General features: G+C 43.1%; 12 protein-coding genes and 1 long non-coding RNA gene across 31 annotated transcripts; 7 read left to right on the forward strand and 6 right to left on the reverse strand.

Annotated features, from left to right (window-relative positions):
• Positions 1-29,853: 29,853 nt before the first annotated feature.
• Positions 29,854-52,144, reverse strand: LOC110377659 (uncharacterized). The gene is given in 15 exon segments (XM_049842307.2): positions 29,854-30,018; positions 31,992-32,161; positions 32,236-32,413; positions 38,023-38,287; positions 38,421-38,613; positions 39,068-39,208; positions 39,277-39,448; positions 39,532-39,681; positions 39,768-40,061; positions 42,058-42,178; positions 42,244-43,442; positions 43,518-43,709; positions 43,712-43,873; positions 43,956-44,261; positions 51,987-52,144. Coding segments are annotated over 14 exon segments (3,600 nt in total). The 5' UTR covers positions 44,170-44,261; positions 51,987-52,144; the 3' UTR covers positions 29,854-29,869.
• A 1,827-nt stretch (positions 52,145-53,971) lies between these two features.
• LOC110377662 (thialysine N-epsilon-acetyltransferase) lies at positions 53,972-68,982 on the reverse strand. Of its 2 annotated transcripts, XM_021336624.3 has the most exons (3): positions 68,745-68,904; positions 64,981-65,032; positions 53,972-54,775 (listed from the first exon to the last, which is right to left on the reverse strand). In XM_021336624.3, the coding sequence occupies exons 1-3, from the start codon at positions 68,853-68,855 to the stop codon at positions 54,387-54,389; spliced, it is 552 nt and encodes a 183-aa protein (XP_021192299.3). In that variant the 5' UTR covers positions 68,856-68,904; the 3' UTR covers positions 53,972-54,386. The 2 variants fall into 2 exon arrangements, with proteins under 2 accessions (XP_021192299.3, XP_063890681.1); XM_064034611.1 differs by lacking the exon at positions 64,981-65,032 and having other exon boundaries at positions 68,745-68,982.
• Positions 68,983-75,084: 6,102 nt separating this feature from the next.
• LOC110377660 (transcription factor BCFI) lies at positions 75,085-127,811 on the forward strand. 6 transcript variants are annotated; one of them, XM_049842309.2, is made up of 9 exons: positions 75,085-75,257; positions 100,308-100,641; positions 116,640-116,761; positions 117,354-117,559; positions 117,636-117,699; positions 124,422-124,573; positions 124,780-124,944; positions 126,232-126,334; positions 126,411-127,811. In XM_049842309.2, exons 1-9 carry the CDS (start codon positions 75,227-75,229, stop codon positions 126,665-126,667), a joined length of 1,434 nt encoding a protein of 477 aa, XP_049698266.2. In that variant the 5' UTR covers positions 75,085-75,226; the 3' UTR covers positions 126,668-127,811. The 6 variants fall into 6 exon arrangements, with proteins under 6 accessions (XP_049698266.2, XP_049698265.2, XP_049698268.2 ...); XM_049842308.2 differs by lacking the exon at positions 124,422-124,573 and adding an exon at positions 124,086-124,294 and having other exon boundaries at positions 75,104-75,257; XM_021336621.3 differs by lacking the exon at positions 124,422-124,573 and adding an exon at positions 124,086-124,252 and having other exon boundaries at positions 75,105-75,257.
• A 5,328-nt stretch (positions 127,812-133,139) lies between these two features.
• LOC135116898 (uncharacterized) lies at positions 133,140-134,458 on the reverse strand. Its single transcript, XR_010276467.1, has 2 exons — positions 134,307-134,458; positions 133,140-134,157 (listed from the first exon to the last, which is right to left on the reverse strand). It is a non-coding gene; the product is annotated as an uncharacterized LOC135116898 (long non-coding RNA).
• An 85-nt stretch (positions 134,459-134,543) lies between these two features.
• On the forward strand, positions 134,544-144,234 carry LOC110377650 (transcription factor GATA-4). 2 transcript variants are annotated; one of them, XM_021336602.3, is made up of 8 exons: positions 134,544-134,848; positions 139,963-141,120; positions 141,213-141,405; positions 141,507-141,685; positions 141,768-141,899; positions 142,257-142,371; positions 142,439-142,550; positions 143,142-144,234. In XM_021336602.3, exons 2-8 carry the CDS (start codon positions 139,969-139,971, stop codon positions 143,185-143,187), a joined length of 1,929 nt encoding a protein of 642 aa, XP_021192277.3. In that variant the 5' UTR covers positions 134,544-134,848; positions 139,963-139,968; the 3' UTR covers positions 143,188-144,234. The 2 variants fall into 2 exon arrangements, with proteins under 2 accessions (XP_021192277.3, XP_021192278.3); XM_021336603.3 differs by lacking the exon at positions 142,439-142,550 and having other exon boundaries at positions 134,549-134,848.
• A 7,100-nt stretch (positions 144,235-151,334) lies between these two features.
• LOC126055353 (uncharacterized) lies at positions 151,335-153,855 on the forward strand. The gene is made up of 3 exons (XM_049844213.2): positions 151,335-151,667; positions 151,860-152,172; positions 153,028-153,855. The coding sequence occupies exons 1-3, from the start codon at positions 151,522-151,524 to the stop codon at positions 153,571-153,573; spliced, it is 1,005 nt and encodes a 334-aa protein (XP_049700170.2). The 5' UTR covers positions 151,335-151,521; the 3' UTR covers positions 153,574-153,855.
• Positions 153,856-170,516: 16,661 nt separating this feature from the next.
• On the forward strand, positions 170,517-214,639 carry LOC110377653 (GATA-binding factor A). 8 transcript variants are annotated; one of them, XM_021336610.3, is made up of 8 exons: positions 170,517-170,699; positions 202,834-203,049; positions 205,863-205,979; positions 210,148-210,239; positions 211,704-211,837; positions 211,934-212,058; positions 212,195-212,463; positions 213,104-214,639. In XM_021336610.3, the coding sequence occupies exons 2-8, from the start codon at positions 202,872-202,874 to the stop codon at positions 213,194-213,196; spliced, it is 1,008 nt and encodes a 335-aa protein (XP_021192285.2). In that variant the 5' UTR covers positions 170,517-170,699; positions 202,834-202,871; the 3' UTR covers positions 213,197-214,639. The 8 variants fall into 8 exon arrangements, with proteins under 8 accessions (XP_021192285.2, XP_049698260.1, XP_021192283.2 ...); XM_049842303.2 differs by having other exon boundaries at positions 205,866-205,979; XM_021336608.3 differs by lacking the exon at positions 210,148-210,239 and adding an exon at positions 209,934-210,103 and having other exon boundaries at positions 170,518-170,699.
• Positions 214,412-215,576, reverse strand: LOC110377655 (thialysine N-epsilon-acetyltransferase). The gene is made up of 4 exons (XM_021336613.3): positions 215,373-215,576; positions 215,238-215,289; positions 214,912-215,129; positions 214,412-214,837 (listed from the first exon to the last, which is right to left on the reverse strand). Exons 1-4 carry the CDS (start codon positions 215,454-215,456, stop codon positions 214,664-214,666), a joined length of 528 nt encoding a protein of 175 aa, XP_021192288.1. The 5' UTR covers positions 215,457-215,576; the 3' UTR covers positions 214,412-214,663.
• Positions 215,577-215,936: 360 nt separating this feature from the next.
• On the reverse strand, positions 215,937-219,890 carry LOC110377661 (zinc finger protein 62). Of its 2 annotated transcripts, none has more exons than XM_021336622.3 (9): positions 219,084-219,890; positions 218,639-218,776; positions 218,148-218,383; positions 217,929-218,048; positions 217,752-217,852; positions 217,468-217,667; positions 217,078-217,328; positions 216,800-216,883; positions 215,937-216,728 (listed from the first exon to the last, which is right to left on the reverse strand). In XM_021336622.3, exons 1-9 carry the CDS (start codon positions 219,665-219,667, stop codon positions 216,646-216,648), a joined length of 1,797 nt encoding a protein of 598 aa, XP_021192297.3. In that variant the 5' UTR covers positions 219,668-219,890; the 3' UTR covers positions 215,937-216,645. The 2 variants fall into 2 exon arrangements, with proteins under 2 accessions (XP_021192297.3, XP_021192298.3); XM_021336623.3 differs by having other exon boundaries at positions 215,937-216,725; positions 219,084-219,889.
• An 855-nt stretch (positions 219,891-220,745) lies between these two features.
• On the forward strand, positions 220,746-242,274 carry Cad96cb (Cadherin 96Cb). 2 transcript variants are annotated; one of them, XM_049842106.2, is made up of 17 exons: positions 220,746-221,061; positions 224,194-224,299; positions 232,128-232,214; positions 234,738-234,758; positions 234,839-234,928; positions 235,272-235,471; positions 235,747-235,947; positions 236,079-236,306; positions 236,517-236,708; positions 237,054-237,236; positions 237,661-237,807; positions 237,971-238,164; positions 238,544-238,664; positions 239,230-239,387; positions 239,617-239,888; positions 240,056-240,294; positions 240,549-242,274. In XM_049842106.2, the coding sequence occupies exons 2-17, from the start codon at positions 224,239-224,241 to the stop codon at positions 241,584-241,586; spliced, it is 3,432 nt and encodes a 1,143-aa protein (XP_049698063.2). In that variant the 5' UTR covers positions 220,746-221,061; positions 224,194-224,238; the 3' UTR covers positions 241,587-242,274. The 2 variants fall into 2 exon arrangements, with proteins under 2 accessions (XP_049698063.2, XP_021192294.3); XM_021336619.3 differs by lacking the exons at positions 232,128-232,214; positions 234,738-234,758 and having other exon boundaries at positions 220,748-221,061.
• Positions 242,275-245,992: 3,718 nt separating this feature from the next.
• LOC110377652 (uncharacterized) lies at positions 245,993-250,243 on the forward strand. 2 transcript variants are annotated; one of them, XM_021336606.3, is made up of 6 exons: positions 245,993-246,153; positions 247,203-247,404; positions 247,475-247,713; positions 248,007-248,226; positions 248,403-248,588; positions 249,722-250,243. In XM_021336606.3, the coding sequence occupies exons 2-6, from the start codon at positions 247,203-247,205 to the stop codon at positions 250,030-250,032; spliced, it is 1,158 nt and encodes a 385-aa protein (XP_021192281.3). In that variant the 5' UTR covers positions 245,993-246,153; the 3' UTR covers positions 250,033-250,243. The 2 variants fall into 2 exon arrangements, with proteins under 2 accessions (XP_021192281.3, XP_049697721.2); XM_049841764.2 differs by lacking the exon at positions 249,722-250,243 and adding an exon at positions 248,900-249,211.
• On the reverse strand, positions 250,233-258,208 carry LOC110377651 (dnaJ homolog subfamily C member 3). The gene is made up of 11 exons (XM_064034645.1): positions 257,977-258,208; positions 257,774-257,884; positions 257,343-257,437; positions 256,991-257,095; positions 254,871-255,071; positions 254,453-254,578; positions 254,058-254,282; positions 253,466-253,583; positions 252,762-252,894; positions 252,000-252,129; positions 250,233-251,799 (listed from the first exon to the last, which is right to left on the reverse strand). Exons 1-11 carry the CDS (start codon positions 258,053-258,055, stop codon positions 251,644-251,646), a joined length of 1,479 nt encoding a protein of 492 aa, XP_063890715.1. The 5' UTR covers positions 258,056-258,208; the 3' UTR covers positions 250,233-251,643.
• Positions 258,209-258,632: 424 nt separating this feature from the next.
• On the forward strand, positions 258,633-260,781 carry LOC110377665 (large ribosomal subunit protein eL33). Of its 2 annotated transcripts, none has more exons than XM_021336626.3 (4): positions 258,633-258,721; positions 258,944-259,170; positions 259,979-260,209; positions 260,707-260,781. In XM_021336626.3, exons 2-4 carry the CDS (start codon positions 258,946-258,948, stop codon positions 260,728-260,730), a joined length of 480 nt encoding a protein of 159 aa, XP_021192301.1. In that variant the 5' UTR covers positions 258,633-258,721; positions 258,944-258,945; the 3' UTR covers positions 260,731-260,781. The 2 variants fall into 2 exon arrangements, with proteins under 2 accessions (XP_021192301.1, XP_021192302.1); XM_021336627.3 differs by lacking the exon at positions 258,633-258,721 and adding an exon at positions 258,723-258,763.
• The last annotated feature ends 27,577 nt before the right edge of the window (positions 260,782-288,358 follow it).

Genomic DNA, 288,358 nt, shown 5'->3' on the forward strand with positions numbered 1-288,358 from the left:
GCCTCGGTCCAGGGCGGGGATCCGGCCAGGACGCAAGCCGCCTCGTAGGAAATCGTGCGATACCCGCGGACGACTCGACGGCCATCGCCCTCTGCGGTCTGCGCAGAATGGCTAGAGTGCTGGCCGCCAGGTCCATCCCCACACAGGGGCCCCATATGAGGCCATGGACCGCACGATTCCCACGTACACCGCCACAGGCGGCGCTCGGAGCCCCCATGTTAGGAAGCAACGTTGACAGCGCGCCCGCTGCATCAGCTTGGGCACCAGCCGCCGGAAGTGGTGGCCGAATTCCCATCGGCTGTCGAGCACCAATCCCAGATACTTCTGGTGGACTCGACAGCTATCCGGCTCCACCGCCACGATGTGTGATCCCGACGGCGGCGCGCGTCGGGGGCCATGAAACACGGCCCCGACTGTTGAGGGCCACCTCAGGCCCAGGCGCCGGATGCGGTTCACCACCTGTGACACCGCAGCCGTGGCTATCAACGCTGCTTCCCTGTGCGAGCTCCCCGGGCAGTGACAAGCGTGTCGTCCGCATAACGTCAGTCGGCGCCCCGACGGGAGTTCGCCTCTCAGCACCCAATCGTAACCGATGTTCCACAGGGCGGCCCAGCACCGATCCTGTGGAACACCGCACGTCATGAGGTGCCGACCGGCACCGTCATGTCCGATATGTGACGCATCTACCTTCTGGGTAGGCCCCTACTGTGCGACGGAGGTAGGGAGGCACGCGGTGATATCTCAGTGCCTCCCGAATACAGCTCCAGGGCAGGGTGTTGAACGTTGGAGATGTCTAAAGACACCGCCAACACCACCCCACCCCGGACGTCTCCTCCGCCAGGGCTCTCACGCGCATTATGGCGTCTACGGTGGAGCGCCCGCGACGAAAACCAAACTGGTTGTCGTCCGGGTCCGGCCCCTCTCTGCACAAGTGGGCCCAACTCAGCCTTTTTTTTTTTTCCGGAAATCCTCATGGACTTCCTCCGCCTGGGAGAGGCGGAGGGTGTGCCGGACTCTTACCGGCTAAAACCCCCTGTGTCCTCCTTACACGTGGGCGCGGGGCCGCGGTCAAATTCTTCCGCAGCACTGGTGCTGGCCGCCTTGCGGGCCTCGCCTCAGGCACGGGGGTGAGGTGTTAAACTCCCGTGCAACGCCTCAGAGGCGCGTCGACACGCGCGCGCCTCCGGTCCGGTCGTTGAATAGGGGCGGGGACTTCCCCAAGTCCTTCGCCCTGGACCCGTTCATGGGGGGCGGAAGGGCGTTGTCTGCCCTCCTCCGGCGCCCGGAGCGCCTGCTGCGGGCGGGATCGGCAGTTGAAATCTCCCTCTCCCGTTCCGCAGCTTCCTTCTGCGACATCACGTCCTCGCAGAAGGACACCACTGCGTCCCACGACTCTGCGCTGCCGACCATCTTCCGTACCACGGCCGGCAGCGACAGATCGCCTCCTACTTCATTTGTGAGGACACGGCGCTGCTCCTCCCAAGCAACACACTGAACGACGTGTGTTGCGCGTGTCCTCCCGCCATGGACGCAGTGGTGGCACCGAGCGTCCGGCTCCTGCCTATGCGACACAGGTACTTGAAGCAGCCGTGCCCCGACACCTGCGTCACCCTGGACGGGAGCGGCCGGATCGTGGACGGGCCGATCGGGACGGATGGCGCTTCATGGACGGTGGGACAAACTGGGCTGCGCTTCGCTGGCGCACTGGACCCGTGCCCGCTCTTCCTCGCGCCACCGATACAGCGACGCGAGTACTTTAGCCTCTAGGTCCCAGGGCGGGGATCCGGCCAGGACGCAAGCCGCCTCGTAGGAAATCGTGCGATACCCGCGGACGACTCTGACGGCCATCGCCCTCTGCGGTCTGCGCAGAATGGCTAGAGTGCTGGCCGCCAGGTCCATCGCCACAGGGGCCCCATATAGGGCCATGGACCGCACGATTCCCACGTACAACCGCCTACAGGCGGCGCTCGAACCCCCATGTTAGGAAGCAACGTTGACAGCGCGCCCGCTGCACCCATCAGCTTGGGCACCAGCCGCCGGAAGTGGGGGCGAATTCCCATCGGCTGTCGAGCACCAATCCCAGATACTTCATGGTGGACTCGACAGCTATCCGGCTCCACCGACCACGATGTGTGATCCCGACGGCGGCGCGTCGGGGCCATGAAACACCATGGCCTCCGACTTGTGAGGCCACCTCCAGGCCCAGGCGCCGGATGCGGTTCACCACCTGACGCAGCCGTGGCTATCAACGCTGCTTCCCTGTGCGAGCTCCCCGGGCAGTGACAAGCGTGTCGTCCGCATAACACGTCAAGTCGGCGCCCGACGGGAGTTCGCCTCTCAGCACAATCGTAACCGATGTTCCACAGGAGCGGCCCCAGCACCGATCCCTGTGGAACACCGCACGTCATGAGGTGCCGACCGGCACCGTCATGTCCCCGATATGTGACGCATCTACCTTCTGGGTAGGCCCCTACTGTGCGACGGAGGTAGGAGGCGCGCGGGATATCTCAGTGCCTCCCGAATACAGCTCCAGGGCAGGGTGTTGAACGCGTTGGAGATGTCTAAAGACACCGCCAACACCACCCCACCCGGGACACCGTCTCCTCCGCCAGGGCTCTCGCGCATTATGGCGTCTACGGTGGAGCGCCCGCGACGAAAACCAAACTGGTTGTCGTCCAGGTCCGGCCCCTCTGCACAAGTGGCTGACGAGGCGATCTGCGATGACACGCTCAAAGAGTTTGCCCGCCTCGTCGAGCAGCACTATGGGCCGGTACGCGGACGGCGAGTCCGCGGGGCGCCCCTCCTTCCTGAGCAGGACCAGCCTCCCCTCCTTCCACACACTGGGAAACTGACCCTGCTCGAGACATGCCGTGAAGAGCCCTCTCAGCTGGGGCTCTAGCTCCTTCAGAGCCAGGACGAGAGCTCGGCCAGGAACTCCGTCGGGTCCGGGCGCCGTGTTCTTAGCCCGGAGCCGCGACGGCCGCTCTCGTCTCTGCTTGCGTCACCTCGGGGACATCGGTGCTCTCCTCTTCGGGAGAGTCTGTGGCCGAGGGTGAAGCCATCGTCGGGGGAACGTGTCCCGCTCGCTCAGGGAAGAGCGCCAATACGACCGCCCCTAGCAGCTGGGGCTGCATGCTCTGCACCAGTGGAGGCGCCCATGCACGCAGCGCCGTACCCAACGGTAGGGGCGGCCCACGGATCCCGATCCAGGGACCCCAGCAGCTCCTCCCTGGCGCGACTTAGAATCGCCGATGGCCAGCCACAGAGTCTCCTTGGACGCTGTACACCTCATACAGCGCGTCCTCCTCGCTGACCGTCGACGTCGTCTCCGGTATCGTGTGTACTGGCGGCGAGCCGCAACGCACGCGATGCGCAACTGCGCAATCTCGGCGGTCCACCAGTACACCTGGCGCCTTGCGGACTGTTGGCGGACGCGGGGCATGGACGCGTCGCAGATCTGCGTCATCGCCCGCGAAACCGCAGCGCCACCGCTTCGACGTCGACGGGGCCGTCCGTCGCCGACTCCCAAATCCAGGACTGGACTAAGGCAGCTTCCTCGAGCAGTTCCTTGTCGATGCACTTAAGCGCCCAGCGCGGGCCGTCGTTGATCGGGGCTGTTGGATGGCGGCCGCTCGCGGTCTGGGCAGAGACGTTGAACCGGATATACCTGTGGTCCGACAGCGTCTCCACCTCCACGGCGACACGCCAGTCGCGGACTCGGCTGGCGACAGAGGCTAGCGAACGAGACGTCCACTATCGACCCGCCCCGCTGCCGCACGCGTGTATTCCGAGCCCCGATTCAGGACGACCAGACCGGTCGTCACCGCCCACTCTTCCAGCACCTCGCCCCGAGGGTCAGTGACCGGAGATCCCCACGCCGATGACTTGGCGTTGAGATCTGAGCACCAGAACAGGGCGAGGGTGATGGCGGCCTGACGGCGCCCAACTCGACAAGGAAACCCTCGAAGTCGGCGAGACTCTTGTTGGGGAGAAATACGCCCCCACAATGACGATGCCGCCCGAGACCGCAGCAACCCAGCCACGGCCCCGAGACGGGTCGGTCAGAGTCCCGCCAATGGCCACCAAACCGTCAGCGCACCCCAGCCAGTTGTCACGGGCGGGGATGAAGTACGGCTCGGCGACCACAGCCACGTCAATCGACCACTCTGCCATGCTCTGGAGGAGAAGATCCTGAGCTCTGGCACAGTGGTTGATGTTGCCCTGGAGGAAATGGAGGTGCCCTATTGACACTCCATTCCTCGGCAACGGTCCTGGGCCGGGAGTCGGCCGCGGAGCTACTGGCCTGCGGGGGTGGCGAGGTTTCCCGGCAGGCTTAGAGCTCCTCTTCTTTTCTTGGCCTTGCTGGCAGGCGCGCCACAGCCCCTCCGCCCACTTTGTGTCCCGCTGGCACAGCCGAACACAAGCAGCAGTTTGGCGCCGCGGAACACTGGGCCGCCTTGTGGCCGGGCTGACCAACGATAACAGAGGTCGCTGCGGTCAATCTCGGCGGTGCATTTTGCCCGGACGTGCCCCTTCTCCAGGCACCGGAAGCACCGCAAAGCCCGGGGCTGCAGGGTTTCACCCTCGCTGCAACCCAGCCAACCAGCAATCTGCCACTATCGGCGATCTTTTTCGCCGACGCTACAGGCACCGAACCCAGACTACGCCGAGTCCGGTAGCGTCAACGCGTATATCGCCGGCCCGCACCTTGTCCGGCGGACACTCTCCGCCACGAGCAACGGCCGCCGCCACCTCCTCAGAGGTCACGGAGTCGTCAGGCCAGCAATCCGCACTTCTGCGGTTTTCATGGCCTGGAGACGGACGTCCTCTGGGTTGAGGACCTCCTTCATTTTGGCGGCCAGAGCGTCCGCCTTCTCGACGCTGTCGCTCGCAGCACCAGCCACCTCAAACAGCCGCGCACCCGTGGCAGCCTGCCTGAGGGTGACGGACTGGAGCCAAGATCTGCCAATTTTATCTTGGCCTTGGCCTCGGCAATCACCGACTGGTACGTAACGCCGCGCTCCGCAGCTCCGGGCTGGAGCGTTAGCGTAACCTCAAACGAGGCGCACGTATCGCCGGCGCATTGCGACCGCCGGTCTTTGGCAGTCCGTCGCGCAGGCTGCGCAACTGCGGCGCGCGCTGCTGCTGGTGCCGCGGCCTTTTGGCGGCTTTGCGGGCCTTCTTGCGTGACTTTCGCCCAGGTCTCACCTTGGACCCGGCAGTCGTGGGCTGAACACTCGACAGGGTTCCCTCCACGGGCTTTTCAACACCCTCCGCGGGCTTCCCTTTTGGGCGCAGGTCTCGGCGGCTCCTCCGTCCTCTGTTCCGCCGCTAATGTCGGCCGGAGGATTGGCTCCTGCGGAAGGCGCCGAGAGATGGCCTCGATGCGAGCGTTCATCATGCTCCCACTGGAGCATGCAGAGCCGAACAATGCGCTCGACCTCATCGTCGGTGTGCGCGCTTGTCGGTCCCGGTGCGGGAGTGGGAGTCGCCATGGGCGGAGTGGCGACGGCGGCAGATTGTGGCTGCTGCTGCTCGCTCAGCGCAGCCACTTGCCGCCGGAGATCCTCCAGATCTCTTCGGAGGCGGCTGTTCTCCTCCTGCAACTTAGTGACCTCGTCTGAGGCCGTTCGGTTGAGGTCTCCAACCGCCTCCTTGATGTCGGCGGCTGCCTCGCTGAGGGCGCGGGTGAATGTGCCCTTCAGGTTGCCGGACTGCGTGGCAACCTTCAGGACGACATCCACGCCGCCCAACACTTGTTGGCTTAACGCCACCGCCGACATCTCCCCTGAAGCCGCCAAAGCGGCACGTCGCTCGCGAGCGCGTCGGGCCATCTCTGTCACCTCATCGACCGCGACCGCCCTCCGCTGCTCTCTTTTGGCGGCGTTGAGCTCTGCTTTCGTGCTTCCTAGGAAACACAGCTCCGCCGCCAGGGTCCTCGCTCCTGACCCCAACATCACTCTCTTCGCTGGCCGCCGGGTAGCGGGCGCAGAAACCGCCCCGCGGATCCCTCGGCGGCCGCAAAACCCCCTCCTGTTGGTGCCGGTTTCGGCCCCGCCGAGCTGTCGGCACTTTTGGGGCCGATAGGTCCTCCTCGCTTGAGGATAGGCCTATCGACCATCTCGGTCGAGACTTCATCGCGCGGACGCTTCCTCCAAATCTGGAGCAGTTCCGCGCGACTCCCCATCGGACAGGACCACACTGCACGGTCTGCAGCCCCCTGGCTCAAGACCGTGCCAAGATAATTCTTCCAGTAGCACTATCAGCAGCAGGGGCCTGGTCGCCTACCCCTGCGCGTCCGTCGGTCGCCAATTTCACACTCACAGGCCCGGATACCTGTGAGCGCCGGTTGTCAGCCGGGTCACATGACATAGAATCGGTGCTTCCAGTAGCCACATCCGCTACAGGGGCCTGGTCGCCTACCCTGCGCGTCCTTCGGTAACCAATTTAACACTCGCAGGCCCGGATACCTGCGAGCGCCGGGCGTCAGCCGGATCGCAAGACAAGACACCTCTATATCTGACATTTCCATTTACGATATGGGTGGTACACACATCCCTTCCCAAAGGCGATGCGGCCACTCTTTTGGGAGGGTATTTAGTCCCCCAGAGGCCAGCGGATGCCTCCGGTGCAGGATACACCGCCCGCTGCTCGGTATCTACAACTAGGACATAACCTAAGACTAAACCTAATATATTTTGTATTTTTGTTATTTTGTAATTTTCTCTTTGGTTTTTTTAACTTACGGCTAACTTAAAACTAACTTAACCTGCACTTGGCACCGTGTCAGCACCTCGCCACGGATGCTAATACCGCAGGTTGAGGACAACCTGCGGCCTTCCTCGGTCACCACGACAGGCACGCCGCGGAGACCGTAGACCGCGGACTGTACAACGGCCCGCGATCTGCACCCACCTCGCTCCCTAGTCGTGCACTCTGCTGCTGCAGGTGCAGATGAAACCCTCGAGCGACTCCTCCGCTCTGTCGAAATTAGCCACGGACAACAATCTCCTCTATCCCACCCCGCGAAGTTATTGTCCGTGCCCAGAATACCGGCCGGTGACTGCTCTTCCCTTAGGACGTGTCCACAGGGACCAGCAGTTGCCGACACGCAGGGAGGTTTTCTGACAGGCACCCCAACTAACTAACCTAACCTACCTTTTTTTTTTTTTTTCTCGGGGAAATCCTCGGACTTCCTCCGCCTGGGGAGGCGGAGGGTGTGCCGGACTCTTACCGGCTAAAACCCCCTGTCCTCCTTACACGTGGGCGCGGGGCCGCGGAATCAAATTCTTCCGCAGCCCCGCACTGGTGCTGGCCCGCCTTGCGGGCCTCGCCTCAGGCACGGGGGTGAGGTGTTAAACTCCCCGTGCAACGCCTCAGAGGCGCGCGTCGACACCCGCGCGCGCCTCCGCCTCGGGTCCGTTGAATAGGGGGCGGGGACTTCCCAAGTCCTTCGCCCTGGACCTTCATGGGGGCGGAAGGGGCGTTGTCTGCCCTCCTCCGGCGCCCAGGCGCCTGCTGCGGGCGGGATCGGCAGTTGAAATCTCCCTCTCCCGTTCCGCAGCTTCCTTCTGCGACATCACGTCCTCGCAGAAGGACACCACTGCGTCCACGACTCTGCGCTGCCGACCATCTTCCGTACCACGGCCGGCAGCGACAGATCGCCTCCTACTTCATTTGTGAGGACACGGCGCTGCTCCTCCCAAGCAACACACTGAACGAACGTGTGTTGCGCCGTGTCCTCCCGCCATGGACGCAGTGGTGGCACCAGGCGTCCGGCTCCTGCCTATGCGACACAGGTACTTGCCGAAGCAGCCGTGCCCCGACAGCACCTGCGTCACCCTGAACGACAGGGCGTGCCTGCTCTCCGAGCCAGTCGTCGAGCACTGGCCGGATCGCCTCGACGGTGGCGAGGCCGGCGGTAGGGCGCAGAAGCCTCTGCCGCCATTCCGCCACAAGACCTGACGGGCTCTGCTCGGCGCTGCGCTATCTGCCGCTGCACCTCCCGAGTCCCGTGCCCGCTCTTCCTCGCGCCACCGATACAGCGACGCGAGTACTTTAGCCTCTGGGTCCCAGGGGCGGGGATCCGGCCAGGACGCAAGCCGCCTCGTAGGAAATCGTGCGATACCCGCGGACGTCTGACGGCCATCGCCCTCTGCGGTCTGCGCAGAATGGCTAGAGTGCTGGCCGCCAGGTCCATCGCCACACAGGGGCCCCATATAGGGCCATGGACCGCACGATTCCACGTACAACCGCCTACAGGCGGCGCTCGAACCCCATGTTGGAAGCAACGTTGACAGCGCGCCCGCTGCGCCCATCAGCAGGCACCAACCTAACCTAACCTTTTTTTTTTTTTTTTTCGGGGAAATCCTCATGGACTTCCTCCGCCTGGGGAGGCGGAGGGTGTGCCGGACTCTTACCGGCTAAAACCCCTGTGTCCTCCTTACACGTGGGCGCGGGGCCGCGGAATCCAAATTCTTCCGCAGCCCCGCACTGGTGCTGGCCCGCCTTGCGGGCCTCGCCTCAGGCACGGGGGTGAGGTGTTAAACTCCCCGTGCAACGCCTCAGAGGCGCGCGTCGACACCCGCGCGCGCCTCCGCCTCGGGTCCGTTGAATAGGGGCGGGGACTTCCCCAAGTCCTTCGCCCTGGACCCGTTCATGGGGGCGGAAGAGGCGTTGTCTGCCCTCCTCCGGCGCCCGGAGCGCCTGCTGCGGGCGGGATCGGCAGTTGAAATCTCCTCTCCCGTTCCGCAGCTTCCTTCTGCGACATCACGTCCTCGCAGAAGGACACCACTGCGTCGACTCTGCGCTGCCGACCATCTTCCGTACCACGGCCGGCAGCGACAGATCGCCTCCTACTTCATTTGTGAGGACACGGCGCTGCTCCTCCCAAGCAACACACTGAACGAACGTGTGTTGCGCCGTGTCCTCCGCCATGGACGCAGTGGTGGCACCGAGCGTCCGGCTCCTGCCTATGCGACACAGGTACTTGCCGAAGCAGCCGTGCCCCGACAGCACCTGCGTCACCCTGAACGACAGGGAGCCGTGCCTTCTCCCGAGCCAGTCGTCGAGCACTGGCCGGATCGCCTCGACGGTGGCGAGGCCGGCGGTAGGGCGCAGAAGCCTCTGCCGCCATTCCGCCAAGACCTGACGGAGCTCTGCTCGGCGCTGCGCTATCTGCCGCTGCACCGGCCTCGAGTCCCGTGCCCGCTCTTCCTCGCGCCACCGATACAGCGACGCGAGTACTTTAGCCTCTAGGTCCCAGGGCGGGGATCCGGCCAGGACGCAAGCCGCCTCGTAGGAAATCGTGCGATACCCGCGGACGACTCTGACGGCCATCGCCCTCTGCGGTCTGCGCAGAATGGCTAGAGTGCTGGCCGCCAGGTCCATCGCCCACACAGGGGCCCCATAGGGCCATGGACCGCACGATTCCCACGTACCGCCTACAGGCGGCGCTCGGGCCCCATGTTGGAAGCAACGTTGACAGCGCGCCCGCTGCCCATCAGCTTGGGCACCAGCCGCCGGAAGTGGGGGCCGAATTCCCATCGGCTGTCGAGCACCAATCCCAGATACTTCATGGTGGACTCGACAGCTATCCGGGCTCCACCGACCACGATGTGTGATCCCGACGGCGGCGCGCGTCGGGGGCCATGAAACACCATGGCCTCCGACTTGTTGAGGGCCACCTCCAGGCCCAGGCGCCGGATGCGGTTCACCACCTGTGACACCGCAGCCGTGGCTATCAACGCTGCTTCCCTGTGCGAGCTCCCCCGGGCAGTGACAAGCGTGTCGTCCGCATAACACGTCAAGTCGGCGCCCGACGGGAGTTCGCCTCTCAGCACCCAATCGTAACCGATGTTCCACAGGAGCGGCCCCAGCACCGATCCCTGTGGAACACCGCACGTCATGAGGTGCCGACCGGCACCGTCATGTCCCCGATATGTGACGCATCTACCTTCTGGTAGGCCCCTACTGTGCGACGGGTAGGGAGGCACGCGGTGATATCTCAGTGCCTCCCGAATACAGCTCCAGGGCAGGGTGTTGAACGCGTTGGAGATGTCTAAAGACACCGCCAACACCACCCCACCCGGGACACCGTCTCCTCCGCCAGGGCTCTCACGCGCATTATGGCGTCTACGGTGGAGCGCCCGCGACGAAAACCAAACTGGTTGTCGTCCAGGTCCGCCCTCTGCACAAGTGGCTGACGAGGCGATCTGCGATGACACGCTCAAAGAGTTTGCCCGCCTCGTCGAGCAGCACTATGGGCCGGTACGCGGACGGCGAGTCCGCGGGGCGCCCTCCTTCCTGAGCAGGACCAGCCTCCCCTCCTTCCACACACTGGGAACTGACCCTGCTCGAGACATGCCGTGAAGAGCCCTCTCAGCTGGGGCTCTAGCTCCTTCAGAGCCAGGACGAGAGCTCGGCCAGGAACTCCGTCGGGTCCGGGCGCCGTGTTCTTAGCGGGCCGCGACACGGCCGCTCTCGTCTCTGCCGTCACCTCGGGGACATCGGTGCTCTCCTCTTCGGGAGAGTCTGTGGCCGGGGTGAAGCCATCGTCGGGGAACGTGTCCCGCTCGCTCAGGGAAGAGCGCCAATACGACCGCCCCTAGCAGCTGGGGCTGCATGCTCTGCACCAGTGGAGGCGCCCATGCGCAGCTTGCCCCGTACCCAACGGTAGGGGCGGCCCACGGATCCCGATCCAGGGCCCCAGCAGCTCCTGGCGCGACCTCGCCTGGCGCGTCGCATCAGCGCGAAACCCGTCGACGTCGTCTCCGGTATCGTGTGTACTGGCGGCGAGCCGCAACGCACGCGATGCGCAACTGCGTCTCGGCGGTCCACCAGTACACCTGGCGCCTTGCGGACTGTTGGCGGACGCGGGGCATGGACGCGTCGCAGATCTGCGTCATCGCCCGCGAAACCGCAGCGCCACCGCTTCGACGTCGACGGGGCCGTCCGTCGCCGACTCCCCCAGGACTGGACTAAGGCAGCTTCCTCGAGCAGTTCCTTGTCGATGCACTTAAGCGCCCAGCGCGGGCCGTCGTTGATCGGGGCTGTTGGATGGCGGCCGCTCGCGGTCTGGGCAGAGACGTCGAACCGGATATACCTGTGGTCCGACAGCGTCTCCACCTCCACGGCGACACGCCAGTCGCGGACTCGGCTGGCGACAGAGGGGCTAGCGAACGAGACGTCCACTATCGACCCGCCCCGCTGCCGCACGCACGTGTATTCCGAGCCCGATTCAGGACGACCAGACCGGTCGTCACCGCCCTCTTCCAGCACCTCGCCCCGAGGGTCAGTGACCGGAGATCCCCACGCCGATGACTTGGCGTTGAGATCCCCGAGCACCAGAACGGGCGAGGGTGATGGCGGCCTACGACGGCGCCCAACTCGACAAGGAAACCCTCGAAGTCGGCGAGACTCTTGTTGGGGAGAAATACGCCCCCACAATGACGATGCCGCCCGAGACCACAACAACCCAGCCACGGCCCCGAGACGGGTCGGTCAGAGTCCCGCCAATAATGGCCACCAAACCGTCAGCGCACCCCAGCCAGTTGTCACGGGCGGGGATGAAGTACAGCTCGGCGACCACAGCCACGTCAATCGACCACTCTGCCATGCTCTGGAGGAGAAGATCCTGAGCTCTGGCACAGTGGTTGATGTTGCCCTGGAGAAATGGAGGTGCCCTATTGACCTCCATTCCCTCGGCAACGGTCCTGGGCCGGGGTCGGCCGCGGAGCTACTGGCCTGCGGGGGTGGCGAGGTTTCCCCGGCAGGCTTAGAGCTCCTCTTCTTTTTCTTGGCCTTGCTGGCAGGCGCGCCACAGGCCCCTCCGCCCACTTTGTGTCCCGCTGGCTTCCCCACAGCCGAACACAAGCAGCAGTTTGGCGCCGCGGAACACTGGGCCGCCTTGTGGCCGGGCTGACCGCAACGATAACAGAGGTCGCTGCGGTCAATCTCGGCGGTGCATTTTGCCCGGACGTGCCCCTTCTCCAGGCACCGGAAGCACCGCAAAGCCCGGGGCTGCAGGAGTTTCACCCTCGCTGCAACCCAGCCAACAGCAATCTGCCACTATCGGCGATCTTTTCGCCGACGCTAGGGCACCGAACCCAGACTACGCCGAGTCCGGTAGCGTCAACGCGTATGTCGCCGGCCCGCACCTTGTCCGGCGGACACTCTCCGCCACGAGCAACGGCCGCCGCCACCTCCTCAGAGGTCACGGAGTCGTCCAGGCCAGCAATCCGCACTTCTGCGGTTTCATTGGCCTGGAGACCCGGACGTCCTCTGGGTTGAGGACCTCCTTCATTTTGGCGGCCAGGCGTCCGCCTTCTCGACGCTGTCGCTCGCAGCACCAGCCACCTCAAACAGCCGCGCACCCGTGGCAGCCTGCCTGAGGGTGACGGACTGGAGGCCAAGATCTGCCAATTTTATCTTGGCCTTGGCCTCGGCAATCACCGACTGGTACGTAACGCCGCGCTCCGCAGCTCCGGGCTGGAGCGTTAGCGTAACAGCCTCAGAACGAGGCGCACGTATCGCCGGCGCATTGCGACCGCCGGTCTTTGGCAGTCCGTCGCGCAGGCTGCGCAACTGCGGCGCGCGCTGCTGCTGGTGCCGCGGCCTTTTGGCGGCTTTGCGGGCCTTCTTGCGGCCCACGACTTTCGCCAGGTCTCACCCTTGGACCCGGCGGTCGTGGGCTGAACATCGACAGGGTTCCCTCCACGGGCTTTTCAACACCCTCCGCGGGCTTCCCCTTTTGAGGCGCAGGTCTCGGCGGCTCCTCCGTCCTCCGTTTGTCCGCCGCTAATGTCGGCCGGAGGATTGGCTCCTGCGGAAGGCGCCGAGAGATGGCCTCGATGCGAGCGTTCATCATGCTCCCGCACTGGAGCATGCAGAGCCAGACAATGCGCTCGACCTCATCGTCGGTGTGCGCGCTTGTCGGTCCCGGTGCGGGAGTGGGAGTCGCCATGGGCGGAGTGGCGACGGCGGCAGATTGTGGCTGCTGCTGCTCGCTCAGCGCAGCCACTTGCCGCCGGAGATCCTCCAGATCTCTTCGGAGGCGGCTGTTCTCCTCCTGCAACTTAGTGACCTCGTCTGAGGCCGTTCGGTTGAGGTCTCCAACCGCCTCCTTGATGTCGGCGGCTGCCTCCTTGAGGGCGCGGGTGAATGTGCCCTTCAGGTTGCCGGACTGCGTGGCAACCTTCAGGACGACATCCACGCCGCCCAACACTTGTTGGCTTAACGCCACCGCCGACATCTCCCCTGAAGCCGCCAAAGCGGCACGTCGCTCGCGAAGCGTCGGGCCATCTCTGTCACCTCATCGACCGCGACCGCCCTCCGCTGCTCTCTTTTGGCGGCGTTGAGCTCTGCTTTCGTGCTTCCTGGGGAAACACAGCTCACGCCGCCAGGGTCCTCGCTCCTGACCCCAACATCACTCTCTTCGCTGGCCGCCGGAGTAGCGGAGCGCAGAAACCGCCCCCGCGAATCCCTCGGCGGCCGCAAAGAGGCCCCCCCTCCTGTTGGTGCCGGTTTCGGCCCGCCGAGCTGTCGGCACTTTTGGGCCGATAGGTCCTCCTCGCTTGAGGATAGGCCTATCGACCCATCTCGGTCAGACTTCATCGCGCGGACGCTTCCTCCAAAATCTGGAGCAGTTCCGCGCGACTCCCTCGGACAGGACCACACTGCACGGTCTGCAGCCCCTGGCTCAAGACCGTGCCAAGATGGTGCTTCCAGTAGCACTATCAGCAGCAGGGGCCTGGTCGCCTACCCCTGCGCGTCCGTCGGTCGCCAATTTCACCTCACAGGCCCGGATACCTGTGAGCGCCGGTTGTCAGCCGGGTCACATGACATAGAATCGGTGCTTCCAGTAGCCACATCCGCTACAGGGGCGGTCGCCTACCCCTGCGCGTCCTTCGGTAACCAATTTAACACTCGCAGGCCCGGATACCTGCGAGCGCCGGGCGTCAGCCGGATCGCAAGACAAGACACACTCTATATCTGCATTTCCATTTACGATATGGGTGGTACATCCCTTCCCCAAGGCGATGCGGCCACTCTTTGGGAGGTATTTAGTCCCCGAGGCCAGCGGATGCCTCCGGTGCAGGATACACCGCCCGCTGCTCGGTATCTACAACTAGGACACTAACCTAAGACTAAACCTAATATATTTTTGTATTTTTGTTATTTTGTAATTTTCTCTTTGGTTTTTAACTTACACGATAACAAAACCGCTTAACCTACTTGGCACCGTGGCTCAGCACCTCGCCACGGATGCCCCAATACCACAGGTTGAGGGCAACCTGCGGCCTTCTACCTCGGTCACCACGACAGCACGCCGCGGAGACCCGTAGACCGCGGACTGTACAACGGCCCGCGATCTACCCACCTCGCTCTAGTCGTGCACTCTGCTGCTGCAGAGTGCAGATAGGAAACCCTCGGGCGCGACTCCTCCGCTCCTGTCGAATTAGCCACGGACAACAATCTCCTATCCCACCCCGCGAAAGTTATTGTCCGTGCCCAAATCACCGGCCCGGTGACTGCTCTTCCAGCAGGACGTGTCCACAGGGACCAGCAGTTGCCGAGCACACGGGGAGGTTTTCTGACAGGCACTAACCCTTTTTTTTTCTCGAAATCCTCATGGACTTCCTCCGCCTGGGGAGAGGCGGAGGGGTGTGCCGGACTCTTACCGGCTAAAACCCCCCTGTGTCCTCCTTACACGTGGGCGCGGGGCCGCGGGAATCCAAATCTTCCGCAGCCCGCACTGGTGCTGGCCCGCCTTGCGGGCCTCGCCTCAGGCACGGGGGTGAGGTGTTAAACTCCCCGTGCAACGCCTCAGAGGCGCGCGTCGACACCCGCGCGCGCCTCCGCCTCGGGTCCGTTGAATAGGGGCGGGGACTTCCCCAGTCCTTCGCCCTGGACCCGTTCATGGGGGCGGAAGGGCGTTGTCTGCCCTCCTCCGGCGCCCGGAGCGCCTGCTGCGGGCGGGATCGGCAGTTGAAATCTCCTCTCCCGTTCCGCAGCTTCCTTCTGCGACATCACGTCCTCGCAGAAGGACACCACTGCGTCCCACGACTCTGCGCTGCCGACCATCTTCCGTACCACGGCCGGCAGCGACAGATCGCCTCCTACTTCATTTGTGAGGACACGGCGCTGCTCCTCCCAAGCAACACTGAACGAACGTGTGTTGCGCCGTGTCCTCCGCCATGGACGCAGTGGTGGCACCGAGCGTCCGGCTCCCTGCCTATGCGACACAGGTACTTGCCGAAGCAGCCGTGCCCCGCAGCACCTGCGTCACCCTGAACGACAGGGAGCCGTGCCTTCTCCCGAGCCAGTCGTCGAGCACTGGCCGGATCGCCTCGACGGTGGCGAGGCCGGCGGTAGGCGCAGAAGCCTCTGCCGCCATTCCGCCACCAACCTGACGGGCTCTGCTCGGCGCTGCGCTATCTGCCGCTGCACCGGCCTCGAGTCCCGTGCCCGCTCTTCCTCGCGCCACCGATACAGCGACGCGAGTACTTTAGCCTCTGGGTCCCGGGCGGGGATCCGGCCAGGACGCAAGCCGCCTCGTAGGAAATCGTGCGATACCCGCGGACGACTCTGACGGCCATCGCCCTCTGCGGTCTGCGCAGAATGGCTGAGTGCTGGCCGCCAGGTCCATCGCCACACAGGGGCCCCATATGGGGCCATGGACCGCACGATTCCCACGTACAACCGCCTACAGGCGGCGCTCAGGCCCCATGTTGGGAAGCAACGTTGACAGCGCGCCCGCTGCCATCAGCTTGGGCACCAGCCGCCGGAAGTGGGGCCGAATTCCCATCGGCTGTCGAGCACCAATCCCAGATACTTCATGGTGGACTCGACAGCTATCCGGCTCCACCGACCACGATGTGTGATCCCGACGGCGGCGCGCGTCGGGGGCCATGAAACACCATGGCCTCCGACTTGTTGAGGGCCACCTCAGGCCCAGGCGCCGGATGCGGTTCACCACCTGTGACACCGCAGCCGTGGCTATCAACGCTGCTTCCCTGTGCGAGCTCCCCGGGCAGTGACAAGCGTGTCGTCCGCATAACACGTCAAGTCGGCGCCCGACGGAGTTCGCCTCTCAGCACCAATCGTAACCGATGTTCCACAGGAGCGGCCCCAGCACCGATCCCTGTGGAACACCGCACGTCATGAGGTGCCGACCGGCACCGTCATGTCCCCGATATGTGACGCATCTACCTTCTGGTAGGCCCCTACTGTGCGACGGAGGTAGGGAGGCACGCGGTGATATCTCAGTGCCTCCCGAATACAGCTCCAGGGCAGGGTGTTGAACGCGTTGGAGATGTCTAAAGACACCGCCAACACCACCCCCCCGGGACACCGTCTCCTCCGCCAGGGCTCTCACGCGCATTATGGCGTCTGGTGGAGCGCCCGCGACGAAAACCAAACTGGTTGTCGTCCAGGTCCGGCCCCTCTCTGCAGGTGGCTGACGGGCGATCTGCGATGACACGCTCAAAGAGTTTGCCCGCCTCGTCGAGCAGCACTATGGGCCGGTACGCGGACGGCGAGTCCGCGGGGCGCCCTCCTTCCTGAGCAGGACCAGCCTCCCCTCCTTCCACACACTGGGAAACTGACCCTGCTCGAGACATGCCGTGAAGAGCCCTCTCAGCTGGGGCTCTAGCTCCTTCAGAGCCAGGACGAGAGCTCGGCCAGGAACTCCGTCGGGTCCGGGCGCCGTTCTTAGCCCGGAGCCGCGACGGCGCTGTGCTTGCGTCACCTCGGGGACATCGGTGCTCTCCTCTTCGGGAGAGTCTGTGGCCGAGGGTGAAGCCATCGTCGGGGAACGTGTCCCGCTCGCTCGGGGAAGAGCGCCAATACGACCGCCCTAGCAGCTGGGGCTGCATGCTCTGCACCAGTGGAGGCGCCCATGCGCAGCTTGCCCCGTACCCAACGGTAGGGGCGGCCCCGGATCCCGATCCAGGGACCCCAGCAGCCTCCCTGGCACGCGACTTAAATCGCCGATGGCCAGCCACAGAGTCTCCTTGGACGCGCTGTACACCTCATACAGCGTCCTCCTCGGCAAACCGTCGACGTCGTCTCCGGTATCGTGTGTACTGGCGGCGAGCCGCAGCACGCGATGCGCAACTGCGCAATCTCGGCGGTCCACCAGTACACCTGGCGCCTTGCGGACTGTTGGCGGACGCGGGGCATGGACGCGTCGCAGATCTGCGTCATCGCCCCGCGAAACCGCAGCGCCACCGCTTCGACGTCGACGGGGCCGTCCGTCGCCGACTCCCAAATCCAGGACTGGACTAAGGCAGCTTCCTCGAGCAGTTCCTTGTCGATGCACTTAAGCGCCCAGCGCGGGCCGTCGTTGATCGGGGCTGTTGGATGGCGGCCGCTCGCGGTCTGGGCAGAGACGTCGAACCGGATATACCTGTGGTCCGACAAACCTAACCTAACCTAACCTAACCCAGTCACGCGGACACCCCCCGCCGCGAGAACACGTGTACAGGCGAAGCTCCGCGCAAAAATTCCCTTCAAAAATCGCTACCAGTGGTATTTTTCTCGCGTAACATATCGTGTTGCATACCAAACTGTGCGGAAAAATCAGGCCTACGCGCGGGTGAAAGTGTGGTGAAAATCGGTGCAGCCGTTCGAGTGCAAAGTGCAAAAAAGTGGAAATTTGCTTAAATTTTTACCTTTAAAAATTAACGCTGCCCGATCTACCGCGGCGACATATCCCTTTTTTAGTGCCAATTTAAAGCCGGGACTGAGCTCTACATTTCGGACATCATTGCCGATTTTTTCCGCCCACGTGGGCGATAAAAAAAACAGTTACCACGTGGTCATCAAGCCACGCATCCAATGGTGTTGGGAGAATTCTATCCAGCCAGCATGAAGGCCCTGCCGGGAGCTGTCACCAGCCGTTTGGAAGCTTGAAGATAGGTGCTTTGGTTTTAAAGATATAGAACTTTACATTTTTGCAAAATTTCAAAAATCGTATTTCCAAATCTGTCGCGACGACCCCCAGTTTTAAATATTTTTTCTATAGGTTTAAGTTAGATCTACAATATACAAAATTTCAAAATTTTATTCCATTAGGTTTTAAATATACATTTTTAAATTTAAGGGTACACGAGGGGTACTTTTACAACCCTAGTAAAAACTGTGATTGCCAAAAGCTGGGTAAATAAATTTAACACGCAGTGAATTTTGGAAATTTTTATTCTCATAGTTGAAACTTTACACTCTTTTGTAAAATTATCGATTTTTCTTAGAATTAAATTAAGGGTTGATCCAAATTCCTTTAGTAATTCCATCAGAAAGCCCTTTGAAAGACCTGTTCGGCGAGCTAAAGGCGTGTCTCTGCGACGTCTAGGACTCGAGAAATCGGCTGTTGAAGTTTTGGGCGGAAATTGTTGCGAGGGCGCTGAGGTACCGCCCAATTCCGCCCAAACTTTCTTATTGCGATAACTGGTTCGGGACGTCGTACGAACTGCGGTTTCTTTCGTTGACCTTCTGCCATCCTTCTGCAGCCCCCACCCCTTCCCCATTGGCCACAACACATGTGATCTTGATCCTAATTCCTGTCCCAGATTCACATAGAGAAGTCGGAGGGAAGAACGGCGAGCCCTCACACGCTCCTGAGAACGTTTTGATCCGGAGATATTGAGGTCCAAAACACGGCAGCCATTTTGACGGCCATCTTGTTTTATAAAACACGTCATATCTCCGGAACCAGAAGTCGCAGAGCGTTGCGGTTTTCTTTGCTGACCTTCCCTCGGTAGTCTCCATCCCCCCCACTACCTTTCGAAAATAATTAAACATTAAAATTTTGGTACCATTAAAAAAAAAAAAAATATTTATAGAGACAATACCACCACATAGTTAGACAGTTTTCTGGATTTCTGCGACACCGGAAGCATAAAATTGACTTTTGTGCTGATGGTCCACCATCTTAGATAAACTAATTCTAGGATAACTTGGCAACCGTTGGTCGTAGAAAGACGCAGTTTCCGGCACTTGACTATGCCTGTGGTGTTCTTTACTTTAATTAAGTGTCTACAGTGTATTATAAATAGAGCCATATTCTATATTGTAGCGTCGTCTCTTGATGCTTATATTTATTTTTCTTTTTCCTGTTTTTGACCGGGCAGTGTTTTGCTTATTCAGGACGCCGTACACCGTGTTTTGACCGGTGCACTAGTTTACATTAAAATAACTTACTGATCCCCCTACAGGGACCAGCATTGACTGTGCAGTTGTCCTCTGAAATTTATTTTACTTTCCCAAATCATGTTCCGCACTCAGCGAAAGGACGAGGCTCGGCGGCCAGATCTCGCCGCGATCCCGGAGAAACCACAACCCCAACCTTAAATGTAAGGAAAAGCGTTGCTGAATTGGAGGCTGGCATAGCAGAGCCGCAGGCTAAACTGCCAGCCAACAAAGCAAAATCACCACCACTGGCAAAACAACTGCCAATAAGGTTCCCGGGCCCCTGGAGACGCGGCGGGTCTCAGCGGATGCCAAAAACCGAGAAAAATACGGATCTCCGTCGGAAGCAAGAGCCTGCCTAAACAAGGCGAAGCTACACTTGGGCAACTCGGAATCTCAAAGGAGAAATAAAATAGAGGTCCTTGCGGCAATCGACCGACTGTTTGAGATCGTGGAGTCGGAAGGGAAGGCTTCACAATTTCTGCTCCACTGCAGCCGATAAAACAACCGGACAGCCTAACTCACCGAGCCTTGCGCCACTGACGAAAGCCAGAAAAACTACTCGAACGCCTCGAGGAAAATAGCACCCTCATGAAGGAAAACATTATAAAATGGAAAACCAAGGGAATGTAATGAGCCGTGTATTGGGGAAAGAACCTACGCATCCGTGGCGGCAACACACAGAGGACAAACCAGCGTTCAAACGCAGGAACGAGCGACGCTACACTCCGTGGTTGTTTCCTCTACAGAGCTTGGATACAGGTGACGAGATCCTTGAGAGAGTGAGGCGGGCTGTGGACGCAAAGGAAGGCTGGGTGCAAGTAGAAAGGGTCAGAAAGGCAAAAGATCGGAAGGTTATCATGGGCTGCCGAACAAAGGAAGAGGCAGAAAATCCGGGAGAGACAAACTGTCGGAGAGAACCTCCGTCGAGGAAGTACGCAACAGGGACCCGCTTCTGATTCTTAGGGACGTTTTGCAAATTCATGCGACGAAGACGTTAAAAGCCCTTAGGAATCAGAACCGGAACTCTTTCACGGTCTCGGGGGCGAGGAGCTCAGGATGGGCGTCAGTACCGAAGGAAAGCGCGAAACCCCACTGTAACAGCATTGTGCTCAGCGTTTCTCCTTCTATATGGAGGAGGGCTACTGAAGTAGGAAAGCTTCGAATAGACCTCCAGATAGTGCGGGTAGAAGACCAAACTCCTGGTGCAGTGCACACGCTGCTTGGGTTTGGACACAGCAAACGCTTTGCAAGGACCCGTCCGACCTGTGCAGCCACTGTGGTGGTCCACACCTTAGGATGGACTGCAGACAACCAGCTAGGCGAAGCGCCTAAGTGTGAACTGTACCAGAGCAAAGTGAGTGGCGCTGAGCACAATGCGTTCAGCACCGATTGCCCCGTACGACGCAAGTGGGACTCACTCGCCCGGCGGCTTGTGCTAAGGTGGTCCCAGCAGCTCCCCACAAGTACTCCATAATCCAGGCAAACCTGCAACGTAGTCAGCTCGCAACCAACGAACTCTTGGAGGCCGAATCGCAGCGAGTCGCCGTTGCATTGCTTCAGGAGCCTACGTTGGTCGGGCAAATAGAGTGAGAAGCTACCGGGGCGTGAGTCTTCCAGAACGCTGGTGGAGGAGAAGGGACTGTTAAGGCAGCAATTCGCCCTTGACCACGACCTAGATGTCATGCAGTACCCACAACTCACCACAGACAACATCGTTGTGGTGGGAGTCCGAACCAACGCCTGGACGATCACGCTGGTATCATTTTATTTCGAGCCAGACAAACCCGTGGAGCCTTACCTGGAGCATATGCAGCGAATCGTGCAACACACAGGACATAGCAGGTTGCTCATTGGAGGAGACGCGAACGCCAAAAGTACTTGGTGGGGCAGCAACAGCAAGACGCGAGGGAGAACTATTATGCGGGACCTTGGAGCAGTGGGGGATGCACGTCCTCAATAATGGAGACTCCGACATTTGACACCGTGAGAGGCGGAGTCAGGTACAGCAGCCACGTGGATGTAACGGCGTGCACCGAGGATATGCTGCATCTGGTGGACGGCTGGCGGGTAATAGTCGGTCTAACGAGTTCCGATCACAATGGCATAGGCCTTAGTATCAGACTTCAAAAGTCTAAGGGTATTAGCATTGAACGTACCACCAGACGTTTCAACACCAAAAGGCTAATTGAGGCGGTTTCGTTTGAAACTGTCTCAAATTATGCAGGAGGAGAAATTGACGGTACAGGAAGTGGGAAACATCAGCAACACAAATGCATTAGACCACATGATAAGCGCCTACACCAAAGCTATCCAAGACACATGTACGCATGCAATACCATCAAAAAAGTCCAAAGAGGTACTTACCATGCCATGGTGGTCAGAGGAACTCGCGGAGATGAAGAGGCTCGTCGCTACCAGGAAGCGCCGAATCCGGAACGCTGCACCGATCCGAAGAGCGCGTCGTCAGTCTGTACCTGCAGAAAAAAGGGAATTATGAAACAGCAGTAAAAACGGCCATAGAGGAGAGTTGGAAGGGGTTCTGCTGTAAACAGACCAGGGAAGGGGTTTGGGAGGGAATTTATAGGGTCATGGGGAGAGTCGCAAACAGAGAGGAAGACCTACCGTTACAAAATGGAGGGATAACCCTGGACGCCAAGGGCTCAGTGAAGCTGCTGGCCAAGACATTCTACCCGGTGGACCGGGAAGAAGATGACAACATGGACCATAACCTCACAAGACAGAAGGCGGACAAGGTGAACGAGTGGAGTCATGATGAACAACATGACCCACCGTTCACAAAGGCAACTGGACAGGGCCATGAGGTCCTTCAACCCAAAAGGCCGGGAGCCGATGGCTTCACAGCAGATATTTGCACTCAGGCCATAAGCTGCGACCCTGAATTCTTCCTGTTACTGGTTAACAAATGCCTGACATGCCACTACTTTCCAAAAATCTGGAAGGAAGCAACGGTGGTGGCACTAAGGAAGCCAGGCAAAGACTCGTACAGCGTACCAAAGTCCTACAGGCCGATTGGGCTCTTGCCTGTATTAGGAAGGTGTACGAGAAGATGCTGGTCGCTCGCCTTAGGTTCTATTTGCTTCCCAGGATCAGTACTCGCCAATACGGCTTTATGCCGCAAAGGAGCACAGAGGACTCCCTCTACACCATGGTGCAACATCCGCAAGAAGTTGACACAAAGAAAATTGTTACTCTTGTGTCACTAGACATAGAGGGAGCCTTTGACAGTGCGTGGTGGCCTGCCATCAAAGTCCGATTGGCTGAGGAAAAGTGCCCTGTAAACTTGAGACGAGTGGTCAGTAGTTACCTCAGTGACAGGACTGTTAGCGTGAGGTACTTGGGTGAGGAGTGCAAAAAATCGACGAGCAAGGGTTGCGTCCAGGGATCCATTGCGGGTCCACTCTTCTGGAACCTCCTACTGGACCCCCTCTTGAAGGAGCTCGACACTGGGGGCAACTACTGCCAAGCATTCGCCGACGACGTTGTCCTGATTTTCGACGGTGAAACGGCGGCAGAGATAGAGGGACGAGCCAATGCCGCTCTCGAACATGTTCGGGCATGGGGTGTCAGAAACAAGCTAAAATTCGCACCGCACAAAACCTGCGCAATGGTCTTAACACGAAAGCTAAAGTATGACACTCCGCGCTTGAGCATGGGGGGGATCGACATTGGAACGTCCCGTGACGTCAAAATATTAGGCCTCACAATCGACGACAAACTCAGCTTCAACAAACACATAGCTATCGCTTGTAAAAAGGCGATAGCTATGTACAAACAACTGGCCAGGGCAGCTCGAGCTAGTTGGGGTCTACAGCCGGAAATCATCAGGACCATCTACACGGCAGCAGTAGAGCCCACGATACTGTACGCAGCGAGTGCATGGGCGCCAGCCGCAAACAAATTAGGGGTCCAAAAACAGCTAAACGTGGTCCAAAGAGGGTTTGCGCAAAAGTTGTGCAAAGCCTACCGCACGGTCTCCCTAAACTCGGCACTGTTGCTCGCTGGGATACTCCCTCTAGACATTCGGATAAGGGAAGCTGCTTCACTTTACGAAGCGAAGGGGGGAGTGCCCCAGCCAACACTGGGAGATGGGGAGATCGAGCGGATGGCCTCAGCCCTTGAAGCCCCTCACCCCGCAGAATTGGTGACACTGCAGTACGACAGCATAGCGGACGACGAAGAATACAGAAACCGGAGTGAGGAGTTTGCTGTGCGCATTTTTACCAACGGCAGTAAGATACAGGGCAAGGTCGGCGCGGCGCTATCTTTGTGGGATAGTACCACCGAAACAAAGGCTCTCAAACTTACTTTGCCGTCATACTGCACTGTCTACCAGGCTGAATTGTTGGCACTGCAGAAAGCGGCAACTGAAGCACTCAAACGCCGGGAAAACACGTTCGGCATCTTCAGCGACTCTATGGCGGCCCTGCAGACAGTCACCAACGTCAGTGCTCCCCATCCTCTAGCAGTGGAAACAAGGGACACCATACGCCGCTGCAAGCTCCAGAACAAGAGTGTCTCCTTGTTCTGGATAAAGGCCCACACAGGATTGGAGGGCAATGAGCGGGCTGATCAACTCGCAAAGGAAGCCGCCCTAAAGTCGAAGAAGAAGCCGGACTACGACCTGTGCCCCATCTCATTCGTCAAGCGGCAGATACGTATGAGGTCGCTTGACGAATGGAATGGGAAATATAAAGCCGGAGAAACAGCCTCCGGCACTAAACTGTTTTTCCCCGACGCAATATCCGCGTACGGTATCGTGAGGAAAATTGACCTCACGTACATAAGGACACAAATCTTCACTGGGCACGGTGGATTCTCCTCATATCTGACACGATTTAAATGTAAGGAGAATTCATCGTGCGCCTGTGAACCTGAGTCGAGGAACCGTTGCCCACATCCTCCTGGAGTGCCCAATTACAGAGAGAGCACGTTTTGAGACGGAGCAAGAGTTAACAATGAGCCTTACAGCAACAAACCTCCCATTTCTAATGAGAGATAAAAAAGACCGGCCGAAATTTTTAGATTATTGCGAAAAAATAGTTAGTTTAGTAATAAGTAGAAATAAGTTGTAAATATGGATACTTACCTGTATATTGAGTATATAGTTTAAGTACCAATATACGGAAAAAAAAAAAAAATAATAAATATTTATATAAAAGATACGGAAAGCTCAAAAAAAAAAAAAAAAAAAAATAATGCACTGCTTAGCTGTAAATTAGACAATAAATAAATCACCATAGATATTATTTAGTTCAAAGATGTTAGCTATGTAAATGTATGTAAGATAATAATTAAACAAATCGCAATAAAGAGCTCTGACAACGTTAGAGGACAACTTGCAAGGCAGGAGTGGGTTTTAGCCGGTAAGAGTCCGGCACTACCCCTCGGGGTGTCCATGAGGATTTCCCACTCCTGCCACAACAAAAAACCTAACCAGAACAGAAACCTAACCCTGAGCAAACCTAACCTAACCCTGAGCAAACCTAACCTAACCCTGAGCAAACCTAACCTAACCCTGAGCAAACCTAACCTAACCCTGAGCAAACCAAAATTATTATAAATAACTATTTATTTCCTTATACATTGGGTTTAGATTTTACTACGTTAGGTTGCTCAAAGTTAGGTTTCCTTATGTTGGGTTACTCAAAGCTAAGTTTAACTATGTTAGGTTGCTCAAAACTAGGTTTCACTAGGTTAGGTTACTCAAAGTTAGGTTTTGCTTCGTTAGGTTGCTTAAAGTTAGGTTTCAATATGTTGGGTTGCTCAAAGCTAGGTTTCACTAGGTTAGGTTGTTCAAAACTAGGTTTCACTAGGTTAGGTTACTCAAAGTTAGGTTTTGCTTCGTTAGGTTGCTTAAAGTTAGGTTTCATTATGTTGGGTTGCTCAAAGCTAGGTTTCACTAAGTTATGTTACTCAAAGTTTTGTTTCGCGTCGTTAGGTTGCTTAAAGTTAGGTTTCACTATGTTGGATTGCTCAAAGCTAGGTTTCACTAGGTTAGGTTGCTCAAAGTTAGGTTTCGCTACGTTGGGTTGCTCGAAGTTAGCTTTCGCTACGATGGTTTGTTCAAAGTTAGGTTTCGCTTCGTTGACTTGCTCAAAGGTAGTTTTCACTACTTTAGGTTGCTAAAGTTGTGTTCGAATACTGTACGTTGCTTAAAATTATGTTGCTGGAAGGCCATTATTTTGCATTATATTTGGTTTCAGGACGTTAGGTCTTACTTCTTGAGGATCTAGTAGGAGAAGTTCACGTTTTAGATGTCGTTAGTTTGTTTGTTAGAAGGTTAGACCACTGTGTTTAACATAGGTAGTTTTAGTTTAATTTCATCTTACTTTTGAAAGCTTATGTGTCATAAAATTGAGTTATTTTCCACTCTGATAGTTTATTTGTGATAGATATATGTGATATGTGCTTTCTTATCGAGCCTATGAAGTGCGAATTTTTCCTACCAATTTCGACAAACCAAACGTTGTTCTGTGTGTATTTTTGACATTTTGTTTTTTAGGTAAAATCAGTTTTTCGCCCAAAACTTTGAAATTTTGTTCTATATTTACTCTCAAACACATACCATTCGATAGCTCTCGCCGAGACGCTTCTTTTGACACCACTTGCGTTTCGATATATTTTACGAAACGTCAAAAAATGCCCCGCCCACCCACCCGGTGTGTACAGGGCAGGTAAACTTTGCCTCAAGGTCATTATTGTGATTACCGCGTTTTGAATGTAATTTGTCTTGAAATGTCTTGGAGTTGCCCGCACAAACATCTTTTGTTCTAACAAAACCCTCGTAGTCGTACCAGGGAGTGTCATGCGAGTGTTTTAATATTAACTTTTCCATATGTCGACCCGATAAAAAACAATTAGCTATTAGTTTTGTGTATGAAGTTGTTCAACAGTCGACATCTATAAAGAATAATGTTTATTTTATACTAGTGTAGAACTAAGTGGATACTTTTCCCTATACAAATATATAGCAAATACACCATTTGTTCGTTTTCCACAAAAAAAAACTCTTAGTAAGTAGGTACCTAATAGTTTTCATTTTTATTGTATATAGGTATATGCGTTATCTATCAATTAAATATCGCTCTCTGATTTCCTTTAGGTTCTTATTTCCTAATTTGCAAATAAATTAAACTTAATACTATAAAACTATAATTTAAACATTAGAATTTCATAGGTATACCTAGACTGCTTTTATCCAGATATGAGATATATTGTAGCTAATATTTCCATGAACTCGCTAGGTATATGCTTTTGGTTTGCTTGTATGAAACCAATATCTCGTTAGTATTGCTGCAAATACATGGAATAAATCCCCTGCTTGCTATGTTTCCAATAGCGTCGATAAGGCCTCTGCGGGCGCGCTGACTTGGCTCACGCTCTCGAAACTGATTCGTCAGGAACAGTTGATATAATTGGAGTAGTACCTATTGAGTTGCATTGTTCATGTATGTGAGAACATATTTTTTCTAATGATGTGAACGCATGTACTTCCTTATGTACTCCCCTTATATACTTTATTATTTTCATCCCACCATCTCGGAAAGAGTAGTTTTACGCTTTGATATCTGAGCGCAAAAGCCGTTTTTATCCTCTAGAGCGGCAAAGTGATTTGAATTTAGAACATCGTGTGCAATGCTCCATTTGTGACAATCTTGATAAGACTTTTCAAACAAATACATATTAAACAAATAAAGTACTGCTTAAAATAATTATTCAATTAATTAAGTAATTTTTATTATTGTTTTTATATCGATTTTTAACCTCGTTTCATTTTTAAACTGAGTTTTCAAATAAATGAACTTTAATAGGTACCTACTTCTTTTTTATTTGATACTCATATATGCGCGCCATTGAGATTGTAATACGATAGCGAGGGAATCAAAAGAGCACAAGGTGAAAAATCTTTGCACTCGAGTGCAACACGTAACTTTTCATCCCACCTCATCGAGGAAATACAAAAAAACAAAATGGCGCGCACATATGAGTATCAAATTAAATAGAAGTACGTATTAAAGTTCATTTATTTGAAAACGCAGTTTAAAAATGAAACGAGGTTAAAAATCTATGTAAAAACAATAATAAAAATTACTTAATTAATTGAATAATTATTTTAAGCAGTATTTTATTTATTTAATTTGTATTTGTTTGAAAAGTCTTATCAAGATTGTCACAAATGGAGCATTGCACACGATGTTCTAAATTCAAATCACTTTGCCGCTCTAGAGGATAAAAACGGCTTTTGCGCTCAGATATCAAAGGGTAAAACTACTCTTTCCGAGATGGTGGGATGAAAATAACTATTACTTCCTTTAGTACTCTATTTGTTTACTTCCGTTGTGTTCTCCCTTTATGTACTTCTTTACATTCTTATGAACTTCCTCATGTATTCCTATTATGTATTCCCTTATCTTCTCTTATCTATGAACTACCTTATAAAACCTTACCTAACCTAATAGGCAGTCGCTCTTTGTAAAATACTGCTAACATAATCAGCTGCATCTGGTAAGACTGGTAGCCGAAACCAACATAGTTGGGAAAAAGATTGGAAACAGCTAGTAATTAATATCGAAAATATTTAAATAAGTTTTTTAAGTTTTATAAGTTTTATTGTGCATAAAATGGTACAGTCTTGTTACAATAAAGTTGAGGTATACAAGTAGCATTAATCAGTATTACAGTTTGCAACAAACAGGTGAGTTCTGACATTCTAGCTAGGTTATGGCAATAACCTGTGTTAAGAATGTTCAGGCCTTCATTATCCCAACAGGTATCTTTATAGTAATAAAGATTACAGTTTTTTACAGAGACTGTCAGTGGTGAAGCTTACTTATTACTAACTTATATATTACAAAAGAAGGATAATTCTGATGTTTGTGTTATGTGTGTTTGTTTGTGAGGGTTTGTGTGTGAGAAAGGGTGTGTGTTATGTGAGTGTGTGTGTGATGGTAGGTATGTGAATATGAGAGCGTTTTAATGTGTGTTAGACTTACTTAGTGTGGTGACTTAAGAAATAGTTCAGTTTCTTCGTAATTTTTGGTAGTAATAAATTCATGAATTAATTTTCTACATTTATTATAAGTATTCATATGTATCGGAAAAAAATTATTAATTTTATTGTATAAGAAAGGACCTAGGTAATAAAAGAAGCGTTTAGTGAAAGTAAAATGAGGAGCGGGGCCGTTACAAATTTTATTCTGCCTTCTGTGTGTGGGTTGAATTGGTGGTGTTATTTTATGTTGGTGGAGAATAATATTTAAAATGAAAAGTTGTCTCACTGTAAGCACATTGCACTCTTTATATAATTCTGATGTGGGGAAAAGTATTGGCTTAAAAGTGGATACCTTAAGAACGGCTCTTTGGGCTATTTCTAATTGTTTGAGGTGAGTTTTTGCAGCACCACCCCAGGTGGTGATGCAGTAAGATATAATAGACTGACACAAGGCAAAATATACAGTGCGTATTACTTATAGTGGCATTAGCGACGTGTCTTAAGGTCTTGAACACATAAATAACCTTGCGAATTCTTCCAGTAAGATGTTGGATGTGTGGATTGAAGGTTAGATGCTTATCTACAGTAATGCCTAGGTATTTAATGGTGTCAGTAGAAGATATGTGGGGACATTGACAATATTGAGTACTGTTCGGACAGGTGTGAGCTTTTAATTCAATCTGGTCATTTTGATGGGATAGGGATCGCATCGAGAAGGTCATAAATTTTGTTTTGGAGGTGTTAAGAGTGAGTCCATTGCAAATGAGCCAATCGTAAATCCGGTTAAATCCAGCTTGAGCTGTGGTTTTAAATAGATCCCTCTTATCATTTTACCTGTAAATTAGGGCTAAAATGCCGTTCATATGTTACAGCCTATACATTATATCTATGCAACCATTGATTTATAGACGCATTACGCCGCGTTGTCTGCGGTTAACGTAAATGTGGCTATATTGCTGTTTGTCGATGGATTTAGTACAATATTGCCTAGAATAGACTAAAACATGACTGTCAGCCCACATTACAAACTACATCTACGAAGTAAACAAATGATGATGATTGTGATCAGTGATGCAACATGCATAATTTTTTTAAATAACCTCCTTATTCATGTCCAATTTGCATTGTATTTACCTGGTTGAAATAAACGGTAAACAAAGACAGAGTGAAATAGTAATAAAAGTCATAAATATTAGAGATAAATTTATTTATTTAGGTATCCGAAAAATTTCAAAAATACACCTACTATCTGCAATAAATCACAATTGAAATCCTAATCGCTATTGTAAAAATGTATATTGACAGAAACCAGTCCGGCCGCATCAGCGCGCCAGCCGACGCTCATCACAGAAGAGCGCGAGCGGCGGCCTGCGACACCACACTCTACGAAAATTATTGTCTCGCAGTGACGCGCTCGCTACAGCGGGCCCGCCGGCTCCGGGCGCGTGCGGTAGCGAGCGGCGCGCGGCGGCGCCCAGCCCGCCAGCGCCAGCGGCTCGGGCGGCGACGGCGGCGCCGACTGCGCGCCCGGCGCCGCCGCCGCCGCCGCCAGCGTGTCGCCGCGCTCCAGCGACCACTGCCGCCGCAGCGGCCGCCGCCCGGCGCCCAGGCACCTGCAGCACACAGCACTTCAGCAAGCGCCCGCCACACGCTACTCAACACTCAGACATAGAGGAAGCACCTGTATCGCGAGTACTGCGCGCTGTGGTCGCCGGTCGGCAGAGCAGAGCGCGAGTCGCCCGAGTCAGTGGAGCGTCGGCCCGGCCGCGGAGGGCTGCTGTCTGCTGACACGGCGCCGGACCGTTGCCATGCTGACGACGACATCATGTATGTAATACTGGATCGCGCTAGTTTATATGCTCGTGATGCTCGATGCTCATACTGTTACACTATTCGAGATCTTTCGATTACTTAAATAAAGTGCTTCTACTTGCCAAGTTAAAATATTACGGGGTCTCTGTCGATAGCTGCAAATGGTTTCAATCATATCTTACGCTTAGATTCCAACAATTAGTAATAGATGATGATAGGGGAATTGCAAGCAAATCAAGCCTGCTGCCTGTCCATAGAGGTGTTCCACAGGGGTCTATTTTGAGTCTGTCTCTTCGTTATTTTCACAACCGACTTACCAAAGACCCTGCAATACTGTAAAGTCCACCTATATGCAGACGATACTCAGATATATGTAAGTCATTTAACCTTTAAGTATGGACGTGGAGTCTCACAGGCTACTTAATGTTTACGTTTTTATAGTTTCGCCTATTTCCCCTTGCTCCCCGCGATTGAGCGGCTCAGTAGCTTTTGTTTTAGGTGCCAAACTACCAACGAGGGTGGAGGTTGTGTCGTCCGGTGAATGTCACGGGAGTAATAACCATATAAAAATTGACTGGAGCCTGTCAGGCTACACGTCCATTGTTGTCATATAACATATTTTATAAGGGCGATTATGTTTATTTCAGATTTTGTAGTACAAAATGTCAAAAATAAATAATGTCGGTAATTCTAAATCAAAAGGACCGTCTACGGGCCCTATTCAAAGCCCTGCGCGAAAAAAATTTCGTGTCGCAGATCCAACTTTCAAACATCTTTCAAACAAGAAGTGAGTGAGTTGTTAGCTACGGATCAGTCTGACAATGAAGAGAATATTGAAGGTTTGTTTATAGTGGAGTCAAAATCATGAGAGTGACAGTGATGAAGATCAGGACCAAGATCGATATACCTATGTTTGTGTTGGATGCAAGAAACCTGTGTGTCTCCAATGTTCCAGACATTTGTGCACTGACTGCCAATAAATTTGCGTTATTAGACTGTTGTCAATATTTTTTGTATTAGTTACCTGAAGTTGTTGTTTTGTGTTTTTGGTTCCTTATGTATTATATTTTAAGAAAAAAAGACTCATTTTGTTATAGTAATAAGTTTGGCTGTTTTTAATATCTAAAAATGTAGCCTAAGTAAATTTAGACTTAAAAGTGCCATAATTTTTGATTTTTCACATTTCTATATTTTTTTTAATAAAAATTGATTACATAAGCACGTTATTTTATTGTTAAATCCCGTAACTTCAATATCCAATCAGTTTTAAAGCTACCTGATATCAAATTCTCAAAAAAAGAGTGTGTGCATATAGGAGCCTGTGAGACTCCACGTCCGCAGTAGTGTTAAGAAAAAATCACGTCCATACTTAAAGGTTAAGCCTTCAGAAATAAGTTATGCAGAAAGAAGTATATTATATAAAAATATCATGAAAGATTTAGATCGAATTGTCGACTAGTCTTAAAATAACACTGGTACTCAACGCATCTATAGCCAAATGCATGATAATCGGTACGAAACACCAAATAAATACTGCTGAAAATCTATACGAACCAATTGTTGTGAACGGATTGGAGCTCGAAAGGGTAAGAACTACTAAACTCTTAGGTCTGCTTATGGACAATGAACTCCGCTTTTGAGACCATATTAATAGCTTAGTGCCGAGTGCGGAATGAATTTTATAGGCTAAAAGTATTCGGGAATTCCTCTCTGAAGACGTAAGGAAACTTCTATCTGATTCATTGGTGCTCTCGTCATTCAATTACTGTGATGTTGTTTATGGACCTAGGATGGTTCAAAAGACAAACAAATGTATTCAGAAGGTCCAAAATGCTTGCATTCGGTTTTGCTACAGAGTACTAAGAAGGTCTGTCATATCTGCTATGATAAATGCAAAGAGATTGCTTAATATGGAATCAAGACGTCATGTACATTTATCAGATTATTGTATATTAATCGACATGCTGCTCACCCTGCTTGTCGGCGGCGCTGGTGGGATCGGAGCGCTGGCGCTCGACGGTCGGCGCGGCGGAAGCGACCGTCGCGGAGGGCTCGGCCGGCATCGGCGGCGGCGAGCAGCTGGGCGCCGGGGAGGACTCACAATCGCTCTCACCATCTACCTCGAACAGGACTTCCTCAGACCTGAAGACGAGCGATTCTGGTTGATAAATCGAATTTGATAAAACTGACATTCAAAAAGTAGAGACAAAACTGACTGCAGCGGCGGCGGGGTGGGTAGCGGCTTGTCGAAGCCCTCCTTGCCGAGCAGCCAGTAGGTGTGCATGGCGCCCTTGCCCTTGATCATGGTGAGGCCGCGCGAGCGCAGCCGGTAGCCGCCCGCCGCCATCAGCCGCTCCGCCGTGGCTGCTGATACTTGGATGCGCCACGCTGCACCTGCGGACACCACGCCCGTCATGTCACTGTCCCCCTGATCCAATAATCGAGACTGAACCTCTACCTATTTTCCCAAATCGTATCGGGTTCATTTAGCAAATTATATGTATTTTTTTTCGAATTCCTTAGCAGCAAAAGATTTCCCGCAGCATCCACCACCTCCGCCAGTTCACGGCGCTATGGTGCACATGCTGGGCACTCCACCAGCGTGTGCAGCGCCGAGTCTACGCTACAGATGCCTCAGTGGTGGCATTCGGCGAGAGCTCCCGGCATATTACCCCAAAGACCCACTGAGCCTGCAACCACTAATGACGATGTCGCTCAGAACAATGTTTCTCCGACATATTTATTTATTTAGTTTGGCTCTTCAACAATGAGTACACGGTTACATCTATAACTATACCTACATTTAAACTTATATCTAAGTGCCTCATCTCTTAAAGAAGAGCACTGCATGCACATAAACCCACTTAACTAAGCCAAAAAAAAGAAAAGAAAATGAAACAGTGAAAAAAAAAAACAAAACATTTTTTTACAAACTGAATACATAACATGCTGTCAGACAAATATTTGTGACTAAATTAATCATCACGATTTAGAATCCTCTTAAGCGAGGTTAGAGGGGTGTGAAACAAATCAATGTCCCCACTGCATTGCTCGTCTCGTACACAGCATACATTCTGGATAATGAGGAGTGCTGCCTTTTTGTGTTACTTTTTGGAGGGCTGAACAGTTCTCTGTTAGACTTTCTAGGTAGTCTTCGTGGCACATGATAGGACACCTTACTAAGCAATTCCGGACAGTTCAAAGATCCGGTTACAAGTTTTTAAAGGAAAACTAAGTCAAACATTTCTCTACGCTTCTCCAGTGAGACCATTCTGAAGTATTTTAATCTTTCTTGGTACGATTTGAGTTTGTTCCCCATGTTGCAGTAATAAGAAAGATGACGTAGGAATCTTTTCTGTAGTCGTTCAATACATAATTATTTTATACTAATATAATAAAGAGGGTTTTTTATATATTTTTTTATCCGAAAGATTAGAATATATAGAATATTAATATATATATGTCGGAGACTGTCAATAGTACGGACACTAAACGTCACGCAAGCGCGCCCTCTGGTGGCGTTTCCGATGAAACAACATTTTGGCGCGCTTGGCAGAGTAGTGGTGGTCGGCGTGGCGTCCGCGGAGCTCAGCCTTGGTCGAGTCGTCGTGCTGCACACATATCGAAACTGCCCTACGTCACGTCTAGTGTACCTAGTGTTATTGTGTACCTAGTGTTGTAGTACCGTTGTAGATCCATATTGTAAAGTGTGTAAGGTGTCTTTTGAAATTAAAGTGTAAAGGTTTTTCTAACCTAACAGACAGAGATGTGTTGCTGGGGAGTTTGTTCCGCCACTTCTTCTCCCCAAGTCTAAACACATAGGAAGTGGCGAAGGGCGGGCGTTTTGGGGGTTGTCTTTTGTTCTGACCAATTTGAATAAACGTTTGAGTTTTGAGTTTGTTTAAGTTTCTTTGAGTTATCTCTTTGTACGATTACCCTAACTGATGTCGGACGATAGTGCCATCCTGATGTTTCGGCGCCCTCCGACATCAGAAGTGGGATGCAATCCGAATGCCCACATGCGTTTCGAATTCGCCATGCGAAGATAAATTTCTACCCACTAACAAAAAAAAATGTAACGTCGATAATTTGAAATGAAGTTTGTAGTAGAAGATTTATTAAGAATTTCAGCGAAGGTACAAGTATGGTAACCACGGTTATGGTAATGGTATCGTTTTCCATTGTTACATGTCAAGCTACTTATTGAGGGTATGCTAGAAAATTAACCGAATTTGTCTTTTTTCATGTTTCAACAATGACGGTCGTTATTGTGCAATATGGCGACAAAATTACTGCGGAGCATCCCAGCTGCCAGGAGCCTGACGTGTCATCGTGAGGTCGGAGTGTTGGTGCTCGTGCATCTACGTGGCTTCACGTCCGCGAAAGCCTTGCTGTACTGCGCGCCATAGCGATGTGCGCATTGTCATGCGCGTTGAGGTGTTGAGTGGAAACCCGGTGAGACCGATCCATTTTTGCTTTATGTTGAGGTTATTTGTCTTACGACATTTTTAAACTTGAGGCAGTTTCAGTCTCGTTGTTTAGTGGTAGTCCTTATTAATTAGTGGAATCGTAGATAATCAGAATCAGCTAAAGTGAACCTAGGTTTGATCCTAGAGTTGAAAATTATTAGTTACCTGATCTCATCAATATCCTAAAGTTAGAATATTTCAGTTTTTGCGTCATTTGATTGAATTGTGCATCAGACTATAGATTTTTGGTAAAGTGTTACGTTCACCTACTCTGTAATTTCGTTGCGCTAAGTTGTACCAATGATAGAGACCAGGGTGACTTGGAAAAGACCCGTTGGCCTGTGTGATGGCATCGGGGTGACCAAGAAGAGACCTGTGTAAAGTCTGCGGTACTGTTTTTATTGTGTTAAGCTGTAACTATGATGGGTATCGGGGTGACCTGGAAGAGACTCGTTGGCCTGTGTGACGGCATCGGGGTGACCAGGAAGAGACCCGTATACATCTGTGGTACAGTTGGTGTCATGTCACTGTGGTTGTGGTTGTGGTCCCTAGGAGGCCAGGATGGGCTGAGAGCTCGGCTAAGGGACAACGGTCATGTGAAGCCTAGCGATTTAGTAATTTACAAGTTGAGTCTGACTAGCAATTGGATCTTTCTTTGATTTCGTGCTTAGAATTTAATGTAACTAGTTTCTTCATTTAAATGGTGATTGCTATTCTTAAAACCCATAACATGTGTTTAGGTCTTACCATCGAGAAGGTTTGTTGCTGACCCATATGTTGTCAATATTTGATGCCTAAGCACTTTCCATTTCTGACTTAACAGATAACATCTAAGGTGAACCGAGCCTGAAGAACAGGACGAGGTCTACTAGTTTTATTGGGTTTTATTGGGCTTAACTGAACTGCTATTTGATTGATTTTTAGAAATAATATAGAGCCGGTACTCAATTCTATGTCTTTATGACGACGATGGTACATGGTTGTGGTATGTGTGTGTTGTGATTTAGCAGTTAAAACATTGATGACTTAGATTATTGTGAGGTTCATGAAATAAACGAAGTGTAGCCATGGTCACATGTGTGAACTTTTACCCTTTACTGATCTTTAGAGCCTGTGTGGCAGCTAGGAGCCTGTGTGGCAGCTAGGAGCCTGTGTGGCAGCTAGGAGCCTGTGTGGCAGCTAGGAGCCTGTGTGGCAGCTAGGAGCCTGTGTGGCAGCTAGGAGCCTGTGTGGCAGCTAGGAGCCTGTGTGGCAGTTGGTAGCCTGTCTGGCAGTTGATAGCCTGTGTGGCATTCAAGTGTGAGCGATATTAATAAGCCTATGTGGCGTAATTATGACCCTATGTGGTTCTGTGGTTCAGATGGATCTGTGTGACTTTTGTTCAGTGTGCTACATAGTGGTCAGGAGTGGCCGAGGTTGTACTGTGCATACTGTGCTGTGTTTGTGTTGTTGCAGATTAACCCACGAGGACGTGGGTCTACGCAGGATGGCCGTGTCGGAGACTGTCAATAGTACGGACACTAAACGTCACGCAAGCGCGCCCTCTGGTGGCGTTTCCGGTGAAACAACATTTTGGCGCGCTTGGCAGAGTAGTGGTGGTCGGCGTGGCGTCCGCGGAGCTCAGTCTTGGTCGAGTCGTCGTGCTGCACACATATCGAAACTGCCCTACGTCACGTCTAGTGTACCTAGTGTTATTGTGTACCTAGTGTTGTAGTACCGTTGTAGATCCATATTGTAAAGTGTGTAAGGTGTCTTTTGAAATTAAAGTGTAAAGGTTCTTCTAACCTAACAGACAGAGATGTGTTGCTGGGGAGTTTGTTCCGCCACTTCTTCTCCCCAAGCCAAAACACATAGGAAGTGGCGAAGGGCGGGCGTTTTGGGGGTTGTCTTTTGTTCTGACCAATTTGAATAAACGTTTGAGTTTTGAGTTTGTTTAAGTTTCTTTGAGTTATCTCTTTGTACGATTACCCTAACTGATGTCGGACGATAGTGCCATCCTGATGTTTCGGCGCCCTCCGACATATATGTATCTATACTAATATTATAAAGCTGAAGAGTTTGTTTGTTTGAAAGCGCTAATCTCAGGAACTACTGGTCCGATTTGAAAAATTCTTTCAGTGTTAGATACTTAGCCCATTTATCGAGGAAGGCTATGGGCTACTTTATATCCGGGTTCGTGCAGAGGTTTCCACGGGATGCGGGTGAATAATAATATAAGAAAGACTCCGAAACTACAAAGATTTGAAAAAATCTTCCATTCTTAGGAAGCTACATTATTCCCGAGTAGGGCTGCCATCCGTCCGGTTTTTCTCGGATTTGTCCTCGTTTGGAGGCCGTCCGGGGGCCGTCCGGGCGGGGTTTCAAGAAATGTCCGGACACTTTTCATGTACGGAAGCACCTCATTGAATTTGAGTATATGTTTATAGTAAATGGATTACAAATTAGATATTATTAACCGACTTAAAAAAAAGGAGGAGGTTCTCAATTCGGCTGTATTTTTTTTTTATGTTTGTTACTCGATTTCTCAAAGACGCCTGGACCGATTTCAAAAATTCTTTTTTTATTTGAAAGGGTATTCTTGTCATTTGGTCCCATCGTCATCAGATCAGGATCTGATGGTAGAAACCCTGAGAAATCGAGGGCATCTCTTGAAAATTGTAGGCGAGCATAGGTTAAAAACTTGACAATGAGGTGTACGTCTGATAACACTATGCAACAGTGAAGGTTTGGAGCTGACCTGATGATGGAGACGAGAGAAGGTCGAGGGAACTCGACAACTGAATATGTAAACCACCTCTTGTTTGGGCGTTCTTTGTATTGACGAGACCTTTGTAACAGTGAAGGTTTGGAGCTGACCTGATGATGGAGACCAGAGAAGGTTGACGCAACTCGTCAACTAAATATGTAAACTACCTTGTGTTTTTATATTATTCGTATTGATAAGAACTTTCCACTAATGCGGATGGCTTTTCAGTGACAACTAAACTTGTCACTGAAAAGACAAAAATAAAAAACTTTCTCCAAAAAATTCTTAGGTGCATCGGCCTAGAAGTCGGTGGCGAAATAAACATATAATCATCCAATAGACACCGAATTTTAGGCCGATGCACCTAAGAATAGTTTTTTTTTGCTTTTCAGTGTTTTTGGGAGTCGGTTTTATGTTTTTGTAAAAAGTTTTTTTGTTTAAAAAAAATCGTACTCGTTCGGGGAAAAAATGCGATTTACTCCAAATGTCCGGGTTTTCTTTAATGTTTGTCCGGGTTTGGCGAAATTCGAGATGGCAGCCCTATTCCCGAGTGACAAAGTTATTTTTTTTTACATCGACATGGTTGACATCGTGGGGAATTCATCAGAAAAATATGCAACACTAACTGTCTTGGTAAGTACTTTACTTTTTTTAAACACGCTTATTTAGCTTCACTTGACCCACTTTCCGGTCTTCGATCAGGTTGAAATTTTGCACACGCTCTGGATTTAAAACGGTGAAAATTTTTGATGGTGTTAAAACTGCTAGTAGCAAGAAGTGTAAGAAACCTGTGGACTCCATGCGCGAGGCGGTGTTGACGGTGTCGCCGAAGAGGCAGTAGCGCGGCATGGTGAGCCCCACGACGGCGGCGCAGCACGGGCCCGAGTGCAGCCCGATGCGCAGGTGCAGCGGCGTCTCGGGCAGGTGGCGCAGGCGGAAGCGCCCGGCCAGGTGCAGCAGGTGCAGCGCCATGGTGGCCACGCTCTCGGCGTGGTCGCGCGTGCGCACCGGCAGCCCGCCCACCACCATGTACGCGTCGCCGATGGTCTCCACCTGCACCGATAGCAGCCATTACCTGCTTCGTGCTCACACACCTACCAGTTAGCATGGGTACTTCGTCAATCAATGTAGATAAGATTGACAGCTTCTAAATATGGGTGAGGACAACACTTCGACATATGGGTACCTTGTAGACGCGATACTGCTCAATGGCAGCGTCGAAAGTGGTGTAGAGGTCGTTGAGCAAGTCCACCACCTGCACGGGCGTGCAGCGCGCCGCCAGCGCCGTGAAGCCTACAATGTCACTGAAGTAGATAGACACATCGGAGAACTCCTCGGGCTCTACGCGCGACCCCAACATCAGCCGCTCCGCCACCGACCTGCGAGACACGTTGAGACTTCACATGTTGATGCAGAGACAAGCAATAACTTAATATAATATAACCATATCCTTCTCAGTCAACTCGGTTAAGTTTACAGGATCTCTTTTAACTCGGTTCACCTGTAGCCTTGCTTCGAGGTCAAAGTGGGGGTTCATCAAAGGAGTTTTCTAAGCCTGCTGTTGTGCAATATCACTAGGACTATATGGGGTAAGATGCTACAGTGCTTCTCTCATGTTTCGTACGCGTGGGAGCGCCAACAACGTCTTCAACTTGCTCAGCCACAAGTGGGACAGCGTCCTTAGAGTGCCCCGGAACTAGATTCAAGCACAAGTGCATGTACTCGGGTCTCCAGTGAGCGGAAAAAAAACTTAATTTTGCTCATGATTCTATTAGATATTATTTTTTTTTACATCAATGATGCATCGACTGTAAAATATGTTTGTCTGAATACCTCGGAAGCATCCTGTTTAGAAGTTGTTCAGTTTTTTTCTTCTCCATATCCAACTGCTCAGTCCGCTCCTTAATTAGTTCTTCTAGATTATTACTATATTTTTCCAGCATTTCAAACATGGAGTCAACTATGTTGATTTTCCTGCAATTAGAAGTGTTGGTAAGAGCAGGTGCGTGAGACGCGCGATGCGTGAGATGCGAGGCGCTTACCTGCCACGGTGCAAGTGACGAAAAATGTCGTGCAGGCGGTGAAAGTCAGGGCGCAAGTCGGGCGCCTCACTCCAGCACTGGCGCATGACGCTGACGGCGTCGGGCGGCGCCGCGCCCATTGACACGGACGGCCGGATCAGCGGCGGCGGCCGTGACACCTTCTCCACGATCTCTGCAACAAGCCGCAGTGAGCCACACGCCCACGCCATCACGCAACCGCGCCTTCACGCGCCGAGCCCCCGCGCGCGACCTTACCTTCCGGCGTCAGCGCGAGCATGCAGTAGGGCTCACCGCGCACGATCACCTCCTGCATGATGATAGCGAAGGAGAACACGTCGCCGGGCTGCGTGCCGCGCCCGCCGCCTCCCTGCTCGCGAAGCAGCTCGGGTGCGGTCCACAGCAAGTCTGTACATCAAGGACCCTCTCCGTACACTTGTATGTTGTTGTTGTTAGTTGAAAAAGCTATATTGGGTATGGCGCCAGTTGCTCACCGCGCGCGGCGCGCAGTGGCTGCGGCAGCGCCTGCGCGCGGATGAGCGCGGGCAGGCCGAAGTCGGTGACGCGCAGCACCCAGCGCGAGTCGACGACGCAGTTGCGCGACGAGAGGCGGCCGTGCACGCGCAGCGGCGACGCGTGCAGGTAGCGCATGCCGCGCACCAGGTCCGTCAGCAGCGAGAGGCGGAACGTCCAGTCCAGCTTGATGTCGTCGGCCATCAGCACGTCCTCCAGCGAGCCGCGCCCGCACGCGTCGAACACCAGCGCCGGCCGCGGTGAGCACAGGCACCCTGCCGGCACGCCGCAAGCACTCTCAAAAGAGCCACTCTAATGTACTTATGAACTAGGTACTACGTCCACTGAATAATGAGGTTATAAGTTCAGCAAACTCTTTCATTTAATTTAAATAAAACTACTTTTACGGATTTAATGCATAGCGGTCTTGTTAATATTATTATTAACCGGTGTATCCAACAGGTTTTTGTTACTTTTTAGGGTTTTTAGAAGTTGTTTTTTTTTATGATAAATATTAAAAACAAAAAAAAAAAGAAAATTAAACTCTGATAAATTAAAGCAATTCATGCAAAATTTTTGGTTGTTTTTGACGTGACAACGTCTTATAAATTGGTTTGCCGGGTGACACTTCAAGAAACTGCGTTACGCTCCGCTCACGTTATGCGAACACAATGAGAGCGAGTGAGAGGCACGCGTCCCTTCCACTCGGGCATGGTTAGCCCGCCTAAGAGCGAGAGAGACAGACATAAAAAGTGAAAGGCACGCGTCCCTTCCACTCAAGCACAGTTAGCCCGCCTAAGAGCGAGAGAGTGAGAGAGATAGGCACACACACCGGTTCATGTCTTGCGCTAATAAATGTTTTAAATTGTTACTATTATTTCATCCTTCTTCCTACTATACGAATGAATATTCACATTAAAATTATTTTACCACTCAAAGTCGTTGTCACGTAAAACTTTCGCCCGTATACCGACTTTACAGGCAACCAATTTTTTTTTCAAAATCTTTAAATATGCACAACGTTAATACTAAAGTTTTCATTTCTGCCGCCACTCCCGGATATAATCGCTCCAAAATGGAATTCAGAATCCAGAATGCAATTCCGGAATGGTAGAAACCCTGAGAAATCGAGGGCATCTCTTGAAAATTGTAGGCGAGCATAGGTTAAAAACTTGACAATGAGGTGTACGTCTGATAACACTATGCAACAGTGAAGGTTTGGAGCTGACCTGATGATGGAGACGAGAGAAGGTCGAGGGAACTCGACAACTGAATATGTAAACCACCTCGTGTTTGGGCGTTCTTTGTATTGACGAGACCTTTGTAACAGTGAAGGTTTGGAGCTGACCTGATGATGGAGACCAGAGAAGGTCGACGCAACTCGTCAACTAAATATGTTAACTACCTTGTGTTTGGGCTTATATTATTCGTATTGATACGAACTTTCCACTAATGCGGATGGCTTTTCAGTGACAACTAAACTTGTCACTGAAAAGACAAAAATAAAAAACTTTTTACAAAAAAATTCTTAGGTGCATCGGCCTAGGAGTCGGTGGCGAAATAAACGTATAATCATCCAATAGACACCGAATTTTAGGCCGATGCACCTAAGAATAGTTTTTTTTGCTTTTCAGTGTTTTTGGGAGTCGGTTTTATTTTTTTGTAAAAAGTTTTTTTGTTTAAAAAAAAATCGTACTCGTTCGGGGAAAAAATGCGATTTACTCCAAATGTCCGGGTTTTCTTTAATGTTTGTCCGGGTTTGGCGAAATTCGAGATGGCAGCCCTATTCCCGAGTGACAAAGTTATTTTTTTTACATCGACATGGTTGACATCGTGGGGAATTCATCAGAAAAATATGCAACACTAACTGTCTTGGTAAGTACTTTTTTTAAACACGCTTATTTAGCTTCACTTGACCCACTTTCCGGTCTTCGATCAGGTTGAAATTTTGCACACGCTCTGGATTTAAAACGGTGAAAATTTTTGATGGTGTTAAAACTGCTAGTAGCAAGAAGTGTAAGAAACCTGTGGACTCCATGCGCGAGGCGGTGTTGACAGTGTCGCCGAAGAGGCAGTAGCAGGCAACCAATTTTTTTTTTTAATCTTTAAATATGCACAACGTTAATACTAAAGTTTTAATTTCTGCCGCCACTCCCGGATATAATCGCTCCAAAATGGAATTCAGAATCCAGAATGCAATCCCGGAATCCACATTATGATAATGGTGAGCGGTGGAGTACCTACAGTAGTGAGTAAGGCGACGCGTCTCACCAATGAAGGGGTTGAGGTTCTCGTGGCGCAGGTTCTGCATGAGCAGCAGCACGTCGGTCGCCTTGCGGCGCAGCTCCAGCCCCGCCGGGCCCGGCAGCTGCCGCACGTGCACCACGTCGCCCTGCGCACGCGCCGGTCAGTGCTGCGCTCGCACGCTGCGCGGGCGCCGCGTGCGAGCGCGCTCACCTTGTAGCGCACGCGCCGGTCCAGCGCCACGCGGTTCACGCTGCACGTGGACGAGGGCGCGGAGGGGGCGCGGGGCGCGGCGGGCGCGGGCAGCGTCGGCTGCTTCAGCAGGTCGGGCCGCTCCAGCTCGGGCCCGCCGAACTCGTGCAGCTGCTGCAGCCAGCACGACAGCATAGTCTCCATGCCCTCGCCCACGCGCCGCCGCTCGTCTACCGGGAAGGTGAAGTCGGCGGGCGAGAGCACGGCGTCGCGGCGGCGGCGGCGGCGGCGGCGGCGCGCGGCGGCCCAGCGCAGCAGCAGCGCGGCGCCGGCGGCCAGCAGCAGCGCGGCGCCGGCGGCGGCCCAGGGCGCGGCGGGCAGCGGACGTTGCGCGGCGGCCGCGCTCCAGCCGTGCAGGCGCGCCGACTCGTTGGCCAGGCGCACGGCTCCGCGCCGCGACGCGTCCAGCGCCGCCGAGCTGGCCGTGAGCACGGCCGCGAGCCTCCAAGAGATCGTCGCGTTGCTCGATCGCTCGTATAAGTAAAAATCTATGTCAACGTACTCTACTTGTGCGTGTTCTGCTTCTTCTTGATTTTTGATTCCTTCTATTATCTCATCATACACAAGTTTATTTTCGGTAACGGGCTCCTGTGCCGAATGCTCATCGATGAGAAGCAGAACACGCCGAAAATATGTGATTTCGATTGGAGTTAACAAATACTCAATGTCGATCGACAACGCGTCAGTGGCGCGAGCTGCTTTACTCTGATGTGGGGCGTCCACATCATTGTTGGCTTCGAAGCTCTCGGATTTGCCTACTTTACCCTTATACTTATTTTGCAAAAACGTATTCTTGCCATCATCAATATCTGATTTAAGGCGGACGGAGTCCATTTTTGTAGAATTTTTTAAACGGTGCATTTTATATCCGTCGGCCAACGTTGACGACTTGGCCCCAATATCCCCGACTGAGCCGGGCAGCTGGTCTATTATTGAGCGCTTTATGTTTCTCGTAGTTAGCGATTCGCCTATAGCTAAAGTGATATTGCTTAATTGGAAAGCATCATAAGTATCATTTTGCAGCGTGCGGACGCCGTTAGGAGAGCGGTCGCACTCATCCACCAGCAACAGCAGCGCCGGCGGTCCCTCCCCCGCCGCGCTCCGCCCCTCGGCCGCCGCGCCCGTCCCGCGACCGCCGCGGGAGGCACACAGGATCACAACTGCAACACAACATACAGGCTGAGCGGTGCATGCCGTGCGCCGGCTGTGGGGGCGCCAGCTGCTGCAACACTGACCATCAGGTTGGCGCGCCAGCTCTTGCGGCGAGAGAGGCGCGCTGCGCACCGCCACGCCCGCGGCCGCCAGCGCGCCGGCCGCGGCCCGCAGCGCGGCGCCGCACTCGGAGCGCGGCGCGGCCGGCGCCAGAAGCGCGCGCGCCCAGCGCAGCCGCGCCGCCAGCCGCGCCACGGCGCGCGCGCCTCGCCCGCCGCGCATGCCGCCGGCAGCGCCCGCCGCAACGCGCGCGCCGCCGCCACCAGCGCGGCGCACAAGTCGGCGCCGGCGCAGCCCGCTGTCGCTACCGCACCGCCCTCGCTCACAGCACTCAGAGCGCGTAGCGTCACTCTCGCTCTCCATTCGGGCCCACAAGTGTCTGCTCGAACCAAACAGCTCTCAACAAAACTCTATGAAGGCGTTACTGTGCTAAACAAAAGTTAGTCACACCTTGTCCTCACCTTCGTAGGTGAGAAGTCGCACTCGGTATCGATCGAATAATCCTCGCATCGGTTCATAGCTGAGCGCGGCTGGCTCGTGGAAGGCAGTGCGGAGCGCGGCGGGGCAGGCGGCGCGCAGCACGAGCGCGAGTGGGGCGAGGGGGGCGGCGAGGGGGGCGGCGGGGGGCGCGGCCGCGGCGGACAGGGCGGCCAGCAGCGGCAGGAGCGCGCGCATGCCTCACGGGACGCGCGCCATGCGGCCGCCGCGCGCTCGCTCCGCTGCCTCGCTCGCCTGGCTGCACCGGATCAAACGGCGAGGCGACCCACCTGTTACATTTATAAAGCAGATCAATGGCTCTTATGCGATGGTATCTGTACGGTCTTATCTTCTTTACATATTTAGAAGGCTAACATGCTCTTCCACTGCCTGAGGAATCGAACTTCCGAAGTAAATAAATTGGCCTCGGCAAAAATTTTACAAAACTGATTTTACTGCTTCAATAGGAACCGACATTAAAAACATTGAGAAGGAAAAAATATTATTGTCATGGCTTTGGTAGTCGGTGTCTTGAGGTTTCCGCTGTTTAGTTATCACCATCACCTCGTACTTATTTGTATAGCAAATTTTTTGCCTTTCAATGTTTAGTCATAATTCTGAATTTTTTTTCACACTCAATTATCCGAAGTGCCAACCATAACTCATATGAGGATACACGATCACATCAATTAGAATAAATAACCCCTGAGACGAAGAAGCTGCTTTCAAGGGTTAAGGGGTTCCCTCAAGTGTGGCTCACCTTCTCCAACGAGCTAGCTGTGGAGCCATGACCTATCTCTATGTAAAGCTCTCGTCCCATGACCCATCTCATTGTAGTGTCGTCAGCTACACACATGTATAGTTACCACGTGTTTGCGCTTATTTCATTCCTTCACACCTTTCTCGCCTTTGATGAAAATTGGCGCTGAGGCTTTTGTCCCGTATAGGGTCTCAGCATTATGCTGAGCGAGGGCTGTATCATGTGGGTGTAACAATTATTTCGTTATGTACTGTACCTTCTTCTTGTTTTGTGTCTCCTTTAAACTCTTATTGTATGTACTTCGTTTTTTTATGTCTAATGTTTGTATATTATTTTGTATGTATAATTTTTTGTTCGCGCTCGAATAAATGTATTTTTAATCTCTCTTTATTTTCATTCTTCTCGCAATCGCGATCTCACATTGCATTGTGAGATCTGACCATAAAGGCAAAGTGCAGTTTAGAGAACTCCTAAACGGTTGATAACAGATCAGCTACCTTGTGTTTGGGCTCATTTTAATTCATATTGATGAGAAATTGCATCATTTCGGGTACACAATTTGCAACTATTATAGTTTTAGACCCAAAACTGAAAACCATGAAATTAAAAAACTTTTTAACTATAAATAGAAACCGGCTTCGAAAAACATTGAACTGACCTGCGTGTCGTACCTGGCTATACTCACAGTATAGCCAGGTACGACACGCTCCGAGACAACATTGGACACCAGTTCAAATTAAATAAGAAAAGCCACGAAAAAATTACTAAAAAATAATAGTTAACCCTTAAATTGGCAGTGTACTCCACAAAAGACATTCACTTTTTTTAAATCGAATGTAGTACCAATCTTTAAAAAAATACAATTTTTTGTTCTTTTTGGCTTGTCATTATTGTATATTTTGGTAGAAAAAATATTTGAATGTGGTTCCATTGAAAAATAGCTGTCAAATTCAAAATGTCTTCGAAGCGGTCTGGTGTATCCGGGTCACGGGTAAGTTTTTTGTGTTTTTCTACATTTTTTTGGATGGGACTTGTGGTTATTTGGCTTTAAATTGCATAGGAACATTATAAATAATATCAATCATTCGTAATTTTGTGTGTAAATAATGTAATCGCAATTTTATAAGTTCATAACTGTGTATGTACTCCCTGAATACCGTTGCCAAGTACGTAGTGAAGTCCACAACATAAACTTTGGTATACACGGAGTACATTGCCTATTACTTAGAAATACAAACTAGCCTTTGTTTGTTGGTTTTTATGTAAAATGACTTCAGTTGTGTTGTGAATTGTATGTCATACAGCATGTTCTTTTTCTTTTTCAGCAGTGCTTGAACCTGAAACGACCTGATTTAGCAGATATGCTTATATCTTTGCACCCGACCCCTTTCAAGACGTCGGCACTTGAAAGGGGTCCGGTACATGGTGGAATTTGGATAGGTGAAGGAGAAAATAATTCAGAAACCTACAGCTGAACGGCCGGTGGACAGTGTCAGAAAATGCTGTCGGACATTTTCCAGAAATAGCAGATAAGCAATCACGCTGTAGGTTTTGCAAAGATAGAAGAACTAAAGTTTTTTGCGTGAAATGCAATGTGCTCTTGTGTTTTATGGTAGGAGAAAGTAACAAAAGAAATTGCTTCCGCTAATCTCACACGCAATAAATGCATATTATGTAGTTTGATAAGAATTATGATTAATGAAGTGAAGATTTTACTAAAATGTGTTTTATTCATATTTTGGCAACGTACTCCACGTAGTACGAACAGAAGAACCACTATAGTTGGCAACGTACCCCGAGATTTTCGCGAAAACTGTAATAGGTAGATTTTTTTTTCGATTTTTTTCAGTCATCTGTCATCGTAATAAACCAGGAAATAACAAAAAATAATTAAATTTTTGTAATAAATTGATTTGCCAATTTAAGGGTTAAAAAAAACTAAAAAACACGCTTTTTATAGAAAAACGAATTAAAAAATGGAAAATAAATTTTAATGAATTTAAATTAAGAAAACAGTGTTAAAAATTTCAATGAATATAAATTAATAATAGTGTGAATACAAAAAAAATACATTAAAAAAGGTAGTGCATGGTGTCAATAGTTATAAATATTTTATTGACAGATATGAGTACAGTGATTTTCATTTCGATGATATCTTAAAAAGCACCCCACGCTTTTTTTAATTATTTTTTTTTGTATTCACACTATTATTAATTTATATTCATTGAAATTTTTAACACTGTTTTCTTAATTTAAATTCATTAAAATTTATTTTCTATTATTTAGTTAGTTTTTCTATAAAAAGCGTGTTTTTTTTAATTTTTTTTAAACTATTATTTATTTTCTACTGTTTAGTTTGTTTTAAAACTATTATTTGTTTTGTAGAATTAAAATTCTCTTTAGTATACAAAAAATTGTCAATATTAGAGAAAACGGCTAAAGAAATAAAAATTAACATCGAGTCCTGGCTTACCGACTGTAGAGAAAAAGTCTAGAAAATTTTAATTAATTTTCTTACCTTATCGACTATAGATGAAAATTATATAAATTAACAAAAATCATATTTTGCAAATTGAAAAGCCTAGAAGTCGGTGTCTAATGGATGTTACTAAGTTAATTTTGCCACCGACTTCTAGGCCGATGCACCTAAAATTAGTTATTTTTTTTGCTTTTTAGTGTTTCGGGAAGTCGGTTTAATTTTTTTGTAAAAAGGTTATTTATTTAAGGGAACAAATATAATGACCACCATAAAATGCTTTGATACCCTAAGTTTTGTAACCAGAAATATCTACTGAACACCAGAAAAATAAAGTCTAAAAATGTAATAGTACCAGCTATTTTAGTCACGACTTCACTTTAAATTGTATTCGACCACCAAATTTAGTAAATGATCACCAACTCTTGACGACCAAATTAATGTATTATTTTTGCCTAAATAAGTCACTGTGATTGCCATAAAATGTAGGCTTATTACCAAATAAAGTATTATGATGCCATATTAAGTTATGTGTCCGGCTTGCAATGCATGCGTGAGTGTCAGTATGACGAGTGACAGGGGAAAATGGAAGAAAATGACATATTGCGCCGACCCCAAGTAAAATTGGGAACAGGGCAGGAGAAAGAAGAAGAATTCGTTTCTCAATACACTCCCTCGAAAACACGCTCTTATCGCACTGTTTAGAGGCATGCAATAGACAATTTTCCACCCTAGTGCAGGAAAAGGGTCCCCATAATGTTATTACATTTATTGTATCAGGCCGAACTCATTTTTTTTTGGAGTCAGTTTACTTAAACAGGGTAGCAAAATGTAAAAACTTTGATTTTCATTTTATATTAAAACGCTGGTATAATTTTGATGATCATTTACTACTTTTGGTGATCATTTACTACTTTTGGGATAACAATGATTTATTTGGACTAATTTTGCTTAAATATTTGGTTATAATCTTACTTTAAAATGGTGGTATAATTTTGGTGATCATTTACTATTTTTGGCTTACACATGATTTATTTTGGAGTAATTTCACTTAAATAGGATAGCAAAGTGTTAAAACGTTGGTGATAGTTTTACATTAAAATGTGAAAGTAGATATGGTAAGAAAGAATGTTACTTGTGAGATGACGGCAGATAGAAGCGTATGGAAGAAGAAAACATGCTGCGCCGACCCCAAATAAAATTGGGATAAGGGCAGGAGGATGATGATGAGTTTTACATTAAAATGCGAGTTTAATTTTGGTGATCATTTACTATTTTTGTCTGCTATTTGTTACTATATCTGGTGATCAGTTAAACATAAGCCTTTATTTAAAGCTTTTCAGTGATACGAATAGTTGTTGTGTAGTTGTGGGAAATAAAGAAAAAACAATAATAGCAAAATTAATTAATAAGAAGTAATTATAATAGTAACAGCGGTAAGAAGTCAGTCAAGCCGCAACATAAGTTGCGCGACCCACGGTAGGGCACGCCACTATCGCAGCGATAAGGCCCATCCTAAAGGAGTGGCTGGAGAGACGCCACGGCGCCCGCAGCTTCCGGCTGACGCAGGTTCTTACCGGACACGGGTGTTTCGGAAAGTTCCTGTGTCGCATAGGCCGGGAGCCCACGCCCGAATGCCGACTCTGTGGCATCTGCAGCGAGGACTCGGCGCTGCACACGTTGGTGGAGTGCCCAGCACGGGCGATGCTGCGAGAAGTCTTTCGCTGCCGGCTGTCGTGTCCTGCTTGGTCGGCAGCGAAGAAGGGTGAAAAGGGAGAGAGAAACTGCTGCCTCTCTCCCCGCCCGCAGCAGACGTGGTGAGCGTCGCAGGGTGGCTGATCTCCGGCCACCATAAGGCGCGGTCTGCGGGCGACAGACTAGGGGCGTCTGTCGCCCGATCAGAAATAGCCCTCGAGACGGTGGCGTTGTGTTGCGCGCGCCTCTCTTAGTGGAGTTTGCTGTGGCCGCTGGGTTACGGCCACAAAGGGTGACGGGGCCCGCCTTTGAACATCTGGCGGGCCAAATACCTGTCGGGGGTGCGGAAGAATGCTTTGGCAATACCCGTGCCCTCGACAATAGGTAATAGAAGGCAACACTGGGTGGGTTTTTAGCCGGTAAGAGTCCGTCACACCCCCTCCACCGACCTCAGGTGGAGGGTAGTCCATGAGGATTTTCCCCATGATAAAAAAGAACTGCTTAGGATCGCATGACAAGGCGCGCTTCCATGTTACGGCAAGAATTAAAAAAAAGAACCGGCCAAGTGCGAGTCGGACTCGTGCACGAAGGGTTCCGTACCATTATTTATAAAACGGACAAAAAAATCACGTCTGTTGTATGGGAGCCCCCCAAAATATTTATTTAATTCTAGTTTTCAGTAAGTATTTGTTGTTATAGCGGCAACAAAAATACATCATCTGTGAAAATTTCAGTTCTCTAACTATCACGGTTCATGAGATACAGCCTGGTGACAGATGGACGGACGGACGGACAGTAGAGCGGAAACAATAGGGTCCCGTTTTACCATTTGGGTACGGAACCCTAAAAATACCAGGTTTCTTCAAGAAATCTTTGTTCCTTTTTGCAAGTCGGTTGAAAATGTTTCTGGTCATTTTCCAGAGCCGTCAGACCATTGACTAACGGTGGGATGGAAGATAACTTGGAGAGGAATAAGCTCGGTGATCAGTAGTGATCACAATATGTTTTGATATTTACCTATCTTCCTTACATTGTCACGCAATGCGAGCAATGTGATGTTGGGCTTGCCAGTGTTCCGACTGGCAGCTCGTTAGGTGATGGTAGGTTAGTAGACGAGGCAAACAAAACAGAACTACATATATGTGTTACAGCCAAAGTGATTAAATAGATATTATTCATAATCACTGGTCATTATTTACAATACCCAAATTGACCTGACAATGTGATAAATTAATCACTTTATCTAAATACATAATAGCTGGTCAAAGTTAGCCAAAGTAACAAATATGGTATAACCAACTTACTACTGACTAATTCTTAAAAACGGTTTAAGTTGTTGTCGACTTTTTTATGATAAATCATCAAATGATTCCTCCCGCTGTGGGTGAGCAGCGTGAAGGAGTGTCAGACTGTTAGTTAAACCCAATGGAGTTTGCTGAATCTCTTCGTGGAGCGCATGAAACAACGCGCGCTGCCGAGACGGGCCCGTGTCTTCTAAGAGATGGAAGGACGATGAGCCACCCGAAACTCACCGCCCACAACAGACCCACGCCTACGATGGCCGGGAGACGTCACTCGACACCCGAGGCGCCCTGTTGCCTTCCACGTCCATGGCAGCAGCTGGGATGAGAGGTGTTAACTTCTCTAGCGTCTGCATGAGACGAAGGCATACCATTACCTCTCACCCCAGAGAGGACCGAGAGGTCGCCGCTACCTGCAGACACGTAGTTAACATGAAATAATAATGTTTACCTACTTATTTTATTACATTATCCAAGTCTATGGAGATATTATATAAAATTGCTAGTTAATGTGATTAATTCTGTGTCGATTGTCACTTTATCCAAATTGAGAAGATATTACAAATAATAGCTAGATAATATATATAATATTCAGACTTATTACTTTGGCTGTGACATATGTAAAAATAACTAATACCTAAGTCTTCCTTGTATTCAATACACTATTTAAACATATTAAAGCTTAGTACTCGTCTTAACTATTGAATATCTTACTGTACGATGAATTCTTATTGTCTGCTTATCTTTTACATTACCTGTACTTAGGCAATTATTTAAGTACTAGGTGTTGGTGTGGTGTGATCACAAATGAAGACCTAGTCAATCACCAAGAACTATGTAAATGTATCAAAGCTTGGCCTTGAATCAGCGACGTGATGTGCTCAGTGTGCGGCCGCCGCGCGCTGAGCGCTGCGCGTGCTGCCGTGCTAGTGCGGCTGCCTGTCTCACACAATGCGAAGTGGTTCAGCACATCAAGCCCGTCTACGATAACATGGTTCGTTTGATGTCCGACATTGTTTAAAGTGGTTTGTTAAGTTGATTACATTATTTGAGTGCTAATTGATTTAGGTAATCATAAAGATATAATGAAGAGGCAACGACAATAAACATAGTATGGATACTTGAACAGGTAAAGTTTGTGACGTTGGTAATCTGTCTATCCATTTTTGAAACTTCACTATTATTTTCCTAGTAGAAAGCCAAATATTTACGTGTTTCATAGACTATGCTTTACTCGGGTATGGAGAGTAGTTCTCCGTGTACGCGGGTGAAACCGCTACAAACATCTTGGCAGTACAGCTATTTGCAGAGTTTCACTTTACCAAAGCTAGTTTTGATAATTCTCTCCGTGAATGTGGGATTAATTTGATAAAATAACGAATAAATAATAATCGTAGCAACAGCCTGCTACCTACTCTTTGTTCGTAGCAAAACTATTTAGCTGTAATCGCGCACTCAGTAAATGAAGGCAAAATAATGACACGACTAATTCTTGTATAACACAGCAGTCACACTAACTGCTGTACGAGTATGCCGATATGACAGAAGGGATGAGACGAGTTAGGGGTGGATTGTTCCACACGAGCCTGTGACTGATCAACTGCCAGAGGAACATGATGATAACCCGGTATATAACTTGCGTATAAAGTTAGGTTTACTCGTGGTAATCACTTGATAACTTAGATGTTTTACTTTTTGGTAAAAACAGGCTTAAATCTCTCGATATGAAACACAAACTTTGCACCTACACTCTAGGGTATTTTAAAACCGGCATTGAACTTACTTTAGCAAAACCCGCTAAGCAGCACCGATTATTAGTAGAATCCACATTGTCCGTAAACACGCACGTATGTGTCGGAATATGAGGGCATGACACGTGCCGGATCGCGCGCGGCGGCGTCGGGCGCGCGATGTTCCCGCTCGGCGCGGGCAGCCGCACTCCCGGCCGGCCGCGCCGCGCGCCTGCGCGGGCCGCCGCCGCCGCGACGCCGCGCCGCGCCGCGTCTAACGATCCCGGCCCAGCCTCCGGCACAAACACATCGCTTCACGGAGCCAAGGGATCAAACGGAACAAAGTGATATCATCATGTCCTCTATTCCTCGTCAATAATACACTGCTGTAACAATAAGTAACGACTCACACAGAATACTATGGTTTACACTCGCTTTTAGCACTGTATTTGTCTTCATTAGAATTTCCAAGCGCAAAATAATTATATCGTTCAGTAGGTACATTGGCACATTCCTGGTCGCGCATAATGCTATTAGAACAAGTACCAAGACCGAATGTAGGTACCTACATCTACATATTCTGTGACGGTGAACTTTTAGCATAAAATCTTTGTCCAGTCATTCATAGGTTTAGGGTGCAAGGTGCAACTACAGATGAAAGCTACTTAGCAGGGACCCGATTCTGCTAAGTTGATGCCAAAACTGAATAAAAATTGAATCGCAATAGCAGTTTTAACCTTAGCGGGAATTCTGCTACCTACTAATATAAGACCAATCGTATTCCAATGACATTTCATTGGTTTGCCATTGGTCTATACGGTAGTTTGCTCTACAATCATATTGCAATCGTAAATCATTTGCAGAAATATGATTCATTATTGAATCACAGAAAAGGATAAAACCATTTACCTATTTAAAAGAAAAAATAGCGGAATGTGATTGTAGAGCAAACTACCGTATAGACCAATATATGTAATAGCTTCTAAATAATTTAAAGATCACCCCCTATATTTTTTCTTTACTTTTTATGTATTCCATTTTTTTATATTTTTCTTAAAACATTGTCCAGAAAACGCTCGATCACGTGACTGTGACGTCAGTATACTATGTGTTCCTCTACAGTTTAACGCACATCTAACGAGAAGAAACTAATTAGAAAAAACTCATTGATTTCTAAATGTTAATAATGTATTCGTATAATATAGGTAGATACAAAAACAAATATTTCAAACATTTAAATTTATTTTGAAACATTTAGCACAAATAATAATTCAAATGTTTCGAGTCGTGTACGCGGTAAAATAGAACTGTGCAGAGGAACGTAAAGTTTGTGTTTGTTATTGAGGTTATGTTTGTGTCATCTTGGTTATTAGCATAGAATTAAGCGACCATAAAACTATCAGCTTTCATAAATCCTTTCTCCATAATTCTTTTCTAACTTTCTTTCGCTCAAGTACAAATAAAAACTGAAATAAACAACACATCGATTCTCAGGTTATACCTGTCACAGACTGTCACTGTCAAATACTTGTCATCTATCTATACTAATATTATAAAGAGGAAAACTTTGTTTGTTTGGTTGTAATGGATAAACTCAAAAACTACTGGACCGATTTTAAATATTCTTTCACCATTAGAAAGCTATATTATCTGCGAGAAACATAGGGTATATTTTATCCTGGTGCGGGCAGTAGCTCCCACGGAACGCGGGAAAACGGCTAGTTGTCAATATAAAGTGACGACATCGGCCTCTATTCGCCGTTTTCAAGGGCGTGCCGTGACGTAATAGACGATAAATTTAAATTTCATAGATTATTTAAAAATTAAGCTTATCGTGTTTCTAGTTTTGTAAACTTTCGGTGCATATACCTATTTTTAATTGACTGAATACTAGGAACCAACCCTATTATCTGCGCTGGGCACGGGAGGAACTTTTCCAGGGACGAGGGTGAAACCGCATGGAACAGCTAGTATTAGATGCGCAATAGATTTGTTTTCACATGTTTTTTGAGTGCCTTAATGAAATTTAAACAAATGGTTTCAAAATACAACGTGTAATAAAATATATTTTTTATACAATATGTTACAATGATAATTCATAATAGGTAGTATGGTATTATACATTAATACAAATTGTTTCAGAAATACTAAAACAAAATGCAATAGCTTATGAATGCAGCACCAGCAATCTATCGTCACTGAAATGGTCTCTGTTATGTTCTTCCTTCCTTCTTACTTTTGATTCCGTTTACAAAATTTTACAATCTCTATACTAAGAACTCATTCTTACTGTAGGTACAGTACAGTACTAGCTTAAATCTTCTAGTAACTATCTTACTTATTTACAATATATTGATCAAGCGGATGAACTAGATTTAGTTATTTTGCCCTCTCCTGCCCATTCCCTTTAGATAAAAATGAATGAATTAATCTCCGAATACGATATTGAGGCGTCAGTGCGGAGCTATGTCGGAGGTGGCCAGGCGCTCGATGTGCGGGCGGTCGAGGCGCAGCGCGGCGCGGCCCTCGGAGACGCGCAGGTCGCGCGCGCCCAGCCCCGCGTAGAAGGCGAGCGCGGGCGCGTTGTCCTGCAGCACGTGCCAGTCCACGCGGTGCACGCCCTCGCGCAGCGCGCGGCGGCACAGCTCGCGCAGCAGGCATCGCCCCACGCCGCGGCGCCGCGCGCTCTCGCGCACGAACAGGTCCTCCACGTAGAAGGCGCGCCGCGTCCACGACGAGTAGGCGCGGTTGCACAGCGCGTGCCCCACCACCTGGCCGCCGCACTCCGCCACCAGCACGAAGAACCACGCCGGCTGCGACTCGAACCCGTCCTCGATCAGGTCTGCAACGTGAACATCTTGCTAAGTCATATCTCCTAGTGGTTCATCACGTTCATCATCTAACTAATATAGTACTTTAACGTTTTAATATTCAATTTATTTATTCAATTTATTTATCAAAAACACAGCTAATTTAATCTTTACAGGCACTTAGCCTAATACGACAAAATTAGTTACATTATATAAAATTTAAAAATTCAAAATTACATTATACATACGAAACTAAACATAATATATATACATTTATGTATATATAATATATATATATTAATGTATATGTATATACAGTAGAATTCATATATAACGACTTCGCTTATAACAACTAATCGGTTTTAGCGACGATAATCTCTACTCAAGTTAGGTTTCGTATATAGGTACTAAGACAATATAACCGTTTAGTGCGACTCCGGTTTAAGCGACCAACTGCTTATAGCGACCAATATTTATTATAATACGTCCGGTTAAAACGACACACGCGCAATGTTTTGTTTACCTACGCACTCGCACCCCCGCTCCGCGTTCGTATCGTTTAAACCTTCCCTGGACCTCTACAAACATTCTAAAACCAAAATAAGCCAAATCGGTCCAGCCATTCCGGAGTTTTAGTCAGACTAACGAACAGCAATTCATTTTTATATATAAGAAGACTAGCTAACCCAACAAACTTCGTATCGTTTAAACCTTCCCTGGACCTCTACGAACATTTTAAAACCAAAATAAGCCAAATCGGTCCAGCCATTCTCGAGTTTTAGTGAGACTAACGAACATCAATTCATTTTTATATATAACATACATACATAACATGTATGTATGTTATATATATGTTATAACATACATACATAACATGTATGTATGTTATATATACAAGTTAAGTTATGTACTTAAGAAATAATCCGTCCGTTTTGTGCGTCGTCCGGTTAGTACGACATAGTATCGTAGGTCCCTTGAAGGTCGTTATATCCGGATTCTACTGTATATGTAATTCATATACATTAATGACTTGCCATTATACACTCTTTTGCAAAAAAAGCGGGCACCTATGCGAAATCTTAGTTTTAAGGACTTTTTTAAGGCTTATGTTTAACTGATCACCAGATATAGTAACAAACAGCAGACAAAAATAGTAAATGATCACCAAAATGAAACTCGCATTTTAATGTAAAACTATCACCAAAGTTTTAACACTTTGCTATCCTATTTAAGTGAAATTACTCCAAAATAAATCATGCGTAAGCCAAAAATAGTAAATGATCACCAAAATTAAACCACCATTTTAAAGTAAGATTATAACCAAAGTTTTTAAATTCTGCTATCCTATTTAAGCAAAATGAGTCCAAAAAAATCATTGTTATCCCAAAAGTAGTAAATGATCACCAAAAGTAGTAAATGATCATCAAAAAAGTTTTTACATCTTGCTATCCTGTTTAAGTACACTGACTCCAAAAAAATAAGTTCGGCCTGATACAATAAATGTAATAACATTATGGGGACCCTTTTCCTGCACTGTGTCTATTGCATGCCTCTAAACAGTGCGATAAGAGTCCAAATAAAGGTAAGCAAAATGAGTCCAAATAAATCATTTTTATCCCAAAAGTAGTAAATGATCACCAAAAGTAGTAAATGATCATCAAAATTATACCAGCGTTTTAATATAAAATTATAATCAAAGTTTTTACATCTTGCTATCCTGTTTAAGTAAACTGACTCCAAAAAAATAAGTTCGGCCTGATACAATAAATGTAATAACATTATGGGGACCCTTTTCCTGCACTAGGGTGGAAAATTGTCTATTGCATGCCTCTAGACAGTGCGATAAGAGTGTTTTTTCGAGGGAGTGTATTGAGAAACACATTCTTCTTCTTCTTTCTCCTGCCCTGTTCCCAATTTTACTTGGCGTGGGCGCAATATGTCATTTTCTTCCATTTTCCCCTGTCACTCGTCATACTGACACTCACGCATGCATTGCAAGCCGGACACATAACTTAATATGGCATCATAATACTTTATTTGGTAATAAGCCTACATTTTATGGCAATCACAGTGACTTATTTAGGCAAAAATAATACATTAATTTGGTCGTCAAGAGTTGGTGATCATTTACTAAATTTGGTGGTCGAATACAATTTAAAGTGAAGTCGTGACTAAAATAGCTGGTACTATTACATTTTTAGACTTTATTTTTCTGGTGTTCAGTAGATATTTCTGGTTGCAAAACTTAGGGTATCAAAGCATTTTATGGTGGTCATTATATTTGTTCCCCTTTTTTAAGCGCTATTTTCTGTATTTTGTAGAATTTCAAGACTTTTAAAAATGTCAAAGTCTGATAGGAGACGAGTTGTGATCGGCACTGCTTACTTTAAATCGGTTTTGCCGCAGCCCAATGTACTGATACTCCTCTAAATAGTGTTTAATTATGAAAAAGCGATATTTTATAACATGTGGGTACAATATCTAAACAGTAGAACCCTTTACACTAAAATACCGAAACTCTTAACATTGCCATCAATCATCAGTATAGCCCATTTAGAGCAGGTGAAACTTTTATCAAATACGCATAGTTTTTCAGAAATGTTTTGATCTAACAAAAAGGTACATTAATCATTAATTAAAACTGCATTATCAGTTTTCTGAAAATCACTTCAAAAACTATTCAAAACACCGACGAACTTTCTGCCAGCAATTAGTCCAAAACAAGCTTAAGCAATTTCTTAGCAATTGTACAAAATTCAAATTTAGAATACACTCTCACGCATGCTCGGCTAACCCTTTTGATGCTAGAAACATACTACAATCATTAAAACCCTTTGAAATACACGTAAAGTCCTTAAAACTCGGATTTCGCATACCTAGGTGCCCGCTTTTTTTGCAAAAGAGTTTATTTAGAATTGTTGTGATGTAGTATTGTTTGCTGATGATACGTCTATATATGAATCTAGATTGATTTTATTTTAGAAAGGAGTATGGGCGAAATGTTTGGATGTTGGTCTCCTCTCCCTCTAGTAATGAGTCATAGGTATCATGCGAAAGAAATTCTCAAATGCAATATTTCTTTGTAATATACCTTTCACAGACTGGCAATCCTAACTAATATTACATACAGGAATGAATTTTATCCAGTGCGCATACTTTGTGAACTTATTAGTATTTAAAAAAGCTTTATAGATACGTATTTTTTTATTTTGTTATGTCTTAGTACAAAAAATAATAGTTATTGATAGAGAAAGATGTTTATTTTGTAACCGATTGTATGGTCACAGTCGTCCATAGTAGGCACGGCGGCAACGCGAAACCGGTTTACTGTCGCGAGCGCTGCTCCAAGCGCGAAAAAATAGTAGTAGGGGAGGCCTAGAAGGGATTTCGGGATTTACTCAAGCGCGGCAGATTAGTATATAGGGAGGTACCTATTACCCCATTTAACACCTCCACCAAATATAAGCCCTGTATCTTTGATTATATATAAGTCTAGATGGAGTGTCACCATACAATCCCAACAAAGAAGCAGAGACAAAATTGTTATGCATGTGTGCGTGTAGATGTCATTTTACACTGCGCGTTGACGTAAATAATGATACCAGCTTCTACGATTCTCCCATAAATAATGAAAAAAAATAGACTAATTAAAAAGTTTGTATACATAGTGTTATTCGGTTTAACTATAACTTTATAGAAAATTGAACCTTGCTTGGCACTGCTCCTTTTGTAAGTCTTCGGCGCCCTATCTTGTCGACAGTACTCATGTCCTTGCTGTGGAAGTGATCGGAACACACTACGGTATTTTTTGCTGGTGTCCACATCGCATCTCCGCGGCTTTTTTTTGTGCGGTTTGACTCCTAACAATAGGATTACTTGGAATTCTAAAAAAAATTATGTTACGTCGATGACCATAATTTACTAATCAAATAATAGTAGATAATATTTTGGAGAATCAGAAAATGTCTATCCGAGCAATAAAAATAGAAATTATATCTATTAATTTTTTCCGCACTGCTTAAAAAAATATCCTTTATACATAACATAAACACGTGAAGTTGGGAAAATGAAAAACAGAAACTGGCAACACTGATACAATATGGCGTGATTTAATAAACATAATTACAAAAAACAAATATTTATTTTCTGGGTCAGTTACCGATGATAGGTGATGTTATTGGCACTTTTTAGCCTTCCTTTATAATTTCGGCAGACTTTAATTGCACATGTCGTCATTTTACCTCTGTTATTTGTATTTTAGTTAGCGCGCGTAATACGTTTTGACAGTTAAGCGGCACGATCTGTTCTGATTGACAGGAAAGCTAATGTCGATGAACAGTACATTGACATTTTTTTCCACGCTTGCGCGCACTCGACGCTACATCTAGACATATATATAATCAAAGCCCTGTATATGCAGCCGCGCGTCTAGAATAAAGGATCAGATTAGTAAAAAAAAAATTATCATCTGACATTCTCCAGCGCGTCAGATTAAGATAGGGTAAGTTAGTTATATGCTAAAAAGTGTATATTCCACTAATCTGACAATTTGCGATTGACTATAAGAAGTAGGAAGGTTACAAACTTGTAAAAAAAAAACGTCATCTTGACTTTCTCGAGCGCGGCTATTTTTTTTTTATTTTGAAGGGAGTAATTCAACGTTCACGAAAAATATAAAATCTGACGATTCCCGTAAGCCGAAGTAAGGAAAATTAATCGATAAAGTTTAAAGCGTGCAGCTACGTGATGCCGGTATTCTCCTCCCAAGTTTCTATTCCTCTCTCTCTTTTTTCAATTATAGTAAATGTTAGTACATTTTGGGTCTTAAATAATCTACACTAATATTATAAAGCTGAAGAGTTTTTTTGTTTGAACTCGCTAATCTCAGGAAGTTACTGGTCATGGTATGCAGATATATTGTTTTTAACGAAGACGATTCATTTTATTGGATACTTTTGTTAAATACGTGTGCCTTCCAGTTGCATTGTTTGTCTATCGTGATACCGAGAAATGCCGTTTCGTATACTTCGCCTTTTTTATACAGGTCGTGGTGGCCTAGTCATCCGGTTAACATTGGCTCTACTCTGCATAAAGCCGCGTACGCACGTACGAACAAATTTGTTGCGTTACATGATATGCAACAACTTGGTTCGCACGTGTGTACCACTATCGAACATCGAACACTCTGTTCGTCAAACATGTTCGCGGCGATCCTTGTAGTGTGTTCTGTATGGACGGTGTTCGAAGCGCTTTAATAACTTCACAATCGACCACTTCCAACGGCGCCGTCATAGCTACTAAGATAGAGTTCACGACTGTTGCTCGCGAACTCGACTCGAACTATGTTTGCGTTCGTGTTCGAATCGGCATATTACGTCCATACGTACGAACCAAATGTTCGGGTCTGGTGTTTGTGTTCGCTATGTTCGTGTTCGTACGTGCGTACGCGCCTTAACGTGGTTCACAAAGTACGCGCGTAGTGTCGCTTCATCAATGAAAGCAACTGCTATCTCTTTCTATCTGTTCTGCAAGAGTGGCAACGCGCAACTCTACTGGATGGTTTTAAACTAATAAATTAAGTCAAAATACGTATTTATTTTTGTATGAAAATAGCTGGGAAAAATGCTGGGCAGATTATTTAGATTTTAGATTTATCTATGGGTATTAAATTGAATGAAATTAGTTTTTGTAAGATTTACGCGTAGATTATTTCCGTCAAGCCATGTTATTATAGATTCTATTGTATTGTTTATGACACATGTCATTATAATGAGGGTTTTGTAAAATGGCGTCCACGAGTTGGCAGCACCGAGTCGTCAGCTCCAGATAACTGTCAAAGTGCTTATCTTTACTATGAATAGTGAACGATTTTAGTGTTTTTTTTATTTTATAATTAAAGCACTGCATTATTGTTTTACTATTGCGGTTGAGTAAATGAAAAAAACTAAATCATATTGTGTTAAAAAATTTTTCAACAAGCTTTTCCTTAGTACCAGTGACTTTTGCACCCTCTCTCTTAGCTCAATTTTTAGTTCGGAAACCTTATTCTGACCGTAGTCCATAATAAAATCAATAACACTTCCAATATAACAGAATTTCAATAAACAATAAGTTCGGCACCTACAATTCCATACTATTTGACAGCTGTTTGGACCAGACGCATACGTAGCGCCACCCGGTGGCAGAAAAAAATTCAAAAACCCTCATTAAATGTAATTATTATAGAAATGTATGTAATGTATGAGCAGATTGATACACTCCGCTAATAGCAATGTCATATATATCATTGTATGTGCCTTCTTATCGAGAACAACCTTTATTATAACAGCTTTGTTGAAATGTTTGTCCGTTCTGAGATATAGATTAAAAAGTGTGTAAAAGTTGATAGTACTTAGAAGACATACTCGTAGTAGCACTTAGATATTCCTTTAAAAACTTGAGATATCAATGGATTATTTAGTTTTAACTTTTACACACTTTTTGATCTATATCTCAGGACGGGCAAACGTCAACAAAGCTGTCATATTAAAGGTTGTTTTAGATAAAAAGGCCTATACAATGATATGTATGACATTGCTATTGGTGGAGTGTACGAGGTTCCGTATATTTGTGTCCATTGTCCTTTATGTTTTTCATACTTATTTGCTTATAAATAAAAGTTTTGTACTTCAAAGAATAAGTACATACTGGTTTATTTACTTGCAATTTTTTCAGTTTTTCAATTTGTTAAAAGGTTTGCAAAAAAACTTTCCATTGTCAGATTAAGCGAATTCCTCCAGATAATCGTCAGATTATAAGATGATTACGTTAAGGGTACATAAATGAACCATATATATCTTAAGAGGGCTATCACAAATTTTCGAGTTTTATACGAGTTTTGATGCGTCATTATGCTTTGGATATAGTCACAAAAAAAAAAAAACAAAAATAAGATTAAGAAAGTTTGATCATTTATCTTGGGGCTGTTTTCAATAAATATTTTATTTGTCCACGTACATCAGTAAAATCTTTGTCTCTGCAAAGGATGTTTCATAAAATGTTGCTTTTGGGAATCTTTTGATGCTTCAGTACTGCGAGGATATAGCAATTTAACCATTTATAAAAATATTCAAGATACAACTATATCTTGTACTTGTGCTTGCTTACACCAATTTATTACAATTCATACAGTAATACACCAAAAATAATTCTATAAAACTGAGAGTTACTGACAATTTTCCGTACAAAACTATATTTTTTATCTATGAAAGTATAATCCAAATTCAAATAAAACATATTTAATAATTAAGGTGGTATTGTTATAAAGCTTGAAAAAAAAAATTGGTCTATTTAAAAGTAAAACAATATTTTAAAATAATTTTTGTTTGCAATGCAAAATCAATATAAATCTTGTGACGCGCGGTGTTCAACTTTAGTCAGCGCCAAGCGCTTATCGAGGAGGACGTATCGCTCGCTGTTGCGCCGCGCAAACTCGCCGGAGCTCGAAAATATAGCGCAACCTGCGCAACGAACTCGTTTTGATACTAGTGAGTTTTTATTTTATTTATTAGTTATAATGATCTGATTGAAATGTAATATACACAAGTATTAACCCATGATATTCTAATGCGAAAATGTTATAGATTGGGTTCTCTTTTTTTGATGTTGGTTATATGTACGTAAATGTCATCGTCGTTAGTTTCGCTGTTGCATAATAATATTATTGGATATCTTTGATTCTTGCAGGATAATGAAAGCATATTTAATTCAGATTATCAGACTCAATCGGATACCAGTACAAATAATATGGTAAGTATTTTTTGTCACTCGCAACAGACATATTTGTTTTAATAAACTATTTACATTCCTAGTTTTTATTGTTGCAGGAAAATGAAGATACAATACATGGAAGACGAATTATAGATTTTAGTTTTTTTATAAATCAATTACTTATACCTAATTGATAAACATGATGAAAAGTTTGGTTGTCGATTAAATAATTTAAAAATTGTAAACGATTATTTGTTTATTGTAACTCAATCGAGCTATTCTAGGTTATAAAATTCATCGGTACAAATAATATTTCATGAACTATAAAACCAATAAACTATTTCGAAAATAAAAGTGGCAAAGTCTCAAGTTTGTTTGTGCCGCGTGGCGGTCCGCAGGTGTGCGTTGCGTATTTCACTAGACGCACACGCGCGCAAGTGCTGCCGGCTATCGTCTAATTTACCTAAACCTGAGCGATTCGATTTTGTAATAGCGCTCTTAATCTGACGCGCTCGAGTATTTCAAAATGGCGATTTTTTTTTGCAATTTCAAGTAATGGCCACGAGTTTAGGTCACGTCTAAATCGTCAGATTATTGCATAAGAGCCTTCGTTTTGGTTCACTTAACACCCCTTTTGATAACCTGACGCGCTCGATAAACTTATTATTTTTCCCATTTTTAACCCTTACCTACTACCACCCCCACCATGGAAACAGTCAGATTAATATACGTATGTTTTCAAAATAACGTAGGACGTGCATGCTATTAATATCTGACGCGCTCGAGTATGTCCATGCAACTGTTTTTTTTTACATTTTTGAAAGTTTATAGCCGCTCCACCCACCGATGAAAGTGTGTGTATGTCAGGACATTTTTTTCTTCTTATCAACTAAGCTTCGCAATCTAATAGGTTTTAGCACTCTCGCCTCCCCTACTATAGTTAGTATCCATATTTTGCTGATTTTAGGGCGGATATTTTTTTTTTTTTACTGATGATGCAGATATGTTCTCATAAAATCATTAAAAAAACTGGTGGTCCAGACCACCTTAAAATTAAAATTCGCTTAAATTTCATTCCTGTATACCTATATGTGAAAGTAACTCTGTCTGTCTGTCTTTTCTTCACGCCTAAACTACTGAACCAATTTATGTGTAGTTTGGAACTTAACTTGGAAAGGACATAGGATAGTTTTTATTACAAAAAAATATAAAAATATTTTTTTTCCGGACATATAGCGCCATCTATTGGTCAAACCAAAAATCTGCCGGAAATCACTATTCCACGCGAACGAAGTCGAGGGCAAAAGCTAGTACTTTATAACTCAGAGCAGATTTTGTGCTGTTGTTCACAGACTGCAACGCACAGGGCTCTTCCAACGGTGCGTGTCGGTCTGTGCAGATCTTTCGATAACTTTATTTCAAAATGCAAAGTGAAGAGAACGTTCCGTCGTTGCAGTCGCGGCTGTGGTGTTAATTAACAATTACTAAATTATGCATTGTATTAAGTAGTAAAAATAAAAAGAAACCACGGCGATGGTGGATATCAGCATACAACAAAAGTCGTTTAACGACTTAATATGTCTATATACACTTACATTAACATTTGAATTAGATATATTATATCTAAAGTTATTTATTTTGTGTTTTATCACACATAGCAGTGGGATCACGGTAGAAAATTAACGAATGACATAAAATCCCTCTCCCCAGCTTTGAAGTTACCGCCTCGCGACGGATACCGGCGCACCGCCATCCATAGAGGTCCTCTGCTACCACGGACGAGATCCTTCCCACGGTGCGTCGTCCGAGCTGGTCCGCGTCCGTCCGCGATAACACGCACCGTGGGAAGCCGGTGTCACACGTCTGATGCCGAATTTTAAGGAAATGCATGTCAGACTTAAGATGCTGAGAACTTAAGCGCAATTCTGTATCACTGAACGTCACTGTACATTGGGCTGTTTTTTTTTCTGAGTTAATGGGATTGGAATCGGAAAGGGCTATACTTGGGAAACTGTGGAGCCCTACACTGATCCTGGCCCGACACGCTCTAGGCTGGTTTTTATAATAAACTTCCTCAGTCTTTGTTAGAATTGCTATCTGATTATAAAGTTCAGGTCAAGTCTATTCTATCGAAATTATTGTTAACATCATCAACATTTTTAATGTTTTTAATGTCCCTCTGCAAGGCGCAGGCCTCTTTTCATAAAAGGATTTAGTGTCGTAAACCACCATATTTGCTCAAGGCAGATTGATGATTTCAGAGTCCAGATTTCCTAACGATGTTTTCCTTCACCTTTAGTAAAGTTACAATGGTGTCCAAGATACAATTAGAAACATCATTTAATATACACACAATTACAGTTGCCAGATCTGGACACCGTGCGATCGGCGGCAACATATCCTCCCACGTCTGTTTAGAGTTTTGAGGTGGAACTGGCTAGCCATGGAATGCCGGTGCCAGTTGGAAATGATTAGAATGGACACTCACCGCGCACGCTGAGCTGCGGCCCGCGCGGCATGCCCTCGTACTCCGCCAGCTCCTGCAACACAACCCACGCATCGTTGTCAACTAGCTCATCTTTATTACAAAATGTGAGCTTAGCCATCCACCGGATGCAGCCGAGTTCTACTAAGGGACTACACACACTTATTCAGCTCTATTCGCGTTTCGCTGAACGGTTTTGGTCACACTTATTCAGTTCTACTTCTATCAGCGGCGTACAGCGGCGTAAGAGTGTTATCTTCGCTAAAATGCTTGTATCTGTTATGGACCAAGTGATAAATTGGGCAGTATACATAATGTCCAGTCATTATGAAAAATGCCCAATATGAGAGTGCAATTTGATAATAATTATTCAAATAATCAAATTGACCGGGCACTATACATATTGCCCGTGACCTTTTGGGCAAAGTAATACAAACATATTTAATTTTATTATTTTAACATAACACATCCCATATTAATTGACCATGAACATGGAAGTAAGCATGCAACATGCAGCAAGCATCGCTTCTGTCACGGCTCCGGCGCTGCGGGGCTCCGGCGGTCCCATGCGAGCCGCCTCGCCCCTCCGCGCCTACGCGGATTTGAATTGCACTCTAGGGGTAGGGCAGACAAGACTGCGTGGAGTCGGTTTTGCAGCGATTCGTTTTCGTCACTAAGTTCAATTTTTAATACAATATTTTGAATCCAAATTAAATTCTACCATAAAAAAAAACGAGCCAAGAAAAATGAGATCAAGAAAAACGAGGCCGAGTTAGTAAATCAGATGACAATAGTCCAATTAATAATTTTGTGGCAAGACTTGTAATTTTCCATTAAAACAATAATCATAAAATATGTAGCAAGTAACAGGATTTATTTATTACAACAACTGCCACCCTCGCACCGCATAAAATATAGCTTTATTATCAAATTGCCCAACTATCATGTAGCAATATAATAATGCCCGTGCAATGTGATAAATAATGAAGTTAAGATAGTTATTAATCACGTGGCCCGATAAAGCTAGACATTATTCATAATGCTCGGGCATTATTTATAATGCCCGAATTAATCACATGGTCCATAACATATCTACTACGTACTGCGCTGAATATGCTGCGAAGACGGGTCAGCTACTCAATTAGTATTGTGCCCTCAACATGGACAGTTCTATGTGCGGTATAAAAATAAGCGTAAAAAATTAAGAATATTTTTGCACTAGAAATATAAGTTTCTCTTCGTCCATTATTTTATTTCGAAAAAATATTGGAGGTAGGTAATTAGAATTACTTTAAAACACGTCCGAACTCTCTCGATCCTTGCGTGCATAATGATTACGTAATAATAAATCATTTCTATCCAGGAGCTATGCAGGTTGCAAGTTGTCGACAAGGAGTTGAGAACTATACGTGTTCAGCGCTGTTCCGCCCCATTCAGCGTCGAACGCGGCGGAACAGCGCTGAATGCGGCAGATCAACGCTGATCTCCATCTGAAGAACTCGCATGATAAAAACACATTTGTTCTCATTTTATACTTGTTTTCTTTCCCAAAATATTGTAACAGATTTGACCTTGTTCGGTAATAGTATGGTAATTACTTTTTATTATATATAAAATCATACTAATTTCTTCGTCAGATTTTCATAGAAACACATGATCTGAAACCACTGACCGTAGCTACTAATGGACACTGATGCCACTTCAAAAAACCGGCCAAGAGCGGGATACCTATCCCGACTCCATTAGCTCAGAAAACACCTCAACAGGTCCAAGTAGCGCAATGCACAGCGACATCTCTCGGTAAATTAGGTTACCTAAGTCGAAAAAACTAGATGGATGAATATTGGGTTTTTGGTGGTAATTTTGGATTACGTGAACCAATTTTCATAATTCGTACATGAAAAAATATATTATTATCTCAAGTACTCGACTGCCCACAGCACTAATCTTTAGTTACAGAATAGGTTCCGATAGAAATGCATATTTGTTACAGCTAGGGTTGCCAACTGTACTATTGTATTGTATTTTATTTCGAAGTTCCGTAATATATATCTACTGATGGAAAAATATTATTACGCAAAAATACTATATTTTCACTGTCACTCTACAGTAACTTGTAACTTCTACAAGGGGTACCTCATCAAAGTGAGTTCATATCACTGTGATAGGACCGCATGCGCATGTTGTACATCCAACTTGCGCGGACACAGAACGCAAAAAAATAAAAAAGTTTTGATTTAGCGGAAAGGTTCAGTCAGTTCAGAAAGTTCCATTAGTTACTACTTATTATCATCATCCTCCGAGCCTTTTTCCCAACATTTTGGGGTAGGCTTCCAGTCTAACCGGATGTAGCTAAGTTTTAAAGGAGCGACTACCCTATCTGACCCCCTCAAAACAGTTACTCGGGCAACCCAATACACCTTGGATAGACTGGTGTCCGACTTTCTGACAACCGGTAACGACTGCCAAGAATGTTCGATGGCAGCCGGGACCTACAGTTCCTTTAACGTGCCATCAGAAACACAGTCACTGGTGTCCAAGATACACTTAGAAAGTATAATATACATCTTAGAAAAAAAAACACTAAAACATGATCAGTTTTCTGAAAACCACTTTGAAAACTTTTCAAAACACCGACGAATATTCTGAAAGGTACTAGGCCAGTTGCTTGATTCTGCTAATTTTACTAAAGCGACATACGATTGACATCCAACTCAGATTCATTCACAAATGAATTACGATTAAAGCGTATGTGGCTAGGGTTGCCAACTTTTTTTACAAGAAATAAAGTATATTCAGGTCTATGAAGATTATTAAACAGTATTTTGGCAAAACAAACAGTATTTATTTATTATTTTTAAATACATATTTTTTCGAGCGTCTAAATGTAACTCATAATAATGTGTCTGCATTTTGATGCTGAAAACAGTATTTTGTATACTTTTTTTTTGTTAAACAGTAAAAAGTATAATTTAGTGAAAAACAGTATAATTTAGTGAAAAACAGTATAATACTGTTTAAAACAGTATAGTTGGCAACCCTATATGTGGCGTTCTTTTAAATGAACGTTTTTATCCTTTTCTGTGATTAATAATGAATCACAGATAGTTATCATATCATATCGTCAATCATATCATCTGCAAATGATATACGACTGCAATATGTTGTAGAGCAGACTACAATATAGATAGATCAAATGGCAAACCAATGATATTTCACTGGAATACGATCGGTCTTATATTAGCGGCAGAATGCCCGGTAAGGTTAAAATTGCAATTGAGATTCAACTGTTATCCAATTATCACATTATTACTTGATTGATTTTAACCACTTTCTTAGCAATTGTCTGAAATTAGGAATGCACTTAAGTATACACATGCTTGACAAACCCGAATGATGTTTGTAACCAGTCGTTAAACTTTTTGAAATACACATAAAGTAATTTAAACCAAGATTTCTTGTGTACTTCTCGGTGTTCGTTTTTTTTTTTTTGGTAGAAAATTGTAACTTTTTCCATAAAATACTGATGTTTTTTTTTAATGTAGGTACTATATTTTTTTGTATCTTTTTTTTGGGGAATTTTTGCTGATGACATGTTGGCAACCCTAGTTACAACTGTCCTAGGCATGCATAAAGTGTGATAACTGAAGACACTCCAGTGACAGTATATGAATACAAAGAAAAGTATGCATCTGTGTGTGAAGTTGTAAATGTGTATACCTACATAGAGCGGTGAGGCGCTGGTGGAGCATGGTGGAGTGGCTCACCTGTATCATGTCGAACACGTGCTGCATGTCGTGGCGCGTCGCCTCGCGCACCGTCACCGGGCCCCCGTCGCCCGCGTCGCCCTCGCCTCCCGCGCCGTCCGCCGCGCTCATGTCGTCCGCTCGCCGCCCGCTGCCTCACTGACTCAGCGCGGCGCCCACATGCCCACATTCCACAACATGCTCTCAGAGCGGGGCTGCCAGCTCTAATTCCCACAGACCCCATTTATTTTTAAAAATCTTTCAACTATAGAACATTGTATCTACGAGTGTTTTACATGGAGCGACTGCCTATCCGACCTCGGCAAGACTCTCTGGCATCTGATTGCCAAAGAGGATCAAATGACAGATGACCTGTTATCGTGCCTTCTGAAAGACGGAAGACCTCATCATGACAAGGCAGTCACTCATCCACGGACCGATTGCGCCAAATATTGCTCAACCTCATGGTCGATCGATACAGGCGGGTTTGACTTAGCCACAAGCTCGTTTCTCTTTTTTACTTTCTAAATTCCACGGAAAGAGTCTAATTTTGGAATTCTTTAATTATACTAATAAGGAATTTTTTTTTTCATTATTTTCTTAGCTGAAGACAATTAAATAAATAGAAAATAGGGAATAAAAATAGGAGAAAAGAAGTCATATGACCGAATGTCCCGAGAGATTTTAATACAATTTGTCCAGAATTGATCTTGGGTCTCGGCTCAAAGATCTTGATGCAATGTTTTTTTTTTAACTTGGTAAAGGCAAAATATCTTTTACACTCACGTAGTAGGCACAACGCCATCCATAACTTTTATTTCTTTTTTAAATTCCCAAAACGAAAACCTCCCATTCCACAAAGTTTCTGAAAAAAAAAATGGTTTAAATATAAACACGTTAAAACCAAAAATATAACTTACTAGCTTCCGCCAGCGGCTTCGCCCGCATAGAGTTCGGTTATATATCGCGTTTCCAAGAGTATTCTTCAAAAGTCCGGAATAAAAACTATCCTATGTTCTCTCTCAAGGTCAACTCTATCTCTGTACCAAATTTTATTAAAATCAGGTCAGTCGTTTAAACGCGAAAGAGTAGCAGACAGACAGAGTTACTGTCGTATTTATAATATCAGTAGGGATAGTAGGGAAGGGATAAACGAGCAGGAACACGATCCCAACTATGTTGGGGTCGGCTTCCAGTCTCATCGGATTCAGCTGAGTACCGGTGCTTTACAAGAAGCGACTGCCCTATCTGACCACCTCAACCCGGTTACCCGGACAACCCAATACCCCTTGGTTAGACTGGCGTCAGGCCAGTAAGGCTTCTGACTACCCCCTAACGACTGCCAAGAATGTTCAATGACAGCCGGGATCTACAGTTTAACGTGCCAACCGAAACACAGTCATTGATGTCCAAGATATACTTAGAAAGTAATACAAACTTAGAAAAGTTGTATTGGTACTTGCCTGACCTGGAATCGAACCCACACTCGTACAGTCAACTTCAGGTCAGTGGTAACAGTTTTATAGGAAAATCGTACTTATTACTATTGAGCTAAGGTGCATGACAGTTACCACTGAGGTGCAGTCTACCGTACATACTTGAGAGGTTGGCTCTTTACCCACAGGTAGGGCTGCCATCTCGAATTTCGCCAAACCCGGACAAATATGAAAAAAACCCGGACATTTTACGTAAATGGCATTATTTTTCCCGAACGAGTAGGTATGACTTTTTTTAAACAAAATAATACCTAATTTGTAATCCATTTACTATTAACATATACTTAAATTCAATGAGGTGCTTCCTTATATGAAAAGTGTCCGGGTTTTCCCCGGACACTTCTTGAAACCCCGCCCGGACGGCCCCCGGACGGCCTCCAAACGAGGACAAATCCGGGGAAACCCGGACGGATGGCAGCCCTACCCACAGGCCACCACGACTTTAAAATATACAGAATAACAAGCGTAATTTTAGTAACACAACCTTGAAATAGCTCGCATCGTCGTTTCAGACGAAAGACGTTCACCGTACTGTTGGCATTTACCATTGCATTCGACTCCAAACAGATGAAACACTGAATTTGGATATTCTCTACAAACTTGCAACACTGAATTAATACAAAATGTCATAGACAATTTATGCACAGCGTTGAAATATAGATGATGCTAAAGTCACTATATCAATTTAATTGTTTAAAATCAACTCAGTACAGTTTCTTACCCTATATGAATAATAAGCAACTAAATAAACAAAGATTAGCTGTCTTTTATTTGGCTTGAACGACTTGAAGTGAGCAGTCTGTCATGGAGAGCGGCTAGCTCGGTCTCTTAGAGATTCAGCTATGGTGCGCTAGATGGCGTCTTACGTTTGTATCACGCATATCACGAACAAATATCATACCAATAATACCTAGTCTGCAGTATTTTTGTTACCTAGGCGAAATATATATTTCTTATGTTCTGAGGACCAATTCTGCTAATTTATTACGTGTCAATTCGATAACAATTGAATCTCAATAACAGTTTTAACGTTAGCGGTTATTCTGCTCATAATATATAAGACCAATCGTATTCCAACGACATTCCGTTGGATTGCCATTGGGCTACAGAGGCTGTTCTACAATCGTATCGCAATCGTTAATCTCTGAGATTTAATAATGGATCATATTAAATCTCAGACAAATTATAGTCATTAAAACTCTTGCAAAAATTTGAATGGGAATACCTACCGTACAAGGCTACAATCATCCAAGTGATATTAAAAAAATAAAATTAGCAGAATTGATTAAAGTCCAGAACATAAAGTTGTACTAACACGTCGGGATTTAAAGATAGATACATTTTCTGGTAATTTTTAACTGAAGTATCATAAATATAGTACTACTGCTCCCGATTCAAACCCATTTTTATTGCTACAAGTTTTCATAAAATATGGTTTCAGCTACTAATAGCCCACTAGGGAAAGGCTTCCGGAGCTGCGGAATTTTTCGAAAGAGTTACCGCGGTCCTGGTACACGAGGATCTGAAAAAGTAACATGAAAGGTTTTAGTCAGTAAGAGCCTGACACTCCCTAAGGCTGGTAACCCACAGAGGTTTTTCATTTGATAAAAAAGAGCTTCTCCATATTTTATTTGGCCTGTTAGTTTGAATAAAACTCCACTGTATAAATGGTCACGTAACTTGGGAAAGAAAACTCGCAAAAATATAAATTAAATGATATTTAATGTGGGGAAAATAGGACTATATAAAGTTTTAGTTAGAAAATATCAGAAAACTTTGTAGTCCTCAAAAAAATACATCAAATATGATGAACTTTAAGAGAGGTATGTCTTTATATATCCCGACGAAGTAACTATTAAGGTAATCAGTGAAATTAGTGCAACTTGATGTTCTAGACTTCGAATAAGTACCTATCAAATATTCTTCAAGAAAGTATATATTCACATTGGTTATAAAATATATTGTGTAGACTAAGTGTTATGAGGCTTCAAATATCTGAATAAAACCGACAGGAAGTTTTTGTAAAAGAGTGACATGCAGCAGGTGTATGTAATGAGGGTTTTTGAAATTTTTTCTGCCACCGGGTGGCGCCACGTATGCGTCTGGTCCAAACAGCTGTCAAATAGTATGGAATTGTAGGTGCCGAACGTATTGTTTATTGAAATTCTGTTATATTGGAAGTGTTATTGATTTTATTATGGACTACGGTCAGAATAAGGTTTCCGAACTAAAAATTGAGCTAAGAGAGAGGGTGCAAAAGTCACTGGTACTAAGGAAAAGCTTGTTGAAAAATTTTTTAACACAATATGATTTAGTTTTTTTTATTTACTCAACCGCAATAGTAAAACAATAATGCAGTGCTTTAATTATAAAATAAAAAAAATACTAAAATCGTTCACTATTCATAGTAAAGATAAGCACTTTGACAGTTATCTGGACCTGACGACTCGGTGCTGCCACCTCGTGGACGCCATTTTTCGAAACCCTCATTTTCAGCCACCGCCACTGTTCTCATATAAGGAAATAGTGTACAAGCATATGCGCATGCAAAAGTGCACTCACTATTCCTTCACTCTCATAGTCCGATGGGACGGCAATTCGACGCGACAGGAGAGAGATTAGGCGCAGTTACGTGCTCGTCGATGCACGGGTGTATCAATCACCAACTTGCAGACTACAGGCATCTTTGTGAAAGTTTCTAAAACCCACAAAGCGCTTTCTACCCAACCCGGAAATCGAACCTGAGACCGTGCACAGCAGTCGAGCTTACGACCACTAGACCCACGAGGCAGTCAATGTATTTAAAAAAGTGGAACAAGACGGATCGCTTACATGTTTGTCTTTTTTGACACCCTGAGAAATCAAAGAGTAAATTGTAGAATAGGTTCAAACTTGACACTCAGGTGAACATCTGATAACACTATAAAACAGCAAACGTTTGGAGCTGACCTGACCTGATGATGGAGATGAGGGAAAGTCGAGGGAACTCCAAAACGGCATGTGTTATCTACCCTGTCTATTTGGGCTTGTTATTTACTTGTTATTCCTATTGATCTGGGGCCCGATTCTCCTAATTTTACTTAAGCAACATACGATTCACATTCGACTGAGATCCAATCCCGACTCGATTACGATTGAAGCGTATGTGGCATTCCACTATTTTTTCTTTGAAATAAACGTTTTTATCCTTTTCTGTCATTCAATAATGAATCATTTTGTCTGCAAATGATTTACGATTGCAATATGATTGTAGAGCAAACTACCGTATGATCAAACATACACTAACTCACTACGTGTATGTATATATTTACAAAGGTCCCTACGTAGCTGGCAGCAGTAGAAACTTGTTTCGTTCATCTATTATAAACGTAATTCCGTATGCAGCAAAATCTTAATTGCTTGTGGTAATGCTTAACCTTAGTAGCGCTTGCTGGTGCGGGAGTTCACCGCTCGCACACCATCATCAACAATTTGACAGCGGCATAGTCCTAAATTTGTTACTACATCATTATCTAGTTACAAGCCTGCCTCGTTGGTCTAGTGGTCTCAAACGCGACTGTTATATCTGAGGTTTCGGGTTCTATCCCCGGGTCGGGCCGAAATCGCTTCGTGGTTTTTTATTAAAAAAAAAAAAACACTTACACAAAGCAGCCTGTAGTCTGCAAGTGGGTGATTGATTCACCCGTGCATCAGAGAGCACGTTAATGTCAGTCATGCACCTCATCTCTTTCCGGTAGTGTCGGATTGCCGTCCCATCGGACTATGACAGTGAAGGAATAGTGAGTGCACCTGTGTCTGCGCAAATGCTTGTGCACTATAATATGTCCCGCGCAGTTAGCTGATTTCCCCACATGAGAACAGCCGCCGTGGCTGAAATTGGCCGTGGACGTATTATTAAGTAGGTATCTAGTTAATGTCTTTGTTTTTTTAACTGCCTCGTTGGTCTAGGTGTCGCAAGTGCGGCTGCTGAGCACGAGGTCTCCGGTTCGATTCCCGAGTCGGGCCGAAATCGCTTTGTGGGTTTTAGAAGACTTTCACAAAGCTGCCCGGAGCCTGAAGCTAGTGATTGATACACCCGTGAATCGGAGAGCACGTAAATGTCGGTCCTGCGCCTGATCTCTCTCCGGTCGTGTCGGATTACCGTCCCATCGGGCTATGAGAGTTAAGGAATAGTGAGTGCACCTGTGTCTGCGCAAATGCTTGTGCACTATAATTATGTCCTGCGCAGTTGGCTGATCTCCTAACATGAGAATAGCCGCCGTAGCCGATAATCGGCTAGGAGGACATCATCATCATCAATGTCTTTGTTTTGCATGGTGCATGCTCATCAATCACTAACGGGAAAAGAGGGGTGTTATAAGTTTGGATCCATGTCTTCAGTTTTCTGTTAAATTATTTCATTTTCGTATTTTAAATAAGCACAGGCCAAATATTGGTCATAGTTATAGTAGCCGCACACTACAGGTTAAACAATGGGCCGATAGTTGAGCCAAGGGTTTACTTTTTTTTTTTAAGAAAATTTTGATGCCAATCAAAGTTTTAAGTGGGTCTGATACAGCTTAAGGCTGCCTGTCCACCACAGACACAGACAGGCAGCCTAATACCTGAACTTTGTACGTGTGGGACCATTCAACTTCATATTAATTTATAAGCTCAAACAAATAATTCGGCCGACTAAAGTTTGCTGTGAATGGACAAGGTTAATAGGCGTACCTACGGACAACCATAAGAAGGATTTAAATGAACGTTTCAGGAGTGAGTTGTGGTTTGATTGAGGCGGGTGGGTTCGTGGAGAGCAGTGGAGGCGGCAGCGTGCGGCGCGGGGTCAGACGTGTCGCGGCGGGTTGCGTCAGCGCGGGCGCGCGGGGCGGGGCGCGCGCCGGCCGCGGACTCGCGCGCTATCGGCCGCCGCGCGCACGCGCACCTCGCTCGAGCGCCGCTGGTGATGCTCTGCCACGCGCGCCTGCCGCCCGCGCCCTGACGTGTCCGCGCTCGTTGCACTGCACTATGGCCACCACCAAGAACGAGTACCAATTCGGTGAGTGCCTCCCTGCTCCTCGTTTGTATTGTGTAGTGCTCGACTCCTGCGTTTGCCGCTTCTCACAAGGTTTCTTCAGAAATCCGAAAGTCGTTAAAATATATAGTGTGCTATTCGGTAAGTATCCTGGTACGTTTCCAAAATGTCCATCACCGAAGCTCTTCATGATGAAAAGATGAATTTTACGATGTAGGTATGTAGTATACTGCTTTTGACCACTTATCTGCATGTGTCTTGCATCTCCACAAACGCTTGATGTCGTTTTAATGTGTTGGACTGAGTAAGCTGTGAGAATCTTGATACACCGGCAATACTACTGACTGCGGGAATTTCGTGTGAGGAGAATTTTGAGAGATTAAAACTGTCACCGCAACAGAACTCCTGCGTAGCAGTAGCAAATGTATGTGGGGAGCGCACACAGCGCGGTGTACATGCGCCTGGCAGGACTGACTAGCTGCCACTCACTGTTCCACATTCGCATAGGTACGCATTGTTCAAATATATTGATTTGCGAGTAGAGATTTAATTAGCATATTAAAAGATTGACGTTAGTACATTCAATTATGTTCAACAATCTGTAATTGCAAAGCAACGGACAGAAAGGTTATAGACATCCGCAGTAAGACAACTTGGCAATGTTACTTAGTACCTACCAAACTTATTTTTTTTTCTTGACGATGACAGCCTGGCGTCTTGATTATTTCTTGTTTAAGCCAGAAGTCTAGACAAATTGATTCTAGATTGTAGGTATATGTCTTTATATTGTGAACAGACATACACACCATTAGAAGGCCTTTCGTAGTAATAATAAATAGTGTAATGTAAAGCAGGAGTGGTATGGCTTCGTATCCACACAGAACTTTAAAACATATAAGGTTTGCAGTCCGTGGAGAGCATGCGAGGCGTGCTACACTGCGCCAGCTCCGACAGGGCTCGACCACTCTGTCAGGTCGCTCGACGAATATTATCTGTTTTCTTATTCGTGAAAGGTTATTAGTAGATTTTTACAATTCAAGAACAATATAAATAGTGCACCTTTAAAGTGCTATATTTAAAAGTATATACATGTTACAGCCATAGTGATTAAATAGATGTTATACATAATGACTGATCATTATATTTAATACCCAAATTGACTAGGCAATGTGATAAATTACCTATTCACTTTATTTAGAGGTATATATTATTCATAATAGCTGGTCCAAGTTAGCCAAAGTAATAACTATGGTATAACAAACTTACTACTTTCTAATTCTTAAAAACGGCTCAAGTTATTATCAACTTTTTTAACCGACTTCCCAAAAAGCAGGAGGTTCTCAATTCGTCGGGATCTTTTTTTTTATGTATGTTCACCGATTACTCGAAGAGGCCTGGACCGATTTGAAAATATTTTTTTTGTTCGATGGTGTATGTGTTATGGACCATGTGATTAATTCGGGCATTATTTATAATGCCCGAGCATTATGCATAATGTCTAGCTTTATCGGGCCACATGATTAATAACTATCTTAACTTCATTATTTATCACATTGTACGGGCATTATTATATTGCTACATGATAGTTGGGCAATTTGGTAATAAAGCTATATTTTATGCGGTGCGAGGGTGGCAGTTGTTCTAATAAATGAATCCTGTTACTTGCTACATATTTTATGATTATTGTTTTAAATTATATGTTCTATTTTAATGTAAAATTTCAAGTATAGCCACAAAATTATTAATTGGACAATTGTCATCTGATTTACTTACTCGGCCTCGTTTTTCTTGATCTCATTTTTCTTGGCTCGTTTTTTTTATGGTCGAATTTAATTTGGATTCAAAACATTGTATTAAAAATTGAACTTAGTGACGAAAACGAATCGCTGCAAAACCGACTCCACGTAGTCTTGTCTGCCCTACCCCTAGAGTGCAATTCAAAACCGCGTAGGCGCGGAGGGGCGAGGCGGCCTGCGAGGTGAGGCGCAGGTTGTTGAAACGCTCGCCGCCGCGGCTGAGGCTGGCCGGCTCAGCCGGCCAGCAAGCCGAAGCTGCGGTGGTGAGCGTGAAAACCATCTGCGACGATAAGCTCGCATGGGACCGCCGGAGCCCCGCAGCGCCGGAGCCGTGACAGAAGCGATGCTTGCTGCATGTTGCATGCTTACTTCCATGCTGGGTCAATTAATATGGGATGTGATATGTTAAAAAAATGAAATTAAATATGTTTGTATTACTTTGCCCAAAAGGTCACGGGCAATATGTATAGTGCCCGGTCAATTTGATTATTTGAATAATTATTATCAAATTGCACTCTCATATTGGGCATTTTTCATAATGACCGGGCATTATGTATACTGCCCAATTTATCACTTGGTCCATAACATATGTATACCTCCAAGTAGTCCCATAATCATTAGGTCAGGATCTGATGATGGAAACCCTGAGAAATCGAGGGCAACTTTCGAAAATTGTAGGCATACGTGGGGTAAAAACTTGACACTAAAGCGTATATCTGATAACACTGTGACATGGTGAAGGTTTGGAGCTGACCTGATGATGGAGACCAGAGAGGGTCGAGGGAACTCGACAAGTGAATGTGTAAACTGACTCGTGTTTAGGCTTATATTATTCGTATTGATGAAACCTTTGCAACAGTGAAGGTTTGGAGCTGGCCTGATGATGGAGACCAGAGAAGGTCGAGGGAACTCGACAACTGAATACGTAAACTACCTTGTGTTTGGGCTTATATTATTCGTATTGATGAGAACTTTCCACTTATGCGGATAGTGCTACGCTTGTCACTGAAAAGAAAAAAAAAACTTTTTACCAAAAAAATAAAACCGACTCCCAGAAACACTGAAAAGAAAAAAAAGACTATTCTTAGGTGCATCGGCCTAGAAGTCGGTGGCGTATACACTCAGGTACATCCATTAGACACTGAGTAAGTAAGTCGGAGTAAGTCTCGGCCGATCTAGCGTCGCATACCGCTTGGCTCAAAAAAATATTTTATTAATAGACCGTATCTACTAAATAAGTAATTTTAATTTTATTTATTTCTTGAAATCAGACATCGGCGTCGTCCTAATTGGGAGCGATCGTACAACGGCGCGATGCGTTTTTCATCTAAGACGTCGTCCTAATTGACAGCGATTGTACGATGGCACGATGCGTTCTCGTCGTTCGATGAGTTCAAACATACAGATTTCATCAGAGTGTCCTATTTGAACCTCGCAAGTGAGATAGTGAGATCGTGAGATGAAAAACGCATCGCGCCATCGTACGATCGCTCCCAATTAGGACGACGCCATCTAAAGCCCATATAAAATACAATACATAAAAATATTATAACATTAAATGATACACTAATACAATACAGTGATAAGAACAGCGACATGTGTGGTGTGCGGAGGAGTGGCGCTGCAGCCCGAGCAGGCTCGTGTGAGCGCCAATACACTCACTGCTGACAGCTGTCATATGATGATCATGTCCTCCTAGCCGATTATCGGCTACGGCGGCTGTTCTCATGTAGTTCGCAGGACAAATTATAGAAGGCGGCCAAAATAGTCCCGCAAAACGTTGTATGCGTCCCGCATGTCCCGCATCCCTATTTTTCTACCACGCTTCTACACAACACCTATAATTATAATCTCGTTCTCTTTATTTCTACTGAACTCGTGAGGCCTAATGATTTTGAAAATAAGACATTAGTGCACGCTGTGACACGATATTGATAGGTTAAATTATAGCTTTTTGCTTACGGTTTTTATTTTATCAGTTCCGTCCGATCATTTTTCAATGCCCCCCTCTCCCCCCCTTTTCACGAAAGGTTAAGTCCCGCATTCAGTTTTCGGAAAGTTGGCCGCCTTAATTATAGTGCACAAGGATTTACGCAGACACAGGTGCACTCACTATTCCTTCACTCTCATAGCCCGATGGGACGGCAATCCGACACGACCGGAGAGATCAGGCGTAGGACCAACATTTACGTGCTCTCCGATGCACGAGATACTACCTACTTGCTGGATGAAGCTATTAACCTATGTGTATATTTATCTTACATGAATCGATGATAGATACGAACTTATCAAATTACAAATGTAAGTTATGCATTGCAGTGATTGTAGTATATTTTATGTGCAACGTTATCACGAAATCGTAATTCTTTGTTTAGATCTAGCCTAGGTTGATGACGTAGGCTCGCAGTGAGTGAACGCGCGACTGCCTCTGTAGCATACAGTGCCATGCGCCGAGAGCATGCGCGCTGTTTTGTGCCGTGGCGCGCAGGCGCAGGGTCGTACTCGCCGTGCGCTCGCCGCGCATTTGGTCCCGTTAGTTTCGCCACGTTCCTTATCGCTAAATGTTCGCACACCATTTTTATACGGCGTGCGCCAGTTGGAGCTGACGAGGCTGCAGGCGGCAGGGCTGCAGACACGCGGCACTCGCAGCAGCTTATCTGGAACGATCAGATGTTGGGTCGCGGCGGCGCTGGCGAGGCGCGCGCTTCCTTGTTATTGTTAGCGAGTGTTGACCGCGGCGCCGCTGACCCGCTTTCTGCTGAGCCGCCGCAGTGCGTTACTCCTGCGGCGCAGCACGCTGGCGGCGAGGTGCCCGCGCACCCGCCTCGCTGCTTCCGGTACTCACTGATAACGCGCCTTACACGCACATTTTTTCAACCGTGTCACATAACGTTTACAAATAGTAGCGTCACTTAAGAGACTCGAAAAATTATTACCTGAAACGAAAAACTAAAATAGAAAAATCGCTTCTGTACCATTATTTAGAATGAGCAAAAAAACACGTTTGTTATATGGGGGCCCCAAATTGTTTATTATTTTAGTTTTCAGTATTTGTTGTTATAGTGGCAACAGAAATACATTATATGTGACGGATGGAGGAGCGAAAACAATAGGGTCCCGTTTTACCCTTTGGATACGGAACCCTGAAATGGTAACTGTTTAATATAAGAAATGATATGAATGGTTGTTTACTTTTTATCCGGGTTCGCGAAGTAGGTAATAAGGCTGTGTATATCAAGATACCACCTTCTCTTGGAAGGGATTGGAATATTTTTGTCACCCCTACAAAGGTTAGTACGAACCAGTGGTCAGCAGGAAGTGGGTATACCGATTGGTTACAATATTTTCAGGTGAATATGGATTGAACATACTGCATTAACGGTCAATTCTTTGGATTGCGTACCTATACATGTTTTGTTTCTGACTTAGCATACAAAGTGTTCGTCGTGCTCGTGGTGGAGCACCGCTCGTGCTCGGTCGTGTGGGGAGACACCAGGCGGCGCTCGCAGCCGTGTGCTCGGTTGGAGCAGCTCGGGGCGCCTGCCGGGCTATTTGTCTTCGACTTTCAGTTGCACGTGTACGTAGGATACGTCTGGAGAACACGAGGATACGCGTTTGTACAGACGAACATTTAACGGCTGAATAGTCAAAGGGAGAAGCACAAAGATTTTAGCTGACTTACAAAAACACATACACGCTCAGCAGCATGCGGTCAGACTGGAAGTCGACCTAAATATAGTTGGGGAAAGGCTCGGGAGATAGATTAGTAAACAATAGTTTCACAAATATGAATACTTAAGCAATTAAATTTGTCTGCCCATTGGTTACAATACAATATGACTTTTTTTTTGCGACGTTAAAAATCATCAAATGATCCCGCTGTGGGTTAGCAGCGGTGAGGGAGTGTCAGACTCTTACTGACTAAAAACCGTCGTGTTCCGTCGTAGGCCTTTTATGTACCAGGGCCGCGGTATCTCTTTCGAACAACCCGCAGCCCCGGCAGGCCCTGACCCTACTGGGCCCCGCTGAATACAATATGACTTACAACAAAAGTTAAACATTTATTTATAGGCTAGACAAGGAAATCGATCGACGGATCGAAAACGCCTGGAAGAGCTACTGGTCCATGAAGTCGCTTATGAAGGGTGAGCACCCTTTGTCGCTGAAGCGGAAACTAGTCGACATGTATATTCTGCCCATCCTAACCTACGGCGCTCAGACTTGGTCTTTGACCGAATCTCAAAAGTCCAGGCTAAAATGCCAAAGGAGCGTAGTCTGCTCAACATACGGCTTAGTGACCGGATACGCAACACTATTATCCGGTCCAAGACGGGCATAGTCGATGTGGGCAGCAAGTCTGCAAAGTTGAAGTGGGATTGGGCGAGTCACATCTACAGAATACACCCGGATAAGTGGGCCAACATCACCACAAAATGGATTCCTGATGATGGTAGGCGCCCATTAGGGAGACCAAGAAAACGCTGCAGAGAGGACCTAGACAACTTCTACAAGGACTGGCCACAAATGGCGACCGATAGGGAAAGATGGAAGGCTATGGGGGAGGCCTTTGCCCAGCAGTGGGACAACACAGGGTAATTAAAAAAAAAATTAAAAAAAATGACCCATGTATGGCAAACACGTGATTGAGTTCAAGTTCGAGTTCGAGTCAAGAGCCTTCTAGAGCCTAATGGCAGAGATAGCGAATAAACTCGCTGTGGTACCGGTGTAGTACCGCTCGGTGCAGCGCTGCTGGGACGGCGTAGTCATTGTTCAGGGATTGCAGCATTCGCAGCACGTGACTGCGGCATCACAACTAACCAATATCATTTAAATTCACGATGATGTTAAGAGGATCACAAGAACCGTTGGCGATAGGGGATCTCTTTTAGCGGAGAGGCAGCCATTTATACAGAATCTGAAATAAATATGGTGCACGAAATAGGCCCTAAATACAACAAATGGAGATAATGACAGCTACTGAGTAGTTCATCCATTTTGTTAAAAAGCTCTAGTCCTATTGCAGGTCTCCTCTCGTGCGTGTTGGTTATTTCAGATTTTATAGTCCAGGTTTCCAGATAGCCAGAAGGTACATAGTTGCATTGGTACTTGCCTGACCTGAAATCCAACCCACACTCTCATACTTGAGAGGTTGGTTCTGTACCCACTAAGCCACCACAACTTTTTCAGTATCGATAAACGTCTTAAAATACTTTACTGACTTTAGTATCGGACGCAACATGCGTCGACACTCTTGCGCCATCGCACCTTCCCGGAAACGCATGTTGTGCTGGCTCCGCCGCTGCACAAGCAGAGAACCTCAAGTGGCCTTATCGACAACTACAAGTTTTAGCTGTTTGGGGTTGAAACTCTTGAGCCGTGGGGTCCCGAGCGCCCGCCTTCTTGCCAAGGATATTTTTGAGCCTGGTTGACTCTTCCGAAAGGCTGGCTTTTATTTTGCACAAAGGTTGAGCATTGTATTAGAACGTGGCAATGCTGCCAACCTTCTAGGTACATTACCCAGTGACAACGATGAGGAGCGATTTTTTATGCATATGTAAATATGTGTTCATTTATTTTCCATTGAATTAAACCATCTTAAATGTAGCCTTGGACAATAGAGCTTGAACTCAAGCGGACGCCAAGATTTCCCATTCGTATGGGAGGACTAGGCGCCCGTGAAATTTCCAGTGTAAGTTTACCAGCCTTTATTTCCTCCAGGGTTGTAATATTTTCCTCAGGAAAATATCAATTTTGAGGTGCCATGCCTGACTGACGCTTGAAATGCTTGGAAAGTTGCCCGAATACCGACTTACCCGCCAACCCGTCTTCCCGGGGACAGTGGAATAAGCCGCTTTGCAGAGTAATTAAGACTAGTTTAATTTCCACACCTACTGGCTGTGGGTGAATGGAAGTCGGATCTTTGGCTTCTCGCACTTCCGTCCTCAAACACAGGCACCACGTTCGATGACACTGCTTTCAGACTCGCTGTTTGCCTCCGTCTTGGCGACATGCGTCGACCGTCTCTTCTCACCCTCCTGGAACTGCATGTTGTGCTGGCTCTGCTGCTTCACAAGCAGAGAACCTCAAGTAGCGCAAATATAGCAGCCTTGTCGGCAACTACATGTTTCAGCCGTTTGGGGTTCAAACACCGGGATCTGAGTGCTCACCTTCTCGCTAAGGATATTTCCAAGCGCCTGGTTGACACTAATCTCGGGACCCAAAGGCTGGCTTTTATTTCAAATTCTGGCAATAAAAGGCCTTTACAATCCATCCTGAGAACTTTTGTTACATTATCTACTGAGTGACAGCGACGAGGACCAATTTTTTGATGCTCTTTATTAGTTTTATTCTGATTATTTTGAGGTTTATGTAAATATGTGTACTCCCCACTATACCAACACCACTACCACCGTGGCACCATGTGGAAGCCGACCCCAACATAGTTAAGAAAAAAGGTTCGGAAGATGAGGATGTAAATATGTCCATCCTCCGAGGCTTTTTCCCAAACTATGTTGGGGTCGGCTTCCAGTCTAACCGGATTCAGCTGAGTACCAGTGTTTTACAAGAAGCGACTGCCTATCTGACCTCCTCAACCCAGTTACCCGGGCAACCCGATACCCCTTGGTTAGACTGGTGTCAGACTTACTGGCTTCTAACTACGCGTAACGACTGCCAAGGATGTTCAATAACAGCCGGGACCTACAGTTTAACGTGCCATCCGAAACACAGTCATTGGTGTCTAAAGTACATACAAACTTAGAAAAGTTGCATTGGTACTTGCCTGACCTGGAATCGAACCCGCGCCCTCATACTCGAGAGGTTGGTTCTTTGCCCACTAGGCCACCACGACTAGGATGTAAATATGTGTTACATAATAAATATGTGTAAGTACTTGACCGGTGTATAACAGTTACGTTGTATTTTGTCTTAGAAGTCGATGGTAACTTAACATTAAAAAGCATTTACCTCGAGACACTTCTTGTCGCGATAAGAGGAACTTTTTTCCGCTTTTCGATGGTTTTGTTTGAAGTTGACGAGTCAGATTTTATTTTTGAGACTTAATATGTAGGAACGCCTCGCATACCCTATAAGTACTTACCTTCCTTATCAGTTCACTAGTTTCGGTAAAAAATGAAATGTTTGAGTAAATATGTAATTTCAAGAGAATCTGAGAGATGGGTTTGCCTACTTATAAGTATTTGGACTGGACTGAGATGACGTAAATCGCGCTAAGTTTATCAAGTTAAATTTTTAAAGTTATAATAATAATCAGTACAGAATTTATCGGTGTGATGATATCAGTTAGTGAGTTGTGTCTGTCAATGTAAATATGGCGGAGCGGTGCGGGGCGCGGGGGGCGCGGCGCGATAAGCGGCGCCCTCGCGACCCCGGAGCTCCCGGCGCTCGCCGCCACCACCTTCACTCGCCTTGCACACACACCAACTACATTATACCACATAGCCATACTACATGAAGCAAACTCAGTTGGCACAGGCTGCGAAAAACTCACTTCTAGACATAAGAAAGGTTAGACATAAGCAGGTACTGTGTGTAATGTCATTGCCTGGGGACACATACTATGTATAACAGAAGGTCCACGAGCACATGTCTATGAGCTGGTGCATTGTTTACAAAAGCTCTTAATTAATGCATGGAGATTATTATACCTACCACTTTGTCGGCGTAATTGATGTACATATTGGTAGCAAATTTCAGCTCTCTAGTGCTAATGACGAATGGACGGAGAGACACGGACATGGCAAAATTATAATGGTTAAAAAATGGGTGTGTTCCTTTTTATTTTATTATAATTGATTAGCCAGTGACGTTTCTCGTCCCCCGAACACACCCGCATTTTGGCGACGCTACCTTAGGAGATTTTCCGTTACGACATCTCAGCTCGTGATGTTGTTGTGTTGATACAGGGGAGGGAGGTGGTACCTAGCATGTAACTATTCCAAGGCAAGACGCATGTTATTTGCTTCGGTCGCTATAACGCAACAGAGAGCTCGCTGTCGCCATGACGTACAGCAGGGCACGGTGCACATGGCCTGCTCTGAACAATGGGCTAGAGAGCGTGACGTCACCGCGCTATTGCCGACTGCGCTGAATATCAGGAAAGTGTGGTGCGCACGCGCCTCTCACTATCCACTTGCCTACTGCTGCTATATTGTCGACACGCTTTAATACGCGTGTAACGAGTGACCGTACGCACTGTTCACAGTAACTAATCCGCTAGCGCTAGCTCGACTTATAACTAATTGTCAGGAAACTAATAACAATAGGTATTGAGCTCAAATTATACAAATAAATTACTACATGACAAACAAAGCCTAAACTAAACTTAAAAACTACTGCATGGTTTTCAAAACAAATAAAATTGGGAACATGGCAGGAGGAAGAAGAGGATTTCCAAGCGATTTTCATTAAAATACGTACATTATGAGTTATGAGTTGACACACGTTTATTTAACTTGGGCTGGACAGCTTGAACAGTAGTAACTGATGATTTTAAAAGTAGGTATTTATTTAATTTGATGTTTCAAAATTAATATTCTTATTTAAAATTCAAACTTAGAAGAGATTAAGTATTATAACAGAGGAGTAACACAAAGCTAACAGTTTTGTACCCACAACATTTTTGTATCTCATTTTAATAATACAATACTGGCTTCGTAGGTACCTAGTATATTTTAAACCATTTCTGTAAAGTTGTTTTTTTTTTTGGAAAGTAAACTTATTTGTGTCTCCTAAACTATATGTTAGATACAAATCTTATTTCTCATCTTAATTTGTAAAATGTGAACCAATTCCAGTCACTTGGTAATTCTTCTTTTCATTTTCATATACCTATGTACGCCTATTTTGCCTACTCTATAGGTAATCCTACTGAGCGCGGGCTTTCACGCCAATCAAAATGTTTTCTGTTTATTTCGCGGTAAATAAAAAATCCATACATTTATTTAAAAATTAATTTAATTGATTCTTTATACGTGGCCTTTTGATCCCCTTTAGGCTTCTCAGGGACCATTGTAAAGAGAACTTTTGTTTTGTTGGTCGGTTTGTAAAAGCGGATAATAGCTAGCATGCTATATTACTGCCAAGTTTCATCTAAATTCATTTGCCAGTTTTCATATAAAAGACTAACAAACATATAGACATGGTACATCCTTCTAAACTTTCGAATTTACATGCAGTGAGAAATCTGAGGAAAGGATACTTCAAATCATAACATATTATACTTAGTCTGTTTTTTTAATCTCGTAGACTAAATTGACAGTGCGAGTGTTGTCAGTTTATTGCAAATTCTTAAATAGTGCTGTGACACAACCGAAACTTAGCGTTAATAAAATCGAGTATCGTTTTTTTACAATAAGTCATCCTGAAATAATGGGCTTATCCTTGAAAATTAACCATGGCGTTGCGTGGTCAGATATCCCTGGCAGTTTGTAGCACGTCGTGCAGCCGTGTGTACGTACGTGAATTTTAAATATAAAATTGAATGAATATTAAATTAATCTATTATAGGATTCAACAAACCGGTATCGTAAGTACAACACTGCACAAAAGAGCTAGCAACATTATTTCTAAGTTTGACATTTTGCAAGTGTCAATTTAGTCTACGAGATTATAAAAGGCTTATGTTTAACTGATCACCAGATATAGTAACAAATAGCAGACAAAAATAATAAATGATCACCAAAATGAAACTCGCATTTTAAAGTAAGATTATAACCAAAGTTTTTAAATTCTGCTATCCTATTTAAGCAAAATGAGTCCAAATAAATCATTTTTATCCCAAAAGTAGTAAATGATCACCAAAAGTAGTAAATGATCATCAAAATTATACCAGCGTTTTAATATAAAATTATAATCAAAGTTTTTACATCTTGCTATCCTGTTTAAGTAAACTGACTCCAAAAAAATAAGTTCGGCCTGATACAATAAATGTAATAACATTATGGGGACCCTTTTCCTGCACTAGGGTGGAAAATTGTCTATTGCATGCCTCTAGACAGTGCGATAAGAGTGTTTTTTCGAGGGAGTGTATTGAGAAACACATTCTTCTTCTTCTTTCTCCTGCCCTGTTCCCAATTTTACTTGGGGTCGGCGCAATATGTCATTTTCTTCCATTTTCCCCTGTCACTAGTCATACTGACACTCACGCATGCATTGCAAGCCGGACACATAACTTAATATGGCATCATAATACTTTATTTGGTAATAAGCCTACATTTTATGGCAATCACAGTGACTTATTTAGGCAAAAAAAAAAAAAAAAACATTAATTTGGTCGTCAAGAGTTGGTGATCATTTACTAAATTTGGTGGCCGAATACAATTTAAAGTGAAGTCGTGACTAAAATAGCTGGTACTATTACATTTTTAGACTTTATTTTTCTGGTGTTTAGTAGATATTTCTGGTTACAAAACTAAGGGTATCAAAGCATTTTATGGTGGTCATTATATTTGTTCCCATTAAAAAACAGACTTTAAAGTATCCAGACGAAGCTCTGTCATTGCTAACAGCAAACATGTCATTGTCTTAGGCACTTGCTTCGTTACACACCAAACAATACCAGCTTAGGCGGAAAGGCAAAAGTTGCCATCATCATCATCTCCGCCTTTTCCCAAATATGTTGGAATCGGCTTCCAGTCTAACCGGATGTAGCTGAGTACCAGCGCTTTACAAGGAGCGACTGCTGTCTGACCTCATCAACCCAGTTTCCCGGGCAACCCAAACCCCTTGGTTAGACTGGTGTCAGACTTACTGGCTCTGACTACCCGTAACGACTGCCAAGGATGTTCAATGTCAGCCGGGACCTACAGTTTAACAGGAACTTTGTTGAGCCAATTGAGGTTATAGGCAGGTACAAAGCTAGAAGCCCATATCCGAGCGGGTGAGGGGGGCGCCGCCGGGGGGCGCTGGGCGCGCTGCCCGCGGCGGCTGCGGCGCTGCCCGTCATGACTCTACAACGTGGACACTGGAGTTTGTGACGACCGACTGCGTGTGGATCATTAAATTATTTTTACAGTCGCTAGAATGCTGCCAGGCGAGTAAGGGGCGGAGGCGGGGGCGCGGGGCGGGGGCGGCGCTGATAACGCTGAACCGGCGACCTCCGGCCTCTGCGCTTAAAAAGTATTAATATCACCATTTATTTAAACGAGCACCCCTCACTCCCGCCCGCGCCCCGCACCCGACACAAACAGACTAACGATGACATTCCAGTTCGAACTAGAATACCTAAGCTATAATAGTGCCTGGCTACATTGCTGACTGCAGCCCATGTTAACTCACACATCATCACACAAGTTAGCTTTAATCAAAAGCTGTTCAAATGGCTTTGACACTATTTAACGTTTTGCGCAAGGGGGAATAATGAGGTACGGGTAATGATATCAAGAGATTATTGTTTATCAAACCTAAACCATACGAAGGTAGTGTTCAAACAGGCCATAATTACCCAGAGCCTATTTATTTGTTAATTAAGATAAAACGAATCGTAATTTTCTGTATTGTGGTTCAACTGTTAAAAATATAACGCTGAGGAAGAAAAGACAACCTCTCTGCTGACAAAGGACCATGGGCAAAAATGTATGAAGCCTGGGCTCACCCACCAACAGAGATGAGACCACTTTGAATATACTTGTAAAGCACTAAATATAAAGATTTTAACTAATTTTTGCGAAGAATCCATGGGGTTATTTTGCTATAAATATTTTTCTCCAACCATAAATAAACTAATTTTCTGCAAAAAGTAGTGCTGTTACGGCATTGTAGGTTTTGTTATTGAACACCTTTAACTAGTTTTAATTCCAGGTTTAATGTATACATAAAAAATAAAAATAAATAACTGTTAGCAGCTGCAGTTAAAATTATTTTTGTAACCGTTTCAATCAATAATAATGTCGTCTAAATATCCTGCCGGTGGATTAAATTGTGTGTGCCTGCCTAACCCTGGATACCATATTATTGAAATGATATGAGCACAACTTCCTACTGTGCGTCTACCTGTTAGACACGAGCAGTAATACTGAGCGATGGCATCTCGACCCATTTCGTTTCTGTTAACCAGAATGTGTACGTAATATGTACGTGCACGAACATGTCTTGACTGTATCCTTCTTCTTAATAGCCACACATTTTGGTGATGGATATTGCAATTATCAATCAAAAAGTTCCAATTGTCGTTACCCATCAGAATATGTTCTTGGCAAACTCTGAAAAGCAAAAAAAAACTATTCTTAGGTGCATCGGCCTAGAAGTCAGTGTCTAATGGATGTTCCTGAGTTTATACGCCACCGACTTCTATGCCGATGCACCTAAGAATAGTTTTTTTTGCTTTTCAGTGTTTTTGGGAGTCGGTTTTATTTGTTTGTAAAAAGTTTTTTTTTTTTGGCTTTTCAGTGACAAGCATAGTTGTCACTATCTGCATTTGTGGAAAGTTCCCATCAATACGAATAATATAAGCCCAAACACGAGATAGTTTAATATGTAAGTTGTCGAGTTCCCTCGACCTTCTCCGGTCTCCATCATCAGGTCAGCTCCAAACCTTCACTGTTGCATAGTGTTATCAGACGTACACCTCACTGTCAAGCTTTTAACCTATGCACGCCTACAATTTTCGAAAGTTGCCCTCGATTTCTCAGGGGTTCCATCATCAGATCCTGACCTAGTGATTATGAGGTGGTCCCATAATCCTAGCATAATCAAATCCTGCGAATTAGGTTTTATGTCAGGAACAACCAAGCGCACTACGACTCCAAACAATTGTCCTTTTCTACAAAACCTATTTAAGTGTATATCTTTTTTTTGCCATGGAATTGAAGGTAGTGCCCATAGTAACAATTTTAGTACAAACAAAAACCTTCACAACGGCATATGCTACAACTCTGTTGGACAATGAGCCCAACTTGACTCATGGTCCTTTCTTTAACTTTTAAACTATGTAAAATGACATACATTTATTTCTGTTTCTCTTGCTTTTTTACACACTGTCTACATCTCTTTTATTCTCTTTTTCCTTTCGCAGGTATGCTGGAAGAGATTTCTTTAAAAATAAGCATTACCTTTGTAAATTCTTTCTTTCCTGTCATCTTTCTTTAATATGCGTGTGTACAAAAATTTGTAAATAAATAAATAAATACAAACATACCTAGTTTAAAAATTTGAGTAGTAACAAAAGTTTAAAATAAGAAGTAATATTGTAGAAAAAGTTGTCTGCAGGTATTGATATTATCTCTTTTATATGAAGGAGGATACGACTGTCAAAAAATTGAGTCGTGTATTTTTTTTTAATACTATCCAAAGCCACATTCAAACTTCCTAGTAGTCTATCGTTCATTCCCACTGTAAGGCAGATCTATGCATGCACACACACAGTTTCAGCCTTTATAAAATAACGTAGGTTTGTCATTCGCTTGCAGTTTTAATAGAAAACTAAATGCGTTTAGTAGGTTTATAACAAGGTGTGTGAAAACTTGCCAAGTAACATCATCAAAAAGTAACTATTTTTAACTGAGGTATGTGTATGGAACTTGGTATCAGATCTCACTTCTTTTAGAGGCGAAGCATTCCCATATTATCGAACTTGGCAGCCTTTCACATTTTTATTTTGGGTGGGATCTAATACTACTAGATAACACAACCTGACCAAAACACTGACGTCTCTCTTGAATCAAGTAGAATTAGTCGAAGCGCTAAGTACCTACCTAAGTTGAAGAAAATTATTAATTAAAATATCTATGGTCAATTATTTCTCAAATCGCTGAGCTAATTTGCCGGCTCATTGTAATAATATATGGTTTTTATTTATGTAGATGTACTACCCAGTACTAATATTGATTAATTAGTTAATTTGGTAGTCACAATAATGCTGCTTGGACTTACATAGTTTCCTAATGTAGCTATGTAACGGGATCTGTTTCGAAAACTTGTTTACAACGAAATTAACTAATGACGTACGTAAACATAATAAAGCTAATGAGCTGCAAGCGTGTCGCGCTCAGCGGCTGCGGTGACAAAATAATAAGTAAATAACAAACTCAAAAAAGGACTTGTGGCTATATCATTGTTTTTAATCGACTTTATGGTCGATGCATGTGCATCACACCAAAGATCTTCCCATCTTCCGAGGCATTGTAGGTAGACATCCCGTCTGGTCCCTTGCCATCGTCACGGCACGGTGACAATCATGTCTCCGAGGCAGTCCACAGAGTCGGCAGGCATGTAGCAAGCGAAACGAACGTTCACCCAGCATGGTTTCAACCATGGAGAACAAAATGACTAGCGGAGGTACCATTACTAATATCTCTAACTAAAGAAAGTAGCGCGCCAATATGCAGGTGTGCGGGGGAAGAGGAACTTTAGTGTCTCCGCTTTTTACGCCTTCTTTGGAATCCACCCATTTTTTGTTATACCAAAAATCGTCGCGGTTATATTAATATTATTTAATCCCGACGTTTCGGATGCTTTACAGCATCCATGGTCATGGGCAGACTTAGTGTTGGTCGTCTAGATATTTTACTTACACAGTTACTCTAGATTTTGTTGATTATTATTGACAATCCGATTCACGCAAAACGAGCTCATTGTTTCCTTAGGTCTAGCAGTTTTTTGCTTGGATTTGGATTTAATAGTTTCTATGATGGGATTCCAAACATATGGTACGCTCTAGCCAAAAAACATCCCAAAAGAGAAATTGTTGTTTTTTTTTTAATTTCATTAGCCTCGCGAATCATCCTAGGCAGGAATCGGTTTTCTTTTGCAAAGACTTGTGGTTTATCAAATTTGATGCAATGCAGGAGCTTGTCAAGTGTGTGTTCACAAACTGCTCACTTTCCGGAAGGGCGGTGTTTGACGTTGTCGATGTATTCTTTTACGCGGGTTCCTATGCTTCTTTTAGTTTGGCCAATGTATGGGAGACCACAATCACAATCAAGCTTGTAAACGCCTGCATCTTGTAGAGGTATGTGACACTCTAAACCTACACCTTCTTCAGCATTCTAAGGGAACGATGCAAAATTTAAGACAAACTCTTTATTCGATGTTTTTGTACATTATGTGATATGATATAACTAAAACAGTACTGTATACACCTATGTATATTTGATATAACAGTTACAACTCAAACTTTGCGCCAATATGGAAAACCGTTCTGTCAATCTAACAACAAAAAAAACTATTCGATTTTGGAACCATAAGCACATGATCCATTCCCGACAATTTCTTGACAGAGTAGTGTCTCAGGTACCTAGCTGTGTATGCTTTTAACACTATTATTTTGTCGATGTCTTGGCTTCAGACAGAATCCATATCACACGCGCTTGTAAGTCCGCTCCACGTCACGTGAACCGCGGCAGCCGCAGCGTGGCCAGCGCCCTATCTATGCAGTATCAACAACCGTAGCGATCAAGTACACTCACCTAAGAGACAATAACTATTTTTTTAAGCCCACGTTGGTAGATTTAAGCTAATCTCATTAAACTAAAAGATTAGGAGCTATGGCTCTTTGAGGCCTCGTTAAGAGGCTCACCGTGTAGGTGAAAGGTTTACCGACGAAAGCGTCGTTCGGAGGTGCATTCCCACGGCCTTCCGCGAATGCGTGATTAGCGATACCCGGAGGTGGCTCGTGGTTACCGATCGTCACTGTCCGGCTCTTACACTCACGGTTATACCCATGTACTGACAGCCCCTGATCATTACTCCCTACCACTATCTAACTGAGATTCAATCACGATTGAAGCATATGGGGCACTCTTTAAATACTTAAGTGGAGTTGTAATTGAATCGTAATCAAATTGCAATGGACTCTCATTTGAATCGCTGTAGGTGTTGTCATTCAAATTCTACCAATAGTAGTCTGAGCCACAAGACACAAGCAGAGCTTAGTTTGTGGCTCGACGTCTACCAGAATGTTATGTTACTTTCTTGTCAATAAATTATTTTTTATTTATTTTTATTATTTATTTTAGTTATATTATATTTTCTTGTGTAGTTCATTTATTGATTACTCGACATATTTAAAAAAAAAATAGTATTATTACGGACGGACGGACTTACAGACGAGCGTAAACCATAGGGTCCCGTTTTACCCTTTAGGTACGGAACCCTAAAAGTAATATTTAAAAATATAAAAAATAGATGGCCACCGATATCGGACACAGGGTCCAAGGTACCGGTGGTTAGCGTCCCAGACACAGAAACCTCCTCACAAAACGCGCCGTATCAAGGAGTACTGCCTTCTGAATCAGTCCCCTGATCCAGCCGCCTAATAAGTGTTGGTCGAGTTGAATATTTTTTTTTTTTTTTTTTTTTATTTATTATTATCAACTTACGACTATTATTACAGGAACTTATCCTAATGCAATAGCGTAGACAAATTATATCTAACCTAAAACTAATCAAAATATAATCATACCTTAAAACTAATCATAGTCGCATAGTACACATAACGTAGCCCTTGTGAATTCAGTCAGTGAGCAGGAAAAAAGATCAATATGTCTAGCCACCGTGTTGAGCGTGCGCAGCGCCCGCGTGAGCGGCGCGAGTTGCAGCAGGTTGGTGCGCGCGCGCGGCACCGAGAATTGAGGTGGCCTCCGCCTCCTGCCTACGTATTCCTCAGGAACACACAATTCTATCACTTCCAGAATTGCAGGGTTATGTATATGACCGCGAATAATTTTTAACAAGTAGGCAGATAGTGCTAATTCCCGTCTTACTTCCAGTTTGAAATAACCTACCATACCCAGAACAAATAAAGTAGGATATAAAAATGGGTATCCTGGATAAACTCCATACTGCTTCAAATATAAAAACAAATTTTTTTAATTTTTTTTTATTATTATAATTTTTTATATCCTTTTCTGTGATTCCTTTATGAATCATAGTGTCTGCAATTGATTTACGATTGTATAGCAGACTACCTATACCATAGACTATAGACCAATGGCAGAGCAATGGAAGTCCAATGGCATTACATTGTCATAATATGATTGGTCTTATTTGTATAGCAGAATGTCTGCTAAGAAGTCCCAGTTCAGCGCTGGCATGACCGCGCCACGACAAGGCAGGGCCGCCGTCACTGGCATGTAGCAACTAAGCTTTCTTTTCCCAGTCATCCGTTCATAATTAACCCCCGACGCAAAAACGACGGGGTGTTATAAGTTTGACGTGTCTGTGTGTGTGTGTGTGTGTGTGTGTGTGTGTGTGTATGTGGCATCGTAGCTCCCAAACGGATGATCCGATTGTAATGCGTTTTTTTTTGTTTAAAAGGTACGTCAGTCGGGAGTGTTCTTAGCTATGTTTGGTGGAAATCGGTTCAGGTCTTCAAGGTCATCAGCTCGTTTGCTAGATGTGATAGGAATGTTACACGCTCAGTTTACTTGCAAGTATATGTGGGATCTGAAATTTGAAACACTAATGTCTTTTGGAACCACTGAGCTGGTCCGCTGTTAGGGCACGAAGGTAGGAGACGTAACCCTGAACTGCCTTTTAGTAAACCCATCGAGTTTGGGCTCGTTGAATTTGTCTTGACGAGTTCTCTTCATGTTTCTGATTGACGAGAACCTGATGCTGGAAATGGGATGTGGCGGATGAAACCCTGGAGTACCGGAATGAAACGGATAAACCGATTTATATTTTTGCTGAAAATCTAGAATGTCCAAAGGTCTTTATTGTTTCTCAATCTGTGCAATTCTCCCAGAGCCAGTTTGTCATGAGGATTATTAAACAGCTTCCTTTGGCCGAGATCGCATATAGCGACCCCATCTTAAGATAAAATAAATTAAATGAAAGAAGGAAAAATTAAGGAGCTCCTTTAAAAAGCATGAAATAAAATTAAATTATAAATTTAAAAAAACCCCCGTCCCAAAAAAAGTACGCAATAATTATGACAAAAGGTTAAAAACGCTAAACCCTATAAAAAGCAAAAAATAACTTTTAACACTACGTAAACTAAATTTTGACGTGTCGGGGGACCGCTTTTTACCTTCATAAATACTAACATAAATCAAATGATACCTACCTAATTACAACATTCGTTTAAAAAAAAAACCACGTATCTAAAGTAATGAATTAGAGCGGTCCCCCGACACGACAAAATTTAGTTTACTTAGTGTTAAAAGTTATTTTTTGCTTTTTATAGGGTTTAGCGTTTTTAACCTTTTGTCATAATTATTGCGTACTTTTTTTGGGACGGGGGTTTTTTAAATTAATATTACTTACATAATAATAAGTGTAGTAGATACGTACCTAAATGGCAGCTCGTCATACGGCAGCCATACGATGTCGTGGAACAATAACACTTTGGAGCAGATTCCAGGAATGAGCAAAAATGCCCGACGGCTTAGTCACTGATAACGCAAGGGAAGTAGGACGGACACACAATAGGGCCTATTGGCGATGCCTTCACTTCCGATATCAAAATGAAAGGCTTAGCCGAATCACACGGTCCTACATTTATTTAGAATTAGGTATGCATAATTAGTAGGCTGGTTGGCTTCGAGTTGAAATACTTATGAATTTAGCTACTTACTTACTAATTATATAGAATACTTATAATAATATTCCATGAAACACATCTGAGCCGAAATGACGCGTGTGACTGCCGCACTGGCGTGCACCGCAGTAACCGCAGTGCACAGTGCCACGTAAGGAAGGTAAGCAGTTATTATAAAAAAATAAGGATATTTGTCCATGGCTGTTTTGGCTGATATTTTATACTTAGTGATTTTCAAAAAGCTGTGTCTCTAAATCCTATGTACCTATTGTTTCTTTTAGATAAATGTTATTATCTGTTCAAGATTTCCTAGATGATATAATTCAATAACGTACATATTTTCCTTATAACCAACTAGCTTCTGCCAGCGGTTTCACTCGCACCCCATGGGAACTACTTCCCGTACCGGGATAAAAAGTAGCCTATAGCCTTCCTCGATAAATGGGTTATCTAACACTGAAAGAAATGTTCAAATCGGACCAGTAGTTCCTGAGATTAGCGCGTTCAAACAAACAAACAAACTGTTCAGCTTTATAATATTTGTATATGTAGATTTGTACCTATTGTACCTTTAAGTAATAACTATTGTATAATAATATAATTATTGTATTTGCAGATCTTTTTATGTGATTTACCAGAATACGTCTTTGTCTAAGCAAATATATAGGGTTAAGTGACTAGTTTGTGGGTATGTCATTACCATTTTTTAGGGTTCCGTAGCCAAAATGGCAAAAACGGAACCCTTATAGTTTCGTCATGTCCGTCTGTCCGTCTGTCCGTCTGTCCGTCTGTCCGTCTGTCACAGCCGATTTACTCGGAAACTATAAGTACTACAGTGATGAAATTTGATGGGAATATGTGTTGTATGAACCGCTACAAAAATATGACACTAAATAGTAAAAAAAAGAATTGGGGGTGGGGCCCCCCATACATGTAACTGAGGGATGAAATTTTTTTTTTCGATTTACATACCCGTGTGGGGTATCAATGGAAAGGTCTTTTAAAATGATATAAAGTTTTCTAAAAAACATTTTTCTTAAAGTGAACGGTTTTTGAGATATCAGCTCTCAAAGTCGTAAAAAGTATGTCCCCCCCCCTCTATTTTTATAACTACGGGGTATAAAATTCTAAAAAAAATAGAGGTGATGCATGCTAATTAACTCTTTCAACGATTTTTGGTTTGATCAAAGTATCTCTTATAGTTTTTGAGATAGGTTGATTTAACTGTAATTTACGGAACCCTTCGTGCACGAGTCCGACTCGCACTTGGCCGGTTTTTTAATCTTTAGTTTTGAAATAACTCTAAGGCAATTATTATTGCTTTTGCTCATTTATAGAATGATACAAGTTCTTTTTTTTCTTTAACTTATTGAAAAGCTTTTTGAAAAATTACGCTTTCATTAGAACCAACTAGACTAGAGCAACAAAAGCGTCTTCTGCAACACATGACCGAGCGGAGCTGGTACCTGTAGGTAAAGCCGATATTAACTTTTGTTATTTTTTAAGTACGTTAGCGTTAAACAATCTCAAAATTTGACCAATGTAATCTTAATCAGAAGGGAGCCTCCCGAGTAACTCTAATGATGTACTGTGAGTCATTCGCGTTGGCTTCCACGTTTTATTATGCATTACTGCTCATGTAGGTAAGCCATGCTGCCTGGTATATGGTCAGCAGTAAATAGCCTAAATCGTCTAATGGATGTTACTAAGTTAATTTTGCCACCGACTTCTAGGCCGATGCACCTAAAATTAGTTTTTTATTGCTTTTTAGTGTTTTTGGAAGTCGGTTTAATTGTTTTGTAAAAAAGTTTTTCATTTACAGCTTTTCAGTGATACGAATAGTTGTCACTATCCATATAAGTGGAAAGTTCTCATCAATACAAAGAATATAAGCCCAAATACGAGGTATTTTACATTTCAGTTGTCGAGTTCCTTCGACCTTCTCTGGTCTCCATCATCAGGTCAGCTCCAAACCTTCACTGTTGCAAAGGTCTCGTCAATACAAATGATACCTATAAGCCCAAACACGAGGTAGTTTGCATATTCAGTTGTCGATTTCCTTCGACCCTCTCTGGTCTCCCTCATCAGGACAGCTTCAAACCTTCACTTTTGAATAGTGCTTTCAGGCATACACCTGAGTGTCAAATTTTTACCCTATGTATGACTACAACTTTCGAAGGTGGCCCTCGATTTCTCAGGATTTCCATCATCAGATCCTGACCTTGATGACAATGGGACCAACTGGCAGCTATTCCGCGTCGAACAAAAAAATAATCACGAAAATCGGTCTATAAATCTCGGAGTAATCGATGTACCTACATACATAGAAAAAAAATCATACCGGCCGAATTGAGAACCTCCTCCTTTTTGGGAAGTCGGTTAAAAACATAACAACCGGTATATTATTGGTTACATATTATTTTTACCGGTAATTTGACAATCGCGAAAAGTACAAATGAAAACCAGGATACTGGTATTGCATGCCCAACTCTCAAACAACTAATGTGATTACTTACTTACTTTGCCATTTTATTGAGTCTTTGTAACAACGACGTTAGCTGGTAAATTTTTATCCATGTACGGGAAGTAGAGGACGCAGGTGAAACCACGGGCGGAAGCTAGTAATACAAGATATGTATGTATTTTATTTATGTGAACATGAGTGTAATATAGAATTATGCAGGTTTTATAAAACACAAAGTACCTAAGCCCATGTTGGGCCCCTTAGGCGTACCAATATAAATGAAATTTTAGATAAGGAACTTAAGTACGTAATCTACTTATGCCGTAGTAACCTATAAGTTACACAGATGTAGGACACACTTACCTACTTAGGTAGTTGGCATGCGATTAGTTGGGTGTATGACAGATGACGTCGTGGTCGCAGAGTGGCGACTGTGGCGAGGCTGCGGGAGCGGCGCGCACGTGCTCGCCACAAGTGTTGTTGTTGTCGCGGATATGTTTGATAACAATGCTGGCGGCGACGAGCGGTGCGCCGCTGTAAATCAGTTAGCGATGATGCCTCGTTATGGCTTGTTTATTTATGTGGGCGCGCCGCGGGGTGCCGGCTCGCCCCCGACGACCTGTCACAACACACTTTTTCATAAGTTTCATGTGTTAAGCGGATACTTGGAAGGATGAAAAACTTACAACTCAGATAAGTATTAACAGCATTTTTACTGCTAATACTATAAAATTTATTGATTCCCGGGAGACGATAACGTCTCTGCGTCTGTCTTGATTTGTGGCGGCGCGCACATGTGTCAGATGGACATGTTTATGAATGTAACGCGGAACACGGTCACCAATTCTCAGTGTGCACATAAAAACGAGTGCAATGATGAAGTAGCGTGGAGCGATACGGCGCGCTCTGAGATTAGGAAGCGCGCAGTGGATGCGGCGGCGGCCGGTGGGCTAGGTCGGGAGATGTTGTGCAGATAAGACGCGGAGGCGGCGCGCACGTGCTGATACCTTATCTCGCGCGATACGAGCGCGCCCGCGAACAGCTGATCGCCGTACGCAGCGCCGGCTACCCAACTACTTAACAGTGTTTCCATCATAAATTATATCGCTCAAGCACAACCCTTGTCTATTTTTCCATGATAATAGGTAGCTACTTACTTAATAAACTACAGAAAGTAAGTAACAGGTAAGTAGGTTTGAACACCTTTTTGTTTTAGCAAACAATATTTGTATTGTTTGCTGTTAATGAACCTCCACTGAACAAGGGAATTCTTGAAGCCATTCAGGACTGCATCCACACCCCGACACACCGAGGGCTCGCTTTATCAGGGTGCGGAGATGAGGGCTTTAATTTCTAGGAGGTAGGTACCTATGTAGGTAGTGAATATCCCTTCGGGAATGGACACTCCCAGTTCCAAAAAGAATCGAATAATATAGGTAGTAAAGGGGCGGGCTCACAGTAGGGGCGCGTGGCGGGGATGATGCGCGCGCGCAGCCCGCCGGCCGCCGGCAGCGCCAGTCAGCGCAGTGCAAGCGACGCGGACACACGTCACGCGCGCTCCGAGTCTGCAGCAGTGAATGAGTGAAGTATCCCAGCATGCTGCACGAGACATGGCCCCATGCGTGGCATAAGACGGAATCCTTCGAGCTGGACGCGCTTTTTGCAGAGGTCAACAACAATTGCCTGAAAGGTGAGCATTCGCTTCAGTCTCTCTGATCTCGTTATGAGCCAACTAAACATCAATATTGTAGTGATACTTAACCTACACTTCCAGTTCACCTACAGATTACCTATTGTAATATATGTATACGGTTTGTTTTGGATAAGAACGCATTCTATCTGGCTTTACTACTTATGTTAAATATGTACTTAAGTATTACTTGATTTTTATGCAGGTACCCACTTTGTTTACTTGAATTCTTCTATTAAATGGCATACCTACTGCAATCTACACAAAGAGATCACTTTAAGTTGTTGCTAACGATGTTGATACAATTAACTAATTAATTATATTTTAAATTCACGTTAATTATGTTCGTTTTGTTTACTGACCAGTTATGGTAATAACAACTGTCATTATCATAACGGTACTTGTCGGTTATTTTCATGTCATAAGTGAAAAGTTGTTGTTGTAGTAATGTCTGAGTCTGTAGCACGCAGTCCAGCGTCGGGTGGTATGTAGCGGCGGCGGGGAGTCGCGCTCCGCTGCCTTCTATCTATTCGGATGATCACAAATAAAACCGTGGTGTCAGTGAGCGCCAATCGCGAGGCAGTGCGGTGCGCGTGTGTGAGTAACCCGGTGTGCGTGTGCGCAGAAGGCGAGGCGGAGTGCGGCGCGGAGGGCAGCGGCGGCGACGCGGAGAGCCCGCCCCCCCTGCCGGCGTTCGGCTACGCCCCCGGCGCGCTGTCGCCGTCCCACTCGCGCAGCTACCAGGAGCTGCGGCCGGCACACGCGCGCGACATGCAGGCCTACGCGCACCTCGAGGAGGTGTTCAAGCCGGGCGGCGGCTCCACGGACGGCGCCTACCTGCGCCGCAGCAGCCCCGACCTCAGCCCGTCGCCCGAGCGCCGCGACGACTTCCGCGCGCACTACGAGTACGCGCCCGCGCCGCCGCCCTACTCGCACGACCACCACCACCACGTCGACGGGTGAGTACTGACGCTCTCTAGACACTGCTCTCATTCCGACTTCTATCGTTTCCTGCTGCAGCCACGAGCAGGTATCTGCCAGTACCTGCCAGTGGCTGCAGCTACATGTTCCCTAAATAGTCCAAAACAAATTAATGACCAAAAGTCCATCCTCCCATTATGTCTCGTGAAGTGTATGCGTGAAGATGATACATCATATGTAGGAAATTTGAAATTAATTGTTGCAACGTGGATCCATGCAGTTTTTATCTATGAACAAGATTATCAGGTACGCTTTCCTGATATTCTGCAGGTACAGGTCATCTTGTTTCAACTAGGTACCTATTGATTACTAGAGAAGTCATACAAACCTTGTAATTTTAGGGGCTCCCATAAAATAACTCCTTAATTATCTTTTATTATTTTTATAGAAAAGTTTATATGTACCATTTTATGTATGACTGGCTGTTTACCCACGATTTCACCCGCGTCCCGTGGTAAATACGGCCCGTACCCGGATAAAATATACCTACCTAACCTACTAGAAACCTGCTCCGGCTTCGCACGGGATAGCAATATTTCCCCACTATTTAATGTACGTTCTTATGCATAAATTAAGCTTCCTTTTTAATTACTCTACCTAAAAAAAACCGCATGCAAAACCGGTTGCGTAGTTTTGAAGATTTAAGCGTACAAAGGGACACGGGGAATAGGGATACAGGGACAGAAAAAGCAACTTTGTTTAATACTATGTAGTGAAAGCATTATTTTAATCGGTTCAGTAGTTTCAGAGCCAACATTTTAGAATACAAATAAACAAAGAAACATTTTTTTTAAGTTTATCATATTACTTAGTATGCACAGATTATCATATTAATACAGATTAGCTATTAGTATGTCATGTAGGAATGGAAACGTCAATCGACAGAAAGAGCGTTCGACTCATGAGTACTTTATTACTGCAAGTGCGCTATGGACATTTCGTTAAAAACCTATACCTATGTGACATATAAGATAAAAGAAATATTGGTTTAGTTTACTTCTCCGTCGGACGTCGGCGTACGAAATAGACAAAAAAAGATAATTTATTTTTTTATTAAAATAAAAATAACATATAATGCAACATGTGTAATTTGTGTAACAAAATTGTCCGTAGATAGAAAGTTAATCGTCATAATATAGGTACAGTCATCCCAGATCATCAATTTGGTTTTCGTGAACAACGCAATACATAGAGTAGGTTCACCGAGTTTACCGCACCATAAGGCAATGCATGGAAAACAAGGAATACTGTTCAGCTGCCTTTCTTGACGTCCAGCAGGCTTTTGGTCGTGTATGGCACAAAGGACAACTGTGCAAGATAAAACAACTCTTGCCCCACTCATTTTACCCCCTAATGAAATCATACCTTAGTGACAGGTATTTGCAAGTTAAACTGCGTGGTGCAAGATCGTCCCTTGTAGCTTGTAGCGTGCCTTGCAGGGGTACCCCGAGGCTCCGTTTTAGGCCCAGTTTTATACAATATCTTTACCAGTGATCTCCCTCAATGTCTTGACGTCTCTGTTGCAACCTTCGCGGATGATGCAGGATTCCTGGCCTGTAACAATGATCCCAAAAAAGTGAGCTGCATATTCCAAAAACAACTTGACCAGACCTACGACTGGCTGAACAAGTGGCGAATAAGAGCTACACTATATTACATTTACACTCAGACGTGGATACTGCCCCCAGTCAACCTGGGTCATGATACTGCCTCGGCCAAGTTGTGTAAAATACCTAGGATTCTACCTGGAGACTGGAGACTAACATGGAAAGACCACCTAAGGACAAAAAGGACATAAATAAACTACCGTTTCAAAAGTCTCCTTTGGCTACTGGGTCGACAATCTGCATTATTACTGAGTAACAAGCTAAGAGTGTACTGCGCCATTATAAAACCAATCATTATAAAGCAAATCGAACATAATGTGCATTCAAAGAGCCCAAAACAATATCTTGAAGGTCATAGCGGCTGCCCCTTGGTATACTCGGAACTCAGAAATCAACCAGTATCTGGAAATGCCAACCATTCACGAAGAAACCAAACGGTACCTCAACAGACACAAGGAAAGGTTGAGCTCCCATCCAAATCCTCTGTCACAGTCACTACTAGTGCAGAACCATCTAAAGAGACTCAAGAAAGCTGACATTGTGCTGCCTGACTAAATAGAATTGGGCACTGGCCCCATTACTATAAATACCTTTCTCTTATCTCCACGCATCTGATCATAGTCTGAGTAGACAGATAGCAGATTTAAAAAATACAAAGGAAAAATAACCTAAAACCTATAGGTGGCAGGTCAATAAATTCCGTATTTATAAACAAACAAAAACCGAATTTAATGTAGGTAGATGTGGTGCCCAAAAAAGATCGAATTTTAATATATCGGTAAAAATTCGTAAATACTAAAATAGGCTTTAAAAATTAGCAGTTACATTACTTCTTAACTTTATTGTCAGATTCCCTAGGGCCTAGGTAATCTGTCTATACTTCTGTATTATCCATAGGTACCTACTAAGTAATATAATAAAGAGGAAACATTTTTGGTTCTTTGTAAAGGCTCCGAAACTACTGTACCGTAAAAATTTTTCACCCTTCGGAGGCTACGTTATCACATAGGCTATATTTTATCCAAGGACACGCAGTAGTTAGGACTTTATTTGCAACAAAAAAACTAAACGCTAAAAGTATAGGATTCTTGAGACGGGCACCTACTGGGCGCGGCGACGCCTCACCCGAGCGCCTGGGCTCGGTCACTGCCCGCACTCCTGCAAAAAGGAACGTGTTTTACCGTGTTTGCCTGTTATTTGAACATCTTTGGAAGTAGTCACGGGTAGTCAGAAGCCAGAGAGTCTGACAACCAGTTTTACCAAAGGGTTTATCGGGTGGCCCTCGGTTAACTGGGTTGAGAAAGTCAGACAGGCAGTCGCTCTTTATAAAACACTGGTAGTCAGCTACAGCCGGTTAGACTGAAAGCCGACCGCAACATATTTAGTTCGGGAAAGGCTAAGCAGGCAGGTGATATTCACACAGACAGAAACATAGTTTCTGTATTAGCGCGTCCGTGTTTCGTCCCCTACTATGACAAAGACGTGTGGACATGGTCGCGGCAATCCCCCGCCCGGGATTAATGAATATCTTGACTTCTAGACGCTTTCTTTTAGGCTTGAAGTGAAAGTTTAGTTGTTCTTTCGACCTCTTGCTAAGTTAAGCCCTGATGGACAATACGGGTCACTTGCAGCGGCGCTTCAGAACAAGATGATAGTGTTGTTAGAGGTCATGTTCAATGTCTGCTATGTAAGGTAATGTTGGATACCTTAAAAAGAAAATATCAGAGAGATGACGGGCTCTGAGGAAAGCTGCGAGCTGCAGAGTGCGAAGTGAGAGGAGGGCACGTGCGCGGCGTACGTGCCGGCTGGCGACGGCGCAGCATTCCGACGTGCTGGCAGGCTAGCGAGACGCACGTGCTCGGCCGCAGCCGTCCTCAGGCCGGTATCGCTGCTTTAAAAGCCGATATGCTCAGAGCCTAGACAGTTAATGTCATGTTCATAGTCAGTCCGACAGTGAACGGAATTTTTGACCGGACCTATCTAGGACCATAGGTACAAAGGGATACCATGTTTCCTTATAGCCGATTATCGGCTACTTCGACTGTTCTTATGTAAGGTGCCAACTGCGGGGGTCATATCATTTAAGCAGACATAGGCGCACCTTCTCTCTCATAGCCCGATGAGACCGGAGAGAGATCAGGCGCAAGACCGACATTTATGTGCTCCCCGGTACACGGGTGTATCAATGACCAATTTCAAGACCTCTCCGAATACCCGGAACAGACTTCGAGAGCTCGTGCTCCGCAGCCGCGCTTGCGACAACTAGACAAGTTAAAGGGATACCATACAATTCGCACAAAGTATTTTTTTTTTTGGATTACGAAGCACAGAGTTAGCATTAAATTAGGTTAGCAATCTTTTAGATCGCACGATCTGATAGACTTATAGAGATAGATCTGAAAATCGCATCGCGCCATCGCGCGATCGCTGCCCATTAGGACGACGCCTTAGTATTCTGTACAGAACAAAAGGAAACCCTGAGTTAAGAGTTACAAAAGCAGCGGTAGAATAAGTGATGAACAAAGACGTGTGAGTGTTGGTATAGCTGGTAGGAAGGCCGCGCGTGTTCTATCTGCTCACTGTGCGATAACGAGCAATAGTTTGAAAGTCAAATTCTGTAAGTTTGGTAGTTGTGGCTTCCGATGTGCCACAGTGACGTGCCACACCGGTTCTTGTAAATTATTTTTAATGAATAAAATAATGATAATTTAGTTGTATGTATGTGTGTGTGCGAGTGCCGCTGGTGGCACGTCGCAGGCGCGATAAGGCGCGGTGGAGCTGCGGTCGCTGCTAACTATTGTTAATTTATTTATAACTGTTTAATTTGTTACAATGACAACACGATGCTTCCACGACTCATTTATATTCATCAAACTAATAATATAATATAACCTACTTATTAAGAATGGCAGTCAATCACGTATCATAACTATGTATAATAATCTACCTTAAGAATTATCAAAACCTACCATTAGAATTCAGTATAATTGCATGCTAGCATACATATGTCAACTCTAGCCAGGGCGGTGGCACAGTGGTGAGGTGGAAAGTGGCAACTCATATAGACAGCAGATCACGTAGAATACCTAGTAGATAAGATAGTTCCCAGCAGGATGGCGGGCGGCGGGAGGAATCGCGGCGTAAGGCTATCGATAGGTAATGACAAGAGCCAGCGCGCCGTGTTTACATTAGCGTTCACTGTTTACAGTTACGAGCGGCGTTTTATTTTCGACGTTCGACTGTCATTGAGTCACGTTATCAACTCTCTCACTTCAAGCTCCATATTCTAGTCAACATTCATTAAAAACTAGTTAATAGTTGTTGCGATTACCTACTTGCTACTAACTTCTATCTCTAGAGATAGCTTGATAGTTGGGTAGCTGCCTCGCACTTGTGCAGGACTTTAGTTGCTACCCTAACACTGAAGTTAAAGTTCAATAACGAAATACCTACCCTAGACTTACATAGTTGCTAATTAATTCATTTACATAATAATACTGAGTAGGTATATCTAGATTACCTAGGTAGATAAATAAAATATCAACAATAGTTGATATTTTATTTATTGTGAGAGTTGCGCGAAAGCCCAGTAAAGAGTGGACGTGTGTTTGGCAATTTAATTTCTTTTTCATAAATTTAAACAAATCTGCTACGAAACTCTGACTCTTACATAAACAGTGACTAGATCCAAAGTGCAGTGCAAACAATTTCACAAAAAAATATCGCAAAACAATTCGCGTATTGTCGAGTATCCCGAGGTAGGCTCCACCTCACCTCGAGTAAACGAGAAGGGCTGCGCGATTCAAATAATTCATCTCTGTCGCACTTAGCGCGAAACACCCGCCACGCGCCGCGGTTCGCGGAACACCTGACACCTGCGACGACTCAACGCGCTTTTGATACCTACATTACCTAAAACAAAATAATAATGGCAAATAACTGTGCGTCATGTCAAAAACCATTACGCTCATCCAACATTAAATGCTCCAAATGCGATCAGCTGTTTCACGTTACATGTGCTAATGCTAGTAATCAAACTAAATTAACAAATGAAACGAAAGCGACCTGGACTTGCCCCACATGTCAGAACAGGGGACCAAAGAAAACAATTTCTCCTGCGAGGTCGGTACCAGATCCCGACGAACCTGGTAAAAACATCACCGCCTCCTCGAACAAGCTTGACCAAACCACCGTCTCACCTCGAGATCTACCTTGCAGCAACAACAGTTCCGACTCGGAGATACTGAGGTCACTAAGCTCCGAGATACATTTACTACGTGGCGATGTTGGAGATCTAAAGAGCCACATCAAATACCTCAGCGAACACCTGACTCAATGCTACTCCCGCCTCGAGGAATACGACACTCGCATAAAAACATTAGAAAAACGCGAAGAGGAGATAATTGCTCTTAACAACACCATAACCAACTTGCGAGACCAGCTGAATAGTCAAGGCCAAGCGTCCCTTAAAAATGAGCTGGAAATCAATGGAATTGATGAGCTTAAAAATGAAAGCCCGCTGCACATTATCCGTGTAATGGCACACAAAATAGGCGTAACCGTGGAGGAACATGACATCGACTTCGTGTCTCGTGTGGGACCCCGCCGCCAGAAGACCGACTCATCTGACACCCCGCCTCGCAATCTCGCAGTGCGTTTCGTTCGACGATACAAACGCGACGAATTTTTAAAAGCGGCAAAAATGAGAAGGTCATTGACCTCTACCGATATCGATATAGCTGGACCTACGAGAAACATCTTTGTGAACGAGAGACTTACGTCCAGTAATAGGCAGTTATTTCGTGCGGCTAGAAACGCTGCAAAGCTACACGGATACAAATACTGCTGGATCAGAAACGGCGCAATACTTATACGCAAGCAAGAGGGCAACCCCGCTATACACATACAGAACATGGAAGATCTGGAACGTCACATGGGACGCGCACCGACCGCTCCGGCCGAGCGCTCCCCCGCGCCAGCAAGCCTACAATAAGGCGCCGCACCATGGTATTAAGCAGTACAGATTTTATTTTATATTCTTTTTCTTTAGTTACTCGTACCTCTCAATTTATACTTCAGTACCTAGTTATGTTTCACTAAGAGACAAAATAATTCATTTAATTTTAATCTTGCTTTTTCCAAAAATAACATTTTGTGATTTAACTTTAGAATATCGCATTTATAATTATTCTTACCTTCTTTGTATAATAAAAATATTTTGTTACTCAAAATACACCCACAAACGCACACATACACATACACTGACAACAAAAACAAAACAGATAAACACATATCATTTCCATAATGTTACTCAAACAACTCATACAAATAATAGACCACCACAATTATCCAACAATTACATACAAAATAACAAAAATAAAAAAGTCACACCCTACATAAATTCAAACACTCTAACACACTCATACACACGAGCACAATACATTCTTCTATTCAAAATCTATCCAATCTATGCCAAAATTATTGTTTCCTTCCAATATTATTATACGTTCGCATTCAGTCTAGTCATGACAACAACTTTCACAGTTTTTTACGTCAAACAAATTAATATCACTTATTTCTACATAGATGGCGTTAATTGACGTTATCCAAAATATTGACGAAATAACAACATTGGAATGTCATGACTTTAACCAACTGGACGAATGTAAGGAATATTGTAAGAATATTAATCGTGTAGATGGCCTAATAATACTGTCTTTGAACATTAGAAGCTACCAGCGTAACTTTGACGATTTTACTGTAGCACTCACAAGGCTCGACGTAAACTTTGACGCTATTGTTTTGACCGAGTGTTGGCTACACGAAGGCACGATACTTGACAATATTCCTGGGTATAACGTTTTTCGAACAAACACACAACAAAATAAGAATGGAGGAATAGTCATATATATAAAAAACAAGCACAACGCATCTCCGGTTGAAACAAACTTACAAGACACTGACAGCCTGCTCTTAGTTTTAAACAACAAAGTTGCTATTCTAGGACTCTACCGCTCACCTTCCTTCTCTAACTTAACCAGTTTCCTTGCCTCACTGGACGAACTCCTCAAGACGATTAACATATACTCAACAGTTATTATCACAGGAGATACAAACATTGATATATGTAACACCACAAACAACAAACATCACGATTACACGTGCCTTATGGCATCACACTCACTGCTTCCGGCTATTACCAAACCGACGAGAGAAAAATCATGTATCGACCACATATACATCAAATGTAGCACAAAACCGAAAGGCATCATCTGTAAAAGCTCTATCACAGATCACGACATGGTTATGGCCCATGTGCCTTCCATCAGTACCGCCACGAAAAAAAATAACCCCTGGAAACTTAAAATAAGCGAAGAGAACATAGCCCTGGAACTAGCTGAACATGACTGGTCTGACATTATGAGTCAAAACTGCGCGAGCGCAGCAGCAACCTTACTCACGAAAACACTCACAGACTTAATAGAAAAACACACACACAAAATTAAAATACCGCGAAGCAAACTTAACTTACAACCTTGGATTACGCCTGGACTCATAAGATGTATTAAACACCGTGATAATCTGCATCTGTCCCTAAGGTCTGATCCAGAAAATACTTCCAAAAAGCTAATTTACACTCGCTATAGAAATTTTTGTAATAATATATTAAGAAAACTGAGAACTGATTACGACAGCCGACAAATACAAGAAAACAACAAAAATCCTCAAATGCTGTGGAAAGTGCTAAAATCCATCTACGACCCCAACGCTCAAAGAAATGCCACATCAAACGTAACGTCAAACTCCGCAGATCCAATCGACTGTCTCAACAAATTCAACTCTTACTTCACAGCAGTAGGAAAAAATTTAGCCGATACCATACTAACGAGATTATCTGAAACTCAAGAATCCCTAACTAGCAAATATACGCCACACAAACCTTCACCTATCACCTTCTTTCTTCACCCCACTGACGAAACAGAAATATCCCACTTTATCAGCCAACTAAAGAACGATAGCAGCCCTGGACCCGACAAAATTGGTGTGAGACTTTTGAAAAAAATACAAAGCTCTATTATAGTTCCCTTAACACATATAATCAACCTCAGCTTAGAAACAGGTGTATTTCCTGAACATTGGAAAGTCGCTGCAGTGAGTCCAATTCACAAAGGAGGGCCCACAGATAAACCTGAAAACTACAGGCCGATTGCACTCCTTAGTATATTGTCAAAAATCCTCGAAAAAGTTGTAAATAAACGTTTGATAAATTTCCTAGAAAAGAACCACCTCATCTCAAATAGACAATTTGGCTTCAGAAAAGGGAAGTCTACTGAAGATGCCACCTTGCTATTAACAAATAAAATATCAGATTGCGTCGAAAGGGGGGAACGATGCATGGCGGTTTTCTTAGATCTAGCCAAAGCATTCGACACAATTTCAACAAATCTTCTCCTCAGAAAATTAGAGTCATCCGGTATTAGAGGAAAGCCGCTTGAATGGTTTCACAGCTATCTAACAAACCGCAGTCAGTATGTCAAATCTGAGGGATACACCAGTAATAAACTCCACATCAACTTCGGAGTTCCCCAAGGTAGTCTTTTGGGCCCCACTCTTTTCATAATCTATATGAATGATATACTCAATCTGAACCTTCCGAACGCAGAACTAATATCCTACGCTGACGACACTGTCATAATCTTTCATTCCAAAACTTGGGAACACTTATTTAATTTAGCTGAAGAAGGCCTAGCAACAGTAGCACAAACTCTAAACTACAACCTGCTAACACTTAACATAAAAAAAACCAAAATAATCACATTTTTCAAAACTCTAACATCCAGTCCACCTCCTAATCTCTCACTTAAATTCCATACATGCACTCCAAACACATCAAGAGAAACCTGTTCATGTGATCACATTCAACGAACCCAATCTATCCGCTACCTAGGTCTCCTCATTGATGAAAATCTATCCTTTAAAATACACATCCAATCTCTGTCAGGTCGAGTAAGAAAACTAATATACATAATGAAAAAACTTAGAGACCGAACACCAAAAGACATACTCCTCACGGTATATTACGCCATATGCCAATCAATCATTCAATACGGTATATCTGTTTGGGGAGGAGCGGGCAAAACCACACTCATAGACCTTGAAAGAGCCCAAAGGGCAGTGATCAAAGTACTTCTTAAAAAGCCGTGGCTCTTCCCAACAGACACCCTATATAAAGAATTTGCAGTTCTACGTGTCCGCCAACTATTTATTCTTAATGCATACCTACACACACACAAAACCTTGAAAAAAAGAACAGACTACAATACACTCACCTCAAAACGTTTATTCAAAATCCCAATACCACGCACGACTTCCCTCTTAACCAGACGATGCCCTACCTATCTCCACACAACTGTCTTTAATAACGTTCACAGCAGGTTACCGCACGACACAAATGAGCTGACACTTTCCTCGTGTAAGAAGATAATCAAAAAATGGCTAACAGGACTCTCATACGAAGAGACAGAAAATCTTCTCACAACACAATCTACACTCGAAAGGATGCATTAGCATACTTCGCACGCATGTGCACACACACACACACACACACATACACACACACACACACACACACACACACACACACAAACACACACACAAACACACACATACACACGCGCACTCACTTTTTTGAGACTGATAAGCTAAGTTCGATTTAAATTAAGCATTTTGTTATAATTTTAATTTTTTTACTAACATATTTTATTTTACTTTTAATGTCTAGAACGAGACAATTTTATTTTTTTAGAAGATGCTCCAATTAGTTATAACTTTCTTAGTTTTCTTTTACGTCTTGTTTAAATTTTTATATTCTATTTTTGTCCACATAAACAACGACCTATAATTCGACAAAAGTACTCATTGTAACCGCAACTCGGGCTCCCAAGATACAGGCCTAGCCTAGTTTGGGGACCGCCGATCCAAAAAACCAATGTCTGCTACTACATATAGTTACACCAAATCAATGTACCTAAGTTAATTTTAAGGCAAACTATGTAACTGTGGATAAATAAAAACTTTATTATTATTATTATTATTATTATTATTATTATAGTGAAGAAAACCCCGTCTAAAATTGGCTTTTTTCTGAATGTGTGAATTAAATCAAGATATGGCTGTCTTGTTTGTCACTTTGTCCTCATCTTACGTCGTATGCGGTCTTGGTAAACATGAAAAAAATGGATGAGTTATGCATCGGCTTAAGAAGTTCCGTTTACTTATTTCGATTTTAAACTTTCCTGTACTGAAACAATTGAAGAGAGAGCGGACATTGTTCTAGTAGCCGCAGGTCGGCGACAATAACCACTAAACAATACCTAATGAAATTAGGTTAGTTGTGGTTTGTCGCGGCTCAAGAGCCGACTTCTGAACCAATGCTGCAAATACTGCTCTAGATACGAGCATAACAGGATGAAACCCATCAACCATCCATAACTCTTAAGTTTAAGGATCAAGTGTGTAAAAGAAGTGTGTTCAGATTAAATAATTTTACGCGCGTATTGGTTCGTTTCTGAAAATTGAGCTTAACTCGATAACGTTTTGCTCACGTCCGCCATCGTTTGCCCGTGCTGTTTGACCGGACCATTGCCGCATCAACGTGCTTCTTCGCTTAGCTTGACTTGAGTTCGTCTAAGGATCTCCTCAGTTTTGAATCTATCGCTCTCCGTAGCTCACTGCTTACTGAGCGATTTGAGCAAGTGATCAGACCACGTTCCACAGCTATGTTTTTGATTGCAGCCGAGTTGTATTTGACAAATTACCTCTTTTTCGAAGTTAGGCCTTGTGACCTCCCTAGCTGGACTGTCTAGAATACTTACAAGGTGCTACTTTGCAGTCTAGTGGAGCTTATACTGGACTAACGTAAGAAGTATGGGCGTCTCAACGCCCGGTGTGCACCACGAGTTTAGGTCTGAAATGTCTTTGTTTGAAAGAGACGTCGCGAGCATGGATCTCTTTGCTAGACAAGTGTTGAATAGAAAGTTTTTTCGTCTCCGAAATATTCCTATCTACCTAGGATATGGCAAAAATTCTAGATGTTTGGTGGTCTAGGATCGTAATGTGAACAGTTTTCTACGTAGCCAATTCTGATGGCAGTAAGTAAACGTTGGTGGGTTTTCGCGGCGACGCGGCTGCTGCATTATGAGGCTGCACTCTGAAGCGGTGAGTGCAGGCGCACGGCATGGCAAACATACCATATGTTACAATATTAGAGAGAGTTGGATCGTGCGCTTCATTGTGTGCTTTCTGCGAATGAGTAACGCTATCGTGCACTTCCTGCGCGCGCGCCGCATTGTGCGCCGCGACACTTAACCTAGTGAGCCGAGCCCGCCCCGCGCCCCGCACCCCCCGCGCCTTGCGTCCCCCGCACTCGCCGCGCCCCCCTCGCTCACCCGCACTCTAGCCGAGCGCTAACAATAAAGTGTTTGTCGATCTGCACACTCGCATTAATTTATGGCAACCACTCTAACACCATAACCAAACAAACCCTCCAAACGTAGTCAATAGCTTGTGCAAATACGTTCCGTGGCCTCTAACTGTAGGTTATTTGCGCTCCGAGACGTTTTTTGTGCAGTCGTTGGGACCGTTGCGCTTCGGGCGGAAGAGCGCCGCGGGCCCTGTGTACATAGCGTGGATACATGGCATACGCTAGTAGTGGTGCAGCCGCTGGAGCCGCGCGCAGTGTCGGGTGTCGCCGCGTGGGCGCCGCGTGGGAACATACCGCCACACACACACACACACACACACACGCACACACACGCACTGCCCATCACCTACACCACTACACTACCCGACGGTTTTATTATTGACTTGTTCTGTTTGAAAATAATTAATATCGTTAGGCATGTTTGCGTTTTCCTCTAATATTCGAGTTTGTTTATTGTTACCAATTAGTATAAGGAAAATCCCACTAGTTATAACCGACCAGCCACAACCGTGTTCTCTATTATTATTTGGTATATTATTTAATCAAGTAAGTCATCATCCTCCGAGCCTTTTCCCAAAGATGTTGGCGTCGGCTTCCAGTCTAGCCGGATGTAGCTGACTATCAGTGCTTTACAAGGAGCGACTGCCCTATGTTACCCGGGCAACCTAATACCCCTTGGTTAGACTGGTGTCAGACTTACTGGCTTCTGACTACCCGTAACGACTGCCAAGGATGTTCAATGACAGCCGGGACCTACAGTTTAACGTGTCATCCGAAACACAGTCATTGGTGTCTAAGATATACTTAGAAAGTACATACAAACTTAGAAAAGTTGCATTGGTACTTGCCTGACCTGGAATCGAACCTGCGCTCTCACAGTCGAGAGGTTGGTTCTAGGCCACCACGACTTTTTATATTACTTTCATTCACTAGACTTTTTATAGGTACCTATATAATTTAACTAGCTTCTGCCAGCGGTTTCACCCGCATCCCGTGGAAACCTCTGCACGAACCCGGATAAAAAGTAGCCTATAGCCTTCCTCGATAAATGGGCTATCTAACACTGAAAGAATTTTTCAAATCGGACCAGTAGTTCCTGAGATTAGCGCGTTCAAACCAACAAACAAACAAACTCTTCAGCTTTATAATATTAGTATAGATAAGTAAGTAGTTAGGTATTTTCTTATGTAATCTACCTACTGAACCAAATTACATACCTACTCAAAACCACTTCAAGGATGAAAAGAGGTTGTCAGTTGTGATGTGGCAATTCTCAATTAGTAGAAAAGGTTTTCTGGTTGTATTTAAGTTTTCTGGCAAGGGTCCCTGTAGCGTGGTGTACACACGTAGGTACTTACAGCTCAGGCCCGAGGCAGGTGACGCCACGGGCGCTCGCTAGTGTATTTGTCAAAGGGACACTTTTTGTGGTCGTTTCATTTTAATGCGCCATTTTACACCTTTTAAAAAGTCCTCGGATCGTTTCCAAATTTGTTCACATTATTTTTTGTGGGTGTCGAGTGACTGCCTAAGTGTCTCGAATGAGTTATTTGTATAGGCCCTGCGCGAGCCAGGCGGGATCAGTGAGTAGTGACGGGATATGAACGAGCGGCTTGGTCGGGGCCGGGGCTGGCGCGCACGTGCGGTCACGGCTCGCGGCCGCAGCACGTGCGCCGGCCGGGATGCGGGCGACACTTCTCCCTTACTGCCGACACCAGTGCGATCAACCATGGTATTGATGGCCAGCTGGTTCTACCGATTCATTTACCTGTCTAAGCTCTAATCGTGACGTTGGATAGTTTCACTTCATCATGTCTAGTCCATATTTTTTTGAGGCAGCGTTTCGTCTTCTTTGGTGATCTATCATTGGAAGCATGTTGAAAGAAACAAATTAATTTAAGTTTAATCTCTTTGGAAACAAAGAAATTGAGTGATTCCCGTTGGATGCTACATTTTGATTCCAGTTTTTTCTTTCCCAATGGAAAAATTAAATATTTTTGACCGACTTCAAAAAAAGGAGACGGTTATCAATCCTAGAGAATGATTATTCTTAAATACAAAATCGATCTTAATGAAGTGTAAAAAGTTTGAATAAAAGATCAATTACTATACCTACTATGTTACAAAATATGTATAACAGAAAATTATTGAAAAACTACAGGAACACAAAAATACAATATTACACCCGTAGTTAACAATTTTGTCGTTATAATATGTACCTACCTACCCATTCTCTGTTTTTTATAAACGCTTTTGGGATCCAACGAGAATACAGTTTTAGCCAGGGATCCAACGAGACTTTCTGCGGTAGCCCACGCACGAGTAAACATTTTACTTATCCGTGGGTTAAACATATAGGTAAAACAGATTTTTAGCTGCCTGCGCCACAAAAAAGGAAGAAAAACCAGACGGAGATCCTATGTTTTAAGTTGTACCACAGATTGTAGGTACCTACCTATATCCCAATTGTAGAAGGATGCAAAATTGAAGAGCAGACATCAAATACCTATTTGCAAATTTAAAATGCAAAATAGTAAGTTAGTCCTAGGACAAGAACCTATTCCTGCAGTGACATTTTGATCAGACTGGACGGATCGCTGTCTCAAGGTGAAGTAGTTTCAGATTACTTTGTTCTGTCGTCTGGCGTTGCACGGAGGTAAGCAAACGATTCTACTGGAAGTGGGCACGGAACTTGCCACATCGAACAAAGATGAGCAGTAGCCAGCAGGCAGAGTGGGCAGCAGCTAGGAATGTGGGCGAGTTGAGTGGCGCGTGCGAGGGCCGCCATAGTGCCGGCGCACGTGCGCACACTTCCGCGTTCTCGGGTGACCGCGCGCTGCGCAAGCGACGCGGCGACGGCCTGCAGGCTGCCGGACACAATTAGCGAGAGACGGCTTCGGCGGAGCCTCGGCGTGCGGTGCTGGCTAGAGCGCATAATGCATGCAAGCGGGTCGAGGGCGGCGGAGCGCGGGCGCTGCGATAACGCGCCTACTTCCGAGACGTTCCGAGCCATTAGCCTCACTGCGCTCTACTTAGCAAGTACTCGCGGCACGTCGCTTGCCAACACGCGCACGTCCCTTCAGCTCTCTTGAGCAATGTCTTGATGTACGTGATGCCACACATTGGTTGCAACAATTAACACAGTATTGCACAATAATTAATTGTTCACAGTAGTTTACGATAACCGAAAAGCTACACCACAGAACCGAAAGCAAAATATAGTATGTAACTCATATACCTACTTGTGTATAACTACATACTTACATATTTGCTTATGAGCGCGCGCACCCTACAAAGATTTAGTCGGCCGATAGTTGATTTTTGCTCTTAAATCAGTACAAAGATCACAATGATGAATGGAAGTAGGTAATCGTTATTACACACGTAATAACGATTACGTATTTGTTCGGTATCGGATCAACTAAAAACTTATATTGTATTCACGGTTTTATAAAAAAAACATACCTACCAAGGGGCGACTAAATAATGAAATAGTGTGCAGTGTACGCGCAGGCAGAATGAAGGCATATACTTACTTACGATGACTAAACAAGTGCACTAAAGCAAATAAATAGGTAAATTGTACGGTTCGAAGAAACATCTCCCTTACTGTAATAATAAATAGCTCTCGGTAGGTATACTAATAAAGTGTTAGGTGAACGAGTTTATATTGGTACCTAATGTATGTAGTCGACACAGTGCTGGGCACGTCATCACCGAGCTCGCTGTACCTACTTGAACGATAACACATTGTTTTCACATATTTGTACTAATTTCGATGGATACAGGTCTGAGCTTCCCGTTTTTGTGATCGATCTTGCCTGTAAGCTACTTCTATCTACTGAATCAGTATCGTTATGATCCAAAACGTCGACTTTTTAATTTATAGAGGAGGCGGCGGAGGAGGGGGTGGCGCAGTGTACTCGCGCTGCGCGTACGCAGGCGGCTCGCCCTACTTCGGCAACGGCACGGAGATCAGCACACAACCTCAGATTTGGCCGTCCAGTGCAGGTACGGAGCCACGTTATACCTTCTGCTCATAGTTTGTGTCACTTCCATGTATCACTTGTGAGAAGACATGTTTGGCTGGAGGAATGTCACTTGTTGTCCGGGGGCTCAATTCTGCTAATTTATCAATATCACATATCTACCTACCTATCAATATAGACATGTCAATTGCAGTCATCTCAATAACAGTTCACAACCGTAGCGGGTGTCCATTGTTTTGCCATTGGTCTGCATTGGTCTGTAGGGTAGTCTGCTCTACAATCGTATTTGCAGACAATAAAATTTATTATTAAATCACAGAAAAGGATAAAAATGTTTGTTAAAAGGAAAATAATTGTTCATTCACATATTAAAACTCTTAGAATAGAATAGTACAAGTTTTTTCGTGTACTTAATATGAAAGCCTTTCACGAATCAGGTTTGCCTATGCCTTTCATATTCTAGCATCCATCCAACTGAGAGTCCATTGCAATTTTTAGTCCAGTACAAATGACGATTCAACGTTAAGTAAAATTAGCAGAATTGAGCTCCGGGTCAGCCCAGGTGTCATGGCAGCGGTCCAGAAGTTGATGTAAGTCGTGTGACATGTTCGCAGGCGGGTCGCCCAGCTACGGCGGCGGCGTGGTGCTGGGCGAGGAGTACGCGGAGGCGGCTGGCGCGGAGGGCGCGGGCGGCGCGGGGGGCGGCGGGGGCGCGGGCGGCTCGCTGCCGGCCTTCAGCGCGCGCTTCGGCGGCGCCTTCGCGTGCGCCACCTCGCGCCCCAACACCGTGTACGGCGCCGCGCCGCCCTACTCGCACCAGGTGACTCACTCGCCGCCGCGCTGCTCTGCTCTCCTCCTCGAGATGTCCATTGACACGCTTCTCTTTCTGATTCCAGGAAGTGTGGAACCTTGAGAGCAATCGCCGACCGCAAATGTCAGCGGCTGCCAGTCTTTCTGCCAGTAAGTCATTCATTATATATTTAAGATAAAAGTAATCAAATAACTCTGACAGGGCCTCTTTTACACTTCACGTAACTAGGTATCTGTGCATCTCAATGTAGTTACTATTTTGAACTTGGTTCACCTTGGACACAATACAGAATACAATTATAGTGGTGACTACAAAAACATGATGATTATTTAAAACAAAACAATGTTCAAATGTAGTGTTGAAGTCCACCAGGCATGATTCACTGCAGCAGCTGGCGCGCGAGGCGACACACTCACGCGCGCTGTTCTGCTTGCGTTGTTCTCTCTGTGACCTAGAGCCGGTACAAGGTTTCTCATGCATCACTCTGGGATTTTGTGCAATCATAAATGAGTACTACTTGTGGTAGATCACGCGTAGATACGGAGCTGTTTACTTAGACGACTTGTATGCGGAAATATTTGGACATGTTGTTCAGTAAGCTGTAGACGATGATACCTACATTATTTTGATTAGTTTGATGGGCCCGATAGTAGATAGCAACAGGCGGGAGGGTTGCGGAGGGTCTCGTGTTTTTGTGGCAGGTCACGGCGCGATAGCCCGGAGCGACGCGGGCGCATCCACGCCACTCCCGCCACATTTTTTATACGGTAAACGACAGATAAGCGATTTCCAAAAGACGCACTCGATAAGCGCACAGTTCCGGCATTATTTATGATCGCTCATGTGAACCCGCGCGCTATATTTTAAGGAGCCCACTTAAACCTTCATCAGTCTTCGCGACGTTACAACCCTACTTTTATTTTGGTTTTGTGACACTTAAAATCTATTAATGTCTTTTCGCTGAATAGCCGTCGCCGAAGATCATCACTTTTTTTATTAATATTGTGGCAGTGCAGGGCTGTGGCCTCTTCTCACACAGAGAAGGAATGAGCGTTAATCACAACATTCACAACGCTTGCTCAAAACGCGATGTTCATTCGCTTCAGGCCAGGTTTCCTCATATTTCCTTGTCTGCAATCCGGAGGTCATTGATTTCAAAAGCTTTTTTGGATGTATTTATAAAGCAGGTAGGTATCCACTTACCAACGTTAAAGTAGGTACTTACCTACTTACCTGGAATCGAACCCACACACATTTCAAGTTATAAGATTATCTATCAGTCACCACCACGAATACATAAATATATTTTATGACAAATACATGACAATGATGATGTCCTCCTAGCCGCTGGTCGACCACGAAGGCTGTTCCCGTGTTAGGAGATCAGCCAACTGCGGGGGGTACATTATATTTACAAGGTTATACCTAGTAGCAATACAGCGCTCACGTATTCATGAAACTGCAACAACGAAGCCACCAAAGCAATTATTATTTCAAGTTACTATTTTTAGAAGAAATAGGTAAATGTCCTGTTTTCCGTTAGTTCGATGTCTAAAAGAACCTCAGAGTCACGTGTCAAAGACAAAAACAAAGCGTATGTTTGTGTGCGTCGAGTGCAGCGTGCGTGTGTAAGCGCAGAGCACACATGTGTACTCCGCTAATTAGCTTTGGTGGCGGTTTTCCTCGTGGCTGGTCTGAATCGCTCGCTACAATAAATTAAGTGTCCATTGATATTGTTTACTATTGTAAAGCCGTTCCCGCGGACGGCGCTCGGCGCGGCCTCGTAAAACGAACGAGTGTCGGCCGTGGAGCGCCGACTGTTTGCTTAGGTCACACTAAAAAAACCATGCCTTGTTTTAAAATGAAGTCGTTCCCTTTTAAGCGCATTAAAATCGCATTCCGTAAATGGTATCGGATAAGGCACGTGCCGCGCAAACAGCGGGCGTCCGGCCGGCCAGGCGACTCTTCTCTATCGCTACGAACAAAGCATCCAAAAAAACAGTCGACCAGGTTAAAGCCGTGTCTCCACATATTTGCTGACTGACACTCGCGTCACTAATGCGCAGCGTTATCACGCGCCGCCAGGTGGCGCCTTATCGCCGCAGGACGGGCTCTTTCTCATTTAACACCATTAGGACATAGCTGCCCAGTGACGTCACCCGCCTGCTTCACCATCATCCAGCTATTGGCGGCTCTGTACCAGTTCCCAACGAGATCGATCTGACGTGACGTTCAGTCGACTTGCGGCACACGATAGCTACATGTGTAGTGTGTGTTGGCGGGCCTGCACACATGGCCGGGCTCTCGTTACAAACGTCAATAACGGCCGGCTAATGACATCCATGTTTAATGCTTATTATGAGTAATCGGAAACGCCACCATTCATTTCAGTTGAATCTCTGTCAAATGTTCTGCGTTTTGTAACAGTATATGTGTACGGCGCACATGCAACTCCCGCTCGGTTTCACTTTCAATTGTTAGTTCATACTGATGAATCAGTTATCTCGATACTTTGATTTAAATGACAAACATGTGGCAGCCAGGGCGCCAGCAGTCGGCCAGGCTGGCACAGCGGCGGGCGCGCTGCTGCGCCGGCGCGGATGTCTAACGGTCTTGGATTCCAGTGCAACGGAACGCCGCGGGTACCGGGCCCGCCTGATCACGCGCTCATTCCTCAACACCTTACGTCTCAGATAGTGATAGACTTCGCTGTCCGACTGGCATTATGTTACTAGGTTGTAGTAGGTATATCTATGTCTAAAATAGAGGGGTGGTTAAAACAATAAAAAAAGCGTAAGCAGTAAGTAAAAATTAAATAATCATACATATTTGCTACACCCTCCAGGCCGGATCATTGGTCGTGTTTTCTAGTTTACTTGGTGAATAGCTACTTATTCATATAACAAATATAATGTAAAGAGGAGCCTGCCTCGCCAGCCCTTAGGCTGCGGTTCCACTGAGGCGGAGACGGAGACATTACATGAAAAAGACGAGATGTGGATTTCGTGTAGTGTGAATGGTCGATCCCCACACGTCTCCTCTCAGCTCCGCTCGTCTCCGCCTTAGTGGAACCGCAGCCTAAGTGCACCCTGCTAAATTATAACGAGCTCAAAGTACCGACTGCCTTCATCGGAAAAGGGTAGGAGCCTTGAGATAGATGCACTAGAGTCTAGAGTAGCAAACCTTGTCCAAATGTGACGCAAAAAAAAATACTTTTTAGTGCGTGACGATGCAGCTTCGAAAGCATTGATTTAAAAGCAAACATATATCTATCTTAGTAACACAAGCCGTAAATATACATGAGACGAACATGTAAGGATGCTTACTAGATTATTAAACTGATAATCTCCTTGACAATGTTTATTATGCTTCCTATTCCGAGTAACATTATTTTACTCATTCGTCACGGCGTGCTGCGCTCTCGCCATACAGCGTCATTATTGTTACAAACATTAGTCCATAAATAATTGTCATCATCTGTCTAGCCTTTTCCCAACTATGTTGGGATCGGCTGGGACTGTAAGAATTTCTTACATTTAGTTGCCAGGGAGTCTGATAAGCAGTCTTACCTAGGGGTATCGGGTTACTCGGGTAACTGAGCAGAGGAGGCAGTCGCTCCTTGTAAAACACTGGTGCTCCGTACTACTCGTACAGTTTGCATCCGATTAGGGTCAATTCACACTGAAAGAGCAGCGGCCGGCAGCGGCCGTAAGAGCGCGGCCCGCCGCGCTCACGCTCAATCCCTTGCAATTACGGCCGCTGCCGGCCGCTGCCGGCCGCTGCTCTTTCAGTGTGAATTGACCCTTAGACTGGTAGCCAACCCCAACATACTTAGTTGGGACAAGGTTGGTACAACCACCTCCTTTTTAAGAAGTCGACAAATTTTTTTATGAGTCAATCCCAAAATCTACATACATACTTAAATACGTGTTTGAGAGAAAGAAGAAGATGAAGTCGATGGCGCAATCAAGGAGCCGCACCAGCCAGACACTGACTTATAAGGCTGATGCATTTAAACATTTGTTTTTGCTAGTGGTTAGTGTTTTTAGAAGTGGGTTTTACTTTTTTGTAAAAAGTGTTTTATTTTTATTAAGGTAGGTAATGAATAAGATAAATATGGTCAAAATTAAGATAGGTACGCCCTCATATTGTGGGGTAATTCAGTAGATTCTAATCGTGCATTTATTGCACAAAAGAAATGTACAAGAGCCTTATTTGGTACACAACAGACTGACAGCTGTAAGTATTACCTATTTTTGCCATTACCCAGTCTGTACATGCTGGAAGTGTGCGCAAACATCCCCAGTTTTTCTGCTAACACTGATGAATTGACTAGGCCAGGTAGACGTATTCACAACCTCCTGGTGCCTCAGCAAAGAGTCAATGTGTTTAGTCACAATGTGTATTGCATGGCGATACATATTTACAACAAGTTGCCAGATAGTTTTATGGAAGTTAATAGTCTAACCTATTTAAACGGACATTATTAATTTTACTGTTAGAAATGAGATAAATGTTACTTATTATAGTGGGAAAGAGTATTTAAATGATAAAACTCTGTGATATATAATTGTATAAGTAGCGAACTAGTTATTGACTTGTTACGTTAGATAAAGGGTATGATTTAAGCTGTCACCAATTTAATTCATTTTGTGTTTCTTAAATAATAGGGTTTGCCCTCAAAATAGTAGATTTGTCACCAAATGTAGTCACCAAACAATATAAAATCAATTCCACAATAAATTACCGAAAATCATGGAGATATGGGGTCAAGTACCAAATAAATGATTTTGTATGTATTATAATAGGTTTGTCCTAATAGTATTTAAGCAAACTAATTTAAAGAGATCGCCAATAAATCATATATTATATCACTAGAAAATTTCATGAAGGTCTAAAAATGTAGGGTGGTCGTCATCATCCTTTCAACCAAAAGAGTCTACTACTTAACTGGCCATGTGCCTCCCCCCAAGGGCTTTAGTTTCCACAGGTAGTATAAATATATTTAAATTAAATTTCTAGCTGAATAGTAAATAAAACACTTAATCAAAGTCAAAATAATCAGTATTTATTGTTAAAAATCTCGCTGCCCGCGCCCCGCATCGTATGATCGTACCTACAACCAACCTACAACCCATTCGTTGAGGCCCGAAAGCGCGCCAATTTGTCTCCCTTCCCTTCCTCTTCCCTTTGAACATATTTTTATTAAAATTATAAACTGATGTATTAAATTGGTAACGAATACATTATTTTAATAACTGAACGAAATAAAATGTAACTACTGTATTGTTGACAAAATAACAAATAAAAAGGAGTCGCAGTCAGGGATCGATTAATCGATTTATTTGGTGACAGATCTACCATTTTGAGCACCAAGCTATTATTTAAGTAATAAAACTATTATTATAAGAACGAAGTTTATATTCATGTAATGCACTACAATTTTATTGGTAATCCATCTCATATTTTACACATTATATTAACAATAATTTGCTAATTCATACCTGGGAACACTCTTTGTTTATCTGAGAACGAAAATATTTCGTGGCGATAGATCTATTTATTAGGTGATACAACTTGATGACAAATATAAATTTTGGTGACAAAAAATATAGTTCCCTTAGATAAATACTGTTTACAATTAAACATTTGTACGCCTGATCATGGCAGAGTATGGTTAATACTGGATAACTACCTACAGAAAGAATAAAGTTGTTAATTGAACAACTAATTTGTACCCATATTCTTACAAATAAATGTTTCTTTCTTTCTTTCTAAAAAGATTTAGATGCAACTAGCTACTTTGTTGAGGTTGTACTGTAGGTTTACAAATATTTATACAGAGTGATCCAGAAGGTGCTTCTTCTAAATGACGGAAGTAAATCCTTGATCGTTGACGTGTTTGGATTGTATTTAAGGCTTCAGTAGTGCCTCGTATAGGTAAGTAGAAGGCATCGCGGATTGACGGAAGTGACGTATGAAGGAAGCTTGGTGAAACGGCTCGTTGTAAGGAATCGGTCGCAGCAGCGGGAACAATGGCGGCTCGGGTGACGGCGGGTCGTTGTTCGCGCGCTGGCCCGCGTGACGTCACGCGGCCTTGCGACGTGCGCGCGCGCGCTGTGTCAGCACGCGCGCTCACGTGCGCATCTGTCGTCGATGCGACCGACTGTCACTGTCAAGGTCGCCGCCGTTTACTTCCTTGCTTTCATTCCACCCGTACATACTTATGATTGATTGCACCAAATCCGCTACCATTACTCGATTACTAAATAATGGGTTACTTTGTTTTTATTTATAACCTATTTAATCCACTCATAAGTGTTATGATCATAAAGTTCCAAGAACCATTTTAGCTTCCTACTTCGTAAGCAGAACAGGCTCGACAATAATTGAGCTAGTAATGTAATGTAGGTTTATGTGCCCATTCTTGTGTTGACTTGAACGCCGGATGTGTTTGTTTGCGCGCCTGGCCGAGTGCGGGCCAGGCGCTAGCAGTAGAGTGGGCCGCTCGGAGTAACTAGCGTGTGTTGCGCAGTCGAAATGGCGGAGTTTTTCACGGAGGGGCGCGAGTGCGTGAACTGCGGCGCCATCCACACGCCGCTGTGGCGTCGCGACGGCACCGGCCACTACCTGTGCAACGCGTGCGGCCTCTACAACAAGATGAACGGCATGAACCGGCCGCTGAAGCAGCCGCGGCGGCTGGTACGTCAGCGCCTGGCCGCGGCCCACGCGCCCCCGCACGACGTACGCAACATGTGCTCACTAACCCCGCGCCCCCCCCGCTCCCGTGAGATCCGCGCCCGCCGAGCGCCCGCTCGAACTGCTCGCTCGCGCTCCGCTCAGCGCTCAGTCACGCTTGTTCTGGTTGCAGTGGCCGCGGAGGGGGCCCCGCCGGGCGCGGATTTCTACAAGGGCTTCCTGTTTAACGGCATGGCGTCGTCGCACGCGCTGCCCGCGCCCGCGCCGCTCGCGCACCCCGCGCACCAGCCCTCCACCCCCTCTGACTACAAACAGAAGAAAGGGGTACGTGCCCCGCCCCCGCCCCCACCCCACGCCCAACACCTAACGCCCGCCCACTAACACCCATCGCTTCTATATCTAACATCACCGTTATTTTGTAGTTCAGTAATGCATGCCAGCCGAAAGACTTGAAAAGTCAATCGGCGTTTGTAAGAAGTTGAATAGTTGTCGAGCTCGTGAGAGCGGGTGTAATGTAGTGGTGTGCGCAGATGGGCACGAAGCGGCCGGGAATGTCGTGCACCAACTGCCAGACCACGACGACGTCGCTGTGGCGGCGCAACTCGCTGGGCGAGACCGTGTGCAACGCGTGCGGCCTCTACTACAAGCTGCACAACATCAACCGCCCGCTCGCCATGAAGAAGGACTCCATACAGGTACGCCGCCATGCACCCGACACGCATTATAACGACAATCATGCATAAGGCGGCCAACCGTCCCGCATTCTGCGGGACCGTCCCGCAATGCTTGACGAAATCCCGTTTTGAAATTATTAGTAAAATAGTCCCGCAAAACGTTGTATGCATCCCGCATCCCTATTTTTCTACCACACTTCTACACAACACCCACCTGCGCGCACGCTCAACAGTGCAGGAACACAGGGCCCCGATTCTCCTAAGTTAATAATGTCAAAATCGAATAGAAATCGAATCGCAATATGATCGTAATAGCAGTTTTAACCATATCGGGCATTCTGCTACAAATAAAAGACCAATCGTATTCGATTGACATTTGATTGGTGTGCGATTGGTCTGCTATTTTGATGATTTTGTCTATACGGTAGTTTGCTGTACAATCATTTTGCAATCGTAAATCATTTGCAGACAAAATGATTCATTATTGAATGACAGAAAAGGATAAAAACGTTTATTTCAAAGAAAAAATAGCGGAATGCCACATACGCTTCAATCGTAATCGAGTCGGGATAGGATATCAGTCGAATCGAGTCGAACGTCAATCGAAGGTCGCTTAAGTAAAATTAGGAGAATCGGGCCCCAGATTACCTATAATATAATCTCGTTCTCTTTATTTCTACTGAACTCGTGAGGCCTAATGATTTTGAAAATAAGACATTAGTGCACGCTGTCACACGATATTGATAGGTTAAATTATAGCTTTTTGCTTACGGTTGTTATTTTATCAGTTCCGTACGATCATTTTTCAATGCCCCCATTTTCACGAAAGGTTAAGTCCCGCATCCAGTTTTCGGAAAGTTGGCCGCCTTAATCATGCATAACTCCAGGATAGCAAACTAGCCACCTTAAACGTGTCTGTTTGACACACAATTTATTCTCTGATAACCGAATTCTTGCGGTGTTATAGTTGCTGATGATACACAACAGTCATTTTGTATGTACCAACCTATGTATGTGTTCATATTTATAAAAAAACCATGAAATGAAGTTGTACAAGAATTTACCCGAATTAATCTCTTAGTTTTGTTCTCCGCTGCATACAGGTGTTATAAAATGGGCGTCGTATGCAACGAACCTGTCGAATTGAATTTCATAGCCGAGTCGGCTTTCAGTCTACCCGAATGCAGCTGAGTGTTAGTTACCAGTATTTTACATAGTGCGACTGCACATCTGACCACCTGCATCCAGTTGCCGCTACTCATACTTAGCTTAGTTTCTTTGTAAAACATAAGATTATTATTTTTCCAGACGAGAAAGAGGAAGCCAAAAAATAGTATAAAAGCAGAACGAAGTATCAAGGCGTCCGTGCAGCGCGCCGTCACGTCTTCGGGCGTGAAGATCGAGAACCTATGTGAGTATCCGTGAGCACGGCGCCGGCCGGCAGCCGCTCGCCAGCCGGCGCCGTGCTCACGCGTGTGTCTGTGCAGTGGACAGCGGCGCGGCGGCCGGCAGCGGCGCGCGCTCGCCGCTCTCGCTCAACTACTACGTGCAGCACGCGCTCAAGGTGGAGGAGCCGCCGCCCGCGCACTCGGCGCACGCCGCGCACGCGCCGCACGCCTCGCACGTGACGCACGCCGCGCACGCGCAGCACGCGCACGCGCCGCACGCGCTCTACGACGAGGAGTACCGGCGCGCGGCCGACGAGCGCCTGGAGCGGCCCACCGTCGTGTCCATGGGCAGCTGAGCCGCGGCGCCGCCCGACCACATAACCTTATAGAATCTCAGTTGTTTAGATACCTAGTTAGTGCCTAGATGATAGTGAGCGCGATGACTCGCTAGTTGACCAAATAGCACCCTGTACATATAAGCCGCAGCGCACTCGCGCGACCACTCCTGGTGTCGTACGATTCGCACGTGTGCTGTAGTGAGCTGTTTTTAATCGTGTGTTCCCACTGTTACCAAATAATAATTATGTATAATAAGCGATGAGACTGTATAATGAATCATTCCTAAAGCATTGCATTCCTAGGTAGATAGCTTAATGTTTCTTTTAAAGTAAGCTATGTCGCCGCAAAGAGGCTGTTTTGAATGTAACACAGCTAATTTTATTTTATGTTGAACGATAAAGTTTATATTTTTATAAAATAATCAATTTTTAGTAATGGCGTATACTGGAATCCGATGAATAGATTTTTTTTTTTCAAAATATTATGGACTTGGTTTGAATAGGAGGCACGCGTCGCCTGAGCGACGGGTGGTGAGCGTCGCTCTAGTGTTAGTATAAGTACATTAGTAAAGATATTTTTGTTGACTCCATGACTTCTAAAAGCATTCCAAGAATGAATCCAAGTAGCGTAGTGAGTGTAGTGCGGTGACACCGGCGCGCCTGCACTGCTGACTACTGCAACATCAGCAGTGCAGAGCGAGGTCGCGTGGCTCGTGGCTCATCTGCAGCCACTACCTGCATCATGTACGCTCTATGAACGCATAGATCTGAGGTACCTCTCTATTGCATAAATCCGAATTATATTATTTTAATTTTAATAAGAATTAATTAGTTATATGTAATTATGTTATTTTTTATATAATGTCGACTATTGTTGCATGTTCATTGAAAGTAATATATAATAATAATAATGTGAATAGAGTATAATAGGGTGGAGTGGGTAACCGCCGGCGAGTGCTGGCGGCGAGTAGATCTGATGCCTTGTCGCCAAATATATTGCATACAAATGTAAGTATAGATACGTGATGTTATAAATATTTATGTGTTATGTGGCGCGTCCTGCGAGGCGTTCCTCTAGTATATACATGTACTGTATTGTGTAAATATTACATAAGCGATCAGATTGAAGAACGCCTTGAATTAAAGGTACTTTGAAGCTCAAGCCTGTTGTTTGATTCAGTTGCCTGTCATGTTGCACGCGCGTCCAGCACGCTCGCTCTCGCGTCCAGCACGCGGCTCCGGCCGTGCTGCTGCGCTCACAGCGGACATCACTTACTGTATTTTTCAGGCATTACATAATTTGCACTCAGCACAGCTCAGAAAGACCATCTTTGGTCCGTTTTCACTCACTCAGCTCGCTGATCAATGCGTTATGCAATGTACGATGTTACTCACAAAGTAGGTATGACGCTTACCCACCTCGACGAGCGCGTGGAGTACGTGACAAAATATCAAACGCACACATATGTATATCTAACCGTGTATATCTAATCATATCTAACCGTGTACAACGCACAGGGAATCGACTGCGATGAGTGGTTCGCGGGGCTGGCGGAGAGGGGGCATACACTGAAACAATATGGCGTCTTATCATCAGGCATCGCGTCACGTGCACCCTGCCCCCCTCGCCCCTCAACACCGATCTTTATTAGCTTTTCACGGAAAATATTCGACGAAAAAAACAACTGATAAGATCGCGATGAGGTCGAGCGGCGCCCATCAATAATCCGTCGATGTATCGCGTATCAGATCCGGAGCGGGGATTACAGCGGTAGGTACCGCGGCCGCACTGCGCACTTCACACTCGCACTGTCCGACACTGCCCGTCCGCCGGCCTGCTGCAGCACCCTCCACGTCGTGGCTGCGCGGGCGCCGAGCCGGCTGTAATGAGGCGGCGACAGATACGCGCTCTCTAATCAAATCTGTAGGCCTTCTATCTGATAATTATACGGTATCGGGGATGGTATCGCGGTATCTCTGCACCAGATACGGAGCTCTCCAGGGCTGGTAGCAGGCGGGGCGGGGTGGGGCGAGGCGGGGCGGCGGGTGGCACGGCGACGATCCCTACAAATATTTGTGGTGGGTTCGTGTCGTGTTTGCGGACGTTATCACGTGGCGGCTGGGCGCGTCCCCTCGCCCGCAAGCCGCTGCAGCGCCGCGACGTCCTGCAGGTCGCGGCTAGTCGCATGCTCGCGTCCACTATGTAGTAACATCAGCTGTTCTACTAGATACTGTATCTGTTAGATACGATTATCAAAACTTTAAGATAACCGGTCTCACATTAGCGCCTAGTTAAGATAATCGAGATAACAATTTGCATATCTGAAGAAAGGCGCGATACTGAGTGGAGTATCAATGGGGTCGATGCACTGTACACACAGACACACACGCTAAGGTGCCTTATTATATCATACTCCCCGGGCTTGTATTTGTAATTAGATTAGCTAGTAGTGAGGGCGGCCTACATGCGGGCGTTGTGCAACGCGGCGTGTTGTGTCTCGTCTCGAGCTTGCTGCACAGACCTAGTTGTTCACACACAAACTGTTAGTCGACCACGCCCTGAACTCACCCTACAGAAAGAAACGAAAGCGCCCCTCGTCGCTGCCAGGTGTTCCACATTTTGCCTCCGAGTGGACGTTACTCCAGTCTTCATGTTGTGGCCGTTTTCATTATGATTTTGTTTGAAAGTTAGTATTTCTGAGGCACTGGAAAAGTCCAAACTGTTCTGTAATGTAAGTAGGTAAAGGTACCGCATGTTAGACTAGAAATAGCTAAATATGTATAAACACAATACAAGGTTTTGGAGATTTAGATGATCTGATGACGTGTGCTTTCTGTACTAGCCGTACAGGCATTCTCTCAACTCATCGATTAATTCGTTCTGGGTATATTGAAGCAGAATAATATTTAGTGTGCTATATGATAGCCTAATAACCAATTTTGACGGCAGCCTACTTAAGGCATTTTATATAAATGATGAAGACACATGTAAATGGCACATATGCGCGAACACAAAAGAAACAAAGAACGATGACAAAAAAATACAAACATCCGAATTGAGGAACTACTTTTTAACCGACTCCAAAAAAAGAGGATTCTCAAATCGTCTTTTTCTAGTCTTTGTTACGCAACTCTCTTTTGAAAGAGCAACTCTCTCAGGTCTCATTGTCACAAAGTCAGGATCTGACTGATCTGAACTCCGCATCGGTATGTAGCAACTATCAAGTGTTTAGAGTCTCATTTTATTCGTATTGATGACATCTTTACACCGAAATATGTTAAGACTACCGTATCAGACCTCAGACTTAATCAAAGTGAATTAATTCTGTATCAAGCTTTTTATTCCTGGTCAGTATTTTACAATCTTCTTCCTACTGCCCTGTTCCCAAATTTATTTTGGCGCAACATGACATTCTCTTCCATTTTCCCCTGTCACTCGTCATACTGACACTCACTCCCTTCCCATTCATGTCATCTTTCAGGCAATCCATCCATCTTTTCTTAGGTTCCTCTCTATCCATCTACATTCATACTTAGCACACACTTTGTTGCATGCGTATCGTCCCTCCGTATTTTACAATGATATTTGCATTTACTTTTTTACAAAAATAAATAAGAGGGGGAAAATTAATTAATTAATTTTATTAATATTGTTTAGGGCTTTCTACAATATGACTTACGATTGCCACTGTTTAAAATATTATCGTTCTGGCCCCAAAAATTGAAAAGCGGTAAAGATAACTTTTTTACAGACATTTTTTTGGGAAGTCGGTTCTAAAGTTACTTAAAACAATCAGTGAATGTTCTGGGTTGATGGGCAAGACTTGATCCTGATTGCGAGTCCTGCGCCCGCGCACCGTTGGAGCTGCGCTTTTTCCGCACAGTCCTAAAGACTACATTTTTTAATGATACCTACATAACTGTGGATTCTATACTAATACGCTTATAATAAAACTGGCCAAGAGCGTGGCGGGCTACGCTCAGTATAGGGTTCCGTGGTTTCCCGAGTATAGCCGATACCTATTAGGAGGATAAATTAAATGGGTATGTTGGATTTTCAGTGGTAATTTTTGATTGTTTGAACCGATTAAAAAAAAATATACGTTAAAGATAAAAAAATGTGTACACTCATCATCATCCTCCGAGCCTTTTTCCCAACAATGTTGGGGTCGGCTTCCAGTCTAACCGGATTCAGCTGAGTACCAGTGCTTTACAAGAAGCGACTGCCTATCTGACCTCCTCAACCCAGTTACCCGGGCAACCCAAGACCCCTTGGTTAGACTGGTGTCAGACTTACTGGCTTCTGACTACCCGCAACGACTGCCAAGGGTGTTCAATGACAGCCGGGACCTACAGTTTAACGTGCCATCCGAAACACAGCCATTGGTGTCTAAGATATACTTAGAAAGTACATAAAAACTTAGAAAAGTTGCATTAGTACTTGCCTGACCTGGAACTTTATAACTTTGAAAATGTGTACACTAAGTTTTTTTTTTGTAAATAACCGTTATTTAATCGAGTTTAAAACAATTTTCCCACAAAGAGTATATTAAGAGGACGAATTGGAATTTTTGGCGCCAAGGATGTCAATTTTTCTCAGTAAATACAAAACGGATCAAAATACAACTTGGTTACCTGAAAGTTCATGATATAAGCCTTATTTTGTTAGTTGTAGAAACATGATTAGGTAACTTTTATAACAGAGAAAAATATATCAAACATACCTCTTTTTAAAAAGAGATTCACATATTATGGGCAAACGGGACCGATTTAAGCCTCTTAACTTTTTTAGTAGTTGAGTATATACATACTCTTTAAAATGGTAGTAGGAATTTTTATTAAATTATCATTTCTAAATATTAAAATTACAAAACCATTTTGTCGCTTACGACTTTTAGTTATAAGCTAGCGCGCGTATTGTTATCCTCGCCCCGCTCAGACGCTCCGACCCCTTTTGGCGCCTTAGATGCGCGTGCCGGTTATGGAATTATTGTTGACCACTTCCTCGCCTTAAGTTTTATATTTAGGATTTTTTTCATATTTTCAACAAGTAGGTATGGTCCAAAATTCAAGAGTTATTATTTCCGAAAATAATAATATTATCAAAAAGTGATAGTTGTAAGCTCTAATTCATAGGCCTATGTCCAGCAGTGGACTGCGATAGGCTGATGATGATGATGATGATGGATGGACAGACATGGCGAGACTCCTCGCCCGTGTTCCTCGTTTACTACGGAATCCTAAAAAGGAAACATTTTTGGTTTGTTTGCACCCTAGCTAGAGGCCCTGAAACTACTTCACTGTAGAGAAGCTCCACTATCTCTGCGTGCCGTAGGCTTATTTTGTCTGGGTAGCGGAAGAAGTTCTCCCGCGACGCTGGTGAAACTGCGGGAACCAGCTAGTATTCAGTTCATATTCATCGTCTGCCTAGTACCAGTGTCTTACATGGAGAGACTGCCTATCAGTCCATCTCAACTCAATTCGATACCACTCGGTAAGACTGGTTGTCAGACTTTCTGGCTTCTGACTAGATACTCGTAACGAGTATTGGCAGATGTCAATGGTTTGTAAGTGACGTCCGCTCGGGCACCAGTGAGCTCCAGTGAGCTCCAGTTGAGCTGCCATCGTGCGCCCGCGCCGACAATTACACAACTCTACGTAGGTATATTTACATTGTGATAAGTTTTTTTTGTTATCGGTAACTAGGTTCGCCGACTTGCAAGTTTTTAAGTAAAATATGTTTTAAAACGTATTAAGAAGTCCAGTTCAGCACCCCGGGAGCATGTCGTCGATCTATTCTAGTGTACACGATAGCTGTAGTGAGGCAGATTTGCAACATGATCATAATACCTCACTACACAAAGTGTGTTTTAGACAAACTGAACGATAAGAGATGTATAGATGATAAACGCGTTTGTTAGTATACAGTGTAGAGGCTGAATGTTTGTAGCGTTATTTGAGTGATGTAGAATAACAAGTGCGTTTGCTATTGAACGCCTCACAGCGGCTGAATCATTGGGCACGCACACAAGCACACAGGCACGGCGCGTTATCAGGTCCGTCAAGTGCGCTGATAAGGCGACGGCGACGGGCAGCGCGCTGCTGCGAGCAGGGCGCGGCGCGACCCCGTGTGGGCAGCAGCAGGCGGCACCGGCGGCGCGAGTCCTCGAGGCGCATTGTCGGCTGTGGCAGGTACGCTGGCTCGCGGCTCCGTGTCCGCGATGATTCACCGAGCGCTCACCATCAAGCCTGTATTGGGAGTGTGTGTCATTGCTGGTGACGTCACCGCACCTCTTACATGACTACATACAGGCATGGTTGTTTGCACACATTACCAAATTAATGTTAGATGCACATAGTCAACTTAGGTACCAACGCTTTAGGTATTTTGATAGTATTAGTACGATAATGCCTTCGCAAGATCGATTGATATCTCTCCTGTTACCTTCATAATGGTATAAAACATACATACAAATGATCAAAAACAATGAAAGAGTACAATAAAATTTATATTTTGTGCACACTAAAGTCGTAGCAAATGACGACTACGAATTTCGTAGGCGTACTACGCGCTACTACGAGCTGCTACGCACAGGGTCTACGAATGCCTTAGCTTTATTGAACTGCGGAAATGGTATTGTTTTCACTTGTTGTGATTTTCATACTGTCGATCAGAAGGTAAGATCTTATTGCGATTATGTTAAAAATATCTGTTTTGCAGCCAAGTTTCAATAGAGTTTTTAACATGCCAGAGCTGATCGGCCGACAGTCTGTGCTCGACTGTACTAAGTGTAGAAGTGGCTTCTACGAGGAAGTATAGTGAGGAGACACGTGAGTGACTGATCTGTCGGTGCTCGTTTAGCAGAAGCTTTACGTGTCACTGACGATGAAATCTGATTGGTGATGAGGTGAACGTCGAAAGTTTGATCTGTTGTATAGTGAGATGATATTTATACCGCGACGGTGTTGTGCTAGAGAGGTGATGAGCTTAGCTGGCGAGGCGAGGCGGTGGCGAGGCGGTGGCGAGGCGCTGGCGAGGCACTGGCGAGGCACTGGCGAGGCGCGCGTCACAGGGTGGAGGACGTGAGGCGCTCTCCCATGATTAACATTATCGCAGGTAATTAGACCGATGATCGATGTCTCAAGTAAGCCTCTAATTGATAAGATAGCGCAACGCATTACACTTATCGATTTTTTATTGTTAAGATATGTATCGTAAATACAATAATTATTGTTTAAAGCGCACCTTCATACCTACCTCACATTATTGACATAAATTCGGGGATAAGCGAGGATTATTGCGTAGCTAGGCGTCGCCGCGGCGCCTGCGCACCGCGCACGAAGGTCATGCCACCAGCTCGCACCAACTCACTTGTGTTTATTTCAATCAAATAATCGACCCTCAACGCATAGCTACCGTCGGGACATACTGGACCAGTCGACTGTAGACACACGGAATGCGTACGGTGACCAACGACGAGCAATCACGGAAAGTTGATGATGCAGAGCTGTCAATAAATCGTATAAATCGTAGCTGTATACATCGTGATTGTTACAAATACTCACAGAGCGACGTGCGACTTACATGTGACCTACATCTACTCGTACATTTGGGACGTGGTGTTGATCAAAGTGTTTCACTGCGATACGTACTCACCTATCTATACATGTGCTTACCAACACGCTGCCTCAGTCCTGCCTCACAGATTGAATACCTTTGCCGATTAATATGTTTAGCTCAAAGTTAAAGACTATGCTGTCTGCAGAGAGACACCGCATTAATGAGCGGATGAAAACTATCTCGGTTGAATGTCATGGAACTACTAACTAGTGTAGACATTTAAATCATGAATGGCGTTAACTTGTATATCTGTTTTGATTAGTTAAGTTATCAACATGATAGTCAGATAGTGCATGCGAGTCGGGAGCTGCGGCGGCTGTGTGCGTCCGGCGGCGGTCGGCGCGACTGCGCGCTCGGCGCTGAAACGTGAAAACATTCCCCCGCGGCGCGCGCGCTGCGCCAATGAGCAGGCGCGGCGGCACGCACACAGGCGCGCGCACGCACACTCGCGCGCCGCCCGCCACTGAAAGCTCGCGCTCACCTGGACAGACGAGCGCCGCGCGCCGCCACACTCGCGCCCCGGTCATGTGCACAGCGCCGCGCTAGCAGTCCCGCCCGCGCTCCGCACGCACCCGCAAGTGAGTACCCTTACTGTACCTGTAGCACCGCGAGGTGACCGAGCGCGACCACCACTGCTACTCACGCTTCCATTACTATATGTAAATGTCATGCTAAAGCGGAATACATACAAGTCATCCGATCTCTATTATAGAATGTGTTATAGTCTAAAGTCATTTTAATGCCCAATCCGGAGTTAAGTGTCGAATAAACCAAATCATACAGTTCGTTCTACTGAATATATAACTGCAACTAGCCACATTGGAATCAGAGTCTAGTGTTTGAGTGTATGTTCGAGACAAGACAAGAGGGCCTGCTAGTGCGGCACACTAGTTGCTGATGCTACTGGTGTATCTACTGATTACTGTGTAATAACCAACAAACCGCCGTACATACCGTGCTCAGAGAGTGGAATGTTACCGCCAGTGCGTGTGCCTAGTAGCAGAGACAGGAGTTAGTCCTGACTAACGAAGCGTACTGAAGAGCAATAGAAACTGAGGAAATGTAATAATATATGAGCTCAGTTTCCATACCAAAATTTTCGTATTGAGTGCGTAGCTCGCCGCCGGGCCGCGCCGCCGCCGGCTCGCTGCTTGCCTGGGCTACACCTGAACTAAGCCGAGGCTGCGCCTACTGCTGCGGAACATTCGCGTCCAGCATATACTTAGTGTTTGCTATAACTCTTCGCCGCAGTACAGGCCGGCGCACGACTGCACCGATTGCAGTACATCCGATCACTTCTCTAAAGGATACGGCACATACACATATACATGCCTCCTAATAATCACTAGTTGCACCGACAGTCACACGAGATGAATTTAAATAGATTTGTAATTCTTTTTTTGCGATTTACGTTTAAACAATAAGACGAAATGAGATATCACAGACGTGCTCCATAAGAACTACTGCAAGCGCCTCTTCAGCTAAAAAGCAATGTAGCAATATGATATCACAATAAATAACTTATAATAGTCGTCGAACTGTTACAACTATAATGACCTCTGGATTTCTTTTATATTTTTGACATCGTCAATACTCACACTCATGTAAAACTAGCATCCGCCCGCGGTTTTTCTATTTGATGTGCTTTTCCGGGAAAAAAGACTTCGATCGGCACGGGACGACGTACGGAAAAATATGTTGGTTTCAATGCAGGTTAGCTAATCCCTCAGGTTACATACGAGACGAACTACTTCGCTACTTAGCTGGTAGAGAACTCATCTTCTTACATTAAAAAAAAAACACAAATTCTGTTAACATTAGGTATGGAAAAAAGATTTAAATCAGCTTTAAATGATAATTGCGATTGATATCACTAAGTAATGGGATGATTCGACAGATTATTATGTTTTGTGCCAGTAATAATAATAAATAGCAAGAAACACAAATGTTAGATACAGCCTATAATCACCGGGTAGGTATAAGGATAGGGTTACTTACATAAATAAAAAATCACAAAATAATTATCTTTTGTGCTTTATCTCTTCAAATTCGCTAAAACAATCACCAATTAAAAACAAAAAAAGGCAAAAGGTGGAAGTCTGTAATTTTATACCGGCTGACGTGAATCGTTGGTCGTAGCTCGTATCCATCACCGCGAGCGCCGGGTGTCCGCCGCCGCCGTCACGAGTGTGAAGTCGCCGCGTAACATTACCGAATACAAAGTCTAGCATCTAGAAGGTTGCAAACAAGGTTCAAACACAACAACTAACAATGAAGCAGTTACTCAACGCAATCGTCTGCACTTATTGTTTGATGCTGTTGAGAGGTTCGGTTATCGTTTTTAACCGACTTCGATTACGCCGAGGTTTATAGACCGATTTTCGTGATTCTTTTTTTGTTCGACGCGGAATAGCTGCCAGTTGGTCCCATAGTCATCAGGTCAGGGTCCGATGATGGAAACCCTGAGAAAACGAGAGCAACTAACGAAAGTTGTAGGCATACATAGGATAAAAACTTGAAACTCAGGTGTATGCCTAATAGCACTATTCAACAATGAAGGTGTGCAGCTGACCTGATGATGGAGACCAGAAAAGGTCGAGGGAACTCGATAACTGAAAATTAAAACTAAGTACCTCGTGTTGGGCTCATATTATTTGTATTGATGAGAACTTTAGAGTTCTTCGGATAATGACAACTATTTGTGTCACTGAAAAGCTGAAAATAAAAAACTTTTTTGAACCATAAACATTAAAAAGGCAAAAAAAACTAATTTTAGGTACATCGGCCTAGAAGTCGGTAGCAAAATTAACTTGGGGAAATCCATTAGACACCGACTTCTAGGCCGATTAGTTATTTTTTTGGCTTTTTAGTGTTTTTGGAAGTCGGTTTTATTTTCTTGGAAAAAGTTTTTATTCAAAACGAATTACATATTGTGACTTCCTACATATCATCAACATTCCTGTATATACATTATTTTAATCGAATCTCAGTTTTTAATCGTGCATCCTCCTTTACCTAAATCAATACATTCGGTTATAGTTTTACTATGTGATATTTCTGCTTGCTTAATAACTTTTTTCCGGATTTGTATAAATCTGTTGTAGAATTATGTAAAAATATCCCTACATTTGTTTCAAGTCGCTTTAGGAAGCCGGGGCAAAATAGTTTACAGCGGTTTTTTGTAAGAGTCCCTTTAATAAATTGATAGAATTCTGTCTCAGTGATTTTCTGACAAACTAAATAATAATTATAGTAATTTATATATATGATTATATAAGTTGTGTAATATTAGTTATGTTGGTTACTTAATGGGCTAGAAATATTTGTATTTATTTTTTTCCTGCGTGGCGGAACACGGCATGAACGCAGGTATTTAATTTTGTGAATCACAAATAAAGAATTTGATTTGATTTGATAAAGCTATAAAAACTTTTAATAACACTACCTATATAATACACTACATATAACTTTTTTAAATTAAATTTATTTTTATTTCGCGACTAGACTAATTCACCAAACCGACTTTTTGATGCTTTCAGTGTTTTTAGAAGTCGTTGTTTTGTAAAAAAATTACTTTTTAACTTTTCAGTGACAAGTATAGTGGTCACTATGCGAATTAGTGTATTGTAAGGTTTTCGTCAATACAAATAATAATATAAGCCCAAACACGAGGAAGTCAATACATACCATAGCCGTTTTCCCGACATTGTCTCAAAAGTACTTGTGTCATCAGTCATATCATACACTGAGTATCAAGTTTTTTACCCCAAGCATGCCAGTAACTTCAGACAGTTTCCCCTTGATTTCTCAGGGTTTCATCATCAGTTCCTGGACCTGATGGTAATCAGACCATTGGGGACCCTTATAAACAAAAAAGGATTGTTCAAACCGGTTGATCGAAAAAACATTCAAAAATGCGAATATCCGAATTGAGAACCTCTTCCTTTTTAGAAAGTCGTATAAAAACGAAGACTTCTCCATCGATTTTGATAAAATTGCCAGTAATATTACTTATGTGCTGTTTATTATTGGTACTCGTGGGTTTATAATTAGTTTTATCCAGGTTGCTACAAATAAGTAAGTTAAGATATATCACTTGTCTACTTGCATCAATCACACGTTTGACGCAAGCTTGTTACGTGACATAATGCCCGGTCTCAGTGAACGCGAAACAATTAACATGAATAATCAAGCAGGATTTACTTGATCTCCGCGACTCAAAACTTTGTTTGGAATCGAGATTTTGCCAACAATCGGGTAACTGTCGGCCAACTGTTTAATCTGCGTTGTGCGGGTACTCTTAATCTTGCTCTTCCTACATGCAATCTGTGCATATCAACCAGGGGAAAAGTACTATTTCTTATTACTACTGTTAAGCCCCTGCAATAAGAAAGCTTATGTATTGTAGAACCGTATTGGTAGTCAGCTGTAAGGTGCTTGTAGGCTAGCAGGGGGTGGATGTGCATGTGTGCACCCTCTTGTCCTCCCCGTTCTCTCCCCAAACCTAGGTGGATGAGCCCCGCTTGCGCCTGCGCACTGTGCGCACACGTACATAGGCAGCACGTTATCGCGCACCACCAACATGGCGGCCGACCTCACGCACCGCGCGCGCGCAGAAGGACCACTGCCACCACACGGCCGGGCATTATTCTACTTAATAATTAATGTTTTATATCAACCTGTCTTAATGAATAGCAATTATCCGCAAAAGTATCAGAAACCGATTCTGGTATTAATTCCCTCCGCAGATAGAACAAAAGGATTCGGTGGACATCTCTTGTATGATTTGTAATAGCACCTGTAGCGGGTTTCATGTCTGGCTGTAGGTATATACAGAGTGGATATGAGAGCAGCTAGCTCAGTGCTCAGTGCTCAGGGCACTTGATGTTCGGGAACGTGACCGCGCCGCTTGACGGCCCGACGGCCTGGATATCAACTTATCGTCGTGTTATCTGTCCGTCAATCCGTATCATTATTTATCTTCAGCTCATGAGATACCAAGGTTCATCTGTGTAATTCTAGAAATCCAAAATGACTAGATGTTTTATCTGTGAGTGACAGCTTGCACCGCAGTGGGCCTGCTGTGTTGGCTGAGGCGGGGCGCGCTATGCCCTGAGTAAATGTTAGGGCGCGGTGTTTGCTCGCGACCTCCCCGCAACCGTGCCGGCGACAATATTCTTCGATATAATTAAACTTCTTATCAAAATATATACTTCCTAGACGACAGTTATTTTTTTTCTCATCGAGCAAGTTACGAAGGAAGTTGTGTGTTCGTTTGTAATAAAATAATTTACAAAGGCCGCACAGATTTATGCCTAAAAACATAGCAAACTTTTTATTGCTAACAACTTTTCTTATACCTAAGCATATTAATGCCTAAGTATTATATTATACCTAAGTATTATTAAACGATTCGGTAAATATCGATATGAATTTTAGTCATCACATACGACTGTTACTTAAGGTAATAAACATGGAGCATTTTAAAGTCGGCGCCTGCGCACGCGCTTGTTCCCTATTAGTCGCGTGTTTCCGTCGCTCTTCCGCTAACAGAACAACTCCTTGTTTACTTAGACGTCTGCTCTCAAATAAAACACACTTTATTTGTAACCAGGTTTCTTCGAGGCACCATTAGCCCTTTTTAGGCAAGCTTATCCTCTTTACTAAAGTAGGAATAATTGTGTGGTCGCAGGCAAACATGGAGAATGTGACCCAAATGGAACAGAGCGACGTACACAGCTCCGCTGAGGCGCTCGAGCTCGTCAAGAGCGAGACGCGCACCGACCTCGAGCCGGCAGACGACGCCGGCGGCCCGGCAGGCCCCGGGGGGGCCCAGGCGGGCCCCGGCGGCCCGGCAGGCCCCGGGGGGGCCGCGGGCGACGAGCCGCCGCGCGAGCCCTCGCCGGCCGCGCACTCGCAGTCCGTGATCACGTCGCGGCGCGGCGTGCGCACCATCACGGCGGCCGGACACATCACCACGGAGCCGGGGGAGCCCGGCGACGACGGCGTCAAGCCCGAGCCGGCCGAGCCCGCGCCCGACGAGCTGCAGCAGCACTACGCCAAGCTGGAGGAGGCGCGCGACCAGCAGCACTACGACGAGGAGCGCCTGCGCCTGGCGGAGCCCGACACCGCGCGCTATCTTGCCTTCAAGCCCGAGCCCTACCGCCTGCCCTCCCCCGGCTCCCGCGCTCCGCCGCAGTACGCGCGCCCCACGCGCCCCGCGCCTCCGCGCGGCCTGGCGCTGCGCTACGCCGCGCCGCACCATGTCATCGTGGCGCAGGATGGCGACGGCGAGGACGCCGCACACGAAGCTTTCCTACACAAAGACAAAGAACAGCTACAGGCGTACGGAGGAAGCGAGGCTTCGCAGGCCGACGGCCGTCAGTACGCCGCGGTTCTCAGCGACCAAGCCGCTTCTTCCCTGGAGATGATCCAGACCACAGCGCTCAACAACCAGCAAGCAGTTGGCGTAGCGTATCAGCAAGTAAAGTACGAAGCCCGTGGCGAAGGAGAACCTCGGCCTACTACGTATGCCAGCCTACAGCCCGTGACGTCAGTGCACGGCGGGTACGCGTATGCGGGACAGAGCCCGCAGTACGCAGGCGGCGGGTACGGCGCGTACGCGGGCGGCAGCAAGGAGCTGCTGACGCTGTACGGCGGCGGCGCGGGCGGCGCTGGGGGCGCGGGGGGAGCGCGCGGGGACGAGTCGCCGCCCGGACAGCTGCTGTACCGCAGCGACCCCACGCTGTCGTCGTCGTCGCTGGCGCGCGGCGCGCACGTCGTCTACGGCTCCGTGGTGCCGCAGTCACAGGCCGTGTACGAGGCGCCGCCCAGCCCCAACTCACAGCAGGTCAGCACTCATTGCATTCAATGTATTTCATTTCCAATAATGGCAAACTCTGTATTATGGCATTGGTGGATAATGTATGAGTATTCATCCAGGTGACGCTATATACCCACGGCAACACGGTGCAGTACAAAGTGGGCGGTGAACACTACCTGGGCCAGGGTAGCGGGGTCGAGTACGTGCCCGTGTCGGGCTACGAGGGCGGCCTGCTTGTAGAAGGCTACCCGGCTCCCGCTCAGGCCTGGCCCACGCACAACCTACTGCCTATCGACGATGGCTTCGATCCTAGTACGTGTCTCATTTTACTTGTTATTTCCATTCAGTGTACTATCTCATAGCAAAGACAAATGAGACCTAGAACTGGCATTTAATATTGTTGGTTGTGTCAGGCATGGCGGGGATGGGCGAGGTGAAGGAGTGCGTGAACTGCGCCGCCGCCACCACGCCGCTGTGGCGTCGCGACGGCACGGGCCACTACCTGTGCAACGCGTGCGGCCTCTACACGCGCATCAACGGCGTCAACCGCCCGCCACTCAAGGGACAGAAAGCCAAACCTCAACAAGCCCTGGTAACCATAAAACTGATTTAACTTTTTACGTATTAACACGTTTATAGAGGTTCAGTATGTTGATACGCGTGTTTGTGTGTAGCCAACCAACGGCAACCGGCGCGTGGGCGTGACGTGTGCCAACTGCCGCACGTCCAACACCACGCTGTGGCGCCGCAACAACAACGGCGAGCCCGTCTGCAACGCGTGCGGTCTCTACTACAAGCTGCACAACGTGAGTACACCCGCCAGCGATTCACCCTATCTCTAGATTGTGCATCGATTACACTCGGTATGCTGATTAGACACCGCGCAGGTATCTAATAGCCGCTGCAGTCACAGTTATCAGGGAACTCCTCGGCAAATATTGGGTCAAAACACAGGGTCTCATCTAATCTCGAGAGATAAAACGCGGGGCTACCGACTGATAGAGAATTATCATCGCGCGACCACGAATATTCATAATGAGATAAATAATCTTTTATCAATTATCTCCTCGCGAGTAGATACGCTTGTTTAAAGGATGATAGGCCCGCGTGGCGGCAGATTACGAGGAGTTCCCCCGTCTGAGTGCGATTACGTGTGTGCGCAGGTGAACCGGCCGCTCAGCATGAAGAAGGACGGCATCCAGACGCGCAAGCGCAAGCCCAAGAGCATGGGCGGCGGGCACGGCGGCGTGGCGCGGCCGGGCGGCGGACCGCTGGCGGGTGAGTACGCGGCGGCGTGGCCGCGCGGCCCGCTGTGACGTCACGACTAACCGTGTGGTGTCCGCAGCGGACGCACACAAGGTGCTGCCCCCGCTGTACGCGGCGGTGGAGGGCGCGGGGGGCGCGGCAGGCGCGGCGCCGCTGCTGCTGCTGCCCGCCTCGCGCCACGCTCCCGACATGTGAGTACCCGGCCGCTCTGCTCCTGCACCCTCCCGGCCCTGCAGTGTCGGCGGCTCGCTCGCCACACCACTCCTCTGTTTGCACGCTCTTCTCTCAGCTTTTGATTCGAAGTCCTCGTCTCGTATCTCGTGTCTAACCTGACTATCTCCAAAGTACTGCATGTTGGCTTCCTGCACTCTACTGCCTATCAAGTCTCTTCACTAAATCTATGCCCTACATGTAGATGAATGTCAGGTATATTTCCGCATAGCCTCGCGCTGCTGGCACAGTATCCAGCAGTGTGCGGCTATCGTGACAGTCGCTCTCGCATGAACTGGTGAATCCGGTGACAGTTTGCTCAGTTAATTATTTCGCGACATCTGTTACAGTTATTTGCATTTGTGTTACGCTATCTCAAGGTTATGTGCAGATTCTTACTCAGTGAAACTTACTTACTGCGTGATATATAATACCTATTTACCATTTATTGCGACTTGTTTATCGCGGGGTCTATTTGTCGAAAACAATAAATAAACCCGCTAAGAGTCTGCTACATTGAGCAAATTTAAAGTTGAGGTTCGATCACTATGTGACGTGAGTGTTGCTTGCAGGGTACCAGCGCTAGAGCGCACCGCGCCGCACTACCGGCCGCCGTAACGCGCCGCGCAGCGCTCCACTGCACGCGCACGCGGCTCCACAAGTGCCCAGTGCCACGTACAGGTCTCCACCACCACGTCTCCATTGAACACCGTGTGCATCACCGTCTTACAAAACTGCGACGTATGTTTTGGTACAAAACCGATCTCAAATATGAAGAGGATTAATCGATCGATACGGCGCGGCGCTAATGACTTGACGCAGCGGTGCATTCTATGCTAACTAAGCCGCTCAGAATTTTCCAGGGTACTGAGTCGAATGACCAAGCTAACATGGGCATCATGGAATATCATTACTAACCAATAACTAAGTGGGTCATAGTGTAATAGTTCTGCAGTCCATGATTTTTCTGGTGTTACTTCTACCCTGATCAGACGGTACGTTCGTATCATCATTCCGTGTTATGGTGTAAGCGTACGGCTAGTTTTATAGCCGCGCAGTAAAGATAAACTATTGCATCCATGACAGTGCCTGAGATAACCCGCAAGTGCGCCCCCACCACAACGCGAGACGTCGCACCAAGTGTTCCGACGACGCTCATCACTGCGCCGACGCTTGATGTTATTGAGGTCGACGTCAGAACTCGGCAAACATATCTGTCAAGCTGTGTACTCGCGTTGACTAACGTTGTAGTGCCAACACCAGATGCACTCGCTGGGAGCCCAAGTGAACGATCACTGCGGATATGTGCCGTCACACATCTGCCTACTGGGGAAACTTTTACGTACAAGATGACGTGTGTCGTGTGCCGGTCAGAAGACATTCAGTGGAGACTGCACGACCAGTGCATGTATCATATAGTTACGTAACTAGTTAATGTATACATAGATTTAATTGACGACGAATTTACTATAATAATATATTGTTATGACTGTGAGAATGTGCCCAAGTGTTGCGTGCCCGGCTGTGTTTGTGTGTGTGTGTGAGTTGGTTTGTTCAGCTAATTAGGTTTACATATTTATATTTTGATAACACTGTTTGAACTGTTATAGGTAACATAAGAGTTTATGAAATAAGCGACCGAATAAAAGTCATTGTTGTCAGTAAGATTGTGTCGTTATTACCCTCACGCCTGCGCCCGCGCCGCGCTCGCCTGACACAGCTAAGCTTGTTATCATCCCTTCGAAGTCCTTTTTTTTATTTCCTGTGTTAGTTTAAATATATACGAGAACGTCAACAAGCTAGAACTACGCTTGATATGGATTGATATAGTTTTGTAGTTTATTGTTACTAGTTATAACCCATACCCTGTTAAACCCCTCTAACTAGTATATTTTCCGCTACAGGTAAAAGAGTAAGATTCAAGAGACTAACAAGTAGGTACTGCGCCAATAAAAATAGTTAGGAAAGTATAAATGTCACAAAAATAGGCTGACAGCGATGAGATAGCGGCGGAGTCGGTGCGATGTCGCCTGTTATCAGTAGATTATGATGTAGTCGGCACATACCTACCTGCAACGATATACTTGTGTACAGGCAGGCACTCGCGAGCTCCGCTCACTTCTGTGGCATGCGTACACTATGCCCATGCACCAGGTAGTTTACTTTTGTACCTACCTACTTATCTTCTAACAACTGTAGTAATCCTCCTGGGCCCCGATTCTGCTAAGTTAATAATGTCAAAATCGAATAGAAATCGAATCGCAATATGATCGTAATAGCAGTTTTAACCATATCGGGCATTCTGCTACTAATAAAAGACCAATCGTATTCGATTGACATTTGATTGGTGTGCGATTGGTCTGCTATTTTGATGATTTTGGTCTATACGGTAGTTTGCTGTACAATCATTTAGCAATCGTAAATCATTTGCAGACAAAATGATTCATTATTGAATGACAGAAAAGGATAAAAACGTTTATTTCAAAGAAAAAATAGCGGAATGCCACATACGCTTCAATCATAATCGAGTCGGGATTGGATCTCAATCGAATCGAGTCGAACGTCAATCGAATGGCGCTTAAGTAAAATTAGGAGAATCGGGCCCCTGTTTGTTACGCTGTCATGTAAGGCTAAACCAGAATCGCTCAGAATGCAAGAAAAGCCGTTTCTTTGGCAATGTAAGTTTACATAATGATTCACTAACTCTCAGCACCATCTGACGCATTACTCTAGAACCAACACGTCGGCAAGTACATCAGTTAGACATGATGTCAAAACTTGTGTAACTTGTACACGATGGTAAGTACAATGCGAATATTAGACAATAATACTTTAACCTCAAGGAATTATGATTGAACGATAATAGGTTTCTCGCAGCTAATACATACTGTTGTCACTCCGGAGTTAGACTAGTGGCGCCCCGAGCGGTTGTGCGCGCCAACTCGGTTGTGTTGCCCGCACTGCCCGCCGGGTGGCGCTACCAGCGCACTCGGGGTGCACCGCTCGCCGCCAGGTGGCGCCGCTGGCGCTGTTTGCCAACAACAAACAAAGTTATCGATAATGTTCAGATAAGATAACCGACATCGTGACGAAACTGCTGAACTCATATCTCGGCACTCATGGAATATTTTGTTGCAATAACATCGTAATGTTAGGAAACGTCTTACCGACGACGTTTTGTCATTCTAGTATCCTGATATGATGATGATGGCTTCAATGTTGTTTTATTTGATAACAGACATGATTGGCTACATTTTAATCAGGCATAGGTACCCATTTTCATGCAGCAAACATTATAGGAGCATGCATGCATCGCAACGAGATATTGGGTACTCCGTGGATGCTGGATACTCGTAACTGCAACATCTTGATGGAATTGGACTTATTTATGTGAAAAAAGAAGGCCTTATTATCAAGTTTCAGAACTGCGCGAAGGTATATTTCATTTTTGGGAAAGGTGTCAGAGAAGTAATTATAAATCTAGCACGAATAGAGATCAGCAATCGTCGCCTAACCCGAACTGATTTTCACAGATCGAAGATCGGTTTACTCTCAGCTAGACTATGTATGTACCTACTGTTACCTATTTCTTGGCCATTAGGTGTTGACTAGATACGGTTATGGACTGTGTCTTCCAGTGTAACAATATCAGGTCCGAATAGAAGGAGTATCGGCAATGCGAAAAACGCAGTTAGCCACAATATTTACAGAGACTTAAATATTGCGTTCCAAGATTATGATTGTGAAGTCGCTGGATTTTTAAATACGTACAAGGAGAGCTACCGCGTTGAAATATGCACTCTGAAAATAGCCGATAGAGACAGCATCTATGCCTGCACATCCCTGCGATGTGCCAATTCACAGGCCTACCCCTTGCAAGACAAAAATCTGAAAAGTCCACCCACACAGAAGCAAAGGCCCGCATCATAAAGAGGGACTCCATTTTAATAGTCAAAAGATACCTTATCTATTCTTCTACACTAATATTATGAAAAAGAAAACTTTGTTATTTTTTTTTTGTAATGGATAAACTTAAAAACCACTACACTGATTTTAAAATTATTTCATGTATTATGACAATCATATCATTCAGAAAAGAGAAAGGCGTAAAACAGGGTGATCCGCTCTCCCCTAATCTATTCACCTGTACACTAGAAGAAGTCTTCAGGAAGCTCACCGTGCCGTGGACATCTAAAGGCATCGTCATCGGTAGCAAAAGGCTGACAAATTTGCGGTTTGCTGACGATATCGTTCTTTTTGCGTCTACATCAGCAGAGCTCCAACAAATGCTCCAAGACCTGAGCAGGGCAAGCCGAGAGGTTGGACTTCAAATGAACATGAGCAAGACACATACGATGAACAGCACGAAAGGTAGGGTTGAGGTAGATGGGCAAGCTCTACACTATGTCGACGAGTACATCTACTTGGGCCAGTTAGTTTCCTTCGATAACAGGCAAGAGAAAGAAATCGATCGCCGCATCGAGAACGCCTGGAAGAGCTACTGGTCCATGAAGCACTACATGAAAGGGGATTCTGCCTCGTTGGTCTAGCTGTCGCAAGTGCGGCTGCTGAGCACGAGGTCTCGGGTTCGATTCCCGAGTCGGGCCGAAATCGCTTTGTGGGTTTTAGAATACTTTCACAATGCAGCCCGGAGCCTGGAAGCTGGTGATTGATACACCCGTGCATCGGAGAGCACGTAAATGTCGGTCCTGCGCCTGATCTCTCTCCGGTCGTGTCGGATTACCGTCCCATCGGGCTATGAGAGTTAAGGAATAGTGAGTGCACCTGTGTCTGCGCAAATGCTCGTGCACTATAATATGTCCTGCGTAGTTGGCTAATCTCCTTACATGAGTACAGCCACCGTAGCCGATAATCGGCTAGGAGGACATCATCATCATCATCATCACATGAAAGGGGACCTCCCCCTTTCACTCAAACGAAAGTTAGTCGACATGTGTATCTTGCCCGTCCTAACCTATGGTGCGCAAACCTGGTCCCTCACCGAGTGTCAGAAGTCCAGCCTCAAGGTTTGCCAAAGAGCGATGGAACGTAGCCTTTTAGGCATTAGACGAACTGATCTTGTACGAAATACCGACATACGTTCCAAAACGGGAGTCGCTGATGTAGGCCATATTAAAGTGGAACTGGGCCGGACACGTCAGCCGAATGCATCCAGAAAGATGGGCCACTATCGTCGCTCAGTGGACACCTCAGGATGGACACCGCAGGCGGGGTAGGCCCCGGAAGAGATGGCTCGACGACCTTGACGCCTATTGTCGAGACTGGTGGGCTCGGTCGAAAGATCGAGAAGTGTGGAAGCAAGATGGGGAGGCCTTTGCCCAGCAGTGGGACAGTATGGGCTAAAAAAAAAATATTTGTAGCCTATTTCAATCATTTGTTTAGCTAACTATTGTCTTAATCTCTAAGCACTTGCTAGAGCATAGGTACTGGCTCAGTCATCATTTATTTATATTTTTTTCTTTATTTTACTTTTGCACACATTTTACAAACATGAAAAACAATGCACAAAAGCGTACTTTCTACCAGTCAACCTTTAGGTGGAGGAGAAATTTCATGGCAGGTGCACTAAATGAATAAGGCAAAAACTAAAATATATATACGTATATAGACTTATTATACATACCTACACATATATACATAATTATAATACATTTATGTATAAATAATACAAAATTAAATGAACAGTTGTGTCACTTCTGCAAAGTCTGGTGAAGATACTCACGAAGCTTTAATTTGAAAGCCATTTACCATCCTAATTTCCGAGCCTTTCGTTTAATTCTTCATCATCTGCCTAGCCTATGCAGCTATGTTAGAGTCGGCTTTCAGTCCAACCGGATGCAGCTGAGTAACAGTGTTTTACAAGGAGCGACTGTCTACCTGACCCAGTTACACGGGCAACCCAATACCTCAAAGTAAGACTGGTTGTCAGAGTTTCTGGCTTTTGATGACTTGTAACAACTGCCAAAAATGTTCAAATGACAGCCGGGAGCTTATCGTGCAATCCGAAACACGGAAGAACTATGACAAGACAGTGACCCATCCACGGGACGACCAAGCGTTGCTTATAAACTTCTATTCTATTCTTATGGGTTATGGGTTTGACTGAGCCACAAGCTCTTGCTCAATACTGGCTCAGTAATTGCAGCTATTGTCAGGCAGAGCTAAGAATGTGCAATCCAGCAAAGACGTTTGAGGAATCTTGGGCGGGCTGAACAAAACACTAGATCAATTTTACACAAATGAATTATAATTATTTTGACATAAACTCGAATGACCACAAAGGACAATTAACTATCAAGAACAATACTGAGTTTACGCAGGAATATTGTAAGTAAAGCATGAACTACTATCTACTAGCTGTGATATAAGTACCCCAACTTAATAATGATCGTAGTGGACTCATGGAACTAATGACAACACTACTACCACACAAAAGATAACGAATTAAAATTAAACTTAGCATGGTATTGTTTCTTACTACAAAGCTAAACTATTCAAAACTGCTGAAGGAACAAAAAATAAGGAGGAATATGTCAGCGTAAGCTTTGTGAAACTGTACTCTCGTAACATTCAGCAGGGGCCCGATTCTCCTAAGTTAATAATGTCAAAATCGAATAGCAATTGAATCGCAATATGATCGCAATAGCAGTTTTAACCATATCGGGCATTCTGCTACTAATATAAGACCAATCGTATTCCAGCGACATTCGATTGGTTTGCGATTGGTCTGCTATTTTGGTGGTTTTGTCCTATACGGTAGTTTGCTCTACAATCATATTGCAATCGTAAATCATTTGCAGACAAAATGAATCATTATTGAATGACAGAAAAGGATAAAAACGTTTATTTCAAAGAATTGCTTCAATCATAATTGAGTCGGGATTGGATCTCAGTCGGATGTGAATCGGATGTCGCTTAAGTAAAATTAGGAGAATCGGGCCCCAGGACAACAGTGACCCGTGTGGTGTCCCACCGCGGAGCGATGGCTGCGGCTCTTATACAAATACGTAGGTAGGTTGCACAAGCTGCGATAAGCCATGACGATGATTAGACCATCAGGCCAAGATTGCTAGAACCTCCGTAACGTCGGTGCTTGCCAAATTTCTCACTTTCCTTCGTGCTTGAGAAAAGAGCTATCCATCCAACCAGATTCATGTGTCTAGTTTTGACCCGTTGTCCTCAAACGGATAACACTGCGATTTCCTAATGGATAAAATCTATAATATTTTCCTATCTGCAGTGCTGCATGACCTCATACTTAAACCAACTTTACACACTACTTCACAATTTTTGTTCAACATAACTTGTACGTTAATTTCTGTTGTGCATGTTCTGTCTATCTGTTCTGTATGTATGGTGTTATTTGCCCTTTGTGAAAGTATGTTATAAATATACATAACATATATGTGCATCAATGGCATGTTTCCATCAAAAAACCAACTGGAACTATATATTTCCATAAGACTACAACTTACAACCAAGTTGCTACTTGGACAAACTCGCTACACTTGTATTAATCAAATTAGTGTTCTTAAGCATGTTGGTGTAGGTACTCTATACCTAGGATCTTTAGCAAAAAGGCTTGTATTGTACGAGTATAGGTCATTTCAGCAAACATTCTGTTTCAAATGAAGCTTTTTTTAATTCTGAGTGAATAATAACTATAGATCTAATTTAGTTAATATGCAAATGAGTATGTGCTGTCGTACGTCGGGGTAGCGGCGTGTTCTTGTAAGAACCATTAAAGTCTGTCGTCAAAGAGCTCCTCTATAATGGTGTGTTATAAGGGTTGTTTAGGGTAGTTTTAAATATTTATTTTTATCAGTATAATAAAGCATATAGGTATGTATTTATGAAGCGTGTTATAAAAACTGCGTGGATCGGTCGATCATAATGTTAAGCAAGGCTTGATATCTTGGCTATCGGTCCGTGGATGTTTCGGAAGGCTGCCATTTGAACATCTTTGGCAGTTGTTACGGGTCGTCAGAAGCCATAAAGTTCTGATGTGTAGTTCTGTGTGTTCGCAAAGCGAGTGTAACTTATACTGTTACTTAGCGTGAACGCTGGTTGTCCTGGCACTTGAAAAAAAACGCTGCTTGTAATAGTTTTAGTTAAGAACATTATTGTAAAGGTCTTGTGCAAAAAAAATATACTTAAAGGTAATGACGTGTAAAGATAACAATTGTACTAATTAGCGCGGTCGGCGAGTGCCTGCGCCCGCGCAGCGCAGCGGTAATAAAGTGCACCCGCTATCGCCTCACCTAGTTGTCAATAACTTATGTGTAGAGTGCGGACCCCGGGGGAGAGGAGGGGAGGGGGGGGGCACGCACCGGGACGCAATCAACCGACGAAATTCATTAGCAGTCGCGACGGACGGACGGACGGACAGCAGCCGTGCAACCACAATTGATATATTACACTTATACACGTATCGGTTAAATTGTCCGATCGATAAGTGGGCGTGAGACGCGGCCGGCAGCGCTCCGCTTGCGGCGCGACCCGCACACACCAATCTCGACCTTATCTCGTAGTGCGACGAGCCAACCGGCCGAGCAGACAATTCAGTTTGGGCCTTTCGTACGAAACTCTTTCTTCATTATCAAAATTGAAAAAGATGATAATGCTTTCAATGTTAAATGAGAAATGGTCTCTATTGATTAGCACATAAGGTTGCATTAGGGTTGCGTCGGGCGCGGCGGTTAGTACGGCGCGCGGTGCGCGTGCGCGGCGCGAGGGCTAATGTGTCAAGCCATCTACACACTCGCGCGCGAATCACGGCGCCAATCGCGACGCGAATCGCGGCGCGAATTGGAGCAAGAACTGCCAACTGTCCACACTGGCAGAGGTTCGCGCCGGGCTCTCAGTATAGTTCGCGCACTTGACGCGTATGCACGCCAAGCATTTAATCAATATAGTTTATTTGTAGTCGGTATGGACAGTGAAACCACTACAGCAGCTGCGGGGCTACTTTGCGCTTTAGCAATTTATAGTTACGCCATAAAGAAAAAACAAACAATTCAAAAGAAGCAAAGAAAACGGAGATGGTGGATTACCACCATTCACCGAAACAGAACCAGGTAAGTACCAATTTATTATGCTTTCTCATAGAGTTTAGGATATAGTAAGTACGTAGTACAAGATGGGTGAAATAAATATATATTCACTTTTAGCTATATTACAGTTTTAATAACAGTTAAAATGTAATACGCCGCTGTAACATATCTTGTGATGTGGGATCTGATACTTGATAACTTTGTATTTTGTTACAGTGCAACCATGGAGGAGCAGTTGAATGAACTAGTTGCAGAACCTACAGATGAATTCAAAAAGTTTTCCCGGATGTCATTAAATGATTTTGAATATTTGCTTAGTCAAATTTCAACACGAATTTCAAAACAAGACACCCAATTACGAAAAGCTATTCCTGCCCAGATACGTCTCGCTATAACACTGAGATACTTAGCAACAGGAGATGACTTTGAAAGCCTTCATTTTTTGTTCAAAGTTTCACCACAAATAATATCAAAAATTATACCCGAAGTTTGCCATGCCCTATGTGAAGTGTTAGAGGATGAAATAAAAGTAAGGACATCAATTTAATACTTTTATTATGCATATACAGAACTACTTAGAATCTAGAATATAACTTTGCAAAATCAACCAAATATAATAACAAAATTCAATAGACAATAAAAACAAAATTCGGTAATTTCAGTAGGTATTTAACTTAAGTCAAAAGCTGTCTGAACTATATCATTATTATGATCAGATGTGTTTGCATCTTGGTTCTCTGGTAAATGAAGGACAGGATAATCTGGTGTACGAATTAGCCGGTTCGATTGAATAATGATATTAGAAGGTGGGGCTGATATTACTTGTCTATTTTGGTAATAAGTATTTTGATTCGCCTGCCCGTAATGAAATGGAGGCTCTGAATGCGTAGATGATGATGTGCCTGTTCTTGGTTCATAAAAATGAGGTGGCGATGGAGTCATCACTAAAGGGTCATCAAATTGGTATTGTAAATACATCCCATCAATGTCGTGCATCAACTTCAATCTATTCTTTTCAGATAATTTTCGCAACTTATTTGCTAATAGTTTTCCGTATAAATCGCAATCATCGTCTTGCTGAATAGGCTGTAATGGGTTCCTTTTTAGCGTGGATTTGAAGGTGATAAGAGCGTCTTTAACGACATTTCCTGCGTCAACCACTTCTGAAGAGATTTTGCGTCGGTGGATTGTCTGGTCACTGTCTTTTTGGGTGTTAATAGACTGACTTCGATTTTCATTCATTTCTTCAACATTCTCTTTAATAGCTTCGAGATTTACTTCTTTAGGCTCCTTTATTCCACGTTCCTAAAAAAACACACATACATTTAGGCACTTAAATACTGTTTTTTACATGAAGGTTTTATATATGTTATGTTTTTTGCAGATACCATCTTGTCCAGAAGAGTGGCTGCGTATTGAAAGAGGATTTGCAAGGAAGTTTCCTCGAGCGGTTGGATCTATTGACGGCAAACATATTGTTCTCGACTGTCCATTCAATTCTGGTTCTGTATACTATAATTATAAAAGAACCTACAGTATAGTATTACTAGCATTAGTTGATAGTCAATACAATTTCATGTTTGCTGACATTGGTTGCCAAGGCAGAATAAGTGACGGTGGAGTTTTTACAAATAGTATTTTATGGAACAAGATGTGTACAAACAGCTTAAATTTACCACCACCGCATCCATTACCAGGTTCGAACATTGATGTGCCCTACGTTTTTTTGGGGGATGGAGCCTTTGCACTGTCAGAACATTTAATGAAGCCCTATCCTGATCAGCACAACATAGGATCTGCAAAACGTGAATTCAACAAAAGATTATCTTCAGCTCGGGTAGTGGTAGAAAATACTTTTGGTATATTGGCGGCCAGATTTAGAGTGTTTAGAAAACCAATCCCATTACAACCACAAAGGCTCGCCTTATAACATATACTTGTATACTACTACATAACTTCTTGAGACGAAGTTCTACTTCTTTACATATCTATACACCACCCGGATCTATTGATATGTTTGATGATGATGGAGTACTTATACAACCTGGATCATGGAGGACAGATCAAGAAAATACATCCGCTTTTCGTAACTTGAGAAGAGTACCTCGGCGATCAGCAAATAACGCCACAGAAATAAGAAACGAATTCACAAAATATTTAAGTAATATTTAAGTACCTAACTATTAAAAAATAAAGTTATCTACTAACCGTATTCATACTTTTTACACTTTAGAGTATCTCCCAAAAAAGCATCCATTGCTTCATAAGCGAACCAAATGGGCTGATATATCTCATCGGCACCAGCTCCCGATTGAACGGACTTCTTAACTTTTCCCTTGTAGCTCCTATAGCTTGACATGAGAGAACCTTTTTTCTTTTTCAATTCATCAATTGGTATTTCCATCACCGTACTTATCCGCATCCAAGCATCATGGGTTTTCAGTTTATTTTTATAATCTTTCAAATTAATGTCCCATAATACCGGCTCAGCACGAAAACATTCTATAAATGTTAGTTCTAATTCATTGCTCCACACGTTACTCATTTTGCAAGCAAAATCGTAGCATATACCTAAAAAAAAACTAAAACACAACCATCCGTGTCAATTGCTACTGAGCGACTGAGCTGCCCGAGGCGCGAATGTATAGTCTTGTCGCGTTCACGTCGCGCTTCGCGCCTGCGAGCGCTTTGTCGCGGGACAAAAAACCGACAATTTTCGGGGAACACAGCGCGAACGAGCCGCGAAGCCGCGAAGAATATGCGAATCGGATCTACACTCATGTTACGCGGGTGTTTCGCGCCTTCGCGCGCGGTTCGCGCGCGAGTGTGTAGACGGCTTAAGCGTTGTCGCGGGCTCGCCGCACTAATGCGGCCGGCGCCGGCGCCCGCCTAACACAAAAATCTACAACATTCCTGCGTTTAGGTCGCGAGCCTTTATTCCTTTTTTATCGGATCATGAAATAATAGAATAGGTACAAAGCAGCCGCCACTCAGTCCCCCTCCCCCCGGCGGGCGAGCGCCGCGCTTATCAGCACTCTTCAAGTTATAATGCAGCTAGCTATGTTATACTGGTACTTGTTAGTTTTATTTATTTAAATGTAGTGGACTTCCATCAATTCTGTTTTGTGGACACATGTTAATGTGATGGAGCCGGGAGTGGAGGGCCCGCGCAGGGGTTACTGATAGCATGCATTATGTCGAGTTAGTAATGAAGCTTGTAACGTTTGAAGTCGCATGGCGCATGAACTGAATGCAGCCATCTCAATACATTTTGCCTATAAACATGTTTTATACTAATTTTATACTAATTAATGTACTAGCAGGTCTTGTTCCCGCGGTTTCACTCACCTCCCGGGAGAACCTCTTCACCCAAGCGAGTAACAAGTAGCCTATGTCCTTTCTCAGGCTGAAGACTGATTTCAATCGGTTAAGTAGTTTCAACATGAATGTGCAACAGCCAGATCGTCTGAGTTACATTCGCATTAATTGCGTTTGTAGCTGAGGATAAAATGCACACTTCTGCTACTGAGTTTATGATGATTAACTTTTACAAGTGGTATTGTCGGAGAAGCGAACAGGATCGCTGTTACCAAGCTACGTAGTTCACCAGCTACCTGCGGGCTGTGTCTCCTACTGGCATTGTCTTTCAAATAAAGGAATAACTAACAGTAGCTTCTGTCGCGTAGTACCGCTAGCTCTAGCTAGAGCAGTGTCTCGTGACATGCGGTGTGTTCTATTATAATATAGTGTAGTAGTAATAAGGCAAAACTTCACTATCACATGTGCACATTACACATATTCCAATACTAACTAACGGTGACCTGATCTCAGTCATCGTCAAAGAGTAATTCTTCAATGTTCTTTTGACTTCAACTATCTGGGGCACGATTCTGCTAATTTTACTTAAGCAACATAGGTACGATTCACATTCGACTGAGATCCAATCACGACTCGATTACTATTGAAGCAGATGTGGCATTACGCTATTATTTCTTCGAAATAAACGTTTTTATCCTTTTCTGTCATTTAATAATGAATCATTTTGTCTGCAAATGATTTAGGTACTTATTGCAAAATAATTGTAGAGCAAACTACCGTATAGACCAAAATGGCAAACCAATCACAAACCAATCGAATGTCGTTGGAATACGATCGCCCGATATGGTTAAATCTGCTATTGCGATTCAATTTCTATTCAATTTTAACATTATCAACTTAGCAGAATCGGGCCCCTGGCAACTAATGAAGGTTAAACATTCATCAATTACCAAGGAGGTGTCTATCACAAGCCACAAAAGCAACAATCTCACGGAGAGGCGAAGACAAATTGAACGGTACTCGCTGGAGAAGCTACTGCAATCTCCGTTGAAGTCCCCGTTGAAACCCCGTGACCCTCTAAATGAGTGGAAAAGGCAAACTTACCAGTGAAGAGGAAAGTGTACGGGGAACGATCTGCCAACAACGGGGCACTCGATGCCGGCCGGCCAGCGGGAAACTTCCTCCGCACTTTCTTCGGTAAAGTCTTTCCTCGGGTCTGCACTAGCAGTCAGCACTTCTAGCGAGGGGTTTTTTTATAGTTTTTGTATCGCGCGACAGACCGCGGGTGACAAGAATATTTTGACAAACAGAAGAAAAAACAAAAGCTAAATGACCAAGAAGTTTGTACACAAATATTTTACATATTTAACGTCATTTAAGATATGAAGAATAAGTCTTGTTATACACAAGCGGCTTAGAAATATTATTCTTTCTTAGGATTATCTCTCACTGCGATTTTCACTAACATTCGTCAGGCGGTAAAGAAAACCTTTTCTCCGGTTTATAGGTCGCGCTGCAGATGCACAACTCGTCACCGGCGTCAGTTCGTAGCTAACTTCGCTCATCACCATAATCATCGTCTTCTTGCCTTTCTTCTTGTATTCGTGTTCAATAGCCTTCTATCTGCCGTCATCAGCTCATAAGTAACATTATTCCTAGCAATATCGACTTTCCTCAACATTGTTTATCCTCTTCCTATACATCCATCCACGACAGTTATCTGTGGACACAGTGTATCCGTTCAGCGTATCCTCCGGGATCTCCCCACAGGTGTGATGTCTTCGGAACCACGGGAACTTTCCGCCACGCACATTATAGCGGTGGAATTAACTTTTGCTTGACCTTCAATAAAATAACGTACTCTATTTGTAAAAACACAAAACAGAAATACACAAAACCTTCTGTTTTTTACAATAAAATAATCATTCACTTTTCTCTTGGATTACTTAATTAAACTTAGTAACTGAAGTACTGTGGTGCCTATAATGTGGGTTTCAGTTCCTGAAGAATTGCTTTAAGTATGTCTTTTTGTTTATCGTCTTACATGTCTGACAGGAAAAGTTTCGAAAATGCGGCGATCATACAGAATAACAGTAGACATGAAAACCAAAATGTCACTTACCGTCAGTTGCACAAAGCTCCATTAAATCTATTGCTGACACTTTTTATTTTGCTGACAAAGAAAGAGTCAGAAGTAGATTTAAAGAAGCTTTAGCCTCTATTTCTGCAAACCAAGAAAAATCTGTTCATTACATAATTTTTATAGTATGTACAATAATGTACATAATACATGTCATGTATGTGTTCGATTGTTTGTCCTAAGTCAACATACATATTATAAGTTTTGTAACATTTATTTTATTCGTGTTACTTTCCTTGGATTCACTGGTCCGATTCACCTATAAGTTATTATATATATGTTACCACACTAACAATCGTCAACTTTATTATCATTGTTCGTGCGACGGAACGCCGCCGTCGGGCGAGCCAATGTTGAGACCAGAAGTTATGCATAGACAACGCACACGCCGTGATTCGTTTGGACAAGAAAAACTTTCGGCAGAAAAGTCAAGATGGCCGCGGCCAATTTGCTCTCTCCTCGGCACGTCTCAATTAAAATATTATAAATGTGTAAGTACGCTTAATATCGCAGTGATTTCCAAAAAAGTTCAAGTCATAACGCCGTCGCAACATAATAAGTGGACCTTCTTCGTCGGATCGTACGCGAAAGAACAATATTTACGAAAAGTGTTGTATGGACGCACGTGGTGTGGTGGCTTGGCGTAACGTGTGCTGCGAAGTGAGACGTGCCAACTTATCCTATTCCTTTTGCATTTAATCCCTATCCCTTTTCCAATTTTCCAATCTGATTTTCGGTTCTTCTTCCATTGTGTTTATAAAATTTTCGCATGTCAAGCTTGCACGGTGTGGGGTGATGCGCATACGCTTCAGCTCGCCCGCATAAGGAACGCCTGTTAGCTAAGTAACCGCTGGAAACCGTGAGTACCGAATACATTTATTTATCAAGCTAAAATGGAATCATCAGATAAAATGGATAAAATGCTAAAAGATTTAAAAAAGAAGCGTGCATCGACAAGATGTCGGCTTACTAATTTCAAAAAATATGTATCTTCGTTTCAAAACGTGAACTTGTCATTTCAACAGCAAGAAGAGCTAAAATTACGCGTCACAGGTGCTCAAAATATCTTGTTAGATTTTAATGAAGTTCAAGGTAAGATAGAAGATATCTGTTCTGAGTCAGAAATTGACATGCAGCTCGAATCGCGCGAAGAGTTTGAGCAAGAATACTACAAGGTTCTTGCCCTTGTCAAAAGCATGGCAGGCTCTGATGAGGGATCTCTGCAAGATTTGCCGAGTAACAGTACTGCTAAAATAAAGTTACCAACCATCACAATTCCTAACTTTGATGGAGCTTATGAGCAGTGGCTAGAGTTCAGGGACACATTTTTGTCACTAGTTCACAACTGTCGCAGTATAACACAAATTCAAAAGTTTCATTACCTGAAATCCGCACTTAAAGGAAGCGCTAAAGCTGTAATAGAATCATTGGAGTTCTCCGCTGACAATTATAACATTGCATGGGAATTGTTAATCAATAGGTTTGATAATACTAGGCAATTGGTTCACAATCATGTAAAGTCCATGTTCACAATTCAAGCGTTAACAAAAGAATCTCCGGTGTTATTAAGAAAACTAATTGACAATATTCTGAAAAATCTCCGTGCATTAAAACTATTAGGTGAACCAACTGAGCACTGGGATACATTAATTATATATATTGTAGTTTCCAAATTAGACCCCATCACGGAGCGTGACTGGGAGGAACATAGAATTAATTTAAACACTGGTAATAATTCAAAGTCAATAATTAAATTGGAAAATTTATTACAGTTTCTTAGGAATAAAGCTGAAATATTAGAGACTCTCATAGTATCACATAGCAAAATAAATACAACCAGTGGATTTGAAAATAAAAAGCAAACAAATAATATTTCCACATCTAAAGTTCATTGTAATGTAGTTACTAATAAATCTAACAATAAATCACAATCTAAGTCTACAAAGTTCTATAAAAATTGTTTAATGTGTAATGAAAACCACCCTTTGTATTCTTGTCAAAGTTTTCTTGATTTAAGTGCGGAAGATAGATTAAAAATAATTAAAGACAGGAATTTGTGTATAAACTGTATGCGTTCCGGCCATTCTGTAGGTACTTGTGTCTTTGGTCCGTGTAGAAAGTGTGACAAAAAACACAATTCATTAATTTGTGAGGTTGCTAACTGTAAGGATAAAAAGTCAATGACATCTAGTGAGCAATCAGCTGTTAGCAATTCAGAGCTTGACACTAGTAATATAACACATAGTAACTCCTTACAAGTACACAATATTCAGGCGGGCTGTAACAATGTGACTAAAGTTGTCTTATTATCAACTGCCATTGTCGATGTACGTGGCCAATCGGGTGAATATCATAAAGCGCGCGTTATACTGGATAGCGGAAGTGAACGTTCATTTGTTTCGCAATTTTTCATAAAGAAATTAAAACCTAAAATTATACAGTCCACTCAAAATATACATGGTGTCGGAAACTTAATAACACAGTGTTCGCAATCCTGTACTATTGAGTTTCGGTCACGAAATGGAAGTTTCACTTCACGTGTTCAGTGTTTAATTCTCCCGCAAATATCATCAAAGTTACCTACAACAACTTTGAATATAAATCATTTCAGTATACCGGACAATATCACTTTAGCTGATCCAAAGTTTTACGATAGTCAACAGATAGATATGTTGATAGGTGCGGATTTGTTTTGGGAAGTTATTTGTGAAGGTAAAATGCGACTTACAAACGGCCCTTACCTTCAGAATACAAAGTTAGGTTGGGTCGTGTCTGGTTCAATTCAATGTTTAAATAATCCACCTATTAAAAATGTTTCATGTAATTTTACACAGTCATCAATATCTGATGATGATTGTTCATTAGATAAATCTTTACGCAAATTTTGGGAAATAGAGGAGGTGACCGTGAATAATAATAATATCGGCACCGACGAGGAACTCGCATGCGAAGAGCATTTTACCAAAACAACAAAGCGACTTGCTGACGGGCGCTTCTGTGTGCGAGTGCCATTCAAGCGTTCGCCTGATTGCTTGGGCGACACTCGTACTCAGGCCGAAAACCGGTTTTACTCGTTAGAAAAGAAATTACTACGTAATGCCAAGTATAAACAAATGTATAGTGATTTCATACACGAATACATTGACTTAGGTCACATGAGTCTTGTTCAAACGTATAGTACACCGCATTATTTTTTACCTCACCACGGAGTGTTTCGTGAAAACGCTACTACTACTAAATTGCGTGTCGTTTTTGATGCCGGAATGGTGTCGAGTTCAGGTATTTCTTTAAATCAAATACAGATGGTTGGTTCCGCCATTCAAGGTGATTTAATTTCAATTTTACTTAAATTTGCGTGTTTTATTTTACGTAAATGGGTTTTTAACTTTGACCGCGCGAACCCTAATGATGTGCAGAATGTTACTAAGCGACTCGCAACTGGCGATAACACTCAGAACAAAACTTTAGGTATTGGTTGGAATAATGCGTCGGACGAATTGAACTACTATTCTCAAATAAAATCAGATTCAATTATTATTAGTAAACGCATTATTTTATCGCACGCAGCCCAGATTTTTGATCCGTTAGGGTTAATAAGCCCGTTCATAACAATAGCCAAGACATTGTTACAAAAATGTTGGTTATTAAAACTAGATTGGGACGAATCTGTTCCTAGTGACGTAGCTTATGTCTGGAACCGGTTTACTAGCAACTTATCTTCGCTTGGCAAAAATCTACGTATACCGCGATATGTTATGTGTTGTGACCCAATACATACTGAACTACATATATTTACTGACGCCTCGCAGGTAGCGTATGGTGCCTGTGTTTACGTCCGCACTATTAATAGTGAATCTGTCGTTACGGTGCGCTTGTTATGCGCTAAGGGTAAGGTCGCACCTACAAAACCCACAACTATACCTAGGTTGGAGTTGTGTGGCGCGTTATTAGGAGCGCGATTATATTCCAAAGTCATTGGCTCTCTACGTTCTACAGTCAATAATGTCGTTTTCTGGACTGATTCCACCGTTGTTCTAGGATGGTTGGGTATGCCTCCTAATTTACTAAAAACATACGTCCAGAATAGAACGGCAGAGATCCATGACCTAACCAAGGAGCACCCATGGAGACATGTCTCTGGCAAAGATAATCCTGCGGACTTAGTGTCGCGAGGAGTATACTTAGATACACTTAGTTCTTCATCATTATGGTGGGACGGCCCACAATTTTTACACAATATAGACTTTGAAATCAAAAATATATCAAGTAATAATAACGTAAATTGCAATTCAGAGTTGCCTGAGTTAAAGTCTAATGTTCTTTGTCATATAGTTAATCAGTCAATTGATGACAGTTTATTTCCATTTTCCAAGTTTTCTCAATATTTAAGATTGAAGCGTTCTGCTGCTTATTTATTTCGATTTATTTATAATACGCGCAATAGAAATAATAGGCGAACGGGCTTGTTAACCGTCACGGAGCTCGAATATGCGGAGCTTGCTTTGGCTAAATTGAGTCAACAAGAATCTTTTCCCGATGTTCGCGAGTCGCTTAGTAACAAAAGGGTTATAAAGAAAAATGCGCAATTGCTTAAGTTAAATTTATTTCTTGACAAAAACAATTTGATAAGAGTAGGTGGACGAATACAAAATTCTGAAAATTTTAATTTTAACAAAAAACATCCAATTTTATTATCTGCGAAACATTGGTTTACCGTGCTCCTCTTTCGGCATGAGCATCTCCGTACCATGCATGCTGCGCCTCAGCTATTGTTATTTACAATAAGGGAATCTTGGTGGCCGATCGCCGGTCGCAATCTCGCAAAATGGGTAGTGCACAAATGCGTGAAGTGTGCACGTTTACGCGCGACCACGGTTACTCCGATCATGGGTAATTTGCCTCAAGAACGTCTCGACCCTGGTTATCCATTTATACGGTGCGGCGTGGATTATGCGGGACCGGTGTTCACGTTGAACCGTAAGGGTAGAGGAGCAAGGGTTCAAAAATCCTACATTTGTTTATTTATATGCTTCGTTACGCGTGCTGTCCATCTGGAACTTGTAAGCGATCTCTCATCCGATGCTTACATGTTGGCTCTCAAGCGGTTTATCTCGCGGCGTGGTAAACCGATTGAGATCTTTTCTGACAATGGCAAGAACTTTGTAGGTTTAATGAACGAATTTTCAAAATTCTTAAATGATTGTTCTGATAATATTAAAGAATACGCAACTTCGCAGACTATTAAATTTAAAATGATTCCATTTTATGCTAGCCACTTTGGAGGCTTATGGGAAGCTGGCGTTAAGAGTTGTAAGCATCACCTCCGTCGTGTAGTTGGCAATGCACATCTCACGTTTGAAGAGTCCACTACGGTTTTAACGCAAATTGAAGCTATTTTAAACTCACGTCCTTTAACTCCAATGTCCACCGATCCTCTTGACCTTCTCCCCCTTACTCCTGCTCATTTTTTGGTTGGCCGTCCACTGACTGCGCCTGTGCCTGCCGACGTCCACGATGTTCCTGAACACCGACTCACCCGATATCAGAGGGTTGAGCAAATACGGCAGCACTTTTGGAGGCGTTGGTCCAAGGAATATGTGTCAGAGCTGCAGACCAGGAGCAAGTGGCAGGAACATAAAAATGACCTAAAAGAGAACACGCTTGTCCTTCTTAAGGATGACAATCTGCCACCGTTGAAGTGGAGCTTAGGAAGAATACTGAAAACCTACCCTGGGAAGGACGGTATATCTCGTGTTGCCGATATACGCAAACAAGACGGCGTAGTAAGGCGGGCATTTTCCAAGATCTGCCCGCTTCCTCTAACCGACAATTAATACTACAAATCAAGCCAAGGAGAGAGGCGTCATTCAACTTTGAAACCTGACGCTTTCAAGGCCGGGAGTATGTTACCACACTAACAATCGTCAACTTTATTATCATTGTTCGTGCGACGGAACGCCGCCGTCGGGCGAGCCAATGTTGAGACCAGAAGTTATGCATAGACAACGCACACGCCGTGATTCGTTTGGACAAGAAAAACTTTCGGCAGAAAAGTCAAGATGGCCGCGGCCAATTTGCTCTCTCCTCGGCACGTCTCAATTAAAATATTATAAATGTGTAAGTACGCTTAATATCGCAGTGATTTCCAAAAAAGTTCAAGTCATAACGCCGTCGCAACAATATATTTTTTTGTTACGAAAGTGAAATATGAATATGAATTTCTCGTAGAATATTTGATACGTGATCGAAGTCCAGAACATAAAGTTGCACTAGCACGTTGGGATTTAAATATGCATATCTCTTCTATTCACGATATTCATTGCAGATGTTAAACTCTGTTTCAGACACTCCTATGTCCTAATGTACGCAGATGAAATGAAAATACATAAAGTTGTGCGAGACCTAGAAGATGTCAAATGCCTTAAATCGGATCTTGATCGGTTTGAGGAATACTGTAAGCGTAATAGGTTACAACTTAGCGTGTCCAAATGTTTTCATATAACCTTCTCTCGTCGAAAAGCAATAGTAAATGCGGCATTCTAACTTTACCACCAGAATATTAATAAAGTTAGCAGCATAAGAGATTTAGAAATAATACAAGATAGCAAGCTCTTTTTTGATCAACATATGGACGTTATTGTAAAGAAAGCGGCGAAAGCGCTAGGATTCATAATTAGAAACACAGCAGACTTCCGTACTCTTAATCCTGTTAAGATCTTATACTGTTCCTTTGTACGCAGCCACCTGGAGTGTGCCTCACAGGTTTGGAACCCTCGATACGGGATCTACATGTCTCGTATAGCGGGTATCCAAAAGAAATTCTTACGATATCTGGACTTCAAGGCAAAACAATGGTCGGAAAATTATACACATCGCTGTAAAAGGTATTTTCTTCCGTTGGAAACTAGGCGTTATATTAATGACATATCTATGTTATTGAATATCGCTAATAGTACAGATGATTGTCCTGAACTTTTAGCGAACTTATCGTTGAAAACAAACCTGGGTGGACTCCGTCAGCGGCCACTGTGACAGGCACCTTTTGCAACGACAAACTACAGACGTAATGCTTTTCTACTAAGGCTTTAACGCAATGCCACTAGATTTGAATATAGATCTGTTTTGCACAAGTGCAGGCACAGCGAGGCGTTTACTAGCCAAATCTTTTTTCGATACTTAAAATATTATGTTACTATCTAACTAATGTATGAATGTATGCGATTGTATGCGATCTATGTATACGATTGAGTCTTCAGTGTATTGTATGTTAGCTTACCTATATGTGGGGGCTTGTTATTAGCATGTGTTAAACTATTGTTACCATCTTGTCGTGTTATTTGCCTGTAAGCCTTCCTAGAATAAATAAATATATATATATACCCCTCTACTACTACTACTATGTAATGCTTTAGTTAGGAATTACCAAAAAAATGGCAAATATCCTTAAAAAACGCACTTTAGGAGGGGTATATCTCTAAATCCCTACGTGCTAGTGCAACTTTATGTTCTGGGCTTCTATTACGTATCAAATATTCTTCAAGAAATTATATTTTTTCTCATTTTATTTCACAGTCGCACTGCCGAATGAATAAAAATTTACTTCTACGATTACGAAAAAGTTTCATAAAAAGATTAGTTAAGAAGTACCTACATTTTTATTTCCCAATTTGTGATTTTTAACTCTAAAATATAGATATGAGGTTATAATATTTGTTATTTAATATACAAATGGTTTAGGTATTTTGATGTACTGACGAAATCTATAAATATGCATAATACCTGATGCAGCGTCACTTCGTGAAACTCCTGTAGCTCGGCTCGGCTCTCAAAGCGCCACTATCGAAACAAAACTAAATTCCATGATGGTTTGTGTTATTGTGTTGCATAAAGTAATGCCATAAATAAATATAGTGGTTCCGTTAGTTTATCCATTTATTAGGAACTGACGTCAAAGTGGATTGGACACTGGACCAATGGACACATTACAATAGAAAATCTTAAAACTCGCAGTCGCTCCACAGTACATCAACTGGCGCAGTATTTAGTAATAATATTTAAAACTCGGATTCCACGGAATATTCGGAACTCTGAATGAATTCACAAGAGTAGTGTACTGTACCTACTAATTAATGTTTAATTTTAAGTATGTAGAGTAGTTTAGATTAAGTAACTGTAAAATTGTCAATTATTTTATAGTATTTTGTTGTTATAAATAAAAAAAATAAAAAAAAACTCCTCTGTGTGTTATCAAGACACAAATAGGACTGTAAGGACACATACGAACTGAGTGGCCATCGTATCTACCTGCAACGCTGAGAACTAAGCGTTTATAACAAATCTTTGTAATTGGTTAGCAGTAACAAAACCGTCAGGCGTCAAGCGTCCGCCAGGGTGCAGCGGCGGCGACTCGCAGATGTTATCAGAGTGCGCCCCGTCTGATTACGTCATTACGACTGCTACCCCAGTGAGTCAAACATCACATCATTAAATGTTTACGCGTCTAGACGCGAATCTAGACACACGGCAGTGTGTCCGCCAAGTTCGAGCAAAAAAAGCGACACACCGGCCGTGGGTTATATTACACGAACCATTTCGGGCCAAATTCGACCCCCCTATAACTCAAAATCTATTTTATTTACGCATATCAAATTTCTAGTATCTGTTGAGACCCCCTCACTTATCTAAAATACAAAATTTCATTAATATACCTATTGTAGATCTTGAGATATTGACGTCAGAAAATCGCTATTTTTACTATACACTCACTGACTGACTCACTCATCAAAAACCTAGACCACTTCCAATGGTCGTATTGACTTGAAATTTGGCATGGAGGTAGGTCTTTATGTCAAGGTAAAGGGAAAAATCTGAAAATGGCCAAGTGTGAGTCAGTTTCAAAATAATTCAGATTATACCCCTAAGGAACTAAAACGAACTAAATTTATCTATATTTATATAATATATCTTCGAATGGTCGTACCGATCTGTTTTTTAATGATAATGATGAAATTTAATTCGTTAGAAAGGTTTGTATTTAGTCAAAGTAAAGTAAAAATCGTGGTAGGCCCCGGAAGAGGTGGCGTGACGATCTGGACGCCTACAACCCTGACTGGTGGGAGCACTCTAAGGATCGAGAGGTGTGGAAACAAAATGGGGAGGCCTTTGCCCAGCAGTGGGACAATAAGGGCTAAGAATAAAAAAAAAAAGTAAAAATCTGAAAACGGCCAAGTGTGAGTCACTTTCGAAAATAACTAATGTGTAACTTTGATCCACGAACACAATATATGATAACATGTCATGTCAGTCAGTTGGTAAATCTAGTCTATTTAGTTAATCTATTTCTTTGTAAGAAGCATAGTGCATATTCAAAAATCTGAAAGATAGTATAAATGAGACATTTCCTTAACTAACTTAATCATAAGAAAAAAATAAAATAAACAACCTTACAAAAATAAATGAAATCCCACCAAAAACAAAAATGTGAAAGGCTGCCAAGTTCGATAATATGGGAACGCTTCGCCTATAAAAGAAGTGAGATCTGAATAAGTACCAAGTTCCATACACATACCTCAGTTAAAAATAGTTACTTTTTGATGATGTTACTTGGCAAGTTTTAATAGAAAATTAAATACTTGATTCATTGCGTTTAGTAGGTTTGTAACAAGGTGTGTGAAAACTTGCCAAGTAACATCATCAAAAAGTAACTATTTTTAACTGAGGTATGTGTATGGAACTTGGTACTTATTCAGATCTCACTTCTTTTATAGGCGAAGCGTTCCCATATTATCGAACTTGGCAGCCTTTCACATTTTTGTTTTTGGTGGGTAAACATTACAGTACATGAATATGAACTTTTTATTATCATCATCTGCCTAAATTATAAACATGCATCTTTTCCCAATCATGTTGGAGACAGTTTTCAGTCTATTCAGATGCAGCTGAGTACCAGAGTTTTTCAAGGACTGCCTATTAGACCTCTTCAACTCAGTTACCCAGGCAACCCAATACCTCTAGGTAGGACTGGTTGTCAGACTAACTGGATTCTGAATACTCGTAACGGCTGGCAAAGATGTTCAATGACAGCCGGGCCCTACGAGTTAACATGCCATCCAAAACACAGTCAGTCGTGTCCAAGATATACTTAGAAAGTACATACAAACTTAGAAAAGTTGCATGGGTACTTCCCTGACTTAGAAACGCAACCCACATTCGTACTTTGAAGGTTGATTCTTTACCAGATTATGGACTTTTTTATCCCTACACTACTAGGTCAAGTACAAACAAGTGACTAATAATAATGATCTATCTGTTATGATCGGTGCAGCTCTCTTCCCCACTGTTGTGGCTGGTACTAAGCACCGAGCTCCTCCTGAATGTTATTTTCATCGCACTTGTCGAGGTCGGTATAGCGTGCTCGTATGACTGAACACTATGTTTACAACACCACAGCATAATGCATTATGCAGTACTTACTCGAACACACGGTGTTAACAGTAGTTTGCAATTATTGTGCTATAAAAAAATTACATCATAATCCAACTTATCATAAAACGTGGTCTTAAAAAGTACTTACCGGGTTTAGTTAGTACTAGCTTAAGAGCATTAACTTTCTTATTTATTTATACTTAGTATTAAAGCCAGTACTTTTTCATTACCACGTTTTATAATATGGTGAAATGAGTGTCGTGGACATAAATATCTTAATAGGTACTTATCTGCAGCATGTACAAGAAAGTTATATCAAATTGATAAGGGGCACGCAGTGAGTTCTTCTAAACATTTTGTTCAATAATAAAGCATACTTATGGTTCCAAGAAAAATAAACCTTGAACTAGACTTGAAATCTCGTTTGTTAATACTTTTACCAAAGCAAAAAACGCTCTATGTTTACCGTTTAAAATATAACATACCTACCTTTTATAGAAAAAATACATAATCAACGGATTTTTATGGGAGAAAATAACAGATGAACATAAATTCTTTGGAGGTAATACATAATTTAATGATAAAACTTTTTTTTTAATTGATTATTTATTTTAGTTCCTGTTCCATGCGTGGCGACAGCTGACAGCAGATATTTCCCACTACTACCGGTGAGAGGATTTGTTTGCCTAGTCCTGGTGTGCTCAAGAACCGTATGTAAACATACTTCTATATTGGTTGTTAGATCCTATAAATAATATTATAAGTTACGAGGTAGCGTGGACTAGCTGACTGGGCACGGACGAGCCGGGGCTGGCGCCGTGACGTCACGCGGCGCGCTCGTCCCACGCAGCTTATTCACTCGCAGCTATTCAGCCAATCGCCGGAATTGCTTCAATTGTTCCTCTCTATTGTTTCCACTAATGACTCCTTATCTCAATAGGATTACCTACAACTGAACTATTCAATAGTTCTCGCAAGTATGTGGAGTGCCTGCAAGTTATGTGAAACTAGTTAGCTATGAAATATGTATTACAATAATTATCCCCATTCGTCATACGGGATATGTGTTTCGCTTTATTATGCTACGCGACGCTACGTAACGCTACGACTTGCTACGGAACGCTACGAGATGGTGACACATTGTACTGAGGAAATTAATTAAATCTTTTTAATAATGATATGTGAATAGGCACAGTCAAGTACAAACCTGGAAGATACAAGGGTGTACCTAACTGTACCTAACTGGCTTGACGTGCTGTCGACAGTACCTTCCTAAATAAGTAAAGTTGAATTTAGACACTTGTCTTATGCGCTATAAGTCGTAAGTAATGCACCTTCGCATAGTATGAAAATAACAATCAAACGGCATAACAATCTATGTATGATGTTACATTGCTCATCAAATATGTTGCCAGTTCTCAAACATATTAAAATTCTTTCATGTTCCAAATATGTACGTATTGTAATAATGGTTCTGTAATGTGATTATTAGAGGTATATTCCCACGGCCTGAGGGTTCCGTTATCAGTGAGAAGTGGCGAGGGCAGTGATCTCGCTATCAGTTAGTGGAACAGGGAGGAGCTGCGGGTTGAAGGAAGCCGACAATAGCCCCCGTGTGTTGTGGCACGGCGACCGGCGGCTTCTGTGACTGCTAGTAGAGAGTACATGAGATTTGACTTGACACAGATCTGAGTTATCAGTACACTGTTACTACTTGTTTGAAACTCTAGTTCTGAACTGGTGATTAAACCACCAATAAATTGCAGCTTGACTAAGTATTCTCTGTAATAACGTTACATCCATTATTTCACTTTATGGAAGGAATTACTTAATTCCTGACCAAGATAGATCAATGAAGCAAATAAAATTGGGTGGTAAAGACGTATAAAAGTGTGACAAAAGTAAACAATAGATTTATCGACGATACAGGAGCACTAGCGTGTGCTCGCTCACTGAACAACATTGTATGAGACTATGTCATAAAGATTTCATTGAGGATTAAATATATATAAAAATATAACTAAGTACTTATGTAAGAAGCAATTAGGTATCTACTGATTTATTTTTTACATTGTATTATAAGTATACATTTTTGCTCCAGATAAAAAATACTATCCATGAAGATATGTGTCATGTAATAGATACGGATCTAACCAAGAAAGGAAAAATATTTTAAGAAATATTTACTGGTCATGACTTTTTTTAAAGACATGTAGGCGTCGTCATATCCTAAGTGACTAGCGAGCATTCTGAGTAGGAATAAAGAAAATACGATTTGAATAGGAAGATGTTTATATTGTACTTAGTTGTTGTTGTTGTTCGCTTTTCTCCTTAACTACACAATCCGCCCGAACAATGTTCTACATGTCTCGCTACATGTTGACATGAAGTCAAACATTTTGTGGCGCTGTTTATACACGAGTTAATGAATGAGTCAGCAGGCTTCGTGCGCGGCTCCACGTACAGTTGCAGTAATTAAACTGATCGGAGTCAGCTGATGCAGATAGAGCGGCTTGTTAGCTAGTTAGTCTCCGCGTTGTAACGCGCCGTGTCGCGCCGTGTCTCGTCGTGTCGCCGCGCTTCGCAATTAACATCCACTGATCAACTGCTGCTCAGTACGCGATTAATTAGCGAACGTTGTGCGGCACCGGGGCGGGGAGAGGGGGGGCGGCCGGAACACTCTTACGATTGATTGCGACGCCGCGAGTATAAACAAAAACGCAGCACTAATTCCATTAGGGCCCGAAAACTAACCCCTCTATAAATCTCCGCGCGGCGCCCATTACTCGCGATAGTGGCCGCCCACCGGCGCCCGTCCGCCCCGCGCCCCCCGCCCGCCCCGCGCCGCCCCGCGCGTCATATGACGCGTCACGTGCCAGTACATCATGAGCGCTGCAATTTATGGAAAAGCGCATTTCCTCGCGTGTGGGGCGGGCGCGGCGTGGGGGCGCCCCGCCCCGGGGCGGAGGCTGCGCGCGCGCGGCGCCTCCCGCCGCCAGTGGGCGCGCGCTCTCCGCCAGGACTACACGCGTCGACGACTCGCGCTGAGCTCTCCCGTGCCTCGCAGTGCAGTGCCGCGCGTGCAGTGACAGTGATACCGACCTGCCTCCTGCTGCTCACAGCAACCAGCACCAGCACCAGCAGACCACCGCCCGGAGACTCGGGACCCACAAGTGAGTGCCCTTACATTACTATACGCTGCCTATTAGGGGTCGCTACGCCGACGACTTTTGCCTTGTTTTACTGACTTCCCATTTGCTAGAGACCGTTGGTCGAGGTTTTCCAAGTGATACGCTTTTAATGACATTTATATCATCATGATTACGATTATACATTTGCACTTTTTATGCTAATTGATATTGTTTTGATATTCCTGTTTGCTCCTTACTTCAATACTCCACAATATGTGTAACGCTTCATTTATTAACATCCGTGTATTTGTGCGTGTCACGTGAATACGGGGATGGTTTTGTTTGAAATGATTAACAAACGTAAAAAAGTTAATTTTGTGAAGCATCAACAAACGAAGTATATGACAGTGACAATGTAACCCGGAGGTTGATACTCACAATGATGCGCGCACGCATCCGCAGTCCCCGTTGAGTCCCCGACGACATAGTAAAGCTAAAAAAAAATAAAATATTGGTTCCAAATTAAGTCATTGCAAATCAAATTATACAGTTGTTACAAAATTATTTAGACTCCAGGGATTGAGTCAAGAACTTTTGTTTTGTTGCAAAATTTTAGTAGGCCAATAGTTTGTTTAGGCTCATAAATCAGTTTGAAGATGAATAGTAGTACGATCAGGTATGGAGCCGGTACCAGATCGACTGAAAACTTTGAAAGTTATTCTTTAAAAAACCATTTGCCGATCGACGATTCAACGCTCGGCCTGTTTCATCGTTTCATCAGGGTAGATACTTTTAAAGTGTTTGGTGACGACTCTATTAAGTTTACAATTGAAAGCTTTCTGAAAATATTCCGAAACCATGTCTAATTAAGTCATAATCTAATACTAAGATTACTACGGTGGTAGGAAGATAAGAAGTTTCCCTGCCTCAGCTTAAATAGAAATTGAACAAAACTATTATGCGTGAAAAAAAGCTCATTTGCCCGTGAACAATAAGACTGACACGACATCACCCTGTGTAAGCTCATAACTACGCTAGTGTTGTAATAACACTCGAGTGTTGTGTGCGAGTCGCTCTCGCGTGGTGTCGGCGCAGGCGCAACACTCGCCGACAAGCGCAATAAATCTGATAATTAATTGATCGCGGAAAAACTGTTCCGCTCGGTTACGTGCTAATAGCTGATAGTTCACGCTCTGCATGTGTGTGTGTGTGTACATCTACACACACAAGCACACATATGCTGTAACTGCAGGAAATTAATGAACAACACTATCGAACGCTTTGTCGATACACATTGTTGTTCTAGATAACATATTCAGTAAAAATCTATACTTAATTATAGCTTAGGAAATATACAAAGAAAAAGATAAGTTTTTTCCAAGATCACTGCTATTTATTATTTCTTTATTCATGACATCGATTTAAAGCTGACCAACCAGCTGTAAAACAAATATTCAAATGGAATAGATTTACAAATATACCTACTGATGAAGCTATTACCTCTCATGTATCCGTTACTCGTGAGCCTGAACAAGGCTGTGCTATTTGTAGAGGCAAGTAGCTGGTCGCCTAAGGGAACATTAAGTTACAGTTAGGCAGTGCCGGGCGCAGTTAGCGAGGAGGCGCTGCTCGGCGCCGGCGCAGCCATCGCGCGGCGCCGGCGCGGCCTGTGTCTGCGGCTGATAGCGTAATGTTGAGAAAGTTTCAGTAGCAACATAACAGTAGTGCGGAATGTGTTCCGAGAACATGGCTATCACAGTGGACACTCGCAGCGGTAAAGCCCGCCTGTGTTTTCCAACGTTAACGAGCTCACATTGTTCTACTCACGCGCTTCTAACCGCATGCCATGGAAATACATATACCTACATATACTTGCACACTTATATTTTGGAATAAAATACTTATTTCAATAAAAATATTGCATCATATTAGGTAAGGAGACAAATCTTTAAGGATTCGTTTTTTTCTAAACGATTTGGAAAATGGCAGTATAAGCATAAAGATAGTAGGTAATTTCACTATGAAAGCATCACTTAGTGCTGTAGTCGTTGTTACAATTCCAAGTTAGAAGCCGAGAGGTGGATTTGACGGCTGTCACCAGGGCTTGTTAGGTGATTGTATGCAGCTCACGCGATAAGCAGAAGACGAAGGCGCGGACAGCGGGCGCGCGCGATATGCGCCTAGCTTCACGTACCTCCAGCGCGTCGCTGCACAAACTTACTATTACTTACAAGTTCCAACGCCAATTAAATATTGTTCAATAGTTACCAGCATGACGTCAATATTGTTCTATTTAAGATGAAATATTATCGCGCTGTTCAGTAGGCGCTCACTGCAGACACTGGTGGCTACTTCAGCACGCGTTTATTGCAACAGGACATCTGATACCGCTCGGTAGTCACTTTAGAGGTGTTTATAGTAAGAGATCGTTCGATCGACCCTTTATAGGTATCACGTTACCGCAGGTTGTTTAGTGCGGAGGTAGTTAATTGTCGCGGAGTGTGGTGTTCTTGTTTTAATTGCTCTACCTGCCGCAACCCTTCTGACCTACATACAGACGGTATTGCGTACGTCACGCCGGCGGGCGGTGACGTGTCGCCGGCGCCGGCGCAGGTAACTCGCCGCAGAAAAAAACGCAACAACATTGGCATTCCAAACAAACGACAAATTTACGATGTCCGCATAGTTCCGGACACCGCACGACACCGGACGACGTCGCGCGATGTCGGACGTCTGATAACGTTCATAGTGGAGTTCCTGTCGCGCGCTCGTCCCGATACGTCATCGGCTGCTAATGGCGCTGCCGTGATTTATAATGACAATTTGAGGACACACACACAGAACTACTTTGTTAAGATTACCTCATTTAGTGCAACATTAGACGATATTTACATTTAAAAGGTACATATATGTATCTGTTTTACATGTTCTGAGGCTTTAGAAAAAAAAGCCTCTCATCATAGTTGAAAACTTCCTGCTATTACGGTATTTATATATTGTGTGTGATATGATCACGACAAACTTAGTTTTATTTAAATATCGATATAAGTTTATTAGTCGATGTATCAACTTCTTAAAAGTTAAGGACGTATTAAAAAGCAGCTGGAAAAAATTAACGTAATTATGTAAAAACAAAGCAGCCTTTTGGGCACGATCCCAGCTGACAGCGATGCGGATGAATATTTTGATACTTAGTTTTAATTTTTCCCTATAATAAGATCATTGTGTAAAAACAAAGCCACATTTCATATACACAGTTCATAAAACCTGCCAGTACGAGGTACCACGCTGCAGGTCTCACCCCTGTATATTACACAACACCCGGGGCCGGGGGTGCGCTGGTGTCCATTACGTGCGGCGCCCATAACCATGATACTTGTTTGTTTGTTTGTTTGTGGAGTGCGGGTGACGCGGGGCGGTGCGGGGCGGTGCGGGGCGGGGGAGGGGGCGAGCGGGCGCCACTGTCATTGATACATCAGCGCGCACCATTAGCCGGATTTTTTTCCGTCCCTCGTCATCGGATTAAGCTCTCGTCACCACACAAAAAACTGTGGAACGACCGGGAACATTTCGCACTTAGTCGCCCACCCCTGTACGGCGACCGACACGTCTTGATAAATGACTTAATGTTGACAAATGATCGCTGACAACTAAAATAAATGTCTGAATATTAGTCGCCGCCATTGTGGACATCGCGTCTGTTCGCAGACAGCTGTTCTATGTAGCGGCTAGTTAATCGTGCAATAAACTCCTCGCGGAATGATCCCTCGCTGTGCGGACGCGAGGAACTCGCGCCTGATGGGACCGGGGCGGACCGGCTCTTATTATTGCTATACTCTATACACAAAAGATTTCCATAATCATTTTTTCTACACTATATGGCTTCAAGTTTATGTGAAAAATAAAATACTAAAAACTAGCTGTCTTGAGAATTCTGTTGAAAAGGCGTACCTACATAAACAAACGTCTAAAACGTTCGATTAATATTAAATGTATTCGAATGCTGAGCAGTATCCTACAGTACAGATAGCCGACAGACAATAGAACTGGCGCGCCACCAGTCACCGGCATTCATTGTTTAGTCCACTTATCGTTGCGTTATCGGCGCTGAGTGGAGTGGACTCGATACAAAAGTATCGATACGCAAGTATCGAGTCGGCTCGGTCGCACTGCACGGAAAAAAGCGTGGCGCCTCCACATTAGGAGCCGGGTTATTTATAGGGGGATTAATAGGGTTGTGTGACGTCCTTGTCGCGCTAATGTCACGCGGGTATAGCGGTCTCCGTCGCACGAACAATTAGCCGGGCCCCGCCTGGCGGATAGCTCAATAACTGCGCCGGGAACAATGCACGCCGGTGGATCGCAGGGCGCGGGGTGCGGGGCGCGGGGTGCGGGGTGCGGGGGGCGACGTTTGCGCAATGTCGCCGTGGCTCGTGGCTCGTGCTGCGTGGCTCGCCAGCCCCGGGCGCATGCTGAGCGGGTAGCGCCCTGGACTGCGGACACATTCTCTCGCACTGACTAACATCTCCGCACTTACTTATCGCTCAAGTATTTCGAGTATGCGCAGGTTTGCGGACAAAAGGGACATGTCTATTGTATAATGTCATCGCATTTTTGAGTCCTTTTTGTGAACAGATTAACGGTATTATTTTAAGTTCGTTAAAATACTTACACGCATTCTTGTATTGGTTTTCTGATACAGTCCTATTATGATAAACAATTAATTATTCTAGTAATTATTACTTTTTAACTCATCAGTTACTCGCACATTGTGTCTCAGTACTCAGAGTGCTCTCTGCTCACAACTGAATCACAGTGAGATCAGTCATTATGATATGAATATAAGTTGATATTGTTATCTGCACAATCTTGATCGTCACATATTAAAACAAAATAAACTTTAAATAAAATACATAATACACTTAGGAATAAACTAAAGATAATCTTTTTCTGTTCTCACACCATACACTATACTTACAACGTGTAACGTTAAAGCGCAAACCCTCAGAAGTCCCAAGCTATTATTAATTCAAATGACCAAATGCAGAGAAATAAATTGATGAGAAGAATTAAATGTTTCATCAGCTGTCTTAAGTTCTACTGGCAATTCTGATCACTTATTGCATCTGTGACGTGTAACAAACATAAGAAAGTGTTATAATTAATCCTGCCCATTGTTCTGATCAAGGTATGTAACATCAAATCCGGTATTTTGTAATATCCAACGTTACGGGCATCAGACTCGAAGACTTTAATACAACTGGATTATTTCTGATTCTGTGTAGGCCATTAGTGTTCTTGAGAAAGCGACTTCTCAATAATTTCCCTAATGAGGTGCAGTGCAGTTCACGTTTCCCACGCGCTGGTCTCCGGGAAGTGCGCGTGCGCTGGTACCGGGAAGCTCGGCAGGTACCCGCAGCACCACCGCCGACAATAACCGAAACAATGGCTTTCAGTGAAGTGCGCTGCGGTAATCACCCACTTCTAGAAATTATGTTAATCACCACACAACTAGCTGACAATTATCGTGGGAAACATGTGACGTCGCTTCATGTTATTACTTTTCTAGAATAATGACCATCTACTTTAGGCCCAAGTACAACGACGGCATTATAGTCAGTTATTTTGACACAGCTGCTTACTGTGCATTATTTTCATTAAAACTGGGCCTTAGTAGAATATCATACGAGAAATATTAAACCCTTTGTTAAAATAAAGTACGATGATATGTTGTATAAAGAAGAATTTTTCACATTTACTATCATCTTAGCACAGACTGGAAGTATTCGCAAAAGCTGTTGATATTAATGTTCCACTGCAACTATGAAATACATATAAAATGGTTGATGTACTTTTTCCGAGTTACCGTAGTGTTTGCTCGTAGATCGCATGTGACGCGTTGATGTCTTTTCAACGCACAAAGTGTTATGCCACTTATTTATAATGAATGGTTTGTTTTCCTTAACTTGGTACGAATATTTAATCAAGTTGACTTCTTATGGAATGTGACATATAAAACCGTCTATCGTATAATACGTAACACATATACTACTTCGATATACTTATTACAATTTATGATACGCTTTCAGGCTTTAATGGTAAAATATGGTTAATTTTTGTATAAATTCAGGATTATTTTAATTAAATAATCATCATGTTTTAAATGTTAAGTGAGAAACATATGAGCCTTGGAATAAACATTAAAACACAAATAACTCCTACTTATCATACAGATCGGATTTTAATTAATTGCGCGTTTACAACCATATTTGTTTCTTCTAAATCGTTATGTTTTGAGGACAAAAGTGTAATAATTTACGGATTTGTTTAATATTCCACACTGATGATCCATCGACACAGCTGCGGATTACAAACATACATACATACAAGCCTGTGTATTGAGAACATGTTAATGAGATGTAAGTACAGTTTATGGAGCAAGTTTAACAGATTTTTTTATTAATCAATTTCTAAGTAATCCTCGAGGGTCTGTCCATAATTATGTAAGTCTCTGTTATGTCTCTGCTTTTTCTTCGACACACGTGAACCAATTAAAGTCGTAATGACGTCAATAACCAACATAGTTCTAATGAGTTCTCCACGTATTAGCATTGTATCACGTAGAGTGACATACCTTGACAAAACCGTTACTAGTCATCGTAAATTATATAAAGTAGTGAATTACGAGCGCCCCCCGGCGCGACGCCGAGCGAGCTGATCATTATAACATAAACATGTTCTCATATCTCAGCATCTCGGCGATTTACATCGATAATCATATTTATACTCTGCATCACAAACATCGCTTATATAAATACGTGAGGAAAGTTTTACGTTGCTTCACTAGCGGGGGGGGAAGTAATTGACTGAAAGCTTTATTATTTTGGGCAATGATAAGTTTCTGATGAGTTATATTAGTGGATAAAACTGCTTTTCTAAGTGTGTATGTACTTTATAAGTAAATCTTTGACATCAATCGTTGATTAAACGTGAAGGAAAACATTTCGGGGTTGGACTGTAATATGTCTGAAGTGACTCCATTGAGCAAGCGTGGTGATTGACGCTTAATCCTTCTCTGTGTCAAAAAACGCCGCAGCCCAGCAGTTAGATACACACTGTCGGTCTTGGAAAATCGATCTCAGTGGCGTGCACTTGGAGAGGCCTATGTCCAGCAGTGGACTGCGATAGGCTGATGATGATAATGATGATCGGTTTCTCAGGGTTTCAACAGCGTCCTGGGAAGACTCTTTGTTAAGTATAGCCTTTTTCATCCAGGATAGGTATGTTTATAGCTTAGGAGCTTCCGAACACTGCGAACTTTTAGTTGGCCGATAGTTTGTTTGGGCTCATAAATCAGTATGAATCGATCAAGGATTTAAGCTACAAAGAAATATCAAAAAATATGTATATATTTATAATATGTAGTAACATTGCATGATTTCACAGTTAATATAGTTTTGTGATGATATGAAGACGCTTCATGTGTCAGCTGCGTCGACCCCCGACGCCGCCCCGACGTGCTAGGGAAAAGGCTAGGCAGATGATGATCATGTTCAGACTTTATATTCATCCATCATTGTCCAGCATACATGTAAATCTTAAGATTTCGAGATTGGCGTTTAGCAACACAGGTGGCGATTTTTTTGTATTGAATAAAGATTATTCGAGTTGTTATTTTTAGAATACATATCAGTATTTGAATCAGTGATCTGCGAAACTTTTTGAGTCAATTAAGTTTATTGCGGTCAATCTCTCTTTTATTTAAATTATTTATGAGTTTGTAGTCAAAACACTGGCAGGAGAAAGCGCCTAGATAATAAATTATGTAGTACGTTCAGCACAATGATCGCAACACTCGTCAATAACTACTGTTTACTGTTGCTTCTCACTACTAGTACTGCGGGTGACACAGTCGCGTATACGCTCGCTTCATGTTCGAGATTCGATATTTGAATAATTAATGGTAAATTGTTTTTAGGGTTCCACACTTCGAGGGCAAATAAGGAATCCTCATCCACATTCAATCGTTGTCAATCTGTCTTTCAAATAATAAGAGGGAGTCTGCCGATGCACATCCGAGTCCGAGTAACGTCCAAAAACGTCACTCTTAAATATTATATTGATATTTGTCGTTGGTAATTTAGCCGCAACACCCTGATACATTGATTGCCTGTTGTCCCAAACAGCGAAGTTTATGTTCCTCAGCACAGTTTATGTTTTCGTTAGAGGAGTGATTAGTACTGATTGTGAGGAACCCTCAGAGCGCGAGGCAGATTCACTCGCGACTATTGTTTACCATCCGCAATATTAGTAATAAAGTCTTGACTATAATAATCAGACGTAGACTGTTGATTAGATACGCGGCATGCCCTCGACCTTGAACACTCCAGTTCATGCTCCGGAAAGTATCGGAGGCGCGTCTCCTCTCCGCTATGAGATATAGGTGGTGATCGTAACTGTTAAATAATATTAGTGACATGTGAAGGTGAGCGCGGTGACGTCACGCGGAGGCTCTTCCTGATGCGAGCGTGTGAGCTGCGCCTGCGCACATCCTGCAGCTGAGCGCGGATCTAGCCGCGCCGATATATTTAGACGAAGTGTTTGTATTAGCTAGATGTTATCGGTGTTCAGCCGGTTTGACGCCTCGGACACCTGTAGCGACACATGTTAACATATTCATGCAAATAGTTTCACCTGACGAGCCACGACAGCCTGTCTAACGCCGAAATGTGACCTTTACGCACATACACTGAGTAGTGCTGAACATGTCACATGTACCAGTCGCTCACTCATCATATTATTGTAAGTGTTACAAACACAAATAATCTCTATACTTTACTCCGCGCACAGATTTTGTCTCATCTGAATCAAGGAGTTCATCGAACTATCTGCGCTGTTGTTGTTTATCTTTATCCTTATTATTACGATAATAACCGCATTCCGCACAAGTGGGTCAACTTTTTGTTGTGCTATTAATATTAAAATTATTATACAAACGTGATATGATAAACAAAGATAAACAGCGCCTTATTTAGTAACTCGGTGCAACACACAGCTGCGCACGCGCCGCCGACCAGGATGTCTCGCGAGAGGAGACAATATTAGAAATCCAAACCATTTTACTATTTTTGAATAATAATCTAACAATTATAATAACGGCGTTCTCTCCGGAAAAAAATCTACAATTTGACATTTCAAATGCAGTTTTTATAATATAAGTAGTTAATATTCCAATGAATACTAATTCTATGATTTAGTGTTTTACGAAGCTTGTTGTCAACAACATCTGGACTCATGAAATATATATGAGTATCTAAATGTGAGCAAAGTGCTTATTTTTTATAAAGTAAGCCTTCAAATACTTGACAATTATTCCGAATATTGTGCTACTAGACATGTCTGTCTAGCGTTTTCTCAACTAACGATCGGACCTCTTCAACCCAGTTAAGGTCTCAAGAGAAACCTGATAACCCTTGTCAACTAAGTCAGATTTGCTAGCCTTTGACTGCCGGTAACGACTGCCATTAATGAACAAATGACATGCTGGACCTATCAATTTAAAGTACCTTCCGAAACTGAGGGATGAATCTATGACGTAGTTAATCACCCATGTGGACAAACTGCGACAGTCAGAATCCTTATCCAGTGTGTCATTGGATACTCAATACTACTGCCAAGTACCGACCATCGATGAGGAGTGTAAACTGTTGCTGCTATGGAGATTGCTTCGACTACAGCAAAAGTTTCTTTGAATCTGTGAAGACAAAGCGAGACTGATTGTCCGTCATAGTGGATGACGCTCTCGTGTAGCCACGTGTACTGTTGTACTTGGCACTCACATAGCCATACATACTCGTTATTGTCTGTAAGAAGTACAAACAATGTGTATGACGAGCTGCACTTGCAGTGACATGGTGTGTCGAGCAGCAGACGGTGCGAGTGCACTCAGTGCTAGCGCCGCTCGGGTTGCATCGACACAGAGCGGTAGCCACTCGCCTGTGTGCCGACAAGTCCGCCCCTTGCTGACACATGACACAGGGTGACTGTATCCATGACAAGCGCTCGTGAAGCACGTGTTCACACGATGATTATGCAATCCGCACAAGAATGTGTAAGGATTGCATCATGATAACATTTTGCGGATTTGCTCGAGACAGTGTTATGAGCGAGATAAAGATCACATAAAATAAACATAAGCGATGATTTACGCGAATAATCAGCGGGATCCGCGTCGTGCTGTGACAATGTCGCCTCGTGTCCTGCCTTGTGTCACCGCTGCCGTGGCCGGGTACTAGCTGCGCGGGGTGCGGGGTCGTGAGAACCGCGCGCTCCTGCAAGGTCGTGTTGTTGTTGTTACTCGCTCGTCATGAATCATTCATAGCTTGTAATGTGGATGTCCAGCAGACTGGTCGCTGCTGACATTTCGATAAGGATCTGCGCCGCGATAAGCATCAGCCATTAGTCGGTCTCTCCCGCGCAGCTCGTCTCCGCGACCAATAGATCAGGCGAGGCGACTGTACCACCGCTCACTATTATCATATTGGTTGCGATACTATTACTTTTCTCGCGAACTCATAGAAATTAGTTGTACATTTATAGTGCCGAATTATGCTAAACACATGGACGCCCCTCGCCGCTACACTAATGTACTCACAGCTGAGTGTGTGACGTCACTCAGCTTGCTTCTACCCACGTAGTTACATATCTTATTGAAAATATATTTTCCTAAACATTACAAATTTATAGTAATCGATACTCTGGGAACTCATTTAATACTAAACAATCGTTCTCACAATTACAATTCAGAAGTTATAATTAAACAATTAATTTAACATAAATGAGGTTGTTATTTGACACCTCTAACGTAAAGATACTATCTACGTGGAACATTCCCATCGTTAATCACACGTTACACGTTGATCACAAGTTAGTGTTCTCGCAACACTTGTGTTGTAAATAACACATTCTTGCAATATGTAGTCTAACGCACATTACTCTAACTCGAAGAAAAACTTCATGATTTAAATGTACAACATACATATTAGTGTTGTGTTGTACTGTATCAGCTGTAACACACATGACACGCTCATAATCCACTCACACACGCACACGCTCGCGCATGTGTGTGTGACGTAGTTGATCCGCGCTATCTTATCAGTGCGATCTAATCTTATCAGCGCGGCAATGATAACGCTATTGCGAGGGACTCATTTACATACATTCGCGAATATCACCTTGTACATCAATCGTATATATCAATAACTTGTCACATTAACAGATGAACTGGTCGCTGTAGGCCTATTTATTGCTTACAAGCAAACATGTGAGAATGTTAAAACCTCCGTCAAGTTACAAGTTTAAGCGAGTTAGGTGTTTCTGTGGGACATTTTGTCAGTTTTCTACAGTTGAAACTTCGGCGTGATTTGATTAACGAATGAGTCGCACGTGAGCCGCCGGCGTTTGAATCTCGACGTGTTATACTTTCATACTTGAGATAAATGTAACTTTAAAAAGCTTTCAGGAACTTATCATCAACTAAACTTAGCCAGCAAAGCTTGCAACGTTAGTGATTAAATAAATACAACCAGTTGAAGGTTTCTGAAAATCAATATCCTTCTATCCAAATAGATACAGCATTGTATTTAACTTAAGAACACGAATTGATGCCTTTGAAATGTGGATCTGGCGTAGGATATCTGCCGATCCCGCATGCTAAAATTCCTTAGGCATATAGCACGTAGTGGTCCAGAGTCCCTGGAAAAACACATACTAGTGGGTAAATTGGAGGGGAAAAAGGGGCCGTGTTCCTGCAAGATGGTGTGACCAAACCCAATCTCATCTGCAACTCCGTCTGCACGAAGCTATACACACTGCTGCTGATAGGAGCACCTGGAGGAAATTATCCCGGCCCAACCTCATTGCTGACAGAGACTAATGATGGTCACGATTCCAATCTATGGGGGAATGACTTTGATGATGATTGTATATTTTATTCATTTACAATATCACCTTTTTATTGAACCAAGTAAAATATGTATATGTGCATATAAACCCACACTAAACTCTTAATACTAAAATGTATAACAAGAGTATGTACAAAAATAGTATCTAGTAGTCATATTATCCCTCGACGTCACAGTAGTCCTCCGCATCGCTATAAGTCGCTGACGAGCTCAGAAGACTGCCACACTGCCACGTTGTACGGCAAGTCCTCGCTCAAACAAACAACACAAGCAATGTCAGGAGAGAGCTATTAACTGAACTGATTAAAGACATTTCTTTATCGTGAGCCTCTGAGCTTTATAGCTATACTTGAGCAGTTGTAACCGCGAGCGATCACCGCGTGACGTCACACTCACGGAACAATAAACCATTCAATAAGTGCTATTACCCGCAGATACGCGCAGCCTGTGACTCTCCCTTCATTACCATTCATTATACAGCCACATTCAAATGCCTGGATTTACTACTGCCTACTACTCACTATTTGGAACAAACGTTCAGTCCAATATAGTCCAGCGTCGCTATGCTTATCTGTTCTTATCTCTTGACTGATAGTTATTAATAGATACTAATTTTGGCTAATTTTATAACTCCTTATCTCACGTTGAGATAAATATTATTAAACTGAATTTAGTGAGTATTCGCGACTGGTTCTCTCTGTTGCGTCAGTTATGATGTGATACCATTTAATATTATGTAATCACGCAATTATGTTAATATTTATTTTTAATAAATCATAGTCATATTAGTTGCTACGGGAGCGAGTCGTAGGCCCCTCTACGCCGCTACGCCGGTGCTACGACTACGCCTACGAGAAAGTTGTAGCGATAGATTTCACCATCCGGATGAAGTTTATATTCATTCAGAGCTTTATTTTTTTAAATCGATGGTATCCCCAACGATGGATCGAGCATGATCCTTGTGTGACATGATGTGTGACAGGTGTCAGGCGGATTTGAGGCAAGCCGGATTTTGTTCATTATATTTATCATACCTGTGTTTGGTAAATAATAAATCAAATCTAATTGTGAATACATGAATACAATATCAGTATAAGGTTCCCCCGTCACCGTCAGTCACTACTATCAACCATTCATTCCACTTCTAGTATGTGCCTGTTCCACTCTGTCGTGAGGTCATACTTCGTCACTTGAAAGACAAGCTACTGATAAACAATACTTACAAAGTACGAATAAAACTTTAACATTTTTTACTCTTAAATAACATCAAGTCCTTCACAAAACCAAATGTTCGCTAAAATAAGATCTGATGCATAGTGAGCGAACTATCTCGAGTAAGTGCGATCACCCGAGTGCAAGCATGAGTGCCACCGTGAGTGAAGCTGAAAATATAACTTATTCTAGCTAACTCGGCACTTTTATGCTGCAATAACTAATATGAATTTTAAAAAGTCGTGGGGGCCTAAAAAATCAACCTCTCAAGTATAAGAGTGTGGGTTCGATTCCAGGTCAGGCAAATACCGGTGCAACTTTTCCAAATTTGTTTGTTCTTTCTAAGTATATATTGGACACCAATGTCTGTGTTTCGGATGGCACGTTAAACTGTAGGTCCCGGATGTCATTCAACATCCTTGGCAGTCGTTACGGGTAATCAGAAGCCAGTAAGTCTGACAACCAGTCTTACCACTGTGTATTGGGTTGCCCGGGTAACTGGGTTGTAAAACACTGGTACTCAGATGCATCCGGTTAGAATGGAAGCAGACCCCAAAATAGTTGGGAAAAGGCTCGGTATATGATAACGACTCATATCAAAAATCAAAATCAAAATCAAAAGTCATTTATTCAAAGTAGGCTGAAAATCATTTACTTATGTTACGGCAGAATAACGAAAGACGTGAAGATACATAATTGAGCACGCGTGACGTCACCGAGGACTCCTCACACCGCCAGTGTGTACGCACAGCATCTCAACATCGCGGAACCGACCATATATGCTTTTTTCTCGTCATTTAGACCACATTCCTGTGTTTTATAGCCGATAAACCGACGCCGATGAAATTCCCATCTGTGGACATTCCTACCAGAATTATCAGTATACTACGATATGTTGCTAGTTGAGGAACATCCGATAGGAAAAGATCAATAGATATTAAATGTTTGTTATTGCATGATACACATGGTTCGGTTTCCTAAAACCACCTAAGCATGAGCATGTCTTAAGATCTCCATATGAGAAGCTATTCTGTGAGGTGTGAGCGACTAGCGCGGCGTGACGTGACCGCGGGCGTCGGAGCCGACACATTTGTACTACAAGTACATTAGCGTTATCGCCGTGTCCCATCGGAGCACCATCCCGGCTCCTAATTTAAGAGCAATATCAATTTCGTGTGTCGCCGGCGGCGGGGGGCGCGGGGTGCGGGGCGCGGGGGGTGCGCGGGCGCCGGCGCTATGTGACACACCGGACACACACCGGGAGCCAGTGCAGCACGCACCGTGCACCACTGAACTGAACTACGTGGCCATCAGATTGACTAACTTAGGTAAATCTCGTGGAGGTAAAATGTGCTAGGTCGCTAACATTCCAGTTTATGTTTATACTTATGAAGTAATACGATTACTCATCATGAAAGTGTGTACGTGATTTTGTTTCAAAACAACAAATTGTATCATTGTACAGAAATAGCGCGCACTCTAGGTAGTTACGCAATGTTTAGCAAGCGCACTGGACTTGTGTCCCGGGTTCGGTGCCCGGAGGCGCAGTGTGTCGCGGGCGGCGGCCGGTGCCTGTGAAGCGCCGCCTCAAAAGCCTTTCCGTGTTCCGCGGTCCCCCCTCGCCCCCCGCCGCCCCGCGCCCGCCCCCCGCGCTCGCCCGCGCTCGGCCGCGCCTGCACTTCCGCCGCAATTAAACCCGCCGATAAATTTCCAAACTTAATCAAATGACCGCAGTCGCGACTAACGCACAGACTCGGCCGCGACAGCCTCACGCCGACGGAGCACTCAACACTCTTACAGCTTAGCTCAGGGATACTAACAACATATCGATATACTTACTCGTATTATTAAACTGAAGCGGGTGCTCCTTGGTGCGACTTTTGCGTTTTGTTATCACTCCCGCAAAAATAATGAAGTTGAAGCCTAGTCTATACTATCATCACTTCCCTTCTTACCTAGCTAATTCAGTAAGCAGGTTGGTAACTTCAAAAGGCTGCCAAAGGAAGCCAACAGTTAGTCGACAACAGACAGCCAACTCATATCAACTCATATGACAACAAATAATGATCTCTGTGAGATTTGTCGATGTCTGTCACTGCAGGCTTTCTAAACCATCGCTGACACTAAAGTCAATCTATCATAAACATCCAAATAAAAACAATAATTAAGAAATAGGTTTCTCCGTATTTGATTAATCAGTATAAAATATTTATTAATAGAAATATAATTACAGTCTTGGTTGAGTAAGCAGGCTTATCTCATCACATATGCTGTAGTTACGTGATTGACCGCACATCTAAAATAATATTGACAGCTTTAAGGATAACAAACTACAAAACAAATTTTGAGTATGTCAAGTTTTCCTCATTAAATGTTATAAATTCTATGAAAGCTGAGTCCTGTAAGCGGAACGATAACGCGTGAATCAATCGTCAGTACAATGAAGTGCCAACTGTAAACAATTTGCGGAAAACTCGTTTCAGTTACCGTTAACTAGGCCGAACTAACATTATGTTTTAATGGACTTCTTTTGGACATAACCGCAAAAGGCACATGAATATTTATAGATAGATACAAGTAGAACGATACCTATATCATACAACATAGGCCTACGCTTAAGTATAAGTTCATATGTTTAGATGCGGAGCATCAAACTATGATATACTAGGCATAACATTAGCGAGGCATAACACGATATACTTATCAGTGTTTATATTTATACATTATGAAAAAAAAATAATTATACATAGAGCAATATCATGAATGTATTGTGTTCAATAAGACAATGGACAAATAAAGATTGGCTTGTAGGCAGTAGATGGGGAGGCTCGGTTATCGACGCGCTTCTAAATCCGTCGCGCGACCGCAGCCGCTGACGTCGCGCTTATCGCCTCACCGCCGACAACCACATTACATACCTCACGTTTACTACTAAACAATAACTTCCATCACTCATGTTCACTAATTAATTCATTTTGGAAAAAGGCTAGCCAGATGATGACTTCATACGCACTCTTTTACCTAAGTGATTTCAACTTGCAACCCAATGCTTTATTGTGTGGAACCTTATGTTTAATATACCTATCTGAACTCTTTTGTTTAAACACAAATACCTAATGCTGCCGCAGTAATCCTATCAATACTTGTGCATTGTGCTGTCTGTATGTCTTGTGATATACTTAGTTTCGAGATAATAAATAGGCCTATTGCACAATTGAAGGTCTGATAAAAAAATTGCTATAATTGAAGTAACGGTGACAATGCAGCGGTGTGGGCTACTAATTGCTGCGCCCGCGTCGCCCGGCGCGGCGGCGGGAAGGCTTCACTCGTGCGCCGCGGGACCTGTTAATGTGTTAATCCACTCAGATCGCCTTGTTCCTCTGTTATTAATAGCCAACAGACACACATCGTGCGTCCCGCTCGCACTCGCCGGCGGGGTGAGCGTGCGACACGAGCGACCGCACTCACACATACTTACACCATAATTTGAAATATTAATAAGTAGTGAGGTATGTGCGGCGTGACGCGCCGGTGAGCGCCGGGAGCGGCTCCCGGGCTGCGGGCTCCGGGCTGCGGTGATGCATTACTCATTAGTGAGGGATGGTTGCGCAACAGGAGCGCCGCGGGGTGTCCGCCACACAAATACACCCTCGCTTGCCAATATTCTAGCACTAAACAAAGGCATTCCAGCAGAACATAGCTCATGAGACACAAAGCACAACTATTATGTACCTTAGACAAAACATCACACTGTAAATGTACACTCCTCTCCAATTCTTGGACACGTGAAGCTGAATTCCGATCAGCGGAGACTGTCGACCTCATCACTTTGATTAATTAAAGGTGTCGGAAAGCTATACCGTTGTGCGTGTTCACGGGGCGCTGTAGTAGCCGGTAGTACGGCTACGGTACGGTATGGTTCGGTACGGTACGCACATCGCTCGCAAATCTATCGGAGTGCGGTGTCGCGCGGCTGCATCGCTTTCTCACAGAGAGGCCGCGCCCTAATTAATTACCTCTACATCGAGAGCCACAAAAAAACGAAACTTGTCGCGGCTTAAGAGCGGCGGCGCCAGAGAGAGGACCCGCGCGGGACGCGGGGCGCGAGGGGGGCGCGGGGCGCGGGACAGGCGCCACTCGCCTGGGAACTGTCCCCAACAGTACGGGACACACATTCTGATAGCTGCTCTCCTCACTATCCATCTTATCACGAGATGAATAATAAAATACGAGTTATCGTCGCGAGCGCTCTCCACTCACCACCAATACGTGAAACTTCTAATGAACTTTAACTATAAATATCGAATTACAGTTCCGTAGTTGAGATAGCTTCTCACCGAACGCGGCGCTCCGTCGCTCCGGATCTCGGGATAAGAGTTTTATAGCATTTGGGTTCGTTTTACAGCCGCCTATTAATGCTGCCAAATAACACTAGTTAACATTTAAGTGAACAAGTGAACATGCGTTATAGGAGCACTATAAAGTGGTCAAACTTCTGGCAGAAGGGGAGAGCTCCCGAGGCTATCAGTTTATTACTGTTAGCATTAGCTTCACGCTTGCACCTACTCGGCTCGTCATACGCGTCGTGTGTGACAATGTGACACGCGACACTAGTGTCACGATGTCCGACAATGTGTCGAGAAAATGTCGCACCATGACATATCGCGGAACTCGTGTCTTGTCTACCTGAACCTTAAGTGTTATGTTCAAACTTTATGCTTAATTTTTTAAAGCTATCTGCAAAGTATGCTCTTAATGAAGGAAAGACCTTCAATAGTACACATTCCACCAAATCATAGATACTCAGTCGTTGAAACACATTTGTGATAACTTGATAAGTGAAAAAAACACTATGTAGGTATAGTATAAAACAAAGTCGCTTTTTCTGTCCCCGTGTCCCGTTCGTTGTACGCTTAAATCTTCAAAACTACACAACCAATTTTAAATGCGTTTTTTTTTTAAATATAGAGTGATTAAAGATGAAGTTTTATATGTATAATAACATGCATGAAATAGTGGGGAAATGTTATCCCGTGCGATGCAGGAGCGGGTCGCTAGTAACATATAAGTAAATAACAGAAGTTTGTGTTATAATTTGAAAATAATTTTACAATAAATTACTTAATTTCAAGTAAGATGAGTGAACTGAAATGAAAGTTTAAATTCCTCCATATACTTAATACCCGAACTAGCACGAGGTGCTTTTCGTCTCGTAGTGGTTTGTTTTGTATTGATACGAACTGATATAAAGGATAACCTCATGAAGCTTCAAAAATGTGTACTTAATTAAACAATTGAAATTGGCATGTTTGTGTGTCAATGTGCTCATAATGATGCCGCGCGTACTCACTTGTTGTACTCCTCAGGAATTACTACTTCCATATACTGACCAGATCAAAACGAGCACGGCCGTCTCCCCGCATTCTTGCTCAATGCCATTATGGCCATTTCCCCCCGAATTGAATCCGCTGTGAGATGCTGGCAACATAAACTTGCCTCCATTAACATCTAGCGTCGATATAAAAGTGATATCTAGTGAATATGTGGTTTGGCTGGCAGTGCCTCGTGCTGGACCCGCCGGGGGCCCAATCACAGGCGCGCTGGTTGCGTAACGCGGGCCGCCATTGGCGCAGTCACTGACTCCGCCGGACACGAACCGGTCTGCCGGACACCGCGACCAAGCCGCCACGACAAGCTAGCTACATGCTCACTCTTGCCATTCCAATGCAATGCTATACCTATTGCTATGTCGATTCTGATCGGGTGTTATCCGTATAAGATACTATTGTATAAGTCATACTTAACTCCTTGATCTTACCTACTACCACTAGTAAAGATGACCGGCGAAGTCAAGTCACCAGGACAAATGCCTCGAGGTCCCCACTTATCATAAGTAAGTTGCCTGCAAACGAGTCACAGAGACGCGGTAATATTCAGGTACAGTCGCGAACATGAATCAATAATGTGCTGGTGTTGTTTACGGTCATGAGCGCGAGTCGCGGTGGAGTTCACCCCGCGCCCCATAAATAACCGGGTCCGGCGGGTCACGCGCCCCCCGCCCCGCCCCGCACGCCCCTCGGGGCGGGGCCCGGGCGGGGCGGAGGCTGTATGTCGCAGGGCGGCGCGGTCCCGCCTCGTTACAGGTTTTCCTTTTGGTCGTTTGGGATGCTCTTAGCGGTTGTACGTTTTATTTTAGTGTCGTAATTGTAAGCTTGAATGTCGAGCGCGCGCAACACCGACCCTAACTGCCTCCACTGTGCCTTTATGTAAATGATTTAATTGTTACTTTGGAAGTTTTCATCGTAAGCACTTTAAACACGAATCACTTTACAATTTTTTATAATTTCTCATGAATAATATCCACTCATTAGTGAGTTGGTAGCCGGTCATTGTACCTACAACGTAGTTACTGCATTGTTTTTTTTTTTCATTTAAACGGTTACCGAAGTTTACCTTGTAAGTATACCTAAGTTACCTTATTGTACAAAACGCTAATTAAGTATGTATAATTTCCGACCACACAAAGATCTGTAGTGTACAGATAGATAAGAAAATAGTAATTAGCTGACTTATGAAGATAAAATATCCTAATACAAAGTAGTAGAAGCTGTCATAAATTCTTCTGTAGCTTCCGTCGAGCACCCTCGGCTTGTGAGGAGCACCGCAGCGCTGCGTGCAATGCATCATTATTTCATTAATTAATTACTGCGTCAGTAAATCAAACCGGGGCGACGAGCAGAACTCACAGTTCACTCATTAGCAGTAAATAATAGACGCCCTGTAATGTTTGTGTCGGCGTGCGCGGGCGCCGCCGTGTGAACACGCCTAGCTACGAGCGCGCTGCTCGCTCGTAAACCAACTGCACTGGAAAACAATTAGCTTTTTATGTTAATGAGCAACCTTGCCTTGTGTGCGCGCTACATATAAGTACTCATCGTTTTGTGCAGGTACTTACCGACTTCCTTTACTAACTATATTTTCAACTCAAAGTTGCCCTTGATTATTCAAATCAAATGTTGATGGTGTTCTTTTATTTCGGGCGGTCGATATGCTTCTTTATTTTAAAATACTTCTCAGTTACATCACACGTTTTACAATACAACCTTATTCCTGGTTCAGTCTATATTCGGTACAATTATCGCAAACTAGCGGTTTTCCCTCGGTTTCACCCACATCCCATGAGAACTACAGCCCGTACCGGGATAAAAATAAAGACTATGTTACTATCCGATAATGTAGCTTTCTAATGGCGAAAAACTTTTTTTAATCGTCCAGTAGTTTTTGACTTTATCTATTACAAACAAAAATAAAAATTTTCCCTCTTAACAATATTACTTGATAGTACGAACTAAAACAAATATTTCTTACATTCGAGGTAAAATTGATCAATAATAAAAACATATTACATATATGGATACGGGTAAAGAGATGCTTTCTGTCGACTTCATGACAACTCTTTATTTCTTGCCTGCGTGCGGGCGGAAAATTCTTGTTTGAAAACAGAAGTGAAAACATTTTTCAAGTTTAAGGCACTTTGCATTTTCTTTTTTTATGTCATAATCAAAGCAAGATTTAGCACTTGTCTGTAAATAGTTTAAATTAATAGCTTATTTTTTTGTGACATGAACTAAAAGCTTTTAATCCTAATACAAAAGTGATGTAAGGTTAGGTGCACACTATCAGTAGGCTCTCATCCATTAGGAGCAGTCGCGGCGGAATCAATGGGGACATCGGTCGTCAATTTAATGAAGTCGTTAGTGAATGTGGAGCGATGCGCCGGCGCCGCCCGCATGCGCCTATATTTCAGCACCTTATCTAATCTCCGGCAAGGGATGCCTCCCCCCGGCCCCCGGCGCCTCGCCCCCCTCACTCGTAACTCACTCCCGACAGATGTCGCTAATGACGCCGGGGCTGCGCACGCGCCGCCGCACTTTTTGCTATCGACTAATAATGGGTGTATCACGAGGCTCCGATGGCGCAGATAACCGGGTGTCACTAGATAATGTGTTCCTAATTATTTGTTGTCCCAATTCGTGCGTCATCGTCACCGTGTCGTGCTGCCCTGTCACCGACTGCTGCCTCTGCGCATATTATACGCATACATCACATAATCCCGGACTATATTGTTAGCACGTTTCTTTCAAGCACAACAAAACTTTCAGCATCAAAAATTTCCATCAAGAAAACTCTTGCAACATGAATGTAACACATTAGAATTTTTGCATTATTTACAAGAGTGGTAGGTATACATATTTGTTTAACAAAAATTTAAACTAAGTCCGCCTCAGTTACCTACATATCGGCAGCCCAGATCTGCACCAGTTGACATTGACACGAGGAACTACTCCACTATCGCTTACACTCGCATCAACTTGCTCACTGCTGACATGCTCGCAGCACACGTGAGCTCTGTGTGTCAAGGATTCACACTTACTGCTCTTCTAGACTTAAACATATACGAATTCAAAGCAACAGCAAAATAAATAAACTCAGAATGTTTAAAAATAAGTCACAATTATAATGTAACTGCTCAATACACTGAGCACTGACCACTTAAACGTAGCTTCTCTGATAATTATCATTTGAACGTTAATGTCGATCTTGATCGCACTATTAAATGCGGAGTCTATATTTATAAAATTCTGCTTACTTCTTATATATAATTTACTAGAGAACAAATTATTTACCATTTTCTATCTATAAGGTACTAGTTACGTACCAATAATAACAAAAACATTTTTAATTTAATAACGAAAATAGAACTTAATTGTGTTTTTACCTGTCAGGATATAATCCTGTTAATTTACCTGTTAATGAAATTTTATTAATTGTAGGTAAGTACGATCCGACCGATATCCAAGGTAGCTAATATAATATAGTACTAGAAATAGATAGATACCGGCAAAACGTTAAAATTACTAACGTAATACATTGTGGAATTAGTTCAAATGGTGACGTCGAGGCTACTCCTGAATTTGGGCTCTGATAGCCTAAACACGCGATGTTTATGTTTAACCTTCGCAGCTGTTCGCTCCTACACCGACGGTATACTTGCATTGCCACGCTTGTTGAACGCAACTACTGAGAGAATGAGCAGGTATCGAGCTAGGACAGAGCTACGTTTCATAGCTCATGTGTCTTCGTGTGAAGTCTGTCTTCAGAGTGGAAGTGCCGTTACACTATTTGCACATGTGATGTTTTTTTGCGGTCCGTGTAAAAAGGCCTGGCTGAGTGCGCGCAGGTGCGGCCGCCACTTGAGCGCACATGGCGGTGGGAACTGCGCCGGCGCAGCGCAGCTAAGAGCTCCATGATATATGGTGATGGCGCACTTTTTGTGCACTTGTGTCCTCCGCCGCACTTGTAAACATTACTTTGTTATTAGTCCCACATTCGTGAGGACAAATATAATATCCATAACACATTTACTAGGTACCGCTCATTTTGCTTATTCGTTTACTCTTTTCAATAATACGTTATAACATTGTTGTAATTGTGTCAATTAAAAAATGTAATATAACATCCTACTGAATTAGGTATGTAATTTCAATTCGGCAGTAGGTATGTATGCTGATTAATAGACAAGGCTGATTGGCACATCACAGTTAACCTCGGGTATCACTTTTTTATAATTTTTACGAGCTTTATCTTATCTTATTTAGATATCTAATGATATATATTTAGTTATGTCGTTAGAATGTTTGTGTTGAATTAAATACACATTAACGTCGGTATCATGTAGATGTGAGAGCAAGCGCTCAAGGCTGCGCGGGAGTGGAGGCGCGTCTGCTTCGCTACAAACTACTTCTGAAGATCAAAACAATAACGCATTACACTATAAATTACTTAGCGATACATCAAACGAAAATAGACGAATGCATTCACAGTTACACAAATATACAAAACAGATGTAACGTGTAATAGAGGAGCAGGGCGGGAGGGGGGGGGCGGCTAATAGCCACGTAATGAACATCGATTGATTATCGAGTGCGAGGGCGCGGCGTGGCGGCGGCGTGGCGCGCGCGTGGCGGCGGCGTGCCGTGGCGCCAGACGGCTCAAGTGCTTCTATAACGGTGCGCGGCTGTTGGCCTAGGTCGGACATCAAGCAGATCACTAACTGATCTGCCGGCGATGCGCACATGCGCCGGCGCACACGTATCTGATGCTAATGGCGCGGTATCTGCCGCTACTGCCGGCTCACTGACAATGTAACTGTAATGTAACACCTTGGCCATCTTTACAGTGTGATTGTGTTGGTCCGGGCGAGCTGCCAGCACTTGATACAGATCTCGACCAACAATCATAATAATCCCGTACAACTGTTATCTATCACGTAGCTTTTGGATTATAACATGTTCATTACATAAATACATTTTGTGGCATTTGTGCACAAGTCTTGAAATGTTGCCTTCTGCGAAACTAATTTCCGATCAATGTCAGTGCTTTCAGTAGAAAAACTGAAATAAGCTTTCAAGCGCTTTTAATGCAATTATAATAATGATTCCTAGTACCTATTCCTTAAGTGAAACAGTTTTATAACCTTAGTTTGGCATGACTAGTGAATGACACAGTAAGCCTGTGTTCAGCAGAGTGCAGGTAACGTCCTCACCGGCGCTCTGCCCCGAAACAGTTGAGCTATCGACGTACGTGACCTTTGCCATGCTCCCGCTAGTGCACGCCGCCAGACTTCACTCGCGTCTATACATAGACACAGATTACTGACAACTGCTGCAGATCAGCTGCACTTGTGCTGTTCAGCAGGTCAGCTCACGGCTCTACTGTGACCGGTAGTTTGAGCTCTATCACAGTAATGGTTGGCGTTGCACATTTTCTTCTTTCATACCCTACCGCTTGAATTCATGTTATAAGTAAATGAATTTGTGGAATCGTCTTTAAAACTATCATGCCATGGTTTCTTTGGTTGTTGTACCTAAGTCTTTCATTCATCCCCTTTGTGAGCCAGCTGTGACCATGGAGGAAGGAAAGATTAGCTGAAGTATGTTACTTGTGCGTCAAGTAACATATTATACGCAAAACCTGCATGGAGTAAGCATGGTGATTGTAACGCTACCCTTCTATGTGCGAGAAGAGGCCTGTGCCCAGTGGGAGGATAAAGAGGTTGATGTTCGTCTGTAGAATATGCGGATTTTATGAGCATTTTGCGAATCAAATAAATCTTTTGCATCTCAGTTTAGAAAATATGTATTCAATTTCGTTAAGCACTTCCAATAAGCAGTACATTTGTATTTTTGATTCAGTTTAGTGTTTGAGTGTAAATAACTATAGTTAATAATTTAGTAGACAAGATGTAGTATAGAATAGCAAGACGAGGGCAACAGTTCGGCGTGTTCGCCCACGGCGTGGTGCGGCGCACGGCACAGCGGCACACGGTGCAGTAATTACTCAGGCGCATGCGCAGGGCGCGGCACGCCCCGCGCCTGCGCCGGCGCCGCCCTCCAGCGCTGCCCGCACTGCCCGCTGCGGGAAAATGCAATATAAATTCGATGCATAATTTTTCAGAGTCGGCTATAAATCGACGCGAATATAGCGCGCGGCCGTCCGTCCGGACTCACGCTAATGTATCGCGTAAATCAGCCGCTGCGCTGACCGGCCTGTGCCGCGGGCGCTGCGCCAATCTGAGCCCTATGCCAACTGCGCAAGGTGCAGTATCACGGTGCGCTCGACAATATAATTAGCCTAGCGAGGAACATTCGTAGCAACGTTCAAGGGCAATGGCTCTAGCGGAGGTTGTTCGTATCTATGATGAACACGGGACGACGATGTTAAGGGATAATTATGAGCTAATGAATACAGGAGCGGCTCAGATAACGATCGGCGCGCGGCGCTCGTAAACCCTTTTATTGGTTTGTTTGTAACAACATATCTGCTATCCGCCAAATATGTCATAATCTTTTATGGAGTACATTTTATTTAGTTAACAAAATGGCTTTGTGACGAGGACAGTACTCGCCACTGGTGTTATGAAGGCGCTGCCGGCACTGCAAGTAATTGCTGAACCGGCGAGCACCTGTAACGCGTTATTAAAGTGTCGGCGAGTTATCTCGTCACGCGGAGTGAAGGTCTCCGCGGAGAGTGTGTCATTACTGTGTCACCGTCATGTCACATTCCTACTCTTATAACGACGCATAATCCTTCACGTGCTATTAATGGATATTTTTAATTACCTGCATGTATTGCAGAGACATTTAATTGAGGCGATGTTGCTGCATTTCTCTTTACATCAAAGTTTCACTGCTGTACTTTACTTTAAATATGTAGTGACAGGAATAAACTCTCCAAATTATGTTTCTGTTACCGAAGACTTGACGCCATTAATTATAATTAAGCTAAGGTGTGAGAGAAAATGTGGTGATTTAAGGGCGCGGTGTTAAATCACCTCACATTCCTGTAACCCTATGGTGACACGTGTTGAGTAATAACGCAGCAGGGAGTGTCGGCGGCAGCGGGTCAGCTGCGCAGGAACACGAGACACGCGGGGCGCTGGGAATGTGAAACATTGCTTGTCATTCACACAGCTGATGCACCAACATTCTTCCCCAACGGCTCCAGATCCCGCTCTTAGAATATTACCTTAAAATGCGCTTGAACAGGCGACGCGCGTTCGAGTAGAACTACAGGCGTTAAACATCGGCAGCGTGCGTAGTTTATGGCACAGGTGAGCACTAACCGCGGCAGGAATGCCGGCAGCCGTGGGCGGCGCCGCTGCCGCCTGTGTCCGCGCACTTTATGTGCTGAGCAGCCCCGACCAGCCCCGCTACATGGCACCTACAACTTCATGAGCCGATTGAGTCATAAACATAGTTTAACACCCTCCATTCCCAATACTTTGTCAAGTCCTTACAAGTTTAACTCGCCTGGTATTGCGTTTCAGATCAAAACAAACATCCTTAATTTTCTACTGAGAAATATCCCTCGAAAACATGTCGGTATAAATGTATATTTTTATGAACACATGTAGGTAGAGAGAAGAGCGGGCTGCGTGTTGTAAAGTGTGTGTCGGTATGCGCCGGAACACGTAATGTGACGCAAATAGTATACTTAGCAGCAGCGAATCCGGCGGAGTGCTCGTGTGCGGAGCGCCTAATTGCCGGCGACCGCTATAAATTGCGCACGAGTGGAGGAGTCGCGGCGCGCCCGCGAGCGCATAAATCTGCGCGCGCGGCTAATGCAGGCGGGACATGTGGCCGCGCCGGTATCACTCGCGCGGTAATTACCGCATTTGTCATAACGCACGTCGCCCGGGAATCTCTGCCGGGATTGATGAGCTAAACCGCAGCTCTCAATTACTACAAGCTGTACTCATTCATCTTCACCCTAGTAAAGTTTCATCGGCTATGAATTTATGTCGCATACACAAATCATTCAGTACAAATTAGTGATAAACAGTGCCGTATTTAAATTATAACAAATGGTCACTGCAGCAGAGGTGCTGCGCTTCTTAACTGTCTGCGATTTGAATTTAAAGAAAATATAAGCGTGCCCTTAAAGCTGTGAGGGACATGGAACACTGTCACCGCTCGGTCAGTGCATACAGTGCACTTGTAACGAGAAGCGCGCCACATTACCTGCTAAAATATGACGCATTTGAACCCGCCTGCGCACTGTCCGCACGCTACTACTCGCGCACCGGGGCAGGACACGCAGTAGGCCTACTTGTACCCACATATGCACGGAGCATACCTCGGGTACATGTAGTAGGGCTGAGATAATGGTCCTCATAAGTTCCTATTTACTAGTTGCATTTGTTACATTGGTAAAAAAATGCCTAGTGGAGGATTTATGAACACTTCGCGCCGAACGACAAGTGAACCACTTAAGTTGAGAGCGGCAGTGATCCGACAGTGGCTATATGTAGCGCGTTGTTAGCAGGTAAACATGCGCTTTTTATCGTGGAGTAACGTTCTACGCGGATGACCTTCTGCGCAAGTTTACGGCGCGTCAGGGCGCATAAAGTGCGCGACAGACGGCGCGCCTCGCCCTTAACATGTAAAAGCCATCACAACCCCGCTCTTATGATTTTAGCGAACACGCTAAAAATGAGCTCGTACGTAGTGCACTTTATGTTAGCGCGGCCGCGTGGGCGTCGCGCCACCGACACACAACTGCAACATAATATAGCGATTTGCTTTTTGTGTTGCTATTATGAACTCGTTTTGCTAATAAGAATTTCCTAGGTAGAAAAGGCTGACTTTGTAGAAAAATCTTGCAAAACAATGTACTTAATAAATGTACTGGCAGGTAGGTACTTATCATGTTGACGGAATTTTGTTGCGATCAAACCTCTACTTTCCTTGTTTTAGCAACTCTCTTCTTTAGTCGGTCCCTCACTCGTTGAGGATCGTGACCCCATCTCCTACGCCGACTATTAGCTGTCGCCAGCGTTCTCTGTCTTGTGCCAGCCTGTATGCCTCCTGGAATGGTTTCTGCAGGGTCTTACTGAGCAAATCCGTCCATCGGGTTGGTCTGCGGCCCCGTGGTCTCTTCCCCTGTCTTTTGCCTAACAATATTGATTTTTCAATATTGTCAGGGGGTTTCCGCGCTATGTGTCCGAAATAACGCAGGTATCGCTTTAGGACTATCGTAGATAAGCGTTCTTTAACGTGCAGTAGTTTTAGGATGGATTCGTTTGTACGGAAAGCGGTCCAGGGAATTTGAAGCATTCGACGCCAGCACCACATCTCGAATGCGTTTATTCTTACCTATTTCACCTTCATTGTTGCTAAAACAATGAAGGTGAAATAGGTAAGATTTACAAGGGAATTTCCAAAAACAATTATTTGTAATTTTCCCAATAATGATTGGCGTTGGTTTTCCGAGTACATGATACAAGCGTTTCATGTTGTCACGTTAATTTATTTGGGTAATTGCTGATTATAAGCTATTGTCATTACTGACACACTTGTCGCAACGATAGTGTTTCAATACACGATTAGGTAACGGAGTCACTGTGGCAATACTATCCGACTACTTTATGTTTTGCGGCTGCAGTGAGGTCCTGCACACCCGTATGCAGTTGCAATAAGGGTCACATTGGCGTGGCACGTGCGGCGGCAGGTAGCAGAGCGAGTGTGTGCTACGTGCGGTATCGGCAGCACGCGGCGCGATAGGGCGATGCATCGAGCGCGCGCTATCGCTCACGAAACGCCGCGATACGACACTTGCAAGTAATAAACAGCTGATATTTGACAAACCATCACGTGCGATACTCCGGCTAAGCTTTGTAAACAACTGCAGACTACGATAAGTAGCTTTTCATTTCTTTAAGCTTGTGCAAATAAAAAAATTGCAAATAGTAGTGAAACCACTTTTCTTTGTATTAGATTACCTTAACGTCTTTTTTTGAAGAAGGGAAATCATCAAATGATGAGGAAGTGTCAGACTTTTACTGACTACCGCTGTTCCTTTTGGAACCTTCTGTTTAACCACCGGTAAGACTTTCAGACCCAAAACCTGAAACCCAACTGCGACTTTTTCAAGCTCCACTCGTACTCTTCCCATGTCACTGAAGAAAGTAACAGACAATTTTCACTTTATTGTAGCTCATACATGTATAGGTTTTGCTGAGCAAAATCGACTTAAGTATAGGTACTCATTGTGAGACCAAACATGTTCATCCTGATTAAGCTATTGATCAATACGCCATGGTTAGCTTTGTATCACCCTTGTACACCAAGAGCTTGAAATTCGCCCCCGAAGGAAAATAAAAGATGTTCGGCTGGAATAGGTACTATTTAGGTCTCGCTGCTGTTGTGAAAAGTTATGTGTGTCACACGAGAAAAAAGTTTTTGCATGTTGCGTCTTTGCATCCCTCAACTCGCTCCGGGGTTCCAGTCTAGAATCAACCACTTTCCTAACATGTACTTACTTAATACAAATAACTCATTCAACATTAGGTACTGTAACGTAGTAAACTTTTTCATTTGTAAAGTTTTATTCATCACAAATTGATACTGACCGGGCAATCATTTTAAATATATTCGATTTGTTCATTAGAACGCTCAATGCCCTACGTGTCCAATATAATAACGGATTTAGGATGTTGTTGGGGTTGCCCCGTTTCTGCAGTGCCTCCGGTATGTTTGCGGAAGCCAGGATAGACGGCTTCCATGCTATAATACGCAAGCGGCTCGCATCATTGCTGAGCAGAGTCAGGAGCAGCACTAACAGCATCCTACAGGTTATTGCGGAAAAGCAAGACTCAAACGTCCTGAAAGCATTTATACGTGCTCAAATTTTGTAAACTGGTTTTTGTATGTTTTTATGTATGGACATTGGTCTGAAATAAAGATTATATTATATTATTATATTATTATTAGAATAAGTTTTTATATTGAAGTATGTCACTTCACCTCTCGAGCCCAAACAATAAACGTCGTGATATCGAATCAGTTTTTCATTTTGAGCAAGATAATTATTTCCCGGTACTACAATTTGGTGGAGGCGCCGGGTAATACGAAACAAGTCAAATCTATCTTAGGATTAGGTATTTTCATATTATCGTAAATTTATTAACCATTTTGCTGACATAGTTCTTCCATTAACCAAATTATTAAAGAAAGGTGTCAAATTTAGTTGCTACTTCTTTTTAGAGAAGCCAGTTAGAAAGAAAGAAAGAAAATACGTTTATTCACGCACGCGTGTGACACAGCCTTACAAACAATAAACAAAAATAATATTAAAAAGAAAATAACAGTCGTTAGAAATAAGACAAGAAAAGACGAATTACAATTAAAAAACAGTCGTGGGAAATATGTGTGAAACATTTTCATTCCCCACGTGAAACGGCCCTTGCTCAGCATAATCAGTTTTGATTAGAATTTTTACTTAGAGTTACTCTACGACATTATTTTCCTCGAGGACATTTTAAAATATTTAATTTTGTAATCTTTCATTGTATTTCTTTGTAAAAGTGCAGGATTAATAACTAGCTTATTTTCTAAAGGTTTTACCTGAAATATTAATTTTATTTACTATTTACTCACAAGGTCTTATACGATTTACTTAATTTCAGTCATATATTGTTACCTCTATGACAAGAAAACAATAAAATCACTTTTGAAAACAGAGTAACATAATAAAAGGCTTTGCGTAGTCACAAATATATTGGCGATAATAGGAGCTGTATTTCTTTGAAACAGTAGTAACAATAATAGCAGTCCGAGTCAAATTATTTGGCAGAATGTGTTCATTTAGTAGTGTTTACCTAACAGTACATGTCTCTGCGTCAATTGTCCCGCGATACGATCACTTGACGTCAAGCGTTCGGAATATCTATTTGTTAATTAATTGTTTTCTTCGCAGTTCACAACAACAACAGATATACAATTAATTGAGCATTTACCTTAACCATATTCCTCAAGCGAGTTGTGTTCCATTGAGGAAGATCTCAAAATTCCCTTGCGACGGAAACAGCGTACTAACTTACATACGGCACCAGGAAAGTGAAATGTATTAAGTAATGCTTACCTACAAATTAGTGAATTTATTTGAACTGAGCAATCACCTTTTCGCATGGCTAGAGTTGACAAACTTGGTAATGACCTTTGTATGTGGCTAGTATTTCTTATAATAAACAGTACTTATGCAAATAATCGCAACAGTAGATAACTAAATTTTTAAGGAACAAAACTTCGCTACGCGGTGTTGCGGTGACTATGGTTTTCCTGTTAATGCAATATTAATGGCTTATGTTTAACTGATCACCAGATATAGTAACAAACAGCAGACAAAAATAGTAAATGATCACCAAAATGAAACTCGCATTTTAATGTAAAACTATCACCAAAGTTTTAACACTTTGCTATCCTATTTAAGTGAAATTACTCCAAAATAAATCATGCGTAAGCCAAAAATAGTAAATGATCACCAATATTAAACCACCATTTTAAAGTAAGATTATAACCAAAGTTTTTAAATTCTGCTATCCTATTTAAGCAAAATGAGTCCAAAAAAATCATTGTTATCCCAAAAGTAGTAAATGATCACCAAAAGTAGTAAATGATCATCAAAAAAGTTTTTACATCTTGCTATCCTGTTTAAGTAAACTGACTCCAAAAAAATAAGTTCGGCCTGATAAAATAAATGTAATAACATTATGGGACCCTTTTCCTGCACTAGCGTGGAAAATTGTCTATTGCATGCCTCTAAACAGTGCGATAAGAGTGTATTGAGAAACACATTCTTCTTCTTCTTTCTCCTGCCCTGTTCCCAATTTTACTTGGCGTCGGCGCAACATGTCATTTTCTTCCATTTTCCCCTGTCACTCGTCATACTGACACTCACGCATGCATTGCAAGCCGGACACATAACTTAATATGGCATCATAATACTTTATTTGGTAATAAGCCTACATTTTATGGCAATCACAGTGACTTATTTAGGCAACAATAATACATTAATTTGGTCGTCAAGAGTTGGTGATCATTTACTAAATTTGGTGGTCGAATACAATTTAAAGTGAAGTCGTGACTAAAATAGCTGGTACTATTACATTTTTAGACTTTATTTTTCTGGTGTTCAGTAGATATTTCTGGTTGCAAAACTTAGGGTATCAAAGCATTTTATGGTGGTCATTATATTTGTTCCCAATATTAATTTAGGAACGCCCTTTTGCAATAAGTTATCCTCAACTAAAACTGTCAGCTTTCCTCAAATTTGTGCGGTAGACACATGGAGTGTCAGCGCGAGTGTGCGGTAGACACATGGAGAACAAAATGGCAACCGGAAGCCAAAACGGAAAATCGCCTAAGAAAGTAGCGCGCCAAAATGCGGATATGTGGGGTTACGTTACTATCTTCGCCCTTATATGCTTTCTTTGGACCCGACCATTTTTGTAATACCAAAAAGCGTTAACAGATGGCTCAAAGAACCCGAACGCCTCGTTAGCTAACTCGTAACTGATCGTTTTCTGTTCATCATCTCTTCATCTCTGCTCATCTTTCCTTACTCATTGAATAGACAGTAAGATGTTGTGTGTGTTGCAGGTGTGTGCGTGTGATGCTTGTCTGACCGCGGCGCAGCGATGTTCGGCGGCAGCGGCGGCGTGGGCGCGGGCTACAACGGCGGCGGCGGCGAGTGCGCCGAGGGCTACGGGCTGGGCTACGTGGCGGGCGGCGGCCGCCTGCAGCAGTACGCCGCGCACTTCGCGCCGCACCAGAACGTCTGGCACCACCACCACCCGCCGCACCACGACTCCTACGGTCAGTCCCTAAACCTTACACCTCTCTCTCAAACGGGACGCTACAGACATACATATCCAGGAAAACGTTATAAATAAAAATGATTAACAACCAAAAATAGGGTACCTACCATGTTGGGATACAATGTTGATAACGACGAATAACACACACGTTGATGATCGACTACATTGCTTTGTATTTAAGCCCACATAGAAGAAAGAAACAAATTGAGCGATATAATGACAAGCGGGTGCTTTATTAATAGAACAGTAAACTATGATGAGTCACATTATCGGCGCCAGATAACGGAGGAATCCGCACCACCGCGTTATCACAACTATATAACGATACTACATACCTATGCAGTACCTACATGTGGCTGCTTTGATTCCCATCTCTCACTGTTGTTACTACATATAACTCGTGTGATACAACAAGGAATATTTTGTCATTGTCATCCATAACAGGACCTTTTGTAAACAACTAGAATATTGAATGAACGGTGCGTACCACCACTCTAGCATGAGGTAAATATTTATATTTTATGAAACGGGAATAGTACTCAAATAAATCTGAAATAAATTGCCTATACGGAAGGCAGGACAATGAAACCACAATCGCTTCCATGAATGAACTACACATGTTCAATGGCATTACCAGGAAGAAAGCATAAAAAGCTTAAAACAATATCTAAGCACTGTAGAACACGGGTATTATGATGTAGCACAATTACTAACAGGTCGCGACACATACACAGCGTTGTAGGAAAAAACTGAACAACAACATGTACCAAGAATTATCCGTATCAGTAAGTTAACAATAACTGAAATTCTATTATTAATAATTGAGTGGCGATTGACGTGGGAGGATAATGTCATAACAAGGCGATCAAGATGGGGTTTACCCGGCCACAGAAGTAGAGCTCGCTGAGCACGTACACGGGAGCACGCCCACCAGACACTCCTCAGGGGAATACTGCACCCGAGTGACTCGCAAGGAGGTCAGCACTAGTGAATCAATAACTTCTCGTACTGCCACATGATACGCTCTTTGCTTCATGCTTATACATCATGTTTGGGGTAAAACATTGTCAATAGGAAAACATAATTTGTCGTAACCGCGTCGCACACAAGAAAGTTATGAAAATTATAACAACAAGTAACCAGATATAATACGCTATCGATACCAAAATATTTCGTGATGGTAGAGGTTGGTAAGCCGAGTTGCAACCACTATAATCAAATATCCGTAAGAATTGCTTAACGAATTAATAAAGTAAACGCGACCAGAGATAATATGGTAATTACAAAGTATTTGATAAGGACGCATTGTCAGATAGCTTTGTTATCAGTCATATATTTAACATAATTGTTGCTATCTTATCGGCTCCCCGGCACGGTTCTCTGTGTTTAATAAATAATAATCGTTTGCTATGCTATAGCTGCCTAAATGTACAGATATTTTAAATTAGGATTTTTAACTTAGGATCTTACTAAGTGTTTGTACTAAAATAATGTAAGAACCATGGCGTGGGGATGCGCGGGCGGGGAGGAGCGTGCGTCGTCCACAATCAGTATTTGCGCGAAGTCTGTAACCGCAGAGTGATTCAGTATCGTGAGCCAATTCCCAGTCGATATGATTTTCCCTTAAGCAGGATAAATGGCTTGTTTTGTTAGATCGGGAGCTACAGCCGTCACAAGTCACGAGCTGAGGCGATATTGACTACATAGTTTTATCCCAGCATCAGCGTATTTACAAGAAACATTAAAGGATTCCTGTAATCATCAATGATAGGTTCTTCATGGGACTACAGTTCTGAAATCTCTTATAGTTATGGCGGAATTGACAGAATTCGTTACACTCATTCCCTTGCAGAAGAAACGATAGAGAATTCGGTTACCAAGATTTGGTTATAGCCCGAAGCCCGACATAATCTAAAGGCTATCTGGGAACGTGGCCGTCTAATACTTACACCCACCACCACATACATATCCCTTCTCAAAGATTAACAGTTTCTGAATGAAGTAAGGTAATGTGCGAGATATTTTGGTGGCCCTCTCTCCTACAATTTTGTAGTCATGGCTCTAATACAATGTGTTACAAACTTACAAAGTTTGTGTGTTGCGCTGTCGCTGGCATGCCTGCAGAAGGTTGTCGTGAATCAGCAGCGATAGCGCGGGCGGCGGGTCGGCGCGCGCGCACCCGATCAGTCCGAGCGTGACCTCTGACCGCGCAGGTCGCACTACTCACCTCACACTATCAATCATTGCTAATTACTCATTAATCAAGTGCTATCGTTGACGAGCCACTCGAGTGTCCCATCGACTCACAATGGACGCGATGCAACTGCCCGCGAATTGGTTGCAAAACATGGCGCTGTTTGCAGGTCCGTCATCTCAAATCCTATCTGTGTTATCTGTAACTAATTCCAACTTAACTAATGGCCGGTCGTTCACTTGTCAATATTAACGAAAACAAGACTTGACGTAAATGATACGGCAGTACTAAACCATGATCAATTAACTAATACTATCTTGTGATAAACAAGTCAATGCATTGTTTAATATTTTCATTTGCGTCGAATTTACACTTGGTAGGTACCCCAATCAAAATACTCTGTCTCTTCTATGCGCTTTTGTAATGATCAAAGTTTTCCTGGATTTAGCGACTCTCTTCTCAAGTTATTCTCGTCTATCAAGCATAGAAGAAGTTACTGATAGCTTATAGCCTGGCGCCGTCCGTGTCTGTACTGTCACGACTCTGGTGGCGTGTATTGGCCGGCTCGGCGGCGGTCAGGCAGGAGTAGTGCTGGAGTGTAACCGTGTTGTGTGCAGCAGGCGGCGGCGGGGTGAGCGGCGTGGGCGGGGTGGCGGGGGGGCTGTACTCGCAGAACATGGTGATGGGCTCGTGGTGCGCGCCCTACGACGCGCTGCAGCGACCCACCGCATACGGTAACTATACACTACTGCAACTGCTTCTCAGGAGAACAATCATGACAGCCTCACGGAACTAATACCTTCTGGAAAACTTATTAAAAACAGTGAAAGTTCACTGTGTTCAAATGAAATGTCTTAAGACTATGCTCAAACTGTGGAAACTAAGTTATCCACAGCGTCCAGGTGACTGTCATTATTGCCTTTCTTTGCTTAACGTTCCGTCCTATCATTTATCTTAGTTGTATCTGTCACTATCTCTCAACTCATTACTCACTGTCCGATTGCCCTTCTCTCATATTGTTAATTCCTCTTAAGTTGTAAATAAATCATCAACTTTCACGTGACGTATCCATACCAAGTATCTTCAATCTACGTGTTTCCTAATAGTCTATTATTGGGTCTATTAAACTCCCTTTATTAACTCTTTCAGTTGATAAACTTATGGACATACATACTGAGGCACACAGTGTCCGTATTCATGAATCTATTTATAATTTCTATCTATTTATACACCGTTTGACTCTAGGATTTATCTCTACACAAACTTTGGATGTTATAACTGATGCCTGTGTCTGTCATCAAATAGCTGTTTTTGTTTCTGATATTGCACACGGTGATAAAATATAGTTATACTGAATAGGCCGAGTCAGTCCGTAAGCCAAGTGGGCAGGGCCGCTGGGCTCCTTGATAGACCAGTCTCCACCAATTGCAAATCGTTACGATTTAGATAAAGTTTACTGTCTCATTGTCTCAGATGCGAATGAATTAGAACGGTTTACGACTGTTTAACTGCTTTTATCAGCACTCCTCCACTCATTCACTCACCCACTCATTATCGTTAGTATTTTTACCAAAATGAAATATGTGCTGTCGATAGTAGACAAATGGATTCGAATCGGTGGAACAATGCAATTTTATTTATAACTTATGGAGTTATCATTATTAAATTATAAAATAAAGTATGGAATGAGAGTTCTCCTCGGTGCTCTTGCTCTCATCATCCTCCGAACCTTTTTCCCAAACTATGTTGGGGTCGGCTTCCAGTCTAACCGGATGTAGCTGAGTACCAGTGCTTTACAAGGAGCGACTGCCCTATCTGACCCCTTCAACCCAGTTACCTGGGCAACCCAATACCCCTTGGTTAGACTGGTGTCAGACTTACTGCTCTTGGTCTATCAGTAGGTAATGAATAGGGAAATAGATAGCCACGTAACCGCTCAAGCGTTAAGGAATTATTGTTAACGTTCGTTTTTAATTATAACTACAAATCGCTGCTACTTATAAGTAGGTATGTAACATGATAGAGCACTAAGTTTTTCACTAACAACTTAACTACTGAGAACTTCTTATATCTATTGATCATGTTATACTTGTTTTTATTATTCATGTTAATATTATTCATAGTTAATTATATCTTGGTGAAAAAATCTACTAGAACAGTATTTTTAAGAGTAGGTAACTACTTTGTTATTATTTTATTTAGTTATTGTAAGAAGCAGATGATTACAAAGAGTATATTTAGTAGAGCGATTAGCATTGTTCATGACAATAACACGAACAGCTGACGTCACGGCCGATAGCGGCTGATTCATGAACCGCGGGACGATGATGATAAATGTCAGTCAGTTCTTTATTCACCAGTAATTACCAATACAGGCTCGATATATTGTGTTCAGGGCGGGGCAGCGCTTGTACTCTCATCATTTTTATACTCACGTTTAATTTCTTCAAGTGTAAACCTACGTTACATACAGTTATTAAGTATTTATTATAAAGTTGAAGAGTTTATTAGTTTGCTTGCATTCGTATATTTCAGGAACTATTACTAGTCCAATTTGAAAAGTTTTTCCAGTGCTTAGAAAGATTATTCCTCAATAAGGAATGCTAACTACAGATAGGTAGGTACTAGGTAGGCTAAAATAGGGTTATTTTTTATTCTTGCGCGTAGTAGTAATCCACGGAAGGTGGGTAAAACCTCTAGCAGAAGCCAGTAAAGCAATCAAATAGATACCTAGGTATGTGCTGGAACGTTCTCTTCAGTCAAAAATTACATCATCACTGGGGATTTTTTTATAAAACATTGTTAGCATGTGTAGGTAATAGTACTGCTTAAACGACTTTATCTATCCTTATGATAATACTTATAAATGTATACATATTTATGAGATCGAACCATCATTACTATTTATTGTTTGATAGATATTTTTATAGTTTTTGTTGTAATTAGCCCATATTGTTGGTTATTGTTTGTACGACGTTTTGTAACTGCTCAAAAAAATTCTCTCTAATTAGTAAGTACGTACCTACCCAAATCGAGTACATTCAAATTATACCCTTAGGTACCTATACAAAGGACGATGGGCGTTTTGGTACCCTGTCCAACAGTGTTGAATCTAGTACCATTGCGTAGGTCTTGGCAAGGCAAAAAATGTTTACTATGACGACTAGTCCCAAATCCTTGTCCATTTCGCGTGACATCGATTAATAGAATGTGTAATGTTCATAAATCATCAACGTAGATGTAGTTCTTAAATCCAACTGGATTTAATAAAAACTGGTAAAGTAACAAAAAAACAGGAATTTGGCCTTCTTAGAATGTTTGCCTACCGATTGCTTTAAAAAAAGACTGTGCAAACCTTTGCAGTTCACGCAGAACTAGCTTATGTATTTGATGAAAGTCTTTCAGTATTTACAATCAATTGAGGTTGAAAAGTCAGGAGACGATGTTTACATAGTACATATTACGACTCAATCTTGCTCCTCAAGAGGTGCTGAGATAATGATGAATTTCTTCTTAAAAAAAGATGAATAAAAATGTTTTGAACTTTTGTCAAATCAGATGACGATTTTGTTTCCGTAGTATGACTCCATAGACTATTACAACTTTTAATTATAATAAAGTGTATCTCAAACAATGTAAAATGTCTGTTAACTGAGTTTAAAATTATTACACTGACGACATATGCCTCTTAATGAATTTGCATATATTGATGACATACTTGTTTCTATGTCGATTCAATTTTCATCGTTACTTGGATCGGACAGCTAATTGAGGCAAGCCCCATAGTTTTTATTATTCTTCACGTAAATACCTTTTTAATGATATATCATACGTTACTGTTGGAGCGGGTACCAAATTCCATACAAAGTGCCCATTGTCCTTTCAACAGCCCGTATAGGAAGGATCTGAATAAGTCAAATCAAGTCCATCGGCATTAAACATCAGTTAGCAAGGTTTCGCTCCGACGCAACATAGTGTGTCTAGTTTTGGTGCAAGGCGTGTTCAATTAGTGCAGTACACACTACAGGCGAATGTCTCGCAGTATCGCGGGACAAAGATAAAGTCTAACTGCCGCCGTACTGCCTTCTACTGCGATTAGCGATGTTGTACGCAAGCAAACACAATGCTTAAAGTTCCGTTACACTACTGTAGGAGTACATTGAGAATTGTAAGTGTTATGTATATAGGTAGGTTAGATATTTTCCTGAAATCTAAAGATACACGTAGGTATAATACTAGGTAGATGTTAGTATAAGACCAGTCCAAATAGTTCCTAAGGATCAATAAAATATCATGTAAATATCCGCGTAATATGAGTATTTCACTCACATCCATACATAGGCAAGTCAGTTTGTAAACGGTATAAGATGTTTATCTAGAACAGCTACCGAATGTGCCGTGTCCGCGCTGTGCAGTCGTATCGCTCAGTATCGCTATTGTTATTGTTCCACCTTCTCGGAAGCCGCGATAGACTACATTGTTGATACAGCACCCAGTAAGGCCGGCGCCGAGTGACCCTGCGGCTATGGGAACTGATAGCCGATAAACTGTTTGCCATTGTTTGTTTCTTTAGGAACTTACCTACTTAACTTAATGCGATCATCTTTCACATATCCTGCATTTGGCACAAGCTTTTATTAGTAGAACCTAAGTTGTGAATGAGTCCCCCTAAGACGCGCGTGCGACAGATGGCGTGCTGGAGATGTACGAGGAGGGGCGCGAGTGCGTGAACTGCGGCGCCAACAACACGCCGCTGTGGCGCCGCGACGCCACGGGCCACTACCTGTGCAACGCGTGCGGCCTCTACCACAAGATCAACGGCGTCAACCGCCCGCTCGTCAAGCCGAGCAAGCGGCTGGTGAGTCTCCTCCGACCATAGTAACGCGCTCTGTTTGCGAACAGGTGCCGACGCAGACCTACTCACCCGCTTCTATAAGGAGGGCACCGTGCAGAGATGGATGAGTGTGGAGGGCATGGCCAGGGGCATGAAGAAGGTGAGTCGGTGGCGTGTAGACTAGTGCATGCCTCCTACTGCCCCGCGGTCGCCCCGCCGCGCCGCGTCCATCGCACGCGGTTCCTATTAGATATCCTTACTTTTCGGGCTTTGGCGAGTGTTAGGAAACTACACGCTACCGCTCCCTACTTCGAGTGTGCCGCTTTGTAGCACTCCGCTTGCACCGTTACAAGTTATACCTACCCAGTATCACCTCCCAAATCTATCACCGCAAACATCCATTATTGACGATGGAAGTAGATAAACGTATCGCGCCGAGATAACTAATCGATCGGTAATTGCATGTCGGCGAGCATGGCGGCACTGCGCGTGTTACACGGTGACGTCACGCGGTAACGAGACGTGCACGCGGCCGCTAGATAGCCGGCAGATAGCGGGCGGGAGCCGCCTCGCGGTCCCGGCCAAGCATATTGGACTCTATCGATGGGCAACAAGCGTGTCGGCTAGTTATCTCGGCGCACTCCCGCGCAGCAGACAGACAGCGGCGGCCAATGAGCGGCGGCCCCGCCTCGCGCCGCTCACAATGCACTCGTAGCGCCGGCTATAACTGTACATTGTCATGCGGTGGCACAAGATGGCCGCGGCTGTCACCGCCGCGCGCTGTCCGCTGCTCGCTGTCCGCTGCTGCGCGCAGCACTGGGGGGTGACTGCCACACAGTGCTGCGCTGTAACGATCACGTGCATGACAGGTGCTTGGGTTTCATTAGTTGTCCGTTTCCTTGGTTTTGGTGCTCTCCTTATGTAAAATATCTATGTACTTATTTGTTAACCACGCTTATCTTTATTTGTAGTTGTAGCATGTTCTATTTTAGCACCCAGATACCTTTAATGCATACACATGAAGTACCTAATTAAACTTTCTACACCTGTATAACTATATAATAGGCGAAACCTATCAACTTACTGGATCAAACAAATGTCTCGACTAAGTATACGAAAAGCACAAAAACATTTAGTTCTGTTATCAGCAGTAATTAGGTCTCAAACGACGTACATTGAGACTATCTACCCTAATGAGGGCCATAAATATTGTGAAACGTCAACATTCAAGAGAGACATGTTTGGGAAATTGAAGTAACAAGGCCAGAGTAGCGTCACTGTAACACTTCAGTTGATATGCTAAACAATGTTTATGCTAATGTTTTCTATTCAAGTCAATAGATACTATTACCTTAATATATACTTACCTAGGTACCAGCTACCTAGCTAGGTACAAGACCAGCTGAATAACATATTTCCCGATGTTTTCGATGGGAACTATTTCATAGGACTTATCACAGGTGGGACTTGAACAACGAATAAGAAAAAGGCCGATGTTGCATTTATGTCTAGAAGTATTTGAACATGTGTACCTGTAAGGATGCATGTGGTGGTTATTGTAAGTCTCAGGCAGCCGGCTGCACGTTGCGTGCGGGCGGCTGCGTGACCGGTGCGTGTGTTGCAGTCGGCGGCGCGGCGCCACGGCCAGTGCTGCACCAACTGCGGCTCGCGCAACACCACGCTGTGGCGACGCAACAACGACGGCGAGCCCGTCTGCAACGCCTGCGGCCTCTACTACAAGCTGCACGGCATCAACCGGTCAGTACAACACACACAGGATTACACACTTCAGCGTAAATATGTGAATTTTCGTTTGATGTTTAGTTTCTAAACAAATATCTTCATAATTAACAGGCCGCTAGCCATGAGGAAAGATGGTATCCAGACGCGAAAACGCAAACCGAAGAAGTCTGGCAACGGAACAAAACCGGCGCAAGACGCCAACAAGAAAGATGAACACAGCTCCCCTGGCATGGACGGTACTTACTCTTATCTGGTCTCAATATTTTTTATTCAGAACAACTTTACTTAAGAATGTTATTCAGTATTTATTAAACGTCATCAAACCTCTATTCTATTAGATGTAGGTAATGAGATGAACTGTTGTGATTACAGACAGCAAACAGAGCATCCCGGAGACAGCGCTGCCCCTGGCGCAGTCGATGGGCGGGCAGGGCAAGGCGCGCGAGGCGGCGGGCGCGGAGGCGGCGCAGGCGCAGCAGCACGCGCAGTACCCGCTGGCGCTGGGCGGCGCGCCCTTCCTGTCCAACCCCGCGCTCTTCAACATCAAGAGCGAGCCCAGCAACGCGCCCGCCTACGACGCCTACCCCGCGCACTCCGCGCCGCACTACCACTCGCAGCAGCACTATCTGCACGCGCTACAGGTACTGCCGTCATTAACTTCCCCCTTTGGTCGACGTAGCAGCGTGATTTGTCCTACTACTCTATTCTTGGTAGGATTTTGATGAAACTTGGTAGTAATATAGCTTAAATAACATATAGGCTACTCTTTATACATGTGCGGAAGGTACCTACATAGATTCCTCGGGTGGCGGATGAAATCATGGGCGGAAGCTAGTTATAAATAATTCTTAGTAGCCACTTCGTAGGCTGCTATGCGGTTGTCATTATTGATCCTAAAAATATTTCTACATTGTACTTGGTAGCAACCACTAGTCATCATCAACAGCCTATCGTTTTGTCAATGTTTTTTAATTTCCACCATACATATGTATACGAATACCTACAGTGACATTCTCGTAGCAGCTTCGTAGGCTGCTACGCAAAAATCACGTTATCATAATTATTATATCACGTTTTTTTTACAAAATATTTAATAGCACTGCTGCCTGTCACTCGCACTACTTGGCTTGCTTATACCTACCTAGTAAAAAATTATTGACATCATGAAAACCAGATATATTACCAGTTTCTGATTATGATCATGGGACAAGTCGTGGTGTTGCAGTTCCTTTGCATGAATGAACGAGGCCTTATACTGACGTATTCAGTATTCTGTTGCAGTACGGGCTGGGCAACGGTGAAGAGGAGGAGGGCAGCGGGTTCCTGCACCAGCGCAACGTGACTGCGCACGCCAAGCTCATGGCGTCCACGTAGCAGCCCCCCCCCCACGCTGTGACGTCACGCGACACCGTGCCCGCACGCACTGAACGTACAAAGGACTAAGTGACAAGTTGTGAGCGAGCCCGCGGGTGCACTCCCTCAGCTCGCCGTCACTCACCAGTGCACGAGTTCACGATTCACGACTATTCAATTGATCTTATGAGTTACGCTCCTCGAGCTGCACAGCTTCGAGACAATGCGTATCTGTTGATACATCAATACTAATAGCAGTTCACACTTCCATTAAACGGATAGATATCGACAAACTCCAGAATGTTTTGTGTTCCGATATAAATGTACATATTTAGCTGTAATTATTTTAGTTAATGTTGTATGATATAGTTGTATGAGAGAGGTAGCGATGCGTCGTAGGCTGTACCTAGTGAGTCACTCTGACACCTTGCCATATTGACTGACGCAATGGTAACGAAGTATTAATTTAATTGTTTTAACGTTCCATGACCATTGTAATCTCAAAAACTAGTCTAATGAGTCTCAAGTAGTATGTCTCAAGAGTTGACGATATAATATTATGGAATTAGAAACTTTTAAGATAGCTTTCAGACGTGCAATCCGTCCAGTGGGCGGAGAACAATAAATCTTTATATTCTTCTGTGTTGGAAATGCTCCTCGCTGCGCCGCGCTCGTCTGACAGCGATCTTAATCTGGACCGTGTAAATAGCGCCACGTAGCCTGTAGTTAGTCAATTAAGTTTAACAGTATTCAAATAATGCCACCTAAACAATAAAAACCAGTTGTTCCACTGCTTGTACAGAGCTGCATGAAGCAGATGATCCTCATCTCTGAGTGATCTGTAGAGGCAAGCAACTTATCTTCTTATCTCATTGCATATTGAGGCAAATATAATAATATAATTTATGGCTAGGTACCGAATTAAATTCTCTTTACAACTCCACTCATGTTCCTGCCTGCATCACTTATCAGTTCATATGAAAGTGTAATCAGGTATTATGTTCAAAAACATATTCTATATACTGTAATATAAATATGTAATCCACAAATTTTAAAACAGGACACAGTTTTTGCTCTGTTTACTGAAAAACAATAAATGTGTTTTGGCAGTACTTGTTATGAGTGAAGCATGCGGGCTAACCTGCCCCACAGTACTGTTAATGTAGTTTAATTAGTTTGAATAAATGGCATTTATTATACTTCTTGTACATACTAGTTAGAAATGAAATATAAAAATTTTCTCTTAATACTGTTTATTTCATAATATGGTCCAGCACAAACTATCACTGTAGGTAAGTATTGGATTACAGAAATTAATTGAGACTTATTATCAAAACACAAGTTCTTATTGTGTTGGTAAAAAGCCTCAATCATAATTAATATGAACTAGAAATATATGTACAAAGTGAAGTCTGTTGTATATTATAAATTTATGTGTAATGAAATATATAAGTGAGCGCACAACACAGTGTTTCTGTCTCCACTCTGTCACTCGGCCGGCTCCAGGGAGAGCTTCTTGAGAGCGTCTCCCCCGAGCCTGTAGTAGCACCACTGCTCCTTGTTGGTCAGGTTTATGGCACCCTTGTTCTCATAGAAGGTGCGAGCTGGGTTCCACTCCAGTACATGGAAGTCTAGGCGGGTGCATCCAGTTGAAGAAGCTTCCTAAAACATTTAAAGATTCCAAATAACTTTGTAATGAATATTTTGTAACAATGGCTATGTACTAGTCCACTTACATTAGCAACAGCCTTGAACAGTCTTTTCCCGACGCCGAGTCTCCGCTGGCTGGTGCGGACGTAGAGGTCCTCGAGCATCATGGAGCGTCCCTCCCAGGTGGAGTAGGTGGGGAAGTACAGCGCGTAGCCCACCACCGGCGCTGTGCCCGGCCGCTGCACCTCCGCCACCTTGCACTGGAACGACGGCGGCTGCCGCTCGAAACCGTCACGTTGTAACTCTGAAAACATACTCAGCACCTCGTATACACCCGTTAAGACAATACAAATATAACTAACCTTAGCTTCCTACTGATAACCAAGCATTACTTGAACAAATCTTAGCTTACCAGCAACAGTCATTTTAGGCCCTTTAGGCATTTTCTCGAAGTCAGCAAGCTCCTGAGAAACAGCGTATTTATTTAGTTGTAAACATGAACCGAAGTATTCAATCAAATCTGTTTTATGATGTATGAAATGAACACCTGAATCATTTCGGCGACCGCCTGCATGTCCTCTTTCCTCGCAGGACGGATTCGTATTTCATCGTCTTTATATTTCGGAGCCATTCTCAGGGGAATTTTGTACTGCTGTTTCACAAAAAATTTCAATTCAAACCAGCACCAAAGAAAACACTCGATCAGTCAATGTTCTGTCAAACTGACAATTTCTTCTATTCTGAAACATTTTACAATACAAAGTTCTACCAGCTGACCAGCTGAATTTTTTATAAACCCGGGTTTGCTATGTGGTATAGCGATTGTATACATTGATTAATTACTGTGCGTCGCATGGAATCAAGAACATGCACAAATGTTATAGTTATAAGTCAATGACAAATATAGTTAACAATGAAATATTTTGCAGAATAGCGCTTTATGATAAGGACATGAGGCGCAGGCGCATTGAGATAATTTCTTGATTTGATGTCTGACACAATATATGCCAACGCCATCTATTGGATTCCGTCTGAACAACAACTTGTACCCGAAGAACTCTTTTTTTAACAAAATATGAAATCACACGAGAAAGTAAAATTAAAGACATGCTTTTAATTAAGTGTATATTAATTAAATATAATACAAATGCTTAATTGAAATAAAATAAATCAGGTCTTCGTACAATGTACTACCTCGGATTTAAATAAACTTAATGAATGGGTGAGTTTAGTATAAAAATATATCAATAACGCTATAGTACAATTTTCTCTAAACAATACGTATTATTAATATTTTTTTTACAATATCTGTCAAAGTAAATATCTTTATCTTATCTAAAAAATAATTAATTTAAATTGTCTATGTCAACGTTATATTTACATTTAGATATTCATACATGTTAGCAGTTCGTGTCATCTGGAAGAAATTATTTAATTGTTCAATATTGTGGAAAATATATAATATAACAATTAAACGATACAGAACACATAATACATGGAGATTCAGTCAGCATAAACTGAAGGTTTCTGTTAACTAATTACTTTCGACTCATCTCTAGACATAATAAGTAAGTATTTACAGAAGTGCCAACACACTAGTGCACTCAGTAACAGCTTTCATAGCGCTCGTGGCTGTCACAATGAAAATATTTGCCACGTACTAGTATGTAGAATCGTGGAGGGACAAATTACTCGCCGCAAAAGATTGTTGTTAAATAGCATATGTAACAAATGAGCGCCGTCAGTGTGTCACGCGGCGGTCAGTGTGGCTGTCAGTGCGGCTGTCAGTGCGGCTGTCAGTGCGGTGGTCACGGTGGCTGTCAGTGCGGGTACTCGTGGCGCAGGAACTCCGCCGCGTACGAGCTGTTCCACGTGCCCTGCACCAGCGGCGTCGCGGATGCTGCTGAATAATAGCGGCATTATTTAGACGTTCATATAAATTAGAGAATAAATCAGAATGTTTCGTGTACTTACTTAACTGTGCGATGAGTTTGTGAGGAGTGATGGGGGTGGCTCGGGAGTCTGAGCTGCGGTCGTCTTTCGTGTCGGCTTCTGTGCCTAAAGTAAAGGGACAATTTGAGAGTAGAGCATTGTGAGTATCTAGAGACAAAGTAACCTTATTTAAAGGACGAAATTAGCATAGGTAGTGCAACAAGTTCTTCGATTGGATACTTTAATGTGACTGAAGTAAAAAAGGAAATATTATTAGGAAACTTGAACGCGTGGGCACTATGGAGGCGCGTGGTGGGTACCGTTGCTGGGCTGGTCGCGGCGCTGCGCCTGCGCCTTGAGCAGCTTGCTCATGGTGTTGCGCGGCGTGGGCGGCGGGCGCTCCAGCGTGCGGCCGTGCGCCGCCGCCGTGTGCCGCTCCAGCATGTAGCGCCGCTCGAACCGCTCCGGGCAGAACGCGCAGCGGAACAGCCGCCGCCGGGGGGCTGCTGCCGCCCCCGCCGGCTCCTCCGACCCCGCCTCGTGAGACTTGCTGTGCGCTGCCAAGTTGTACCTGCAAGCGACCAAAACACACTTACACCTATGTCAAATTAATTATACTTTTCATAAAGCGCTGGAACAAAGGCTAACAACAGCGCTGAGGTGGGAGCGGGTCATGGCGCAGGCCGCCACGTGGCGCTATGGACACGTACCTCTCGGAGAAGCGCTTGCCGCAGACGGGGCACTCGTGGCGCTTCTCGCCGGAGTGCACGCGCTTGTGGCGCTTGAGGTGGGAGCGGGTCATGAGGGCGAGCCCGCACACGTCGCAGGCGTGAGGCTTCACGCCCGAGTGCGACAGCTTGTGCATCTTGAACGACGACGTGTGGATGAACGACTTGCCGCACAGATCACACTGCAACAGACACACCATACGTTACTTTATTTTCAGTCTTGTCTATAAAAAGCAATATCAGAAATGACAAAGCTTCACACAGACCTGATAGTTTAACTTGCCGGTGTGTATGTTGTTATGCCTCTGCAGCGCATTCTTGGATGGGAACAACTTATTGCACTCTTCACACTTCCAGTCACTAATACCTGCATAGAACAACATTGATCAACATGACATTTGCAGTATGTCTCGTGTAGGGTCAGGGTCCGGCAGTGGCGTTACCTTTGTGCAGCGCGATGTGTATGTCGCAGGCTCGCTTGTGCTTGTAGTGCGCGCCGCACACCTCGCAGATGTAGGGCGGCTTGGAGCCGTCGTGCTTCTGCTTGTGCTGCTCCAGCCGAGCTGATACATAAACACATCTTACCCATTAACTTCTGCCATACTTATAATTTTCGTCTTAAATCCACATAAACAATTATATATGAAACAATAACAACTCACATAAAGATGTGTATTTAGCATCGCACTGATCACATTGATGCACCACTTTAGGCTTTTTCTTCCTAGTCTGTGCGGGTATCAGTTTAGCCTTGCTCGGTCTGCCCACATGTTTCTTCTTGACAGGTAAAGTGTCATTGCTGACGTCATCAACGCCTAAACTGTCGCCATCGTCTTCAAAGTCCATTTCTACTTTAAGACCATTGCCAAAGCCATTGTTGTAAAGAGGGCTTTGTGAACTGCAAGTAAATAAAAATAACAAATCTATTAATGTATGTATGAGGTCTGTGATATGAATAATAATGTTCAATCATCATGTATAGCTAGTTAACATCGAGGTACATGAATATAATTGCACAGATTGAGATCAGTTGCTGCAGTGCCAACATCAATGACTCAATAATTACACCTGTGTCACACCACATGCAAGTGTTTGTAACATGATTTAACTGCAATATTTTAGGCAAAGGAGTATTATAAAAGTGCTATTATACCCTTCAGCGGAGTTCTCAATCTTAACTTCAGGCAGCATGGTGGCGGGATCGTCGATGGTGTGAACGGCCAGCTTGTGGGCAGCCAAGCTGAGGTCTCCTCCCGTAGTACCCTTAGCTCCACACTCCTCACAGCTCCAGCTGCAACACAACAATCATTGTTTACATTCATTTACTACAGAAATACAGTATTGTAGTAAAAGGTTAGGGAAATTAAAGCTGATTTTTTGGGTGATGCTTTAATGTTTACTTAGTGAGTGTGTTAGGCCAGTGAAAGTTGAAGATACTAAGGTATAACCTCTGAAACTCTACTACTACTTGCCAAAAGATGAAAAAATGATTTCATTGTCAATTTTTTTATGAGTAAATCTTTCCTAGCTTTAAGTTATATAGAATGCATGATTATCATGTTATGATAATCAGTAATTTCTTATACAATTCAGGTTACCTATCGTTGTTGGGTTTACTTCTTGCTTTTCGTTTGTTTGTAGAAACTTTTTTCTTTTTCTTTTCAACTTTATATCTTTTTCGTTTCCTCTGAGCTGCCAGTGGTTCATCATCAGAATCATCATTGTCCATGTTGTCACAAACATAATCTTCATCATCATCAGCTTCGAACTCAGCCTTGACGGCCGTCATCCTGACGGGCTGCAGCAGTTGTGCCTCGAACAGCGGGTTCTTGCTGAGGATGGCTTCGAACGTCTCCTTCAGCTTGACGTACTCGATCTCAGCCTGCTCCAGCACGTTGATGAGCTCGTAGCAGCTCTTGCACATGAACTTGGAGCAGGCCTGCAGGCCCGCCAGGTCCACCTGCGTGAACTTGTGCATGAAGGTGCTGAGCTTGGCGCCGGACGCGCTCGTCGTGGTGCAGTAGATGTCCACGCACTCGAAGCTGCGCGTCGCGCACGCCACGCACTCCAGCTGCTCGTGCTTCACCAGCACTTCCACCTCCGTCTTGATGCCTTCCATGTCCTCCTTCTGCTCGCTCTGCTCCACTTTATTATCGGAGTTCATTGTACTCGTTTCGGCCATTTCTGTAGTACGTCCAATTTGGACCCCTGTAGATTAAACACTATCTCTACATAAACTAAAGCTAAAATATTTAAGTGGCATTGATCAGTTATCTATTTATTCGACATCACTCTTTATTAACAAGCTAATGATTCTATTTTACAAAAGAAAAACAAAATGCATACGAGGCGAATGACATTTGGGCAAACTGTTTATTTTCCCGTAAAGATTTTGACAGTATACACCAGAATGACAGCCTGACATTAATGAAGTGTCAGCCAGCAACAGTGACAGTAGGACAAGGACAATAATATGCCGATTCATTTTATGCAGAAAATTGTCGTAGTATTGAAAATTATTATCATTGCTTAGAACCGATTTGTCCTTACGCATTCTTTTTATTTTTGTTTAAAATAAATTATTATAAAATTATTATAGATCTTTGTATTCTGAAGGTGATCTAGCCGGAATAAGCACCCTTGTCCGATTGCAATTGCAATCAAGATTTCTTTAGTGATGATGATTGCTTGAGTAGATATAATTTTCCGTCAAGCTTTATTTAATTTGTAGTTACTGAATATTTTATTGCATCTCGCCAGGACTATCGAATAAAATGATGCATACATTTGAATATATAATAACGTTGAATGTTCCAATCTTATTTATTAAAAAAAAAAAATAATAGCGGGACACCTTTTGACACACGGTTGGCTAGCCCTGTAGTAAGTTATTAGGTAATTAACTTGAGTGATGGGTGCTAACACAATTAATACAAGCGATACCTACATATACCAAGCTGCATACCTACATATCGTCATATTTATAAATGCATATCATAATACCCGTGCCTGGGTACACATGCTCATCACACAAATGTTGACCCGGGAATCGAACCCGGTACTGTCAGATTGACAGTAATGGAGACCATTGCGCCAACGAGGTGGTCAACATCAAAAACTGTACAACGAAATCCTTGATTTTGATGTTTTACAGTTCACACCCAACGGGCAAAAGTGGGACTATGAGTTTAGTAGTAAAAATACAAGAGCACGTGTTTGTGTTAGGAAGGCGTTATGCACGCAGACAGGTTGAGCGCGAGGGCAGCGGGCCGTGGCGTCCCCACCCCCACGGGCGCCCTGGCCGCCGCGCCGAGGCGCCGCAGCCCCAGTCTACCGACAGGCACCACCGCGCCACCACCGACCTGCGAACTCACGCGTAGCGCAACCACTTGCGTTCTCGATGTGTACTATCTGTCCAGGAAACCGAACTACCTGTGTGCGTTTATGAACCTTTGTATATAAATCTGCGGTGTATTCAATATAACTTACCTGTGAAGTTTATATAAAATAATAAAGTGCTTCATAACAAATCGAAAAATTTGGAATTTACGAAACTTTTCTGATTTCGAAGAACAGGTAAAAATCTTTTTAATTCATAAAGTATAATTATGCTATGTTTATGTATGCAAGGATCGGTTAAATCATACTTAGGTAAGTACGGTGTAGCTGTATATTAACGGCGTGACAGCAGAATGGTGTATTGCAATCGAGAGCTATTGTGTGAAGACGCAACACTGCCCTAGCGGAACTAGCTAACGCGTCTGAGAGCTATACTCGTACGAGTGCAGGAGATCACGTTAGGAGATACGGAGCAGTGTTAAGGTGGTGTTCCACCCCTGGCCGGTGTCCGACGCGGGCGGCAGAGTCGCGCTCGACTGCCTGCAGGGGCGCAGCGCATCCATGCTTCCGCAATACATAGTTATGCGTGCACCTTGCAACCGTTATTTTAATTTTTACAAATTGAACTTATTTGATGTTATGCTAATCGCAGAGTCTATAGGATGTTTGAGATTAAATCTAGAACATAACTATCACTTTCAATAGTGTTATCATGACTATCTGTATTCACTATCTGTTCTCATACACTTTGTTATGAGATTTTAGTCAAATTCTCATACTACCTATATTGCCTATTTCTGAGCAGCCCTGCCGGTGATCAATGGAATTAAAATGATTTTGTACACGCGCATGTTGCCGTGGCTGGCCTGATAGCTTGTAGTGCAGTAGTAAAAAGCTGCGGCACCGTGACGCGCCGCACAACGGTCAGACCCAGTTGCAGCACGCGCCGAGTCAAAACATGCGCATCTCTAAACACAACCGCGCAGTTACACTGAATACATTCATCGGAACTGGCGGCCGACTCGCGGATGTTGATGTCTATCACTATATTCGATAGGTCAGGTTTATATCCCAAAAACAATTTACCCATTGGCATGCCGCCTGCGACACGATGAGCCTTAACTCAATCCATTTTTGAGATCCACAGGTAAACCTACTACTAGAGATATGGTTTCACATGTTCTCCGGGACTCTATTGATGCTTTGTACCCCTTCAAAAATATCGTATTTCAAAAGGAACCACTACTGTTGATCATTGGATAATTCGAATAGAACAGGATCTGCAGTGCGATTGTGATGCAGTTCCTATATACAAAATGAAGTTTGTGTGCGACCAGGTGATAAATACCAGAGAAAACTTGCCATTACTTTGCAAGTTCCTTCCTAACTTGGTGAATATCGTTAACAAATGCTTAGTCACTTGACCTTCCTTTGCGTAAATAACAGTAGCTTTAAATACTTTCAATAGCGGATGTTTAGGTGGCGATGCAGCAGGTTTACAAACTAATAACTACTATAACTAGAATGATTCGCAGGCTGTCGCGTCGCGCTCCGCTGCTGGGGCTGGCAGCTCGCGCGGAAACACTGTTACCCTAACTGACATGTTCCTATTAATGTCATGCACCACATTGACAATTGTACCTTATTTCGACTTCTTATACAGCTATTAAGTACATATAGGCTTTGAAAAATCTTTCGGCACCTCGTATTCGTTTCATAGCCATACGTTATTCGGTATTCAAAGCTGGAATTGCTTTCGGTCTAGACAGAACGATACTGAATTTAAAAAAGTTTCAATTAAAATCGGTTCCTAACCGAGGTATTCTTTTGATGAAGTTGTAAGTCCGTGACGCCCCTCGTTACTCGATCGGCGATCGCCTGCGCACTCATGTGTGCCAACAGGTTTTATTATCCTTTGCCTGTGTTCGACTTTATGTGCAATTTGATCCCGGAACCCTTGACATACTCCTACATAGAACATTTAGCAGTTAAACTTGTCGAATACACATAGACATGGAATCCATATGTTTGGTGAATTATAAGAACTACCTATATGATGTATGTACTGCTACAGCTTACAAGTTGACGTGGCCTAGTGACACAGCTCGGTGCAGATCCCGTAACGATAACATAACCGCACAATGATCCCATGCTCCCAGTTCCCATGGCGGCGCGATGACAGATTGAATAATGTCTTATTATAAGACTCACATCAATGACGCTAGCGTGCTTCGACAGACCTTCTTCAGTGAAATGTACACAATTCGACATTAGATCGCCGGTTAGATGTTAACGAGCATCACGAATTGCCAGCTAATAGCATTGATTTCCAATCATAGATGTGAACCGCGGTAGCTTTTTCTTTTGATCTTTGTCGCCGACGGATGTATCTAATCTGAATTAGCTTCTTGATCATACAATATCAATGATATAATTACCAAATCATAGCAATCTGTGATGGTCTGATCAAGTTTTATTTATTTATAATGGTTGAAAGAAAATTCGTTCCAGTGACTTTCACCCTTCATAGAATCGTCACTGCTCCTATATTTAAATTATCGTTGATCAGAGTTGGTTAGTGAAGTTCCTAACACCATTGTTTCAGATTGACCATGTTCATTATTAGTGTAGTTTAGCACAGAAGGTATTCCTCACCTGGGAGTGGTAATACGTAACCGCATATAAGAGTGCTCCAAAACAATGCGCACATGTAAATGTACAACGAAACGGTTGAAGAAAGCGAAATGAGCCAGCGATGGCTGCTCTGATGCTGATGTTTTTTCCGCTTTCTAAATACAGCCCCGAGAGGTTCGGTTTGCGAGCTGCAGACGTACCTACATATGTACATATTTTATTGTAAGTAGGTGTCCGATTCTAGAAGGGCTTTCATAATTAATACGAACTCTGAGCACAGTTAAATATGAATTGAAATTGCAACCAATCGAAGAAGTTAAACTACAAAGTAGTTAGTATAAATAAATTATTGTCAATTATAAAGATAATAGCGTCATTCCGTTTCTTGTGGGTAAACATTTTCTATAGAAAGGCTGCGTATTGTCACGGGTAAGCTCGGACATCGTCGCGAAAGTCGCTGTCGCCACAAATTACTTGATCTTGTCAGACAGTGTCTAATTGCACATTGTCTTAATCGTCGCTACGGAGATTTATATCAAAACGTTATTTAATACTCTATGCTATTTAGCAGTTCTGTTGCTGAGGTGGTTAGCCACAAATGTCTGACAAATTATGATGGTTCACTATTCTAGATTCGGTTTAAGCATCATGTTATCTATACAGAGTGTTAACTGGCTATAAATAGATGGATTAATACTGAAGTATTGTGTAAGAACATAGGCTTGTGTGTTGCAGCGTGCGCGGCGGGTCGCGGCATGCGTCCCAAGCGGTAGCGGCAGCATGCGCGCCGTGTCGCTGTGCCTCGCGCTGCTCGTGCTGGCGCGCCACATCCATGCACAAGGTAACATCAAGCACATCATCCGAAACACATGACAAGCGCGACTTCCAGCACATTCCAGCTGACCATAACAATGATTATATTGTGATTATTGCATCGGGAAATTGAAAACTAAATTATTTATATTGATTATTGTGGTTCATAGCTGCGTGAAATTATCCAACACTTCCTGCTGCTGCAAGCGTCATATTTTCTTGAGTGGAAATCGAATAGCGGTATACGCCTGGCCCTAATCTACCGTTCATAAAGTCCATTGATTGCTGGTTTATTAGCGTAGGATTGCGAGAATGCTATAAATAATTTACAAATATTTTATTATAGTTGGGTAATTGTTTGCGGTGAATGGGTTTATTGTTATAATAATGATCGTACAATTGGCACATTGATAAGCGTAACAAGAGTATCGGCGCGTGCGACTGACGCGTTGTTTGGCAAGCGCAGCGCTATTCATGAATGAGCAGCGCGCGGCGCGCGGCGCGGTGCTGACGCTGCGCTATTGTACGCTGACCGGTCGCGTGCTCTCACACCATTCACTGACCAGTCGTTACCATTAGCGCTGATGTCGGCACAATGCTTTTCCAATTTGGACGGAAAGTGCCACTTTTACCGCCAATTACGATCTTAATAAATTGACCAATCGTTTTTAAACGAGTATTAAACTAAAATTCTTTGCTTTAAGCAATTGCACATAGAAACCCTTAGTTTGACTATCGTGGCCTAAAGAAAAGCCGCAAAGAAGCCTTGAGCTTCTTTACCTGAGAGGGGCATAATAAATAGCGTTTTAAAAATAATAACCGATCAACGACTTCAGTGCCATAACTCATAAGTAAAGGCCGAGTATCGAATTTATCTCGTATTATAACGTCGACAGTGTAACTGTACTCTCGATGTAAACACTGCACACACACCTGCGCAGTGGGCACAAGAATGCGATTGCGAGAGATGCAGCGAGGTAACAAGGCTCGAGTTTCCTAAGGATAATTTGGCAGCGGTGAGCGGCGCGAGAGTTACACTCGTTACACCGTCAGACTGTCAGGCGTTTACAATATCACACAAACATTATTTTATAATGCGTTTACTAGACTTTAAATAATCTTATCTTTGTTATGATTATCTTCTCTATAATAATGTTTTGGGATTTGGATCTACTTCCTTTTATTGATGGTACATTTGCATCAGTTCAACATTTTGTAGCTATTTTCGCCTTGATTCATAGTATGAGTGATTTAAGTTTCCTCCTATTTGTAAAGAAATTATTTTAAACTATAATAAATACTTCGCAATCAAATTCTGGCTCAATTCCAACAAATCCAACCCAAGTTTGACGCGAAAAAACAAAAGTAAAGTGTGTCAAACAAAGGAAATCGCAGCGTGCAAACGAGGCGCGATCAAACAAGTTGGAGGGTTGTTCTGTGAGGGGGGGGGGGCGTTCGCTGACCGGCGCTACGACCCCGCGGCGCTACGAGGCCAAGATTGACATGTCCTCGCGTAGCAACTCCGTAGCGGCGTAGCACGAATTCACGTCACATGTTTTTATGAGATACATAGATAGTTGTTTTGGTTGTTAACCCGCGAGCACTCGCGCTATGAGCATTTTGCTCACAGTAAATTTTAATCACGAGCCATTTAGTGAAACTTATGCGTACAGACATAGTTCTTTCGGTAGCTGAGTTTTAACCCATCCCTCGCCCCTAGATACAGTTCACTTTTCGCCAGGGTGCTCTAGTCGCTCGGACGAGGCGTTTTGTTGCACCGTGTACCATCAAGCGGCGTTTTGCTCATCGCGCGGGTGTCGACGTAAGTACTTTTCTCCTCGTGACTTATTTTTTGTTTTCATCATATTATTGGTTTTACTGCTACTTTTATGTAATATTATGGTTTTAAATTACTGTCATAAAATACTATCATGTATTTTTATTATAGATGGATAGAAAAGATGAAAGAATTTTGGCGTGGTTCATGGAAGAAGACTTGGAGGAAGACATTGAGGATCCGTCTTTTAGGGCCAATGATATTGAAAGCAATCGAGCCGGTGAGCACAGTGATCATTATAAGGACACTGAAAAATCTTCATCAGAAGTAGAAGGTGAGGTTTCTTCAATTTCATTGGGGAATCAGCTGTGTTACGAAGGCAAAGGTGGGACCATCCGTTTCGTTCTAATGTAAGGACAAGAGCTCACAATATTACTCACAAAGAAGAAAATTCTGTTGCAAGAGTAGCATGTAGGTGGCCGCTGAGATTATTTTTCACGTTCCTAACAAACTAACATAGCCGGAATCAACAGTCAAATCACTTACCAGGAAAACAGAAATATAATCATAACGCGCAGAGATTACTTGAAAAAACTAGCTCTTCAACTAATACAGCCACATATCCAAAGAAGAAACACCTTCCAGAACATTGCATATCCTCTACAGCAAGTGATTAAAACATTTTGTACCAGATTTCGAGATACCAGGACAAGAAAAACCAAATGGAATCTGCACTGTTTGCCGAAGGCGCAAAAATCGCAAGACCAAAAAGTGCTGCATTTACTGCCAAAAATTTTTATGTAACGAACATAGTCATACATTATGTGATATATGTAAAGGTCGCATATATGATGGAGATTATTTATTCTTATACATGTAAGCTATTGTTTGAAAAGTTTTTTATTTGTTTAATTTTTTCCGCGAGACTGTCTTAGAAGACGTGCAAATTACTAAGTATGATTGTTAATTAAAATAAAAAATAATAATATAAAAAAAGTTCTAAATATATGTTTTTTAGATTAAATAAAGTGTATTTTATTTAATAAAATAGAGAAATAATAATATCACCTGGTAAAACCTGCATTTAATAACATTCAAAAACGTGAGCAAAATGCTCTACGCGCGAGAGCCCGTGTGATTTCTAAAGGCGCGGGTGCTGGCGGGTTAAGTACTGATTATGTGTATTACGGTGCTTAACATAAACATTATCCTTCTTGACGGTCGGGTAAGAACATATGCAAACTTAACGAAGCCCTTGTATACCCCGCTGTAGTTTTCTACTATGCTTTAACTTTAATTGCTTACTTTAGGCTTGTGGCGTGTTTTTCATGTATGGTACATAGATTATGTTATCAGTAATCTAGAAGTGAATGGTTTCCTCGTTGCGGGAGTAATGTCGCGTGCGGCTTGCGCGACGGGTCGCCGACCGGAGCTCGGCACACTACCATTGTTAATTAATATGTACCGACCTGCACTCACCGCTGACCGACTCTAAATAGTTCCTATTTGAAGGAAAGAAACTAAGGAAGGAGTTTCAAAATTAATTTGGTAGAAATACCTACTCCGCCTGCATGACCTAAAATGTTTCTGACAATGATTGATGTCGAAATGTAGATGAAAAATAAGGAGCTTATCCAATTTAGCTAGTGTGTTAGTACCGACAACTGAAACTTATCGTAACAATAAGCAACTAATTGGCAATGAACACAATTACGACATGTCAACTGACAGCACTTGAATCAGACTCACACCGGCAGCTGTCTCCAGCTGTGAGCCAACACCGTATTCGCGAACTCCGCTTCGCTTACGTTAAAATGAGATCAACTTTTTCTTTCTACAAGACTATCCCATGAGTGAATCGTCGTTAAAAAACTGTAAGCTTTGATTTTAGCAGCCCTGTTAGGTGCCACATACCAGGCAGCGTCAATGATCACTTTGGAGACACAATAGTGTCTTCACAAGATAATAATCTCTTTACCTGGAAAAACATGTCACACCATTTAATCCGATAATATTCTTGTAGTACTGAACTGTACAAATACTGAGGTACTGGTTACTAAATAATACTTAGCCGGCACAACATTGCATCGCTGGGGGCTACTAGGCGGTCGTCCGATCAGTCTCGGTGGTCCATTGTTCTTAGCTCCGGTCGCGACTTCCTCCTGTCCCAACTTAGTGCCGTGAGGTAACGGTCGCGGGACCAGCTCCAAGGGAAATATCGCAACGCTATTTATGCTCGGAATTTCGTCAAACATTACAAACGTATAATGAGTCGTTTGTTCTACGGACACTTGTATAACACTCCACAGGTCCTAGCTGTCGATATTGTAATGACGTTTCGCAAGTCACCACTATGCAATTTGTAGCTGAAATTGAAACATGACACGATACAAATCGTTTCGATTGCAATCTAATATCATTATCGTAGATTGTAATCTTTGAATTGTTATTGAAGTCGTACGCTCCACTTTCATGTGCATACGAAGGGCTGCATGCAAGGTTTATTTACTTCCTTGGGTTCAATTAAGGTTCACAGAAAGTTCGTGCGAACACGGTTGGATGTCGACACTTAAAAATTAAATAACAGTTAAGATTTAAATCGGGCAATATATTCTCAAGCCGCACGCAAGAAAGGTATGAAATATGGATATTAAGGTAAAAATTGGAGCAACTTGTCGTGGTCTACATACTAATGTTTTTGAAATTTACGTTCATTCTAGTGTGGCGTGATGCGGCCACCAGACGTGCCGCTAATTATACACTTTACTTAATATCCACGAGTTCATGTTAGGAGGTATTTTCCGCGTATCTTGCGTTGCTGCAGGGAGCACATTTTTCATGTTGACATCGCTCGCTGTAGTAAGAACAATATTTACATTGTAAAAGGATTTTTGCATAAGGAGTACATAATATTTTCATAAGTCTTGGCATGTCGTGCTTACTGCACATGCTGCATAGTTTATTACACTGAAACAATGAGATACTCACGAGTTATTACTTCTGATTAGACGTGAAACGTTTTGTAAAAAATACTTAATTATTTTGCAATGTAATAAGTATTTGATCGATGGAAACAGCTGTAGAGTTTTCAACAAAACTGAAGTATCCTTCCGGAGCAGTATAATTGACAGGTGAAGGTTCTGGACTCATCTATCGAGTGATACAAGCGCGGCACAGCGGCGTGTACTTGCAGTAACACATTATCGGTGGAGCAACACAAGGTACATGAGAAGCTGTCGGAAATGCATTGTTCTCCAAATCGTCGTAATAATCCGCAGCTAACAAAACGGACTCTTCCTTTTGTTTCTAAAGCCTTTAATATTGAATGACCACGAATGTGAAGATGTTCGAGGCTGTAGGAATACGGTACTTATCCAACAACTACATATTACAGGAAATCCTTGTTATTAAGCGCGAATAAAAAAATGTGAGAGCTATGAGGATGACGTAATGTCGTGAAAAGTGTACACTTAAGTATTACGAAGTTAATCTTAATCAAGGAATCAGAGCTTGAAGTACATCTCTATCTTGCACAACATTTAAATTCTAAACTCAAATTGATTAAGTCCAGCGTCCAGCGTCCCGGGGCAAAGCGAATGTCAACATTAATTTGTCAATCTGCTCTGTTGTTAATTTAAATTGTTAATACTGTTATATAAGGAAGTCGGTGCGCCTGCGCAGCACTCTCTCTTTATGAAGAAGATTCACATTGAAGGTATAACGTGCCGACTATTGGCAGTTAATTGATATTTCATTTCCGAATATAGAGCGGAGAATTAATGGTAATAGATTCTGTAGTGGCCAGTTAACTATCGCGACGAAAATTGATTTTTCCAGCTTAAATTAAAGTACAAAAAGTATAAACCCGCATTGGATTTTGCTGCACATAATAGTATTAGTTAGCCGCAAGTAATAGGTACCTGGTTAAGTTTTGCCGCCCCCTCGAGTAGATATTGTGTAAGGTTGTGGGCACATCCATCCGATGTGACTGACAATACCGAATCTGGGTTTTGGGCTAACAACTGTAATTACCAATACCACTACAACCGATAAACTGAAAAGATTTTGACATGTTTAGTGCTCCCGGTGCGACTATATTTGATCTTGCACCAGATCAGATTGCCTTACACTGAATAGCCTACTGGAGTCCTAATTGTCAAAACGCATTTTTTTTGTCCCGACGCTACGCCGCTGCTATATGTATTTTGAAAGGACGTGGTCGTGTACTATCCAGTAAACCGTTTTTTCAAGAAAGTTTTTATATTGTTGGTAAACTTAGGCCATAGTGGTCCTTATTTTATTTAAATAAAAACTTTGACTCTACTTTGAAGTTTAAAATTTTTTGACTCTATACATTTTAGACTGAAAAGATATTTCAGGCTTTCTAAAGAGTAGGTATGCACATAGTTACTATACTTGTTATGAATCATTAGTCATACGTTATAGTATGGTGCGGCAGCGTGGTCAGTGTGCATGTCACAAGTGAGTGGCGGCGTGGTGGGCAGCGAGGGGTCGCGCGCCGCCATGCGTGCTTCCGCCGTCGACACCGAACAAGATACGCCAACGACATTTTACAACAAAAGCTCTCTTTGTTCATGTCAAGATATTCACTACAGTTGCAGAGATCACTGAGTACTTCATCTGTTAATAGACGATCATGTGAAAGAACATGCAACAAGATAGAAGTATTTTTTTGGGCAAGCTGGCACACTAAGAATGTACAGTAAATCAATTTACTCAATCCGTTATATTTGTATTACTTTCAGTAATAAGCATAAACAATCAATATTACATTAACAATGTTACGAGCTGACAATGAAAATGCCGTATATTTGCGATGAAAGTAAAGATAAACCGTTTAAGCGTCCATTATCTGGTAATAGCGCGCGTAATGCAGTAATGACGGTCGCGATGACGAATCAGATCGGAAACTATCGTCAGCTGGTAACTCGACTGATAGCATCTCGCGAAGAGATCGCGTCCGCCTTTCCCCGGCGCACGTAACCGTCGTTTATAGAATAAATTGTCCTTGAAATTATTGGTAACTGCTATCAGTACTTACTTGTAAGTGAAAACATGGCTTTCCCTCCTTTGGTCTCCAAGAAACAATAACAGCTTTTATAAAATTTCTTATTTATTGCCCGAGCCATAAATACGATACTCTTACTTTTTATTTTCTTGTTTATTTTCTATAAAATGTACCACTCAGGCGCAATATAAGTAGAGGTAATTTGATCAATAAACAATTACAACAAATAGCTTGATTGAGCATGTTCGCGTGTCCAAGCCATTGCACTGACAGGTTGCATGGCTAATGGCTCGCTCACGTGTTATTGTTGCAAGTGCGATATTCATGCTTCGAACCCCATGTTATTAAATTTAGGGATGCCATCATTAATTATTAAAAGCAGAAGGACCGTATGTGAAAGGGTGATTTGACCCAACTGAAACACTTGACTTGCTTATTTGAATTCAAACATTTGGGACAGTTTTAACGAAACCAAAAGCGTGGATGATGAAGGGGAAGCGAGCCCCATCGGTGCCCTGAACCCGCGCCATGTTCCCGGGGCCGCCGGAACTGGGGATTTATTGCGCGACCACCTTCCGGTGCCGTGTCTCTGCCGCCGCCTGCGCACCTGCCATGAAAACGTTTCATTAGCTCCACTATGAACCACTTTATCAGTGATTGTTTTGTTCCACTAGTTTTGTTAGCTGTCGGCCTGCCGTGGGAAATTACGGCAGTCGGATGTTGCAGGAGAATGGGTCAAACTATGTAAATTACTGAAGACCAATTGAGGAATCTAGGAAAGGTTCTTTCAGTGTTGAACTGGCAACGTTATAAATCCTTGCTAGATCAACAGTATGCGTTGAAGTTTATTATAGTGGGTAGATAATAAAATTAAGTATAGGCAGACAGAACAGCCACCAACGAGGTAGTCGGACGATCTTACTAAGGTAGCAGGCTCCGGACTTAGGTCGCTTCCAAATGGTTCTTTTGGAATTGACCAAGATGATGACGATGTATGAAGTGTTCCCCGTGAGGCATATGACCCACACTGTAGTGAGGTTCTGGGCACAGGACTGTCGTGGCGCGTGGGCGAGGCGAGCGCTGCGCCCGCGCCGCCCGCCACCGTGGCCGCCATAGCGCTCTCGATCAAGTCCCGCGGTGAGTGAGCACAAGTGCGCACTTCACCACTACCTAGTAGTACTGTAACCACTGATGTATCAATCACCAAACACTACATAGTGCATGTTACAAGTTTGAGTAGTTTTATCCATTTTGTGCACTAACTGTATTTTTTTATTATTTTTCTTTTAGAGCTGTGAAAGTGTTCAATACATATAATGCATATCAATGGTAACATACCATTTCATTACTATCCCTCACCATTTCACAAAAACAACTTTACCAATATTTGTGTTAGAGAGATGAACTCGATTTTTCAGAAATGCGACAAGCTGTCTTGTGTTTGCACTGATGTCATAACTATTGTGTGTTGTTGTATATCTATTGTTGTGTATACCTCATGTGGTGTTAATGTTCAACAAGTTTCGCAAAATGTGTTTATGTCAACAATAACTACCCTACGCGGAGGTCATTGACCCGTACAAAAGTACAGACCTATGGCGTGACTGCAGCTAGAAGAAAAGCAAAACAATATTCCCTTAGCACGTATTCGACCATAATTACACATGTTACCTGTTTAATTGATTTTTCCTTAGCACAGTATTACATTTGGCTGAAAAACTCTGATGTATAGTGTAATTAGCGGGAAGATTGCATTACTTAGCTAATAGTTTACGTCATGTAACTAGCGCAATGTTGATGCATAGAGGAGGGGTGGTGGAGTGCAACACCCTTTTATTTTCTTAAACGTGAAGTAAAATTAAATAATCAATTTGAAATCGCTTGTTAGTCAACTTTCGAGTCACTTTCACTGGACGGTCATTATTTGCGATGAAACTATGCGAACACCTCCACTTATAGTATTTTAATGTTACTTATAATATAATTCTGTAACTTATGAACCAAGATGATGCTTTTAGGCTGCGTTCGTGATAGGTCGGACAGAAAATCGCTGCGGTAATGGTTAGCGAAAGTGAAGACTCGTGGCCAAATTATCCAACGAGATTATATACTTCAACAAAAACTCTCCTGGAGTCAAGATCTGTCACGCAATATAGTGCAATATAGCGTGTTTGTGACTGACATAGGTCTTACCTATATAGGCAGGTACATCTAATGGTTGCAAGGGTCAACAAGGCCTAGTATAGTGACAGTCTGGTCTCAGGGATTGAAATCACTCGCATACTCTAGACCAGGGCCCCGATTCTCCTAATTTTACTTAAGCGTCATACGATTCACGTTCGACTCGATTCGACTGAGATCCGATCCCGACTCGATTACGATTGAAGCGTATGTGGCATTCCGCTATTTTTTCTTTGAAATAAACGTTTTTATCCTTTTCTGTCATTCAATAATGAATCATTTTGTCTGCAAATGATTTACGATTGCAAAATGATTGTACAGCAAACTACCGTATGGACCAAAATCACCAAAATGGCCAGACCAATCGCACACCAATCAAATGTCAATCGAATACGATTGGTCTTTTATTAGTAGCAGAATGCCCGATATGGTTAAAACTGCTATTGCTATCATATTGCGATTCGATTTCTATTCGATTTTGTCATTATTAACTTAGGAGAATCGGCCCCCTGGGTGTTCAGTATGTTCGTACACCACGGTTCGTGCATCGCGTTGCGTCTGCAGTGACTCACATCGCGTACGCCGCTGACGTCACGCTCCGCCGCGCGACGCTTCTATAAATCCTAGTTTTTGTGCCTACCGCGGTTTTTTTACTCCGCACCTGCCTAATGAACTTGTTGAATGTTATACTTACATGACATACGAGGGGAAGTAACGAAACCACACCGAAATATCCTCCGTGATCGTTTGGAACTGCTTAACATAAGTACGTATTGTAATTAAACGCTTCGCTGCACACGACGTATTACAACTGTTTCTTTCGACCAATAATCCTCGCAGTTCTTGCTTCATGAAGGTCATACATTTGATTAGTAAGATCCAGTCAAATGTAGCCAGTGAAAGTACATAGACAATGAAGCTAGGAACGGCCTAAAAGAAGACACAAACGCGCTTCGACAAAAAATTATCCGAATTAACATCGACCAGTCCAGTTCCAAGGAACAAGTCATTTGCATACGTCCATTTATTCAAGTCAGTAATCTATAAAAGTAGGCAAACGTTCCATTACAAGGAGGAAATGACCTCCCTCACCCCCACTCCCCCGCCCCGCGCCGTGTCCTGGATAGATAAGTGGACGAGGTAATGCCGCGACCTGAAAACGTTAAACCTATCAATGTATCAAAATATCTAACAATATATGATCGAAATGACCTTACATTACTGACCCAAATTCGGGACACTGTGAAATATGAATTAATGGATAATGCGTGATGGATATTCAATATGCCAGGAAACAAATATGTTTAGTCATCAATACCCATGTATATTTTCATATCTTTGTCATCGCTTACATATAGGTTCACCACTTAGGTACCGGACATCAATCATTGCATGGCTCTTTACGATTCAACCTATGATACGTATAATTTATCAATCACTAATATTGTAACGATATCGGTATAATTTCTGTTTGTGCAGCACACACAGAGAGGCTCGGAGGTAATCCAATATCTACAGTTACGTCCATGAGGACTCGCTGACGAGGTGTCCTTATGACAGAGATGTTGCTTCTGTTGCAGCCATCCAGGACAGTCGCTGCTACCTCATGAACGGCGGCGCCGTCGAGAGCTTCTTCATCAGCGAGGACACACCTGTCGGCAGTGTTATCGGTAAATAACTTCATTACATTATTATAAAATCGTATAGATCCATAGATACGTAACATAACTGCCACATTCACAGCTGATTGAAATAGCTTTTACATTAGTCGCTCCGGAAATTAATATTTCGTTAAGCCTTGTGGCCCTCCCTGTTTTTTACAATAGAACTGATTAACGATTTTTGGCTCGCTTTGCTCTATATAGGATAAAATCAATTTTATTTCTGTTAAGCAATAGTGATAGTCAAAAGTTAATTTATAAGCTGGCTTTGTTGAATCACGTGATGTCTAGGAAGACAATCGAGTGTAAGCAATATTGTTTTGGTTCTATAGCGTTGAGTGCCTCGTTGCAGGAACTCTGAGCGTGAATGGCGACCCGTCGGAGGAGCAGGGCGACATCACGCTGCGGCTGCAGGAGAAGGGCGCGGCGGTGGGCATCGCGCCCGGCACCAAGAACCTCACGCTGCTGCGCGCGCTCGACCGCGAGGAGAAGCTGGGGCCCTCCAACGTGTATGTCAACGTGCGCTGTGACCGACGGAGGACCACTGATCCCGTGAGTCTCTTCACGTTAACTCCAGCAAAGTTTAGGGGGAAAGTTTGCCCAATCAAGTTTACCGAGTCCATCTAATAATTCACTTTGTCTCCTAATTTAGGAGTTTTCCAAAGAGGAAATTTTATTTCTAAGCAAGTATGTAGGAGGATTTTAGTGTACTTAAAAAAATCCATAAAATTCCGTGGTAGATTACGCCCTGCTTGATTAGAATTTCAACAGGTACCTCTTGTAAACATAGAGCTGTGTTAATAGAAAATGTATGATTTGTGGTGCAGAGCTTCATAATCCCAGTGTCGGTGCGCGTGTGGGACGTGAACGACAACGCGCCGGCGTGGCTGGGCGCGCCGTACCGCGCGCGGCTGTCCGAGCTCACCGCGCCCGGCACGCGCCTCGCGCTCGGCGCCCGCGCCGCCGACGCCGACCAGCCCGGCCCGCACGCCACCATACACTACTCCGTGCTGCCAGGACCACATCATGTGAGGAAACACCTATATCTATGTGAATTGAACTCGTTTATGAAGTACCCATTCCATACCATATCCAACAATAATGCGTAACTTTATCATGGCCAAATTATTCAACATTTTCATTTTTGTCCATCCTACAGGAGTACCTGGGATTCCCGAACGAGCTGGACAGTGTGTTGGTGGTGAAGAAGCCGCTAGACTACGAGACACTGCGCAACTTCACGGTGACGCTGCGCGCGCAGGACGCGGGCACGCCGCCGCTGCACAACGACACCGTGCTGCACGTGCAGGTGCTGGACGCCGACGATCAGAACCCCAAGTTTACGCACGAACATTACACTGCTACGCTGCCTGAAGATGCTAAAGAGGTATAATAGTTAAGAGCAACCTTCAACCAAACATAGCACTCTTCTGATTAATAGAAATAACACGAACATAATAATATAGCGGTATTATTAATCCATGGTAATTAGTACATGCCTACAAAACTAAAGCTTTGCACTCCCACAATCTCATCAAATCTGGATGTCTACCAAATTACCTACACAACATTAAGCAGTTATTGTCCGTGTTTCCAGGGCACAATCCTGGCCACATCGCCAGGTCCCATCTCAGCGGCAGACCAGGACCTGGGCATCAACGCGCCGCTGCAGTACTCGGCCACCGGCGACAATGCACGCCTGGTGCTGGTGGACAAGGATACCGGACAGGTGGCTGCTACCAAGCAGCTTATAGAGGAGCTCAGCCAGCCTGTCACTATTGTTATAAAGGTACCAAATGTTACTTGTTTGTTTGGACTCACACTGCAGCTTAAGCATTTGTTTGTGCAATTGCGGTGTAAGTGCAAAAATATAAATGGTGAGTAGATTTATACTAAGCAGGTGTAATAACGATGACTCAGATAAATGTGCTGTACGATCGTTTACTCATACACCATAGATTAACGTAAAGAGTATCTGCTTACCCGATTGCTAGGTTGTGGAAGACAGTCGATTGCTCCACAAATAACTGCTGCGTATTGCATTCCGAATCAGCTTTCAATATAGTAAAGAATGGCTAGGTAGATTCTAGATATGAGTTATTTAGTTATTTATTGATGTAATTATACATTGCAGGCAACGCAAGTAGACAACTCTGACCGCTACGCGCTGTGCACGCTGGGCGTGTCGCGGGCAGGCGCGGCGCGCGGCGTGCGGTTCCGGCGCCGCCAGTACGCCGCCGCCGTCAGCGAGGCCGCGCCGCTCGGCGACACGCTGCTCACGCTGCACACGCAGCCGCCGCCGCAACACAACCTGCAGGTATACACCTATACGCTCCAGCTATGTGCAACCACTCAATCGTGCTCCCGTGCTCTGGTAATCACGACTGCCTCATTGGTCTAGTAGTCGCAAGTATGACTGCTATTACCGAGGTCTCGGGTTCAATTCCCGGTTCGGCTCGAATTCGCTTTGTGGGTTTTATAAAGCAGCCCGTAGTCTGAAAGTCGGTGATTGATTCACCTGTGCATCGGAGAGCACGTTAATGTCGGTCCTGCGCCTGATCTCTCTCCGTTCGTATCGAATTACCATTCCACCGGGCTTTGAGAGTGAAGGAATAGCGAGTGTACTTAAGTCTGCGCAAATGCTTGTGCACATATTTCCTGAGCAGCTGGCTGATCTCCTTATATGAGACGTATTATAATCACGTTCATAACACTCATTTACCATTATCTTCCGTCTCCAGAACAACCTCCAGTTCTACGTGTCAGACCGATCGTTTCTGGATAAGTTTGCGATCAACAGCGCAGGCGAAGTGGTGCTACGGAGACCGCTTGACTACGAGACGGCTGACTCCTATCACTACCAGGTCATGGTCACCGACGGAGTTTCTGTAAGTCATCTCCAAATTTTGCAACTTTTTACTTTGAAGTCTCATGAACCTCAAGGAAGCCATCAGCTACGCCATAGAAAGCCGACACCTAAACATTCTCAGTTGATTCAAAAATAAATATTTGCATTATGACAGTAAAAAGAAAATAGTTTGTCATCTGCAGAACGACACAGCTTCAATAAACATCACGGTGCTGAACGTGAACGAGTGGGAGCCGCGGTTCCGCTACCCGCAGTACGAGTTCCGCGTGGACGAGGACGCCGGCGACGCCGAGCTGCTGCCCGTCGGCAAGCTCGACGTCTTCGACGGAGACAAGCAGGACAACGTCACGCTCACGCTGCGAGGTTCCGGAGCTGAGTGAGTGAATACTCCATTATTAACTGACTAGGCTGGCCCGACGAAGTCGTGGTGGCCTAGTGGGTAAAGCACCACCCTTTCATGTATGAGTGTGTGAGCTCGCTTCTAGGTCAGGCAAGTACCTACACCAATGGCTGCTAAAAAGGTTTAGAAAAACATCTTGAGGAAACCTGGGCTATAAAATCTGAAATCACCAACCTGCATTGAGCAAGCTTGGTGATTAAGGCTCAATCCTTCTCCGTGTAAGAGGAGGTCTGTGCCCATCAGTGGGACGATAGAAAGGCTGTATCTTACTAACATACTGGCCAGACGTGCTTCTTGTGTTTTCAACTCTGAATGAGCCAATAGTTCCTACTAATTGGTGTTTCTAACATGTCAGTGCGCTGGTGGTGAACGCGTCGGGCGGCGTGTGGGTGCGCAGCTCTGCCCTGCGCGCGCACAACGCGTCGGTGCTGCACGTGGTGGCCACCGCCAGGGACTCCGGCGCGCCGCCCAGACAGGTACTGTGTAGTCCACAATCAAGCAGAGAGAATACATCAGGGAGTACGTCGGTGTGATACATAAGGGATTACATAGGTGTAGTACATAGTACATAGTCCGAGTAGGTATATAAAGAAGTATATAGGCAGAGTACATAAGGGAGTACATAGGCGGAGTAAATAGAGATGTATATAGAGTACGTAAAGAAGTACATAAGGGAGTTCATAGGCAGAGTACTTAGTCAGAGTACATAGGCTAGGCAGAGTACATAAGGGAGTATACAGGTGTAATACATAAGGGACAATATAATAAAGGACATTATAAGTCCGTTCTTAGGAGGAGTACCTAATGAACATATTTATAGGGAGTACTTAGAGGTGGCATATAGGGAGTATACATATACCTAGGGGCAGTGCATAAATAAGAAGTGTGACCGCACAAGTAAATTAAGGTTGTCCGCATGCTCACGATGCCCACTATATATTTTGGTAAATCCGACACTGGAAGCAGACAACTAGGCGGATATGGCAGTTCTTAGTTAAATTACTGGTCATCATTAAACATTAACGTCTGGTATGTTCTCAGACATCAGTGCCGGTGACAGTGCACCTGCGGCGGACGTCGGCGGCGGGGGCGGGCGGGGCAGGCGGGGCGGGTGAAGGGGGCGTGGTGCTGATGTTCGGCGGCGCGCTGGCGGCGCTGGCGCTGCTCGTCTGCGCGCTGCTTGGATACATATACACTGTGTACGTTCTCTACTTCTTTGCATATCCTGCTTTTGGTCCTGTAAAGTTTAAAGTAAGAAGAAATAAAGAAAATCTGCCAAGATAGCAGTTACGGTGCAGACCCCTACTGCAATGTGAATTAAAAAAAAACTCCAGGAATTTAATTCAAGACGGTGTCTTCACATCACATTTAAAGCAAACGTCGAAATAATGAAACACTATCTCTAACATTTTTCGTTACGCATTCCAGTCGTCGTCGATCAAAGCGCAGTGCGGGTGGCTCAGGCTCCGGCTACGTGACACACGAGAAGCCCCCAGCGGCCCCGACTCCTGCCACCCCCCACGTGCCCACCAGCACGGGGGTGACGGGGGTGCTGCCCACTGCAGGGGTGCTGCGACCAGCGGGCTCCGCGGGCTCGCTGCTGAGTGTCAGCGCGGGCGCCAGCACCATACTCGCCAACTCTACGTCCAGCTTAGATCTGCAGCAAGAGGCAAACAGTGCGGCGCAAGGACACCATAATAGTGAGCTTATTTATTTTACCTCCATTCACTTAGTTTTTTAAAGTCCCTTATCTTACTTGGGTCTTACGAGCGTTGATGCTTTCCGATGTCTGCGCAGTGCCAACGTTGCATGAACGCAAATTACTAAGTAGTAGCACGTGAATAAAATGTCTACATATTTGGTCTAGATTCAGCGCGACAATCCCAGCGCATCCCCCGCAGTAAGGTGGCCCCACTAACCCCGGGCCCCTTAAGCTCAGGCCCCGCGAGCTCGGGCCCCGGCAGCGCGGGCGGCGGCGTGGCGTCGCTGATGTCGGACCACCTGGGGGCGCGGGGCGCGGGCCGCTCGGGCGTGGCGTGGCCGAGCGCCACCATCCCCGCACGCGTCAAGAAGCTCAGCTGGGACGACGCCGCTCATGATAACAAGGTGCCGTCACCATATACGTTATAATGTAATACAGTATTTTTGTGCACTTACATGTGCTCATAATACGCAACCAAAATACACTACGGCCGCTGTATCTTGGCACTCCTTTGGCAGTTCTTTCATCATGATTATTTTTTATTTGACACGAGGTGTCATCTTCGACTGAAAATAACTTTCATATTTCTAATACTAACCCCTCCGCAAACTAGAAAATGCCGTAAAGTATGTATAACAGAGTTCCATTTCCAGGACAGAGGGGAGGAGCTGACAGACGCCACCAACCCCACGCTGGCAGACCACATGAACCTCACCGTCTACTTCTGACCGAGGGCCCGGGACCCAGCGAAGACAAGGCACAAACTTATCATAACCAGGCTCTAGATGAAAATAATAGAGTAACTGAAGTAAAGAATAAAGGTCTAGAAGACCAAAATGTTACAGAAGCCGGTACTGTTAGACAGGAAGGCAAACCAGTTAACAGAACTGCAGGTCAACAAAGCAACGATAAATATCATAAAGACACTGTAAATAATCATGAAACTAAAAATGATGTTCCATTACCAGGATCTACAAAAACGTATTTAGAAGAAAAGGGTGCACCGTCAGATAATTATCGACAGTCAGATCCTCTGAATACTGTTGGAATACCAATCTATAACAATTCTTCGCCTCATAATTATATGTATAGCAATCACCCAGTTTCCGCTTCAAATTTTTATATTCCCGGTTTAAGCGAGCCGTCTTCGCCATCCAACTATTCTACGATGGCTATGAGTCACCCCGGACATCCCAGTCACGCTATCATATTGCAAAATGATCGACCTCCCACTAGCCGGCCAGTCCCGACCCATATACTTCTCACTAGCAACCACAAGCGTACGAAGCATCTGAAGCCGCCATCTAACAACAAGCTCAAAAGCAAACCAGTCACAATTCACCACATAACTCCCATTTGCTACCCTGTACAGTCTTCCAGTCAGTCGGCTCTCTTCCACCCGCCTGCGCCGTCAAACTACGCGTTACCAGTGAGTCACCCTCACGCAAGCCAACAGCCGATCTCTATCATACCAGCTACACACTACTTGCAAAGGGAACCTAATCAAAATGAGCAGAGATACGCGTCACCCTCAGCCCCAGTACTATACGAGGAAGAACCTTCCCCCCTCGGTTCGTCAGGTCTTCCGCCAGCGTATGCTACAATAGACCCTAAGAAACTGCGCGCGATGCACATACGACCCGCAGTGTTCAAGCGGAAAGTGTTGGCGAACAACAAGCAGTACCAGTTGTTGTGAGTCATGATGATGGAATAAATACTTATACAATTGTAACGAGGACTCAAAATACGTTGGCCCATGCCTTCATATTGCTTCGTACGACACTTAATTACAATTTACAACAATATAGGTACCTCCTCTACATAAGTTGATCTGATCCCATGTATATTTTGCCAAGTGATTCCTCGACTCTTCTGATCGCATATACCTCCTGATTATTGGTTATTTATTAGCTCTATCGATATATGCATCAGCACGACAGTACCTAAGTTCTAATTCAGTATCAATAGACGCCAAGTCGGCGAGTGACTAGCTAAGTTGGCTGCAGAAACGTTAGTACCATTTGTTGAGATTATAATAGCTTAAGTTTACCGCTGTAGTTCACCAGCAGTGCTACTGTGAAATAGTTTGTAAAATTAATTGACATCAATGCCCTAGTAAATAGAATTGTACATAGTTTTATAATGATTACATGTAATTGTTCGGAGTTAGCAATTTTTATAAATTTTATAACATGTGATTAGTACTTTAGCTGTGTTTGCAGTTTGTAAAGATTTATTTGATAAGAAACACTTTCTATTGAGAGAGTAATTGACGAGAACATTATTTAAGTAAATAATTACGTTAACATTTGTGTTAAAATATTTATAACATATTAGTTAGATACGCATGTACGAACTGTTATTATAATGTTTTGTTTAAATGAGTTGTCGTTATTTACTACCCCGGGCTTACCAAACGTAGGTACCATGATTAAAACGATAACGACAATAATTACTTCCACTCATTTGGGTGAGTGTGAAATCAAAATTATCGTGAGCCTTCCTTCCTTCTTAACAAGTTCCATTTATATCCTTAATGTTTTAATAGCATGCGTTTACTCACGAATACACTATCGCAAAGCAATTGCGAGTCATAAAACTCCAACAATTGCAGGAAACCGCACGATAATCGTCCATAAGTATCTCCAAACTTTCATTTTACGAGGAGAAATCTGGCGTGAGGCATCTACGAGTTGTGTAGTCATGTAGGTACAGGATACATGATGCTGGGATGTGTCAGCACTCAGGCTCGACCTTGAAACGAAAGTTGTTCTGTTGCACAACGCGCCGCTCATTGCCATGCGCGTGCGCATGTGTGTTACTCGCCGTGAGAGATGCAACGTATTATGTGTACGCATACCATTGTAGGACAATGGGGGTATTGCTAGCTGTGATGTTTAGAATATTAGTTGGATTCCTTAGGAAATCAGATTCCTAAGCTATAATATGCTGACATGCACTTCTTGCTTAACATCGGTCGGACTTTAGTTACAGTCGTTACAGAAGTCAAGAATTGGAAAATACGTTTGCAAAGTTTAATGAAAATGTTCAGACAAAAGACGTCCTTTGCTTGATCTTCAGCAACCAGCATCCATTGCTTCCCGGCGACCTTGCCAAGATTGTCCGTCAATCTAGTGGGAGATATGTCCCCCCTGCATCTTCTGGGTCGTGGTCACCACTCGAGAACATTTATAAGCCCCGCAGGGCATCTGAGGCGGATGACGGGGAGTAGCGACCCCGCGGGGCTATATATCCGAGTGCTCCAGGGAGAGTATACTGTCCCCCATCTCCGGCTTGCCGGAGTGAAGCATGACGGGGGATAGGTCTCCCGCCTCTTGGCTTGCCTTCATCGGCCGGTCAGAGTGGAGTCGCTAGAGCAAGGTTAGTCCTGCTCGGAGGGTAGGTGCCTCGTGGTAAGTGGCGAGTGGGCCGGTGATGCTGGACCCACAGGGAGCGCGTGATCTGCGTTTAAAGTCCGCCGAGGTATCCTCACCCTTCTCAGCCGCTCATGTCCCTGTTGCCCTCTTGTTGCTTTTCAGTGCCTGATTCCCGGGGGCCCAGTAAGTGAGTTGGCGAGTCTCCACCTGCCATTTTTACGTGTGCAAACATTGTTATCGGCAGGTGCCATAGTTCCCATAGTCTTCCCATTCCCAGTCCACTAACATCCCATCACAATAGCCCAAGTAGTTTTCCTCCATAGTTAGCAATAGTTTAGCACAGAACCGGGGATTGTCCTTGGGTACATTTCTATAGTGTATACAGGGATAATCGTCGGTTTTGTGTCGCCATTTCATTAAAGTTGTCTCAAAAGGGCTTCAGCGTGTTGGCTTCGGCCCCACGTTCGCCTTCCAAAAATCCGGGACTCTGTAGTCCCGTGGTCGGTTAGAGACATACAAGATAATAATAATAATCATTTATTTCAATCCATACAAAGATCATAGTAGTTAGTATAGTGTTAAACTTATGTTAAGTTTGTATTGTTTTTTCCTTTCTTAATTTTATATAATGGTTATCATGTGATAATGATATTGTATACATTCTGGTTCTTCAAACCTTGCAGACAGACATGTGTTGCTGGGGAGTTTGTTGCGCCACTTCTTCTTCCCAGCAAAAACACATAGGAAGTGGTGAAGGGCGGGCGTTTTGGGGGCTGTCTTTTGTTTTTGACGTTCGAAAAGTGCTGATTTATCAGCCTAATTTGAATAAACGATTTTGAGTTTGAGTATAAAATACAAAAACATCATAAAAGTCAATAATAATAGTAGAATTAAATTAAATTGTTACTTATAAATTAAATTGTTATTGCTACGTTGCAACTGTGACCACATTAAGCATGCAACAATGGTTAATGTAGTGACAGTCGAACCTCTCAGCCAACATCCTCAAGATGGTGTTGGAGCTGGCGCGCACTCTGCGTACTAGGGATGTGCACCGCTTTCGCATCGTCGCATAGAAGCAGTCAATGCGCGACTCGGCGAACATCCCCGACGCACTGCAGAACCGAGGCAGCCCCAACAGCATCCTGTAGGCATTGTTGAATTGGACGCGTAGGGCGCTGTACTGTTTTTGAGTATAGTTAGCCCACAGGGCGCTTGAGTAAAAACAAGTGCAATACGCTCTAAAAAGAGTGTTTTTTACTCCCTTCGATCATCGTGAAAACCTGCGAGCTATCATGTTCGCTCTAACAGACAACGCCCTACGCTCCCGCTCTAAGTCTGAATCGTCCTTCAAGTCAGAGGTCACCAGATGCCCAAGGTATTTAAAAGTGTCAACCCTTTTTAGCGGTACATTATTTAATTTGATGCTAGGAATACTATCAGGACATTTACCCCTTGCCCGGAAAACCATACACTCACTTTTCTTAGTGTTGTAGAGCAGGCCATGACTGAGAGCATCATCATCCTCCGAGCCTTTTTCCCAAACTACGTTGGGGTCGGCTTCCAGTCTAACCGGATGTAGCTGAGTACCAGTGCTTTGACCATGACTGAGAGCATATTCCTCACAAATGCCGATCAGCTTAGACAGGCCACACACCGAGGCGCTCAGCAGCACCATGTCATCCGCATATCTAATGTTGTTGACACAAACTCCACCAACATGGCATCCGACATGCGTGCTGCTCAGCCTCTCGATGAGTGCGTTTACATAAAGATTGAAAAGCGTTGGCGAGGTCAGCCCCCCTTGCCTCACCCCGCACTCCAACCTGTATGGCTCAGACAGCGTCCCCGACCACCGAACTACGTTGACCTGGTTCCCGTACCAATATTTGAGTATTTGAATACATTCGCTTGGCAGGGATGTATGGTTAAGTTTATCCCAGAGGATATCATAGGAAACCAGATCAAACGCCTTCGAAAGGTCGAGGAAGCAAGCCCCCCAGGCCATCTGTTGTGCGAGCTATGTGACAAGCCCATATTTTATAACCATTAGGTACAGCTCTTGTCATACAATAATGTGGACACATTTGGTCCAACCTGTACCTTTCACATAATTCTAAAATTCGCAGAATACCTTGCATAAAAACTTTGTTCGGTTTGTTATTTCTAGAAGTTCGATTCCGGGTCACAACAAATTTAGAACAAGGTGGATAAAAGTTACATTGGTTACATAACCCGGCTTTTACTCATCTCACTATTCAGAGAATTTGTAGAGGTAAGTTCTTGATATTTTCATCATTCATCCTCCGAGCCTTTTCCCAACTATGTTGGGGTCGGCTTTCAGTCTAACCGGATGCAGCTGAGTGCCAGTGTCTCTACAAGGAGCGATATTTGTGATTTATTTATTTGGATTTTAAACAGAGAATACACTGATTGCTGTGTATTCTCTGTTGTACACGTTGATGAAAACATCAAAAGGATAAGAAATGGGAATGTCTTTAAATGATTTGCGCTAGTCGCAATTGCGAATAGCGTAATGCATAGAGCTGTTACCCAAGTAAGAAGAACCTGTCTACATTTTGATTAAAGTCTGTCAATGCCAAGTGCAAGAAGATAGTCGACATCTTCCATCACCGACACATCCGCGTTAGCAAAACATGCGAGCATACGTCACGGCGACTGTCTTGTATACAATGAACATTCCCCACTTCCTCGCGTGCGGCAATTTCTCCACAACACAACAGTGTGCCGGCACGCGCCTGCGCGGACACCACATCGATACCTCGAGCTCACCCGGCAGTCAGCCCGCGACCACCGACAACAGTGAACTTATTGCCAAATATTACCAGTGCTCATAACACCCGCTGAATTAAAGGAGACACGGAGGTAAGTCACTTTCTACTTAGATCTTTCGTGAGTCGCGCTTGTGTTAATTAAGCATGCATAGGTATCGAAAAGAAAGTTCTTAGACGTATACGTAGAGTATGTTATTAAAGTTTTACTTATTTACTTGATTAGGATCATGAATTTTGTTATGATGAATTAGATTTAGTTTACCTATAGAAAAGAGAAATTTAGTATTTCGTGCAACGTAAAAACGATTCAATCGTTATTGTTTAACATCAATCCTTTCGGATCGAGAGAAAACACATTTGTTTGTTTTGTTATTGTTTAGGAAGCACTCGACAATTGTTTGGCTCTTTACTTATTTCATTAAGAAACCAAATTCTGCCTTTAAATTAGCTGAAGTCAGAATAAAGTTCAATCATTACAGCTGCGTGGTTCTTCAGCCTCGACTGCAATGACCGATTTGATTGACGGTTAAACCAGTTTATTTACGAGTCCTTTGCCTTTGCTACTTTATTATTATTGCCCAATGTGATAGATTGGATACGTATCGGATTTTGACCTCACTGTATTAGGACTGGTACTTACCTACCTAATATTAAGTTCTCCATAGTTTTTGATGACTCTTTAGCCCATTTAGGTAATTACCGATAAGGTACGACGATGTTTAAAAAGTTAATGAATACCTATCTGCCTATACCGATTGCACACTTCCATCAAGGAACTGCATAATGCAATGCAATCAGAGCGGCGACGGCGAGTCGGAAATACCCGAGCGTCGATAATCCTTGTTTACCTGCGGCCGGCAGCGCTTTCACCGGCGCTTGCGCAACCGCCGCGTGAACCCGCGCTGACCCCGCGCGTAACATCGGTAATACCGCGGACCGAATTACTCATCATTGTTTTGAAATAAGTAATCTAGGCTATTTGCGAAAAAGGATGTCGGCTGGTTAGGTACGCACGACGCGATGGTTTCGAAAGACAAACATGACTCATCCAAAGGTGTAGCTTTTCCATACAAAGTATGATATTGAAAAACGCGACATATGAGATAAGCGAAGATTTCACGTACCCCTCACATATTGCAGATGTCGCTGCTATCGCTTGCAGCGCTGGGCGTGCTGTGCCTGGCCGGCGCGGGCTCCGCTAAGCACTCCAACAGCACTGTAGTCGACGAGCGTTGGTGCGGCGTGGAGCAGACCACGTGCGGCCTGCATGACGACGACGGACCGTGGATGGCCATGCTGCAGCAGTGGGCGCTTGAAACACATGGAACGAATGAACGACATGGTTAGTAACTTGTAAGTCTTACCTACGGAAACCAGGTTAAAGTGTGTGGCTAATGTAGTTTCATTGTCAGGTCGCATAATGGCGCTCCCGCCGGCACAAGGCTACTACGTGTCGGACCGCATGGACGGCACGCTGCTGCCGCCGCCGCCGCCGCCGCACAGCAAGCACCCGAACCACCCGCAGCATCAGCCGCCGCTGCCGGCCGGCGCGCGGCCCTACGACGAGTGGCAGCACGCGCCGCCGCTGCACAGCGGGAAGATCGTCAACCGGCCACCCAACCCGTATAAGGACAAGTTTAAACCCAGCTATGTGAGTTGTTATGACATTCAATTACCTACCAGATCCTTATTTTACACTTAATGCCTATAAGTTCATGCTTTTACTACACCGAAACCAATGAACTTATTTTGGCCTTGGGATTAGGATATTTTTTATTGTTTACAAGATTTATTTAACTTGAATTAGCTTACCTTGTTAGTTAGCCGGGGAAAATCGTGTAAGATTTGTTGAAACCACTTCTTTAACAAAATTTCGTATCAGTAAAATTCGCTCTTATCGTTGGATCATCACATCACATCAAGTTATGTATTTGCCCATTGCAGCCCGCACCAGTGCAGAACCAACCAATACCCGTGCACAGCAGCGGCCTAGACCGCGTAGACGAGAACCGGCAGCCGCCACAGAAGCAGGTCTCCGAGACCGACCTGTACCTGCTGGGCGCCATCGAGAAGCTGGTGTGGCGCGCCGACATCATGGAGAAACGTCTGCGCAAGATCGAGGAAACCATACACTACATGGTGGCTGGCAATGATGCTAAACCCGGTCAGTCACTTCATTTCCAATTATATTTATTTATTTTACTGACTTGATATAGGTACCTATAAAAATTATGATTCCTACAAAAGAATGCAAACTTTATTAACTTTCGACATAGCTACAAACAACTTTCGCCATTGTAGAAAGTTAACTAAATGTCACACGACACACGTGATATTCAGAGCCGTGCGGAGAGAACTACACGCGCGTGGGCGGCGGCTGCTACCACATCTCGTCAGACAACGCCAACTGGAAGGGCGCCAGCTACGCGTGCCGCAAGCTGAAGGGACATATGCTGGAGCTCGACTCCGACGCGGAGCGCGACTCCTTGGCGAACAACCTCTTCGGCGATAACAAAGGATCTAAAGGTAAGCCCCTGAAATTCAACACGCTGAAAAAATTTACCGGGCCAAAATGTCCTCAGTAGAAGGCTACTACACGAGGCTCAATTGGTAACGAGGCGAAGATTATCCATAATGCCCTATTATTCATTCTGATCGTCGCCTCACTGATAATTCAGTGGAGCTTGGGCCTAAGGATGAACCTTACCTATGTGAATGTGAAATAGCTAGCTGATGCTGCTGCTTGTTTCAAGCTGCAGCTTTTGCGCTTTTGTTGCCCGAACACTCGATAACGCTGAAGATCTAACATATTTTTGTTCTTTTTCCTGCTGCCAAAGGATCCTATCGTTACAAATACAGACGAAACCAAGGAAAGCCGCCTCAGATGTGTTCTCTTGAGAAATGTATCTGGTTATACAAATACTTGCGCACCTTGCTTTACCTTACAATAGCCTCCATCGCGTACACTGTCTATCAGATCATATCAGACAGAATGGCCAATGGCGTCATAACATACAATTTCGCCAAGATTTCACTCAAGCTGGCTAAAAAGATACATTTATCACCACTGTTCCCGATGCAAAAGATGACTAAACGTATACCTAAATAAGTTATTTATACATATCTCAAACTTCAAAGGTAAAATAATACGTGCTAATTGTATTATAAAACAATATAGTCTTTTCAGCCAAATCAGGGCTTCGATCAAAGTATGAATAAACACTGAACCAGTATACCAGGGTTCATTATCTAATACATAATGTTTAAATGTAATAGTCACATAACTTAGTCCCGGTTCCATTATATACACACTCTTTTATTCAATTCATGGAGCAGGTTTAGGATAGGTTGGGAAACAGGTTTAGATCTACAGAAGGGGTTTCTAATAAATATGCGCAAGCGCATACAGCTTCAAACAACAAGGCGGACTGTTAACGTAAGTTTAGCTATTTAGCACATTTTTTCATAGTGTCATCATAAATACCGATAATAACGTTAATTGATAGAAATTGTATCATGTCAGTATATAGAGTATAGACTTGACTTACTTGCCTGAACTACTTTTTGATAGGCAAACAATCTGTAGTTATTAAAATATAGTGAGATGTAGCTACAGCAATATTGAGTAACATAGATACTAATGGTATGTGTTCGTGTAGCAGTGGAGTTCTGGACGGGCGGGCTGAACCCGGGGCTGCTGTGGATCTGGTCGCACTCGGCGCGGCCGGTGCTGAGCAACGCCACCACGACGTTCAACATCACGGGCGACGGGCGCTGCCTGGCGTGGCGGCGCGAGGCGGGCGCGGCGCGGGCGGCGCTGCGCGGCGCCGACTGCGCGCTGCGCCAGCGCTACGTGTGCGAGAAGGCGGAGGACAAGGAGAAGCTCAGCAACGAGATCGAACGCGTCGCAAGGATGCTGCGGACGCCGGGGGGGAGGAAACCAAAGATATTGTGGACTGACGAGCCCTGAGACCAGCTCTTAGGGTCTAGGGCTATTTACTTACCTTGTATTTTTAGACTTAATATTTATTGTAATATTTATCATTAATAGACTGTAATAATGTTCGCGTATCTACTATGGATATCATAAGGTATTTAAAACCTCGATATGACTGCAAAGATTTCTGAACGAATTTAATGTTTGGATCGAATAAAAAATAAATAAACGTAAACGTTTTACACTATCTTATATTATTCCTATAATATTTACAAAGTTACAAGAAATCACAACAAAATAACTTATTAGTAAATAAATATTTATTTATCGACTGTTAATGCGTAAAGCAAAAACCCTTGTATCTCAAACATTTGAATATTTCGTTATTATTTGAACCAACATTGGCTAAAGTCTTGGTTTACCACTGAACCTACTTTGGACAAAATATTGGCAGGTGATTGTATACAAATGTACAACTGGCCACGGCTGAGTGATACCATTGATTACAGACAATTATGATACACCAGCGAAAAACCCGAGGTAGAACATTTCATATTAGTTGCTGCAGTGACAAGGCTGACTGTGTTGAACCACAGGCATGTCAACACCAAACGTATACAATTAACTTAACATTGTAACTGCATTGATATTGTCTCTGTTCAGAGAAGGGCACTTGGTGTCTGCGTCAGCGCATCTCACACATAGACACACCACGCGGGCTCGGAAATATTTTCTAAATTGTATTTTATAGCTCATGTAGAAGGAATACCAATTTTTACAAATTTTATAGCTAGGTTTGTAGTGTTAATATCATTAGTAAGAAAACATTCCAAATGATGCGATTTCGCCAATTAAAATTATTTCAAAGCATACAAATTCATAGCTTAATGAGCTGGCAATCTTCGTTGATTTGATTAATTTTAACAATCTTCAAATTATTTTGGAGATCAAAGTAAAGTACAAGAACAAAAACATTTGTTCCAACTAAGAAGTAAAAATTCATGATATTTCTCGTATAGAGCTTAATTTTGTGATTGGCTTGCAGTAGCACGTGTCATCATTACAATGTGTAAAGTAGGAGCCAGACTACGACCGCTTAGCTCTACCCATTATAATGACAAAAAGCCTCTTTATAAAACCCCACAATGTATTGTAAGCTAGGATCGATTTATAAAATTACACAATATTTACAATTCGGTGGGCGACAGAACTAGTTGATTTAGACAAGAGTAGTGAATGATAACAACTGATATTTATTATTATATCACAGTTACATTAGGTTCACGAAGTACGCAATGTACAGGTTCTGTCGCAGTCTTGGATAGTCGCCGACATATGGCATCGCACTCGCACAGGTATATACACACTCAGTAAACTGTTCATTACAGACTTTGATTCAGTGTTGCCATTTTACACTCACCAAGATAAATGGGATGTCTTTGGAGTCGAATTACATGATGGCGTATTCACACATCTGTTTGTTTATTTTTTGTGAAGTTGCATGACATAATTATGTAGTGTATTTATTAAAGTAGGTACTGTCTTACATGGCTGTGGAGGCGTAGTTGGCATTGTGTCTGTATGAACAGCTTACTGTGTGTGTAGTAGCGTGGTGAGTGTGTTGTTGTGTAGTCAGTCGGTGTGTTAGTTGAAGTGGAACTTGAACTGGAAGGGCGAGCCGTGCTGGAAGTGGTGGAAGGGGTTGTGGAAGGGTCCGCCGGGCTGGCCGCGGCCCGCCTCGGGGTCCAGCGGGTCCGAGCCCGCGTCGAACATCGCGCGCTTCTCGGGGTCTGTCAGCACCTGCACATTTAAACAACCTAATTAGACGATCTACGGCCACAACCATATTAATTGAAGCACTTTTTTTTTGTGAAAAATCATAAAATTATCGGCGGTCCTTAATTTTGCAACTTTTTCAACGAATAATTAGGAAGGTAATATGGAAAAAATAAGTCTGAAATAAAGAATTTGAATTGAATTGAATAAAAGTAGTGTAGTACCTCCTTAGCGGCGGCGATGTCGATGAACTTCTTCTCGGCGAGTTTCTTCTCATCGCCCTGGAAGTTGTCGGGGTGCCACTTCTGCGCCGCCTTGCGGTACGCCTTGATCACCTCCTGCTTGCTCGCTGATCTGGATACACACATAAAAACATGGTTACATATCACTTTAATATCAATTTATATTTAAAAAAAACTTTGTATTGACATATTCATTTTATTTACTTGTTCCTTTACTCCAGGCAAGGCAACTAGGACCCATAGAAAATATTATATTCCACTAAACAAGGACTTTTTACTGCAAAGTCTCTACAAACACTATCCGTCTTACCACAAAAACTTTTAAACGTCAGTTTAAGACTTGTCTAAAAAAATGACAAATTATGACGTTGACATATGGTTCATTTTGCAGCCACAATTTTTTTTAGACAAGTGTAAAACAGGTGGTTAAGTTTTTGTAGTAAGGCCATATCCGTCTTACCACAAAAACTTTTAAACGTCAGTTTATGCCTTGTCTAAAAAAATGTCAAATTATGACGTTGACATATGGTTCATTTTTCAACCAAAATTTTATTAGACAAGTGTAAAACAGGGTTTAAAGTTTTTGTAGTAAGGCCATATTTGTTTTAGTTGTTCACAACAATAGTACAGCTACAAATTAGTTTATTAGTTTTTAGTAATTCATAAGTCGAAATCGTAACATGTAATAACTTTGAGATCAAGTGACTCGCAATATGTAATAACTGTGAAAAACTAGTGACTTACCTCTTAACTCCTAATATTTTGTAGTAGTCCCTCTGTTCGGACTGTTTCTGCAGTTTCTGCGCTCGGCTCAGCCCGTCCTTCGCTCGCTGCAGTCCTTCCTCTAACTCTAGCGCTTCCTTGAACGACTGGATGGCTGGAGGGAGGAGAGATATAGCTTAGTTAAAATTACTTATAATATGTTTTTGTTAGATAGTAATTTAGTGGAGAAGGGTAGGTAAGTAGTTTTTTTGGGATTTGAGTGAAAGCATGGGAAACAGCAAATATTTCAAACTGTCGTAAAGCTTCTCCCATGCGAGCGCAGTGCGCGAGCGGCCTGAGTCAAGGCGTATGCCGCTGTTACAAATGACTAAAGTGTTGGCAAGGCATGCTGCGTCTACGCAACGCACACATGGCGGACAGCAGTCCTAACACGAAGCGGGAGGGATGTACTCGTAGCGATGTCTGCTCAGCTATGCGTTAAACATTTGCGTTGCGACGATGTAACGTAAATATTGCCTGTAGTGTGGTCCTGACGCGTCGCTTATTGTGGGGTTGCCTTCAATAACTTTATTCATTTGATGCGTTCTCAAGTCAGTAACGATATATAGATACACAGACAGATAACATTGTTGAACAAAAGTTCTGCGTTGACTTTCAATATATTGCGCATCAATCGTTACTTAGTGTTAACATGGTTTAACAAATATAGCGTGCACGATGCTCACCATCGTCGAACATGTCGAGCCCCAGCAGCGCGTCAGCGCGGTCGCACAGCACGCGCGCGTCGCGCTGCAGCTCCAGCGCCGACCCGCACGCCGCCAGCGCTTCTGTGTGCTGCTCGTCCTGTACAAACACAACACGATACTGACTAGATACTCCTCACTTACTTATCTAATAATTAATTCTATATGAAACATAAGGACTTCTTATAAATTCTGCCAGATATTACTAAATTTATCAGAAACTATCAGTATTTGACCTGTCAAGGGCAGTAAAACTGATCAACCATTTTTAATCAACCCTCAATATAATAGCCTGTACCCCTATTATTATGACCCCATATTCCCCCATATTCTTAATAGCCAGGAAATATTGGTAAATTCTCAAATTACTACAGTTCCGTTCTTCTCCATAGGAAGCTACTTTTGGAATGGGCAACTAGAATCAAACTTAGTTATAATTTTGACGTACATAAGTGCTTGTAAAGGCCTACATGAAATAAATGATTTGATTTGATTTGACAAACCTTATACCCATACCTTTCAAATTTTACAAGTAATAACTAGTTCACAAAACTAACCAAACAACATAACTAACCTTAGACAAACAGCTGCAGAGCCACTTCCTGGCCTCGAACACAACTAACGTGACTTCATCCTCGATCTTCAGCACCTTATTAGCAGCAGCCACACAACCCGCGTAGTCTCTCGCCTCGCTGAGCTCCTCACACTCCAGCAGAAGCTTGTCCACCTTCTTCACCTTCTTGTAGAACGGGAAGCACTTCTTGTGCTCCGGGTCCAGTTTCAGACATTCTCGGATTTCCTGCAAAGAAATGTGAATATTTTTTTTTTTTAATTCAAATAAAAGAACACTAAAAATGGTCGCGTTAAATAAGACGTTATTTCAAAAATGTTGCCTAAATAAAGGTGACCAAGTTTTATGAACTCTAACTGAGCTTAGTAGATATTTTTTCATGTGTTGGTAATACGAACCTTTAGCGCGTCGCTGACGTGCCCGAGTCTGTACAAAAGTGTGGCGAGTCGGTAGTACCCGTCCGTAGAGTCCTGTTGCAACCGATTCACGGAGCGGATGTCTGACACCGCAGAGAATAAGTCGTTCTGTAAACAATATTACATCTTTAGCATTGAGGTATACAGTTACTAGTCGCTCAAATAGCTACGAAACAAATATCGATAGACTAAATATGAAGATTCTATAATACATCAAGTTCAAGTGCCGATGATTTATATAAAATCGAAGGTCCTCTTTTTTGATATAAGGGCAGGTGGATTATAGCCTATATACGATAGTTTGGTGCGGGACGCAGACCTGCCTAGTTCAGGGTAAATTGCAAAACTTCTTGTACTGAACAGTTTAGTAAAGAAAAGTTGATGTGTTGATGATACAGACCAGCGCTATATAGCACTCAGCGCGGAGCTGTCGGAGCTGCGCGGACCAGGGCGACACGTCGAGCAGGCGCGTGGCGGCGTCGGCGGCGGCGCGGTAGTCCCCGCCGCGGTAGTACGCCTCCGCCAGCCGGAACTCTTCGATGTACTCGTCGATCTTGTGGTACTGGCTTATAGCTTCCTCGTTGTAAGGCTCCGCGTATGTCTGCGGACAAACAATACATTCATTATTTATTTCTGAATAAATCTTAATATAGTTTTTCATACAAAACTGTGGTTGGAGTACAATGTTATTAATAGTTAACAAAAAAAACAAGTTAAATCACTGTGTGCAAATCTGTACGGTATGGGATAAATGGTTATGTATTATAATTTTTGTTTTATCATGTAAAAAAATTAATAGATTTACATAACAATCACCAATACTTTGAATGACATAAATTAACAGTTTGGTATGTACTCATTGTAAAAATCATTATAAAACCATTAGCGCGGCAATGAGTTGACAATCGCTTTATCGTTCGTGTGCACGATAACATGACCCGCTATGAATGTAAATTACACCATAAAGATGATAAAAGGCTCATAATAACATTAGCATTAATAGATATTTATGTAATATGCGAACAAAACAGTGCATCCTTCCGTATTTATAAAATAAAATCGTAAAAAATGCTAAAACACTGCAGTCATTCTACTGTTCTTGTGGCATTACACAATATTAGGCGCTTGTGTTCAAGACTGCAAAATGACAACAAAAGAGCTGCCAGTGTCAAGGTTACCACGAGCGACTGATCAGCTGACCAAACAAATAATATGCGCGAACAATAACTACGTGGACGCAAAACAAACAATGTTACCTATTTAATAACTTTTTTCATGACATTGCACATTGATAAAATAACTAAACGACATGCAAGTAAAAGTAACATGACAAAACCATTGTCAGGAGAAACTGATATTGATACTATTATAAAATTCTCTACTTGAATACCATTTATTCCCAGAGAATAAAGGATAAAAATATCTAAGTATTATATTTTTTATATTATGAATAAAATTCTTCTTAAGTTAACTTTCCAGTTGATAGTATTACCAAACATTTCATGGTTTAATAGTTTACAACATGAATAATTGAGCAATAACATACATTCGCCACACTTGCCGCAGGCACGGCCACGTAATATTTCGACACACATTACGTTATTATTTTTAGTTTTAATTCGAAACTAACCTAAGCATAGCCATTTGATAAGACCTTAGCCTTAACATTCTATGTGGAATTAACTTTTTGTCGTCAAATCATTCGAGCGAGAGTTACGACTCTTTGAAATGAAGTTTTAAATGTTGCAGACAAATAAAACCTTGATTGTATTATAGAACTGAAGGAAACTGCAATGATAGATTTAAAAACTCGTAGTATGTAGCCTGTATATTACTCTGCTATACCTATCTACATTAATACATACGATAAATAGTAAACACTTTGTTTCCCTGTACAAAAGCTCCAAAACTACAGAACTTATTGAAAAATTCTCATTTTTACAAGATTTATTTAAATTCAACAATCAAGTCAATCAATGACAAACATGATATAATATTGGACTGATAGCTTATCTTATCTGTTTCATTGTTTCTCACTCAAGTACAGTAACTGCAGTTGCAGAATACCTCAAAATATTTTTTTAAATACTCGCAAAACTTCCAGAATAATCTTCCAGATACATAGTAGTGGTAGTTTGGTTGTGTGGGCCCAATAAATCTTTCTTTTAGGCAAAGTAATAATAAAACATTTAACTACTTTATTCAAACTCAAAGTTTCTAAACCAAGATCCAGCAGTTCATAAGCATAAACTAGTTTGTTGTTAGCAAATAAAAGGAGTTCATTATTTTGCTAAGTGGAACTAATGCGATTTTTCAGAATTAATAATGCTCACTTTTGTTTGTTATATGAAACCTATGCATTACTGTGACAGTGTTCATCATGCAACATTTTAAATATAGTTTCCTCTTGTCAACAAGCTACCTACTGTTACAGATACTTGCAATACAATGTGTTTCAGATGACTTGATGCTTTGTCATGAGATTAGTTGGCCTGTGTGACCTACAGATAAGATACTCACGACTTGTAGGTAATCCTCCTTGGCATCTGTGTACTGTGCCAGCTTCAGGTATACGTTAGCTCTGTGCAGGCGTGCCGCTGTGAAGTCAGACTTTATCTCCAATACCTGGAAATTGTTCACATGATTACTTCTGCTAGTCATATAATAAATTAACACTTTTTTAAATAATATTTTGTAGGACACAATTTAACTGAAAAAATGAAATAATAAATATCCAAGATAATTTAGGTTAACAGATTAGGCTTGAGCATTTTAGAAATTACTCTCCAAGAAACATATTTTAATTATGTTTTGAATTAACATAATTTAAACAGTTCTTTCATATTCATGAATGAATTGAAGTGTACTCTACCTTAGTGAAGTCTTGTAGAGCAAACTTAGCTTTCCCTAGTGCATAGTACACGGTGCCGCGTTTGAAGTATGTGAGGTAGTTGTGTGGGTCTCCTTCTGCAGAGCATACACAATGTATACATTAATAAGTAATTATCATTATCACTCAGAGTGCCAACTTGTCAGTTATGATGACAATACACAGGTGTTTTGGCTAGTATTCCAGAACATATAATATTCTGTTTATTATTGTTTTTAGATTAAATTCAAGGAGTCTTTTATCATTGGAATAAGTCATTCAAGGGTGTTCCCATTTTTTTTACATGATATTGAGTCAGTATCAGTTAATAATTAAATGCAGCATACCACAACAAGTTACAGGCAGAAAGGGCTGATGTTGTGTACAACGTTGACATGTAATAAGACACGTACGTAGCACGAGCAGGCACTTACCTACGGCGGCGTGATAGTGTGTCAGGGCATCAGAGAGCTGCCCCCGCGCCAGGAAGTCGCGGCCCAGCTCCAAGTGTTTGTTAACCTCCGCCGGCGTCGCACATTCTGAAACTACACATCAACCACTCAAAACACGTACTTTCATACAAAAATCGACAAGATAATCTGCTGATATGCAGGTTAAAATTTGTAAAAATACACACATTCTAACATTAGTTCTAGCACTAATAAGACAAGGCATGGCGTGACTTTGTTCCAGTTGATATTCACTAAGTAGTCCATTATTAAAAGTTAATGTAATTACTGCAGTCTTTATGGCTAATTCACAACAATTCAATTTCAATACAAAATAATTATTTGACAGAACCACAATCCATCTTTCTGAATCTTTCGTACGTCTCTTTTCGTGGTTTTTTCTGATTGGTCCAAATCAGACAATAAGTTTAGACAGCAGACAGATAACCAAATTAGTTTTGGCTTCGTACACAGATAATCAAGTGCTTTTGTAGATAACTTTTAGGTAAGATAAGAATTTCCATGTAAAAAGGTCTAAGTTGAATGTAATGAAATATATGAATAGCAAATTAATTAAGCTTTTTTGTTATACTTTGATGTAGTTATAAAATTATTCTTTTTACAAGTTCAATAGGTACTTCGGAACGCAAAATCTGAGATGCCATATAAAAAATTTTAAAAAATTCTACCATTTAGCAATATACTATCAGTTTTTTTTCTAATAACAAATAATATCACAATGGCTCTAATAAAAACATAAATTAGTAAAAATGTAGACAGTATTTTTTAATGAATATTATTTAACTTTTATATCTGTCTGTCTGTCACAATTAATTTTAAAATATTTTGCCTGATTTTAGGTGAAAGGATTTTAAAGTTAGAACTGGCAATACCTTAACCCCTTCTTTCATTTCCTAAGGAAAATAACAAACGGTTAGTGTGCTAAATTTTGTTGAAAATTTCTTTTTATTTACGGTATGGACGAAAAATAAGTGTTAAGCGAAATAATATAATAATGGATAAATCCTCCAGAGTACTCAAAAATGTTAGATTTGTTTTAGTCACGGAGATATATCGAGATTAGTGTCGGTTGTCAACATAACCTATCTTGCAAAGTTCGTGGTTGTTTAACACTTGGTTAAATTGGTGTTTTAGGAATGGCTGACGCAGCGCCATCGACAGCGCCCAAGGCAAAAGCGCCTAAAACTAAGGCGCCCAAAGAAAAGGCACCCAAGGCTGCCCCCGCGGCGCCTGCGGAGCCCCCGAAGGCGGTGCGCAAAGTGTCGTCCAAGCCCCGCCACGGCAGACTGTACGCCAAGGCAGTGTTCACAGGATACAAGCGTGGTCTGCGCAACCAGCACGAAAACACAGCTCTCCTGAAGGTAAGTCGATGACCCTACCTATCAAAACCTGTCTATATCCATGAGGTAGACCATACTTATGACTTCTTATTACTATGCATACCACCTTGCACCAGTGTAAATTGCACCAGTGTAAACTACTGGTAAATCATTCTGACTTAGTCTGGTGCTATCAGGCTAATATTCGGTTACCCAAGTTGTTTAGTAGAAACCTAACCTCTAATCTAAACAATTTCAGTATTTATCTAGAAGTGATACTAAATAGAAACAAGATTTGTATTAAAGGTTATGTATGTAGTTGTGATACATCATTAACTTTGCAGATTTTCACTTCCAAGTCTTTCTTTAATAAGAAAAGCACTCATACATTTACTTGTTTAGTCTAAGTGGACTGACATTTAAACTAAGTGCTCTATTCTTCAAGCAGGTGCAATTTGAATTGAATGTCCTCAATTTATTTTAAATTTAATTAATTTATCTTTTTCTAAATTAAGATACATTTAATGTATCTGAAAAGAAACAAACTTATCATCACCAAGTTTGCAAAACTGTCTAAGTTATTGCAAAAGCACAAGTATCTTGTACTTTTTTTATTTTACATATTTCAAATTCAGAGTAGGTAATATTATCAGTTATTTAATAAGTATACAAAAGCAAACCATATCCAGGAATGTTAAATAGGTTTTTTTTTTTATGGATTTCTCAATGATGCTTATGACATTTGAAACCTGAACCATTGTGTGGACAAAATTTTACTGAGAATACCAAGTCAAGTAAATGTCATACAACTTCATCAACCAGACCTAATCATTACATCATAACTTTACAGATTGAAGGAGCAAGGAGCCGTGATGACGCAGACTTCTACGCTGGCAAGCGTTGCGTGTACGTATACCGTGCCAAGAAGAGGACACCCATCGCTGGTGGTCCCCGTGGCAAGAAGACCAAGCTGCGCGCCATCTGGGGCAAGGTGACCCGCCCCCACGGTAACTCCGGTGGTGTGCGCGCTCGCTTCCGCTCCAACCTGCCCGCTCAGGCCATGGGACACAGGATACGCGTGGTGAGTACACTTTCTCTGCCTTACAAATGTGTAACTTAACTTTTCAATCTATAATGGAATCCTGAAATTTAGCTGAAGGAAAGGAAAAAAAATCAAAAAAGTGACTTAAATTGTAAACAGTCACAGAAACAGTATGTAATATGTAATTGCGTGTTCCTTCGTGTTTCGTAAAGTGCCATAAATTGCTATCATTTGCATACCTCTGGCAGTTGTTATGGGTACCAAAGGTTGTTAGGGAACTGGGTTGTGGTGGTCAGGAATGCAGGCTCTATGTAAAGTTCTGGTACTCCAAATGCATCTAGTTAAACTGGAAGCCACCCCAGCATAGTTTAGAGAGAATTCTAGGCAAATCATGTATGTAATTGCATAAACAGTCAAGATTATTTACTTCTAAGTGCCTACTCAAATGGAATATAAATGTAGACAAACTGATACATCAACTTTATTTTATTTAGAATCAATTCCTAGTAATCAAATGTGCTCTTTCATTGTTTCAGATGTTGTATCCCTCCAGGATCTAAGCACCTTCCTGTTAAGTAATATAAGCGTAAAATAAAAACCCAAAAAAATTCTTCCCTTGTTTTATTCATACAGCATCAATATTTTTCACTATGGGTTCGGTTTTTGAAAAATATCTACCGAAATCTAAATAACTAGCTGATGCCCGCGACGTCGTATTCATGATTTACTCCTGCATCCTGATCCTCTTGATCATCTGGATCTCTCTACAACATGGAAATCCGAATAGTGATTTTCACACAAGGCAATGTAAAGATTTCTTCCGTAAAACACTCGTGGACAACAGATGGCGTTAGTGGCGTAAAGTTGCTGCTGGTAGACTTCAAAAAATGTGATAAAGGTTAATTTTTTCAATAATAATACCCTCCTCACAATAATTATTTGGATTACATAAAAGTTACCAAAATAATGCAGATTTATTTACTTTATTGTGAGTACATAAATATTATGTACAGTCAACCTCAGGTCAGTGGTAACAGTTTTATAGGAAAATCGTACTTATTACTATTGAGTTAAGGTGCATGACAGTTACCACTGATGTGCGGTCTACCGTACCTATTTTATTGTGAGCTGACTGAATTCGGAGCTTCGAATCGAAACTGGTTATTATGAATACATACCTATATGTTACCATTATGGAATGGAATGCTGGATTTTCGGTAAGAGAGGAGGAATCACTCGTCACGTCTGAAGGATAATGGGAAGCTACATTTGGACAGAGGACAGTGACATAGAATACAAAATTAGGGATTAAAAAGAATTAGCATATAAAGCCATAGTCACAGGCTTAATTCTGAATTAATAATTTTATGTATAGGTATTGAAACTACGCGATCAGGGTAATAATCCCATAGTTAACAACCTTCTCCCTTCATTAGAACGCGGTTTATAATTGGAAAAGTCCTCATTAATTAGGTAATTTAATTAACGTGTCATGGTAATTAAATAAATTACGCTTTATTTATTTTAGAAATATTTAACCATATTGTCACGAGTGTGTGCCTGCTTATATTTATTTATCACATAAAAACGACTGTACGGTCTTTGATACACTTCAGAATAACATAAAGGATAAGTAGGTACTTTTTATATGGGACGGGAGACACCATAGGAACTAGCTAGTTCTAAATAAATGTTGCATCACCAGTTTAGACGTTTGTCTTGCATAATACGATGCGATATTGTTGCACTGTAGTGCGCTTCTTCTATTCGTTGTAAACGACGTTTATGTGGTTGGCTTCACCATAATACCCCCTATTGTTACTTTCTGCAATCACGTAATGTAACGTACCATCAATTCGTGATGTCACGGTGCCCATGGAAGATTCCGTGTTGGTGCATTGTTTACGCTGACAATACGACGCATATTACACATTGTTTATAGAATTGTTTGCAGCTACTTTGTGCTTGTCCAAGCATAGCGGAAGGCCACGAGGGTAGATGAAAGTGGTGGCATAACTGAGACGAATGTAGCTGAAATGGTCACGTAAAAAAACGCATGGAAAGTATAAGAAGTATATTAGCCAGAACGGATTCTCATTTTTCTCGGTTCGAATACTGGTCGCCAAGATGGAAGAGAAGTAAAAACTGAAAAACAATTTGCAGTACCTAGGTAGGTAAGTAGTACCTACTGTTGAGGTTAAATCTCTGACAATGGCTCATGAATTTCATGCGAATTTACAGAACAGTCGGCAGATAACCATCTTGTATCGTAGGTTTATTAATAGTCACTACCGAGTGGTGATTACATCTAGGATCCATCCATCTCCGTTACATGGCAGGAGGCGGGCGGCGTGTGTGCCTGAAACGTGCGCGTGCGCTTCGACACGTGACAGCGGTTTAAGTGTAATATATCCACCTATGTAGAATCAGAGATTATGTTTTGATTAACTTGTTGCAGATTTTCACAGATTTATTGTTGGCATTATCTTAGTTATGAAAAAATGCTTTTGCGTCTAATCCATGTTTACACTAAGAGTCAACTCCATAATATCCACATAAATATTAACATAAAATATTAACATAAATAGTTATATTACATGGCTGTTAATAGCTATTAGCCTACCCATTCGATAAATAGCTTTGAAAAAATAACTAGATTTCAGACGAAATCAATCTCAATACCTACAGTGAAAATTACAATCCACGCACGATTCGGAGAACTTCTCTCTCTAGACATTTTCCTGAAGTGTTGTTTGAAAATTTACAATCAGTGAACACGATTAATTTACGCAGCTTATGTGCTTTCTTGTACATATAAGTAGGTAGGTACCTACCTTTTTTTTTTTTTTATCGACGTAAAATCATCAAATGACCCCTCCCGCTGTGGGTTAGCAGCGGTGAGGGAGTGTCAGACTCTTACTGACTAAAATCGTCGTGTTCCGTCATAGGCCTTTTATGTACCAGGGCTGCGGTATCTCTTTCGAACAACCCGCAGCCCCGGCAGACAACCCGCAGCCCCGGCAGAGGTAGGTACCTACCTAGAATTGAAATGAGTCAAACTCACATTCTTGGTGATGTAACCCTGCACCTAAATCGAGGGTAGTCCAGCTGACTTTAAAGTATGAAGAGCAGGTTTAACCTTCTACCTATCAGTTACTTTTGTCAGTATGTTATAGGTACTTGTTAAGAAAACAAATATGTTTAAATAGGTACTAACTCAGGATTGTGAGGCTGTGGACGACTTTTCCCCATCTAATACACAGTTAGACTGTACTGCATACTTAGGTAGGTAATATTGTGCATAAATAAACATAATTTCAAAGCAAGATGGCAAGAGCGCCGTGGCTGACCACCGGAGCGTGACGGTGCACTATTCGCAATTATACTGTCGCAGTATGCATGAATGCTTTGAATCCATATTGGCCTTTCTCATTTCCCATGTGGATTATACATGTCATGAACTAGAATTTGAAACCAACTACATAAAGCGTCAATTTCTGCTAAAAAGGCCCTTTCAAATGAAGCAGCAAAGGATTTAAATGCTGCAAGCATAGATAAGCTTTTCAAAGTTTCATGCATTGTTTTGACATTGACCTATACGTGAAATAGAAACGTTTGACTTTGGTTTGTTATTTTCTTACATGAAGCTAAGTTCTTTGATAAGTGTCGATGTTCTCGACACTTTACCGTAGTGACAGCTTAGTGATACGGGTTGTACTTGTAGAGAATTTCAATAATATCGTAGCATATGACTTAACAAAGGCATTCTATGTCATAGATTCCTAATGTAACAATCCGTCGCTCCCGGTCTAAACGTCACTTACGATGATGGAAAGCTAGTTCATCGCAATTTCCAACTTAAGGCGCCTTCATCTATCTTCACCATATCTCCATTACTGCCCATTTCGACGTCGAGATGAACCATTTTATCGGAAAATATTTTAATACCCTTCCGTAGCAAGGGGATGATAGATGCCGAGAAGGTAGATTTAACCTCAGAATAGTCGGGTTGAAACAATGCATTGCTGTCTATGTAACATTGAATGTAGATAGTGTACCTGTGCGGTGCGCAATCGATACTGTTCAAGTAGGTATTTGTGTCACGCGGCTGGCGCTCCAGTTCTCGACCAGTGGGTCAGGCTGCGGACCCTTATCATCGCGCTCTGCTGCCTAACGGGGTAAGTAGGGCTCGTAGATAATAGACAGCCACTGTCTGCCGGGACGTCTGTCCCGCCTGTAGGTACCTATAGCATTGACGACGAATTACGTCACTGGACATAGACGCATACGAATGCTAACCTGTTCATAATGTGTGAATTAGATTTCGGACCTCAGGGAAAAGCCGATTTGTTTATTTAGTTCTTAAAAACGTGAGGCCTTGAAAGCAGTTAGGAAACTTGAAACACATTAAATAATAAGGAAGGAGATAATTTAAATATCCTCGAGTACCTAGGTACTCGCAAGTAAGTAAATAAAAACACAACAACTACTCCAAAAAAGTTTTCAAGATATACCTACGTGTAGATATAAGTACTGCCGGTACTATATGCATACATTCGAGTTCAATTAACTAAAGCGAACTAAATACATACTGTGTAATCTATGTATGAATAAATATTCAGCAATCGGTGGTTAATACAATTATTGCCACAATGATTGTATCGATATAATTTTACGATGTGGTCATCACACGCAGCGGTGAGGGTGCAGCGGCTGTCATTAACAATAATTAGCTGCCTGAGTACACAATTGTTCAGTCATTTGATACACAAAAAAGTTTATTTAACTAATGATTAATATGACAAACATTCACTCTGTGGAGGACAGTTTCGGGTTTTCTCTAATTATTGTTGGTTCATTAGTGATTAGTCGTTCTATTTGTGTGGAAAATACTAAAACATCGATTGTATTGTTTGTATCAGTTTGATGTTGTTAGAATCAATTATTGAACATAAATAGTTGACCCAGTTTTCATGTTAGTGGTCAGAGCCGTTATGGATATGATGAGCACAGCGTTACCTGTGTTCTAGTTTATTGTTATTCAATATTCAATTGTTTTTCATTTGTGACTTTGTTTATTGAGAAAAACTATTGAAACCCTACTTTCAATGGGGTGTAGGCTTACTTAGTTTATTCTTCTCCTATTTGATATGTTCCCCTGAAAAGAATTCATAAAGTTCATTCAGGCCGCATTTGATAATTCAGATGGAAACTATGAGTCCTGTGGTCGGAATCAGCATTTTATGGGCAGCACGGATGTCCAATGAAACGAGAACAATAGGCGTCCTTCGTCCTAGAACCATATTACTTGTACCACCATACTTGTACCCTAAATAGTTACAGTGGTAAGGTTCGTCAGTATGTCAGTGTGTGCGTGACGCAGGTCTAGGGACAGCTGATGGCAGATAGGGACACAATGCGCTTCCTCTGCTCTGCGCAGTAAACACGTCTACAGACAATAGAACCTTTGTCACTCGCACCTACTGTTAACTCTGTAGCCAGAGACGTTCCTAGTATTTATCTTTGTATAATTTTAAGATAATATCTAGCTTTAATTTTACACACTATGTTGATAAAGAGACATAGGGAGTTGAAGGTAACTCAGCATAAACTGATGTTCTTAAGATTGTGGTGAAATTTTCCGTGCGAGGATGCTCTGACTTTCCGAGCTATAATTCCAATATTCTTTGAGGTCCTGGTCCTGTTGTTGTAAATCAATTCCAGCCAGTTCTTGTTCGTTTACTCGGCATTTAGATTTCTTGTTTCAAGTGTTTCTTCCCATACAACCATTTTTGGTCGCAGATATGATAAAGATGTAACAAGTCGCAACAGTTTCGTAACAGGTACGACACAACGTGACTGTGTAGGGATTAGCTTTTATGTGTTGTAACGGTTCAGTAAAAATGTGACGGAAACTAGATTCAGTAACTTTGTGTGGTCGCTGTGTCGATACTTTACAGCTTAATTTGTAACCACACATTTTAGAAACTTTGCGTTTGGTTTGTAACCAGTGAGCAATGTTGACACAATTGTGTTGTAACTGGGTAGTAACATGGTGTAGTCGATGTTCCAGAACCCTTTAACACATTTAAAACATGACGAGAGCCAGTTATTCTCAAACTGTCTATGTTTTCTGCCGTTAATAATAAATAACCAACCATTTAATGAAATTTAAAATGAGTAAACAACCAAAAACCTTATACGTAAATTCCGATGGACTTCAACTTTTTACAGAAGAGTTAAAGAAATAAGTACCAAGTCCCAAAATATCTCTGGTCCCTAATTGTACTCGTACACAAGTTTTTCTTTATTATAATAATATTTTTTTCATGATGTTGCATTGTTGGTAGGGCAAATTGACGGATACCCATTTTATTGAACTTAAAACTTATTCTTTTCTAGGCCATTTACAGGAAAACAGTACGGAATTTAGTGGAGGGGCTTAGTGGTATCGTCCCTAGTGCCAAAGTTTCAACTTTCGAGCTCCAAATCGCAGTTTTTTCTTTTTCTCGGCCAAAACAAGACGTCTTCGTCTTTAACCCAAGTACTCGGCACAAGCGATATTAATTCTGATGAACAATGCAAAAAGGCATGTTGACTTGATAAAAACTTTGGAAAACACTGTAACCAAATATTAAGAGAAACCATCTTAAAAATCTAGTAATTTTGTAACAATTTACCGTAACATGTCGACACGTGTCGACACATTATCGTAACTTTGTGACTAGTTGCGACGAGCATATTTTTCATAACAAACATCAAAAATGTTTTTTCATAGTTCATTATTTACCAATTTAATGAGTAAATCTTGCTAAAATAATTTGTATTAGGATTAAAATATTTGATATTGTATTTAAATGGAAGCTATTGAGCACTCGATGTGCATCATTTTATATTTTTATTTTATTTAACAAAAGTTTTTCTTTCGCCAGAATTATTAAAACATGATATTACGGTGGCGCGTTGGAAATATCAACATATTCAAAGAAATTACACAGTAAACTTTTTTTCCCAATAAGATTTGAGCATTATAAACCATATTAATTAATGAAAACTAAAACTTTGTTTACTTCATTATCATACTTCAACCATCATTTTGGGATTTCTTGTATTTTGTATTATTCGTCGTGTCACTCACGCACGAGCCAACGAAATTGATCGAACGAATGAATGATTGAATGATTAGTGGGATCTCTGGTTAAAATATGGTAACAATGTTACGACACGGCGACGTAAATTAGAAACCAAATGTTACTTGTTTATTGTGTCGAGATCTTCCCCATTTTTAGTTGCAGCGACGGCGCTAACACGGAACGTCGACGAGATTATGTTTCGAGATAGATCAGTGTCGACACTAAGTGTCGAAACGGTTACGTTATGTTCGCAAAAATGGTTATATGGGTTTGTACTTTACGAATGTCACCGATACAGTTTTGGCATACCTACAAATCATGTATGCCATCTAATCATTAAGATTAACAGTTCCATCAATTCGGTTCGTCGGTGAATAAGTGAACAAGGTATCAATGCAGTCTGCAGATGCGGCTGTAACAAGTACAACCTTATTAGATGAAGTATTGTTGTGTGTTTGTCAGAGGACCGTTAGGGTATCGTTACATTGCGTGAATGTGACTCATATGTTGTTCATTAAGGACTGGCTTCACGTAAATAGGTATGCGTAGTTACTTTGACAATCGATAGGGTGCTTCTTAGTTTGTTTGTGGTGGTGATAACCATGTTGGCTGTCGGTAAGGATACCTACTAGATTTGATTGTGAGTCGGGAAGTATTTCTGCAAGGGCATTTGGACAAGGACTCCTTATTGTTTTAGTTTATTAACCTACTGATTATCTATTCTTTTGTATTGTTAGGGTCCAGGCCCAAACATTATACTTGTTTGAAAAAGAAATTGCTATGAAGAGAGGTATGGAGAGTTATTGTAGATGTATTAATGTTTTAATGGATTAAAATATTATAACAACAAGTGTTTGTACCATCAATCACTTTCTGTGCTGTTTTATTCACTTCATCATTTTGAAGAGACATCGATCCTGTGCTAACCGACCAAATATTCTGAACTTCACTTTATGCCATCTCGTAGATATTATGATCGTATCTCGAGAGATTACATGTCAGAATAAATGTAATAGCTGTTCCATTCATAAGTAATTTGATGGATTTTATAAATCGTTTTATACTTACATGTACCTATATTATTGCGGCGGAAAAATAAAAGGCAATGTTCTTTAATAAAAGACTTCATTCATCTCATAATCGTGTTTGTACTTAAGAACTAATTACTGCCAAAGCCTGTTGTTCAATTAAGTCGTTGTACGGTCTAAGATTATCCTTCAATCCATTACTTCATTAGCTGTTCAGTCAAAGACGTCAGTGCTATTAGGGATTCTGCCGGGATCCTCGTTATCTAGATAATCTGTCTGATGATTGTGCTGCCGATTATCAGCCGGATTACGTCAGGCTTCTTTCCAGAAACTGTGGGATTATCTCGTTGTAGAACAGGAGTATTGTAGGTGTAACGCTGCGTGCATATAAATGAACTACTACTGAGGGAGTTGTGACAGTGAAAAAGTATTGAACACTAACAGGTTGGGGTCCTCAAATGAACAGTTTTGAATCTCAACAAAACCGTCGAAACGTCTTATCCCTTGGTTGGTTGCTTTTTACGCGATTCAGATGAGTAGTCAAAACAGAACAATTTTTGTGGTGTCTAACAAATAAAATTAACTGTGAGAATTCACGATACGCAGCTCTGCGGGTAATTCTTTAGCCACTGTATTTTAGAACTATTTTGTTATATTTATAAGGTAAATAAAATAAACATAGGTACCTAAATATAAAGAGTGATACCTGCTATAGTTAGTTTGTATGCAGCGAGCCTTAGTGAACGTTCCCCAGGGACCGCAAACAGACCACTTAGGAGTTTTTGCGTAGTTAGAGGCCGATAAAATGACGCCTGGATACGTTACAACCGCAACCACGATGTTTACGCCGGCACAGCATATGGTGTACTCTGTGTAAATAAACAACGTTAAGTACTCATAAATTAAATTCAAGATATTAAATCAAGAAATCTACGTTTGTAGGTTATTAAAATTGATTTATGTCTCTGCTATTTGTTACGGTATTTACGAAACAGCTGCTTGAAAATCATATTTTTTAAAGTGTACTATTCTGGTGGCTTGACCTCATCATTTTTATCAGACTGCAATTATCTATCTATGTATAAGTTATCTACTTCAGTATCTAAATGAAATCTTAAATAAATTAAAAAAATTGCATTGCAGTTGAGGTGTTGCTCAAAAACAGTAGGTACTGACAAACAGGTGAGCACTTTCCCAAGCAGCATTTTAGTGACTCACCTCTGGGATTGAATAATGAGAGGAAGGATGTGTGCTAAGAATAACTGCGCGGACGCCGAATTGGCGGGATCCTGTGCTCCGCGCTATTCCTGACGTGGATGCGTAGGCGCAGGTCATTATGGAGCACCCACCGCGTATGGGCGACACTGACTGTTTGTTTACGAACTGTGGCCATGAACACGGACGGCCATGAACTTCTCTGGGAGCGTTACTGTAACCCATATTAGTGTTAAGGTCACCCTTATTTAAAGTCGTATGATTTTTGGCAATTTTAGCCGGATAATGTAGGTAGTCACAAAATTGCATAGCAGGGTCTATGCATAGCAGGGACCTGCTATTCATTCATTCATACCAATAGGGCCTGCATTTAATTCATAGCAATTTTGCGTGCGATCGAAATATTATAAGAAGCTCGGTGCGACGCTCCTTCTAAAAGACTGAATTCCTTTTATTATAACGTTTCAAATAGCACAGTTTAATGCAGTTGAAGTATTTCCCTTTGAAAGTAACTTCTCAACTTGAACGTTAGTGGTTTCATTTGACAAGTTGCGCTACGCTTACAAATGAGATCTCGTATTTTATTACAGTTATAATTTGAATTTTATAACGAAGTAGGTTTTATATTGGTCTACCTATTTCTTTACAAAGGAATAGGAAGATAATTAAATATTTGATTACTTGTACCTAGTTGCTGGATTTAAATTATCATTCATTGCGCCAAAGTCCAAGGTACATTACATCATTATCTAAACTCGAAGGATACGTTATTATATATTTTCAAAAGACCAAGTGTAATCGTGTTAGGAATTAGTTTTGAGGAAATGCACAGAAAATTATACTCGCAAGAGAAGTTTTCTACTATACAGATCAACATCATATTGATATCTGTTCAGAACATGTGCTTGCAGTAATACCCGGTGATTATCTGCTGCACATCTGATCATTTGTTGCACGTGCGGAGTCGCTCGTGCGTGCGACGCGTGCGCCCGCTGAATAAATTACTGCTATTTTGTAAGATGAACGGCTTTTTCAGTGATTCAGCATGTGTAAGAAGGAGCGGTTCTGATGTTTTATGATGATCTAGCAGCTCACAGTTTTTTTTTCAAACCAAAGCCTTAAGAAGCCCCAGTCCCAAATCCTTTGTAGTTTAAGTCAAAATTCATGAGTAAAGTGTGCGTGTTAATAAACTGCGAGACATCTTTTGAATTAATATTGTTGAATAAATTGACAAATACCTATGTAGGAAAAGTATCAGGATACTGCATATGTGTCTCTAGAACATTCCACTTAGTACCGACAAACCGTTTAATTTGATTGAATCAAGTGCGCCGGAGTGCGGCCCCCTGCCGCGGGTCTGTGGCCACGCCCACTCATCTGCGACATTGTTTTATTTATAGATATGAGTTGTGCTCATCTGTGCGGTATGCCATTATGGCATAGATTTTGTGACTCACTACAGGAATCATGTTAGAGCAAAATTATCATTAATTATTTGAAAGATTGTAGGTATGCTGTAGAGTAGACAAACATACTTACTAATTTATTATATCGTAGCCCCCATGAATACCATTTCTGTACAAAAGATATTTATCTCTGTAACAGAAGTACCTAATAAATATTTCTGTCTCCTTCCTTTTCATGATTCCTCAGAATTATGACCTAGTATTACGGTGAATAATCTCAATTATGGCAGGATGCTGAGGATGAGATCCACAATGACGAATAAATTACCCAGTAGAGGTCCGCTGTCTCTTGTTTTGCAGAATCCACGTTCTACATGAAACTCATGCTCTGAGACCGTCGTACACGTGTGTTTTTTAGACGATAATTTATGAGCTCCACAAATTCTTCAGTCTAAATTCCAGATAAGCTAGATACGATAAATCTAGCGTTTCATAAAAATCAATGAAAACAAGATTTTTACGATGGAATAGTTGAACTGTATCCAATGCATGAGGCATCGGTCACATGATGCGGAGTAACGGGTGTCTTAGTGAGGAGTTATATCTACATACATATATCTAATTATAGTGGGTTTACAGTATCACGTGGCAGCCCTAGAGGCTACACTTCCGAGTGCAGTAGTGCTAGCGAGGCGACAGCTACGTTATCTCTACTCAAAGGACATCAAAGGAATTCACAATGGAGCGGCGTCATCGCTGTTTTCGGACCAACTGTCGGACAAAGACACCAAATGCAGCGTTATTTATCAGGTTTATTCAGGCATTTAGGGAAAGTTTACCTACCTACGATCCGTTCTGAGAACTCTTAACGGTCCTACGGCTCTACTCTGAATAGGCTAGTTTCCTAAAAAATAATAATTAGTCCGTCTTGTAGATTGTCCAAAATTAAGCGATACGTATTTTTTCTTTTTTAAATTGGATCAGAACTTGTTAAGATATAGCGTGTTAAAGTTGAGTGTGACGTCACAAGTTGCTACAATTTTCAGGACACTGTGACGTAAAAGGCCCCCACTCCTAATTTTTGAAGCGTATTATCTTTGTCATTTCATGTTTAATTAAAAAAAGAAAAAATACGTATCCAATATTTTTTGATTATCTAAAAAGCGGACTAAATATTATTTCATTATTTCGACCCTGGAAACTACCCTATTGAAATCAGTCAGCTATCAGTCCAGGGAAAAAATATTGTGTATTTTATTCTCATTGTTTAGAGAGCACCGGGCTATGTTTTAATTTTTCTTAAGATAAGATCACTAACTAATTTGTTCTAGTTATTTATTTACCTAAATTGTTCTAGAAGTATAGGCATACCTTTTACTGACGTTAACTTCTGCAGATTAAGCGGGAAGGAAGGCGTATATACATAATAGGTATTAACTTTTTTTTTTTTTTTTTTTTTCTTTTTCAGAATGATTTATTTAGTCATAATGGTAGTTTAGGTATTAACTATAAATAAAATAGATGCATATTATTATTAACTGTTAAGTGCAGCATTGATGAGGATAAACGCTATTTGCACGATCGTAAAGGAGCTCGTTACTAGGAATATTACAGAGTTCATTAAAATGTACTCATTAGCAGCCGTTTACTAGAACTAATTATATAATATCTAGCTACATACGCGGTGCGAGTTGATTTTAGATACAACTGTTTTACACGAGTTATATTCAAATGATGCAAGTTTTAGTTGAATCCAAAAGTTCACTAGATTCTGTATTACCAGCTTATTTGTTTAACAGTTCACTAAACTTATCGGTCGTTTGTCAATAGGCAGTAAATGTATTTGCATTTCCTAATAATATGCCTGTCGATAGTGATAAGATAATTTGATAATGACGATTCTGTTTATAGGACACAATTGTTAGCTTTATGACTGACTGTATCATTCAGAGGTTCTAGAAAAATCTAACTAAGATCAGCTAAAAATACCTATGTTTGGCAAAATAGTGCAAAAAAAGAAAATACCTTAATACCTAACAAGGATAAAATAAATTATAACAAACCTACATAATTGAATACAAATATATGTGTGCTCACAAATGAGTCACTTATTTTTAAAAATCTTTTTAAGCAATATTTAAAACTACAAAATTAAAACAAATGCATAGAAAATTATAAATCCCACCCAAAACAAAAATGTGAAAGACTGCCAAGTTCGATAATATGGGAATGCTTCGCCTATAAAAGAAGTGAGATCTGAATAAGTACCAAGTTCCATACACATACCTCAGTTAAAAATAGTTACTTTTTAATGATGTTACTTGGCAAGTTTTCATACACCTTGTTATAAACCTACTAAACGCAATGAATCAAGTATTTAATTTTCTATTAAAACTTGCCAAGTAATCATCATTAAAAAGTAACTATTTTTAACTGAGGTATGTGTATGGAACTTGGTACTTATTCAGATCTCACTTCTTTTATAGGCGAAGCATTCCCATATTATCGAACTTGGCAGTCTTTCACATTTTTGTTTTGGGTGGGATTTCATTTATTTTTGTAAGGTTGTTTATTTTATTTTTTTCTTATGATGAAGTTAGTTAAAGAAATGTCTCATTTATACTATCTTTTAGATTTTTTAATATGTACTATGTTTCTTACAAAGAAATGAACTAGATTAACTATGACTAGATTTACCAACTGACTGACATGACATGTTATCATATATTATGTTCGTGGATCAAAGTTACACATTCGTTATTTTCGAAAGTGATTCACACTTGGCCGTTTTCAGATTTTTACTTTACTTTGACTAAATACAAACGGCATGTATTTAACGCGGCGACTAAGTAAAACGAATATAGGTTTTAAAAAATAATAAAGTGGGTACCATTTATAATGGGTTGGCAGCTAAAAAGGAGTATCATAATAAGTAAAAGGTAGCATATTAATATATCAGTTATGAGGTCCGTTTTAATTTAAACTGGCATCAAGTTTTTCTTTTGGCAACTGAATTAATATCTAAGCGAAAACTTAATGATGACAATAAAATAGAAAATGGGCAATCATAAATAATACAAATCAGGTTCTATTTAAAATTGTTTGGATGAAGAATAAATATAAACAAGCTCATATTATAAATATATTGTGCGACTTTTTAATAGCTTTAAATAAAGTCTAAAATGGCATGAAGAAAAAATATTTTGCGGCTGTTATTTTCAAAATTATAGGTAAATAGCATGCAACATGCAGCAAGCATGACTTCTGTCACGGCTCCGGCGCTGCGGGGCTCCGGCGGTCCCATGCGAGCTTATAGTCGCAGATGGTTTTCACGCTCACCACCGCAGCTTCGGCTTGCTGGCCGGCTGTGCCGGCCAGCCTCAGCCGCGGCGGCGAGCGTTAAAACTACCTGCGCCTCAGCTCGCAGGCCGCCTCGCCCCTCCGCGCCTACGCGGTTTTGAATTGCACTCTAGGGGTAGGGCAGACAAGACTACGTGGAGTCGGTTTTGCAGCGATTCGTTTTCGTCACTAACTTAAATTTTTAATACAATGTTTTTTTAATTGAAGGTTATAAATGGCAATATGCTAAATAAAATGAATCCAAATTAAATTCTACCATCTTCATAGTGCGCCAAGTGAGATAATACCACCGCACCTTCCGCCGTTTTCATGAAATTATGATACAAAATATTAATAATTAACTCTTATTCCTTTTTATTGTACTCCTTTTAATATTTAGAGCTATCCACAAAGCGAAGCCTGAAACTGGGTTTTTAGTCGGCACGAAATAGTTGGTAACATATTATCTTTGCCACCCAACTAACATTATTAGTCGCCAAGTCATTATAAATAGCTCCTCACCTAATATTTCAATTGACTGGTATAGTTTATTTGCTACCCAAACGCAGCTGCTAGTTTTTAGTTTTTATAACACCCTTAATTTTGAACCTTACATATTATAATAGTCGCGAAAATATTTAATCGCTGGCAAGTTATTTAATTTGTTGCCAACATTTGTCGACTTTTAAGTTATTAGTCACCAGGAATATAATAAGCCAATACAAACCTTGGTACCATTCGAAGATATATTATATAAATATAGATAAATTTAGTTCGTTTTAGTTCCTTAGGGGTATAAATTTACACCGGGTATAAAACACCTTCATTATTTTGAAACCGACTCACACTTGGCCATTTTCAGATTTTTCCCTTTACCTTGACATAAAGACCTACCTCCATGCCAAATTTCAAGTCAATACGACCATTGGAAGTGGTCTAGGTTTTTGATGAGTGAGTCAGTGAATAAGTGAATAAGTGAATCAGTGTATAGTAAAAATAGCGATTTTCTGACGTCAATATCTCAAGACCTACAATAGGTATATTTATGAAATTTTGTATTTTAGATAAGTGAGGGGGTCTCAACAGATACTAGAAATTTGATATGCGTAAATAAAATAGATTTTGAGTTACAGGGGGGTCGAATTTGGCCCGAAATGGTTCGTGTAATATAACCCACGGCCGGTGTGTCGCCTTTTTTGCTCGAACTTGGCGGACACACTGCCGTGTGTCTAGATTATGTCTTAGCATCGCAGTGCAGCAGTGGGTCAACTCCACCATATTGAATGTCAAGGAGCACAGGTGGAGTGCGCCCGCGCCGCACGTGACGACACGCACACACACATACACCAAGTGCGCCTGTGTGAGTGCTACGATCACCTTAACCCTGTTAGTGGACCAACGAATGAGGTCGATGATTTCATAAAGTTTTTATTATATTATTTATTTTCAATTAAAGCTATGAATGGCTATTTAACATAAATAATATATATTTTTTTCCATAAGTGTTTGTTTTTGTACATAGACATTATTTTTAACCCACTTTATATCGCTGTCGTAAGTGCAGTGTTCCAAATAAATTGCTTTATATGCATTTCTTATTCTGATTCATATAAAATGCACATTGTGCACTCACAGTGTTCTTATAAATAAAAGCAGTTCTTTGCTTTCATAGCAGTTGTTTATAAAAAGACTACACTGATCTGCCATGACCTTTGCGACCTTGTCGAAATCGTAAAAGTCGAAGAAAATAGACGTTTTGGCAGCTTACATCACATTGATCGATGATTTCATGCTTTCGTCATCACTGGGAAATAAACGTCAACTGTGAAATATGCTCTGTACTATTAAAAAATATTGTAGCTATCGAAAGGTTTTTCCGTAGAGTTTTTAGCAAAAGCACATTTATGTCAATAGTTGAATAATATAAGAGAAACATCAAGGTAACATTTAGGCTCGCAAATGTATTTTTTGTAGTATTTGCTTGATCAATATTTTACCTTTAAAATAAGTTGTGCGTAAGTATAAAACAAGTCTTCGAATTTGTTTTATTTTCCAATGGATGCACAGCAAGCAAATTAAACTAGCATACTACTAGTTGATAAACAAAGTTACGAAAAAGTTTTCGAATTAAGAATGGTAAACATGTTGCGTTTGTAAAATTAGTTACACATTTGTAAAGTTAGTAATAACTACGTGCAGAGTTATATTTTACAAAACCTATACTATATACTATTTGAAATCATCGAAAATGTTTATTTTTACTTACTCCAAGAATCGTGTTAGATATTACACTTTTCTATGTGAAAAAACATTTTCTATGCTAAACTAATTGAACATCAGCTTATGTAACGAAAATAATAACTCTCATTATCTTATAAAACCATTATTCATGAAATGACGGGTCACTTCCAGAGATGACTGTAAGCTGTAAGTGATATTAATTATATGCATTCAAGTGATTGAACAGCACCAATGAGGAAATAACTACTTACTGAAATACCTTCCACGAAGAACGACTGTAAGTGTGTATGTTAATAAATACCTAGAGAGACTACGTCAATTTGTATATCTAAAGTCCCTTTTATATCAGAATATACTTCAAAATGGCTTTAAGCACTTTAGTTAGGTAAGCGTGCTCGGTTGGAAACTTTTGGGAATTTCCCCACTCTAGTATTTTCAATTGATTTCATTAAACTTCACACGATGTTGGAACGTCTCCAAGATTGTTCAATATATATTTTTTCACTCGACGAGCTGCATTCCTTCGATTCACGCTTCTTCGCTGGTAGTTGCTATCGATTCTTGCTACTTTAAAATGGACTTTAGTTTTGTAGAAAATAAATAGAACTTGATTAAACAAAAATAGAGTTTAACATAGGATCTTCCGTTAATTGTTTAACTCACTTCTACTCCTTCTTTTTTCTCACAAAGGGAGAAATTGCTACTCAATTCTTTTAATAGAGCGCGACTTTCAATGATGATTTAATTAGTAAATTATTAAAATTTATCGAAAATTTTATAGGTAGTAATAAAATTCTTTCAAAATTCTGAATTTTAGTTAAGAAGAAGTTTCAGACAATAGGGCGAAGTGAATCCATGTCCATTACTAGTGCATATTAAACTAAGAGATTATAAAGCACTTATGATGCAGTCACACACGGGCCTCGCCTCGTGACAGTGACGTCACATGCATCGCGGCGCAAGCGCATCACGCCGACACTGACAAGCGAAAAATTCATAATTACCGCGCACTTACCGCGCTATTACTGAACAGCGTTATATTATACGGCTGGAAGACAATTGTTGAGACATACAGTTTTAATGCGCGATACGTTATAGATAGAGAACTAAGTAGGACAATGTGCTGTTGCTCCCCTGATATATTAACCTGAAAAATTTCTCATTATGTTGAATCACCAATAAATGGCCAGTTATAATGTAGCTAGAAAGTCTCGTTCATAACATTCATTTAAGTAGGTATTTTTCCTACCGAAGCGTGGAACCTTCTCAATAGGCAGCCATAGCCTTACTTTCACAGAAAATTATGTCATATCGAACTTATATAAAAGTTGTCTTAGATAAAAGTTGTCGTAATGCTAAGCATAAAAATTCTCAATGGTAATCAAGTTATTGTTATTCAAAATAAGAAAAGCCGTCAGCTGTGACGCGTCAACAAATTACCGAACAAAGCGTTGTAATTCAGCGAGCGCCGAACTTCCATTATTTTGGGGAATTCTCCATTTTATCTGTAATCACAACACGTTCCGATTCACTTTGCACGCGGAAAATGTTAAATAGAGTGAAAACGTAACGACAGCACAAATTATTGGGACAATAATCATCTTTAATGCAGATTTCATGTAGGTAAATGATGTAAATTTGAAAAGGACAAAATGAAAATTATTTATATTTACATAAATTATTTTGCTGTGAGTAAGTATTTACGCCAATCATGCTAATTTTCCATTTAATTTCCGACCTAAACGTGCTAATTAATGTTAATGGCAGGACTTCAGTAATTTTCCAAAATAGTTAAAATGTATTCATGTCTGACAATTTTGCTGTTTAGTTGCCCAAGAATGTTGTGGTTTACAAAGTTTGTAAGCTTTCGCCGTTTTCGCTGAAACACTGAACAAATTCAATAAGTTTGTTGGTAGTTTATTCTGCATAAATAAACATAGTTTGTGGGGAAATAATTATCATACTTTATTTATGTTTATGTTAATTGTAGTTTGTACTTGGTTAAGTTTTAAACCCCTACAGTAAAACGAGCGCTATTTGTAGTTGAGTTTTCTTAATGATCTTCATTGTGATTTAACTTTTTATATAACTTCAGAAGTCTTGCTTATTAGCCTATTCACTGTAACTCCACGCAGTCTAATAAAATCAAAGTATATTATATCAGAGTATATTAGGTAATATTACCTATTCATTATTTCTATGTAGATATTGACTTGGGCTCCTTGTTTATCTAGAATATTCGAGAGCATGGCCACTTTTCGATAAATTTTGTTTTTCTTGTTCCGTTGTCTGAGGTCATTGACCTTCGTCGGGTAGTGACGCGCAGTGGTCAAGCCGGACCCGGGATTATGCGGAAAATACATTTCCAATTCGAAAATAATATTTGTATTTTATTTTGACTACATTACGATAAATAAATTTTCCAAACAGTTTTATGTTAAACGGCTTTCCGTTATAGTAAGATAGAAATTCAAAATAAAATAATGACTATTAATAAAATAATATTCGTATCCTTAGATATTCCTATAGACCTTTTAAGGTCTGAAAATTCAGATTAAAGTTGAGACGTATCGCGCTTTTGGAGGACATTTGAGATTAATCGACATGAGAGCTTATCGTGAAAGCTTTAAAATGGCATATTTCACTAGTTACGAGTACAGCTGTAATATGTACAGCTGTAAGGATGATCCCACTCGATATTGCGGTCTTTATAGAGGTGTTTGACCCTCTATTACTTCGATAACGATGGAACTGCCTCCGTTAACCGGCGGATCTCGATAATGTCTGCACCTGATGGTTATAGGAGTCTGCTGATATTGCTCCATGAAAATGCAAATCATACTGTAGGTATAGGATCGAGTGCAAATATGTAACAAGTGAGTATATGCTATATTTTATGCTACGAATAGGTACATCATTTTTTGTTAGCCTATTAGGAAGTTTGTAACGCTTGCGTAAATCATAGGTTTTACGAATCCTATATTATTTAAAAAGTGAGTAGGATACTAAATATTGAATATTAGAGCTACATACCGTTACATCTCTAGCCATCAAGATTAATTAGATGCCTTTCTGCCTTGGACAGACGCACGGCGAAGACTTAACAATAAGGTCTTAAATAAATAAATATTATTTCGTCGATTGGATATGGAACCTTAAAACAATAGAAAAAATACACTTGCCACCAAAAAAGGGGCCTTTCTTTTTGACAAGTAAATCAGATTCGTGATTACAATACATCACGACACGGCGAGCACGCGGTGCGTTTTTGAGGCCAAGGGTGTAAGTGTACGTGTTACTACTTACAACTGTTTACTGCTCATATTGTTTGAGTATTTTCATTTGATAGCATTATTGCGTACTTCTTTGGTTAAATAGCCAATCACACAAGGATATTACCTACTCTTGCAGATTCCATTCAGTCAAACTATAGAAGTTGCTATTTTTAAATTAATTTATAATCACAGAAACAAACTTATATAAGGATATAATAAAGTTTGCTTTGACATATTTTTTGTGAGTTACATAGTTTTCATGTAGACTGAACTTCTAACAAACATAATGAAAACTCCGGTATGTACCGTTGATATTATTCCCGGCGTGGTACATCACTATTGCACAAATTGACACATTGTCCACAGCTGGACAGTGCGCACGACGACCGCCTGACCGTCACTCCCGTGGGAACGACAAACTACGATCTTTGTTCACTTTCCTACTTCCGAACTTGGTAACTAAACCATTTGGGACCTCTAACTTGTATCGTCTCGTATCATAAATATTTTCACAGGCAATAAATATCCCTAGCCTATAATTTTGAGTTAGTTCAATAATGAGATAATTCGCTGGCATTTACACTTCAGACTCTTTAAAAATTTTATATATTTTTTTAAATAAGCCCTTCAAAACATTCCGCCATTTCAAAGTGTCCTTGGCATTTGAATAAAATAGAAAAACCCTAGAAATTTGTATCTAGACAGTCGGATAAGCGCGCTCTTTTTCGATCTAAAAAAATATTTGTAGAACGAATACAATGCTATCATGCTATGTTTATTTAGGAACATTAATGCATTTGTCATACATTAGCGTAGAATAATATACCTCCCGTTGTCATATCTTTATTTTCCCGTCCAAATTTTACAGTTATTGCCTCCCGATACTGAATAAATTTATTGCACTCCATATAGAACCCAAAGTCAATGTCAGCCATCGGTGTGCATATACCATCGATGTTATTACTTTCCTGTCCGATATTGTTTAAAAACATTATAATTTACTAGCATTTCTCGCATAAATTACTGAAATCGACATGTTTGTTTCTACAGCCAGTGAAAATATATCCGAGAACACGTCATCGCGACACTGCACAAAATACTGAAAATAAATCGATATTTTAAAGTATCAAGAAGTAAAATAAAAATATTTTTAAAGGTCAAGGTCATTTTTTTATTTTAAGGTTAGATCGTTTATCGAAGAAAAAGAATTGGATTACACAAATGAATGGATGCAGTAATGGGAGGAATAAATTAAGTGTCTCAGCCGGATTTGTGAGCCGTTCGTTTTGCAGGTAAATGTATATTTTGCGTTGTAATTTGTTTAGTCTTGAGTGAAATGAATGGTCTGTAAAAACAGCAGTTATTCACCCAAAAACTGTTCGTGCGATACAATGGAATGTAAATATGAAATGAATAGGTATTTCATATTTGTTTGAAACCTCAAGCTTTAGATTCACAATTGGGGGAGACTATTTCTACTACTGGTTATAGTTATTTGAGAAAGCACAGCATTCACCAAAATTATGATCACAACGTTTTCAGTTTTTTTCTTAACTTTTTTCCGGTTTAAGGTAATTACCAGCTTCATACATCCTTGAAAAAGGCTCATTGCCCAAAATCTAGGGCAAAAACAATCGACCTATATTGAAGTCTATAAATTAGATTAAGCTAAGATTAGGGTCTGACATTGACCCGGCTGTTGTACCAACATAATTGTAATTACTGTGTAGCAAAATCATTATGACGTCATAAACAACGCAATAAAAAGGATTTCCTTTTGGCAACTAATGTGGAAACACGAGATACGTTGTTAATTGATACATATTGCTTTCGAAGAGGTAAAAACAATAACAGGTAAAGATCAAAATGTCTCGATATACAACTAGTATAGATATTAATGCAGCCGTCCCGAAGATAGAAGTAATCATCATCTTCCGAACTTTTCCCAATCATGTTGGGGTCGGCGTCCAAACCTCCAAAGCTAGCTAATCCAAAGAAAAGGGCTTTCCAAAGATAGAAGTAATATAAAATGGAAAAAGTTTCGTAACGATTTGTTATTGAAACTTGATTTTAGGTACTTTGAGTTTTACTGGTCACTTTATTCCGTGTGTTACTGAGTGAAAACAAAAAAAAACTCGTCAAATCCATACGTGTAGCAACGGCTCAGCAGTAAGTAAAAAAATTGCCTATCATGATAACTATGTATTGAAAACTGACTTGCAACACAATACATCAATGCGAGAATCATTGCCCGCGACTGTATGAAGATCCGAAATAACTTCAGATTAAAAAAGTAATAAAAATTCAAAACTCTTTGAAGTTAAATAAATATTCAAATTGGAATCGCGAATGATTTGAAAGCCTAGCGACGGAGTGAAGGGGAATTATTCACAATTTTGCTGGAAATGTATTCTTTAGACAAATATATTTATTTTTGTAGTACAAATTATTTCGATTGCAGATTACAAATTAATTTATCTGCGTGTCTGCGTGGTATCGAACTGAACATCACTGTGTCATTTGGTTTGTCATTGATAGAGGTAATGCAGAGTTCAAGTTGTTATGTCTACATTATTAATTATCAAAATTGGTGTCGTTTAATTTTTATACAATTTAGTATTGCATAATTTACTGATTTGAGCAGAACTTCACACATTAATACGACAGTAGGTAATTGTTTTTACCAGTTTTAGTACACCTCGACACAGCTTTTTTAATGAAAGTCTTAAAGCAACCGTTTAAAAGTAGTGTATAGTCACATAGTTATAGGCTTTTCGTCCTTCGTCCTTGACCTTGACAAGACACCTAAGTGTTCTACTCAGTGAATCTGCTTACTAACGCTACTTACGCGATAATTATGTTCAGTCGCTTACACTTGCAAGTAGCACTTATGACGGGTTAAGTTACAATTACTTTGACAATGGTTCAGTTAAGTGCCATTACTCGTTGGTAAGATGTCACTTAATCTCAGAGCTGTCGTTTGATGGCATAAACTGAAAGTACAGCTGAGTAAAAACTTGAGTAATACTAAGTAATTACATATTTGTATTTTAAAATTCACAGAAAACAACTCAAGGTCAAATATAACAACTTTTACACTGTAAAGGACTTTATAATCTCTTATTACAAATTGGAGACACGGCATTGACCTAATTACACTGAATACAACTTAAATAGTAATTAAAACAATGTCCAAAGTTGAAATAGTAGAACCGCTTATATTTCGTTACTTGGGTCACGCGTGAAAGCTGCGTGTAGCGCGGCAAGTCCAGTCGCTCGTAGGCCCGCGCGCCGTAAGCCCGTGCTACGCCGCTACGACGCTACGCCGTAGAAGTGTTCACAGTTTGTGTAGCGAAAGTTCGCAAGTTTTTTCGGAGAAGGGTAAGATATTTTATTATGATTTATTAGATTTACGGAAAGGAGATGAAATATTTTCTTAACAAGGATCTAAGATAAAAGTTTTTGGTACTTACACGTGTTTTAGAAAGTTTACAGAATATACGTTTTCTGAAATAAACCCGTGTTATGTACATTTACGTAAAGTTCTGAAAATTAATTAATTAGGTAACCTTTTATAAATGAAATGATTTGATATGATATATGCGATAAACTCAGAGCTTTCTGTTCATCAGATGAAATTTAATTGTTTTTTACTGGAACCAATAAATGAACGGATTACGTTATTAATTGAATGGGAACTATTGAAAACTCTCAATTAACTCGGCCGGTACTTGACCGATTTTATTACTTCATCTAGCTGGAACTTGAAACTTAATGGTACCTTTACAAACTTTCTGTACTGCCTTATGTTTAACAAGCGAAAGTTTTGTTATTTGTCTGTTATGTTTTTACGGTTCAACTGATTTAGATGAAATTAAATTAAATTGATTCCTGGAATTGTCTGTAATATTTAAATTGGATTCGCCCAAGTATTTCTCATGTGTTGAAGATGAAGAGAACAAACCGCGGGAAACATAGTTCATGATTGGGATAGCAACCGATTTCAATATTTCTTTTTAAAGGTCTTTTATTAGTTTTTCATTTAAATAGGATTCAAATAAGCGATCTTCTGCACAGTGGGTCGCATAACGATCTATTGTGTTGAGGCAGATTTTTTCTATTTCAATTTAAATAAATTCCAATTTCAATTGCTTCAATGTATACATTTTTCTCAGAGTCTACCAGACCAGCTCTATGGATTTATGCTAACAGTCGTTAGGAATAAGTTTTAAATCGTTTATTATAATAAAGATAAAGACAAATTATGTTGCTCTGCCGTAACTGGATAGCTAATTTAATAAGTTTTCTTGAGTCTAATACATTAGCACTTCAACACCAGTCATAAGTTGATTGTCTACCTTCATGTAGTACGTCTATGTTTCCCAATCATGCTAAAAGGTAACATCCACGACCGAGCGTTACCTGTCACCGTGCGGGGCAATAAACCCATTGTCTTTGATATTATATGTCCATATGTATATGGGATATATGGGCTTTATGTCTGTAGCCACGGATTCATGACAAACATGCAGACAGCTTGCTCATACATTTATTAGAATTGCCCTATGAGTCATAGGTATAATGTGGTTCTAATATTGTGACGCCATAGTATTGTATGCAATTCTTAATTAGTAGTTGTTCACCTGTATGTAGTGAACAACACTTTTAAAAAGTAAATCATCAATACAAAATGTATTATTTATTACCTGGGTACTCCAAAGAAACTAAACCGTATTATTTTCTGAATACTTTTGCTCTTACCCAATGTTCAGGGGGTCCACAATTGTCAGGCTCACTTGTGTCTGAAACAATATCTACCCTTATACTGCATCTATACAACATTGAATATATGAATGAGCTTGTACATTAAATACCTCATTCACATAACTCTGTAGCATCCAGCACGTGTTTATAACTTATCTATACAAGATGTTCGAACAATCTCCTACCGTTCATACCGCCCTGGTACTTCACCAGCATGATTGTATCGCACGAGGCGTGGGGCGGTAAAGAGTTGCTAGATTAATAAAGTTTTGCACTACTTTGTGCTTTCATATCTGTGGAGAATAGATTTATGACGTCATAAAGTTGGATCCACAATAATTCTGTGGTCATAATACTGCATTTTTTACATTTAAAGTTATAGTTTTACGTTTTTGGTTGGTTCGAGGGTGAAATGGTCGAATTGAGTGTGAAGTTTGTCGATAGTTATGGTATACATTTTTCTGAAAAAAATACAAACATCTATAAAAAAGTGATCAGCCAATAAAAGACGTACACGAACTGGCCATTAGCCCAACAAACCAATGTACTGGGATGCTCATGACTGGCCGTGTTAACGACGCGCGTAAACCGCAAATAAAATTGTTATGATACTGAAACGTTCGGTTTGTGTCAGCTCCTCATAATCATATAAATGTTATGCTCTATCTGTCTGTTAGTACAGATGTGGAGGCTTTTACTTCTTTAATGGAAAAGTATGTTGTAGATATCGCATCGGGTATTGGTCAACAGACATCTGCGATCCGAGAGGGCCAATTTTCTCAAACCAACCAAAAGAAAGTGATCATGAAATAAATAAGGTTTAGAGTCCTTGATTGGACTCTAAACCTTATTTATTTCATGATCATGTAACGTTGTACGTTATATTTTGAATATTTAAAAATACTAGACTTGCTATATCTCAGCCGCGCGCCGCGAGCCGTGAGCCGTTGACGGGTGACGGAAACCGGTTCGGCGAACCATCCCTCCTATGAGGCGACGCGAGCAGAGCCGGCGGGAATCGCGAGACGGTCACTAGCACGACGCCGCGAGCCGATACAGTCTACTACTACTACTGGTCTATGTACATTTTTAACTCGCGATTGCATTGCATATAATTTAATCTGGAATAAACTATTGTGCTTTTAAAATTACATTTAGAGGCAGTGTATACCCCAGATCGGGTGAGTGTTGCAAAATATTGCTTATTATGTGCATCTAGAAAAGTTATACGTGAGTACGTGACGTGTCGTAGAATGACTTGCTAATTTCATTGTGCATTCATTATGTTATTTCATGCTACGATCACGCCTTTGTTGCTGTTCTTGTGGAATTTTACCTATAGCCTATGTACTTATTGCCATAACGCTTTTAAAAAAAATATCATGTGGTATTTGACCTTACATGACCGGTGCACTTAGACCGTGTCATGAGGGCCACGCCCTACAGTTATTTTCTCACATTCTTTCCTTTTAAATAATTTGTTATAGAGTCTACCTATTTATCCATTCTTCACTTAAACTAGTGCTTTGCTTTTTAAATCATGCAAATACTTTCATCCTCTCATGCTTTCATTTCACTTGCATTTAGATTACATTTTGGTTAGCTGTACTATAATTTGTCACGCTGCCTAGGCTGCCTCATCTCGATGCTATCTAGTGCTTGATCACTGCTTTCCTTTTAGTTAGGTAGTGAGTAAGTGGAAATCGGGATGTTGCAGTCGTGGCTGGGATATAACCGGACCGTAACTAAGACGGAACGTAACGGACATTCCAGGGTTCAAGTACCTGACTACCTCCAGTGCACCTACCGTAGTGCACCTACCCTAAGTGCACCTACCTACGCGCTTGTCTACCTACGTGCCTGTGTCTACCTACGTGCCTGTGTCTACCTTCGTGCCTGTGCCTACCTACGTGCCGCGCCTATCTACGTGTCCTGCATCTACCTGCGCGTCCGGCATCTACTAGCGCGCTGCACACTTACCCCGCCTGACCGCTGCCGAGCTGCCTGACTATACAGGGTAGTAGTGTTCTATAGCGGGCCAGAACTTAACGCGAGCTCGATTATTCTAAACCCACTCCCGGCTCTGCCGATCTTTTCCTAGAATATAGACTTTTATACCATTTACTAAATTTTTTTATTTTTCTACCTACTAGACTACCTACTACTACACTAAACGTTACAGTACCCCCCTTTTTAGCGTAGGATTTTTCCTAGGAAAAATCCGCTGCTTTCGCTCTTGCTAACAACTGATCTAAGTTTCTCTTTCATTCGTCTTCATTCATAATGTAATCATCCCTCACCTTTCATTCTTCCTTACATTAAATAGCCGACATCACACTAGACATCTGTGCGTCAGCGTCCTTTCGACCTGAGTATTCTGCCTATAGTGCACAGAACACTCACCCAGTTCAGTCATGGCTGGAAGAGGATAAGGCTGAAATCGAGCGATTACTAACCACACATAACTATTAAATGATAGATTGAATATGGATTGAATGAAAGGTGAGGGATGATTACATTATGAATGAAGATGAATGAAAGAGAAACTCAGATCAGTTGTTAGCAGGAGCGTAAGCAGCGGATTTTTCCTAGGAAAAATCCTACGCTAAAAAGGGGGGTACTGTAACGTTGTACGTTATATTTTGAATATTTAAAAATACTAGACTTGCTATATCTCAGCCGCGCGCCGCGAGCCGTGAGCCGTTGACGGGTGACGGAAACCGGTTCGGCGAACCATCCCTCCTATGAGGCGACGCGAGCAGAGCCGGCGGGAATCGCGAGACGGTCACTAGCACGACGCCGCGAGCCGATACAGTCTACTACTACTACTGGTCTATGTACATTTTTAACTCGCGATTGCATTGCATATAATTTAATCTGGAATAAACTATTGTGCTTTTAAAATTACATTTAGAGGCAGTGTATACCCCAGATCGGGTGAGTGTTGCAAAATATTGCTTATTATGTGCATCTAGAAAAGTTATACGTGAGTACGTGACGTGTCGTAGAATGACTTGCTAATTTCATTGTGCATTCATTATGTTATTTCATGCTACGATCACGCCTTTGTTGCTGTTCTTGTGGAATTTTACCTATAGCCTATGTACTTATTGCCATAACGCTTTTAAAAAAAATATCATGTGGTATTTGACCTTACATGACCGGTGCACTTAGACCGTGTCATGAGGGCCACGCCCTACAGTTATTTTTCTCACATTCTTTCCTTTTTAAATAATTTGTTATAGAGTCTACCTATTTATCCATTCTTCACTTAAACTAGTGCTTTGCTTTTTAAATCATGCAAATACTTTCATCCTCTCATACTTTCATTTCACTTGCATTTAGATTACATTTTGGTTAGCTGTACTATAATTTGTCACGCTGCCTAGGCTGCCTCATCTCGATGCTATCTAGTGCTTGATCACTGCTTTCCTTTTAGTTAGGTAGTGAGTAAGTGGAAATCGGGATGTTGCAGTCGTGGCTGGGATATAACCGGACCGTAACTAAGACGGAACGTAACGGACATTCCAGGGTTCAAGTACCTGACTACCTCCAGTGCACCTACCGTAGTGCACCTACCCTAAGTGCACCTACCTACGCGCTTGTCTACCTACGTGCCTGTGTCTACCTACGTGCCTGTGTCTACCTTCGTGCCTGTGCCTACCTACGTGCCGCGCCTATCTACGTGTCCTGCATCTACCTGCGCGTCCGGCATCTACTAGCGCGCTGCACACTTACCCCGCCTGACCGCTGCCGAGCTGCCTGACTATACAGGGTAGTAGTGTTC

Source organism: Helicoverpa armigera, chromosome 5 (genome assembly GCF_030705265.1).
Source record: "Helicoverpa armigera isolate CAAS_96S chromosome 5, ASM3070526v1, whole genome shotgun sequence".
NCBI lineage: Eukaryota > Metazoa > Arthropoda > Insecta > Lepidoptera > Noctuidae > Helicoverpa > Helicoverpa armigera.

What these genes read in the sequence shown, in the direction of transcription:
- LOC110377665 (XM_021336626.3), top strand. Translation starts at nt 258,946, where the DNA reads ATGGCTGACGCAGCGCCATCGACAGCGCCCAAGGCAAAAGCGCCTAAA. An exon ending in AAAACACAGCTCTCCTGAAG is followed by an intron (nt 259,171 to 259,978) that starts GTAAGTCGATGA and finishes ATAACTTTACAG; the next exon opens with ATTGAAGGAGCAAGGAGCCG. An exon ending in TGGGACACAGGATACGCGTG is followed by an intron (nt 260,210 to 260,706) that starts GTGAGTACACTT and finishes TCATTGTTTCAG; the next exon opens with ATGTTGTATCCCTCCAGGAT.
- LOC110377653 (XM_021336608.3), top strand. Translation starts at nt 202,872, where the DNA reads ATGTTCGGCGGCAGCGGCGGCGTGGGCGCGGGCTACAACGGCGGCGGC. An exon ending in GCCGCACCACGACTCCTACG is followed by an intron (nt 203,050 to 205,862) that starts GTCAGTCCCTAA and finishes TGTTGTGTGCAG; the next exon opens with CAGGCGGCGGCGGGGTGAGC. An exon ending in ACTATCTGCACGCGCTACAG is followed by an intron (nt 212,464 to 213,103) that starts GTACTGCCGTCA and finishes ATTCTGTTGCAG; the next exon opens with TACGGGCTGGGCAACGGTGA.
- LOC110377650 (XM_021336602.3), top strand. Translation starts at nt 139,969, where the DNA reads ATGGAGAATGTGACCCAAATGGAACAGAGCGACGTACACAGCTCCGCT. An exon ending in CCAGCCCCAACTCACAGCAG is followed by an intron (nt 141,121 to 141,212) that starts GTCAGCACTCAT and finishes GTATTCATCCAG; the next exon opens with GTGACGCTATATACCCACGG. An exon ending in CCAAACCTCAACAAGCCCTG is followed by an intron (nt 141,686 to 141,767) that starts GTAACCATAAAA and finishes GTTTGTGTGTAG; the next exon opens with CCAACCAACGGCAACCGGCG.
- LOC110377652 (XM_021336606.3), top strand. Translation starts at nt 247,203, where the DNA reads ATGTCGCTGCTATCGCTTGCAGCGCTGGGCGTGCTGTGCCTGGCCGGC. An exon ending in ACAAGTTTAAACCCAGCTAT is followed by an intron (nt 247,714 to 248,006) that starts GTGAGTTGTTAT and finishes TGCCCATTGCAG; the next exon opens with CCCGCACCAGTGCAGAACCA. An exon ending in CGATAACAAAGGATCTAAAG is followed by an intron (nt 248,589 to 249,721) that starts GTAAGCCCCTGA and finishes GTGTTCGTGTAG; the next exon opens with CAGTGGAGTTCTGGACGGGC.
- LOC110377651 (XM_064034645.1), bottom strand. Translation starts at nt 258,055, where the DNA reads ATGGACTACTTAGTGAATATCAACTGGAACAAAGTCACGCCATGCCTT. An exon ending in GCTAGAACTAATGTTAGAAT is followed by an intron (nt 257,885 to 257,976) that starts GTGTGTATTTTT and finishes GTTGATGTGTAG; the next exon opens with TTTCAGAATGTGCGACGCCG. An exon ending in CTCTACAAGACTTCACTAAG is followed by an intron (nt 257,096 to 257,342) that starts GTAGAGTACACT and finishes AACAATTTCCAG; the next exon opens with GTATTGGAGATAAAGTCTGA.
- LOC110377655 (XM_021336613.3), bottom strand. Translation starts at nt 215,456, where the DNA reads ATGGCTCCGAAATATAAAGACGATGAAATACGAATCCGTCCTGCGAGG. An exon ending in CGGTCGCCGAAATGATTCAG is followed by an intron (nt 215,290 to 215,372) that starts GTGTTCATTTCA and finishes GCTGTTTCTCAG; the next exon opens with GAGCTTGCTGACTTCGAGAA. An exon ending in TGTTCAAGGCTGTTGCTAAT is followed by an intron (nt 214,838 to 214,911) that starts GTAAGTGGACTA and finishes TAAATGTTTTAG; the next exon opens with GAAGCTTCTTCAACTGGATG.
- LOC110377661 (XM_021336622.3), bottom strand. Translation starts at nt 219,667, where the DNA reads ATGGCCGAAACGAGTACAATGAACTCCGATAATAAAGTGGAGCAGAGC. An exon ending in CCGCGACCAGCCCAGCAACG is followed by an intron (nt 216,884 to 217,077) that starts GTACCCACCACG and finishes CCTTTACTTTAG; the next exon opens with GCACAGAAGCCGACACGAAA. An exon ending in CAAACTCATCGCACAGTTAA is followed by an intron (nt 216,729 to 216,799) that starts GTAAGTACACGA and finishes GCTATTATTCAG; the next exon opens with CAGCATCCGCGACGCCGCTG.
- LOC110377662 (XM_064034611.1), bottom strand. Translation starts at nt 68,967, where the DNA reads ATGGGGTCTGTGGGAATTAGAGCTGGCAGCCCCGCTCTGAGAGCATGT. An exon ending in ACGTGTTCGACATGATACAG is followed by an intron (nt 54,776 to 68,744) that starts GTGAGCCACTCC and finishes TTCACGTTGCAG; the next exon opens with ACCTGATCGAGGACGGGTTC.
- LOC110377660 (XM_049842310.2), top strand. Translation starts at nt 99,589, where the DNA reads ATGCTGCACGAGACATGGCCCCATGCGTGGCATAAGACGGAATCCTTC. An exon ending in CAACAACAATTGCCTGAAAG is followed by an intron (nt 99,683 to 100,307) that starts GTGAGCATTCGC and finishes GCGTGTGCGCAG; the next exon opens with AAGGCGAGGCGGAGTGCGGC. An exon ending in CACCACCACCACGTCGACGG is followed by an intron (nt 100,642 to 116,639) that starts GTGAGTACTGAC and finishes TTTAATTTATAG; the next exon opens with AGGAGGCGGCGGAGGAGGGG.
- Cad96cb (XM_049842106.2), top strand. Translation starts at nt 224,239, where the DNA reads ATGCGCGCCGTGTCGCTGTGCCTCGCGCTGCTCGTGCTGGCGCGCCAC. An exon ending in GCTCTCGATCAAGTCCCGCG is followed by an intron (nt 232,215 to 234,737) that starts GTGAGTGAGCAC and finishes CTGTTTGTGCAG; the next exon opens with CACACACAGAGAGGCTCGGA. An exon ending in ACACACAGAGAGGCTCGGAG is followed by an intron (nt 234,759 to 234,838) that starts GTAATCCAATAT and finishes CTTCTGTTGCAG; the next exon opens with CCATCCAGGACAGTCGCTGC.
- LOC126055353 (XM_049844213.2), top strand. Translation starts at nt 151,522, where the DNA reads ATGGACAGTGAAACCACTACAGCAGCTGCGGGGCTACTTTGCGCTTTA. An exon ending in ATTCACCGAAACAGAACCAG is followed by an intron (nt 151,668 to 151,859) that starts GTAAGTACCAAT and finishes ATTTTGTTACAG; the next exon opens with TGCAACCATGGAGGAGCAGT. An exon ending in TGTTAGAGGATGAAATAAAA is followed by an intron (nt 152,173 to 153,027) that starts GTAAGGACATCA and finishes TGTTTTTTGCAG; the next exon opens with ATACCATCTTGTCCAGAAGA.